At 35.8% G+C, this 229,727-nt stretch overlaps 16 protein-coding genes and 1 non-coding gene across 23 annotated transcripts; 8 read left to right on the top strand and 9 right to left on the bottom strand.

Moving 5' to 3' along the window:
- Positions 1-607: 607 nt before the first annotated feature.
- Adss (adenylosuccinate synthetase) lies at positions 608-30,198 on the top strand. Its single transcript, XM_073073635.1, has 10 exons — positions 608-882; positions 9,580-9,682; positions 15,369-15,502; positions 18,362-18,507; positions 22,004-22,209; positions 23,257-23,411; positions 23,973-24,097; positions 24,774-24,900; positions 25,595-25,715; positions 26,473-30,198. Exons 1-10 carry the CDS (start codon positions 694-696, stop codon positions 26,523-26,525), a joined length of 1,359 nt encoding a protein of 452 aa, XP_072929736.1. The 5' UTR covers positions 608-693; the 3' UTR covers positions 26,526-30,198.
- Positions 30,199-35,245: 5,047 nt separating this feature from the next.
- Positions 35,246-39,651, bottom strand: Sgf11 (SAGA associated factor 11kDa). The gene is made up of 4 exons (XM_073073627.1): positions 39,173-39,651; positions 37,878-38,067; positions 37,367-37,510; positions 35,246-35,715 (listed from the first exon to the last, which is right to left on the bottom strand). Exons 1-4 carry the CDS (start codon positions 39,552-39,554, stop codon positions 35,478-35,480), a joined length of 954 nt encoding a protein of 317 aa, XP_072929728.1. The 5' UTR covers positions 39,555-39,651; the 3' UTR covers positions 35,246-35,477.
- A 285-nt stretch (positions 39,652-39,936) lies between these two features.
- Positions 39,937-46,997, top strand: LOC140742678 (N-acetylneuraminate lyase). Of its 2 annotated transcripts, none has more exons than XM_073073637.1 (7): positions 39,937-40,058; positions 41,419-41,548; positions 41,956-42,101; positions 43,704-43,872; positions 44,311-44,456; positions 45,054-45,225; positions 46,603-46,997. In XM_073073637.1, the coding sequence occupies exons 3-7, from the start codon at positions 41,979-41,981 to the stop codon at positions 46,746-46,748; spliced, it is 756 nt and encodes a 251-aa protein (XP_072929738.1). In that variant the 5' UTR covers positions 39,937-40,058; positions 41,419-41,548; positions 41,956-41,978; the 3' UTR covers positions 46,749-46,997. The 2 variants fall into 2 exon arrangements, with proteins under 2 accessions (XP_072929738.1, XP_072929737.1); XM_073073636.1 differs by lacking the exon at positions 39,937-40,058 and adding an exon at positions 40,281-40,499.
- An 841-nt stretch (positions 46,998-47,838) lies between these two features.
- Positions 47,839-60,396, bottom strand: LOC140742669 (N-acetylneuraminate lyase-like). 3 transcript variants are annotated; one of them, XM_073073624.1, is made up of 8 exons: positions 55,010-55,247; positions 53,847-53,960; positions 53,245-53,374; positions 52,820-52,965; positions 52,232-52,400; positions 51,814-51,947; positions 50,646-50,817; positions 47,839-48,505 (listed from the first exon to the last, which is right to left on the bottom strand). In XM_073073624.1, exons 2-8 carry the CDS (start codon positions 53,880-53,882, stop codon positions 48,339-48,341), a joined length of 954 nt encoding a protein of 317 aa, XP_072929725.1. In that variant the 5' UTR covers positions 53,883-53,960; positions 55,010-55,247; the 3' UTR covers positions 47,839-48,338. The 3 variants fall into 3 exon arrangements, with proteins under 3 accessions (XP_072929725.1, XP_072929726.1, XP_072929727.1); XM_073073625.1 differs by lacking the exons at positions 53,847-53,960; positions 55,010-55,247 and adding an exon at positions 60,258-60,396; XM_073073626.1 differs by lacking the exon at positions 53,847-53,960.
- LOC140743048 (U1 spliceosomal RNA) lies at positions 55,937-56,098 on the bottom strand. The gene has a single exon (XR_012102355.1). It is a non-coding gene; the product is annotated as a U1 spliceosomal RNA (small nuclear RNA).
- A 3,698-nt stretch (positions 60,397-64,094) lies between the features above and the next one.
- On the bottom strand, positions 64,095-71,178 carry LOC140742491 (N-acetylneuraminate lyase-like). Its single transcript, XM_073073390.1, has 7 exons — positions 71,040-71,178; positions 68,038-68,167; positions 67,602-67,747; positions 66,833-67,001; positions 65,895-66,028; positions 65,351-65,522; positions 64,095-64,411 (listed from the first exon to the last, which is right to left on the bottom strand). The coding sequence occupies exons 1-7, from the start codon at positions 71,040-71,042 to the stop codon at positions 64,248-64,250; spliced, it is 918 nt and encodes a 305-aa protein (XP_072929491.1). The 5' UTR covers positions 71,043-71,178; the 3' UTR covers positions 64,095-64,247.
- Positions 71,179-76,126: 4,948 nt separating this feature from the next.
- Positions 76,127-89,525, top strand: LOC140742674 (L-asparaginase 1). Its single transcript, XM_073073631.1, has 13 exons — positions 76,127-76,476; positions 78,788-78,913; positions 79,549-79,661; positions 79,784-79,909; positions 80,300-80,424; positions 80,788-81,017; positions 85,584-85,741; positions 86,377-86,490; positions 86,794-86,850; positions 87,078-87,222; positions 87,595-87,724; positions 88,489-88,714; positions 89,353-89,525. The coding sequence occupies exons 1-13, from the start codon at positions 76,221-76,223 to the stop codon at positions 89,500-89,502; spliced, it is 1,956 nt and encodes a 651-aa protein (XP_072929732.1). The 5' UTR covers positions 76,127-76,220; the 3' UTR covers positions 89,503-89,525.
- Positions 89,526-89,720: 195 nt separating this feature from the next.
- LOC140742668 (uncharacterized) lies at positions 89,721-97,297 on the bottom strand. Its single transcript, XM_073073623.1, has 5 exons — positions 97,171-97,297; positions 96,728-96,811; positions 96,311-96,440; positions 90,410-90,563; positions 89,721-89,992 (listed from the first exon to the last, which is right to left on the bottom strand). Exons 1-5 carry the CDS (start codon positions 97,294-97,296, stop codon positions 89,833-89,835), a joined length of 654 nt encoding a protein of 217 aa, XP_072929724.1. The 5' UTR covers position 97,297; the 3' UTR covers positions 89,721-89,832.
- On the top strand, positions 91,027-96,011 carry LOC140742667 (uncharacterized). Of its 3 annotated transcripts, none has more exons than XM_073073621.1 (5): positions 91,027-91,184; positions 94,067-94,176; positions 94,409-94,515; positions 94,763-94,987; positions 95,181-96,011. In XM_073073621.1, the coding sequence occupies exons 2-5, from the start codon at positions 94,092-94,094 to the stop codon at positions 95,709-95,711; spliced, it is 948 nt and encodes a 315-aa protein (XP_072929722.1). In that variant the 5' UTR covers positions 91,027-91,184; positions 94,067-94,091; the 3' UTR covers positions 95,712-96,011. The 3 variants fall into 3 exon arrangements, with proteins under 3 accessions (XP_072929722.1, XP_072929721.1, XP_072929723.1); XM_073073622.1 differs by having other exon boundaries at positions 91,029-91,184; positions 94,057-94,176; XM_073073620.1 differs by lacking the exons at positions 94,067-94,176; positions 94,409-94,515; positions 94,763-94,987; positions 95,181-96,011 and adding an exon at positions 91,469-93,616.
- A 3,224-nt stretch (positions 97,298-100,521) lies between the features above and the next one.
- LOC140742666 (uncharacterized) lies at positions 100,522-102,990 on the top strand. 2 transcript variants are annotated; one of them, XM_073073618.1, is made up of 5 exons: positions 100,522-100,943; positions 101,150-101,312; positions 101,657-101,810; positions 102,018-102,207; positions 102,722-102,990. In XM_073073618.1, the coding sequence occupies exons 1-5, from the start codon at positions 100,879-100,881 to the stop codon at positions 102,876-102,878; spliced, it is 729 nt and encodes a 242-aa protein (XP_072929719.1). In that variant the 5' UTR covers positions 100,522-100,878; the 3' UTR covers positions 102,879-102,990. The 2 variants fall into 2 exon arrangements, with proteins under 2 accessions (XP_072929719.1, XP_072929720.1); XM_073073619.1 differs by having other exon boundaries at positions 100,697-100,943; positions 101,162-101,312.
- A 3,882-nt stretch (positions 102,991-106,872) lies between these two features.
- On the bottom strand, positions 106,873-119,128 carry PpD3 (protein phosphatase D3). Its single transcript, XM_073073616.1, has 10 exons — positions 118,877-119,128; positions 118,516-118,757; positions 115,117-115,264; positions 113,834-113,955; positions 113,473-113,529; positions 112,717-112,930; positions 112,072-112,302; positions 111,413-111,632; positions 109,650-109,731; positions 106,873-109,343 (listed from the first exon to the last, which is right to left on the bottom strand). Exons 1-10 carry the CDS (start codon positions 118,968-118,970, stop codon positions 109,281-109,283), a joined length of 1,473 nt encoding a protein of 490 aa, XP_072929717.1. The 5' UTR covers positions 118,971-119,128; the 3' UTR covers positions 106,873-109,280.
- A 792-nt stretch (positions 119,129-119,920) lies between these two features.
- Positions 119,921-154,655, bottom strand: Chbp (chlorophyllide A binding protein). The gene is made up of 49 exons (XM_073073615.1): positions 154,515-154,655; positions 149,970-150,177; positions 149,406-149,492; positions 148,816-149,048; positions 148,072-148,285; positions 146,191-146,286; positions 145,235-145,470; positions 144,668-144,884; positions 144,166-144,261; positions 143,547-143,776; positions 142,904-143,120; positions 142,517-142,609; positions 141,933-142,165; positions 141,372-141,576; positions 140,801-140,896; positions 140,229-140,458; positions 139,450-139,669; positions 138,976-139,071; positions 136,850-137,079; positions 136,280-136,496; positions 136,008-136,100; positions 135,340-135,569; positions 134,787-134,991; positions 134,395-134,490; positions 133,772-134,001; positions 133,273-133,489; positions 132,870-132,965; positions 132,246-132,475; positions 131,755-131,971; positions 131,498-131,590; positions 130,881-131,110; positions 129,939-130,146; positions 129,522-129,617; positions 128,860-129,086; positions 128,193-128,409; positions 127,795-127,890; positions 127,222-127,448; positions 126,640-126,850; positions 126,282-126,377; positions 125,454-125,689; positions 124,986-125,199; positions 124,585-124,680; positions 123,599-123,825; positions 123,015-123,222; positions 122,532-122,612; positions 122,139-122,365; positions 121,462-121,684; positions 120,526-120,633; positions 119,921-120,215 (listed from the first exon to the last, which is right to left on the bottom strand). Exons 1-49 carry the CDS (start codon positions 154,635-154,637, stop codon positions 120,004-120,006), a joined length of 8,724 nt encoding a protein of 2,907 aa, XP_072929716.1. The 5' UTR covers positions 154,638-154,655; the 3' UTR covers positions 119,921-120,003.
- Positions 154,656-163,064: 8,409 nt separating this feature from the next.
- Positions 163,065-174,167, top strand: LOC140742661 (bilin-binding protein). Its single transcript, XM_073073613.1, has 4 exons — positions 163,065-163,240; positions 168,859-169,072; positions 170,195-170,296; positions 173,330-174,167. The coding sequence occupies exons 1-4, from the start codon at positions 163,133-163,135 to the stop codon at positions 173,512-173,514; spliced, it is 609 nt and encodes a 202-aa protein (XP_072929714.1). The 5' UTR covers positions 163,065-163,132; the 3' UTR covers positions 173,515-174,167.
- A 1,547-nt stretch (positions 174,168-175,714) lies between these two features.
- LOC140742658 (lopap) lies at positions 175,715-178,383 on the bottom strand. The gene is made up of 4 exons (XM_073073610.1): positions 178,200-178,383; positions 177,542-177,767; positions 176,440-176,544; positions 175,715-176,029 (listed from the first exon to the last, which is right to left on the bottom strand). The coding sequence occupies exons 1-4, from the start codon at positions 178,329-178,331 to the stop codon at positions 175,836-175,838; spliced, it is 657 nt and encodes a 218-aa protein (XP_072929711.1). The 5' UTR covers positions 178,332-178,383; the 3' UTR covers positions 175,715-175,835.
- Positions 178,384-179,767: 1,384 nt separating this feature from the next.
- Positions 179,768-183,036, top strand: LOC140742659 (insecticyanin-A). Its single transcript, XM_073073611.1, has 4 exons — positions 179,768-179,916; positions 181,343-181,574; positions 181,932-182,033; positions 182,797-183,036. Exons 1-4 carry the CDS (start codon positions 179,791-179,793, stop codon positions 182,985-182,987), a joined length of 651 nt encoding a protein of 216 aa, XP_072929712.1. The 5' UTR covers positions 179,768-179,790; the 3' UTR covers positions 182,988-183,036.
- Positions 183,037-183,128: 92 nt separating this feature from the next.
- On the bottom strand, positions 183,129-188,970 carry LOC140742660 (lopap). Its single transcript, XM_073073612.1, has 4 exons — positions 188,848-188,970; positions 186,169-186,376; positions 184,216-184,314; positions 183,129-183,754 (listed from the first exon to the last, which is right to left on the bottom strand). The coding sequence occupies exons 1-4, from the start codon at positions 188,968-188,970 to the stop codon at positions 183,552-183,554; spliced, it is 633 nt and encodes a 210-aa protein (XP_072929713.1). The 3' UTR covers positions 183,129-183,551.
- Positions 188,971-190,322: 1,352 nt separating this feature from the next.
- LOC140742663 (uncharacterized) lies at positions 190,323-197,728 on the top strand. The gene is made up of 4 exons (XM_073073614.1): positions 190,323-190,445; positions 191,978-192,185; positions 193,941-194,039; positions 196,607-197,728. Exons 1-4 carry the CDS (start codon positions 190,341-190,343, stop codon positions 196,822-196,824), a joined length of 630 nt encoding a protein of 209 aa, XP_072929715.1. The 5' UTR covers positions 190,323-190,340; the 3' UTR covers positions 196,825-197,728.
- Positions 197,729-229,727: the final 31,999 nt, after the last annotated feature.

The raw sequence follows: 229,727 nt of genomic DNA, 5'->3' as shown, positions 1-229,727 counted from the left end.
CTCTAATTTACAGATTGGTGTTAAATCCATTAACATTCAGTGGAATGGTTGTACTTTGTAGCAGACTCGGTCGCATAGATAGGTCCTCCTAGAGACCGAATGAAAATGTTCTGGCATTGACAACTGTCAATTGATTATCAGCTGACAGTTTCGGTTGTCATTCGCAAATACAAATTTTCAGCGTATTCCAGTCTCATTCACGTTATGATTTCGTTCAGAAATATTATTTAGGAAAATTCGGATACACGACAGAGAATCCCCTATCCAAAATATTACTTGAAAATGAAAATTATCTTATATTTTGCACGTGATAGTAGTGTAGTGCAAGTAGGATTAAAAAATAAGCCGAATTGGATAAAAGAGGGGAAACAACTGGAATGAACACCTAAAAAAGTATAAAATTTTAAATAACTGTAAAATCATAAACAATTTTGAAACTAAACTTTAGTAATGTTTAAATAAAATCCACGTAAAGAATTATAAATGCATTTATAATGACATAAAAGTCATTAAATATTTTGCAATATTTTTGTCAAATCTTTGTCTGTGCGACTTTCCGAAATGAACCGAATTATTATTCGGTCTGGTATCCGCGGAAAACCTTTTTTCGTCGCTTGTCTCGGCTTCTGCGCGCGCATGTCTCGTTCTTTCGTACGTTGTATAAATTTTCGAAGTTCGTAGTTTGTGTATATAATGGCTTCGATTACAAATTCGAAGCACTCGGAAGTAAACGGCGACTTATGCGTTGGTCCGTGTAAAAAATATAAAATGGAAAATAATAACAAAGTGACTGTTGTTTTGGGTGCGCAGTGGGGTGACGAGGGTAAAGGAAAAGTAGTCGATTTACTCGCTGTGAACTCGGACATCGTATGCCGCTGTCAGGTAAATACAATTTTTCAATAAATAAATATATTTTCAACTATAATCCTTCCTTTCGTATTTCTATACCATACTTGGTATACTAAATATTAGTCGTAAACTATCGGTGTTTCTTTTGTTTACGGAAGTTACGGAGTTTAGGTTATAGCACGAGTGTGAACCAATGTTTTCCTAATTAAATTCCCTCGATTCTAAGATAGATTCATTAGACAGAGTGCAGTATTGTTATCATATTTTACAATTCAAGATCATTTTTCTTCGCAAAGCATGGCGCTGGCAAGTTGCCAGGTTGTTTGAAAACTTTGAAAACACATCGCACTGTGTTTTTGTTATAAACTGGCATAATGTGCCAAGTGTTCGGGCGGGAAATTGCGTAAAGCATCTAATAATTGACCGTGTTACGTAACAATATGCACATATTTCCCGCGAACTTTATTTGTCATGTGACCGAAAATGATGTATAAAGTGTAATTTGCAACGTAAATAGACGTGCTTAACTATATTGTTGACGGTAATTGTGGAGATTTGCCAAGGTCTGGGGCATTTATTGTCATGGTTACTGAAGCGGAGCTGTTCGGATAATTCGCGCTATCTTGCTGATTCTAATTTTAAAATTTTATTTTTAATACTGATTACGTTACTGGTTGAAAATTTATGAAATAATGGAAATCCGGATTAAGCTTACATTTTAATTACATTACTGGAATTCTGTCATCAAATTATTAAACATTTAATAACTTTTGTCTGCTTACCACACCCTTTTACATAATTCCAATTTTAAATAAACAAATGTTAATCAAATATAGCTTTTATGGATATATAATATTGATTTGTTTTATAAATATAATGGTCTAAGATCCGAAGCTAAATCGAACTGGACGGAGCTGATAATAGAATGAAACTCATTTTATAATGAAATTAGTACATTGGGTAATACATTAAAAATGGGTTTGCTAAAAAATCCTGGACAGGATAATTTTAATTATTTTTTGAAAAATTAAAATTTAATTGAAAATTAAATTTTGCAACATCAAGATAATAAGAAAATTCTATTTTGAGTGAATGTTAAAAACATACAGAATGTGCAGGCTTTGGGTTGCCTATTATTTACGTGGACGAACTACTGGGTTGTCAGGTATAAACAGGTATTTCGCTGGCAACTACTTTCACTCATGATGATAATAGATAAAATTTTATATCAGTAGAAGCGCTGTTTTATTGTGAACACGTTGATATAGGGTTGTCTGCAAAATGAAAATTAATTTTTCAAAAAATAATTAAAATTATCCTGTCCAGGATTTTTTTAGCAAACCCATTTTTAATGTATTACCCAATGTACTAATTTTGTTATAAAATGAGTTTCATTCTATTATCAGCTCGGTCCAGTTCGACTTAGCTTCGGATCTTCTACTATAAAGTTATAAAAGTTAAAAAGATTTTTTTGTTCTATGAAAATATTGATTTATTTACTGATTTCTAGATTCACTTAACTCATACTTCACTATTTTATTCAATTCTTTTTGTGTCTAAAAGTTTCGATACTTAATTTCTATGATTATTTTTGGTACTACTGTCATAAATTACATACTAGTTATAAACTTAACATGATACAAAACTCATAATTCTTATGTCACTAGCAATATCTCAAGTATGCCCTAAGCCACACCCTGGTATTCCATAGAGAACTTAGTCCATAGAGAGAACAGCTATATCCAACTTCATGTACCTCTCCTGCTCTATTTGGGCACATACTACTCCTGTTCTTATTCAACAGGTGTTCATCATTAGCAATGACTATAATATATCGAATGACTAACAGAAATAAAGAAACACATATAACCAAGCTACCACTGTAGCATTACATCATATTAGTAACCTAACATTACACCTAGTATTACAGTTTTAATACATACAATTAAGTTGTTAAGACCAGTAATTCACAAGCAATTATTTTTAAATTCCATACCTCCATGAATATGGTGTCTATTACATGACTCAGACACTCATATAAAAGTATTTTCGAACAATATGTATTTCTGTATAAAATAAAATAAATTCTTTGATATACAATGAAAAGTCTATTCATTAATCTGTCAGCCCTTGGATGTCAACCTATAGATATAGGCTAGTTAGCACTAATTCAACTACTCGAGTGCTTTTGGCTTGTCTTGCATCCAAGCATTCCTTGCTGTTTGCATGCATCTGGTTGGAGGTCTCATGATATTCCTTTCTCTTCAGCATGGTTGTTCTATGACTTGTCAGCCTTTCAAACAAGTGTCCAGCTCATTGAAACTGTTAATTTTGGGAGCTAGCTTGATATAGACTGTAAAACTGCCAGTTCTGAATATAGAAATGAATTGCATCGCCATAGTAAATTGTATGACTACACCTGCTCGCAAGAACTTTGTTTTTTCAATGGATGTTTCATTATGAATATTGTCTAGTATTTCATAAAATGCTGACTGCTTCTGAATAAGGCATACAATCGAAATACCATGTCATGTAACTAGAAGTACATATTTGAAATAAATTCAATTACAATTATCAATAATGAAACCAGCTGTACGTAACAAATTATTATAAAACAAGTATTGATTGTATTGTATAAAATATGATAAGAAACCTCAACCGGCTCGAACTGTACAGATCTGCTTTAGGTAAATGTTAATAAATTATATTAGTCACTTGAAACTTTGCTCCGTACCCATTGGATGTAACCTCTGATATGAAATGATTCATTAGGATGCAAAATACTGTTACAACATTTGTACTAATTACGAAATTGATAATAACCAGTTGACGACCAGTCGACGACCCGCGTGGCGGAGCGGTCACCATACTGGTCTGACGCGCAAAGGGTCCCGGGTTCGATCCCCGGCCAGACAGATATCTAAATGATAAATTTAGATTTGTTTCTGGGTCTGGGTGTTTGTGTATTTGTCTATGTGTGTGTCCATGGCACCCACGACACAGGGAATCCTAGTGTGGGGCTGTGAGTGTAGAAAGCGTTTGTTTGTTAAAGTTGTTTTTTACCAGCGTAATTGAAACTATTTGAGGGTATTCACTTCGCGTACGTTAACCTTTCGCAAATTCAAATTAGATTTTTTACATCATGAAGCAGGTGTGTTTGAAAGCTATTAACTTGATATCATGTGATATTTGTAACTAGTTTTATTCTACGTATATTCTACACTATGCCTGACGCACTAGAATTCTACTTCGTGGATTCTAGGAGTACTAAAAATTAATGGACATAAAACTCAGATCAGAAATGTCTGCTTGGTTAGGTAAGGACGATAGAACGCGGATATTGCGTCCACTGCGCTATTTTCGTAAAACGGGGAAGGTTTTACTATGAACTCCCTAAGGATTCTTTTCGGACTCCTTATAGGAACCCAAGAGTCTTGGCAATACGTTAAAAAATCGAAATAGATACAGCAGCAGGTAGGGGCGTATCGTACGTTTTTTTTGCATTATTATATGTATTGGTAGTCTCAGACCATACTGGTTCGGTAATATATCAACTTGTACTATATTCGTTTACGATCTGTGATACAAGAACACATTCACGACTTGCGATGGTTTCGTATTAAGTGACGATGGGCAAATTGTTCAAAAGAGATGCATTTAGAGTGCGCGCTAACTGCAAAATTGCAGTTTGAATGCGGATTTTGTACATACTGCATTATAATTGCTGATAATTTGCGCAGGCCAATTTCAGTTAGTGTAAAGTTGTGAGCTTGCAGTTGAAATGCAAACCGCCTGTATAAACAGTGTCAAGCAAACTTTTACATTCGCGGCAAAACTTCAATGAATTTAGTAGGTAGAACCCCGTGACAAGCGCTGCTGTTACGGGTTTAAAGAGTGTGGTAAGGGTAAGAAATACGAAGCATTCTGAGTCTTCAAGGATAGTACGTATTTATGGCCGAACTTTGAGCTTCAATGAAGCCCTATATGAATTCCATGGTTATTGGTTAGCAGTGATTACTTCCCATACGGTGAATTGCTTGTTGCTTTGTTGTCATAAGGACTTGTACGACAAATTCTAAATATCATGTGTATGAGTGAAGTTTGCAGTAAAACCACAGTAACACGGTGATAAGTTATTCCTCAAATGATAAACGTTAAGATATTGATGTTTTTGGATGAATGACCTTGCTTTAGCGATAAGTAGACAACAAGGACGCTGATTGTGAAATGTTCTTTTATACAATGTAACGGCGAAGCAAAGCAGCTGTTTCAGCTATTAAATTTTATACAAACAAATCGTGCTGGTTTGTCTGACTTAGAAATTACTGCCATAACCTCGTTCATTAGCTTGTACAAGGCGATCAAAAATATTTCATGTTTTCTATTCATTCATAAATATTTGATGATTCCCTGTTTGACACAGACTTTTCCTTATTGGCGCCATTTATTATGGTCACCTCTCCTGTACTTAGTGATTACCCGCTCTTTGCTTGAGGACGGTTGACCAACTGATCGAACACGCCTGATGTGGCCACCGTTCGAGGCGATCTTCTTCCTATGATTTTGGACTAAATTTATCGCGGAATTGAGACATTTTATTATGTAACGGGTACTCACGATATGCGTTTTTAAATTTCTTTATTGCCTTAATATACTGGTCCCGCGGGAACTTTCAGATATTAAGCTGAAAATAGCAGATACTACACTTTGCCTACACTTGTTCTTTTATTAAGGCAATATTATACAATGAGACTTCGATTTTAAACAGTATTGTATGAATTGATTAGTCTCGTAATAAAACTTAATTAGATATCTCTTGCAACATTACAAGTATTGCGATATTGCCGCCAATAGCTCAGCGGTATAAAAAAGAGAAATTTATCCACCAAGGTTCCCGTTAAATAATAACAATATATAATAAGAAAATATATAAGCAATAACAACGTGACCTTATCGCAAATAGTATTTCAGTTTCGTAAGCCATCGAGTTGTGAAATTCTAATTGTTTGTAGATTATTTTTGGGCCGGAGGTTGGTCGAGAAAAGATTTTCATTTAGTTATACTCTGTGTAAATTAATTACTTTATTGTGGGAATAAAAGAGTTTGACCCCGAAGTCGTCATATACAAAAAGTAGTAGGATTCTTGATGGCTCGATTGTCGCCATGCCATCATATCTACCCCTTTTCATAATGGTGTACTGTTGTAAGGCCGATAGACTTAATAATATGAGGCGTGAGATAAAGTAGGCTGCGAGATCGGTTGTAGCTTTTGTTAAAGGGTATCTGAAATAATAATCGAATTGTTTGTTTGCCAAAAATCGAACCCGGAAACCTGGCAAACCGGACATCATGAGATACGAGACGCGGGTCATTGGAACACTGATATCGTAAAAGTGATAACTGAAATTTGCCTACAAAGAATTCTTCATGTTTTCAGAGATAAAATAAAATGATTTTATTATGTGTAGGCTTTTTATAAGACCAAAGGTCCACATGATGGTAAGTAGTCCCGGCTGTCTCGCCTAAACCATATAGAGATGGTTGCTTTAATCTAAGTTAACCGGCAACCATAACCGTCCACTGAAACGTAAGAACTGATTTACGCTAGAAATGGGTGTGGCGATGGTATCTTCCCGCTTGGACTCTACTGGTTCTGGACTCAAATTCTACCATCACTCTTATAAGAAAGAGCACTTTCAATTTATCAACATTTCTTACCCGTCAATTGTGTGACTAAGGAAATTATTAATATCTCGTAATGCATATGGTTTAATAATGAATTATTTATTTTATTGCTTTTATCTTTAGTCAGTTACCGATTAGGTTTTTCTTATTGAGATCGTGACCAATCTCAGATAAGGTACATTCATCTACATACATGGAAAAAGTTTTGCTTTCACGTCACGTATACAAAGTATCGTTCAGGTTTCATTTAAATTACAATACTTCAGTGCACAATGTCGCAATTAGAGATAATTGTTTTTTAAAGAAAAATGTCAGTAATTATCCTGAAGAAGACGAAGTTTTCTTATAAAGAAAACACTGTCTTATAAAGACGACGAAGTTTTCTTATAAAAAAAACATCGCCTCAACCTAAAGGTACCGACTATAACCACCTACATAAGTGACATCATCTTAATGATGATAAGTGATACATTAGTAACCATATTACAGTTGTATTATAAGTTGCAACATGGAATCAATATTACAACTTCATTACTTCGACCCATTTAGCGTTCCATCAGAAAACTAGAGATTCAAATTACCTCATTCAATATGTTTAAACCGTAGGTAGGTATACTATAAAAACTCACTTCTGTGCATTTCCGCCCATTTTCCCTATGGCGAATCTCCAGAATATTTATATGAGTATATTTTTCGACCAAAGTTTGCTATACGAAGAACACCATCTTTTAGCGAAAGTCATCAACAACCCATTACTGTCCCACTGCTGGGCACGGGTCTCCTTTCATAATGAGAAGGATTAGGCTGTAGCCCACCGCGCTGGCCAAGTGCGTATTGGCAGACTTCGCATACCTTTAAGATGTTTTTTTTTTATAAATCTTTCAGGTACGCAGGTTTCCTCACGATGTTTTCCTTCACTGTTTAGCAAGTGATAATTAATTTCTAATACGCAATAACTTTGAAAAATTAGAGGTGCGTGCCTGGGATTTAAACCTCGGACCCCTCGATCGAGAGGCCAACTTTCTTAACCACTAGGCTATCACTGCCTTTTAGCGAAAGTAATTCTTCGATAAACATTTCTTCAATAGTGTTATAAGAAACACGTCATATAGCAGTTCGAATTAGCTGTAACAATTGTCAGGAATGTTGGCATTGGTTGGCGCTTGCCGCGAATATCGAGATATTTCCAATATTTACCGGCATGAAATTGTCTTGTCCGGTCCTCGTGCAAATTAATAAACAGTGTGTTACATAAATTGTACAAGTACAATTGTACAGTGTTACATTTGATGCATCTTGACACGTGCATGCTGTATTTGAGTGCTATTGTGTATCTGTTGTTTTGTATACACTATGTAGTAATAGCCTAATAATTAAAAGTCGGCATCTCAATCGGGAGTCCGAAGTTCGCGTTCCAGGCGTCTTGTATTTTTCCAAGTTATGTGCGTTTTAAAATTAATAATAACTTTAACCGGAAGTTGGAAAAATGTTGTCAAGGATATGTAAATTCCACCAAATCCATGCTTGGCCAACTTGATAGAGATGAAATGAAATGAAATGAAATATATTTGTTTTGTATAGGCCAACGACGGCACTTACAAATTGTCAGGTACAATGTTTTCTTAAACTACTACCGGATCGGAACGCGACCTCTACTGAGAAGATCCGGTAAGAAACTCAGCGGGTTTGTCTTTTTTTTTTAATAATAATTATTCTCTTTTTTTAATGCCATCATTTTTATATATACTAAAACCTAAGCCTAAGACTAAAACCTAAGCCTTTCTCATTTGGTGAGTAGACCCGTGCCCAGCAGTTGGACTAAAATCTCTTGTGGTTCAGACGCATCGAATAGGTAGGCGGGGTAGCATTACAGTATTCGTATTTGGAGGTGTGGTAGTATACGCATATGTATATTAACATGAGGTCAGTAGCTTAGTCATCAGTGTTAGCAATGCATTTGTTAGTCATTACTTATCAATTTTGCATAATTTTGTAAGGTCAGTTACATTGTGTGGGCGTAACACATTTTTAGTCTTCTTTGCACGAGTTTCTTCACAACTGAGAACTCCGAGAACATACAACACGCACTTTCGGCTCCGAATTCTACTCCGATTCGGATTAGTGTAGGAAAATATGGATTAGTGGCGAGTCTGTTGAAGGTATTCGAATTTTCCAAGCAGCCGCCATAAAACTTCAATTTACTCGTTGAACCTTGTCGTATTAAGAAGAACGAATAGATTAAGATTTCATCCAGCAGTCCTCCAAAACACGGAATCGCGCATGCCTAGCCTCTAGCGGTGACCCATCCAACTCCTGTTGCTGCTGGTAGATTCTTAACTTTATATATGGGTAACGGTCTCCACAAAGTACGGCGCTAAACGTCTTTATAATAAATAAATTGTAATATTGAAACTTACATGTATTTGGTTTTCTAAGAAGACGTCTGGGAAACATCGATCATGATATAGAAAAGTATATTAATAAGTAATCTAATAATGCAAAAATATACACTTATCTCATTAACGAATTACTGGATTATTGATAAGAAAAATGTTGTAATGCTAAACTAAGGATTAAACATGTTTAAATGATTCTGTCAAATCGTTTTATCAACCGTCAACGTTTCCTACTGTTTCACATTGGTCTCCTCTCAGAGTGAGGGGGTTTTAGTGTGATAGTCCACCCCGTAGGCCAAGTGTGCGTTGGTAGACTTCATAGGCTTAGACATAAAAGTTTCCTGCGATGATTTCCTTCCCATTCGAGCACCTACACATGTTTATAGCGTGAAGCACTTCTTACGTCTTGGTCACAGCGGATGTCGGCTGACTTACTCGTACATATGACGCAATCATCTTAGCCCTTAGGAGCGGCAACGGATCTTTGACCGACTTAAGGTTAAGCTAGAACACCTGTCCTACATAAGTTGTTTACAGATATTTTTGGGCGTGAATGTATTTTTTAAACATTGATTATTTTTTAATAGATCTACCATCTATGGTCATGTTCGTGCCTTTGTATAGGCTAACGTTGTCTTTTCTTGAACAGGGTGGAAACAACGCCGGCCACACGGTGGTGGTCGACGGCAAGGAGTTCGATTTCCATCTACTACCCAGCGGCATCATCAATCAAAAATGCACCTCTGTTATTGGTAAGTAATATTTTTCTTCTGCTTTATAAAAGTCGAAAAGACTGACGGACAACGCAAAGTTTAACGATGCCCCATTTATATCAACAGACAGAACGTATCAGACACGAGCCGTGTCAGACAAATTATATTTTTTATACAAAGTTTCGATTGACACACTTCGTGTCTGATCGGCTTTGATCTACTGTAGATCGAAATACCTCAATATACACTGTATGTGATATTTTTTTGCTTGCCACGGCACTTGTTTGTCACGCTCTATGTCTGTAGATGTTAATGACCTCTAAACCGGTGAAACTAAACCAATCAAATTTTGGTGATGATCTGATTACATTACTGTAGAACCCAAATTTTTTGCTAAACATCTTCGTAACTACATCGGTGAATATCAAATCGAACTTCGATTCGATTTTTGGTCTTTTTGACGGCCATACGTTACGTTTCCAAGCCTCCAAAACAAAAACATGGTATCAGGAAGTATTTTTAAAGATCTCGAATAGTTTTTTATGTGTATTGACCGATAACACTGACACTGTTGAATGGACGCCAGGAATTGCATCACTCACGTTACATAAGATCGGGAGGTTAAAAAATCGTAAAACTGACTTCAATGAAATTTACTAGTGCCCTAAAAATAAACTTCTTTTGAGGTGTGGCTGGCACGTGTCACGGAAATTTGAATATGACGACATGGAAAACTGTAGGTAAATTTTGAGTTGATGAAAATACTGTGCAGATCCGATTTGAAACTACCGCACTTGGGGATATAAGGGGCGAGGGTGAGGGGGGTTTTTAGGGAATCCGAAATCCCTCGCCTATTCTAGCGGAGGGCCTAGATAAGGCGAAAAAGGAAAAATCTCCAAGCAATGGGTTCTTTTGTATTTTTCGCCGATAAATTTTAGATACTACTTACTAGCATAATCTGAAAAATTCAGAGTAACTCTATGTTATCTGCGAAATGCAAGAACTGCTTCCGCTAGAAATAAGTATGGCGGTGGTACTTCCCTGGACGAACCATACACGTTATACCAACTTAAATACAACGTTTCACTAACGTTGGAATTTGAAATTGTACTCCATCTAGAAATACTAGAGTTACTATTAGCATTATATGCATGTGCGTCATTTGTTTTATCTGTATACATTTGTTATCTTAATTTATGTATGGAGTCATTTATAAACAAACACATCTGTTCAAGATCTTTTTCGGGAATACCCGTAACGTACTCGTATATTTGTAAAACACAGTCTCTTCGGTGTGAAAATCACAGATCTCAGCCTAGCAGAGTGACAGAAACTCAGACTCTTAATCGGGACGTCCAAGGTTCGAAACCCAGACAAATATCGTAAACTATTGGGGTTATAAGTACGTATAGTATAATCGTTGTACATAGTTGAAAATATGGAACAATAATGTAATGTCAATCAGAGAAAGTTTATAAAGTACATTTAAAATATTCCTTCATACATATAGATACACACAAATATACAGGAGAGATTTAAAATCTATGCTCACAATTCACAATGCTCGTTTGAATTTAATGAGTACCTGTTACATAATAAAATGTAAAAATATTACCAAAAAAATCGTAATACGAAGCTACTTATTTGTATCTGTAAGTATTTGGTGCCAGTCATAAAATACTATAAAAAAATGAAATACGATCCGTTTAACATCAGAAATGACATTCCAAATGATTTCAGCACGCAAATGAATGCCCGATCCGTACATAATGCAATGTTAATGATGGTAAGGTCAAAGTAATTCACAACCATTGCATGACTAACGAATCCGATGTAAATGTTACGCTGCGTCCACACGCTCGGCAGTATTTGACATTTGCCTCAAACTCCAAACCTACAAACGCATGAACGTGTAGACGCGACGGAAATGCTTGCGGGGAATTCCCTTTGGCTGGCTAAGAACTGACATGCTATTGGATCGGCGCTTGCAAACCTACACAAACTAAATCAAACATTCTATCCGCACATTTGAATTTTTAACCGACTTCAAAAAAGGAGGTTTCTCAATTCGACCGTATATATGTTTTTTTTATGTTTGTTCGGGGATAACTTTTATTAATCGATTTTGATGTTTCTTTTTTGTTGGAAAGAAGATATGTCCAAGGTGATCCAATTTAAGGAAATCAGGGTCTGATTATGGCAGACCAGAGAAATCGAGGGGAACTTTCAAAAATCGTAGGGGCGACTAGTGCGTTTATAAGTTTTTTCATTAAGTATTTTTATTTATTGTATATTTATATTATATTATAATAATATAAACGTTAGTATGTCATCACTAAAAAGGGTGATTTTTTTAACACAATATACAACCGACTTCTTTTATCATATCGGATACCGGCTTATATTGGACACGCTGCTTATGCCATTATTCAATGAAATATATTGAGTGCCGACTTCAGAAATATGTACTAAACCAACATTTATTTGAATTATTTTTTACTTTGTAGTGACATAGAAGTCGGTTGTATTTTTTGTTAAAAAATTTTAACCGTTTGCTGAGGTTTTTTGGCAAGCGTGCGAAGAATAGGTTTAGAATTTTTTAACATAAACTAAAAGACATTTGAATGCAATCCACTTTATCTTTAATAATACTCAAAGGTAATAATAAGTGGTAATCACTTATTCACATGCATTCAATATATATATGAAATATTCATAGTTACATTATTTACATATATTATGAACGACTAAGAAAGAATCGTTTTAAATGCAAATTTAAAGCCAATGACGTCACTTAATGATCTGTACGTTTGTTGGAAAAAAAGACAATTATTTATAATATTTATGTTATGTGACAAATAATGTACATAATAGATTTTATTTGTGAATATACTTGCTACACATAGCATATCTTTAGAATTTAGCAGTTTTTACATACATGACATTGGTATGAAGATCAGAAAGTACATGTTTTAACGTTTATCAACTAGGTTTACGCCACCAATGCATTCGTCTAAACCTCTACATATGAATAACCTTTATGTCAGTTCTAGATACTTGCCGAATGCGCATTTAAATTCTCGTCATTAGCGAGTTACTCGGCCAATTAGTCGCGATCACCCGATTTGATTATTCGGCATAAAACTATTTCTTAGGTGAAAAGATGTCTTTAAAGTCTTCTAACTTCGCGAGAAGTTCTGGCCATTTTAGTAATAGTTCATACAGCCAGGTAAAAAAAACATATGTTTTTGAGTATATTTTGAACTATCTTTCTCCCTTTATACAGCAGAGGAATAGCAAGAGATAAATAGAATTTTTATTGGAACATGTTATTAATATGCAAGTAATTGTCGCCTACATTAGTATCTCTATTTTCTACGCCCTATCGAAGTAGGACGTGGATAGTTTATTAGTATTACACATTTCTATCGTATAGTAACGGTCGCCTGTTTTTTGCCTAGCTTTATCGTACTCTGACATCGTTTAGTGATAATGCTGTATCTAACAAACATACGAGAATCGTTGTTTACTTTGTCTATGATAAAAATTGGAGCGTAAATAATTTTTGGGCCTGCTTGATAAGTCAACAATTCTGTATTGTGGATGATATGAACACACATGCAAGCAGACATACACGCACAGTAAACTTGCCTCTGTACATATTTTGAAAATATTTATGTTAGGGATGGCTGGCCACGCATATCGCTTGGATCCGCTCCTCGCACGCTCAATAATTATGCAGTAGTTAGTTGACATTATATATTTTTTCTACATGTGCATATAACTCATGTCCCTATAACTCTAGGATTTATTACTTCATGAAACAAACGACTAAATAAGCGAATAATTAGCCCAAATCTAAGTTAATTTTCATAGAAAAAGGAAGATTTTAAATCATCCACCGTGTCATGTTGGCGAACTACAATAAATTCCCAACCAATTAGTATTATCTAACGATCCGAGTACCGCTGGATTTTAAAAAGCCATTTGAAGTAAACCGGGGAACAGTACGGTACCGAGACACGACAGGCACGGAACTAATCGGTCGCCATTGTAACATTAATTATGCTGAGATTGTGGCCTTCGGGAAATATTTTTGAACGATGCGGCTTACCACTGCGACCAGTACAGTAGAGCTTTTTCGAAAAGATCGATCAACGTGGGCTCTTCAAGAGGGGTGCAAAAAGAGCTCTCCTTCAAAGTCGGCGATGCATTTTCGACTCCTCTGGCGTTGCAAATGTCCATAGGCGACGGTGACTGCTTTCCACCAGATAGCCCCCTCTGCTTTATTGTTAGGTATACTTATAAAAAAATCGACACGAAAACGATTTTCGAAGAAACTTTCCTTATTTCAGCAAATCTATTTATAAGCTACGTCGTATCAGCAACTATAAACTAAAGTGAGATAGTGAGAATATTTTTTAATTTCTTAAATCAAACAGTTCTTCCAGATCAGATCAAAATATACAATTGACTCCAACATATTATTTTCCTTTTTTTTATATGATCTTAGATATTGATCCATAGAATTTGGATCTTGGCTCGAAGTCGAACACCATAATTCAATCTTTGATAGAGATCAAGTAAAATAGAAAGATACTTCACCGCTTTGATATTGAATGAAGCCACGGAAGGATGACGGTTTTTTCATTTATCGTTAGTATTTTTGACAAATAAAGAATATTTTTAGAGAAAATTTACGTTTAAACAACTAATACTAGGTAATTTACGTAATAATACGGAGACGTGGGAACACTTTATTTACTCACACAATTTTAATTCTCAAAACTGGTTACACTTTCTTGAGAGGAGTGATCAATCTATGTATTTTACTGATCTAAGACAGTAATTACAATTACTCTAACAATGTCGCTATTCTACCATTGGCATTGAAATTGAAGGTCGCACCCGCACGCCGCAGTCGCAAGCCGCAGTGCCTGATCGTGAAGTCATGATCGTGTTTCAGAGAGATCCCTGTCACGATATAATGTTACCTGATTTATGATGTACCGTTTTACCGTTGAATAAATTGACGTTGATTAGTCGCGGTTTTTTGCAAAGTTTACGATAATTTCTTTATGATGGCAGGTATAAGAAATCGTTAGCATGTTTATGCTATAACTATAATTTGTTATGTATCTCACGGGTGATGTTAGAGGACAGCGATTGTTTGAATTTCTTGAACTACAATCGCTATTTAAAAAAACAGGGATAATCATTCGGAATCTTCCTTAAATTTTCAAAGGAAATGATCGGCACATTATTTGTGACTTATGTATTTCCTTAGATTCTTCCTAAGAGCAGCATCCTTTCTTTTTATACTATAGAAGTATTCGACATATAGACAACAACAACAAAAAAGTTTATATTTAGTAAAAAAAAATCTGTAGACACAGATCTGTAGACAGTTTTTTACTTAATATAAACTTTTTTTAATATGAGAGTAGTTGACGAGCATGCAGTCCACCTAATAGTAAGTGGCTACTGCCGCCCATGGACATCTATTATCAACCTCAGATAAAATTAGGTTCCTACCTGAGGTCGGCCACAGATGCGCCGCTACCCCTGAGGACTAAGCTGGAACGCCCCGGAAAAGTATGTCTCCTTTCCACACCTTTCAGACCAGAACACAGCCGTGCTTAACACTGCTGTTATTTTGTAGAAATAGGTAGGTCTTGTTGTCTCATTAGTTTTTGGTATTAATCTAACCTTTTTTTTATTTCAGGCAATGGCGTGGTGATCCACTTGCCGGGGCTCTTCGAGGAGCTGAAGAAGAACGAGCTGAAAGGGATGCAGAGCTGGCAGGACCGGCTCATCATATCCGACAGAGCGCATCTAGTATTCGATATACACCAACAGGTAGGCATATACTTTTGAAAAACATAAACTCTTTTTAATATGAGAGTAGTATACGAGACCTGATTATAAATGGCTATTGCCGTTCATGGATATCTGTCATCCCACATAAGTATATATTCCTACCTGATATGGCCCACAAATGCGCCGATACCCATGAGGAAAAGCCATCATTTTAGACTGAGTTCTCAGACTTCTCAAAGGTAGCAATGTATATGTACATACACGTTGCTACCTTTGAATATTCAAGTTACATTACACGCCTGAGAGTTCTTAATAAACATCTTAAAGGCGTGTGAAGCTCCAGCGGTTTAACCTTTCGGTCCGCCTCGCTCCGATCCTGGGGGGCCTCCAAACACAGTTGCTAAAAAAAAGGTCGCCAGGACACTCTTTAAAATGTGTATCACTCGGCAAAAAAAATGGTCGCCGAATCACAGGCGAATAATTCTATGACACATTTGTCATTTTACACTTTTGGGGGCCTCCATTCAACTTTCCGCCCCGGGCCTCCGACGACCTTAGTCCGCCACTGGTGTGAAGTCAACAATTCACACTTGACCAGCGCCTATAACTGCTGCCTAAACCCCTATCTCGTTGCGGAAATGGCCATGTCTAGCAGGGGGATAATAATGACTTGCAGACTAGGACATAACTCAAAAAGTTCTTCTGACTAGTTTAGTTAGTCTGAGTCTGAGTTACAAATGGTTCCAAGTAATAAGCGGATAGCGGACAATGTAGTTTTAAAAACAAGCACTGTTTTACAATAAGCGGCCGATTGTTGTTTCAAACGATATATTCTAAGAATTAATCGCAGCGTACCCAGCCTATAAGGAAAGGTCTTGTTTGTTTAATCGTATTAGTATCGGTTTGTGGAAGTGGATAATAAAATATTATATTTTAATTATGATATCGTGATTGCAACGAAATTGTAGGAAAATTGGTTTGATTGTATCAGAGAATGTGATTGTAACTTTTTTTTATAATACTGAAGAAGCAAAGGGGCTTGCAATCCACCTGATGGATGTATGTGTGCGTGTATGGATATTTCTTATCAACCCCAGATATGGATTCCTACTTGAGGCCCGACCTGAGAGGAATGCAAGGAAGTAAGGATACTGCTGTTATAATGCAGAAATAGGTGCGGCGGTGGGTCCGCTAAAGTCCTTCCTTCAAAGACCTTCAAAATTAAATATTAAATGTACATACATAATAACCCCGTGTCGCTCCCACGACACTGGGTACCTTTTGAAGGTTTCCCCCTCGTCAAAAAAAAAGGGCAGCAACGAATCTGACCCATCAGTAAGACCTCAATCAAAATTATTTTCAGGTGTCCATCACGACACTTACCATAAGTTAGATTGCTATAGTCCGCTCTGAACATAGAAATGAATCGCGTCGCCACAGCAAATTGTATGACTACACCTGCTCGCAACAACTTCCGAGCGGACTAGCAGTTTGGCGCGGACTACACGCGCCTTTGTTACTTCAATTTCATTAAACCATAATTGGATTTGATACCCGCACTTCATTTTAAATGCTATTAAGACCTTCATCAGAATCCGCTTAGTTAATAAGATTTGCAAATTTATTAGCAGGCAAACCCATGTGCGAAATTAGCTTCGCCATTAAAAGTATGGCGGAAAGTAATTTCGCTAATGTACCGGGTGGGTTGGCAGTGTTGTATGGGGATGTTAACGATGGCTTATGTCAGACGACTGGTAGAGTCACGTCATTGTTGTTAGGGCAAGTTTTAGTAGAATAGTTTTACCTATAATTATGAATAGGTAGGTTGCGAAATAATGAGCCACATTCTTTTTATAATAAAGATATAGCAAATTAGTATGCAGTTCTGATGGTAAGTGCTATTACCGCCCACGGATATTTGAGTAATCCCAGAAAGGATTCTCCCTAGTCCGATACGAACTCTTCCTGCAAAAAGTTCGGCCATAAGTGCTTTGTTAGCATTGACTACTAAAGTATCTAAAGTGGAACGCCTCGTATAAATGTCTGTATCTTCTCACAAGCTTCAAATCAGTACATATCAGCGCTTAACACCGTTTTTATACGAGTAAACCAAAAATGGGCGTGGTGGTGGCGGTTCCTCGAAGGTGAACTAAGGTTTCTATCACCTAAACAATTTATTCCGTGCTATGGTTTGAGTCAAAAGCGACATCAAACATGATTTTTTATTTATTTATTTTAATGTGTGCGACTTAATTAATTGTTAGAAGAGAACGTGACGTAAAGGCTATTAAATTTCCTTTGCAATTAATTCAGATGATGTTGTTATCTTGCCAAATCGTTCATGCCAGACATTAGCAATTATAATTGTTTGCATATATTCTCTAATTGTGCAGTATATAGCTATTAGAGTGCTAATGATAACGTCAGAATTATATTTATAAGTACATACTCTGATGTTGACAGTGATAAAAATGTAAGCACTTGATCTATCGATTTAAGTACCTTTTTCCTTTCTAAATAATGTAATGTCTAGTGTCTGCATGTCCCTAGTCTTGGTCTTAATTTTAGTAAGTTCATTCTAAAATTGGACTATATTATAGTGATCTACATATCGGGTCTTGAGCAGAACCGATTTTGATGAGTTTTCACCTCGAAATACCACTTTATAGGCAATGCTATGGTTATCTCGAAAATGTCTAGGGTTCCTGCACGCTAGTGCAAGTGCGGTCGCCCTTAACATGCCGAGAGAAGATTTTCGCCCAGCAGTGCGACAGCAATTGCTTCATGATGATTGATATAAAGGAAAAAAATATATATGTAGCTGGTCCTACCGTGCTTTGATAAACCACAAATATCCTTTATGTTTCCAGCTCATACATATTGCCTCTTTTGTTCCAGGTTGATGGCCTACAAGAAGCAGAGAAAGGGAAGAACTCCTTAGGGACCACGAAGAAGGGCATAGGGCCGACGTACTCGTCAAAGGCGACGCGCAATGGCATCAGAATTGGCGATCTGCTCGGCGACTTCAGTATTTTTGAGGAGAAGTGAGTACTGCTAATATTTTTTACTATCTCGTGTAAATATGAAAAAAACATATAGAAACTTATAATAATTTAATCATAATCACTCCAAATCTATTATACAGATGTTTGTGCTATCGAATTATCGAAATGTCGCGTAACAATGATATTAATGATGATGCCTCGAACTCCTAGCCAAAAAATATTTTTATTCCTTTTTACCTAAGAACGAATGGCAATGTTTTTGAACGAATGTTTTTATGTGTGACTATTTTATTTTTTGGCCTGCGTTTAGCTCAAACAAAGGCTTAACTGATTTTAACACATGAGGTGTCGTTGGTCCGCCCGAATCGTGGGAGTACATAAGCTGTATTTTTAAGTTGTCGGGTTAAAGTTTTAAAATAATTATCTACTTTATTATTCCTTTTGACTATACCCATAGGTTTTCGATCCCCGTCCATGTAAATAAATGTTGTATTTAGATTTTATTACTATATTCTGTTCACAAATGTCCCGTATATCGATATTAAGAATTTCTAATAGAACATCAGACCTATTTCTCTGATGTTATACAATGAAACTTATAACTAACATCAGTATATGTTAGCATCCTCATATCATTACAGTAAACAAACGCCGCTAAGTTAACTGACAACGGTTATGTTTACCGAGTACCCAGCGAGCTTTGTTTACAAACTTGTGACGTGGGTACCAAGCGATGATTACACGATAATAGTGATATGATAAGTGGAGAGGATAATGCAGTAAATGTGTTCCTCTTGCATTGTTATCGGCGACAATTGGTGTGTCTCCGTCTGTAATGTTCAGAATGTCACTCTAAATACGAGTAGTTTAATAGGTCTTTAATTTTGTATAGTTGTATATGTGCAAGTATCCAAAAAGTGCATACAAATTGATATTATGAAAACAAAAGCTGGCTAAATGGTTATTCGTTCAGGTCGTAGTGAAGCCAGGCGTTATCTATTTGTATAGCTATATTTGCCCAATCTGACATACAGACAGTGTCGCCAACACCAAAAATCCGAGTCGCTAGGCTCAACAGTCAAAGTTATTACAACTGAACTGATTCTACCACTATTAGTCTTGTTGAGTATGGACTTTGACGGATAAAAGCCACAATATATTATAGAACGACAATATTTATTTATATATGTTTTATTTTATACATGTATTATTGGAAACTTGCTGATTTTTATTGTCTACTAGATGTACCTCGTGGTTTCACTCGTGTAATTTATGTATTATGTCCATAAACTACTGGTAAATATTAGGAAATGGCCACAGGAGAACAGGAAAATAAAAAATACAATTAAATAAAATTCACTCTACCTCTCTGCACTCTGTTATTTTTTTACCGACTTCAAAAATGAGGTGGTTATCAATTCGGCCGGTATCTTTTTTTATGTATGTACACGAATTACTCCGCCGTTAGTGAACCGATTTTAATAATTCTTTTTTTATTGTGTTATTTTTTATTGTAGGTTCTAATGAAATTACAAAGTCAGTTCATCATTGACTATTTAGTTAGGTTAAGGTTAGGTTGGAACACATAAGACAATATAAAACTAAGCATCATTGACTATTTAAGGGTCTGATAATGTGGCTCGGAGACAAAATATGTAACTCCTCAACCGATGGGGATATTTGAGTTGTGTTTGAAGATATTTAGTGTAAGTTCTAACGAAATTGCAAAGTCACTTCATCATTGACTATTTAAGGGTCTGATAATGTGGCTCGGAGACAAAATATGTAACTCCTCAACCGATGGGAATAATTGAGTCGTGTTTGAAGATATTTGGTGTAGGAGGTTCTAATGAAATTGCAAAGCCAGTTCATCATTGACTATTTAGTTAGGTTAAGGTTAGGTTGGAACACATAAGACAATATAAAACTAAGCGGGCAGGGCGAGGTAGCGCCCTGCGAGCGGGCGGTTCCAATCAATGTAAATTCAGACCTTACCTTAATTCATGATCACGTTTATACAATTTTATATTGTATTAATATAAATGTTATTATGTCATCATTAAAAAGGGTAAAAAAATTTTAACAAAAAATACAACCGACTTCTATGTCACTACATAGTAAAAAATAATTCAAATAAATGTTGGTTTAGTACATATTTCTGAAGTCGGCGCTCAATATATTTCGTTCGAATTATTTTTTACTTTGTAGTGACATAGAAGTCGGTTGTATTTTTTGTTATTTTTTTTACAAACACGCGAAAAGAAGTACCTATAACTTCAATAACGGTTTTTTTAAAGAAAGTTTATTTACTTATAGTACTCTAATCGGGTTGTTAAATAGCTAAAAATGCTGAAACAGGTGTGTAAATAGAAAGGCGGTTTATAACAGTCTTAAGGGTTGATCTAAAAAAACAAACAGTGAATCAGATGCTTCATTATGTCTTATGATAATTTTCTTAGTGCTCCAAATTAACGGATATTAAATGAAAGTTCCATACCCGATTAAACGACCCTAAGGGTTGATTTTCCAAAAACGGTGAAAAATGTGTTCTATTATTTTGAATCAAAAAGCTAAATTCCAATTTTCATAGACTTTGCTTCAAAATCTGCCGACTTCTAAACGAAGTGTCTTCTAAAGCCAAATGCAAATTTTTACAGTCTTTGCTTTCAAATTAACGGATTTTAAAATAAAATTCCAACCTCTACTTAATCAACTTTAGGGTTGATTTTGCAAATATCGTAAAATAGATATTTAATTACTTTCTATCGAAATCCCAAATACCAATTTTCATATAGATTTGCATCAAAACTGGGGGACTTTAATACAAATTTTCAACTCCTATTTATTCACTGAAACGCTGTCGAACAGGATAAAAAGTATCCTATGTCCGTCTCCTGGTTCTAAGCTACCTCTCCACCAATTTTCAGTCAAATTGGTTCAGCCGTTGTTGAGTTATAAAATGCTTCACGAAAACGCGGTCGAACGGGATAAAAAGTATCCTATGTCCTTTTCCTGCTTCTAAGCTACCTCTCGATTAATTTTCAGTGAAATCGGTTCAGCCGTTCTTGAGTTATTAAACGACTTCACGGAAACGCGGTCGAACGGGATAAAAAGTATCCTATGTCCGTTTCCTGGTTCTAATCTACCTCTTTACCAATTTTCAGCTAAATCGGTTCAACCGTTCTTGAGTTATAAAATGACTTCAAGGAAACGCGGTCGAACGGGATAAAAAGTATCCTATGTCCGTCTCCTGGTTCTAAGCTACCTCTCCACCAAATTTCAGCTAAATCGGTTCAGCCGTTCTTGAGTTATAAGTGGAGTAACTAACACGACTTTCCTTTATATATATAGATGTGAAAGTTACTGTGTGTATTAAATATAGTATGTTTCTCTAAAAAAAAGTAAAACAGAACATACAGCCGAATACAGAATCTGCTCATTTTCTAAGCCTGTTGAAAGGCATAAAAGAGCGCATTTAGTGCTAGAAACATTATCTACCAGTCTATTTTCTACTTCAATCTGAACATCTTTTCAGATACCGCGCCCTAGCAGCGACATACAAACGCATGTTCCCTTCGCTGGAAGTGGACATCGAGGGCGAGCTGGGCAAGTACAAAGAGTACGCGGCTCGCGTGCGACCCTTGGTCAAGGACACCGTGTCGTACTTACACAGGGAGATACGGTCCGGCAGGAAGGTGTTAGTCGAGGGTGCTAACGCTGCGATGTTGGATATTGACTTTGGTGAGTCATCATTGTTTACCAATTTTAAGAGGTATAGTTCATACAATTTGCTATGATGACGCAATTCATTTCTATATTCAGAGCGGACTAGCATTTTTACGCGGACTATACCATATGTATGCACTATGCAATCCATCTGATGGTAAGTCAATGATGCCAAATTTACGAAATGTTTGTAGCACGAAACTGAGTTACAAGAATTGTCGCTTGGAAAACGCAGCAGTTGCTTGACCAATTTATATGCAATACACATATATAGACATTTGTGAATGGCTATAGATAAACTGACAACGGTGCCATCGTACGGGACGCCGAAAACGCCCGCCACTGTTTAGTAAAAAGGCTAGGCTGTTAATTGAATGGCTATTTAGATTACTTGGATACAAGATACATGTTCAGTAGCAACAAAAACGTAACAAAAAAAAATCAAAAATAAAATGTCGCCAAGACCAAACTATGTATTTTAGGGACCGCCACCATAAGTTATAGTAAAAATAAAAATGAAATTTTATCTAGGGCCGCCACTGTGTAGATATTCGATCAACATTACAAACGGATATAACCGTGTGATGAATAGAAAAACAAAACCCTGAATAGCAATAGAATTTTTACTGAGTTTGGTGTGTTACGACGAACGCGAGTTTACGACCTGATGATGGAAACTCGAGTGTTTTTTCATCATAAAGATTAAAGCCGTAATTCTCCATGATGGTCATGTTACAAGTGTATACTATCATTTTTATACTATCATCAACTTGACGGTTTGTAGAGATATAATTACTTCCTATATATAATCCCCTATTAGTTATGATAAATTACGAACTCCCACTTGAATTGAAGCTTACTAAATTATATTCTTCATATACCTATTCATATATTCATATATTATTTATTATAATAATAAGTCACTTATAGTGACTTATAGTGACTTACTATTATAATAAATAATACAAAAGACAAAGAAACGCTTATCCTGTCAGTTCGGTTAATATTTTTTTATTTTTTTTATTCTCTTGTACATATAATCAAATAATTCTCCAATTCCAGGCACATACCCATATGTGACATCATCGAACTGCAGTATCGGTGGTGTGTGTACGGGGTTAGGGTTGCCCCCTAACGTAATTGGTGATGTTCTTGGCGTTGTCAAGGCGTACACGACGCGTGTTGGTGACGGGCCTTTCCCTACGGAGTTGCATGACGTGAGTGCCTTAATGTGGACTGATATTGCATATATTTATAGTAAGGAATGTTTGTCGAGTCTGTTTCATTCGTACCGAACAAGCTCACGTATGTGATAACACCGTACTTAAATATCGACGATCCCAAAACGTCTTTGGAGATGAATTTCATGTAATGAAGGCGTACACGACGCAAGTTGGCGGGCCCTACCGAGTTGCACGGCATGAGTGTGAATTAATATTGGCATAGTAAGGAATGTTCGTCGAGTCTCTGGCATCCCTACCGACCAAGCTCATTAATATACCTACGTCATCGCACTTCAACATCAGCTAGAAACTGCGTCGGGGGCGTGCAAGATATCCTGATAGTGATAGCAATAGCAATGTTAACTTACGACTGGTGTTTTTTAATTTTTTGGTGGTCTTCTGGTGACATAATGTGAGTAAACATCTGCCTACTAAAAATGGATGTCGTCTCTGTGACATCTTGGGCGAACAATTCGTGCGTGTTTTTGCGGGCAGCTTAATATCCTATTCACATAATTGTGATCTTAAAATAAATTTTCCTTTGTACACTTGCAGGAGACGGGACGGTTGCTCCAAGAGAGGGGGCACGAGGTGGGTGTGACCACGAAGCGCGTGCGGCGCTGCGGCTGGCTCGACCTCGTCGTCGTGCGCTACACCGCCATGGTCAACGGATACACGTCGTATGTCGGATCTCTGTTACCTTTTAGATATATCTTCACGAGAGGAACGATAATTATGCAAATAAATAATTATGACTTATGATAATCTCGGCCCTAGTAGTTGTCATATCATGTTAGCCCCTTCGAGTCGTACAAAAAGGTGGCGCTTCCAAGATTTTCCATCTTACTAGTTAAGTTTAAGTTAGTTTAAGTAACAAATTATATTAAACTCATTTTTTACTTTATTGCAATGTAAATGAAGTGACCTAATAGGCGAAGGAGGATTATTATATTGATAACTACAATTAAAATTAAAATCCCTAACAAATAATTAGACCAAATGCAATCATATTGATATCCAGGCCTGGGATTGGTGGCCAATATGGTGTTTATTACAGATGTTAATTCTATAAAATATTTTTATGAGACCTTATAACATATTCTCAATCTCTATTTAAAGTTACTTAGATTGCATGGACGACAGCATATACATATATCCAAGGCACCCAGAACGTACTACTCTGACCTGATGATATGATAGATAGGATAGATATGATAGATAATCTTTAGTTATATTAGTAGTAAATATTAATTAATAATTAAGCTTTCTTAAAAATAATAAATCTAATCTGTTTGTTCTCTCTTTATTTTTTTAAATACAGGCAAGAAAAACTTATCACAAATCGTTATTTTCAAGGTTGTGTTTGACCAAGCTGGACATTTTGGACACGTTGAAGGAGCTCAAAGTGGGCGTGGCGTACAAGTTGAACGGCAAGAAGATCGAGTATTTCCCCTCATCGATGCCCGAATTAAGTAGTGTGGAGGTGAGTAATTCAATTATATTTGTTAATACGGCCCAGGTGGTGACGTAGAGGGTAACAGGTTCGATTCCTGACCACCCAGGCGACATAATTAATTTAAGATTTGTGGTCTAGGTGTTTGTATAGTAGTTTATGTTTTGCTGTAAAAATAAGTTTTTAATGAAATCATCCATAACGATATATTAACTGGATCTTGTTTATAAAATCTTCCTAAATTTTAATATAAGTCCTCATTCTGAGAGGAGACCCGTGCGCAGCAGTGGGACGGTAATGGGTTGATCAAATCAAATCAATACTCTTTATTGTACCCAATAAAAGAAGATACATATAAAAAATAAACGTATAAAAAATAAAAGACAATACAAAAGGCGGTCTTATCGCTAACCAGCGATCTCTTCCAGACAACCTTTAGGTAAGGAGTTATAGTAGGGATGAATAGAAAAATAGGTAGGGTTCAAATAATAATAATAAACATAATTATAGGATTATGATTATAAAATTGAATTCAGTACTTTATTTTACAAATACCCTCCCTTGCTGGAGCAAATGACAATTGGACTAATTGTCATTTGCCTTTTTGCATTTTTCCATTTTGTAGCATTTACAGTAAAGATGTTTCTACTTTTAGACCCAAAATTACTTATTTAGTAGGACAAAATTTCTTAAGTTTGTTTATTTAGACTTATGTAATTTCCAGGTGGAATACATAACGCTGCCAGGCTGGACCTGCAGTACGGAGGACGTGCGGGAGATGTCCAAGCTGCCCGAGGAGGCCCGCAGATACGTCGAGGCCATTGAGGACTTCTTGCAGATTCCTAGTGAGGAGCTTTATATTATTATACCAGCTGTGCCCCGCGGTTTCGCCCGCGCTAAAAAGAAATAACGCGTTATTTCAATATTAAAAACAGACACTCCAATTTTATTTATATGTATAGATTGTGGTCGCAACTACTTATGTATCACTGTGAAGTTTTTTTATAAGTAGGTAAGTGGTCACTGCCACTAATGGACATTGTAACTGAGTATAGTAGAGGTTTTAAAGGTTACCTACAGCTGATCACAGATGCGTCAACACTTCTGAGGACTAAGACGGACTAACTCGCCGTTCAAGATGCTCATATTTTCTACACATCATTAATAATGAAAAAGTATTTGAGTGTAAATCTTATATATAAAATTCTCGTGTCACAATGTTAGTTACCGTACTGATCCGAAACGGTTTTACCAATTTTCACCAAATTTTATATGCATATTCAGTAGGTCTGAGAATCGGCTACTGTCTATTTTTCATACCCCTAAGTGATAAGTGTTGTACACCATTAACATTTTTTTATTTATATGGCAACACAACGTTTGCCGGGTCAGCTAGTATTTTTATAACATTTTAATTATGCTGTATACTATAGTCTGTGCCAAAGTGCTAATCCGGTCAGTTGTTTCGAGCAAGCCTAGTCATACAATTCGTTAAGGCGACGCGATTCATTTCTATATTCGGAGCGGAATAGTAGTTTTACGCTGACTATACCACCCTTCTATCAGCCAATGAATAGTTAAAAAATGTATTTTTTTTTTCAGTTAAATACATCGGCGTGGGTCAAGGCCGGGAGTCGATAATTAACGCGAATTAACGTTGATGGGAGAGACATTGCTGTTTCATCGACGTACTCAAACGCTTAGTATCTTTATAATATAGTATTAATAATTACTATAACCGTCATGATAATAGAAACTATATGTATTTCATACTTTTTTACAAGTGGCTAGCTTTTAATCGTATAGAATAATAGATAAATTGGTTTGTGTGGTCATATATCCTATAGAAAGACTAATTTGGAACGCCTGAAGTGACCATCATGCCTTTTAAAGCGATACAGCGTATATTAAATGTACTTACTTATAAGTCAGTCAAGTCAGTAAGTTTTGAAGGTGAAACCCTTTGTGGTTCGACTCCGGCGGTACCACCGCCATACCTATTTCTACCTAATAACAGCAGTGTTAGGAGCTGCTGTGTTCGAGTTTGAAGGGTGTGGTAAGGGAGACCGACTTTTCCGAGGCGTTCCTGCTTAGTCCTCAGGGGTAGCGGCGCATCTGTGGCCGACCTCAGGTAGGAATTTATAATCCTATCTGGGGTTGATTACAGATGTCCATGGGCGGCAGTAGCCACTTACCATCAGGTGGACTGTATGCTCGTTTGCTACTCCTATATTATAAAAGAAAAAACATATAACTGTTAATAATTGACTGACTTGTAAGTCTTTTACAAGGATCTTTATGTTTATGCTGTGGACTTACCGATTTTTTAAAGGTAAAGTTTTTGAAAGGTATGGTGGTAATACTTAATACTTACACAAGACGTTCCAACTTAGGCTGGTAACACACTAGCGACAGTCAGCGAAGGCGACTACTACCGACTTGTGTGTTAAAAACCTTAATCTTCAGTAGTAGACATTGTAATCAACTTCAAGTAAGTTTTTCTATTTGAAGTTGGTTACGAGTGTCAATGACCATTAACACATACAAACAACATTCATATTAATGTATGTATCATTAAGCCTTGAAAAAGGCGTTTGAGTATGCACGTATGTAAGGCGGTACGTATTAAAATTTTTAATGTTACTTAATATTAGAACGGTCGGAGCTCCGCTTTAGGCTGGCGTTAGTGAATGTTAACGCGTGTGTGTTCGTGAGTACGTCGGGAGTGAGGCTTGTATCTTGTTGAACCGGGATGTGTATATGTGTGGATAGACACCAGTATTTGCCAAATAACAGCAACGCTAAGCGCTGATGTGATCTTTGAAGGGTGTGGTAAGGAAGACATACTTAACCGGGGCGTTCACGACGTAATCAGTGGTAGCAATGCATCCATTGCCAACCTCAAGTACGAATCTAATCTTATCTGGGGTTGATTACAGACGTCTTGGATTCATCTAAATTGTAGGAGTGACACAGACTATATTACTTCCGTTTCAGTTTATTATTTTTTAAGCCGTCGGGTTTTTTGTGGCATATTTTAGTTGGCATTGGAAGGAATATATTCGAGTTTTAGAATATTTTCTTAGCGTTTTTCCGAAGATGGCTGTGGCATCTACACATATATTATATCATCTATTGTTCAACAGATCGTAGAAATAGAATAGTGTTTCCAAATTATGGTGTAAAGGTCTGATCAAATCCACAGGCGTGTTGAAATGGTTGTAATGCCACACTGCGTACAAGGTCCTAGTTTCGATTCCCGGCGAAACAGAAATCTTAAGTGCTCCGTGTAGCTGCCAGGTTGGGAACCGAATCTGGATCTATGTATCGGTATACCATTTAACTACACAATAGTGAAGTGTGTGAGGATTTGAACGGATCTTCACACTGTATTGGTGTTAGTTGGTTGTCGAGTAAAATATCAAGCCTTGCTGAGAATCTTGGTAAAGACATAGTGACGTTTCCCTGACGCTTGTTTTCAGAGACTGGACTTAAAGACAAAAAAGTTAATGCATTATTACTTATTATATACAAATGTGATGTTTTTTGTGACATAAGAAAGTTAAGCAGGCTATCACCTTACTTTAAGAGCGATTAGAATTCACGTCAATAAATCAAAAGGCAAATTTATTTGTCCTGTTTTACTCTATGTGCGTGCTATATTATGTATAACTTCATTCAATATAGATTGTGAGCGAGAAACATACAATAGCAAGTATGATATACTATAGCAAATATAGTATACGCAAGTATAGAACACAGCAGTTTTAAAATTTGGGTGATTTAAATTAAATCTTGTCGAAACCTAGGCTCCTTATACTATGGGTCCCATGAGTATAAATATATACACGAGCACGCAGGCCTAGTGCCGATATGTAAATAAAAATGCCGCCATTTTAGTTTACAATCTTTTAAAAATCCGTTAAACTACTTAAGTATTTTTTGTTTTTAAATCTAGTCTCGCAATACAAATCGGGATTACTAGCTGGAATGATCTACTTCTGCTTACATGTGAGAAAGAATGGATAATATAATGATACATGGTTACAACAGATAACATGGGTGCCGATTTTTAACCATAACTTAGATTCAGTATTGTTTTCTATTTACGTATTAACTTTATTTGAACCAGAAGCCGTTGACTTATATATGAACCTCGGGTGTGGTACGAAATTTGGGAAAAAAATATATGATTTTAGAGTAATACCGCAGAATTGAGACATTTTAATGTGCAACGGGTAGTTACGATACCCAGTTTCAAATTGTTTTTGCAGCAAAATTAACTCTCGTTGATAATCAATCCAATGTTTGTGTACCAAAAATCGACATTTGACAATATCTTCACATTGTCACGTTTTATCTTTGGTACATACCAAATTGGTATTTTTACCAAAAGAATGGATGGATTGAATATTAACACTGTGTTCAAATCATAAATTGCTGATGCTAGAAGTAGCTAGACTGCTAGAGCGCTTAGCTCGGACATTTCTGCTCACCTGAGGTCCATTCTTTAGTAAGTCAATGTTAAGAGCTAGTAGATTATCAAATTTCAATTTAATTCCGGCTTTCATTGGTTTACTTGTAAATGTTTTATTTATTGTGTATGATTGGGTTATGGATATTTGACAAAAAATGTTATAACGTATAAATGCGCGCCAGGTCATGACTAGCAAATTATTTGGACCGCAAAATTTAAAGTTATTTATGATCGATTTTATATTCTGAAAAACTATTTTGTTGTTATTGTCTTGTTTTATTTCATAATCTATCAATCCCAACTCATATTTTTTTGGAATTAGGATTCTTTCTCTCTTTCTCTATAACTTATTTATAATTACGTAAGTATATCAAATAAGGCGAACGCAATGTCATGACCTCTTGCGTGTATTTACCAAAATTAGGTATTTTACACATGGGTACAGGAATTCAGGAGATAGAAGCATTCTAAGTACAAAAAAACAGATATAAATATCGTGAACATTCTTTCAATTGTACGAAGCTCTAATTTAATCCATATATAGAGAATGCCTTATATCCTAAAACTAAGGATACCTTCACAAATTATGTAGCTTCGCTTCTGGTTTAAAATAATAGCAATTTAATAGGTTTTTTTAGTATTTCTGTTAATATCATCTGGTGCTTAGTACAAATGACGTGTACGTGGTGGATTTTTGAGCAATAATTAATTACACTAGTTAAATTTTATAATCAATGGTAGATGACTTAAGTGCATATTGTTAAGCTTTGCCCACACTAGGGTGCAAGTATTTTGCGACTTACACTTGACAGAAAAAGTTTAAGACTTGTGAGTGCCAGAGTTAATACCGCTTACTTATTATATTTTACTAATATTTTTGCCTAACTAAGAATCGAACTCGGAACTTAATAGCCTGAACTTACGCATCTAAAAACAGTTCTTTCATTTCATACTGTTTCTTATTATATTAACTGAAAAAATACACTATAATTTGTGTCAAAACAGTACGCTAGTGTGGACATGGCTAACATTCATTACTGTACGGCCGTCAATAAGTCAATTTATATAAGACAAGATTAGCAAAATAATTTCAATTATGTGCTGTACGTTATAGACGAAATAAAGCAATAGACTCCTAGTATACTGGTAAGTATGAACTCTCAAAAACTGGCAGATTTATTGTATAATTTGTACAATATTTGAAGACACCGCTTCATATATAAGATCTATATAACTGATGTATTAAAAGTATGTAGTGTCCTTGGGAGTTTATTTGATTATTATGTCTATACCGTACTTATATTGTACGTATTTGGCTACATTTGGACGATTTTTTGTGTGTTGTCGAAATACATTTATTCGGCCAAGGTTTGTCGTAAGTAAGTACGCACTAATGTAGACAAACACTGTTTTCATTGATAACCAAATGTGATCAGAGTATCCAGTATATTTGTACAAAAAGTAAGTGTAAAATCATTTAAGTCATTTATGAAGAACGAAAAAATCACAAACACACACAAACGGTAAAGAAACGTATTTGTTTTAATCGTATGATATTTATATCCAAAATAATATAATATAAATCAAGAAATCTTCAATAGTGTGTTTCAAGCTACTTGTTGCGCCATCTTTTATGAAGTAACAGAAGCTATATTCGTATGTTAGTGCGTACTTATTTATAATTCTGACATTTACGGTTGGTTCCTAGCTAATTGATAAATTGTAACACTAAATATATACCTAATATATATTTTACTCGAATAGAAGTTTGAAATGTAACCTTAGCGTTCTTGATGCACAAACTGAATAACAGTTTTTATAACAGCTGTCCGCGTGCACGGTTTTTCAATTATTCTCTCTAAAGGAAGCAAGGAACTCTAAATATTTTCGAAATAAAAAGCAACTTATTTTCACTGTGTAACTGTTCTAAGTTTTCAAGATGGATAGACAAGAATGTTAAAAGGAGTTTTACGATTTGGTATGGTCTGAATAAGCTTACACGCTTCCGTTTCAATTAGTTTAACTTAATACTTCTAAACTGTCTGTTTCTTTACTGTCTTCAGAACTTACGATAAAGCAACATACTGGCTAAGTTGGTTTATACCTATTTTTATGTCTGGTTCACTTTTATTTCAACTCCTTCGAGGAACTTAGTAAACGAATCATAAGACACGCTGGCTATAAATAAATAACTAATAAAAATAATAGTTGCTAAAAAAGTTCTCGCGTTAATAAAAAGGATACAAATAGGTACAGGATGTAAACACAACACATCACTATCCCCAAAATACTTACCATTGCTGGTTACTTTTTGATAACATCTGAACGTAAATATGTGGGGCCCCCAGTGCTGATGCTGACGCTGACTGAGGCCCCCTTTTATGTCAGCAATGACTTACATGGATTTAGAAAAATATTCTAGATAAAAACAAGGCTTACGACGTTTATATTAGAAAGATTAAACTTTTCTACGAATGTCCCATTCCAAAGATCTTCGAAAAATCATGTAGGTACTACTTTTTAGTGGATGGATCATTGTTTCGCTTTACAACATTATTTGAGGTATTTTATGTGATATCTTTACTATTTTATTGTAAATATTTCTGAACGGTTATGTGCGAATAAAATAATGTTTTATTCTTTTATGTGGCGGTTTTATTTCTCCTATTTATAATTTTAAATGTCTTTTGATACGGTGTGGACGGGAGCATGAAAATTCAGTTTTCTTTACACGTCGCAATAAGTGACACTGCATGCAGAGCATATCATATTTTTGTAGCTGCATTGTGAATACAAGAAGCTGCAGTGATGTTATCCACACGTAACAACACCATGCTGACATTTTGTTGCTGCCGCGTGGTGTCGTTTTCGCATGTATGAATTGAAAGTGTTCAGAACGCCAACGCACAATTATATTATAGACTGCTGAATCGCTCAGATGTGCAGTAACCAGATATAACGAGGTTGGTCTCGTGTGCGCATGTTTATATAAAAATGAGAATAGTATACTTAATGATGCTTCGTAACAAGGATTATACCTGTCATTATTACCTGTTATATACACTCCTTTGCAAAAAAAACGGGCGGGTTTGATTTTTTAACATTATTGGTAATAATTTAGTTCTTCAGAGGTTTTAATAGCCAAACTATGTTACTGGCACTTAATAAAGAGTCTGGGTATGAAAAAAAGTTCATTCCAAATTCAAAACTTTTGTTTTTTAAATTATTAATCCCTTTTTCATTTTGTGACACTTTTCGCGGGTTTGCGGTTAAAAGGTTATCAAGCAACTAAAAGTAACTTTTCGTTATTTTTAGTACAACAATTTATGTTTATCGCATAATTCTGCCTTATTGTGACTTAAAACAGATATCTTTGTGTCTATCGTAATGGCAGAAAAAGCAATGAGAGCTAGTAAAATTATAGCGCTGCTGGAAGAGGGGTGTAGCCAATGTTACGTCTCACAGCGGTTAAACGTGAGTCGTTCAACCGTACAAAGAACCTGGACTCGATACCAAGAGACAGGTTCCGTTCAGAGAAGGCAAGGTTCTGGGAGAAAACGTTGCACACAGCCGCGAGACGATCGCTTTATAGTGACTCAGGCGCTGAGGAACCGCAAATGCAGTTACATAGACCTCAAAAGAAACCTTGAAGAGGTACGAGGAGCACAAGTTAGCCTATGGACTGTGAGGAGAAGACTTTTAGCTGCTGATATACGTAGTCGACGACCAGCGCGGGCCCCCAAGTTACTCCGTGAGCACCGGATTGCGCGGTTGAGGTTCGCTAGAAATTGCCTATCTTGGACACCAGGTAACTGGAGTAGCGTACTCTTCTCCGATGAGGCTCGAATTTGTCTGCATGGTGAGGACCGACGTCGGCGAGTGTTACGAAGACCAGGGGAACGCTATGCCGATGTGTGTTTTGAAGAAATCACCCCTTATGGTGGAGGGTCCGTTATGTTTTGGGCGGGCGTAACTTCCAACTATCGTACCGAGATAGTATTCATAGAAAATGGCTCACTAAATGCGCATAGGTACATAACAGAAATCCTTTCTCAAAATGCACAACCCGCACTGACTGTAATTGGTGAAGATGCCATTTACATGGACGATAATGCTCGGGCCCACCGTTCTGGCGACGTAGATGCTTATATGCAAGAGGTCGGTATTCGTCGTTTGGATTGGCCAGCGCGGAGCCCCGACCTTAACCCCATTGAGCATGTTTGGGACCTCCTAAAAAGGCGAGTACGATCTGTCCAACCACCTCCACAAAACATCAGAGAGCTTAAACGTGTAATCTCGACTGAGTGGGAACACATTCCACAGGACACCATCAAAAGCCTGGTGGGAAGCATGCCAAGACGATTACATGCCGTAATCGCTGCAAGAGGAGGTCATACTCGTTATTAATTTTTATTTTTTAATGTCTCTTTTATTAAAATACCATAAAAATACTCGTAGTCTTAATTTCATTATACCCATAAAAATGTCCATTTTAACACGGCTCTCTGTTTACATTGACTAAAACACCGATACCAGGATAAAAGTGTTAAAAAACTAGATTCTCATTGATAATAAGAAATTTCTAGTCATCCAAGCTAATGACATACTAAAAATATAATAATATTTACCCATAGAAAAGCTAAGGTAAAGTGTGTGTGTAAGGTGCCCGTTTTTTTTGCAAAGGAGTTTATATACAATATTACCTGGAAGAACTATTGACACGAATTTTAACACTTTAATTTTTACAATTTAAAGTATGTACTTTCGTGGTTTGTTTGCTAAAAAAAAGGTGATAGAATCATTTGGTTCGCAATTTAAGGAGTAATATAAAATAATGATTCAACTGCATTTAATTTTATTTAATTGTAATTATCAGAATAACATACAGTTACCATAGTCAGGACTTAATCTGACTGAATTCAAAAATTGTGATTATAGACACAGTAATTATACCGTAGGTTCTTATTGAAAACATGAATACACATAGACTTGAACATATATTATTAACTTATTCACATAGAATTCGGTGGCTACATTACTTACGCATAGGTAAATTAGTTATTACATATAGAAAAGATCTATTGTTCATAAAATATTACATTTTCGGCCTACACAGCATAAAGTTGAATTAATATATAGTTTACAAATGAAGAGTATCCCCAATCACAATCTGTAATGGGTAAAGACTGACAATATTGATAAATTAAGCAAACAATGTCTTTTATATTGAGCAAATGAACTAAAAAATAGACCCGTAACAAATCATTGAACTCAATTCATATATGTATAAAAGCTTTCTATATCTACGATAAAAAATCATATGATTTAGCTTCATACTAATGGCATATGAGGGTACTACATGAAAATTGTGCTAGTATATAACTGTAGATAAAACAGTAGTTATAACATTCATTTAGGAGATAAAACTTTTTTATTAACATTAATCCTAATTTTCAAAGTCAATCAATACACATATACATATTACATACGTCTTTGTGAATTACAGTAATAATTTACAGTAATAATATATTTTGAACAGAAATGTAAAATACCTATTCATTTATTAAATTGAATACATTAGTCTATTATTTCAATAGAATACATAGTTATATTTTTAGACATAATCAGTTTTAATATATAAAGACGACAAATATATTTGTCAAAATATCTTCAACATACACATTCACACATTCATACACACAAGCAACCAGACTTAAACGTCAACATATACATTTTTTCAGACATTTCACTGATGTAAAATAATATAGCGTAATCGCAATTTTTTATTTAACGTTTAAGTGAAAATTTTTATCAATAATGTGTGACCTACTTGAATTAACTCTCATTCCACAATTCAGTCCTAGATATAATTTTTTATCTATTCCAAACACCTGACTTCATCATACATATTACAATTACCTTAAAAAAATAAGATCAACAGTTTGAAAATAAAAAAAAGAATATATTCATACCTTTTTCTACTTTCTACCCAACTGCCAAGGAAGGGTCATTAGTATTATAACACTTGTAAAGAGATTTTAGATTGATTACAGAATTCCAATTTGTTCACTCTTTCAAGTGAAATAGATATCAATTCATTCAATTTTCCTGCTCCCTTCCTTCACTCTACTTACTCCCGATTGGGTGACGTGTTTCTCTCTCGCTTGCTCTTCGACTTGGGTGGGGCTCGGTGCCTTTCCCTCTTGCGGCTGGAGGAGGAGCATGAAGATGATGGGCTGGAGTCGGGAGGCGAGCCAGCCTCGTCAGCCGCTAAGCCCATGGTCTGTGATTCAGGTGTGGATGGCTCGAGTAGAGCCAGGCGAAGAGTGCGGCGCTGCTCCTCGGTGTGTTGGGGGCAGCGAGTTGAGCTGTGAAGACAAATAATATATACTCCATTTTTAACTATATCTATTTCATACTTGGATTTGGCTTTTGATAATATGTATTCGAAAAAAACATTAAAAAGGGAATCAAAAACATAAGTCTAAACAGAGAAATTGTATGTGAAAATTTTGTTTAAAAATAATATTTTATATCACGGCGTGCGTAAATGGACGTTTTACGCACGCTTCGCGTGCGCAAAACCCCCATTTCCGACCCCGTAATATAAAATTTTATACAACACGCGGACGAAAAATGTTTTTCTGACTCGTGTGATTGCAGTCCTCGCCTGCGGCTCGGCCTGCAAACTCACACTTGTCAGAAATAGTACATTACAATACGAGGACGAAAAATTGTTTTCAATCACACGAGTCAGAAAAACATTTTTCGTCCGCGTGTTGTATAAAATTTTATATTACGGGGTCGGAAACGGGGGTTTTGCGCACGCGAAGCGTGCGTAAAACGTCCATTTACGCACGCCGTGATATAAAAAATTTTTCGTCCTCGTATCGTAATGTACTATTTTGGACGTATTTATAAATGTTTTTGCCATTGTGTACATACTAAGCAATATCATCACTATAAGACTAACTATTGGGCTTTATCGAATTTTATTGTTGTTTTTTCATTCTTTGGCAAACTCAAACGACTTCATTAATTTTGATACATGATGTGTCGTTGGATTCGTCTAAATTGTGGCGATAACATAGGTTATATTTTTAGCAATCGGGTTTTTAATTTTTATAGTAACTATTTTGTTGCGATTGTTGTCGACTTTCCGGAATTTAAATGCACATGTCACACAAAATGTGGCTGATCTGTAAGGGTTATTACAAAGTTACTTGTTCACGTTTCACAATCCGAATAATCGCGAATATTTATAACAGGTCCGGATAATCGATTTTCTACTGTTTCACTAGTATTAGTTATGTATTAGTACATTATGTGATTGCTTATCATATGTTTCTTTAATACGTTTAGGTGGAGTTCCCATTATAAATCATTGGTCTAGACGCCTGTATGTAGCCTAAATGGCTTGATAGATTTCGACGTATGTGTGGTGTTAGAATTGTCTTTATCACAAGAGCAGAATAATTACTAAATTTTCTAAATTTCAATGGTTTTGGTTGTGTCACATTTTTATTGCTTTTTTAGTTCATACATTTTTGTTTCAATCATTTATAAGTTTCAAAATAATGATCATATTTTTTCATATTTCTTCACAAGTATAAGCGGGTTTATGTCACACGAGCTATAAAATAGTATACGATACTTGTGACAAAAGTAGCCTATTATCTGCACGGCGTTTAGCACCCTCGCTGCGCTCGGGCGCTAACTTCACGCCGTGCAAAAATAGGCTACTTTGGCCACGCGTATCGTAATGTACTATTAGGGTAATCAAAATTAAATTTCTATTAAAAATAATATTTCAAGGTATAAATAGTTAAATCAAATAATGTATTATCAATTGCAACATCATTAGTTACTATAACATACATAGATTCAAATGTTTTTGATAAGACTGCTTAATTTATGACCTGACACATTCGTTCAGGAGTTGAATGATGCATTCTTTCGAAAATTGCATAATTTCCTCATATAGAAATGTAATATAAATTAGCAATATGACTAAGTTACCGTGTGCACAGTTTCTTTGTGTGTTCGGAGACCACCCCGCACATCTGCTGCAACAGATTCTTTCTCTCACTAGGCGTCATTGTGTCATAGCTGGCTTCGTTTGAATCTGAGCTGTTCAAACCATTGTTGTTCTTGTTGTTGCCACTGTAATTAATATGATAATAACATGACCAACAATCTCTATTTGATAGCCGGACCTAAAGAATGTTTTTACAATGTTTTTCCACATGTGGGTGTGGGTACTTGTACATACTTTTCCTTATTTTAGCAGATTAGAGACTTTAATGTGTAACAGGCGATTGCGATACGTGGTTTCAATTCCTTTATTGCAGATATTTCGACGCAGTTGCCTCATCTTGGTCACAGCGAAGATTTAACTTAATTCGCTTAATATAACCTGCTATCACTTCGGAAGGTGTTTCATTATGTAGCATTGGCAAAAGACATTTTTCCAAAAATACATAAACAATTCGAAAATTTAGAACTATTACACTTAAATAGGCGCACTCACTTGTGAATCTTGCTCGGCTTCTTGTTGTTGTTGTTCTTCATGCGTCGCTTGCGCCTTTCGCTCTGGACAGAGCCGCCGGACCAGTCCAGATCATCGTCATCATCGCTCAGAAGTCCAGCGTATGAGGTGGGTTCCCGGCTGTTTGATGCAATCCGACGGGACGCGATACGGGAGCTGTTTCTACCCATACCTTGGAAAGAAGACATTGTTTTTGGTAACTGACTTGTATGTAAAATATTTGCATCTGATAGCATCTGATAATGCCACAAATGAACAATAGACTTCTATAAACCCTAAATAGTATTTAAGTTGCATCTGAAGTTAGTTATGTGGTTGTGGACTTACTAGGAATGAATTGTAAATAAATGTAACATAACTTTCAAACCAGAACATAGCAATACTTGACTCTACTGTAATTATAATACTTTATTTGTAATAATGTACTTCATGCATAACAAATGAGATGATCTAGGGACAATACCAAGCTTTCATTGCGAAGGACTCCAAAATAGCTTCGAAAATGTACCCTGAGATTATGTTCATATTCCCAGATAATGATACATTATTTTTAAAAGTTCCAGTAATGTTTATAGTCCGCGTAAAACTGCTAGTCCGCTCTGACTATAAATCATGTCACCATACCAAATTGTATGACTACACCTGCTCGGAACAACTTCAGAGCAAACTAGCAGTTTGGCGATAAATATAACATAACTAAAATTGAACAACCTTTTGTGTAAATATTGGGATAATGTAACTCTTACCCACACAAATACTTTCAGAGCTCATGAAAGAGTGAATTTTTCTTCAACAAAATGGTATTGGTGGAAGCCCTTACATATTTTAAATGGCTTTTAACATTTTTCTGAAATTCTAGGTGTGCATTAGAAGACTCAAGCCAAATAGAGTATCATCAAGCCAAATGTTTATATAACCTAGGATAGAAATTGTATTTCAAATAAAGTATACTCTAAAAGAGTAAAAGAAAATTTTGTTAATTTTCAAAGATGTGTGTGTGTACAATTTTCAACATATATTTTTTAAGGGTTTTTTTCAAATTTAATTTTACATGGTTTATAAAACAGCTAAAATCTATATTCCATATACAAGGGAGTGGGTTGAATTCTATATTTAGAATGCTTGTATTGATCCAGTTAGTGGCATTTGCCCGAATTTGAACTTTGCCCTTCTGCATTAAGGTATATTTTTGAATACATCGCAACACCACGCAAAATCAGCTGAGTTAATGTCAACTAGCCGTCCATTGAAAAATTGAAATTTGTTTAGAGACTTACCCATGCATTTTTCAAGATGCGGTGCAAATCTCGTCGCGGACACCGGCCGGTCGCAGTTCGGGCAGAAACAATTGGTATCCGGCGGTTTTTTCAACACAGAAAACCCAAAAACATCGCATTCCGGCGAGTTCACGATCTTGTATGGCTCCTCATCCTCCTTCTCACCTTCAATAAGACTAGTCAACCCCGTCTTTAAACCATGGTGGAATTCAAAAATACACCCCAACGCAACATCCTCACAGATGTGCTCGAAAATAAAGTTGGCTGCTTCCTCTGCGTTGCTCTCACTTTTCATTATTTCAAAGAATCTGTGATTCAAATCGTGCATACTCAACTCGCTCACTATTTGACTCATTTTGCGTTTTATGTGAAAGCCGTTCATACAAATCACAACTCCAAGTACTGTAGGAATCAATAACAAAATGTCTCAAACTATAGCAGCCTAGAGTTAAAGAATGAAATTGAATAGCAAAATTGATAAACCGATACCACAATCACCGATACGTCCAAATGCGAATCTGAGATTTATGTTATAAGACCATAGAGTAGACTAACGTACACAGAGTAGGTATTTTCTAATAGCTGTCAGCTGGTGCGCCTTGGTAAAGAATATTAATTATCTATAGTCCAAATTTTTTTACTGTGCGTTTGGCTGTGGGGCTACTGGGAATCACAATGTTGATTGCCACTCTTCGATCACTAATAAGAACTAATCACTAATAAGTTCTTATTAGTGATCGAAGTTGCCACTGGTTATAAGAGCAAAGCTGTTTCCAAAAACCCAAAAACCACCACCTGACCACACCACTCTATCAAGTTTATTTGAAAAGATTCGAAATTTGAACTTCAAGTTATCTATGGTTTGAATCGTGATCAAAGTCATCAGGTTAGCGCTTTAGGTTAGCGTCAGGTAGCGCTTTTAGCACCATTTTCGTTTTGTTACATAAAATACTATTTATTTATATAGCTTTTATATGTATATTTCTGTGGTACAGTTCACAATACTTTGTTAAAAACTGAAAACATTATGAATACTGTATAACTATGTACTTATTTATTTAAAAAAATGTACTTTGAAAAATGTATTAGATTTAGGTATCGACTACCCTATATAACTAAAATATGATTACTACTCTCGATCGCGAGAAGAAGATAACGAGAGTCATTCCATATCAAATTTATTTTAAGTTTTAGATAACGATTGAAGACCAAATTGTTTAAACCAATGTAATAATCATTGTTTTGATAGCGCGTATAGCAATCGGCCGCCTATAGACTTGTTTTTAAATACAGTTTCTAAAAAGTAATTTCTACTAAACTAAAAATGGTAAGCATTTGTTCTAAAAATATATTTATTATTGAATAACTTAAAATAGTTTTGAGTATCTTTTTAAAACATAGCATTATATTAAAAGATAACCATCGTTTTAAATGAATTAAAAAAGTTTTATGTGACTTTTACTCACTTCTTATTACAGTTATTACTTTGAATGGCGAACTGTGCGTATTGACTTCCTACGATTATTTCACGTTAGTGTTGATTGTTGAATTAACCTAGTCTCAGATGTTTTAGTATTACCTACTTACTTACTTAGAAGTGGTTGTGAGTTACCATCCACAACGGTACAATTACTACTAGCAACAGCTGTTTATATAATGCAAATTAGAATACGGGTTATTCAAATTATTTTTATGATAATCATTTAGCTTGGTCGGTAAGTACTACTTATATGCAGATAGATAGGTATTACTTAGTAGAAGTTTTCTAACCAACCGTGAGTATTCTGGGCACGATTGTCGTGCTAGACAATTATAACAACTCAACTGCACAACATGGTCTCCGAGACCCATAAATGTCGTAGGTAGTGGCTGGCCTGACGGTCGGTTGCCAGTGGCGCAACATTCAGGGGGGCGCGTTTTTCCGACTCACATAAGAAAATTAGACTACGTAATCGTAGAAAACGACTTATAGATACAATCTAAATTACAAAGCTAGATTCCATCTAAGTATATTAAAATGATTCGACGAAAAAAGCCGTTAAGAATTTCAAACTCGGTTGATTAGTATTCTCTTTCTAGAAAAAGTCCCGAGGGGCGAGAATTTAAAATCCTGCTAGGAGTACTCATGACCAATAGACACGACGCTTTTACACAACTCCCGGTTGTTTCATACCTTTGTTTGACCTATATAAGCCAGGCGCTAATATACATCGCAATAAATTATTATTATTGCTCTCCTTTCCCAGGTGGTTTTCAAAGCGCGTGGCTTGGTTCCGCCAGTCTTCACCCCCCTCAATGCTGATCTTACTATTAACTATGGGGCAATCCCTAGTTACGCCAACTTCCTGGCTAAGGCAGGAATCAAATCTGTTCTTGGTAAGTCTATATTTTTTATAGGATTAGATATTCCTACCTGAGGTTGGCCAGAACACAGCAGCGCTTAACACTGCTGCTATAAGGCAGAAATACGAGTAGGTGTGGCGGTGGTGCCGCCGGAGTCGAACCACAAAGGGTTCTGCCACCTTCTTATTTGTTAGTCAGTCAGTCTTCGAGAAAGACGTAAGAAAGCTTCACGCTAGAAATAAGTGCGGCGATGGTACCTGCCTGGTCCTGATTTACTCATCCGACCACCTTATCTCCGCTCCATTCTGTATTAAATATATTTTTCATCATACGTGGAGTGAAGCCTCGCAAAGTATTTGTCAAATACACAAAAACTGGACTCAGGGCTTAGACACTTTTCTAACCGAACAATACTTAGATTTTTTAAATTTTTATTCTAGTCGGTGGTACTACCGGAGAGAACATGTCTCTTTCGGTACCGGACAGGAAGAAGCTGGTGGACGAATGGGTAAAGGCCGGCAAGACCACAGGTCTCCACATCATGGTGCAAGTGGGTGGCGCCCCACTTGCAGATGTCGTGGCATTGGTAAATATTATGTTGGAGAATTGTGTAATTACCGATTAGTACGGCTCTTATGGTTCTATCTCTAAGGTCAGTTTGAATCTATAGCTCGCCTTTAATGCCTAAAAGACTGAAAATAAATTAAGCAAAAATAATTTAGCAATGTGAACTTGAGGTCTTCCACGGGAGTATTCCTACTCTAGTACACTACACTGAATTTAGGAATAAGTAGTTCTCGAATCTTCTATGACTGACTGTGATCACTGTTACCATTAGATTGCATAACGTTAAATCAATCGGTGATTCAGATTTTTATATGTAGTAAGGAAGACCTAGTCTTAGTCCTTTAGGGAAATTTAGCGATAAAGCTCAGTAACGATACCCACCAGGATAATAGGATAATCAGCTTTTTGGGGACCAATAAATGCAGGGAAAAAATCAGAATCTTCAAAAAAATTCCAGAAAACTTTTTAAAATTTCTAATGATAAAACAGTTTCCAATAGTCAATTATTTAGCAAAATTAATGATATGTAATAAGTTTATATTACGTGTTTACTGATAAAAAGTATATACATAGCACAGTATATACATAGGCAGGTTATAAGTACAATGTGTTGACTTTTTCCTATCTTGTTTACTTGCTCTTGCAAATTGGTGATAAATTGTGTGAATGTTACGTAATGGTACAAATTATGTAAATATTTAAATGACGAAAATCTTATATATTTTGGTGTTATCATTACATAATAAATCTAAAACTGTCCCACTATCATTAATTAGTTTTAAAATAACATGGACAAAAGTAAAAATAAAGTTAGTTTACGTAGATACCTTATGGCGGAGCTCTTTCTCAGAATGTTTGGAAGTTTTAAAGATTTACAATCGAAGCATCATTCAATGGATTCGTAGTCAATAACAATACATTAACACACAAAAAGCTTAAGTAATTCCTGGAGGATACTTTTGCCCAAGTATAAACTGCCTCAATCTTATGTAGTGAAAATCGAAATGGAGGTGGTAGAGTTCGCGTCAAACTGCTAGTCCGCTCCGAATATAGTAACGAGTCGCGTCGCAAAAGCAAATTGTAGAAAATAGCGGGACGAAGTCAGCGCGGGTCCTCCCTGGCACCCGCCCGCTGTCCGCTCGGGTACATAGCTGCGTCAGTGTGCCCTTACGTTACGGAGTATATACTAACTAAACCTGCGCGCAACAACTTCAGAGCTGACTAGAAGTTTGGCGCGGTCTATATTCTTACGAGAAAAGACCCACTCTTGAAATAGTTATTTCGTAACAATAATGATTTAAAGATAGAGATGTGTCATCTGTATAGAATCTCTAAACCACATATACAATTCACTGTATTCTATACAGATTCTATACAGTGTTATATATAGTGAACTGTATATGTTCCTGAAAGAAACTTGCATTCACTATACTCAACAGCTAGATATAGTCCATTCTTAAAAAAATAGTTTTGTCACAGTCATCGCGCTTTACAGTGTGTTGGTAACTGCACAGTTGAATTTGCAGAACACTGTTGCCTCTTTCTTTGGTTGATGTTAAGTTGCTATAATATGCACAAGATAGGGAATAATGATTCCATAATATGACATCATCTCTTCCAGTCGGAGTATTGCTCCATAGCTGGTGCAGACTCACTCCTAACTTTACCAGAGCTCTACTTCAGACCTGCCTCAGTGGATGAACTTGTATCCTATGTGGAACTAGTGGCCAAAGCCGCCCCTAACCTACCGGTGCTGTACTATCACATTCCCAGCTTGAGCAAAGTTGAAAGTAAGTAAATCTTATACGTGAACACAATTTGGAGGATTGTTATGATAAAATAATAAAATCATTTGAACGTGATGAAAAAATTAGATACATTTTTTTACTTCGTTATTTACGCTACACAAAGATCAAATAGTATTGGTGATGCTTGGTCCATTACTTACAATAAGTAAATAAACAGTGATGCGTGACAGGAGAACAAATTAACGCCATTGTGATACTTTTTCCACTTTGTAACTGTTTACCTTCGAATATTCTATGAGCTAATTCCACTTGCATCAGTTCGGAATGTTATTAAAATTTAAAGCTTTTGTATGATTCTTGCTCACATAATGCGAGTGTGAAAAAGATGTTTGAGTGGCGAGAGATGTGGATGTGAGGATATTTTGGTTGACTATAATTATTAGACCAAACTTATGTGTAAAAATCTTTGTTACCCCATAGTCAACATGCCGGCATTCGTATCCGCTGCTACGGCGCGTATACCCAACTTCAAGGGTATCAAGTTTACGTCGAACGACCTTAGCGAGGCTGCCCAAGTGCTGAGAAACCTTAAGGATGGTCAAGAAATGTTCCTCGGTGCTGATACGGTAAGTTCCATTGGTTTTGGAGGATATATACACTACTTGGTAAAGTCCGCGCCAAACTGCTAGTCCGCTCTGAAGTTGTCGCGAGCAGGTGTATTCATACAATTTACTATGGCGACGCGATTCATTTCTATATTCAGAGCTGACTAGCAGTTTTACGCAGACTATTCTAAATTACATTTCTATCTTTAAGGATAGTTATTAAGTGGCTACTTTGACTGTTCCTCGAGTATGGTTCGAACAGGGAGGTACCTACCACTACCACACTCATTTGTAACGTAAATCAGTTGTGTATTGATGGAAGGATGTGTATGGCGGCTTACATATGGTGACCATCCTCATCCATCCTCAGGTTTGGCAACATGTCAGCCACTTGATAAAAAACTAACAATTAGGTACGATCTGCGCAAGGCGTTTACATAGGATCGATCAATTAGCTCTTAGAATTTATGTGCTGAACATGGGCATTCCTTAAAAAGATGTTGCCATAGTCATCTCACTGGGATGTTTTGGTGATTACATTTGCCGAACAATTTCATAATGCTGACCATCTAAATTATACCTTATTATTAAATTATTAACGTAAGGTTTTCTTAACAGCTCCTTGCACCAGCGGCGTTGCTCGGCATAAAGTCCGCTATCGGCACGACCTTCAACCTGTTTCCCCAGCTGGCGCAGGATATCCTGGACGCCGTGGACAAAGGAGACGTCGAGCGTGCCAGGGTGTTGCAAGAACAACTCTGTTTGGCTGTTGAAGCTCATACTGTTGAGGGTAAATGTTACTCTGCTCTCTAGCGGCTTAAGGGGGGCGGGGGCGGAAGGGGCGATCCGCCCCCAGCCCCCGATATCGGCGGCCTCCAAACACAGCTGCAAAAAAGGTCATCAGAACCAAAGAGTATAGTAACCTATATAGGAACCAGGGATGTTGCTGATGCAGGTTTTTACTATATCAGCGGATGCTGATGCTGATGCTGACTTTTTCAGATCAATATCAGCGGATGCTGATGCTGATAATTAAAAATATTATAACTAAATTTCCAAACCGATAAATTTCCAAGAAAAGCACTTAATTACTCCCAACTTTCAAAGAAAACTTTTTTAACTTGTGAGCTTACAATTCATTTTTTTTTCAAAGTTATCAAATCGTTTTATCGCGATAAACATACGTGAAGATGTCAGTTGTCGTGACGGTCACAATTTCTCGAAGTACTTTTTGCGTGATACGGGATAAGGGATAAGGGATAAGGGAAGTATTCACCTTACACCTTGGATTTAGTAGCAGATTGTTGGTTTTCAATCTCACTACTTATAGGTATGGTATTCTTCTGGATGCTTTAAGTTTAAACGAATTGTGAGTCCCTTACCAGAATAGTCTATTTGACAAATACTACACTATGCAGTATCTTTGCTGAATGACGGAAAATATTTCCATATTGTACTTTTCATTGGAGAAGGCATTATGAATTGAATTCTTAATTATTTTATTAATTTATTGAACTATGATCGAAATTCACGTCTGACCAAATTACGTTGATTAAACAATCAAATGTCTGTGATTGGCCGAAAGTCTACGTGACTTATGCTCGGTTCCGCCTTCAACGAACACGTTGCGACTTGAATGTCAGCATTAAAAATCAGCATCTTTTGTTGCGGTTGCGGATACTGATGCTGATATTAAAAAATAAGCTGATAATCAGCTGATGCTGATGCTGATGCTGATCCTCAAATTCTCAACAACCCCAATAGGAACTATGTACAATTGTTATTATTTATTCAAGTGTGCAATAAGAATATTCTATCTATCTATCTATTGAAGGGTATGCCATTTAAGTTTTTAGAAGTAGCAACGCTGCTGTGGGTGTCTTCACGTACTATGTAGGATCCTATCTCATTTAATAGACTTATGAGGCGTTCCAACTTGTTCCCTTTATTTGTTCCCACCTCAGAGGTTCCCACTGATTCACATTGCCACCAATATTATTTTTTGTTGTGATCAACTTAAAATTTTATCTACGGTTAAATACAGATATCTATAGAGAGTAGTGATTATTTGACATAAAATATCCTGTATGCTTATTTTCCGATATAACAGCAAAGATATGAAGCTAAGAAAATTGTATGGTTTTATAATAAAAACTTTATTTAACAGGAACATGGGTGCCAACAATGAAAGCCGGTATGGAGATAGCCACGGGTATCAAAGTGGGCCCCCCATCCCTACCACAAAGGGAATTGTCACCAGAAGCCAAGAAAAGGATCGCTTCCAAGCTTAAGGCTCTGAAACTAGCCAACTAGATTTTTCAGTGAAAGAAAACGTTTATGAATTAATTTTAGTTGACTGTTACGATTGCAACAACAAATTATAATTATAATTCATTGTTATGTTGTTAATTAATTATTTTAAAAGAAATGCATTTATTTTTATACGGATAATTATTTTAAAGTGAGATTTTATACAAGGCCCAGATTTTATACTCATATAGAATGCGAATTATGTAGATTTATGTATCTACTATTTGTTCGTCAATCCACAATTTATAGATGTCTATTTTTTCTACAAATTATATACAAATATATTGTAAGTGAATAAACTTTGTTTTTGAATTTTCAAACGCTTTCCATTATTCATTGTTAAGTCATTTATCCTGTTTTAGACAACAATTATAAATAATCATCAAAATCGTAGTTACCTTAAAAACTGTTTAATTAAATGTATTTATTTGTATATTTTCTGCTTCAAAAATGCATAAAAATGAAATTTTAACAGTGCAAATTCCTTTAGCAATCATATAGGTAGGTAGGTTTGAATATTGTCTTTTTGTGTATAAGAATAAATACATACCATTGAGTAAAGCTACAATTTTCTACTTTTATGATTATTTCTGAGAATAACTTTTTACCAAAGGTAGAAGATATGAAATTAGTTTTCTTCGTCATTACTTCCTTATTTGTTACAATAAATATCTCGTTCTGCTGGATTATAATATAAGAATTTTACAAAAATGAGACAGCATTTTTTACAAAAACACATTTTATTTAACAAAAGAGAAGTGTTCAGTATTTTATACTTAATAACACAATTTTAAATTAACAATCATGACAAATATGCTATTGTCACAAAAATATCGCAAATAACAATTAAAAAAAGAGGTATTTAGACAGCCTTGTAGAGAGAAAATAGTACATTACAATACGAGGACGAAAAATTTTTTTCTGACAAGTGTGAGTTTGCAGGCCGAGCCGCAGGCGAGGACTGCAATCACACGAGTCAGAAAAACATTTTTCGTCCGCGTGTTGTATAAAATTTTATATTACGGGGTCGGAAATGGGGGTTTTGCGCACGCGAAGCGTGCGTAAAACGTCAATTTACGCACGCCGTGATATAAAAATATTTGTAGAGTCAAAAAATATTATCTTTAGATTAAATAGTATAAAATTAAATTATTTATTAATTATCGTCATGATTTGGGCCTTATAGGCCACTATACACTTCTTACAAGTGTTCTTACATACGACCAGTCAGACAATAAAATGTTCATATATTTTCAGGTACTGTAGATGGTCAAAAAAGTGTCATAGACCCATCTCAGAATTAATAGAATTATTACATGGAAGACAAATATCACATATCTTTGATATACTATTGGTTACAAAAAAAGTATGGCTTAAAATTTGTATATTACTTTGCTCTTATGTTATATATTTTAGACCTCTCGCCTGTTTCTTATGGGTTTTTTTTATTTATGGGACCCATAAATAAAAATAATCAATAAAGTAACACTAAAAATGCGCAAAAATAAATGCCGGGTAGTTTTCAAAGTACTTCTACCCTCTTTTCCAATTATTGTTGAATGCAGGGTAGTTATAAATTTACATTACTACCCTCTAATTTTGTGGGCCATATCCCAGTAGCTTCATCTTCTGTTGGATTCTGTTCTTGCACTCGTCGTCGATTGGTCGTTGTGGCAACCTCGGAGGACCCACTTTGATTCCGGTGACGTACTCCATCGCTGCCTTCATGGATGGCACGAAGCAGTTTGGCGGGAACTTGCCTGGTTTTGAAAATAAATTAAGAAATAATGAACAAACCTACAAACAAAATTAAAAGGACCGTGATTTATGTTGCATACAAATTAGTTAGATTCAAATCAAAATCAAATATTTTTATTCAAAATAGGTTCTTTACAGAGCACTTTTTGAATGTCAAACTACCACCACTTCACAAGGTGTTTCGTTATGGAGAAGAAGCGGCGAAAGAAACTCCATAACACACATCTTTTAAAAAAAATGGATTTTATAGCACTCTGTGACCTAAACCCGCATTTTAGCCTCGCATTTCTGTGTCCAAAGTAGCTGATTTTTACACTGTATTAATGTCAGTACACTACCCTCACATTTGTAAAAAATTAACATCGCTATGAACGTTTCATACTTTTAAATGCAATTTAAAACTTAAAGTGAGTAATGAGTATTTTGTTTAAAGCTATAATTATGCTACTATTTTATTTTGGACGTATTTATAAATGTTTTTGCCATTGTGTACATACTAAGCAATAGCATCACTATAAGACTAACTATTGGGCTTACCGAATTTTATTGTTTGTTTTGACTGTGTTTGTTTTATTTTCGCTACACACCATAGTAGGAGATATTTAAATTAGGAATCGTTATCAAAATTAGCCATAATACTACTCCAGTAGAATCTCGACTAAGCGACCTATTTGTTGTCGTATTTGTGGCATTCGGATTATCGAAAATTTGGATAATTGAGTTTATGAAGAAAAGCTATTAAAACCGATTTAGGAAGGTGATGTTTTTCGACTATATGTTTGTTACGTATGTATTTTTCATTCTTTGGCAAACTCAAACGACTTCATTAATTTTGATACATGATGTGTCGCTGAATTCGTCTAAATTGTGGCGATAACATAGGTTATATTTTTAGCAATCGGGTTTTTGTTTTTTATAGTAACTATTTTGTTGCGATTTGGCGACTTTCCGGAGTATAAATGCACAAGGCACACAAAATGTGGCTGATCTGTAAGGGTTATTACAAAGTTACTTGTTCACGTTTCACAATCCGAACAATCGCGAATATTTATAACTAAGGTCCGGATAATCGATTTTCTACTGTGTCACTAGCATTAGTTATGTATTAGTAAATTATGTGATTGCTTATCATATGTTTCTTTAATACGCCTGTATGTAGCCTAAATGGCTTGATAGATTTCGACGTATGTGTGGTGTTAGATTTGTCTTTATCACAAGTGCAGAATAATTACTAAATTTTCTAAATTTCAATGGTTTTGGTTGTGTCACATTTTTATTGCTTTTTTAGTTCATAATTTTAAGTTTCGATCATTTATAAGTTTCAAAATAATTATCATATTTTTTCATATTTCTTCACAAGTATAAGCGGGTTTATGTCACACGAGCTATAAAATAGTATACGATACTTGTGACAAAAGTAGCCTATTATCTGCACGGCGTTTAGCACCCTCGCTGCGCTCGGGCGCTAACTTCACGCCGTGCAAAAATAGGCTACTTTGGCCACGCGTATCGTAATGTACTATTACAATGTTAAACTTAACCTAATAGTACATGTGGAGCTGGAACTACCTCAGACCACACCGCTTTGTCAGTCATATAATCACTTAGTTTATAGTACGCTTTTTTACATAGCGTTTAACGACATGTTTGAACTTTTTTCTGTGAGATTCAAAATGTTGTCAGGTATTTTATTGTAGTAGCGAATACAGTTACCCATGAAAGATCTAGCCACTAGATTGGTATTCAAAACGTAATAAAAGTAATATGTTAAAAAATAAGTTAAATGTTAAAAAATGGTAAAATCATACTGTAATACATGGTACAATAATGGTAGTAAATATCAAACCAAATACAATTAAAATAAGATTTCAAAAATATAACATACAAAAATTACAGAGCTATCATATTGTTATTATGTTCTCAATTTCCAGTATTAACCTCGCTTTTACCGCGAAAATAAATATTTTGTGCAACAAATTATTCCTAATAGATCATGAGTTACATATCTTTAATCATCCTTTGAATATCTAATCCTATCTGTGGTTGGTTACAGATGTCCATGGGCGGCTGTGGCCACTTACCATCAGTTGGACTGCATGCATTATAAAAATAAAGTTACATTTGTCTAAAGTCACAATTTACCTTCAGTCGCGATGGTATTAACGAGCACATTCAGTTTGGACTGGAGTGTCCTGGCCTTCTCCAAGTCCCCAGCCAAGCTCGCCTCCACAACATCCACCACGAGCCTGGGGAACATCGCGGACACGGTCGCGATGCTGGAGTCGTGGCCCATCAACACTGAGGGTGCTAGGACCTAGAATAAGTAACATGGAGTTAAAAGGAATTGTTGCAAGTCGATAAAAGATGGCGTTAGAGGAACCTGAATCACGCTATAGAAGTTTTAGATAGATAGATAGATAGATTATTTATTTCAAGAACTTAAGCAACAACAACAAAGTATAACACTTAAATTAAATTAAAACAATACACATATGGAAACCATATGTGTATTTTTGGATTTCATTGTTTACAAACTTAATTATGAACTTTTTGACTAAATTTTCTTAAGAAATAAAATTACACAAAATATAAAAAGAAAACTGAAAATAATAAAGTAAATTAAAAAATAAAAACAAACAAAATACATAATCGAGTGTTGCAGCTAAAGTCTGTGAAAAAGGTTCCGGAGCTCAGAAAAAAACCGAGATTGGATCTCGGCAACTGATTTTCAGCCCGGACCGTATGCGAACGTTGCTCGGAAGGCTGTGCAGTATACCTCCTGTATGTATGAGTATACAGTTACAGTTCCGAATTGAGACTATTAGAGTATGGTTATTCTACAGGAATTATAAATAGCCTGGCGGTATTTCTCCCTTTGCCAGATTAAGCATTGCATTTGACGTTTCGAATACAGACGATAATTCCAAATAGCCAGGCCCGGTTTTTATCAGAAAATTTAAATAAGACTAGCTTCTAATGAGTATTTTAATTTAAATATACGCATTAGAACTGTGTGATGAAGAATTCTCCTTAATAACATAAAGATGTTTGTTGTCTGCTAACTTGCAAAGGCAGCATGGTAGACTATTTTCTTTAGTATTTGTTGAAGCCAGAGCCCAGCAGTAAGACTCGAATGCATGCGAACATTTAATGAATCTTTGATGATAGATATGAGTATCTAAGAGATCAAATTAGATTCTTGTTCTGGGTTTGGTCTATGTCCGGCACTTATGATATTAGAAAAAAATCTTGTGCTGGACTGTAGGTGTAAAGAGCATTCTGTTACATTAATTCTAGTCAATATACTCACATGGTTGGTAATATAAATTTTGCGTCCATCTGATAGCAGGTCGGCGAGTTGATTTGCTGTTGGTAGATCTGCCTTAATACCCATAAACGTGGGAATCTTAGCCACTGCCAGCTTGTAGAAGGCGGGGTAGTCGACTGGCAAAATAATTTGTAATTAGTACAGGTGCGCTACAAATATTTAATTATTTGAATTAAAGGTATGGTAGTAAAGTATGGTGTTGTAAAGATTCGTCCTTTTTTGTTGCAGTGTCTTTACATTTATACAAGGCATTCCAGTTAAGTCCTCAAGCATAACAGTGGTCCTATTGCCAGTGGGTCCATGGGAAGCAATGGTCTCTTGAGAAAAGTGGAGGGCATGCTTATTTACAAGAAAATTTCATAAGCTAATATGCTCATCATAATATAAAATTCTCACCTACCCACAACACCGCTCATTCCCGGATTATTGTAATACACAAGTGGTGTAGAGGGCGCCGCATTCGCCACTACATGGAGGTAATCCACCAGCTCTTCTGCATTCTTAGGCTTGAAGTATAACTCTGGGAGAGTCAATATCGCGTCAACCTTGACTTGTTCTGCATACTTTGCCTGGAATAAATAGGATAATATTTATGTATCTAGTTTTTAGCCTGACACATTGAGATATTTTGGGTTGTTTCAAACTTCATGTAGCAAGCTTGCAGTTGACCTGGTAGAAAGTGGATAGGTGTTCTTCCTGGGGAAGATCACTGATGCCTACTCCTAATGATTAAGACAGTCGCCTCATTAGTAAGTCAGTCGGCAACCACCCACTTCCAACACAATGCAGAATGGGATCATGCTAAAAATAAATGTGGTGGTGTTACCTATCTATCTAGTCAAATCATACAGGTACCTTTCAAACTTTAAGGTAGTATTAAGGGCTAATATATCTAAGATCTTGTATCATCCCTAGCTAAAAATGTCTATAATAATTATAATTAGTGTATTCCAACTTAATAAAAATTGTTTAATATAAATATTCTTACCATCTCTAAGACATAAGGCAATGGTGCACCTCCGACATGTACCATGACTTTGAATTGCAAAGCCTTCGCTTCCTTCATCCAAACGTCCAAAACTGTTTTCTTTTCTTCCACATTCAATGACACAAATTCTCCAGTAGTACCACCAACTGAAAAATCAATTTATGGTTTGAACTAAATAATAGATCAAAATAGTAATCAAATCTGAATAAGTTTTTATCATTTTATATAAAAATTCAGCTTCCTTAAGTTTGTATAAATAGTTTTGTGGATATATGTACTCGTATGTATAGTTATATAAGAGTGCTTTATTTATATCTTAGACTTTACTTTCCATCTTAGACTTCCTAAGAAACACATAAGATTGTGCCACACAGTTCCAGATTAAGGCGGATTATAATATTTTATTTTCAAAAACTATTACATACCCAGAATATTTTTAATTCCATTATTGACTAAATATTTTGCATATGCAGGTATGGGTTCCAGGTTGACTCTCCCATCTTGGTGGAATGGTGTGAATGCTGCCGCTATGATACCATGCATGTTGAAGGACACCTGTAATAATAATATTTATAAGATTGTACCAATTTGCTATATTAGAAAAAGATTTTATTTACTTCCAAGTAGCGGATCAGTGTAATAATATTTGAACACACTGTACATTTTTATTTGTTTTAATATTAGAATATATACAAAACTTTTTTATGTTGTGTTATCTTACGCTAAATGGTAACTATCTAAGTAAGATTAGGAAAAGGCAGAGGCAGTTATTTTGATATCATAGACTGTTATGAAAGGACATAAAAATAAAAATGTATTTCAATTTGCTTTATTTAGTCCTATTTCTGCTACAATTCACCACAATATACCAACTTTCCACCTATCACCAAAAGATGGCACCATCACTATTCTGAATCACATTTACAAAGTTATTATCATCATTATTGACATAAATACTATATGAAATTGGGTGATTATTTCAATTTTTTACATATTATAGTGTAACCTAACAAGTAGACTCACTTACCGAGAGGCTCCTCAATGTGCTTAGTGCCCTCAACATTATATTGATTGTTGATAGAACTTAGTTTACCTATATAGTTCTAGATTCTTATATATTAGGTAGTGAGGAATATTATAACTAAAATATAAAAAAAAGAAAATAGATTAATACCAAAATACAAAAAAAAAGATAAATACATGATATAATTAAAATAATAATAGTGATAAGAAATAACCAAGTGTAGCAAAATGTGGTATTAAATAATTTATTTATGAACAAATTTAAAATAAAACTGAACAGGATTACTTTTAGTCAGTTCTATGTAAATTTGTGTGCAATTAATTTTTATCTTCAGCAATAATTGAGGTGAAAGGTAGTGCATTGACTCATTTATTATCTCTTATAATATTGTCATTTATTATGATAAAGGGCATGAAGCTAACCTTTTAAAATTACTAGATCATCATTTTTTAAACTTATATGATTAAATATTAAATCTTTTTTGGTTTTATTAAAGGGTATATTAAAGGCACAGTAAAAGCCTATTACAAAAAGTATTTATAAATTCATGAAATTGTACCTACATATTACAATTTAGATAGAATAGTTTTATGATTAAGTAAACACGGTAACAAGTTTTCAAAGGTGTTGTTAACCAAATTCTTTCTCATTCTGGAGAGAAATTAGTGGAAAACTCAACATGGGAATACCTTAAGATAGTAAAGAGTTAATAGTTGTTAAATCTATATATATAAAAAACAATTGCTGTTCGTTAGTCTTGCTAAAACTCGAGAATGGCTAGACCAATTTGGCTAATTTTAGTTTAGAATATTTTGTGGAAGTCCAGGGAAGGTTCAGGGAAGGTCCAGGGAAGGTCCAGGGAAGGGAATATATTTCATAAATACATTCTAAGGCAGTACAAAGTTTGCCGGGTCAGCTGGTATGTAATAAATGGAACTGACATGTTTTTTTTTTACATTTTTAGTGATAAAAAAGCAAGCATCAATTGATGATATATTATTGGTCGGACGGACGCCACATTTTTTTTGTCTCAGTGCTGGGCTCGAGACTTTAACCACCGGTGGGGTTCCTATCCGTGTGGATTGGAGAACTAATTTACAATATATTAAATACTTTGCTCACAAAGTAATAAATGTTTTGATCATTAGAACAGTATATTTACTTACCGATTTCAAATTTAATCACACTATGAATGTATGTTTTCCGACACAATAGCGTCAATGGACATTGAATATCGGTGTCGTAACTGGAAAGATAATGTGAACTGTATTTGTCATAAACTTTTTATGTAAAACAGTACCTTTTTGCCTTTATCTTGGCGGAACGCGGCTTACCACCTTTATCAATAATAATATCGAAATCAATGACCAATATAATATTTAACTGGTACTATACTACTAGCAGTTGTAAATTGTAATGACTTTGACAAGTTTGACATAATATAACACTGACACTCAGCTGCTATTTGCTAAACTGACTCTTTATGACTCTCGGAACAATCTGACTTGAGGTCAGACCAAAGAGTATAGTAACTGGTCAGACCTCGGGGTCAGACACAGATAAAGATACTCCCTTATCTCAGTTTATCTACTACTACTAAGACTAAGTATCGATATTTCTATAAGTCTATGGGTATACATATAAATCTATACGTCTATACAAACAACTACATTGAAGTGTTTGTTTGTAAATTCACTAAATGCACATGAAACACTTTTACTTTTTTTCTATCGGTGTTTGTTCCGGCTAGTTTCTGAAACTGCTGAACTGATTTTAGCAGGTTTTTCACTGGCAAATAGCTGATGTTATAAAGAGTAACTTAATATTCGCTTTCGATTTCGCTCGCACTCATGATATTTGCATCGGGTATAGCGGGCATCCGTTTTTCGATATATCGCCATTGTTGCTCAGGCCATTCAAAAACGACCATAACTAATTAGTAATCAACTAATTACAACATAATTAATTTATGTTATATGGATTAATATGCGCATGCGCCATGTCCGAGATCGGTAGTAATAAATTTCTATTGACTGGACTAATTGGTAGCAGAATGCCATAGCGATAGCTAACTAAATGATGAGAGGATTTATGAGGGACAGCGCGTACGCAGTCCCTACTATCAAAAATTACGCGTCCGAGTTACCCGCATTAGGGGTAATCGCAGGGGTCAACCCAACCGGAGTGCAATGGTTAGGCCTCGCCCTGGGGGAACCGCCTTCCTGATCACGGTGTCCCCTACGCCAGGTAAGTATGAATTCTATAGCGCAACGCGGGATACTTATAGTTCTTTGAACAACATGTTGTGAGCGTGATTCAGAAAATATTGTGCTGCCATCTAGTGTACACATTACAAGCGACTCAGTAGTTCCAACTGGAGAAACTCTGTAAAACCACAGTATAAGGCATTGATCTATAACTAAAGATCCGCCACAAGCGGGCAAAACTTGAAACATACAAAATACGGCAAGTGGTGTAAAACGACTCCAGCCAAGTCCAGTCGCTCTCGCGCGGCGTAGTAATACACACGAATGTCACTGAACACGTTAAACGTCATTATTTTGAATTTAAAGCCTCAAAATGCATTCTTGTGCAATGCGTAAATGCAAAAATTATGTTCGAAAAAGAAACAAACTTCATGGAATCACCTATCACACGTAAATGAAGAGAAATTATTAAATTTTGTTTATTTTTCGTGTTCGATCCGCCATGATTACGTGAGTAACCAGAAAGAGACAAAGTATGTTTTTGTCAATGAAAGTGATAAAGACGCAAAATGCATGGTCATAGATCAACAGAACAGAAGTGACATTTTATTGAATCTGACGATGTTCATATGTCGTATGTTATAGTTTAAGATCCCACTGCTTAATTTTTATATTAGTGTGTTTTAGTCAAAATATAACATTTTATGGTTTATTTTAATAAAATAAAATCGATATATGGGAAATTCTGTATCCTAATCTTTAAATTTCCTTCGATACCTGTGGTAAATAATAAAAAATATTACCATAAAATTTATATAGGATAGTATACGGTATTTTAAAATTTCTTTAATTGAATAAATATTTCAATCATTAAGGTCGTATTTCTTCCTTAACCTAAACATAATTTAATAAACAATCTTTGTATAGCCAGAAATTAATCCTCAAAAAAACCACGGTAAAATTAAAATCTTATATATAAAATTCTCATGTCACAATGTTAGTTACTCTGTACCTACTCCTGCGAAACGGCTTTACTGATTTTCACCAAAATTTATACGCATATTCAGTAAGTCTGAGAATTGGCTACTATCTATTTTTCATATCTCTTAAGTGGTAAGGGTTGTTCACCCTTAACATTTTTTTATTTATATGGCAACACAATGCTTGCTGGGTCAGCTAGTACATTTATAAAATTTACACAACTTTGCAATTAATGGTCGTGTGTAAAATAAAACTGATAATAATAAACATAGATAAGTAAAGATACTTCGACGCCTTGAAATTGAAATAAGCCACAAACGGCTTAATAGTAAGTTCTTTTTTGAATTCTTGACAAATAAAGACATTTTTAGAGAAAATTTACGAATAAATAACTAATACTGCGTAATTTACATAATAAATAAATAATTATTTCAAATATTTTAGAGACATTTTAGCACGGAGACGTGGCAAAACTTTTTTACGCAACTATTTCAATTCTCAAAACTGGGTACATTTTCTTGTTAGGAGTGAGTAATATTTACTAATCTATGATAATAAATATAAACAATTTTTAAATCGTATATTTTAAACCAGTCGATACATCTGTATAGACACATTCTTTCAAATTATATTTTTATATAATAATAATTTATTTAGTTAAACTGTACTATAACATTTCTAAGTAAACGATGTACTAAAACTATTATCGACAGTTTTGGACATTTTTTACCTTCTGTTCCATTATTTCTTTGTCTTTGACAAGCATGCGGATCAATGGGAAAGCCACCATACGTCCCGTTTTTACGGGACAGTCCCTTTTTTCGATGCTTCGTGCCGTTGTCTCCGAAATGAACCGTTGCCATTGTCAATTAAGTAACAGTAAATAGTATAATTGTGAAAAAAAACATGGGGTGCTCCATTTATCAGTTTTCATAAAGCGCCCCACATTTTTTGCACAATTATACTATTTACTGTTCCTTAAATGATACCTATATTGAAAATTATTTTCTACTTTTTAGTTAATTTTATCATAAAAGCGTGTTTTTTATTATTTTTAACTATATTTTTTCAAGTAAAAAGTATTTGACATAAAAAAATCGATGTCCCGTTTTAAGTAAGTAATCATTGGTCACTATATTCCATGGTCAATATTTACGTTTGCGTACACTTGAAACGCAAGGTCAAACACTAGTTGTCTTTTTTTATCACATTGTTCTAATAGCTCTGTCCCTTATAGAACATTTGTCTATGTAGTTAAAGGTAAGTAAATTAAAAAACGTGCATGTGTGCTATCAAAGCAGTTTCGCTCAAGTTTTCTCTTAAGTTAGTGGGCGTATAACGTGTCTAGTATAAAATGTCATTGGTATAAGGATATAATATCCTTATACTGTGGTACAACTGAACTTTAACATGGTTTGTAATTTTGGTATTTTGGAATATGAATGATGTGAAGTGTGCCACACAAGGATTATGGTCTAGGGAATGGGCAGACTTTTGCTTATTAAAAGAACATTCATTTTTTCCCACACTCAACAGCCACGTCTATAAATTTGTTTCTTATTAAACTTGATATTTATAAGACATTGAAAAGATGCTTCTTTTCAGTTATTGTATTTTTGCCATGATTGCATTAATTGCATTGTAATACCTATATTACAATGCAATTAAATTACAGAACAACATTACAACAAAGCAAGTGTGTCTTGCTTGTTGTGTGACAATAAAATAACGTGTATATGTAATAATAAAAGTATGCGGTTACTGTCTTAATTTGTTCAAAAGTAATCGTATCTTGAAAGGTGTCAATGATGTTGTTACAAAACTTAATAATCACTATTAAACTTATATCATAGCACCATAGATAAGTAAAGATTACTCACTCCTAACAAGAAAAAGTACCCAGTTTTGAGAATTGAAATAGTTGCGTAAAAAAGTTTTGCCACGTCTCCGTGCTAGTGTCCCTAAATATTTGAAATAATTATTTATTTATTATGTAAATTACGCAGTATTAGTTATTTATTCGTAAATTTTCTCTAAAAATGTTATTATTTGTCAAGAATTCAAAAAAAAGAACTTACTAATAAGCTGTTTGTGGCTTCATTCAATTTCAAGGCGGCGAAGTATCTTTCCTAATCTATGCATAGCACTTAATAAAAATTAAAATGTATTTCTTAATAAAATATGACTGTGCATTGATAAATATATTTTACTTTCAATGCATTGTACCTAATATACATACATATATTTGATTATATACTTTGATATTCAGCATATTATTTTAATTAAAAAAAATTGAAGTGTTTGTTTTTAAAACTATGATTAATTTTAAAACGCGGGAGAAACCGCGGAGCACAGCTCGTTTTGCTTTTTGCTATTGATTGTGTCAGCTTTTTCGCCTTCGTGCAATTTTAAAGGAGTATAAAAGTATTATTATACAAATAAAAAGTAAGTAAAATTTCCTCTCTGTATAATTGTTGTATAATCAATTTTTATCTATTGATATATATCAGGATATATTTATTTTATCAATGATAGTAAATATAATATTAATTATCTCTGTCTTTCTAATCTAAAGCCGCGTACAGACATCTTGTAATGTATTGGAGAGACTTCCCATACACGTTAAGAAATGTCTCTTGTAGCAGCTTTGTGTAGCAGTAGATAAGTCTAAAGGATTCTACATAGTTTCGACTCTTATTTTATTGATAATCAATATCATACTTCAATTTGCAAGATAAATAGTAGGCTACGTTTAAGTACTTGTCTCTATGCATAATTTTATTCCACGCCACGGTGTCATGATAAATAATATTGTATATTTGAAGAAGCTGAAATGATGTATGATATTGTCTTTATTTTTCTTATTAATATAAATAGAATTAAACTATCTGTCTTTACCAAATAACTGCCTCTTCCTTACTTAATAGAAGCATTTCAATGTGTTTTTTTCTGCTTATGAGTGCAATAAAGTAAAATATAATTATTATTTTATTTAAAAAATAAAATTTATTCACGTGTTCTGTAGGTAAATTGTATTTCGTGAAATATAAGAATAAAAACCTGTGCCCTCTAACTTCAAGCCCTTCAGAGGTCACTTAATTTACTAAAATGCAGTCAAAATCAAATATTAAATACATTTAAGTATTTTTTTAAATGCTATAAGGCAAATAATTATACTCCACTTATATCCACTTTCACTTCTATGTAAACAAAATCACGCACTTACCATTTTTATTAGTCACAAAATAACTTTGAAAAATACACGGCAACACTATTTGTCGATATTATTTTACGCTGTGCCACAACTCAATGAATAATATTTTTCTCGGACTTATTTATATAGAATACGTTATCACAACAATGACCGGCGCGCGAATATAAATTTTCATACTGATAGTCGAAAACTGTCATGTTCGAGTCTGACGGTGATTATAGGTTCCGTAGCCTGCCCGACTGTGGTTTGGTCCGATTGAGGGTTTTATTATCGACTTTCATGGATTCCTTTTTTATCTTTCCTTTATAATAACGAAGCAGCAGGCGAGCATGCTATTCTCCTGATTGTAGTTGGTTCTGCCGCCCATAGATATCAATAATCAAACCCGGACAAGATCAGACTCCTGATCCTGTGGTCCCCCTGAGGACAAAGGTGGAATGTATCAGATCTGTATTTAAGTCTGATACATGTCTGTGATGTGTCCCTTAAAAACACTATTTAAAGCAGAAGAGGGCAGCGCTTGACACTGTTGTTGTTTGTTGTTAGGCAGTAATTGGTGTGTCGGTGTTGCCGCCGGAGTTGAACCACAGAGGATTCTACTATCTACAGCTTATACGTTTTTTCGACCGATAACCGTCGACTATCCAAAACTATCTCACCAAACGATCTAGCTCAGTCAAAGGGATGGATGGACGAAGAATTGACGATTGAAACATCTCAATATAGACAGACAGATATATGTATAGAACGTGTAATATTTTAATTAGTTACACGGAACCCTAAAAAGGTAGACAGTAAATAGACTGTCCGTTTCAATAAAACGTGTAGTGAAGTGCGAATTTGAAGCTTAATGTTACATATACAAAGTTCATTTTACGCAGATAGTAGATTGCACGCTAATTGACTAAAACAGGCACGCAATTTGATTTTTCCATATCGGAAACTTTACGTAATATTTACATCATTTTCATGACGTTGTTTATGATGCCACTCATGTAAAAAATATGGACGATTCTTATCTGTTAATAATAATCAATCCGTTGCTATGCCTGTAATCTACTAAGTGATATTTACTTGGCTAAGGAGTTAGACTATGGTAGATCAAAAAGGGTTTATAATGAAAACAGACCAATGCCCAGCAATGACGGGTTAGTGATGAAGGGATGAAAACATCAGTGTATGACGATATCCATAAATTTTTAAATTCCTTAAAGGCGATGTAGGTAAGTTTGTACAGGAATAAGTCGTTTTTTTGCGTTCCTGTATAATGTGTATGTAAGTGTTCAATTATATTTTTTATGCTTTTATTAACGTGTATTACGTAATATTCTGGATACAAATATTTATTTTTAGGCATAGGAATTCTTAATCTTCACTCAGTAGGCATATACTATAGATAATTTATTGTCTTAATAAGTATGTTATCTGTGTAAATTTTGGTCACGCCTTCACGACACGTTGCAATTGCGATATAAGGTTACAAGTTGCGTAGGTCTAATATTTTACTACGGTTGCGTTCCTTTGGAGATCTCGGAGTCCTCTACGCAGCGCTCATGACGGCCATCGGGGGGGTTTTAGTGCGGTAAAAATTCCACATAACCCCGTGTCGCTCCCATGGCACCGTGTACTTTTTGAAGGTTTCCCCCTTGAGAAGAAAAAAAAAGGTCCAAAATTTTACTACGGTTGGTTTCCTTTTGAGATCCCGGAGTCCTCTACGCAGCGCTGATGACGGCCATCGGGGGGGTTTTAGTGCGGTAAAAGTCCCACATAACCCCGTGTCGCTCCCACGGCACCGGGTATATTTTGAAGGTTGCCCCCTCGAGAAGAAATAAAAAAAAAAGGTCAAAATTTTACTACGGTTGCGTTCCTTTTGAGATCCCGGAGTCCTCTACGCAGCGCTGATGACGGCCATCGGGGGGGTTTTAGTGCGGTAAAAATCCCACATAACCCCGTGTCGCTCCCACGGCACCGGGTATATTTTGAAGGTTGCCCCCTCGAGAAGAAATAAAAAAAAAGGTCAAAATTTTACTACGGTTGCGTTCCTTTGGAGATCCCGGAGTCCTCTACGCAGCGCTGATGACGGCCACCGGGGGGGTTTTAGTGCGGTAAAAAATCCACATAACCCCGTGTCGCTCCCACGGCACCTTTTGAAGGTTTCCTACTCGAGAAGAAAAAAAAAGTTCTAAAACTTTACATAGTTTGGGATCAGAATTAGTCTATAGTATCCCCTACCTAAAAGGGGGCTTTTGTATGTTGCGAGAGGTAAGAGTGGTAGCTCGAACCGTCAGAGTAGTGCTGCAAGGTGTGGAGGGAGCATAAGGTTCTCCATTAACTCAACTCCTTTAGGTAATAGTATCCGTTTTTTTCCATATAGATAATAATTTATCGTTGTATCATCGAGATATAGGGCATTGATCTAAAATTCGGATTTGATATGACGACTAAGTTACATAAGAAATGTGATGAAATCGAATCGCTTAGGGTTTTTATCAAATCGGATTTTTCCACACACCTGCAACATATTGTTGTATCGAATCGTTGATATTGTCACTAGGGCCTTTTTCCTATCACGCATTCTATGAAACTCGTGCCATCGTATCCTATATAAAAGGCACGCGTTTCATAGACACTATTTCAGTCCTGTGAGTAACATGCCCTGCCCGTGGGACGCGAAGACTGCAGCGGGATAACTCACACATGCGGACGTAAATACGTGACAAGAAAAAAGTTACAAGAAACGTGACAAGAAAGACGTTAGCGCCCATAAATATGATTTCAAGTAGTTCTTAGTAGTTACAATTGATATGTAATAATTTTGCACCCAGACGAAGCTTTCGTTTTTGCTGCATTATTTATTCTGCTTCATTATTGCCGCATTGGGCAATTGCCGGCTGGGTAGACATGACTATCCTTATGACGAAATTGCCTCAGCATGGTCGATAACAGACAATGTCAGCGTTCATAATAATATTTTGCATAACGATACATTATCTTGTTATTGGGGCGTTATCGTTTATTTTTAGCCGTTGTCAACAAAGGTGGAGGTTTTCAATATGTCGCGTGTATGTATATTTACATACGAGATTAGCGCGCGGCTTTGCCCCCTACGGCTTCGTAACTAATTATAATTATCACCTGACTTCCTGTAAATTTATCGTATCCATTACATCAAAGCCATCTACCAATTGCCTTCCAAGGATCCTCGAGTACTTCGATCATATAGCCATAAAATCCGGTGACAAGCTCGAGAAACTTCTGGTTACCGGTAAGATCGAAGGAAAGAGACCCCGGGGACGAAGCCCGATACGTTGTGCCGATCAAGTTCAGACATCTCCCACACCTCAGTTCATGCTATGCAAATACCCGAAAACCGTAGAAAATGGCCCAATATCATCGGTAGTACTGTGCTCAACGAGAATCATAACGGTCACGACCTTGTGTCGGGAGGAAAACGGATCGAAGATAGAGATTAAGTTCGCGACGCAGAGTACGATGATGGTAAGGGTTTCCAGACATAGACATCTATACTATAATCAACCCTAAGAAGGATAGAAATCAATAATATGCGTTACTCCTTAGGACTTGTTAGACTCCTTTAGCAAACACGGTGTTGTACAAAAAATGCAGTGCACATAACTCATTTCATTATGTAGACTTTAAACGGTAAAATATAAATGTTTGGCATAAAAAAATCGTCCCGGCTATTAAATAACAACATGTAAAATCTTTTCAGTGATCATATGGCCGGTTGACAAACATTAAACAATGTTAAATTGCAATGGAGCATGCTGCTCCATTAAAAGAGAGACAAAAAGACAAATGAACATAACAATTATTTTAATTGGATTTATTTGCATTTTTTTTGTAGTAGGTACAACGGTTTATCATACATATAATACTATTCTGGACCTTCAACCATAACTATACTTTGATTTACATTATTTTATGTATGATTGATATTATAATGACTATTTTATGTATTGTACAAATGTAACGGATAATTTATTTAAATACTATGCTCCCCATACCCATACCCATCTCCCTCATTTTTTCCTGGATCCTGCTCTTGCGTTGGTTATCAAGGGGAGCTTGTGGCATCCTCGGAGGTCCCACTTTGATTCCTGTGACGCACTCCATCGCGACCTTCATGGCAGGTACGAACTCACCTAGAAAAAAATGGTTTAGAAATTTAAATAAAAGATGTGTCATGTAAAACAAAATCAAAAATATTTTATTCAAAGTAGATCCTGAACAGAATTCCTTTTTGAACGGGAACCTACTGCCACTACGCAGGGTGTTTCGTTGTGGAGAAGCCACGAAAGAAACTCTATAACATACGTAGCATTGTGGCGTTTGTTTACTACTTAGTTACTAAATAAAGCAAATCACACGAGGATTTAAACAAACAAACGCTTTATACACTCACAGCCCCACACTAGGATTCCCTGTGTCATGGGTGCCATGAACACACACATAGACAAATTCACAAACACCCAGACCCAGAAACAGAAATCTAAATTCATCATTTAGATATCTGTCTGGCCGGGGATCGAACCCGGGACCTCTTGCGCATCAGACCGGTATGGTGACCGCTCCGCCACGCGGGTCGTCACTTGTGAGGATTTTCCCGATTTGTATACATATTAGCAACTGGAGTAACGTTTTTTGTGCCTTGTAAATATAACCGCGATCGAATAGATACAAACGTCGTTTAATAATCAGGTGCTTAAACGATTTACACAATATTGTCTCAACTGAAAGATTTATGAAGTCTTCTGCAACTGCCTTTTGATGGACTATTGCCTAAACCCTTTTTTATCTGTGAGCCGTGCCTAGCAATGGGACTATAATATTTAGAAGATCAGGCTCCAGAAGGATTGTAGGCATTTATGTACTACTAATAAATAGTAGTACATCAATGATAGTAGGTTTTAGATTACTATTTATTTTATCATTTTCAAACCAGAATACCTCTTGACCACTGGCATGAAAAAACAAAAGTAAAGGTGGATGTGGTGACCAGTCATACTCATAGTATTTAAGCACAGTGTTCTTTTATATGGTCTTTTTAAGAGAGAAGAAATTAAGTGGTCTTTGAAAGTTACCTTCAGAAGCGACAGTGGTCACCAATTCGTTGAGTTTCGTTTGCAGCGACCTCGTCTTGGCTACGTCTCCTGTCTTGGTGGTTTCTACCACATCTATTACCAGCTTAGGAAAGATAGTTGATACGGTCGCAATACTTGATTCGTAGCCCATTAACACCGAGGGCGCTAAGATCTGAAGCAAAAGTAAGGAAATTTAATAACAAGATATAATAATTATTATATTATAGAAGCATCAAACGAGCATGCAGTCCTGATGGTAATTGGCAACTGCTGTCCCTGGGTAATTAATCTTAGATAGGATTAAAGTCGTACTTGAGGTCGACCACAGATGCGTTGTCACTTCAAAAGACTGATTTGGTCGCCGCCTATGGATGAAACAATCCTAGATAGGATTAATGTCCTACTTGATGTCGGCCACAGATGCGCCTTAAGTAAGTTAGTCTACATCCATACACTTCCAACGAAACGCAACAACTACTTCACGCAAGAAGTACTTTTATTCTAGCTTTATTGCATGGATTTTTCAAAGTAACTCGATACTTACATGATTGGCAATAAACACTGTGCGACCATTCGTGAGCTGGTCCGCGACCTGATTAGCCACTTGCAAATCCGCCTTCATGCCCACGAAGGTAGGGATTCTTGATATAGCCAGCTTGAAGAAGGCAGCGTTGTTGACTGAAAATAGCGTAATCAAGATTTTAACACAGGTTTTATACTCAACATTGTTCTGAAAGAGTATTTGTGTCGACATGGGAAGAAAACCTTAATTTGATAAACATATTTGTGTTTGCCTACCACGCATAGCTAAGCGCTGTAACTATGGCTAAAATAATCTTTCTAGGGACAAAAACGTACCTATTCAAATAACTTACAACATGAAAATAAATCAAAACCGACCGAGAATTCAATCCAGTGCCCCTAACTTGTTTAAGTCAAAATGGTCGTAAAAAATTAACTAATCAGTTAATTACAATATAAATCGACGATTCTTGTAGTTAGGCGATCAGCATACCGCTCCGTCACTCTAAGGTTCACGGTTCGATCTCCGGTTAGGCAGACATTTTAATCATTCATTACGGTTTTGCAAAATTGCAGTTCAATACTGTACCGGAAAGTGGGTCATAATTTTAAAGATGTTATGCATAAGCATTAACATGACAATCATAACATCTGAAGGTGGTAGAACCCTTTGTGGTACGAACAGCAGCGTTAGGTACTGCTGTGTTCCGGTTTGAAGGGTGTGGGTAAGGGAGACAGACTTTTCCAAGGCGTTCCAGCTTAGTCCTCAGGGGTAGCGGCGCATCTGTGGCCGACCTCAGGTAGGAATATCTAATCTTATCTGGGGTTGATTACAGATGTCCATGGGCGGCAGTAGCCACTTACCATCAGGTGGACTGCATGCTCGTCTGCTAGTCTTATATTATAAAAAAATGATAAGTTAAAATAACGCTTGTAAAGATGATGTTGAGTGTCACATACCATCGACTCCACTCATCATCGGAAAGTTGTAGTACAGGAGTGGCAAAGATGGCGCTGCCTTCGCCACCACTTCGAGGTAGGACACGAGCTGTTCTGGCGTCCTTGGCTTGAAGTACAGCTCCGGAAGGGTCATTATTGCGTCTACTTTAACTTTCTCCGCGTACTTTGCCTATAAGAAAAAAATTTGGTGCTTGTGAATGAAATCATTCATTGCGCAATTGTTACAATTACAACATAATTTAGTTAAGTGACCTTTGTGGTTCCATTCCGGAGGCATCATCACTATGTATTTTTGCTTCATAGGACCAGTGTTAAGCGTTGCTGTTTTGTTTTGATAGGCATAGCCAGAGAGGTAAGGAGGGAATGCGGTCCGCCTGATGTCATCAGTGGACATTTATAACCAAATCCATATAGAACAGGAGTTCTATCTCCATCCATCTATCAGCCTTTTGAGATCCACTGCTGGACAAAGACCTCCCCTGATTGGCGCCACTCCAACCGGTCCCATGCCCTTTGAAGCCAGCGGTTTCCCGCCGTCTTCTTCAGGTCGTCGGTCCACCTGGTCGGTCGAGTTCTATCTAGAGTCGAGCATAGATGTGTTGCACTCCTGAGGACTAGTTAGCGGCATCTCATGATAACTAGCCAACATCCATATCCTTTTATAACATAACTACTTCAAACTAGAAATACCACCATAATGGTTCTACCACGTTTCAAGCTTACGGCTTATTTAACCTTACAGTTTTCTTAAGGAGTAATTTTTACATACCATTTCAATAACGTAAGGCAATGGTGCACCTCCAACATGGACCATCACTTTGATGTCCAAAACCTTCGCTTCCTTCATCCACGCGTCAACAACCGTTTTCTTTTCTTCCACATTTAATGATACGAACTCTCCTGTAGTACCTCCGACTGAAAATCATTGAAGAATATGTAATTAAATGATTATGATCTAGGATTCACATTTTCATTTTTTAATTTTATCTTTATTAAAAATTGTTATTATTTTGTCAGGTACGTAAAGCTTTAGAACCATAAAGATTGATTGGAGAATATGATGAATTTATTATATATGAAAGCCGACTTTGAAGGTTTCTCCTATCATGTACTACACTTAAATATATTAAACTTGGACCTCTGTACTATTTTTTTATGTAGGACCCGGATATATTATGTAACACACAAAGAGTAAAAGCTCTTACCTAAAATATTTTTGATCCCATTATTTACCAAAAATTTGGCGTATTCAGGAATTGGTTCCACGTTGATCGTGCCGTCTTCGTGGAATGGCGTAAACACTGGCGCTACGATACCATGCATGTTGAACGACACCTAGAAAGAAATAGTATACCTTATTACCTATGCTATTAAAATAGCATACATAAAATATATATTAAGATTAGCAAGGTCCCGCAGCTTATTAGGGCCTAAACGGCCCGACACCTAATGGGTAAAAATTTTAATATCTTTGTCGTCTCAACAGTCAATGAAAAGACAGTGTAAAGATTTTTATACTTAAGTAAAATGAAGGACTAATTAAATGCCAATTAACTTGGTATTAAGTAGTAGGACCTATTTTCCTTCGGAATTCCACTAAATTAACATTACATAGTAAAATGCTTAATAAAAATTAGTAACTTTATCTTAATCTCGAAAATATCGAAAAAACCGGAATACCGGGATTTGTCTGTGGTCAGTACCGAAAATACCGGTTTTGCTTAGATGGTCCGGTATTGCGACCCCTAGGTAATACTATCACAGAGGTATTGCGTGGTTTAATTTTTAACAAAACAATTACGAGAATGTTTTCCTTTTAAAGAATTTCTTGTTATCAATATCTAAGTATTTACACATTTTACAAGCATTTCCTGTTAAATAAAGATATCTACAACAGATAAGACATATACAAACAGTCTTAGGAGAGTAGCGGAAGCGAGAGTTCATCAAAGATCGATTGAAATATCAATTGGATCAATTGAGCCGGTCTTTTGTTGATTGTGAATTATGATAGGTTACGCAACGTTGTATTGGTTAAAAAAATAGGTTGCCATTCTTTACCTAAATATTCTAAATATTCTTTAGCAAAAGATTTCTAGGCAAAAGATTCTAACTTGAAGGATCAGAGTTACACGATTAACGTCGTAGGTGATAAAGTCGTGCTTACTTTATAAGTTTACATGGCGAAGTCGGTAATTAATATCAAGTAAATTTCATGAGGTAAAACTACCGTTGATTCGATATGATACACGAGATGCCGTCCAAATAACGCATTACGTCATAACTTGCTCAAAACTTAAAATAATTAATGCGCAGGAAAGAAGAACGCGTAAGTTCTTTCTTCTCAAAATAAAAACCAGGTATAACTAGATTTAGCATCGGTTAATTAATAACTCGCTTTTATATTGAGTATCAAGATCAATCATTTTTTGCAGGTTTCCTCAAACGCGCTAGGTCAAAACAGGTTATTTCGAGAATTCATAACATGCGCATCGCTATTTAAAGTTTGATATATAGTTTGACATATTACGCTAAGATGCTATTAGCTAGTGCAGCTGCCGCTGTGTTCTGACTCGAATGGTTTGGAAAGGCAGCGACACTTATATGAATCGTACAAAATTATTTATCAGTCAGAAGAAGCAAGACTATTGCGGAAGACATGAGGTAGAACTCAATGATATATTTTTATATATCGTTGGTAGAACTTCAATTTTAGGGTAACCAGTTAGGGTAACCAGTTACTATTAGATAGGCGTGCTTGACTTTTAATCGCCTGACTTTAATCTAATCTGCCGTGTTACCGAAAAAAGGCACAACTTTTTTTTTTGTTAAATTGAGTTATATATATATTCGGAATCAGGAAAAAAAGGCCTATCTGCCTGCTTTTTTGTGGATTTTTAGCTATAAATATAGCTAATTAACAGAGAGAGCACAAGTTTAAAGGGCACAATTGCACCATTTTCTAAGGTTTATTACAATAAAAGGGCATATTGTGAGATATGACTGTTATTTCGCCTTTTCATTTTTAATATAATTATTTAATTGAACAGGCATAACTGACGTACGTTAAATATAAAAGGCTTATGTGGCAATTGTGTTTATTTTTTCTACCAACACTAGCAATTAATGTACAAAGAAAAGTCACAACTGGCAGTTATGCCCCTTCTATTTACCCCTATTATTTATTTCTAACAATTATATTTATCAGCATATTATATTAACTGAAAAATATTTAAAATTATAATCAAACTTACAGAAAATTAAAAGAAATAATTTAAACTATAAATATAAAACAACTTATTTACAAAATTTACATATATACAAAAATGAAAAACAAAAATATAAAGACAAAAACACTACCATAAAAAATTGTCACCATCACTGTCTTTGGGCAAGGTTCCCAAGACGCTGGCAGCATTTCCTTTCTGAATTGCTATAGCAATCCTTTGAGCGAAATGTATTATATATTATACAAATCCACTGCAGGGACATAATAAAATATACATCAAAAAGTATAAACTGTAAATATTACGAACTAATTCTAATATTAACTATATGTATTTATTGTAATAATTTACAGTGAAAAGGCACAATCGAGTAAAAGTGCCTTTTCATCATAACATTTTAAATGTTTACAATTAAAAGGCATATTTGGTTATATGTGCCTTTTACGCGTAATATTGCTCTTTTAATGTTAATTTTTATATGCTAATTATTATGTATATACATTTAAATTTAAATATTATACAACTATCGTTGTATGCATACTAAACAAATGCAACTTTTAACTTTTACACAATTCAGAAACAAACACGTAAACGTGTTTTTTTTAACAAAATTCAAAAAATGTTTTAATCTCGATTTTCTCGACATTTGCAAAATGTGAGTTGTGCCTTTTGTAATTGCGACGGCAGAATTATCGATCTACCCGATGTTTTTACTACCAAAAAGGGAAACTTTTAAATTTTTGCCATTTTGAAATTTCGATCTTTGGTAAAGACAAAATAGTGTGATTATAAATAATAGGCGTAAAACTATTTTATAAAAAGTCAGTAACAGACACGTCGGTTCTTTTCACTACTCTGATGTGAAAGTTTAATTAGGGGTTGATTGAAGATGTCAATGGACGACAGTTGCTACTTAATATCAGCTCAACTACACACACATTTAGTTTTTTTAAATAAAGTGTTAAAACTTAAGCACTTACCATTTTCCTTTTGACTCGGTTTTTGACTCTGCAAAGAACTTGCACTATTCACTAGTGACTTAGGTGAGGTCTAAGCACTAACTGATACTGCCACCCAATATCCCTTGCAATATAGCCTTACCGCATGTCCCACTAATTTGCAAAGTATCAAATTAATCTATCTTATTACCATTAGGAAACGAGTTTCCGAATTGGTAATTAATAACTTGTACTCCGAAATCATTATTTAATGTTTTCTGGCATTTTATCTTCTTTTTTGTTAGAAATATAAATAATTTCACGACATTAGCAATATAAAAAGTTGACTACGAATATGGAACTCGTTTTGTCGTAAGCAAACGTATTAAAAAAGTTAACGAGCGTATTTTTAACAACCGACTAAAAGGTCAATTTTGGAATATTATGATCAAAAATGTGGAAGAACCCGGAAGACAAGAAATAAGGTACCAAGATATTATGCTCTACCTTAGCGAATGGCGACATCATCGTAGATTTTAATGTTAAAGTTGGAAGGGACTATGTATACTGGCCTACTACAGGCCTACATTATCTATACTTCTATACTAATATTATAAAGAGGAAAACTTTGTTTGTTTGTTTGATTGTAATGAATAGACTCAAAAACTACTGGACCGATTTTAAAAATTCTTTCACCATTCGAAAGCTACATTATCCACGAGTAACATAGGCTATATTTTATATGAAATATATTTGATAAATAGATTTTGAGGCGGTACAAAGTTTGCCGGGTCAGCTAGTGGGTAATATAAAGGTAGTAGATCTCTTTGTTGTTCAACTACATTATTTTAATCATACTTTTACTTTTTTGCAGGAAATTTAACTTTTAAAGCAAAATATGACAATTTCAGTTGGTTTTATACAATGGATAAGCAAAAAATTAATAAGGTTTTAAGTGTGTTCAACTGTGTATGACGGAATATTTTACTGTTTTAAGGAGGAAATAAAACTTTCCTGAACTATGATAGTTTTTAAAAGATAGTGTTAGGCCCACAGGTGTTTATGGACAGGAGTCACTCACCATAAGGTGGACTCAATGCTCGTTTACTACGATGTTATAAAAAATATAGCTGCTGATACACTGTCCGCATGAGGAGTTCAATGATAACGGCTGTTGCGTCGTCAATTTGGTAGCATGGCTAGGCATGGAGGCGTGCACTACAGGTTTCTCGCATTTATAAAGGTACAGTAAGCTGTCAGCTTCACGATATATTTTTCAATTCAATTTTCAAACAGTCTTGCTTTTCGTGTGTTAGCATTTTTTGTGTTATTTCTAGTGCTCCCAAGGCATGATGCCCTAAGCAATCGCTTGATTTGTTTAAAGTAATCCAGCATTGTGTACAATTAGATAACTATAAGTGTAATATATGACAAAGTTAAATTCCTTGGAGCTGAAAAGAAAGATGTCAAAGTAATGCGATCTAAATCAGAGTGGACCATATATGCCAAATTATAATTTGCATTGGAAATACGGAGTGTTTCCGCCACGTGCGAGTGGACCGTGCGCCTGGCGCGCATTTAAAATTCCGTTGAATAAATTGAGCATAGGCACGCGCGCCCCAGACCTGTATTTATACCGTATATCCTTAGTATGAGTTTTTACGTTTTTACAAAAATGACTGTTTTGGTATTTGTTTACGTATTTGCCCATACGTTTCCAGTCAGCGCCCCTAGCGGATTGTTTCAGAACTGATTTGAAATTTGTGGGAAATACGTAAACAAAAACAAACACAGTCATTTTTGTCAAAACGTAAAAGCTCATACTAAGGGTGCAGGTCTGTGCACGCGCCTATCAATACAAACACGGATTCGTGAAGTTTAGAAACATTGTGCGTAAAACGATTTTATATTAAACTTAATAAGTAAAAAGAATAAATATGCAATTCATCGTATATATACAATTCTCGTGTCACGATGTTAGTTACTTAGTTAGCCGTTTCGGAGGAGTACCTCCGAAACGGCTTTACCGATTTTCACCAAATTTTATATGTAAATTCAGTAGGTCTGAGAATCGGCTACTAAGTATCTATTTTTCATACCCCTAAGTGATAAGGGTTGGTCACCCTTAACATACTTTATTAGATGTAGCACTATTGTGATGTTAGAAACTTGTAGAACTAATAAAATTGGGACAAGAATCTAACTTAGATTAACTAGCCGGGGATCGAATCCGGAACCTAATGCGTGTTATAGTCTTACCTATATGGTGCCCGCTCCGACACACGAGTCGTCAATCATAAAAAGCCGCTTTGATCGCGGCTGGCAATATTATTAGTAGAGATGCGCCGAATAGTGGTTTCACCGAATAACCGAATACCGAATAATATTCGGTTTAACCTTTACCGAACCGAATATTCGGCCGAATTATTCGGTTTACCATTTCTTTCTTCAATTTGCCAGTTATGTGTGTTCATTAACACTTTAAAATGTTGATTTGAGTTTTTAAAATAAATACTGATTTAAGGTTTAAAATAAATGTTTACTATACTAACTTTAGATTAAGTAATAAATGTGTTGACTTCAGGTTTCAAAATAAATGTTGATTTATAGTTTAATTGCTTTATTTTATTAGCTATATTCAACTTATTCTTCATAGGATTTGAGTTTGACATATAACATAAATCTCACGTAAGAAATTTTGTATCTTAGTTCTGTACCATGTCGTGCCCTAAAGAAAATAGAAATACTCGAACCGAATATATTCGGCACTAAAACCGAATAATTCGGCCGAATACAAATAGCAAAAAAGATGCCGAATACGCCGAATACCGAATACCAAACGAATATTCGGCGCATCTCTAATTATTAGCTACAGCAGAAAACCGGCTAGTCCAGGGGTCGGCAATCTGCGGCTCGCGAGCCACATGCGGCTCTTTCGATGTGAAGCGGCTCTTTAGTTCCATGCGCAATTGTTTGTTTTTGAAGTACAAGTTAGTACAAGTAAGAAATTGTTTTATTTTTTACTTAAATAAAAGTGATTATTTAATAATACCATATACGTAATATCTTAATTGTTATGGATAAACACTACTTATTTATGAATATAAATATATTTTTAGTATTGAAAAAAATGTTTATGCAAGTAATTTTTATAGTTGGCGTGAAATAATTTTATGGATTTTTAAAAATATTCAAAACTTGTAAATTGTATTTTTTGGCTCTTCTGACTGAAAAGGTTGCCGACCCCATAATGATGACATAGATGGACTGCACGCTCCTCTTCTACTTCTGTATTATTAAAAAACATTGATATAAATACGTATTATCTATGTATATATGGGCGCAAATCAGTATCTTATGTTTATATTATAACATTTAATGTTTAAAATAATTATTTATGGGTGTAAATCTGTATCTTACGTTTATATTATAATATTTAATGTTTAAAATAATTATTCGTAATTACAATACTGTTATTGATCTAACCTCATAGACATTGCACTGATTCTTTCGACTGATTTTAAAACATTGATTTTGTAATTTATTTTTAATAATTCATATTGTTGCAAACCTTCAAAGTAAAAATCAATAAGATTATTATGACTCCAATTTTATTGTTTTATAAACAAAACTTAGTTTAATTTGCATCCTACTAGTAGCGCCCTCTTTTGGCGATTTATGAAAACTTGTAAGGAATGTTTGCGTGTTGTAACGCGCTTGTTTATTAAAACAAATATAATTTGTGTTAGATAAATTATTTGGAGTAACATAAAATTCATTATTAATTTTTATTATGTCAATTTTGATTGTCAATGTGGAATTAATATTTAGATTAAAATATGGACGATTTCCGGTAGTACCTACTTCAAAACACTTTGTTAGTCATACCAAATAAATTATGTAAATTATAATAATATTAAAATACTTATTCTCGTATTTTTAAAACAATATTTTCAATATAATGTTATTTTATTAACAGTTAAATTTATTGTGAATCACGTCACTTGTTATAACAAAACAAGTGATGTGAGGTAGTTCCATATTATTTTACTCTTTGGGTAGTTCTTATGCTTTTTGTCACTCGAGTAGTATTTAAGTCCACGCGTCGTGTAAGCCGTTACTCTGCTCGAATTGTAAATAAAAGTGAATAAAAGTGATTCTCATATTAAAGTCGTTTCGTTCAGTTTATTAATAAAGTGCGGTATTGGGATATCGTCGACATATACTATTAAAGTCTGCTTTAAATATAAACTATTTTACTTATATACTTTTTATTTTCATTCGGATGATGCAACGCGCCATTCATTTTGCATTTTTACAAAGAGCGGTGTGGTTACATACGACATTATTGCGCAATGAGATTTATAATATAGATTCGACAATAAGTACTTATTACCTACCTAAGATCAGTGAAATAATAGATAATCATATTAATGAGTAGAAATCCTATTTTTAGGGTTCTGTAAGATGAAAGTTAGACTCTATTACCAAGCGTGCGTACGCAAGCTATCTGTCCATCTGTCTCTATACCTTAATTAAAGGGTAATAGGTAGGCACTTTTAATTTTCACAATGCATGTGCTGTACCAAATACTAAAGATAAAAAAATAAAAGTCGAATACTAGATGGTACTCGTAGAGAACCCGTCGTATGCGACTTCGGTTCGCATTTGGCCGGTATTTTTCTATTACATAACATTTTGTATGTAGGTGTCAATGTATCATAAAAATGTTGTTTTAAACCACATGTTTAATTTTAGTTATCAGTGAACTTGACGGTAAAATAAACTTACATCAGAATCATAATAATTACATTGATTACGCGTCACGCGTCACATATGTACGTATTTAGTAAGAATGCGACTTCATTTAATTTAAAAAGTAAGTTTATCGTGGCTTCATAACACGTGGTTGTTGTTATTTCAAGAAAGTTACCACCATAAATCAAACTACAAGGGAAAAACCGTTGGTATACAGTAGATGATAGACATCGCTTGGTATGTACAGGATTTCTAATAAAGATGGGACCAAAGAGAGCAGTGTATACAAAATATTAGTTCAAACTCTAGTTTATTAATAGGTCCTTCAGTAATTGTGTTTTATAGTCGACTCGACTGCCTCGGCATTCAGTTTACATTACACAGCTGCTCAGTACGGAAGCTTTGTTGATATTTGCGTAACACAACCTATATTTAATAACATTTGCCTTGTAAAAAATAAAAAAAATGAATGGATTTCTGGCACACAATAGCACTGCCGAAAAAGCGCGGGAAGATGGAATTCAAAATGGCGGGTCAATGAACGGCACCGCCGATAATTATGGAACGAAAATTGCCGCGAAAGTCAAAAAGGCGAGAAGTTTCATGGAATTATCTCTGGCTGCAATAAATTCGGCAAAAAGTGTTGTTCACAAAAGTGAAAGAAGAGTCTTGGTTCTATATACCGGCGGGACTATTGGAATGGTGAAGAATAAAAATGGAGGCAAGTACCTACCCAATATCTTCTACAACATAGTAGGGGAGTACTAGTACAAGTTTTTATACTTGTTATTATGACTATGCTTATATTTTTGACATTCTTGGGAGGAATATATTATGTAAGTCACCACATTAATCTGTCATGCAGAGAAATACTCGTTCGAATCTCGGTGAAGTAAATATTTACATGACAAATTAACATCTGTTCTGAGCCGGTGTGGTGTTTGTGTACATGTATTGTTGTATTTTTATGTGTTTTGGGACCTACGACAGTTATTTAGTTTATTATATTTATTAGGTTCCTAGTGCAATATTACAGGATCGGCAAAATTATAGAGAACCTATCATTCGCGTAAATATGATATGTTGGTTGAAGTCCAAAAGCAGTCGGTGTCGTCGAAAAAACGTTTGCTGGTCTTTGAGTTTGATCGGCGATAATCTCTGAAATTTGTTAATGCTAAGGGCTCGTACACAAAACTGCGATGCGACGCGATGCGAATTCGCAACGCAGAAAATTGCGACACGAATTGCTGCGATGCGATATCATGCAGCATAGCGTCTCCCAGGGTGACCAACAACAACAACCACTGTGACGAAATATCGCAGGAATACGCGATGCGAATCAATTCAAAAATTCTTGCGATGCGTTGAGGGAACTCGCAATTTTTTACGATGCGACGACGCATCGTAGTTTTGTGTACAAGCTCTTAGGGGGGATTCGGACCCCATAATCTCCTGTCGCCCCCTACTCGCCCACAGGACGTATAAATATACCTAAAGTGATTTTGACGCAATTTGAGGAGTTACATTCGATTTTTTGCTCATGAATTTTCTTTATTCCATAATTGTATTTTTCTCAGTACTTAACTGATATTATAGAATCTTTTGAGAACATACTTAAATGTCTTAATCACTACCATTATGTTGATCGCAATAAAAAAGTTTTATGTGAATTAGTAACCAGTATTCACAATCCGTTATTTTTAATTTTTATGGTAGTTTACCTCTTACTTATCAGCGGAAAGCAGTAAAAGACTCACGAGTGCTCACGATTTGAAGCAATTGTTCTCTTGTGACGTAAGTTGTTTTATATCGATAATAGTTATTATTTTAACCCTCTGCTTACTGATAACATTGTGGGGAAAGCCGAAACATTGTTGTAATACTCACGATCAATGTCGATCTCTTACATGTATATCTTTCGCACATCTGCCAAAAGCGGAGGCCGAATATGTAGGCAGTTTACGATCCTATAATTTGGAAGAGTTTTACTAAGTAATTGTTTTCATAGTGGTTTGAAGGTAATATTTGTCTTCAATTAAAGAGAAAATATACTTATATTTTGCAAGCTTGATGGGTCCCAGACCGCGTATGATTTACCTAGTAGGTATCTAACGTGACGAATTAACTTGAAAATTTTTCCTACTTAATGTTCAGTCTTATTTAAATAGATGATAGTACCGAAAGGTTTTGAAAATGCGTATAAAATAAGTAAAATCCTACTTTACTTAGACACCTTAAAAAGGAAATCCCTAGAAATAGGGTACACATAATTTATTTTAATTGGAAGTTTAAAGGAAACCTCTTAAATGGAAAATCCGTCTCAATAAATAATATGATGATGATTATTGTGAAAACGTGTTTGTATTTACAACGATTACACGTAATATAACTGCAGATCTCATAATGCTATCAGTTCATTTAATTAAAGTAATTAATCGCAGTTTACAACTTATCTCGAGAAAGTCGGGAAATTTCATTTCATTAAACATGAGGTCAATTATAATTTAATTATAATTAATTGATTGTGCTTTGTTTAAATGTCGATCTTGCGTATTGTTTTATGACGCTTATTTATTACATCGTAGAAGGGACTTTTCTGATAGACTTCGGATTTACCCATTGCTTACATACCCAATTTACGTAATTATATATTTTAATGGGTAAATTTATTTGTATAAAACTTGCATACGCTACTTTGCTTAAGTCACTGTTAAAACTTACAAACAAATACGGAAAAACTATAGCTCGACTTGGCGGAGGCACTGCCGTGCCTCCAGATTACCAATGTTTAGTTTACACTCTAGAAGTAGCTCCATGGTACATTTTTGAAATCTTTTTAATATGTTGATGCGTCACCAGCTGATCACAAAAAAATAAAAAATAAACTTTTTTGAAAAAGTTTATTAAAGCACTTCTGTGTGAGTTTCACTTCAGATCGTTTGCTATAGTTTGCACTAACTCTTATGTTAAGAGCTGTTCCTTGCTCAAAATCTGCAATCATGCTACATGCCACATATTATATTCTTTTCCAGTTTTAATCCCTCAAAGTGGTATGTTCGAGAACTTAATTCGAGGGTATCCGCAACTTCACGACAATGCTCTGTGGAAGCAGAAACTCGGCGAACCTGGATTCGATACATCGTTCCTTGTACTTCCAGGTAAACTTTTTTTTATAATATTCAAGAAGCATATTAACATGCAATTCACCTGATGGTAAGTGGCTTCTGCCGCCCATGGAGTATGGACATCTGTAATCAACCGCCGATAAGATTAGATTCCTACCTTAGATTCGCAAGAAATGCGTTGCGATCCCTGAAAAATAAGTATGTCATCCTTACCAGACCCTTCAAATACAGACAAATTCAGACACAGCAATGCGCGACATGATATTTTGTTTTCTATGAAATTTGACATAGGAAACGGGCCAAAGTTTATTTGATAGTAAGTTATCACTGGATACGGACCATAAAAGCAACCCCTGATAGGATCGGCTTCTTATCTAGGTTTGTTTACAATACGTACGTAAAGTCTTGTCCACGGGTGGAACAGAAAAGTAAAAGTTGGGACGCCTTGTGTGCTAAATTGGAGATACCTATAAGGCAAAATATGTGTCATTTAAGAATTTGGTTGTATCATAACTTCAAATTATATATTTAAAAAGCGAAAACAGAATGTTAACAATGTTCTTAGGATACGTGTTGTATACAATGATTGAAAATCCAAAATTATATTCTATCGAAAAATGCTTTTTAATATTCGATGAGTTTTATTTCATATTTTTATGACTTAACAGAAGCGAAAGATTTCGATCTCAGAATATTTTACAAGATATTAGAATATGAAACATTGCTGGACTCCTCAAATATGACTGAAAAGGAATGGATCAAGATAGCCGAAGACATTATGGTAAGAAATTAAAAACCATTTGCTCGAAACAACAAAAACTTTATCTTCCATAAAATATCGGTCATTGGGACATAAAAAGGGTTGAACTATCATACTGATATTAAATTAAATTTGCATTTCAGAAACACTATGAAGAATACGATGGGTTTGTAGTTCTGCATGGAACAGACACTTTGTCTTACACGGCTTCAGCTCTATCTTTCATGTTTGAGAACATTGGGAAAGGAGTTATCTTGACTGGCTCTCAGGTAATATGTACTGGCTTGATTGACTTAATACGTGCAATTAACATAAGCAAGTAATTAACTTGGAAGCATTTTCAAACATTCCATCGTGTCCATCCATCGTATATAATTATACTGTAGATAATTGGTATAAGAAAGAACTCTACGAAAAGAACACCAAATCAATCCGAATAAATAATATAATTTCCTAAGTTATTCAGTATAACCAAAAGATAATTCTGACAAAATCAGCCCAATCATTTCGGAGACTGGCCAAAACAAACAGACACATTTTTCCTTTCTTTTTTAAGGAGTAATGATTTATTTAGTTATTATAGGTTCCGTATAAGTATACTTTCATTTTCATGTAGTTATGATTTGTGACATTATCTGTATGTAAATGAAAATTTTCAGATTCCAATTTTCGAGCCGAGAAGCGATGGTGCTGACAATTTCGTATCGTCTTTGCTGATTGCTGGAGGTCTCAATATCCCAGAAGTTACTATATTTTTTGGCAGTAAACTCTTTAGGGGTAACAGGTACCTATCTTGAAATTGATTTTTAACTTAAGTTTTTCCTATTATTGCATGATTTTTGTTTCTATATGTGGGTAGAAAATGAGCGTGCAGTCCATCTGATGGTAAATGGCTATGGTCATCTGCCACCCATGGTTATCTGTAATCAATCCTAGATAATATTAGAATATTACCTAAAGCTGGCAGTAGATACGTTGCTATCCCTTGGACTTAGAGGTGTTTCCACAGTCGAACCTGAAACCGCTCTACTATCTTCAAAATGAATAAGTTTTGCTTAGTCAGTAACAATGACCTTAAAAATGGCATTTATTTCAAAATGACTACTTGTTTAAAAATGTTTCTATTTAAAAATCTACTTGCTTCCAGAACTAGTAAAATGTCAGTCAATAATCTCTACGCTTTTGACTCACCTAACTGCGTACCACTGGTCGAAGTGGGCATCGATTTCGCTGTGAACAAGAAGGCCATCTTCAAACCAACGGTCATAGAGAAGTGCCACCTTCATGCTAAGATGTCGAAGAATGTCGGCCTGTTGAGGATATTCCCTAGTATCAGCTCAGCTGTTATCAAGGCATTCTGTCAGCCGCCAATTGAAGGTAATATTATTAGAAGATTTTACGTTATTCAGTGATAGCCTAGTGGTGAAACTCGGCTTCTTGATCGAGGGTTCCGAGGTTCAAATCCCAGGCACCTCTGGTTTTTCAAAGTAATATGCGTATTAGAAATTAATTAGGACTTGCTTAAACGATGAAGAAAAACATCGTGAGGGTGTCCTCACACTTGCATACTTGAGATATATAAAAAGACAATTTTTTTTTTTATTTGAAAAAGTCAAAAGAAAAAAGTCAAAATATCATGTCATGGAATAAATATTTTGTGAAATATTATAACAATACGTGATTCATAAATACATAAACTGAGTAAAAGTACTAGTATAAAGTGGTTATTTATTAGAACTTTTTCATTGCGCAGTGCGCACTATTAATTTTATAAAAATAACATTTTATAATGTTATGAGCGCTCTGACGACTGACAGCTGTTGTCACCACTATTTATTTGTAAATATTTTTATTGTGAAAGTGAAAAATGGGAACATGACATTATTTTATACAATTTCAGTATTTTCGTTAGATTCAAAGCTACTGTCCTCTTGTTTGGGGATGTCTTGAGCAGCAGTAATGACAGTAATGCATGTGTTCGACCTCTGATGAAAGCATATCTATCCATTGTCCATATTTCCAAGAAGTCCAGTGATTTTAGGAGGATACCCATCCAGAAAACATTTGTTAATTTCAACTACACTTCGTATATAATTTTGTTTTCTTTTTTACTAACATACATATATATTTTTAATAGATTTCTAAGTGCTATCATACTTTATTTAATTTAACTTTTTTACTTAGTTACTAAATGCCTAATGATTCGTTGTTACGGTGCTCCATTTGTGCAGACAATAAACATTACAAAGGACAAAGAGGCTTAAGGATACATTGCAGCCGAATCCATATACCGCGAATCGATCCCATTAACACCACCTCTGTTGCAAATTTCGTAAGTAATTCAGATGGGGCCCGTAATAACGAACCATTATATCTGAGACTCGCAAATCTTAAACATAATGTACGGGTGGTCAGGCGAATTCCTAAAGGAGCGCGCTCGACTGTGGCCGTGTCACTTACCGAGCGTGTGGCCAAAGTAGTTGCAGAAAATAGCTTTAATGCTTGGGAAGACCTATTACTATTTCCATACAAAAATTTACATTTAAGCAATAGACAACAAAAGCAATCACTATGTAGTTTAATAAAATATAATACTATTCAAAATGTTCTTCCCATTCCTAACGTCCCTACAAATAACCAAAACTGTATTCCTTTTCGAAACAATATTTTAAAATTAATAGAAAATAAAATCTCCGACGGAGATGTGAAAGGCGCTGCAAAAATTCTATTTTCTAATGATACTATGGCTACGCGCTCACCTGAAACGCTTGGGGCACTTCGCGATAAGCATCCCACACAGGCATCCTCGCAGTTACCTTACCCTTCTTACAATCCGCAGCATGAATTTTTGAGAGTCAGCGAGGAAGCCACCAAGTTCGCTATCCGTTCATTTTCGAGCGGATCTGCTGGTGGTTTAGACGGCCTTACTCCACAGCATTTGAAGGATTTAACTGATCCTTTTTTAGGCGAAGCAGGTGTAAATTTGGTGAAGGAGCTCACTGCTCTCATTAATTTAATGTTAGCAGGAAGAGTTCCTCCCGAAATTACACCTGTACTTTATGGAGCCAACCTCGTTGCTCTTAAAAAAAAGGATGGAGGCATTAGGCCCATCGCTGTAGGTTGTACTCTACGAAGATTGGCTTCGAAGTTGTGCTGTCGTAATTATAACGAGCCATTGGCTAGTCGGTTTAGGCCTCGGCAGCTCGGCTTCGGAGTCAAGGGTGGCTGCGAGGCAGCAGTACACGCTGCTCGTACTTTTCTGAATAGAAAAAATTATGAGGTTTTCTTAAAAATAGATGTCAAAAATGCATTCAATTCCCTAGATAGGGGGGCCCTACTTACAGAAATTCAAAAAGAAATGCCTGAAGTTTTTGGTTATATGTGGCAATCTTATGGGACCCCCTCAAAATTGTTATTCGGCGATAATGTTATAGAATCGTGTGTGGGATGTCAGCAAGGCGACCCTCTTGGCCCATTAATTTTTAGTTTGGCTATACAACCAATAATCACACAACTAAATTCTGAATTTAATGTATGGTACCTAGATGATGGTTCTTTGGGAGGAACTGCATCAACTGTATTGGAGGACCTAAAAATAATAATACAGCGTTTTAATCACATAGGTTTGAGTCTAAATTTTAACAAATGTGAAATCTTTTTTTCGGAAAAATTATCTGTTGAACAGTGTCATAATATTTATGATCAGTTCAATTCAATATGCCCTAATATATCTATTTTAGAAAAAGAAAATTTAACACTATTAGGTGCTCCAATATTTGATGATGCATTTGTTCCCATTATAAATTCTAAATTACATCACTTTGAAAACATTTCGGAACGACTTTTTGATTTAAAACCTCACATGGCTATGTACATTTTGCGCCTTTGCTTATTCGCTCCAAAATTCATGTATTTACTTCGATGTTGTCCATTTTGGAAATTCCCATCGGTCACTCATATTTTAGATACTTTATTACAAAACTGCTTATCCAAAATTTTAAATTTAAAATTTGATGATCGTTCCTGGATGCAGGCAACTCTTCCAGTTAGGTTTGGTGGCATAGGTGTCCGCACGACGGAAGGTTTAGCACTTCCGGCTTTCTTGGCCTCTTGCCATAGTACGCTCGCCCTCATCACTGAAATATTGAACACTAATTTAAATGATGTTCGGGTGGCGTACATGTCAGAGGCAGGGGAGGTCTGGAGTGATCGTTTTCCGTCTGAGGACACCTCTATGTCAGAAAAGACCAAACAATCAGTTTGGGACACACCGGGTCTTAAATCTGTTTTTGCCTGCCTTCTGGAAGGATGTCCGGACAACACTGATAGGGCCCGGTTATTAGCTGTTGCCCAAAGCGATTCAGGGCATTGGTTACACGCACTCCCGTCCAACAATATTGGCACCGTGCTGGATCCTATAACTTTGCGTATTTCCATAGGTCTCCGGCTCGGTGCCAGGATTTGCGAGCCTCATTTTTGTCCGTGTGGGCAGGAGGTGGACACGTTGGGTCGGCATGGCTTGTCCTGTACCAGGAGTGCCGGCAGGTTGTATCGTCACGGGACTCTGAACAGTTTGATTCGTCGGGCACTTGCTACCGTCTGTATACCTGCGACATTAGAACCTCCAGGCCTTTTTAGAGACGATGGCAAGAGACCCGATGGAATCACTCTAGTTCCATGGAGTCTCGGACGACCCCTGGTATGGGACGCGACGTGCGTAGACACCTTGGCCCCATCGCACGTAAGCAATACATCTGTATGTGCGGGGGCCGCAGCCGACCATGCCCAAACTTACAAGCGCCGTAAATATAATAATTTATTAGACAATTATTTGTTTGCGGCGCTTGCAATAGAGACAATGGGTCCATGGTCATCTGACATGAAAAAATTCATGTCAGATATGTCGGCCAAGCTTGTAACTGCTTCCGGTGACCAAAAAGCTGGCGGCTACTTTGCTCAAAGGCTAAGCCTGGCCGTTCAACAAGGAAACGCCGCCAGCGTTTTGGGAACCATGCCTCGCACGGCAATTTTAGATGGTTTATTTTATTTATGATTTTATCTTTTTTACTCTTGATTGTATATATTGTTAATTAGAAATAATTTGTATATATTTTAGCTTTAATAATTTCTTGTTATTTAGTTATAAATTTCTTATTCGTAATTGACAATAAAGTATATATTTACTCCTGTAAAAAAAAAAAAAAAAAGACAAATATTTCAAAGGTATGTGAAGTCTACCAATTTGCTCTTGGTCAGCGAAGTGGACTAGGGCCTAATCCTTAGCGTTCCAAGTTAGTTCTTAGGGGTAGCAAAGCATCTTACCCACCTTAGTTAGAGCTCTTTAACTTATCTGGGATATATTACAAATGTACACGGGCGACAGTAGCCACTTACGATCGGGTTGATTGCATTCTCGCTACTTCTACTTTAAAAATCATGTTACTTATTCTGCATTGACGCAGTTCACAGATGATAAATTAGCATTGTAGACTTTTTAAATTGTTCATAATTTTTATTAGAAACCGTTCTCTGATTCGATACTTTAAGTGCTTTTAATTCAATCAATTTTGTTATTGACCTTCCTTGACTCTTAACGTTCTTATTAGTGATCGAAGCTCTTAACTCATCTTCTTACGTAATGCGTTATTAAGTTCTATTGATTTAATCATATGATAATTATTATCTGTTCCCTTGCGTCTTGTTACGTAAATTATTCTTCCAATACTCTATAATAGGGATAGCGATCTGAGATCGCCTCCGAGACGATCGAAGATCGATTTTTGGAGAATCGAATCGAGATGGAGAAGAATCGATTCTTTAAGCCTGAATTTTTTTTAAAAAGATTAATCACACTTCGATTTGAATCTACTTAAGAATCGATCTTTTTCGGGACGAATCGCCATCCTATAAAGGGTCAATTCTGAAAATTTTGTGATTTTTCAGGGGTGGTCCTAGAGAGCTATGGAGCTGGGAATATACCGTCCAACAGGCGAGATGTGTTTGAGGAGATTGCAGCGAGTATCGCTCGTGGAGTTATCGTTGTCAACATCACACAGTGTACTAAGGGTGCTGTGGCAGAACCTCTGTATGAGACCGGAGAGGTGAGGTTTTCATATTGGCTGCAATTATTATAAGGCAGTGATAGCCCATTGGTTAAGAACTTGGCCACTCGATCGAGCGATCCGAGGTTCCAATCCCAGGCACGCACCTCTGATTTTTCGAAATTATGTGCGTATGACAAACTAATTATCACTTGCTAAAAACGGTGAAGGAAAACATCGTGAGGAAACTTGTATACCTGGGAGACTTATATTAAAAAAAACTCAAAGGTATGTGAAGTCTACCAATTGGCAGTTGGCAACTTGGCCAGCGCGGTAGACTGTGGCCTAATCCTTCTCATTGTGAGAGGAGACCCGTGCTCAGCAGTGGGACAGTAATGGGTTGATGATGATTTATTATATTACACTACAGGATTTGAATCTCTCTCCGTAGTTAGGGAAGCTCTGCAAGATACAACACGTTGCTCTAATTGGTGAAGTTAGCTCTTTGTGGAAGTTTAAGGATCGCAGAATTTATTGCATGAGCAATGCCCATGAGGGCATGCATATAATTTTATTATGGAGAACAGTCTATTCGTCACTATATTAAAGTATATTCTGTAATCTTTCTTAAGTATTCTACCATTGGTATTTGTTATTTAGTGACTTTTGTGAACGTTTTTAAATCTTTATTTTAGTTTCTGGCAGAGTGCGGTGTGATATCCGGCTACGACATGACCCCAGAAGCGGCGCTCACAAAGCTATCGTATGTGCTGTCGAAGACTGAACTCACTTATAAAGAAAAAGTTGAGGTAATATCCAGTTTCTAACCTAACCCAACCAATTTTTTAAAACAGTTTTAGCTTTACGTGTATATTGTCAATAATCATGGAAATGTTTATAGCTACATATGACTGAGTATTTACGTAAAATTTATTTGGAGATTCTATCCATTTATCCTTAGTCCTTTAATTATTAATTTAGTTTATTGATCCTTTCATTACGGGGTTATCCTGAACTTAGAAATCCCCAGACAGTTATATTATAGAGTTAAGTTTTACATTTACTTTATAGTCATTTATTGATTTAAAAAAGTTTAACTGTTTTATTTTCAGTTGATGTCAACCAATATTCGAGGTGAGTTGACCAACTCATCGTCTGTCCCAGTTCAGGTAAATTTTATAATTTCAAATATCCATTTTCCTCTAATATCAAATACATACATACATAATAACAATATCATACATACATAATAATATCATACAGTCACGTGTGGTTGGTGGTTGGATGACCTAATAAATATACCGACCAAGATAATTGCATTATATTGAACAGGATTTTTTTGCTCATCTTTTAGTAAAAGTAACAAAAATATCAAAGTATTTTATTCCACTTTCAGGAAGATATCTTAATTGACACTTTGGCAACCAGTCTCAATATCCAATCACCAAAAAAGCTGATAGAAGTGACAGAGAAGGTTTACAGTGCATTGCTGTTATACGCAATCGAGCACGGTGATGACAGAGGAGTTAAGAAGATGCTGGGTAATTGATTTATATTTACCTCGTGTATTTTTGTATGAGTGAATTGAATGAGCATTGCTCTCCTCCGCATGATGCTTGTATGTATGATGCTCAGGCATATGAAACTCTGATGATTCTTAGTTGGGCATATGATGATAAATGTTGTTGAGAAAAAATACGTGCGCAATAATTTGCTTCTTGATAAATGTAGTAATGGATATTTGGTTTCCAATTTTAACTAATCGACGTAAAGAAAGCCTTCCTCCTGCATTTACAAATTAATTTAGAAGAAGTAGCAATGTAACCTACGTACAAAGTTTTAAACTAAGTTGTGACGCTTTATGCAACTAAGTCAAGGAGTACCTGATGATAATGAAATTTTCTCTTTGATAGACATGGGTGCGGACGTCAATAGCCAAAACTCTGAAGGCAGGACCGCCCTCCACGAAGCGGTTATAAAAGGAAACGTTCCTATTATAGAGTATTTATTGAAAAATGGAGCAAACGTGCATCTCAAAACTAGGTGAGTCGTCGTACGAGACTTTGTTTGCATGTTTGACTGCATTACGCTTACTGTGTACATGTATCACTTCCTATAAATTCCTTTGCATATCCGTAAAAAGATTTTTGCCTGCTAATTCTTTTACTCTTCTATCACTAAATTTGCCTTGTCTTATGAAATAAAGACAAAAATTAAAAAAAATGTACGCTTGAGCTCCTTAACTGATTGTCATACAGACAATTTAATTATTATGTAGATTGATTCTGTAGATCTTGTTTATGGCACAATTTACTATAAAAATAATTCTTTAATGATTTAAGCTTTTTATCGCTTTCTGATCGCCCGTCTTTCGTTCTTTTTAGACTCTCATAACGTTTTATCTTATTTAGCAATGTTGATTCTATAACTTTCTTTTTCTGCTTCTTGATGCTTACCTCATTCTACTTCTTTTTATGTTGTTTCAAATAATTTGCTTTCAATATTTTCATATCTATTCAAATTTACGTCTTTATTCTTCTACTTTTTCTGCTTCCTAATTCTACGCTTATTCTATTTTGATAAAGTCAATTACCTATACCATATCTTACCTATTGAAATTTATGTCTTTGTTTGTTATTCTACTTTTTCTTCTTCTTAATTTTCATTCCACTCTTATTCTATTTTGATAAAGTCAATTTGCTAGAGCATACACTTAGCCAATTTTGCGGTGGCCACTTTAATTAAAGAAATAAATTAAAGATTATTATTTAAATTAAATATCGTTCATTTAAAATCATTTTCCATAGATGCGGTGAATCTCCCCTCTTAACAGCAATAAACCGCGACGATCATTCAATCATACAATTGTTAATGCAATGTGGGGCTCATCTTGCAACAGCTGATACCAAACATATAGCGGAGTTGCTCTCCCTCGCTGCTAGGAGAGGAAGTGTCAGCAAACTAGAGTCGTTGAAGTTATCTGGTGCTGATTTGAATTTAATCGATGAGTTGGGGCAGAATGCTTTGCATAAGGTGAGTTAAAAAAAGAAATTGTCTATGTAAATTATCATGTTGTAAGTTGGTGTCGTCGAGGACAGTGGTGCTGACGAAAACTTAATTAACGAGTTGAGGTAAAATGTCTTGCATACGGTAAGTTGTGGAAAAATGATAAATTGTCTTCTTAAAACATAGTTTCTCTTCAGTAGTTATTGATGATAGGGCAGGTACTGACATGAACTCATCAGTCTAATGCTGTGTTGAAGTAGAATGCTGTTAGGAGACAATATAAATTCGTCATTGAGTCATTAAAGTACTTGGTCCTAATAAAATAATCAAATAGACAAAATGAGATAGAAAAATAATTAAAGGACGAATTGAGATATAATGACTTGTGTAAGGTGAGTAATTCGACACTAAACATTCGAGTTCATCTAACATGGGATATCAAAACATATCACACATATTAATCATAGACACACTTCCATTTTAAACAGGTGAATTGAAAGTGTAAGATTCAACCACGATTTTTGTTGTTGAAAAAGTAGATTCTTATTTAGGACAATCTTAATTAAAGCAGGAGATTTGCAAATGCAATCAAATTAATTGACAACAACAATAATTAAATGACAACAATGACAATAAAATTAAAATTAAACATTTATCATTTCCAGGCCGTGCTTTGCAATTATCCGGAAGTAGTTAGCTATTTAATAGCAAATGGAGTAAGTGCGGAGGAACAGGATCTCATGGGGAACACGCCTTTGGATTGCGCGATGAAGCTTGGCTTGAAAGAAATTATCGAAATATTAACTAGAAATTAATAATTTATTATATTTTTACTAAATCTCTTGTTTTATTTAAACCTACCGTAAAATATAGAATTTAAGATAAACAAAGGGTTAAAATTAAGTGAAATGGGTAAGAAAAAAAATCAAATGAATAAAGTAATTTAATGTTATAAATAATTTAAAGTATTACACAATAATTTAAATGCATTTTTTATAAACTTGAGAAATTTTGGACAACAACGGTTATCCATCCAATGCGTTGCTTAACTATGTAACGTGACGCAGACTTATATGTTATACTAAATAACAATTATAATATCTTACTATACTCTTACAATTAAGAATTAAATATCCATATCTACTTTAAGAGTTAGACAAAATAGCAAAGTTCTTCATCAAGCCAGGTAGATGTTCTTCACGTATCGGACAAGGTTCGTAGGACGAGCAGTCGTAACCTTTCCTTCCATTACGTATGGCTTCTTCAATCGCGGTGCTGTTCATTATTGATGAGATGAGCTTATTTCTGTAAAAGTATATTAATTTTACGACGAAATGTTAATAGAAAGAATTACTTGTTTTTATTTGAGTAATTTTGGTATAATAGATTTTGAAAATATGTCGAAATAAACAATGTGATGCCGTTGTCATGCCGGATTGCCGACATTTTACCACTTACAAGTATATGAATAGAATAGAATAATAATTTATTCACGATAAATAAAAAAGACACAAGCAAAAAACGCAGATCCAGCAACACGGACCAAATATTACAGATAATCAAACTAAAGACTATAGTAGAAATATCTACTCTATTAGTTACTAGGGAGTTGTATTAGTCTCTCGTCATTTTGCAATATACTTTCGTATACCTCCTGCATCCTACTGTGATAGAATTTACAGAAAAAAATGTCATAAAGAAACGTGATGAAAATGAAATTACCTGATAATCTGCTCCACGGTTCCACCAGATTCTCCGTTATTAGATCTCTGGCTTATCCAACATGCGATCCTTAATGGACAGCCGCGGCTTACGCTCAAAAATTGGCTGCTTAATTCCGAGAAAATGTTCGTTTCGTGGTTTTCAGAATCTAAAACTAAATAAGATTGTGCAGTCATAAGATTTATTTGCAATTTTGGCTTAGTAACTGGTAAACGGTTTGAGGCGTTAGAAGCCCTAGAATATTATTAATCTGGTAGTCCTGGACAAAAGCGAATACCTGTCAGAAATTCTGATAATTTCGAAGGTCAGGTTTTCCAGAAGAAAAAAACGGTTATGATAATGGATAATGGTGGTGGTGGTAGGCCCTTGGTGATATTCGAATTAATTTAACTGTGCCTACGGGCTCCCAAAAAATTAACCCCTTTGTGTCATCCGTTTTGCATCATAAAAATAATACTTTTAAAAATAATGGAGTAACCTACTAGAAAACTCGACTGATTTATTGCTAAAATTACACTATATTTTTATAAATTCTCATAAATCTATATAGGATTTCTTTACTCTATTATTGTCTATACAACTTCAGGCCGTAAAAAATAAAGTAAAACATACACTGTCTTTATTCGAGGCATTCTAATTTCAATTGGCACGCCAACTGACAAAATGTCAGTTGTATAGAGGACATGGAAAAGAATTAACGTTTCGGGTTACAAAATAAAATTTTCAGTGTCCATAGTTATGTTTTCTTAGGACAAGGACCAAACTACTGATTTCCGTAAGTATTATTTACTTTGTATTAAAATAAAAAAATATATTATTATGTATTTTAGACATATATACCAAACCATTATGTACATTTAGAGCTCGTAAGAACGTCTGTTAATTTGGTAGATATATATTTTTTCATGCCGGTTTTAAAAATCTTTTCGCACGAACAACATACCTACTTAATACATATGGACTTTTGCCATGAGTGTTAATATCAATAAACTTTTAGTGATACTTGCAACCTTGAAGATATATTATGAGTGTTCTGATGTAAGCAATTGAACTCTGCAGGTCATGGAGCAAATGTACCTGGTAGAGATATTCATAGACAAAGTGACCATATTCGCATCTGAAGAAGATGAGAAGAGTGGTGCTAATAAGAGTCTGATCATCAAAATTAAGTTCGGACCCAAAGTTGAGTTCATCATAAAAGAAGGTCAACTAGCTGTCAATGAGGAAACCAAGGATGACATTATGGAATGCGATGATCAAGGCAGACGAAAATGGACGCGAACTATAAGAGTTGGGAAGTCATATCTGTTTCCATCATATCCTGACACAGTTCTTATGATACTCAGCAAGTTCCCCTTGGAGATTGAAGTATGGAATGATGATGAAAACGAAGTTGAAATATTCGTCGGTATTGGTACGATGCACTGGGAAACTCAGTTCTTCCACATGCTGAAGGAAACTGCTGAGGCCTGTAAAATACACGATCCACTAACTATCAAACAAGTTACTCCACTATTTGCAGAATGTTGTTGTAAGCGTGTTGGCGAGATAGCGTTTATACTTAGACTGAGTGCCTTGGGCGAAAGCATAATAACAGAATTTCAGCAACCAATGAAAGATCCAGACTCATTTGTATTTAGAACTAATAAGGCACCTAGCATGTTCCAATGTAAGAGGATTGAAGGGGACGATCCGAACTTCTGTATGGTCGGCAGTCTATACGAAACTACTACATTGGAAGATCCCAATATTGTAAATAATGCGCAACAGAAAATTGAGATTTGCACCGAATTGCAAAGTTGTGGCGTTGGACAAAAAGGTGAAGATATTAGATGTAAGCATGATGCAGAAGAGAAACCAGCAAAGAAAAAGTATCCGATTAATAAAATAAGAATGGGAGACATTACAGGGCCATGTGGAAATGCTAATTGTGCATTAGCCCACAAAGTAAGGACGTATATAAGGAATTTAGATACATATAGAATTAAAGCTGAAGGTAATGTACGTGGAACTAAAGACGAAACTACTAGGAAAGTGTGTGGTACTTGTGTCTGTAAAGATGACCGTTGGCATCGTGAGGAATGTCCTGAAAAGTTACAAAAAGAAGGCAAGCAAGGCAAAGCTGTGTGTTCAGGTTGTGGAGGGATTACTCATGTTGGGGAAAGTTGTGAAGATCGTAAGAAGAATATGTATGGGACAGGTGTGACACCAAAGGGCAGCAAGACTCGAATTGCTTATGTTACTGAAGTACCTACTTTCAAAGATTCCGTGTACGGAAAAGATTATGTCGTAGAAAACCTTACAGCAAATTACAATTTCCAAGTAACACCGAATGCAACTTGTAATATAAAAAGTGGATGCGTTTGTCGCAATCTTGGATGTGGTCAAGTGCATATGCAAGAGCAGGAAAGTAACTTCGCTAGTACACCTACCATTAAAATTTCAGAAAATACATCCTATCCCTCAACTACATGTAAAAACTTAATGGTTTATAACGTAGAAGACGCAAAACCATCTCAACGTAAGATGACAGTATTAACTTGTATAGAAGCTCCTGACGACAAAGATTGTAAGTGCAGTCCGCCAAAACCCACACCACCTTGTAAAACATTCGACTGTGACTGTATTGCTGAAAAGTCAAACATAGCAGCGCGGAAAGCTCACAAGCCATACTGCCCGTCTTTCAAACACAAAAGCAGCTGTCCCGTGACCATGATGCATGAGGAGGAGGAGAAGAAGAAACAGGAGGACGATGAGGACGAAGCAGAACCTTTGCCGTACGGACTGCCGCCGATTCAACTTGGTCCTTGTCCGGTAATGGGTCGACCTTGTTCAGTGCCTGACGGTTTCGCGAGAATGTATAAGACTGCCGCTTTACCTGCACAGCCACCCAGTTACAATGACGCAGGCAAGGTGTGCTGTTCCAAGGAATACGAGAGAATTAAGAAGGCTATAAAGGATTATATGAAGAATGAGAAAGATCACGACTTTAGATGCATAAACAAATTCAATGTGGACACTGAAAGAAGATGTTGTGATAAGGAACAGCATCTGTTATCGCTTACTGGTAAAGCATGCTGCGGATCACACAAATTAGCAATTCAGGAAAAATACAAAAAAGATGATAATAAGTGATTTATTCACATGAATGTTTTATTTTGTAACCCGCTAGTGAATAACATCTCAATAAACTTATACAACTGATAACCATTGTTTTATTTGTTATTAAACCGAATTACAATACCTAAGTATAATTTATAATTGCAGTTACACATATAAGTAAGTACATTAAATACAAAAAGAGATCGAGCTTCGATTTCTGGACAAGAGTTTTTACTTTTCCTAAGTTTTGTTCTTATTAGAAAGGAATCACTTGTTTCAATAATGTAGAAAAAATATTATGCGGTCTCCTACATGCCTGAGAGTTTATGATGCTCTCAAAAGTCAGTGAAGTCTGTCAATCCGTATTTAGTCAGCGTGGTCAACGTTCGCCTAGTCTTCTTATTCTGAGAGAAGAACTGGGCCCAATATTGCGACTATAATGGGTTAACGTTATTGGTGAAATACTCAATACTTTGTTTGTGTGTACCCATTCAAGATTCTGGGTGTTTCTGAAGTATTTTATAAAGTTTGACAATGACTTTCAAATATTTTTAGGAATCTCGTGAAAAATTTTAGTGCAATGGGTGACGACGAAGATACTGACAGGAAAAAGAAAAAGAAGAGTGCATCCAAATATAATTACACGTTTGGAGATATACATCCAGGTAAAAATAAACTAAAATTTGGACAGAATGAGTAATTGCATGGATTTTTCATTTTTTTAAAACATTGTTAAGCAGAACTGAATGTAATTTAAATAAGAATTATTAAAAAATATATAAAAACTAATTATTATAGCTTTTCAATATAAGTAGTTATTACAATTGTAGCAATGCTTTTCAATTTAGTTTCGTTTGAATATGTTAATAATACATATTTTATAAACATTTGTTACAGGGGTAACAATCGGCCATAAGACATGCAACCCGTTCCTGAAGCCCGGCTACCCGGTACCGGGAGAGATGGGCTGGCTATGGAATGCTCAGGATATACCAGGGATGAAGGTAATTGTTAACAATTTTGATATTATAAATAGGCTAATACTTTCTTCAATATTCAATGGAAAGATTTCAGCAAGTTTTAAGGACCAGATCGATATAAATTTTACAATTGTTCTAAAATGTAAGATTTTAATTTTCTAATAATTTTATGTCTCTGCACAAATCCCATTCTTATGCAATTTCCTGATCTATAATTGCATAGGTTTTAAGGTTCTAAAATAACAAAATAAGTAAATGTTTCTATCATTAGCCCCGTCGCGGCTGGCAGCCCGGTGTCATCGGCAAAAGTGTTGCGAAGATGATGACGTTTAAGTGTCCCCGTGGAGGCCAAGACAAGGATAAAAGCAAGAAGAAAAAAAAGAAGGGCCACAGGCCGGGAGCAGACATGGGAGGAGGGGATTCTGAGCCAGAGGAACCATTAGAACCGAAACCAGCCCTCAGGGTACAGAGAAAAGGAGATGTTTTCACAATACAAGTAAGTTTAAAGATGCTAAACCGCTACGTATTTCGAATGTAATCCTATCGCCGTAGCTATTTATGCTGTATGCCTTTGCTGAAATGAATCACAGTGAAGTCGAACGGAGAAGTTTTTAACGATTATGTATCTGAACCAATGAATGTTAGAATCAATAGATCATTAAAGTAAATTAATATATACTTCGTTACAGGTAAATCCATTGAAAGATCTAACAGAAATAACAGCTAATGAAGACCCCTACGTGGATTGTGATCCTTTAGTGTTCAAGATCATAAAGAAGCGTAGCCCAGAAGAACAAGCAAAGGTAGAAGCGCGTAAGATGGTGAAACTGAAGAAACAGCGTGATGCTGAGATACGGAAAGCATTAGCTGAAGCGGTAGAAGATATATGTAAATGTGCCTACATGGATGTGTACTGTAATGATCTGAGTGCTATCGATAAAGTTATAGACAGCTGTCCAGCGTTTAAAGAACCAGACTGTGTTTGTAAGGAGGAATCGCTAAGTTCACTATCAAGTAATGCGACGTGGGATATAGAATATACGCCGCCTTTCGGTTGTTTTGATTTGGCGCCGAGGAAACGTAAAAACTATATTCATGTGGAGACTCAGTACACACCAGCGGACGCGGGTATTGCCGAGGTCGCTAAAGTGAAGAATAAGAAATCTGCTCCAGAAGTTAAGCCTAGGCGGAGAGTAGCTAAAAAGGGTTGCCCGTGTTAAATCTGTGAAGTTCTTGGTGCAATGGCGGTGGCATTACCACATCTATTTCTGACGTATAACAGTACCAAAGCTGTTGCTTTGGTCGCTGCAATATAAATACAAAGTATTCCATGGTCCTTAAATTAGCAAATCTGATTGTCCTCTGGGAAGGATTTCTTTACTATTTGGGATCAATAATAATATTAGCTCGGATAGTTTGCTACTTTCTTTGCATAAAAACATATAATTAGGACTGTCCAAATTATACTTGTCAATGTGATATTTATAAGTACTTAATAAAATTTGTAATTTGCTTCAATCTTACATTTATTTTATTACTGAAATCCCTATGTACTCTATAATATTAAATGCAGATTTTCGAATATTACTAACTTCATTATTAAGTAAATTATTTCCGAAAAAATCTTTTAGTGAAAAATTTTTCACTTTATTTTTCGTTCGATATTTATGTTCCGTTATTTTTTTTAATGAAAATATATTTTTTCTAATTAATGAAATTCGAAAATGGAAGAGACTAAACTCGGTGGTCAAAATTAAGTTAGGGATATCAAAATATGAAATAATAATAATTTGAAATTTAAACTATTATTAATACATACCTCTGTAATAGCGATCCGTATCATAGGAGCCTAAGCCTTTGTTGAAGAGTGGTAATAGTACACTCGTGGCTAGGATCATAGTGGCCCCAAAAGCTAATGCTGATGGGTTTATGTTCACTTTGGGTAGAGCCTGTGAAAAAAAAAACAATTATTTAATAATAAAATTATTTAATAATGAAATTATTTAGTATGACATATTCATGTGGCACTTCTGTCTTACTCTTATCTATCCTACCCTCTCATGCGTTATTTCTAATGTTTGAGGGAGAACCAAATACTAAAGTCTTCATTTGGGATGACGTTTTTTAATAAATAATGATAAGGTAAAGAAAAGTATAAAAATAGAGAGCACAATGAGTAAGACAGAAAACAGAAAATAAAATAAGATAAAAGAAAAAGAGAAAAATAGATAATTACCAAGCCAGGTAGTCCTCCAAATACGCTATCAATGGTCTTCTTAAATGGTATCGATACAAACGGCACCGTGAAATCTAAGCTGACCTGAAATATTTTTTCCAAAATAATCTATTTTGCAGAAAACTTTTTTAATATTCACAAATCAATAGTTTTTATACCTTAAGTGGAAAATCAAAAAATATTTATTTCGGTCTACAAAAATGGGTGATCATATACCACGTAATTAAACAAAATTATAAATTGAATTTTATAAATAATACATAGCTAACCAAAGTTTTAGTGCTTACAATATACAGAGTAGTTAATTAGTACATATCAATTAATGATAATAGAGTAGTTAATTAATAAGTATCAATTATAACTGAGACTAATTAAGGTAAAGTAAATTTCCAATCCCATAGGCGTAATGATAGACTGATAGAATTTTGAATGAATCGACTTACTTGAATATCACTGTTTTCATTATCAAATGCGATAAACCTCGATTTCCTTCCATTTCTTCTCATTTTATTTTCAGATGTAACCAATACCATCACATAACAGATAATGAACAACTTTTTAAACACCATTTTAAAAAATACGAAATGTATTAAAAAATATATGTTTGTAATAAAAAAAGCTAATTATAAATAAAATATACTATTAAATTTGTATTTTATTATTGAAAGAATTTATTTAGTTATTTTAAAATAACAAATTGCTTAGAAGAATGGTTATATTAAAAAAGAAGCAACAAAGTTTACAAGAACGCCTATGAACAAAAATTTCAACCAATTTAAGATTTTATCAGAAACTGTAACTTAATTTGACCTAATAAGAACAAGGTGTTTCTCTCGCCGAAACTTTACGCGCTTTGTCGGCATTTTACGGTGCATTTGCAGAAATAGCCAAGGAAACGGAGGTTCTAAGTGCTTCAGAGCATGCAGCTTCCGTGTATTGTTGTCAATGAATATGGAAGTCGGATGACACATAACAGGTTAGAGCCATACGTTATGGTGGAAGAGTAATGAAGACATAGAGTGGGTATTTTATGCAAGAAACAGCAAAAGACATATGTTTTTTATTAATTGAAGTAGCAAACGGTGTCTTAGGCAAACTGATATTGGCCTTAGACATCGTTTGCTATCACTGCTGCAGGTAGACATCTCTTAAGCAGAGCATATGTAAAACGGAATAGACATTTGTAAATTTGAGGGCAATTTGGAGGATCTCGTGTGAGCCGGAGGCACCACCATTACACACGGGAGGTCCCACTGCCACATCTTTGGTATAGCCTTTAGTGGTTCGACTCCGGAGGCACTACCGCCGTTCTGAATTTTTTCCTAATAACAGCAGCGTTAAGAGCTGCAAGTTCTTTTTGCTAACGTAACTTTCAGACCGTCCGAAAATGAAACAAACTTTAGGTTTTTGCTATAGAATTGGGTGCAACATTGTTAAAAAAGTATTAACTTACAGTATAATAGGAAATCGTACACGTGCACCTAACAAAAACGTCCCATTTAACTTCAGTGTCACGTCTATGAGAATAGTAACTCTACGAAAATATCGTTTTGTTGTACTCGAGTTTGTGACAATTTGTACCATTTGTAGCATTTTCACGCACCGTGAACCTTTGATGTCTCTTTTAGAATTACCCAGCTGTAGGGAACAAACATACATATGTAATTATTATGTAAACTTTTATTCTCAATTTGTTAATCTCACATGACATCATTTTTTATAACGGAAGTGTTAATTTTATTGTTTGGTTTAAAATGTCTGATGATGAGCTAGGAGTCTAGGAGTAAGCTCCTACTCCTCCTGGGGGTATCCCCCAGCTACTTTCTCTTAAAACAGCTTTCATCATCTATTAGTATATATATAAAGATGATGATATTGGTATATACCAAAAGATGATGAAGGTTTATTTGAGATTTGGGGTTACGGACGCGAATATCTACCGTCCACCTGATCGTAGGTAGGTATGTGAAGTCTACCAATACGCACTTTGCCAGCAGGGTGGTCTAGTGGTCTGTGGGAAAGTAATGGGTTGACAATGAAGTGTAGTAAATAGTATCACATCGTGGATATCTGTAATTAATCTCAAAACGTAGCCAATACATACATATATAAGTACATCAGAGCTAACATTTCGCTTACTATCCGCCAAACCAAAATATATTCGTACATTATTACTTACACTCATTATTCTCATAAGAAACAAATACTTACCATATAACACCTTCCATTACCTCTTTCTATTACAAATTAGTTCTCTTGCTTTAACGAAGATAGGGAATATGAACAGGTTATAGCAGAGTCAATCGTTCCTGTGTTCTGATTTGTGGTAGGTATATTTACGATTTCTTCCAACAGCCCTTAGAGGTAGCAACGGATCTGTATTCTACCTTAGATGGGATTTAAATCATGGGATCAGTGGATCGTGGATATCTGCAGGCAGCAGTAGCCACTTAGGCACTATTAGGTGGAAAGCCCAATCAGTTCTGTTTAAATGGAAGGGTGGGAATGGATAAGATCTGTGATAGGCATCACGTGGATATCTTCCTATTAGGAGTTGGTCATAGTTGTCCATGGGTGGCTGTGTCCACTTATTAGGTGTACTATAATCTCGTTTACTAATCTAATCTTCTTAAGAAAATGTCGATAATAGTGTCACTGTGTCGTGGCAGTAGCAGCGTCGTGGGAGTTTCGCGGGCTCGGCCCAGATAAGCGTGAACTTCTCCACTTCTTGTGGAGTATACGATGGTATGCGGCCACACATACCATCGTTTTTCCCGAGGTCGCTAGCCGGGTTGGAGCTCCCACTCTTGCCACCCGCAACCCCGAAAGCCCCCTTTTAGTCGCCTCTTACGACAGGCAGAGGATACCGTAGCCCTATTCTGGTCCCGGAACTACAGAGACAATTGCCTGCCTGGGGTTTTAATCTTAAATCTTCCATAACCATTCCTAAGTGATCCCTGCGCAACTGTATCGTTGGTAAGAGTCGATAATTTTACAAAATTGCATAAATTCATTCATAAATTCACTGAACTCTGAATTTTATGTTTGGTGGAGCATTATGTATCTTCTACACCACATATCGTGTCATGTTAAAAATCTGCATATTCACATGTCACACTATAGGTGTCACTAGAGGAGAGATCTTTGACAAACAATGAACTCATTTACCGCTCTGGATACCTAAGTCGTAGATAATCTACCACGTAACGCCCGTGTAACGTAGTAATTAGACCATACTTACGTCACTTCCATGTTCTTATGTAACGGAAGCGGTACCTATAGACTGATGTTGGCTGTCTTTAATGTCTATGACGACCGGCATGGAGGAGCGGTCACCATGCCGGTCTGATGCGCAGAGGACGCGTTCGATGCCCGGTCAGACAGGTAGGTATGTAAATGATGATGATTAAGTATTTACATTTCTGTTTCTGAGTCTGTGTTTGTGTATTTGTCTTTGTGCAGCCATTTGCCATTTGCCATTGCACCCACGATACAGGGAATCGCTCGGAAGGCTGTGAGTGTAGAAAACGTCTGGACTACTGTAACCTACTTCAAGTAAGACGCCTAATCTTTGGTTGATTGCTGTTGATTTGCTGTTCTTGAGAATTAAGTTGGATAGCTTTATATTATATCTACTTGTGTCCATCAGAAAACAACAGCTTCAAGGTTCTGTTATAAGGTAGATATATGATGGTGATGTTGGAGATTCTTAGTCTTACACTTTAAATACTCTTATAGAGAACTTTTTAGCTTGCGGGCTTCCTCATAATATTTTCGCAGTAGCAAAGAATAGATTGTTCCTACTATCTCAAATTTCACAAATCAACTTATTTTCTTTGGCAGTTCTGCATATGTGGTTGTTGTTGTCATGTGCGCTGCTTCTGTGTTGCATAAAAAGTCCTTGCAGTAGACCTACCGTACCGTTTGTTCATTTAATGGAATAGTAAGTTTTTGAGAAAATTCAGACAATTTATGAAAAATTCGTTGCTCCGATAACATCAACGAATCGTGACCGCAGTGTCGCGTGGCGTTGCGCAATACGAAGACGTCGCACAATGGTTTCCCCATGTGATTGTTCCTGGGCAGTGTACGGAACGCCACGTATATAGTGGTGCTGGTCGCGGAAGACGCCAGTGTGTCCAGACCTGAGGATGAACCGGATAGAGCTGCTGTTGCTTGCGTGCGCCGCGTGTGTGATGGGGGAGTACAATGATGGGTGAGTGGGTTTTGGTAATTTTGATGAGCACGTAGGTATAAAGCAAAGGAGCAACTATTAATGAGCAGGCACCACTGCTGCACCTATATCTGCCTAATAACAGCAATGGTGACCGCTACTATGTTCCCGTTTGAAGAGTGTGGTAAAGGAGATACTTTTCGAGGCATTCCAGCGTGGTGGTAGAACGATCATTTAATTAGAATGAGTTTCTTCAACAGTGGTTTTCTGCCAAGCACCAGCTACCAGCGCACAGAAGACCAGCTCGCGCAGCCATCAGCCAGGACCGAAAAGAGTAGAGAAGATCGCGACAGTCAGCCTGAGAGGACGCAGAGATTCGGAATTTCTTCTTATGGAAGTACGGGAAGCCAGGTATAGACTTTGTATAATTTGAGTAACGATTTTATTAAAAACAAGAGTAGATTCTGTTTGGATCGTAAGGAAATAGGAATTGTTTCAAAATCTCCAAGATCATGTGTATTGCTTACACAAGGAATTTATACAAAAATATTTATTATTAGGGTTAGCTATACATCTATGAGTGAGTTTAGGTAAATTCTATTTCTTTCTAGTTTCTAATTTAATTTCATAAAAAAAAACTACTCTGATAATACTCGTATTAAGGCCGTAGAGGTTTGAAAATGCTGGTTACATCGACTTTAAGTCATTTTTATCAGCATCAGTCAAATTGTAAAGATACTAAAAATCCTTTCCAGTCACCCTATGGAGCTACAGCGCCAGGTCTTTACGGGCCGGTGAAGATAGACCTCGGCGGCGTTCTTCTGGGGTCTATCCTGGGATTCGGCGCCGTCATTATCCTGCCTAAGATAATACACGCATTTTCTTATGGATACGGAGGCTACGGACGAAGTGAGTTATCTTTGGTTTTTATGTTCTTATTTTTCGTATTGTTAAATATTCATAAAATAAATATTGTTAACAGTAAAGACAGGTATGTTACCCGACTGCGGAGGGTAATGTCTTACGTAGATATGTCTCATTCTTTGCAGTCTCAAAATCAAAAATAAAAAGTCATGTTATCTGGTTTCTTATTCAATTGCCCATTGGTGTCCCCAGGTGCAGAATCAGACCAGCTCGGCCAGTTGTCAGAGCTGCTGACTCGTTTCGACGACACGTTGAACAGATACAACATCGACTCCGGCGCCTGCATGCAGCGCCTCGCCTGCTCCTACGTCCAGCTCGCCAACGAGAACATGGTCACTGGCAACGCTTCTGAGTTTGACGCTATGCTGACTACTTTGACGCAGTACGTTAATTTATGTACCTATATAGATTTTTTGCTAAGTTGGTAAATACCGCTGGGTGGTCAGTAGTTGGCAGTAACTAATGTAGGTATATTTTGAAAGATGGGAGAGCCAGTATCTATAGTTTGCCGGCTGAGGTATGACTGCCACATTTTTTTCTATCGTGACGTATTTATTGCGTTTCGGTGGAAGCGTGTTTGGTTTTTATATCATAAAGAAGTAGCAGACGAGCATGCAGCCCACCTGATAGTAAGTGGCTACTGCCGCCCATGGACATCTGTAATCAATGCCAGATATGATTAGATAATTACCTGAGGTCGGCCACAAATGCGCCGCTACCCTTGAGGGGTAAGCCGGAACGCCTCGGAAAAGTATGTCTCCCTTACCACACCCTTCAGACCAGAACACAGCAGCGTTTAACACTGCTGCTGCTGGTAGTAAACACATACCCACAGTCAGTTAAACTACATGATCACTTGCTACCTCAGCGTTATATCAAAACTTTTTTATTTCCAGTAATTCCCTAATCCGGCGTATGTTGGACGGCACATCGATAATGAAGGCCATGTCCGCTGGCCGCTCGCTGCAGACCGACTGCCATCAGCTGTACCCCAATTGTGAGCTGGATAAGAAGACAGTTGTTAAGATCCTGACTCAGCTTGTGCCTTCATGAAAGATGTTATGAGAGTAAAATGAACTAACGTAGGACTTTAAGGGTTTTGTATCAATTATTGCTATGCAATATGTAAATGAAGTTTAATGAATAAAAACTTAAATACGCAATTTTCGTTCATTTCTCTAACCTATTATTATCAATGGGTGTAGGTCTGGTACTGTTTCTAAATATACCCGACCTAGATACGTTGAATTAAAAAAGGTTTTAAGAGGTTCGTTTGTGCTGACGAGCAAGATATGTCTCATAAAAATGAAATATTTTTTATACGAATGCATATATTGTGCTAAATACTATAATTAAGTTTCATTTAGATATACTTAGTAAATATTGCTTTGAGCAACATGCCCATTAAAACACATTATACCTAATTAGATTTAAACGATGTGTACTTGTAAGTAACTTAGTTGAAAAACTAATAAGCCATTAGAGGCTTATCCCCTCAAATGTAATTTACTCATATTTTAATAAGCACCTATAAAATACTATTAATCAGATATCATTAAGTGATTGAAACATGTGGTTCTCAAACTTCACGTTTTAGCAGATGTAGTAAATAAAACAAACCAATTATAAATTTAACAATTTTATTAATTAAATCAACACCAATCCCTATCTACATCTGATATGCTCCGCATCTAATTCAACATGTCTTACAACCATAACCTCAATTCAATAACGAACTATTAATTTAGAATATATTCGGGGAATAAAGATAATGAGTGTATGTTCTCTTTACACAATGAGGTCTATAATATAACTTATGTATAGAAATTATTTTAACAATTTACCTATTTTTTTTCTAAGTCATTGCAATATTTAATAATAAATGTGAATTTTGATACCTGTACCTTTGATGTCGTGTATATTTTATTAAAAAAAAACATAACAATTTGTTGAACACACTGGTGTCATTTTAATTATTGTTACTAAATGTCAAAAATATATTTTTTAAAAGATGTGTGTTATGGAGTCTCTTTCGCCGCTTCTCCTCCATAACGAAACACCTTGTGAAGTCGTGGTAGTTGTATTGACATTCAAAAAGTGCTCTGTGAAGAACCTATTTTGAATTTAAAAAAAATGATTTGATTTGATTTGAAATTTTAGAAATTATTTAGATGTATAAATAGGAATACCGAATAAAATAATCGAGATTTTTTAATAAAGGTAACGAAAAACCGACTTTCATGAAATAATTTTACATTTTAAGTTGCTACTGATGAAACTGTGGGGGTCAAGAGAGCAATGGTTGAGAAACGTTGTTCTACTCTAGAGGTGTAAAAGCACGATCTATCTAAGTGTTAAGTGGTTTAGAAGTATAGATAGATTTAAATATAAAGTGTTTGAGCATGTGAATTTGGCCATTTTGATTTGGCATTCATCTTATTAAGCTATGTGTTTTACTAAGGCCCGTTATTATTAATCAATCTAAGCATTTCTTGCCCACCAAAGATTGAAATTTGACTATTTCCAAGAGACGAAAAATGCCAAAAGTTTTGATCTTTTGCAGACAAAAATTAGATATATTATTATTATTATAAATAACGGGCATATATTATGAATATTGTCATAGTGTTCCGTGCTTGCTTTCTATTCAACATTTTTGTATTAAATAAAAAGAAAAATGTTAAAGTGTGCCATTCTGTCTACCTAGAAGTGTTCAACTCTTTACTCGACTCAATTACATATATTTAATGGATTAATTGAGCACCAATACTATCCATAATTAAATTTGAACAATATATTTATAAAAGGTAAAGAAAATTGTAAACACTGATTTGCCTTGTGAACTCATGTTGGATCTACTTGTTTTATAATAATAAATATTTAATTCAGTATATGAAGAATAAACTTGTTTAAAAAGTTAAATATTGAACTGTTATTTTCAGTGGTAGAAATATGTACCAAACAAAAAATGCAACTCCTATGTACAAACAATTTAAATATGTAAATGTTTGTACATAGGAGTTGCATGCGTTTCCGACTTGATCGTGGTTCGGCAGTGGTTCCCAAATTTATGTCCAAGGACTCCTATAATGCAATTTATATTCTAAAGTTCATTGTGTTTTGGCTGGTTCCCAAGTTTGAGTCCAGGGGTTCCATATTGCAGTTTATATTCTAAAGTTACAATAGTCTAGAAGTACATGTGGATTTTAACAGTTCACTGATTTTGTTTTGTTATTGACTTCTTTTCTTTAAATGTAATATGTATCTATATGGTCCACTAATCGCATGAAGCATCGAGGGTTATGTGAACAATTTCGGAACTACTTTTATTTCCGCCTCATAACAGGTGTTATGGCGAATGTGTTGGAGTTTGAAGGACAAGGGGATTGATTTATGATATAGGAGTAGCAGACAGTAGCAGCATGCATTCCACCTAATGGTAAGTGGCTACTGCCGCCCATGGACATCTGTAATTAACCCCAGACAATTCTAACTGCTGAGGTCGGTCACAGATGCGCCGCTCTCTAACCTAACCTAACCACATCCTTCAAACCAGAACACAGCAGCACTTAACACTGGTGCAAACTCTTCTGGTGCAAAAACGTCGTATCTAACTGACGAGGTGTAACTACCCTACATAGTCCTCAGATAGCTCCAAGGTAGATTCCGGTAAGACTCCAAGTTATTTGAGGTTATTTTTTATATATTTGAGCCTAACAATAAAGCAGTGGACTACCTGATGGAACGTCAACGTCGCCTATGAACATTTACAACACCAGAGGAGTTGCCAATGCATCGCCGGCTTTGAAGGAGAGCTCTTTTTGCACCTATTTGTTGTTGCTGCACAAAGTTACTGATATCCCGTATACGATTTATGACTACCTACTACTATACTACTTAGACTCAATATTAGAGTCTCTCTAAGCTCATGTCATAAGATTGCAGTTAAAATCTCTTATTGTTGCAAGTGTTGAAACTTTTGTACATTATTTTTTTATCAAATTTATTGCTTGAGTTATTTGAGGGTTGCGGGGTTAGTAGCCCCCCGACTTTGACATATCTCGTATAATATTTCTAGGAAATCCTCTCTAAGAATACTTTAAGAGCAAACATTACCAACCAATGAATTACTTTTAATGCGAAATGTTTGTATATTTGTCTGTGAACTCAAAGCACTCACTAGACCGTTTTTTTGCATGGGGCTATGAGAATTAAGAGTATTATTTTTTATTAACACTTTCTGCCATAACGTTGTAGAAGGATTAGATGAAATCACTAAGAATTAAGACTCCTAATAGATGATTAGAATAGATAGATAGAAATAGATGATCTGTTAAACCACATCTACTAAATTAATAAAAGGAAATAAAAATTGTAATAAAATCGTAAACGACATTGAGCCATACATTCGAAATACATATTAAGTTTTGAGTTAAAAATAAAAATCACTATCTCCCATTATTAATATTCAATCTATCCAAAGTTTTGCCGACAAGAGATCGAGATTTGACAATTTACTTCACACTAGACATTGTCAAGTTTCGATCTTTGGTTTTTAATAATTGATAGATTGATTATCGATAACGATTGTACTGCATATTAGATCCCATTTATATCAGACATTCAACGTGTCATGTCAGATAAAATCATATTTTTCTATACAATTTTGACATGAACTATCTGTTTGGGCGGTCGCGTTATGGAAAATATAAATATGTTAATATTTGTATGATTTTATTTTACTACGGCCCCTGTCTGACACGATACATGTCTGTAGACATAGGGGGGTAAAATGTATGCGACTACAATGCACTACAATGTAATTTTGTCATCTACCAATTTTGTTGGATTTTTTTATGATTTTTTTATGTCAAAAATAATAAAAATATTAGGAGCCTATTCCATTACCAACGAAATAAATGCAACACAACGTCGTTTCTATGTTGTTAGTGTATATTCTTAACATTTAAAACAATGTACAATTAAAATACAAATAAAACCTACCATCATTAGGTGATGCACGTTGAAAAAAAAATAACACAATATATTCGTTTAAAAACAAAAACAATAAAACAAAATTTATTACCACTTTCATGTTATTAAACTAAGTTTATTATTGACAAGACAATTGTTCTAGTAAAAGTAAAAATATTGCTGTAAGACGTTGAAATGGCAATGACGTAACAATGGCAACATAATTTTTGAGGATTGACAGTTAGGGAGCGTTTGTATAGAAGCCTTATTTGCTTTATTTAACTCATTCATTACCACTGGGATGCTTTAAAACACCATAATCGACTCTATAAGCGAACCCAAATATTATTGATTGTAATACGATTACCGGCGTCCGGATTCTTTAACAGCAACCTCGGCGTCTCTATAAACGCACCCTAGATCGTCACGTAACACAACATGTTCAACGTTAAAAAAAATACGTTCATTTCAATTTGAAATCGACCAAGCAAGTTCATTTCAGAACGTACAATAATGACAATAGTTTTAACAATTAAGAAAATATTTTCTATTTTTTTTTAATTATTATCCAATAGTAAGTTTTTCCCACATCCACGTATATATTGTCAATTCATCTCACATTCACTTCATACAAGTGTAAGTCACTTTTGTAAAGCGTTTAAGATTCACTCTATACAAGTGATGCACTTGTTAATTTCGGGTAGATAGATACACATAATTTGACTTAGAAACGCAGGGTAGAACGAAATATAATAAGCGCTGTAGTGTAATTCGGCACAGTTCATTGTTTCACTGTTGAATTGTTACCTTTATCTAAAGAGAGTTAGTAATTTATGATTCAAATTATCTATTTTTTTTATTAAAATGGTCTACAATTAATGTAAGTATGTTTATAACCAACCCCTTAAAATCTACTTGGTTAATCACAGATTTATTGCTATCGTCGAGAACTAAGTTGTAAAGCTTCAGGTTCATATCTCTAATTTAGATTGCTCTCAAGTTGAACAGTTGCGAATGGAACTGCGCACAGTTGCGACTGGAACTGCACAGTCGCGAATTGAACTTAACACAGTCGCGACTGGAACTGCACAAAGTCGCAACTTGAACTGCGCACAGTCGCATTGAACTTAACACAGTTGCGATTGGAACTGCACAGTCGCAACTTGAACTGCGTAAGTCACGAATATATCTACACACAGTCGCTACTGGAACAGTATGGTCGCGACTGGAACTGAACACAGTCACGACGGGAACTGCACAGTCTCGAATTGAAATTAACACAGTCGCGACTGAAACTGCACACAGTCGCGATTTAAACTGCACAAATTTGAACGTATTGATTTCACTCATGCGGTTCATTTGTAAGCAAACATGCAGTTTGTATGAGGGAACCCTATATTGAAAAGGGTCAAAGCCAACTTCGAAAAACTAAAGTGTTTATAGATTTAAACCAGTCCTTAACCTTTGAAGGTTCTTATTGCTCAGTATACTATTTGCATCATTAAGGGTTACACTTCCACCCTTATTATATTTCGACGATAATAATATCAAATTACAAGTTAACACTAATAAAACCCGATGAACTTAAATAAACTTTACATATACAATTCATTCATTGAATGATTCAAATTAAAATGCTATAGTTTTACTGGGTGTCGTTAAAAATGTAAACTAAATGGAAAACAAGTTTAGGGAAATGCAAGTGGCCCTATTGTGTAAAATACGAATTCTAGAGTCGATGTTGGTTGATACGGCTCGTGAAGTGAAACTCGTTGGGTTTTCTGCACACTAATAAAAAACTTTTGTGGTTTAATTAGGTGGTACCACCGACACATGCATTTCTGCCTTATAATTGCATTGTTGTGCTGTTGTGTTCTGGTTTGAAGGGGAATAACGCATCTGTGAGCGAACTGAGGTAGGATTCAAATTTTATCTCAGGTTGATTATAGATGTCCATAGGCGGCTAGTGCATTTTGAAAGTAATAGTATTAAAGCGATCTATGGGAGAGTGTAATCATAAATGTCCCGTTACTATTAAAATTAATTTAAATGTAAGTTACAACATATGGAACAGGTGGTGATATCACACAAACGTGACACACTCAACACTGCCAATTCTTAAAAAAAAATCAATAATTTTAATTACGTATTTATTTATGGTTTGCTCTGCCCTCAATACAAAACGTTTCTATACTATGACCCCAACGAGTTTCACTTCACTATAACATAGGCCTCGATCTAGAATCCCGAAAGTATTCATAATACTCGCATACAGCTAAACTTACTACGATAGCACGTTTTTCTAGCGGGAACGCGATCGCCTACCGCCCTCCGTCGTTGCCGCGGCAACCGATGCAATCATTGCCACGGCAACCGTTGCAATGGCAACCGGTGCAATGGCGGCCGTTGCCATGACATCCGTTGCTGTGGGGGTGTGTCGCCGCGGTGACCGTTGCCGTGGCGACCGTTGCACTCCGACTATCATTGGCATATCATGCTCAGGAATGAGTTGGCGTACGCCATTGGTTTCACGTCGGGATGTGGCTGCAACGTATAACATTTTATGAGTATCTGGCATTATTTTTTTGTCAGTATGTTTTGAAAATTTTTTTCAATACTTTCTTTCGATTAATATTTTATTTTATTTTATTCTTTGTTATGTCTAGTGGTCCATGAAAAAAATATGGTTAAAATGAATAGTTTACAAAAATATATTTTCATATTATGTGCATTACTTTTCCAACTTAAAATATCAATCATACAGCGAATCAAACATATTTAATATAGCAAGGTTGCACATAACATTGGCACAAAATTAATATTTGGTGTTTTTATAAGTGAGAAACTTACCACTGCCGCATAGGTGGTATACTTTGGATATAGGTCTTTGCCCTTCATGGTTATAAAGGCACCCAAATTGCCCATTGTGTCACTGGAAAAGAAAGCATTCAATAATTTTATAATATATACAGGGTGAATTTTTCAAACGGGCCTTCAGGGCCAAATCCGAAACTATAAGGATTAGCGAAAAATGCTGAAAGGAGTTACGAGGCCGATTTTCATAAAAACTAAAACTGCATCATTACTTTTTTAAAATAACTTTTTCCCTAACCGGGAATCGAACGAGTTCATTTTGCAAAAAAATACACCCTCTATATTATTCCACTATCGGATAGTGTTGCTTATAAGGATCAAATTTTGGGAAGCAATGATAAATGACAAACAAAAGGAAAAGCCTCAATTTTAAGAAAATACATATTTTTTTATATTAATTTGGCAGTTAAGTTCCCGCCATTCATCAATTTAAACATTTCGCGTATTAACAATTTTTTGACTCAATGTTTCAAATCATTCGAAATGGACGTTTTGTTTTTCAAGAATTTATATTTTTATGTCCGACTTAGTTAAGGTTACTTTTAGGACCATTATAATAGATTTAACTTGCTATGGGCGGAGTTTCGTTTAATACAGATGTAAAATTGACAATTTGCGAGAATGTCTTTTTCGAGTCAAATCCGAGTGATAACTAAACAAAGAGATATAGAAAATCATATTTACTGTTGAAACGTAGTTATAAACAACAAACAATAACAATTTACTTATTAATCACTTATCTATTTTTATTAAAAGAAATCCTAAAAACGGCGGTAATTTACTTGCCAAACGATTATTTTCTCATACTAAGCGGTATGTCACGGTTATAACATCGAATAATTAGTTGATAAACCAACTAATTCTTCAATGGTATGACTTACGTATGTTTCTAAAGAATTACACATAAATCATTTGTTACGTATAATCCTTAAGGATTAGTATGGCAATGTATGGAAAATATGTATTTTCTTCAAAATTTTCCTTTTCCTTTACTTTGTCACATAACATTACTTCCCAGAATTTGATCCTTATAAGCGACACTATCAGATGGTGGCATAATATAGAGGGTGTATTTTTTTTCAAAATAAACTCGTTCGATTCCCGGCTAGGGAAAAAGATATTTTAAAAAAGTAATGATGCAGTTTTAGTTTTTATCAAAATCGGCTTCGTAACTCCTTTCAACATTTTTCGCTAATCCTTATAGTTTCGGATTTGGCCCTGAAGGCCCGTTTTAAAAATTCACCCTGTATAGATGATACACGAATAAAAAATAATCGAAGCATTCCATTATTATCGCTTTACACTAACATTGCATCCCCGAACGACGAAATGTATTGTATTGCGGTATTATAACAATGCCATATAGCGGCCAATCCTTTAATTATTCACTAATAGGTGGGCGCACAAAAGACGGTGATGCATTTCCTATCGTACACGACCTCGTGGCACCTGATGGTGTAGTTTAGGCTGTTTCACTTCAGGATATTGGCTTTGACGCCCCACTAGCCTTGAAGACTAGTAGCGCCATCTATCAAAAACTTTGATGAGCAATCTCTAGGGACGTCGCAGATATGACCTTCAAAACAATATAATATTCCCGTAGCCCCGAACAGCGAACTGTAGTGTTTTGCGGTATTAAACAACGTCATGTAGTATCCAGTAGTAATCGAGGCCGATCCTTTATCCGACATCACACTAGACTTGTAGCGCCATCTAGCGAACAATCTTTAACTACTCACCAGTAGTTGGGCGCGGAGAACACGGTGATGCACTTGCCGTCGTGTGCGACCTCGTAGCCCTCGTTCTTGACCTCGTGGCTCCTGATGATGTAGTCGAGGCCGTTCCGTTGCAAGAAGTTCGCGGTGACGTCAGGGCCGAACTGGCAGCCGACGCCGCGTTTCGACGGCGCTCGCCCGTTCATTGGTTGTGGGTCCGACCAGAGGAGCTCGCACATTATACCTGGAATTTAATTAAATACGATATTATTGATCTACATTTTTGAAAAATAAATTTAAATGTCCCTCTGTCTGTCCCTGGATTTAACATAGTTAAACTATAGTTACCGATTTAAGTAAAAAAAAACCTTTAACAAAATGGATTGGCATTAACTGTTTGTTTAAGATGATCATGATGTTTAAGATGATGATGATAATAATAATTATAGATGAACCGGGAGACTCCTTGTGATACAATCGTTCGACAGAGTATCCTGTTCTTCTTTAAGTGATATGTGAAAAAAAAGCAAACATGTATTTCTAACTACTTATGGAGATTTTGGCAATGCATCTGTAGCTAATCTCAGGTAGGATTCTCATCCCATCTCTGGTTCAGGTGCCTATGAGCCATTGCCACCACCAAAGACTTAACGCAAGACTTCCATTCCAAAAATTTCACTCACCATCTTCAGGCGGCTGCTTATTCCTATCCACGCTTCGTATATCATCCAGCGTGACGTCATCCTTCGAGAATAATCCGCCATGCATCACCAACACTCGGTTATTGATGCAGTGGGCGAGTGGCAGCCAGTTGTACACCTCGGTGAACAGGTCCGCCATTTGGGAGGTGTACTTCGAGGTCACCTCACCCCGGAAGCCGTACATACGGTTCATGTCTAGGGTCTCGTGGTTACCTGAGTGAATGAAGGATAGAATGAATGAAAGATAGAATGGATAAACAATGGTGATCTTCGTCAAAATTGTTTAAGGTAAGAACAAGTATAGGAGATTTTGACATTGATTTGACATTTGCCAAAAAAAGTTAAGTTAGGCGTAAATGTGGTTTTTAGTTTACAGACGTAAATTATTTACTTTTCCTACAAATAAAAATTATATAATATTATATTACTTTTTGTACATTTTGTACTGGTCTTCTTTAAAACCCAATTTAAAAAGGGTTGATCTAACACTCATTTTTCGTAATCGACGAGTGACATTTCCCTAACTTTCTGAAAATACTCCCTAAAAATCTCTTTTCCTCGCCTCAAAAAAAAAAAAAAAAGATTTTGGAAAAATAATATCCAAATGATAACCTTATACTGTCTTACCTCTCGACATATAAAAGTGATTCGGATACAGCAACTTAAAGCTGAACAGCGTGAAGATGCACTCCACGCTAAAGGAGCCTCTGTCCACGAAGTCTCCGTTGAAGAGGTAGGGGTTCTCCTCCGACGGTAGACCGTTCAGCTCGAAGATGTGCATCAGGTCGTAGTACTGGCCGTGGATGTCGCCGCACACCGTGAACTTCTCGTCGTCTGGCACCTGGGCAATGGTATCAGAACCTTATGTAAAGAATTGAACTGTTTCAGAATCTTATGTTAGGAATGGAACAGTGTCCAGAATCTTGTGTGTGTGGTTTAATAGTGTTTTTTGGGTAAACAAACTGTTTTAGAATTAAGATTCTATTTCTTAAAATTAAGAAGAATGGAACTTTTTCAGCATCTGATGTAGTGAATGGAACATTTTCAGAACCTTGCTATTTTCTTACTGCTTAGTTACAGAATTACAAGGGTATAATTTGCTGTCTACTCACATATTGTACTATATGTTATTAATATAATAAAATATCATTGAACAACTTGGTGTCTGGATGTATTTATATATGTTTCAATATTTTGTGTGCGTTATCGTATAAAATTATCACTTGACTATTATGAAAGACATAGCGACGAAAACTATACATCTGAAAATTTTAAATTTTACACACATAATTGGTCCGCGAGGTGAACTATAATCTAGGAGTGGGCCAGTAGCGAGTTTGATAAATGAATTTTGAAAATCGGTTATGTAAAAACTAGACATACCTTAATATCAACGAGAGATGGTTGTTGTTGTAGATATGTTTTGACGTCTATAAGAATCTGAAAAGTAAAACACATGTTAATTTAACCAAAAAGATTAAAAACAATTATAAAACACTTGATGGTAAGTGGTCATTACCGCCCATTAACATCTGTAACCAGATCCACAAAGAACAGGAATTTTATTTGAAAATTGACGACAAATGGGTTGCTACTCTTGAGGACTGAGATGGAACCAGCATCCACACCCTTCCATCCAAACCCAATTGCTTCATAGTAGACATAGGTGTGGGGGTGGTATCTCACCATGCGAACCATACTGGTTCAAAATTTCAAATTAATTTCTTTTTATATAATCATTTACCTTATATGCATATTTTTTGTGTAGTCTCTTTTCGTGTTTATAGAAATCCATTAATTCTTTGACAAATTTAAGCGTCACCTTTCCATCTTCTAAAGTTGGCCCCTCATACTCATCTTCAATTGCTGAAAATAATAATGAAACATTAATTTAATATACTTTTGTCCTTTATATATAAACACAAAATTACCAAACGGCCTTCTTTCTTTCTTTCTTTTCTTAGAGAATATTCCATTTATTTGGATTTGTTTCAATGAGATTGGACCTATCTGGGGTCTGAGTTGGTATGCCTTATGTGTATGCCCTACCACAGTCTTCAAACCATAACACAAGCGGTTAACACAATTGTTATTATGAAATAGGTGTATCGGTGTTACCACCGCGCTCAAATCATGATGGTTTCTACCACCTTTCATTAAACGCTGCCAACAACTCATAAAACACTAATATCTTTATATATTTTGCTGTCACAAAAATACTTCGCATAGGCGAGCATTATATTGAATATTTATCGAAAAAATACTTGAAATTCAGTAGCCATATTCTAGGAAAGTATTTGACATTCAAATTTTCCTTCGTGCGCACTATACGATGGAAATTCTGATACAATTCACAGAAATGTTGATCTAGAATCGTCACAAATCCCTGAGACTATGATAATAATCGAATTCGCAACATTGATTTTATCTATTCCGAAACAGTTGAATATCACGGAAGTAAACAGTGGGTATAATATAAATGAGGTTACTGAAATTACACAGAACGAAGTAATTTAAACACAATTATTTTTAAATGCGTCAGTTAAACAAAATAAGAGGTAGATTTCGATCATACGCCGGATTGCCTGAAACGATGATATTTGCCGTGAATAACTGTTGCTCTATCTTTTCCTCCAAAACGTATAATAAGTTACAACTTTTCCACTTTGTCGTGCTAATGTCTAAAGAAATCTATTTTTCTCATCTTTTCCCTCCTACTCGAAAGAGTCTAAGAGACCAATTTTATTCGTGGCAGTACTCTACAGTTCTTGGTGCGATTTCTGTACTATCACTTATGCAAAGATATGGCAATTTAACACATTCTTTCTACTAGGCTAGGCTTCTTAAAACAAGTGCATAGGATGATGACTTTTAAGGCAAGCTAATAAAAACGAATATCCATAGGTGACGATAAAAAACCAAATTAATTTTACTTATCGGAGACGAAAAGATATAGGGATAGGAAGGGTAGGAATCGTGGAATTATACACTTAAATTAAAAAATAAAAACGTTTATAAAACACTTACTCATAGAATCCAGATTAATAGAATCAGCTATATTGACTTCCTTTTTGTCTACGGAGATCGCTTTCTCAAAAGCAATCTTTTTAACTATCTTATTGCACTCATTATACTTCATCTTCGCGTCTTGATCATTTGGCCTAACTTTGGTTACCTGAAATTATAAAATAAACATGATTTTATTAATTGGTGTTACCATTTTGTTTTCAAACCGCATCGCTCGTAACATCTCCGACAAGGTTTAATAAATCCTAACCACTAATAATAAATGGGACGGCTCCAGATTTAGCCACCAGCGAATGAGATGAGAAACGATAAACCTAAAAAAACTTGTTCGGCTCCAGATTTAGCCACCAGCGAATGAGATCAGAAACGATAAACCTAAAAAAACTTGAAATCAATCGTAGATGGAAGTTGTATATGACGTCACAGATGCTTGTAACCCTCGAGGACTAAGGAAGTACGACTCATGTAAGTTGTTCCTTACAAGACCAGACTGATGCTTGATAGCTGATATTATGTCTGAAAGGTATAGCGGTGGTGCCGCCGGAATCGAACTACGATTCAGCTTCCACTTGAGTTTCCTTTTGGTTTCTTCGAGTTGCGGGATCGAATACACGGATATATCGAAATATCATTCGAAATTAATTACAACTTGGTCCGACAATGCATGGTAAAAATTTGGAAGAAAATTTATGTTTGTAATGCGTCAATTCAAATTAGTATAAAATCTATCAATGCTTGGCCAGATTGGTGCTAATGGCTTAACCCTTCACATTTCGTTAATACCTATCCCTAGAAAAATGTAACAAAATATAATATCTAGGTATTCGTACAATAAAAGGGTTTTCCCGCCTGTTAAATGGATTGACAACCCATTAAATTTTCATCCCTCGAGGGGTTGTACTCGGCAAAACCCACGTTAGTCATACATTTAATTTCATTATTTATCACGTAAAAAGGACAGGGGTTTTATTTTGCATTTAATGTATCATGGTGCATATGCATGGTGGAGTAGGATCAAGTTCTTGCCTAGTCATAGAGAAATATGTCAAGAAATGCGCCAAAAAGAAGCTTTTTTTTTACCAAATATTTATAAATAAAATTATGCCCAAAACAGAAATAAAAATCAGTTTTAGCATAATGATAAGAAACTACGTCTGTCAATCGGCGATTTTTCAAATTATATGAGTTTAAAAAATTGATTATCACTTGCTTAAAGTTAAGGAAAATATAGTGAAAAAACAGCATGCCTGAGATTTCTTAAAAAAAAAGTTATCAAGTGTCTACCAATTTACAAATAGCCAGGGCGATATATTGTGGCATAAAACTCCTCTCATTCCGAATGGAGAGCTGTGCCCAGGAGTGGGACAGTAAGGGGTTGATAATCAAACCATAGACAATTTCATGGTTTGCTTTTGAAATTATTTGTTTTTAGACACGTGATTTATTTTTAGTATTTACTTTCGTCTACAGTTCATTGCTCAGTAATTCTTTTAAATGCATAAAAATAGTTTATGAATACAATTATGTCAAAGTTATATAACTTCTTACATTACGTCCGCGTAAAACTGCTAGTCCGCTCTGAATATAGAAAGGAATCGCGTATACGGCCATAGGAAATTGTATGACAACACCTGCTCGCAGCAACTTCAGAGTGAACTAGCAGTTAGGCGCAGACTATACACATACCATGCTTTTTTTAATAAAATTTGTATAAGTACCTATACTATTCTCATTTATCTACAGTGAGTAGTATATTGCGTGCAGTTGGAAACATAATTATGGGTTGTGATATTCAAACAGATTAGATAACAATTTAAACCAATATATTGAATTAGATTGGGCAGAATAAGTACTAATTTATGACAACCATTAAATCACGATTTTCCTTGTGTTTATTTTAGGAGTAAAGCAGATTCTGGTAATATTTAAATTTATTATGAAACTCAAATTTCATACAAAAAACTGCTTCATATTATGACTTACAAGAAGTAATCATTATCATATCATGAATTTTTAATTACAAAAAATACTTAAAATAACATTTAGCTGAAGTAGCAGTGTCAGTTGTTTTTTTTATTTTGGTGATTTTTGGGTATAATGTCAGTGTGTTTTTCGTTCAATTTAAATCTTAAGCAAAACACAACGCAAAATTAGTGTGTGTACTATTTTTAAATATAGCTATGTGACATTATCATCATCATCAGCCACTACGACCAGCCTTCTTTAGGTCGTCGGTCCAGCGCGCTATGTGACATTGTATGTTAATTGGTTGTCTATAATGTATGTTTTCTATGTGTGTATGTATGTCTATATAGTTATGTATCTTATATAATGATTTCAATTACAAAACTAGATACATATGATAAAGAAATCACACTTGTTTGATTAATTTTTGTAGATTAATCTAAGATCGGTCAAGGATTGAAGTCTGAGGGCTAAGTTGGAATGCCTCAAATAAATATTTTCCATTAAAACACATTTTAAACCACAACACATCAGCCCTTAACACTGTGGTTATGGGGCAGAAATAGATTTGTATGTGTGTGTGTTATTTATTAAATTAGTTTATAAATATATTGAGAATAAGGAAATATACATTTTAAGTATGTAATTTTAATTTTAAATGAATTTGGAAATAAATGTGTCTGTAAGTATAACACTAAAAAATATATTAATAATACTTTGTAAGAGAGACTATTCTACAGACAATTCTAGAGTACTAAATATTTAATCGAGCCAAAATAAGTTAAAAAGGATGTATTTTAAGTCCTTCATGCTTTATGTAATATACTTTCTGGAAAACTTTCTAGGGAATTGAAGCTGATAGGTTCCCTGCCAGTTTTCTTTCACTCAGAAGATAGCCAGTGTAGAAATCTACACTAATAATTACTATTAAGAGGAAAACTTTGTTTGTTTGTTTGGCTGTAATGCATAGGCTCAAAAACTACTGGACCGATTTTAAAAATTCTTTCACCATTCGAAAGCTACATTATTCATGAGTAAAATAAGCTATATTTTATATGAAATATATTTGATAAATAGATTTGAGGCGGTACAAAGTTTGACCAATGACAGCAATGATTATGATTGACCTATTTTTGGATATGATGTGGGTGTTTTATCAAAATAACAATTGAAGGCACAACATCGCTAAACCATGGCATGGCATAAACTTACCTATGATTGTGCATAAGTATTATACACTAGAATGTAATGTTTTTTTTACTTATCTTTCCTCATACATTCACCAGTCAATAATATTAAATAAAACTGAATACACAAACAATTTAAAAAATCATGTCTGTAGGATTCGAAATCATATCTCCAAAGTAAGACCAAAATACCATTGGATTTATGATGAAAGATACACTTTTATCAACTATTTAAATGATTACTTACATATTCAAAATCCTTAAGAGCTAGCTTGTACTTTCCTAAGGACATGTGAGAAGCCGCGCGTCTGTAGTAGGCCTTCGTATAGGACTTGTCCAGCTCTATGGCCTTCGAGGCATCACTCAGCGCGTACCCAAAATTCTCCAAACGCAAGTTAGCTATACTCCTATTCGCATAGAATACAGCATTCTTTCCATTCTTCTCTATAGCCTGGGTGTATAACTCGATAGCACGATTGTAATTTTGCTCTGAAATAGGTTATATTAATATCAACCTAAAGTCGATTGAAAACGAATCGCTTGACACCTATTAATAATTATTTGAATACAATAACGCCTTAATTAGCACATATTACACCGAAACTCACTTTTAAAATAATCATTTGCTTCGTTTTTTAATTTCTCTGCCGCATCAATGTCCTCCTGCGATATTGGCCCCATAATCTCTTCGTTACTAGCCATGGCTTCCGGTATTGTACTTTACAAATTAAAGCGTATAGAATTGAATTAAATGCTTAATCATAGAAAAGAAACGTGATTTTCTCACATCCCTGACCGCTGACCACAATTCGGGAAAAATGAATTGATGGAATGATGAATGAATGAACGAACACCAATTTTGTAAATGACATTGCACAATGTTGCCATATTAAAATAAGTAATTTATACAGATAATGTATATTTCTGCACAGATAATAATAATAAGAATGATAAGGTATACACTATGAAAAAAAAACTATGTGACCAATTTCTTAAGGATTCTTAAGGATATAGTTTACTGATCAATATATTAAGTATTACTGAACGTTATAAAACTTGGGGCATAGCAGTGCCTCGCCAAATCGAACAATAATTTATTATTTCAGATATTATATAGTACAGTCATGACGAGTGGACGAATTTTATACCAACTTTCTATTGCCTTCTTTTGGTATATTCCGCGAATTTGTAAATTTGCAAGCTTTGTAACTTGACAAAGTATTTGGCCGAATTGTTCAATCTATTCTATACTATTGAACTAAATTTATATTCAGTGTACTCAATAGTTACCTACTAGTAAATCTGTAGAGTTAGGGTTAATTAGATTTATACTGGATATTAGACTTAGATTTAGTGATTAGGATCTGATGATAGAATGGGAGGTAGGTAGTAAAATCTTATGATATGGCGTCTTTTAGTCGATTTTTTAGTAACGATAACATTTGTATTAAAGAATCATAGCAAATTCATCCACAATTATTCACTACTGAATTACACTGTAGGATCTATTGTACATTATAAGTTATAATTATGTAAAAATAGATTACATTATATAGTACAACATTATTATACAATTGTACCAATATTTGTGTTAAAAATGTATGAAAGTATAATAAAACACAGGATATTGTAAAATTAATTTATTAATCTAACAGACATTAAATTTACAACCTATTGTCTTATGAAATAAATTAATATTGACATCACCTACTATTAAATAAAATACCTAGTTCGTCTATAAGAACAGCTGAAGCACAGCACAGATAAGCAGAACAATAATACTGCTTTTGACCAATATTGCGGAGCTTGGCTCTTCACACTCATCGCTTTGGGCGACCTGTTGGAAGAAGGGCTGATGCAGCTCAGGTCTGGTCGCCATGTAACTGTCGATAGCGGTGGTACCAGCGTTTGGCATAGTTCTGGTACGACTGAGTTTCCATGCTCCAACTAGAATAAAGAACAAAATATATTTAGATACAGATAAAAAATACAATAAATAAATAAACCACTATGAGTTAAGTACAATAAGTAAATTAATCAATATGTCAGTAAGGAGTGCGTCAGTAAATTTTGTTATTTTCAAATGTTTATAGAAACCATTGCAAATATAATTTTGGCATCAGTTATTTACATATTTAGGATTTTTTTTATTATAGGATTTAGTTATTTACAATTTGGGATCAGTTATTTACATAGTAATTTTGATATACTAAATTTTTCCGAGAAAGTTCAAGTCTCAATTTAAAATAATACTAACCAGCTCGATTGAATTCGTCAATATTGACGCAGGTGTACGCCAGTGAGTATCTGACATAATCGGTTGTCAAGATCCAGAGGTCAGTCTCTACCATGGGTGGGTTTGGATCTGAAAAGACAACAATAATTAATTACAAAATATATAATGTAATGTACGCTCCTTTTTTAGTTGTCTTCATTTTGTACATAAATGTACCTTTGCTAATTGTTATTATAGGAGCATTCACATTAATCTACAGACCAAAAGTATAATATTATTATAGAAAAAATCCTTTGAAAAAAATCTAATAAATAAATATTTGAAAAATCGTGTAACACGTAGCACGTAGATGATAACTCAACAATATAAAATCATCAAATTAAATGAAATTCGACTTCTTTAATACTTGTTTGACTTTTATTGTGTAATTAATCAACAATTGGTCAGTCGTAATCCTTATCCTAACTCTGTCTGTCTGTCTGTCTGGTTGTCTCTTCTTCACGCCTAAACCATTGAACCGATTTTAATGAAATTTTATACAAAGGTGAGACCCGAGAAAGGACATAGGATAGTTTTTATCCCGGAAATCCCACGGGAACTAGGGATGGCGATCTAAGATCGATTAATCAGAGAATCGATCTTTTGGACCCAAAACATCGATTATTTTAATCGATATTAGTAAGGATTGAATCGTAAACTATGCATTTGATTAAGTGATGGTCTTTAGCAATGTTGAAGGTACGAGTTTTCAGTTTTATGTATGTTAGTATGCCATATTATTTTCTTTTAAACGCGGGCAAAGCCGCGGGCAAAAACTAGTTGATTTATAAATTGTTTTAAAATTATCATTAATAAACTAATTACATTTAAGCATTAATCAGTGCTACTTAATTAGCAGTATATAGTAGTGACTAAAATATATATAAAGAAGTAACACTATACAGGGAGATCGCTTACCGTCAGTAAATCGTACTGGCAGCCTAACCCTCAGCCTGGCGCTTCCGTCAGTGGAAGTCACGTTAGCTGACCCCTCAACCACGTCGAGGACGCCATTGGTCACCTGCCAGTTGAGCACGGTGATGACGCCTGTGTTGGTGTTCAGTCTGTACCTCGCTCCCGTGCAGGAGCCGTTCTCGTAGTTTTGTGGATAACGCTCGATTTGGTACCATGTGCCTGTGTACTGGAAATTAGAAAAAAAAGGTTTTTTCTTAGAATAGAATAGGTTGTTAGCAACAAGGAGAGGTGGCTCACTTATTTTGTCTTGTAGCATTGTGTTCTGTTAGAAGGCAAAAGACGTCATGTAAAGGAGACGTTCTTACGACTACCTTTGAAGCAATTAGTACAATCTTAGGAGTAAAAAGTCACCTGCGACTGACCTGGTGTAAGAGATAACTTTTCATTTAATTTACGTATAAAATTCCATATCACTGGGTTTAACGAGAAAGAACTTGGTGCGGAAAGAACAAATTAGGAAGAACTTCATATCAATTTCTTCATAAAGTTCTCAATGTGTGTGTGTTTCTTGTGTGTACCAATATTACCAATTCGTATATCGCCAGTGTGGTCGACTACGGACACTTTAGAAATGGGGCCACAGATATATAATGAAAGAATAACATTTGCTGATCATTTACCTCTGCAGCATCAAACGACTGCACCACCGGGATATTGGGATCACACTGTCCAGGCAGGATGATCCTCGTGCCGGTCTGTTCTGGATAGTGGAAGCAGGCCTCGTCGCTCTGGTCCACCGGCATGTAGAAGTCGGGAAGAAGCACTCGGTTATTCTGGATTACCGGGGCCATCGCATCCTGGGCAGCGGTGGAGAGGGAGCGGGTCTTACTGTGTTTTGCGCTCCATACTGAAAATAAAGTACCATTAAAAATATGATCGAATTTACTTATGTTCACTTTCGATTGAGTCGAAAATATGCTTAAAATGAGATCTATGTAAATTGAGATTGAATGAGATTTTTACATTTTAAATAAAGGGCAAACTGAAGAAATTAGTAATAAATTAATACTTACCACGCATGTATTCGTCGTTAATATTTTCACAAGAGTACAGCAGAGAATAGGTTTCATAGTCCGTGGCTAGCACCCAAAGTTCTGAAAAGAAAACCTTATTCATAAAAATGCCTCACGCATATTTTATTCGGCTTCAAAATAATCTAACCTAACTTAACCTAAATATTTGACCTTAACTATATTTTTCTTTACCTTTAAAGCTTGTGATAATAATTTGAAATTTTAAATAATGTATATAACATTGAAAAATCCTGGATTTGAATCCTCCAAAGTATGAGTCTAAATTCATACATACTAGTTGATTATCATTGTTATCATACCTGGATTTCATAGTAACTATATAATATTATTGAAATTTCATGGTGTTTTTAACACAATGCTATCATACTATCTATAACTATAAAATCATACCATAATTTCATTTTCTTCGTAATAGCATATCAGCTTTTATCTTCCAAAGACTATTGTGTTCTCTACACTCACCTTGAACTCTACCATCGCTGAACGTCTTCGTAATCCTTCCATTTTGAGTCACAACAGCCGTGCTGGTGTTGACCTGAGCGGTCACGTCGAAGATGTTAGTGTCTACGACCTGGAAGGCGTTGCCTGATGCACGGAAGTCTGAGCTGATGCAAACGCCAACGTCGATGTCTGATGGGTAGCTCTCGATTTCGTGCCACCAACCCACGTACTGGAAAAGAAGATGACGATTAGAGGAAAAAGTGACAAGGAATAGAAAATAGTCTTCATAATCGGTAAAAAAATATATAGAAACTATGAAGACTGAAAATGTTCATAGCTTTTAGTAAGGATAAATTTGAATGCGTGGATATGAGGGCAAGTGAAAAGTACGTTAAATGCAAATCTAATTTCGAATAGATAAAAAGCATTGCGACTTTCAATGACTATTTTGAAGAGCGCCATAACATGAGCTTTATGTGTTTTATCGTTCTTTACCTTCGAAGAAAGGCAGTGCTAAATTGCTGCTATAAGGCATGATACCAAGAATCCTACATATTCTCGTATCTGTTCAGTAAATTACTTTATCAACATAAAAAAGTACTTACCCTCTGAGCATCGAAGTTCTGGACTCCAGTAACATCAGCGCACTGTCCTCTGAACCGCGGTGCTTCATCACGGTTCACGTCCGGGATGTAGAAGCAGGCATCCTCGTCTTGCCTGGTGGGTGAGTAGTAGTCTTCAAGGAGACCCTGGGTATTGGCAACGATCCTGTCTATGATTGTGTTAGCTTCGTTGCCTAGGGTTCGCGTTCTACTCAATTTCCAGCTCGATACTGAAAGGGATTTTGTATGGGTGAAGAACAAATCGGAGAAACCTCATTAAAACAGTTAAAGTGTGGTATAGTTATATTTTCATTAATGATTTGGTTACTGTAACTTATAAACATTTGTAATTAACTAAAAGTAGTGCGTTAATTCAAAGTCAATCATTGTTGTATTGCTATTCTTATTTCTAAGTGATAGTAGTTACCTTAGATCTAACATTTAAATATTGTTCCACTTCAATTTAAGATATAAGTCACTCGCTACTTGTTGTAATAATAATGGATCTTTGTATAAATTTGCTGAAATCATTCTAGATCGTTTATCGCTCAGATTTGATCGTGTAATAAAATCGTTTTATTGATCGACATAATTCTTTGGTTCCTTTGGTGGTTTAGTGCTGAAGTTTGGTGGTCTAGTGCTGAAGGACTCTGAGTATCTGGATCAGTACCCTTACCATGAGTCTTACGTTTCGACAAATATGACTGTTTTGGTATTTGTTTACGTATTGGCCTATACGATTTCCTAGTTCTGACACAATCCGCTAGGGGCGCTGATTGGAATTTGTATGGGCAAATACGTAAAAAATAAAAACAGTCATATTTGTTGAAACGTAAAAACTCCTGGTAAGGGTACTGATCTATAGTAAAAGAAAGACCATTGCGCGTAGACGCTCTACCCGTCATACCGGTCAGTATAAGGCCTTTTTGAACTTTCTTCATCTATTTTCTTAAGTGAAGTCTGATTTGTTTGATTCTGTTAATAATTACCTTGTCTGGTGTTATTCTCCAGGTTGCGACAACTGTATACTAGTGCGAAACTTGTGTAATCAGTATCCAGGACGTAGTAGTTCGCGAAGTTTACATCTAGAAAAAACATATGTTGATCAGGTCTTATGGTACATGTAAGCACGTAATAATGGCATGTAATAATGTAATAATGTGATGTGATCTGAACGGATGTGGCCGCTGTTTTTATTTATTTTACTTTAATAAATCAGTACAAAAAGAATTAGATTAATTAAAGACCCATGTCATCCATAGCCGTCTTCAAATATGACTGTAGCCCTACTTAACGATCACTTTCTTGATAACATGATTATAATTATAACAATAAATATAATGAAAGTAATGATGGTTGCTAGTGAAGATAATATAGATCTCATACTAACTTCCATTATCAAAAGCGAAGGAGACATTCAAAAGACCGCTGCCATCATCAGAAGCGACAACAGCGGATCCAATCATGATATCGAGTTTCTTGTTAATGACTTGCGAGTTGACAACCCTGACGGTATCCCCATCAGCGATGTATTCAGCACGACTGCACTCGCCAATTTGGAAGGTCTCCGGATAGCTGGCGATCTCGAACCATCTTCCTAGGTACTGCAAATATATTTTAATATTGGTTGACATAAATAAATAATAGAAGTAAAATGCTTTTTTCTTTCCTTTGGTAAAAATGAATGATTGTATTATAAAGTTAACTTATTTAGATTCTATTTCTTAGTTTAGAAACATCATTCTCTCTTTACAAAGCAACTTGAGGATTGAACGCGGGAAATGGACAGCATCCTCGTACTTACAAAGTTATTTACATAGTGAAGTTTGTACATATGAGTATGTAAGTGTTATCTTACCGCAGCTGCATTGAAGTTTGCCTTGGCTCTGATGGTCTCGTCACATGGTCCTGGCAGTGTAATGAATTCTGGAGTTTCAGGGAACACAGGGTAGTGGAAGCAGCCGTTGTTAGACTGATCAGTTTCCTCGTAGTAGCCTTCAAAGAGGTCTACATTTCTGTTGACGATGTCATCGATGATAGCTCGAGATGCGTTAGACAGACCGTCGCGGGAACGGGCAAGTTTCCAACTGAAGACTGTAATTTAAATACGATTAATATAGAAACTAGCATTTTAGCATAGTACAATTATGTGCTATTGTACTATGCTAAGATTTATAAGCAAAACCATTTCAATTTGAGGAATATGAATACGTTGAGTTTTCGATCTAACTTATAACTAGCTGTGCCCCGCGGTCTTACCCGCGTTACAAAGTAAATTTAACACGGGGCACAGCTGGTTCTTAAATATAAGTAGCCTAAGTTACGCCTTATTACATCAGCTATCTGCTCATAACAGTCCCGTCAAAATCGGTCCAGCCATTTCAGAGATTAGCCAGAACAAACAGACAGACAGACAAAAATTGTAAAAAATGTTATTTTGGTGTATGTACCGTATGTATATTCATATGCATGGAGTAAAAAGCGGTTATTTCAATATTAAAAACAGACACTCCAATTTTATTATATATATAGTATTAGTATAGATGTAAAGATGGTTAAATATTCTTTAGAAGAATGCGTGTTCTCCGTAAATGCGGGTTATATGATATTGCTAAGTTACTGGGAGAATTTTACTTTGTACAGGATATGTAAAGCCTAAATATAGAACATTGCAAGATATACATACTTTGCTTCCTGTTGTCGGCAAGGTTGTCACAGCTGAAGATGAGCGCATGATCGACGTAGTCCGTGCTTAACACATAAAGAGTTTTTTCGATGGTAACTGGAAAGATAACAAGATTTTACAAAGCCGTAACTAAAAGCCAGAATGTTGTTATAATAATAAATCTTAATATCTGAATAGGAATCGGGTCATACACGTAAATTCAAATCTTTACAAAATTATATAAATCCAATAAAATTAAGTTTAAAGATTCTGCAAGAAAAAGTACTAAATATATTTTTTATTAGTAGAATGTTCACACAGATAATGATTATGGAGAAGTACGTATTGTTTCCAAATTCAAACAATTTACTGAACATACCTCCCGATCCACTCAGTCTGGCAGTCAGGATACCCCTGCCGTCAGCTGCAGCTGTGACGGGCCCGGAGACTGTGATCTGCCTCTCATTGTACACGATGGTTTGAGTAAGAGTGAATGTATTAGCGCCGCTAACTGACAGAGTACTTGTTGCACATTCGCCATTTTGGAGCTCTGATGGGAAACGGGATACCTCGATCCAATTGCCTTCGAACTGGAAGAAATTTTAATATTTAGTGTGCATTTACTTATGCGTTATTTTGTATTTGTTTGAATGAACAATTTGTATATGTATACCAGCACTATACCTGTATGAATAGTTAGGGATAGACGCAACTGACCCAAATCAAAATTCAAGATTTTGATACGTGAAACTAAAGTCGTGATTCATCGAATAAGTAGTTCTCACTTGTTCAATGAAATTAATGTTTGGGAAACTTTTTATAACAATTTTGTATTATTTCCAGTTGTTATTTGAAAAAAATAGGGACAGCATGTTCGTTTGCTAATTGTGTCACATAAAAATACCAAGGGATTCTGTTTAAGAAGGAGAAAAAAACAGGTGACAAGGTTTTGGATACTAACATTACTAAGCCTGAAGTCCGTCACGACATCCTGGGTGGTTGGGCACTGTCCATTCAATATGACAGGTCCTCCATTATTGTCTGGGTAGTAGAAGCAGTCATCGTCGGTGTGGCCTCTTGCGTTGAAATATTGTTGTCTAAGCACTGGCACTGTTGCCATGACGCGGTTAATTGCCTCAACTGCATTCGGTGTCAGAGCTCTGGTTCTAGATAGCTTCCAGCTGGTGACTGCGAATGTGTAAGGTACAATGTAATTTTGTAGCTGTCGTTCAACTGTTACACTATCGCCTAAACATTTTCCAGTAAATATTAGGTTCTCTTTTATTTTAAGGTTTTTACTAAAGTTGAAATAGCAAATAGCATTTGTGTACTACCGGAAGTCGCGAACAAATGCATTGTAAACCGGAAGACTAAGTTTAAAATCCAATAGCCCTGCCTTATCAATACCTTCAAATCAGAATGCTCTTCTTTATAAGGCTAAGCTGAATTAAGTCATCAGAAATACTAGAGCCTTTGTGATTAACTTCAGAAAAATCTATCGTTGCCATGTGTCTTCCAAAGTGTTTTAACTCACCTCTTCTGCTGTCTTCATTGAGGTTTGTACAAGAGTAGACCAAGGAGTAGGTGTCGTAGTCAGTCGCTAGCACCCAGTATGGCGTTGTTGTAACCACTGAAAACAAATCTCAATTAGTTAATATAGATACAGGGATATAATTAGGAAAATATCTATCATTTTATAATACAAGAGACATTGTAGTAAAATCAATCCCTTTTTCATAGTCTGTACAAGATTTGTGTCCATTACTTACTTTGTAATTATCGGTAGCCAGTTAATATACCTACAATATAATACCCCCACAAAAATAAAGACAAAGGTAATTTGCCTTTATTAACGCAAATGGATTTTGATGAAGACTTAAGTCAAAGCAAAAGTCTATGCCACAATTTTACAATCCAAATAACTTTACTCACGATCAGTGCCAGCGATGGGGAAAGTGACGTTCAGTTTAGCAGAGTTATCAAAGGAGGCTGGTACGGCGAATCCGGTCATAGTGTCGAGTTGTTGCCTCACGACTTGAGTGTTGAGGACTTCGACGCCGCTGTCGGTGAGGTTGTAGTTCGCGGTCGGACAAGAGCCGTCTTGGAAGGCTTGTGGATAGCTTTCGATGTCATACCATCTGTTCATGTACTGTGGGAAATATTGGATGGAAATGAGTTGAATAGTTAAATAGATGATAACATTTACAGGAAAGACTAAAGTGTTTGATTAAAAGGTAGGCGTTAATAAACGATTTAATGTTGTACCTAAATACAACGATGGAATTAATGATAAAAATAAGAATATAATTTGGGATAGAGGCAAAAAGATAATTGGATGGATTGAAGATTTATGGAATCTATGGGATCGTGGGATCTCTATCCCATCTATGGGATGATGTCTAAGTACATCCCTGAAGGATATGTAATTTCTCTGTTATTGCAAAAAAGTTCAAAATTCGTTGGTGATTTGCCTACAATTAGACCTAGCTGTATGGTCTAATTGTAGGTCATATAGTTACGCTTAAATAAATTTTCTGTATAAAGCGATCCAGAGATCTTCCCAGCAGAAAGTTTCTTTGCAAATGTTTGTGGTACTTACCCTCACGGCATCGAAGTTAGCAACAACAGGTATGGTGTTATCACACTGTCCTCTGAAGGTGAGGGGTGTGCCATCAGCAGCAGGGTAGTAGAAGCAAGCGGCATCAGAGTGGTCGATGGTTTGGTAGTATCTGGGATCGAGGACGTTGATACTGTTGACGATCCTGTTGATGTTGGTCTGCGCTGTTGGGGTAAGTTCTCTCGTGCGACTGAGCTTCCAACTCCATACTGTAGAAGAAATAAATTTAAGTGTAATATTGTTCTTAGTAGTATTAAGACTTTCTCTTCTTGTGATTATTGAAAATAAGATTTGAAAGCAGCGGTCTGCAAATCGCGGCCCGCGGGTGTGATAAGAACCTTGCGGCCTACATACCTTCCAAGAACCTAATTTCGCAACTGTAATTATTTCAAATGAAAGAGATTGTTTTGTTTCGCTCTTGTTTCTTTCGCTCGCCAAATTCAAATGTGGTCCGCTATTATCTCGCAAAACTATTATGAGGTCTGTGACGCCAAAAAGGTTACTGAACGCTGCCCTAGACGACTAAGTTGGAAATTCTTATCAAAATATAGGAGTCCCACCAGCTAGAGTAAATCAAACATATTAGCACTACAGCAGTAAGCTATAAATATTGAAGAGACGCGATAAATATAAAAAATCCATACCTCTTCGTTGTTCGGAGTTCAAGTTACGGCAGCTGTAAACCAGGGCATACGTATCGTAATCGGTGTCCAGAACCCAATATTCTGCAGGTTCAGGGGCTACAGAGGAAAAAGAATCAATTAAGAAACATATAATATTATTATTACATTCAATAAAACAAAATTATTTTCACATTACGTATTTATTTCCTCAATTTATAGATATCTTGCCATAATATAAAAATACAAAGAAGACTTTGTAAGTCTTAAATAAATTTCGTCTTGTTGGACATCTGTTTCTCCACACAACGCTCGTGGAAAAGAGGAATGGATGACATTTGAATGCAAATGTAATACCGAAAAGTACTATGACAAAATATCTGCTAGTAATACAACAAACTTCTAAAATACTTATAAAATTAAGAATACACTTTAACTTACTTCCAGGGAAAGTGACTAGCAGTTTTCCAGTTCCGTCAGTTGTAGCCAAGACGGCGGTGCCTTCAATGCTTCTCAATTCCTCGTTGTTCACTTGAGTGTTGTATACGAGGACTGTGCCGTTTTCACGTAAAGTGTATGTAGCATCAATACATGTTCCAGTTTGAGAATTGGAGAAGTAAGTCTCTATCATGCGCCAGCGGTTTGAGTACTAAAACATAATAAAATACATGTGATTGAGATATTGCTGACTCAAAATAATAGTGGAGAAGCAATGATACTTTTAGGAAACGGAAGTTTTGGGTAATTTAAATTAAATAGCGGTGATTGAGGAAATAGCGGAAAAAATAATAAGAGAAAAGTGAAAAATAGCATCCAGGTACTGATGATGAGTTTAATACAGTCAAGTAATATATGACTATATTAAACTTAAGCATATAGCTTTGGCTAATCCTTTCAGGAGAATGTGGGATGTGATTATACATTTTTTTTATGAAAAAATATATTCTTCCGTTACCGTTGTATTCATCATCAACATCATCATCATCAACCCATTACTGTCCCACTGCTGGCCACGGGTCTCCTCTCAGAATGAGAAGGATTAGGCCATAGTCCACCGCGCTGGCCAAGTGCGTATTGGTAGATTACACATACTTAGATTTTTTTATAAATCTCTCAGGTATGCAGGTTTTCTCACGATGTTTTCCTTCACCGTTTAGCAAGTGATAATTAATTTCTAATACGCACATAACTTTAAAAATCAGAGGTGCGTGCCTGAGATTTGAAGCTGGGACCCCTCGATCGAGAGGCCGGGTTTCTTATCCACTAGGCTATCACTGCCCTGTTGTATTATACCGTATAAATATCAAGTTATTTTCATTTTCTTTTAGAAAAAAATATCTTAATAGTATCTCTAAATAGATGATATTTAAAAAAAGTACTCACTCTAACAGGATCAAAGTCTCGTACAACCGGAATGTTTTGGTCACACTGTCCTCTGAAGACAACTGGTTCGTTTGGACCCAAGTCAGGTAAGTAGAAGCAGGCCTCGTCGGACTGGTCGATAGGCTCATAGTACTTGTTGGCAAGAACGTCAATGGTCTCGATGGCGTTGTTGATGGCAACGTTAGCTGCTACTGTGAGTTGCCTGGTTCTGCTGAGCTTCCAACTGTAGACTGTAAAGAGTGTTTTATAACAATGTAAAGCTTTTACATTTTTCTTCATCCCTTCTTTACTTCATTTCTTATCTTAACACTTGTCCATGTACACCCAAACTTGTATATAAATCTCGTCATGGCTTTACTACTAAGTATCAATGGACATTACTATTCCTGAGGACTAAGTAAAAACTTCTCGAATAACAGAGATACCTATCCTTGCCACATCCTTCATACACGAATATAGTAGCGTCAGCTGTTTTTAGACAGAAATAATTGGTAGTGGTGCGTCCAGAGACGAATCACAAAGAGTTGTACTAACTTCAATGTGAGTAATTTACACATCGCACATAAGTCTATCTTGCTTGTTGCATGTCCGTTTTAAGTTAACTAGAGATAACTTACCTCCTCTATAGTCTTGATTAAGGTTGACGCAGCTGTATGCTAAAGCATAATCTGTGTAATCTGTGTCCAGTATCCAAAACGGAATGGTGACTGCTGAAAGAAAAAAATAAGAAATCAATTTATTTATCATAGAACCTTGCAGCATTGTGCAGAAACTTTTCTGTTTGCTACTTCTCTCTTCTACAATTAGCGATCGATAATAGTCAGCAAAAAAACGAAGCAGAAATCAACGTTTGAAGTAAATAAGTGGAACTTACTTGATCCCCCAGAAGTTATCACAATATTCAATCTTCCACTACCATCAGTGGACGTGATAGCTGCGTTTCCAGTAGATATGTCCAGGGTGAGATCCTGGACGCTAGAAGACACCAGGTTCAGGGTGTTGCCACTTCCTTGGGAGTATTCGTGGTTGACGCATTGTCCTGTCTGCTCGTTTTTAGGATACGCTTCGATTTCGTGCCAGAGTCCTTGGAACTGAAATTGAATTTTTGGATGTTACAGTAATTATGTGGACGATAGAGCCGTAACTGTTCAACTGTTGAAAATGAATTTGAATGTGAATAAGGAGAAATATTGTTGAAATTTTGAGGAAATATGGTTTACGAAATTGAGAACCAACCAGCTGATTAATTTAAAAGTTACGAAATTAGATAATTAACAAAACAAACGTGGGACAAATGCAAGAAATTCAGTTTCTTTTTTTTACATCGAAGACTAAAAATAGATTCTGTTCTAAAATCATACTTACCGCTTGCAAACTGAAGTTGGCTACCGCTTCGATGGTGTTGTCACATTGTCCTGGGAACACTACGGGTACTCCAGGTTCCGGTTCAGGGAAGTAGAAGCAACCATCACGGGATTGGTCTCTTTGGATGTAGTACTGTGAGTTCAGTACTGGTATGGTGTCGACAACGGCGTTTATAGCGGTTTGGCCACTAACACCCAATTGTTTCTGTCTGCTCAGCTTCCAACTCCAAACTGGAAAATATGAGTAGGTTAATTCATGGATTCGAGGTTTGTGTAATAAATTGTACGTTGTAAATGATTTCAAAAGTTACGCAACTTTGGCGCAGTCAAGAGTTGGATGGGTGACAGCTAGTAGAAAAATTTCATGCTCGCTTCCGTGCTTTAAATAATATAGTATGTCGTCAATCCTGGTTGTATGACATGGGATACTAGTGTTTGAAAAGATTCGAAACGGGCTGGTTTGTGTTTATAGCGAGTATAGCACACGGACAGACGGTGGAGCCTTAGTAACAAGGTACCTTTTCCTTTTTTACTTTGGGTTAGCACCCTAAAAATCTGGCAAAAATAAACCTCTACAGCTGTTGGATACGTTTAATTATTATTATTAATATAATATTATTTTTACCTCGTCGTTGATCGTTTCCAAGATCCAAGCAAGTGTAGACGAGGGCATACGAATCGTAATCCGTAGCCAGAACCCAGTAGTCCGTGGTTGTGGTTACTATAAATTGATTGATTGGTTGTTATAGTGAATTTAGAATAAGCTTAAAATACAGAACATTGAAAAAATATTTTACAGAATGAGCAAAATTACTAAAACAAAGAAAATGTTTTTAATTTAGCATAGACCACGGAAATCAATGTAAATTGAAAAGTTAGATGCTAGCTAGCTTAAGAGTGGAAAAGTTCCGAGGCTGGATTAAGACTAAGTACATAAAGATATTTTAAATTTGGCTCTGTGTTTCCAAGTAATGCTAATGTACTACTATGTATCGAAAGGTTATTTAATTAGCTTTGATGTTACTTACGATTAGTGCCAACAATAGGGAAAGTGACGGTAAGTTTCGCACTGCCGTCAGTAGACGCTATCCTGGCGACACCGTTAATGGTGTCGAGGGTTTGGTTGATGACTTGAGTGTTGAACACGTCGACCTCACCGCCAATGAGGGTATAGAACGCGTTGTTGCACGTGCCTTCTTGGAAGCCAGTTGGGTACGATTCAATGTCGTGCCATAAGCCCATGTACTGGAAAATATCAAGTTGTAAGAATATTTTAAATGTTGGTAGAAGACTTTGTCCTTCGGTTTTGATGGAATTGTCACATCAAATGATTTCTGGTTTAAAGGGCGTAAAGGATATATTGACACGAGGCTTCAACTTAGAATCAAAGAGCAGAAATGCATGTGATGTCAACTTCAGGTGGGAATCGAATCCTATCTGGTCGAATATAGAGGTCCATGGCTGGCAGTGAATTTACTTTGTGGTGAACAGCATACTAAATTACAACATCTGCATTATAAAACTTACTCTGACTGGATTAAAATCGGTGACAACCCTGATGTTCTGGTCACAAGTTCCTCGGAAGGTAACCGGGCTACCGGTGTCCGGTTCGGGCAAGTAGAAGCAGCCGTCATCAGACTGGTCCATAATCTCGTAGTACTTGTCGTTCAGAACATTGATGGAGTTGACAACACGGTTGATGTTGGTTATAGCGGTCGGTGTGAGGTCGCTTGTACGACTGAGCTTCCAGCTGGTGACTGTTCGGACAATTGGTACAAGAGTTAATAAATTTGCTATGTTAGCATGTATTTATAAAACATGCAACAATTGTATAAACAACTTCCGCTAAACTGTTATTAGGATTGAGTTAATTGCTTATTGCATCTAACAAATTTTGATTATAAGAAATAAATTAGAAGAGTTTCTATAAAATGAAGTGTGTATAATAACGCGGCTTGTGTGAATCTTAACCCTTCTACGTTAACAATGCCAGGCACGGCTTGCACGGTCTTTTTGCCGCATACGTATAAAAAAAAAGTTAAGCGTCGGATGTGTGACCTCGAATGACTTTGTATATACGCTTTAATAGGGTTATTACTAACTTTTATTGCTATTTGTATATTAAATTATAATACATATAAACTACTGACCTAATCGTTGCTGATCGTTTAGATTCCTACAGCTGTAGACCAGGGCGTAGGAGTCGTAATCGGTGTCCAAAACCCAGTACTTGGCTTGTTCAGTAGCTAGAAAAAATACAAGTAAATATTTACTTAAAATGAATGTTTGCCTATATTGTACATATCGCAAATATAAAGTAAGATATTAAACGAAAAACAGAAATGTCAACAATAGATTTGCGCTTGGATTTGAACACAGGCAGGCTTTATTTTTAACACCTTTATTACTATAACGACCCCATTACATAAATGACTCTGTCGCAAGTCTAATCTTGCTGATTTGAAATAACTTATCGTAATATAACACCAAAATGCCGCCGTCAGTGTGGTTGTAGAAAGTGATTTAATGAACTTAGACTTACTGGTTGGGAATGATACTAGAAGTTTAGCGCTTCCATCAGTCGTGGCCGCCACAGCTGTTCCAGTTATGGTGTCCAAAGTTTCATTCACCACTTGTGTGTTGAAGACGATGACTTCAGTGCCATTGAGGGTGTATGTAGCGTCTTGACAGGATCCATATTGGAATGGAGTTGGGTAGCTTTCGATGATCCGCCACCGGCCTTGGTACTAGAATATAATAACAAATTCTGTTTAAAACATTCTTTTCAGTCATTTAGGTTAGGTTAGGTTCGCTAAAAAGGTAACCTAAGAATCAATTGAACATATCTTTTAAAGAGGAAAAAGTAAAAAGATGAAAATTTAGATGGTCGTTTCATTAAAACAACTATCACAAGCAAATAAAATACAAATTTATACATATTGTATTTGAACATCTAAAAGCAATATGAATATACATATCGATATTGAAACGACTATTGTAATTTCAATATCGTGGACATCCAAATACAATACGGGTATCGTCCACAGATTCTTTATTGGCAAACTTGAAATCCTAGTTAAGACCATATTTGTTACCCTGGCAGCCTGGAAATTTTGCACAACCGGGATGTTCAAGTCACACTGGCCAGAGAATACAACGGGTCGCCCTGGAACTGGCTCGGGCAAGTAGAAGCAGGCTTCATCTGACTGGTCGATCTGTTCGAAGTACTGGTTGCCTAGTACCACGTTGTCTTGCATAGCGGTGTTTATGGCCACACGGGCTTGTGCTGATAGCTGTTTTGTTCTACTGAGCTTCCAGCTGTACACTGTAATAAAATTTAAGAATATTACATTTCGAATATTAGCTAGATCTCCTATAAGAGATAGATTATATGTATGTATGATGTGTATGGAGTAGAATTGGTCATACTCATAAATTTTAGTAGTCCGCAACTCGGCATTAGTTACACACATACGTTACATAAGAAAGTTAATATCATTCAAAGGCTACTTTTTTGTGGATGTGTGGAAGACGTTTACTAACGTAGGACCTAGGTTTCATATAGCAATAGTAAAGTATGTTTTTAATAGTAATTTACTATGTTTGTTTTAGTAGTCTAGTATTTTGGTATTGAATTTAAAAAAAAAAACATGATTGTGTTGAAAAGAAAATTATTTTTTGTAAATGGTTACGAAGGTGTTACTGCGAAAGTAAGTTATAAGTTTTTTGTACGAAATTCTGAAACAATCTCAATAAAGCTTACCTGCTCTAAAGTCTGCGCGAACATTGACACAGCTGTATGCTAAAGCGTAATCCGTGTAATCCGTAGCCAATATCCAGAACATAATGGTAACCACTGAAAATATATTTGAACATTTATAAGACTTTTTTTCATATATTTATAAACTTTATTCCGTCACGCGGATATTATACATCTAGTGGTATGACGTCATTGCAGTCAAACTTCAAAAAATCTGCTTCTTTAGAAAACAGATAAAAAATAAAATATATATACAGAACTATAACCCAACTAACCAGAGTTTCCAGAAGGTATGGTAATGGTGAGCTGTCCGCTACCATCAACGGAAGTTATGGCAGCAGTACTGGTGGTGACGGCGAGATTGAGGTCAGCGACACTTGAGGACACCAGGTTGAAGATGTTCGCGGAGGTCAGAGTGTAATCGTGGCTAACACATTGGCCGGTTTGCTCATCCTTCGGGTACGCTTCGATCTCGTGCCAGGTTCCTTCGAACTGTTCAAAATTCAAAATTTCATCAGTTACATTCATAATATCATATTTCTGTTTTGGTAGGTATGCGGTATACTTAGTTTAGCTTTAAATGTCTCATATATCGAAATTCCAAAAAAATATATCATGAACACGAAAAAGTACTTTCTTAACTTAATTTTGAGAGTGTTTCGATGTACGGATGAACTCCCTAAAGGTAATGAGTCTCCAGTTTTTAAGAAGCTTAAACGATTATTGTAAAATATTGAATTTTTGGATTATGGAGGGTTCTAGCATCTTTATGAATTGCTTTAAATCTAGATATAACCTGCTCCAGAATTTTTCACTTAATAACAATCCTCAACAAAATCTCTTACCGCGGACATGTTGAAGTTCCGCACAGCTTGAATATTGATATCACATTGTCCAGGGAAGACCACTGGAACACCAGGTTCAGGGTCCGGGAAGTAGAAGCAGCCCTCAGGACTTTGGTCCCTCTCAATGTAGTACTGAGATCTAAGTACTGGTATCGTCGCAGTAATACTGTTGATCGCATTGATGGCATTCGGTGTCAACTCCTTGGTCCTGCTCAGTTTCCAGCTGTACACTGGAAGTAAATAAAGTTGTTTTAGAGTTTCGTATGAAATAAGAACAAAAAAGATCTGAACTCTTATAGGATCACTCGCGTGTGTGGTGTTTATTTTCTTCCTCATCATTATCAATTCATTATTCCACCAAAAAAAAAACCTCGACCTCTTAATCGCGATTCGGGAGGGACTTCTAATTTTTCAAAATTATGTGCGTGTTAGAAATTAGTTGTCATTTGCTTTATCGATGAAGGGTAACATCGTGAGGAATCCTGCGAGATCTATCGAGAGGAAATGGTACACACCACACACCAGTTTTTAGAGGAGGAAGTCTACCAATTCGCGTTTAGCTAACGTGTAAAGTAAATAATGGGTTTAACACGTTCCCTGCGGCACAGATTTTTCTGTACTTTCCATTACTGCGTTACGAGTTGTTTTAAACCTCGTCCTATATCCGACATTGTGGCGGCACGAGGCGTGTTAAATCCCACCGCCCGAAGGAGACTAAAATCCTTTTTTTGGCGCCAAATAAGACAAAATCGACGGCTTTTGTCTTGATTATTATTAACAATGAGTTGATTAACCTAAAACTGCCGCCGCCCTTGGTTAAATTCGTTACTTTAGATTCTATGGGTAAAATAAAATGTGGGTCTAATGCACCTCGGACCGCACTGAAAAATGGCAGGTTTCCATATAATTTAGTGATGGGAAAATAAATATCGATTTTATTTTATTGTTTTTATTTATCAACGTTATGGACAGAATGAATACAAAAAGGGGAAAAGTTATGGATGTTTTTCATTGAAACATTTCAGACAATAAGGTTTTTTGCAAACAGTGCATTCCGTGAGATTTTTTTTTTTTGGTTTTTTGTCTGCCTCACGACATGTCAAGAATGTGCGGAGTTTTTCGTAGCATCCGACACATCTCTTCTTCTTTGGACCCTTATCGAGATGATGTGCTTTCTTTGCAGTGGATTCTGAAAAGTAGGAGCGAGTAGATTAGGGTAAAGAGTAATCGGAATATTCGGTAACGATTTTGCCTACGTTTCCTATATCAATAATGTAGCTACTTAACTTTTGTTTGAACCATAACAGGAAACGTAATTATCTATAATGTAATTTCTTACTATACGGATATACGCCTAGCCTGCCAAGTCTCACTACTGGACTTTCACTTAGACAAAGTATATTTGTGACTTACCTGTTTTTGAAATATCTTCCTGTATTCTGATTCTGGCTCAGATTTTTCAACCGGTTTTTCTTCATCTTCCTCCATGATCAACTTTTTTCGGCAACGTTTCGACATGATAATTTTCAACATAAAGACAGCGGTCCTACTTCGTCGCTACGCAGCCTCGACTGCGTTGCACAACACTAACCACGTGAAGCTAGCGTGGGGTGCGGTACGAGGTGCCTGGGGAAACGAGGCGTTCCCAACCTCGTTCCGCACTGTGTTAGCATTATTATTTGTTCAGTGCGGTACGAGGTCTAACAAACCCGACATTAGGTTGGTGTACCATAGAACTAGGAATCAGTAGCACATCACAAACATATAGTTATCACTCTCCTACACTGAACCAGACGGAAGTTATGCCTCTCGCACCACAGAGAAGTTAAAGTTTTTTCTTACCGCTATAACGACCAGACATGGACGAGGTGTTTTAAGCCGCGTTCCGCAGCTAACGTGTTAACTCCGTTCTAAAAGACATAACATTCTAAAAGATATCCGTGCCCAATGAAGGACAATGATGGGCCAACGACGATGACTTCACTACAGCTCACATATCTCAGAATGAAGCTTTAAGGAAGGTGACAATTTAAATCAAAGTCTAAGAAAGTTTTCCAAAAAAATATAATTTTCGGTATAAATGAAGAAGCGTAAATCAAATATGACTTAGTACAAGACGGACTTACCTTGTCGCTGGTTGTTCGGAAGATTAACGCAAGTATAAACGAGGGCGAAGCTTATATAGTCCGTAGCCAAAACCCAGTATGGTGTACTTGTTGTCACTGCAAGGAAAGTGTTAAATACATTATAATCACTACACAATAAATAGCTTCATCTGATCTGTATTGTTGCTTATTATTTTTCTCTTTAGCTAACGATCATGCACTCCATCTGATGAGAACCCCAAATAAGATTAATGTCCTACCTGAGGTGCAACACACAAATGCGTGCGGTGCCACAAATGCGTTGTTACCTCTGAGGACTAAGTTGGAACGCCTCGGATAAGTATGTCTCTCTTACCACAGCCTTGGAATCGGAAGACATCAGCGCTTAATATTGCTTTTATTAGACAGAAAAAGGTGTGGTAGTGCTAAAAGTTATGTCACTTTGAAACACGTATTTTAATTCTTTAATAAAGAATATCGTTAAAGTAAACGTACAGTTGGTGCCAGCTACAGGGAAGGAGACGATGAGTTTCCCATCATTGGTTGGAGTTGGTACCAATCTGGCAACACCGTTGATAGTGTCCAAGGTCTGGTTGATAACCTGCGTGTTAAAGACATCGACTTCCCCATCCACCAGCGTGTAGAACGCATTGTTGCAAGTACCCTCTTGGAAACCGGTTGGATACGACTGGATGTCATGCCACAAGTTCATGTACTAAAAGCAAAATACAGTATGGTGAGTTCATAAAATATTATAGATAAAATTTAGAGCTGTAGTGGTGTGGATTAATAATAGCAATAATATCGAATACGTCCCGTAATACGATTAATAGCGTGTTGGTAATTTTCGTTTTGGTACATTTTTTAAGTATGTATATTGAATAAGTAAACCAACATGCAGTACATTTGATGGTGGACCCCTTTTTTTTTTTTTGTTTACGAGGGGGAAACCTTCAAAAGGTATCCGGTGTCGTGGGAGCGACGTAGGGTTATGTGGGATTCTTACCGCACTAAAACCCCCCCGGTGGCCGTCCTCGGCGCTGCGTGGTGATGGTGGTGGTGGTGGTGGTGGTGCGTGATGGTGGACCCTACCGCTCATTAAACGTCTGTAATAACCCCAGATAAGATTGGAGCCGTATATGAAATTGGCTACAGGTGGTGGCTACCTCTGAGGACTAAGTTTGAACACCTTGGATTAATATGTCTTCCTTACTCTTCAAACCAGAATACAACAGCAGTTGGCACTGTTGTTATGTGTATAAAGGTATACTTACAGCGCCGGCATTGAAGAATAAAACCGCGGGAATATTTTCATCACATTGACCTCTGAAGACAACAGGAGCACCTGGGTTTGGTTCAGGGTAATAGAAGCAAGCTTCGTCAGATCGGTCGATATGTTCAAAGAAACGGTTATTCAGCACTTGGACGCTGTTTACGATACGATTAATATTAGCCTGTGCTATTTGTGTCAATTGATCCGTTCGACTTAACTTCCAACTCCAAACTGAAAGAATATGAATATTTTAATCGATTTGTTATAAGTAAATAAGGGCTTATTGACTGGGGGTCAACAAAACTAATAATCTTATGGCCCATTTACATAATCTAAGTAAAATTCCAAATAAGGTACTTGAAGATTACACACCGATTAATGTCATAAATTGAAATAGAACGTACTCGTAATTATAAGAAAATGTAACTGATAACGAATAACTAACTAAAGAAGTTCCTGAACATTGTATAAAAACATAGTGTTCAATTAGATAAAACTAACATTTTTGTAGGGCGTCCTCATTCGGCTTTTATAAGAAAATAGTAAGACAGATTTGTTAGAGAGTACTCATACCTCTTCGACGTTCAGCGTCAAGGTTCACACAACTGTAGACTAAAGAATATGAGTCGTAGTCGGTGTCGAGAATCCAGTATTCAGCCTGGCCAGGAGCTGCAAACATATTTTTGTTAAAGTCACTAGAAGAACGAGCATGGAGATTATTAAGACATGGATAATGAAGGGAAAAGGATTAGTTTTCTTATATAAGACTTCAGACGGATAAGTATATAAAAGTGTAAATCCAAATACAGATTTGGAATGTTATATTTTTTAAAAAAATCGTGTAGCAAACGAAAATGCAATTACCCTTATGGTACGTTGTCATTGTGGCCTATGGAATGTAACAATCCAAAATAAAATCGAAATCGTATATGAGATACATCACAGAAGCGTTGATGGACTAAGTTATAATGTCTCTTTCTCTGAACACAAAATAATATACTACACAATAAACTGCTAGGCAGAAATATATATGGTGATGGAGCCATTGGAGTTTACCCAATAAGATATCTTTTATAAAACAATTTTAAAATAAGTATATTTGGTAATGTTGTAAATACTCGTGATAGTGTAAGGTAATACTTACTGCCAGGAAAAGTGACCAGCAGTTTTCCGCTACCATCGTTGCTAGCGAGCACCGCAGACCCAGTAATGGTGTCTAGTCTCTGATTGATGACTTGAGTGTTGTACACGATGACGCTCGAACCACTCAGGGTGTAGGTGGCGTCATTACAATCCCCGTTTTGGAATTCGGCGGGATAACTCTCGATAAGACGCCAGAGTCCTTCGTACTGAAATTGGTACATAATTATAAGTAGTCAGATTTCTTTGTAAAAACGGAATAATCTTGCAATTTAAAGGGCTTCAATTATTGACGAAATGTGAGGGCGAGCGTGGCAGCTTAGAAATAATAGTAACACGTGGTTATTCTATGTTAACATTTGACATGATTTGACTAAAATTAATTATGGCTTAACATGGATTTTTTGGGATAAACCGACTAGTTTCGAACTACCAGACCCTTTTTACGATTTTCCCCTAGACAAGTGCGTGACGAATAACATAGAAACTAGTATATTTATTCTTTGTTATGGTTAATACTCACGAAGCTTATAGAAAAAAATCCATTAAATTATGGTGTACATACCCTGGCAGCATTGAAGTTCTGGACCACGCTAATATTAGGATCACACTGGCCAGGCACGATGACTGCTGCGCCAGGCGCGAGGTCGGGGAAGAAGAAGCACGCGTCTTCTGAATGGTCAATGTCTTCGTAGTACCTCTGGTCAAGTACCACATGGTTGGACATAATGTTGTTAATCACAGTGTTGGCTGTTGTTGATAATTGTCCTGGAGATCTGGTGAGCTTCCAGCTGAATACTGTGAAAAGAGATTTTTTGACATCACCATGATAACTCATCTACGAGTATATCGGAGGATCATTTATGAATGGAGCAAAATTTTCGAAAAGATTCTTGATGTGATAATTATAAATAAGAAATTTATGTGTGTTATGTGTATGTTTAGAAGTTAAAATAATGAAACAATTTTGACGACGTAGTTTAATGCACCGTGTATTATTACGGCAAAGGCAATAATAACATTTTTATTTGGATGGTTTCAACTCTTCTGGATAAAGTGCTGTTTATCGCATCATCTTTACATCTTGACTCTTTTGTCCTACGTTGTAGATCCTTTTGAATTAATGGGATAATAAAGAATAATACTTACTTCTTTGAAAATCTTGTCTTACGTCCACACAGCTATAGGCATATGCATAGTCAGAGTAATCGACAGCCAAAATCCAAAATGGGAAAGTTATGTCTGTAACAAATGATTTCCATGTTTTCATTCATTAAATAACATTGCAAGTATGTAGACTTAGTGTCTTCAATGCATTTAGGGATTCTATAGACATGTTCTTTATATCAAATACATATTAACGATGTAATAAATCACAAAGATAAACAAACATCTAGGAGTAACTTACACTAAACCAACCTCTCTTCCCTGACAAATATCTCGATTGGAATCGAATGCAGAAGTGAACAGTGGATTATGAATTTATCATTAAGTTTTACTGTTTTAAGTTTGTTTGATCTCGAAAATTTTTCTTACCGCCTTCAGTAGTTCTCATAGTCACAGTCAATCTGCCGCTTCCGTCAGTCGAACTGAAGGACAGGGCGCCGCTCGTCTGCCCTAAGAACTGGTCAGTTACACTGGAAGACACCAGGTTCAACGTATTGCCGGTACCACTGGTATATTCATGGGAGATGCATTGTCCAGTCTGTTGCTCTTTAGGATACGATTGGTATTCATACCAAGTTCCTTGGAACTGTAAAGAAAATTTTGCACTAAGTAGATGAACAAAGTAGGGGCACTATGTATTGTAAGTACAATTGTGTTTTACTTTAAGTTTTCTTTCAGTATCTTCCGATAGCAGTAACCAACACTGTTAAACTAAGTTCGCTCATAATTAATTTCCTAAATGGGCCTTAAATATGTCATTTCAATATAGAATGATTATCAAGACCTGTTTCATTTCATCTTAACTTAATTACGTAAGTATATTTATTTAAATCTAGAAGAAAAAATACATTTATTTTTTCTTCTAGGTTATTTTTTTACCTCTCGTATAAAGTTATAGCATAAAAGGGTAAAATGAATGCCTGATGGCATTCTTTACTAGTCAACCGTGGGCGAATGCAGGAAATATGCGGCAGGTGTTAAAATAGAAAATCTAATAATTCAGACTACTCACAGCGTTCATATTGAAGTTGGAGACAACTGGTATGGTTTGGTCACATCTTCCAGGGAACTCCACAGGCACTCCAGGCTGCGGATCAGGGAAATAGAAACAGGCGTCCACGGACTGATCGTTCCCCACATAGTATTTCGCGTCCAGAACTCTTATACTATCGATAACCCTGTTCATAGCTGTATTAGCACCTGCAGTCAACTGTTTTGTCCTACTCAGCTTCCAGCTCCAGACTAAAAATAATCGTCAATATAAGTGTTTATAATAAGAAATAGTAGGTATTTATTTAGAAAAGGGGTATACGTTAGAAATGGACTTGTTAAAGGTATTCTTCATGTTGGCTGGTTAAGGGACGATATAACATGTTCTGACGATGCCCATAATCTTATATACTTATAAAATAGAGTCCTAGTTTTAAACGGCTACCGATCAACATGGACAACTTGTGTAAGTAGACGCTTAAAATGAGGAATTGCGTGGAGAGACAAGCATCTCCCTGTCCTTGAAACACAGCAGCACTAAAAATTATGAGGCAAATACGCGGCAGTGATGCCGCTGCATTTAAATCGTAAAAAGTTCTATCACCCCTATAATAAAGTATGAAGAATCAATCAAATCTTACTTTGCATTTCATCCTCATTCAGATTTTCGCAAGTGTACACCAAGGAGTAAGAATCATAATCGGTGTCCAGAACCCAATAGCCGATTGTGACTGTTTCTGAAAATAAAAATAAAAACAATCAACGAAAGAAAGAAAATAACGACAGTGAATTAAATATGGTTATAATATAAAATATCTCATTTAGTTTGACAAACTGTACTGAAATTAAGGTACCATTTAGGGAACATTAACCACTTCTAGGTAAACAAACAATTTTATTTGATATCATTTGGTAGGGACTAAGGTAAATGTGTATTTATTTATGTACTGTGATCATGTGAACATCCACACAGTGTCTATGTCCATCAACAAGGAAGAACCTATCATTTGAACCTCAAAGGATAATGAGTACCTACTCATTATCCGATTGTAAATAATAAATTAATTAGACTTTACTAATCGTATATTATTACTAGTAGTCAATATACATATACTATGCATCTGTTTATTAAGCATTACTAACGATTAGTGTCAGCAACAGGGAAGGTGACGTCTAGTTTTGCGCTGCCATCCGTTGACGCGAGTCTGGCGAAACCTTTCATGACGTCAAGCGACTGGTTGACGACCTGTGTATTTAATACGTCAACCACGTCATCGCCCAGGGAGTAGTACGCGTTGTTGCAAGTGCCCTGCTGCCATATTGAAGGGTAGGATTCGATGTTGTGCCAAAGTCCTAGGTACTGGAAAATACAGATGAGCAATGTAAATAACACTGATTGTCGTTCATTTCTTTGACAGTTGCAAATATTTTTGATCAGGTCCGAACAAATGATATCCACACCCTTAAAATGTATCTGTTAAATGCACAGATTTATCAAAGTGGGTATCTTTTCCTGATTAGTTGTTGACACTGTGTGAAGTGCTGCTGTCCTAGTTTGACTTCCTAACAACTTCCTTCTTTGGTTTTGCATCTGTATCTGACTGACTTCAAGACTTAATAATATTGATTCTAGATATCCACGTGGTAGTGTTGAACCATCAGATGGATTTCAATTTTAGATAAAGATTGAAGATAGCAAGTAATACTAACTCTTTCAGCATTAAAATTGGGCATAGCCTGGACGTTCGCGTTCGATGCACATTGTCCTCTGAAGACCACGGGGCGGTCCGGTGCTGGTTCAGGAAAGTAGAAGCACGCTTCGTCACTCTGGTCCGATTGTGTGAAGAATCGCTCGTTCAAATCCAGCTGGGAGTTAATAATCTCGTTCACAGCTAACTGAGCCGCCGATGATATCCTGCGAGATCTGCTCAGGATCCAACTGTTTACTGAGGAAGGATAAAAGGATATAAATAAACAGGTTAATAACACTTTTCACTTATACTGGAGATAGGAGTTGTTGTGCTATTGGTGGGTAAAAATAGGTCGAATAAACAAATGTTTATCTAGTTTTAGTTCTTGAAAAACAAAATACATTCTGATTTTGCCTGACGGGATAATGTTACAATTTGAAGTATTTTGCGTGTCAGATCGATAGAAAAATATAAAGGTAGAGATATGTCATCGGTTATATAATTATTATATCTTTAGACTATCTAATAAAAATCCACTTAGAACAGACTAAGTTTTAATGTCACTGCAAGCCAGTCGTCTCGCAGTGACATGAACACTTCACTTATATTGGTTTTACTGGTTCGTTGTGTAAAAATTTGACTACTGCCGCCCATAGACATCTGTAATTAACCTTAGATAGGAATAGATATTCCTACCTGAGGTCGGCCACAGATGCGCCGCTACTCCTGAGGACTAAGTTAGAAAAGTATGTCTCCCTTACCACACCCTTCAATCCAGAACACAACGTTTAACACTCCTGTTATGAGGCAGAAATAGGTGTGGCGGTGGTGCCGCCGGAGTCGAACCACAAAGGGTTCTACCACCTTCTAAATACATTCGTTGTTAAGTATTATTAGTATTATCAAAATATTTTAGCTACAGAACGTTTCTTCAAGATTCTGTACTATAGTGTAAATAACTAGGCTTGCTATTACCTCTTCTTTGATTATCTGGAAGATTCGTACACGCATATGAAACAGCGTAATTGTCATAGTCTGAACCGATGACCCATAGTTCTGCTCTTGAAAATGCTGTAACAAAATAATAAAATTATCGGTCTGGTCATATTGGATTTATCTTATATATTAGATTCTCGTGTCACAATGTTAGATACCGTACTCCTCCGAAACGGCTTTACCGATTTTCACCAAAATTTTATATGCATATTCAGTAGGTCTGAGAATCGGCTACTATCTATTTTTCTATCTATAAAGTTTGTTCACCCTTAACATTTTTTTTATTTATATGGCGTTATACAACGTTTGCCGGGTTAGCTAGTAATACCGTAAATTAATCGTCATCCAAATCAAACTTCGTCGTCGTCAACTCATTACTGTCTCACTACTGGGCACGTGGCTGCCTTGGATTCGAACTTGGCTCCTTTGATTGTAAGGCCAAGTTTCAGCCTAGCCTAGTGGTTGGAAACAAACTTATTTCTCTTGTTTTACTTTTTTATTTGATATCTGTCTACATGTCATCTTATTTGATCTTATCAGGAGATAAACTCCAATTTCGGATAAAGCTATTTTTACATCGAAATCTTCAATACTAAACTCGAGATAATCTCTAGAACAGCGTTTCCCAACCTTTTTCAGTCCACGGACCCTTAGGAAATCAAGCACATATTTCACGGACCCCTTTAATAAAATGAAGAGCAAAAAAAAAAAACCCCGCCAAAACAAAATTTGAAGGACCTATTTATGTATTTTGTTTTTTTTTAGATTAATAATAGTGTTATACATCATTGGATGCGTCTTTTTATTTTTTTTTTGAAATACCGTGTGCTTACATCACGTTTTTCTAATAAAACTGGTTTGCTGATTTTTCGTTTACCGACTGTTTTGCATTTAATGAGCAATTTATGTATGGTCCGGAGATGACACCGCAGACCCCCTTACATATACTCGCGGACCCCCAGGGGTCCGCGGACCACAGGTTGGGAAACGCGGGTCTAGAACATGCTCACGTGAAAGTAAAATTGTTGTTACCCTGAGGACTGAATTAGAATACATTGTAGGGAGGTATCCCTATTATCATACCCTTTAATATATTATTGTACTTGACTCTGTTATAAGGCAGTATTATGTGTTGCAATGTCTCCGTCAGCTGAACCACATTATGAGTTTTAGATTAACACTAGTGGTGCCCGCGGCTTCGCCCGCATTTTAAAGAAATAATATGACATACATAAAACGGAAAATTTGTACCTGCATTGGAATGACAGTGGTGCGATCTGTCGAAAATTGGTCTTACCAACTCCCAAGCCCTCGTGGGCTCTTGGACAACAACTTTGCTAAAGATCATCACTTGATCAAATGCATAGTTGCCGATTCTATAACTACTTACGAATTAAAAATTAATTAAAAAAACCTTTTCCCACGGACTAAATTGTGAATCTAAACCATTCTCAAGTCCCCTTGAACACACACAACAAATATCATCAAAATCAGTTCAGTCGTTTAGGAGGAGTTCAGTGACATACACACGCACATAAGAAATATATATATAAAGATATAGCTTAGTTAAACAGTTTAGTAATCATACTTAGATAGTAGTTCATTTAGGAAATTTAATAACGAATCGGTTTTCGTCTTCTCCTATTCTGTACTTAGTTCAATTAAATAGTCTAGTAGCTTTACCTTTTTAGTTTATTTCAACATTTTAATTATTTTAATACAAATTTATCTTCTTTCCAGTTTAAAAATATATTTAATGTAGTTAAGCAATTTATTAGTAGTTTTACCTTAATTTTTAGCTTATTTGAACATTTTAATCATTTTTAATACATTTTTTTAAGTATATTTAGGGTTACTTACTGCCAGGTGTCACTTCTAAAGAGACCGTTAGCCTCGCGCTGTTATCGTCGCTGGAGACCACCGCCGTGCCGCTGACGGTCCTGAGTGCTTGGCCTATCACCTCACTGTTGACCACATTGACTACGTTCCCGACCAATGTGTACTGGGCTCTGCCGCACGCGCCACGTTGGTTATCTGAATAATAGCTCGCGATGCTGTGCCACACTCCTGAGAACTGTTTATATATGTTATCATCAATGTTCTCTGCTTCCTATTCTCCTTCCTATCCTTCCTATTCTCCTATCATTTAATTCTACTTGGGATTGACTACATCGGCAGTGACTATTTACTATTAGATGGACAGTGGCAGCTTCCAGAGTCAATTTCGTAATAAAACAATTCATTTTAGTTTTGCAATTCATTTATAAATTCAAAAACAATTCATTTAAAAAGTTCTAACTGATGAAAATGATCTCGCATGAGTCACTACCTGTCAGATCTAAGTATGGGTGAAAATAAATACATACATCATTATGATAAACGAATACTTCTATTTATTTCCACTTCCTAAGTTTATATACATTCCCTTTTTTATTTATATACATTATTTATATTATTGTTTATATACATTCCCTGTTCACTATTCCCTAAAATTAATATTAAAAATAGCATATTCATCGCAAGCAACAATCAAATAAGTTGCTTAATTAAATCTATTTTTTTATAAGAAGACTTATTTACAAGTATGTTGTATTCAATACTTACTCGAGACGGATTAAAATTCTGAACAACAGTAATGTTAGGGTCACACTGTCCAGGCAGGATGACAGCCTGGCCTTGAGGAATGTTAGGCAGCACCTGGCAAGCCATCTCCGAGTGTTCTATGGTTCTTAGGTCATTCAAGGTGATACCCAAGAGATTACTAAGGGTCCGGTTCATCAAAGTTGGCATCAAATCTGTAGCAAATTGTGGTTCTCGACCCATTTGCCATATGTAAACTGTGGACACAGAGTTAAATTTAACATTTTAATCATGTCAAAAAAATTCTAAAATTTACAATAAAACCTCACAAATAATCCTAAAAACAGGAAATGAGAATTATCGTTAAAAATTAAATAAATACATAATTTTAAAATATTAATTGTAATTCTAATTTGTTAAAATGAACATTGTAATAATTATTTGAATATCATAATTTTAAACTTTAACCGATTGCAGTTATAAACGATTGTACAAAAATTCTTTGGGTTTGCTGAATTACATGGGTTAATAATGTGGCATAAAGTGGGTTAAACTTAATGGAATATATTAATGCTAAGCCTTTGATTTACTGGATTAATGAGAAAGACACGTACCACTTCTTTGCACGGCTCCTCTATTAACACATGCGTAGGCAAGCGCGAAGTTACTGTAGTCCGTAGTCAGGATCCAAAAGTCGACAGCTGAAAATATGACCAATGATGAGTAAATAAATCAATCAAGACGTTGTTGTGTTTAATGAAATCAAAATCGCAATACAATCCACTGAGAGATCATGTATTGACAATTTGGAAACAACTGACGTAACAAAACAAAAGACGCATTTTTTATACGGCTATGTGGTTTAAAGCCCATATATTTACTTTTATAATATAGGAGGAGCAGACGATCATGCAGTCTACCTGATGGTAAGTGGCCACTGCCGCCCATGGACATCTGTAATTAACCCCAGATAGGATAAGATATTCCTACCTGAGGTCAGCTACAGATGCGCCGCTACCCCTGAGGACTAAGCTGGAACACCTCGGAAAAATATGTCAGAACACAGCAGCGTTTAACACTGATGTTATTAGGCAGAAATAGGTGTAGCGGTAGTGCCGCCAGGGTCGAACCACAAAGGGTTCTATCACTGTTCAGAAATTAAAAAAAACTACACTTACGATCCTCAGACACTGAGACATTTAGTGTGAACTTCGCTGTGCCGGGTTCCAGGGTGGCGGTCCCAGTGATCTCTTCATAGAAGTTGTTGTTGACGGCTTCGTTGCGGACAGTGAAGCCATTGGATGTCGCTGTCAGCTCGAGGGTGGAGCAGTCTGCGCTCTGCAGCACACTGTCTGTTCTGGCGGTGCCATACCATTTTCCTGTGAACTGGGGAGATATAATGTCAATATGTTTTTGTTATTATAATTATTAGACGACACACGACGTGGTGGAGTCACCATACCGGCCGGTTCGATCCCCGGCCAGATAGATATTTGAATGATTAATTTAGATCTGTTCTTAATCTAGATGTTTTAGTGTTTGTCTTTCTGTGTGTTCCCGATTTCCACGACAAAGTGAATCCTATTGTGGGATTATGAGCGTAGAAAGAATCTTTTTTAAGTTCCAAATCAAAACAACATAACAACTAATAAAAACAACATGTGATATAATGTTTTTCGAGCGTATCTATTATATGTATGTAAATATGTTGTACGTCACATTCTTTGGCATGTTCTACAGCCTAAACGATTTCATAGATCTTAACTGAGGTGTCATTCAATTTGTTTTGTAAACGCTCTCTACACTCACAACCCCACACTAGGATTCCCTGTGTCGTGGGTGCCATGGACACACACATAGACAAATAAACAGACGCCCAGACCCAGAAACTGAAATCTAAATTCATCATTTAGATATCTGTCAGGTCGGGGACCGAACCTGGGACCCTTTGCGCGTCAGACCGGTATGTTCCGCCACGCGGGTCGTCACATAGGCTATCTTTTTATGTAGTCGGAGTTTTTTTTGTAATAATACTTTTCAGTTCATATAGTAGTAGCAGATTAAAATATCATCTATTTTAAAAGTACATTTAAAACTAAAAACAAAATATGTTAAAAATATAACATCGTTGGTACTTGAACAATAAAGTTGCCTTTACCTGACATTTCTGATAATATTTAGGAGTGCTTGCGATAAAATCCAAGTCATAATATTATATCTATCTGCGAATTAAGACACTGAAACCTTGGCCCATTTTAAAATAAAATAAAAAAAATCTTATTTTAAATGTTCATATATCGTAGTCGTAGCATGTTACCTAATATGAAAATTAGAATATGGTATTCACGATAGTTATAGATTGAAGATATAATAAGAAAAACACATAGATAAGTATAGATATCTCATCGCCTTGTAATTGAAGGAAGCCACAAATGGCTGACACATACGTAAAATGGCTGACTGTTTTCCCATTACGTCACTAACTCCTATGGCGTAATTTATGCGAAACAATGCCGACAACTGCAGTTAAGTGGTGCAAAAACAACACGAAATCGAAGAAAAAAAGGGAAATGTATCGTTTGATTCGTAAATGCACTAAAAAGTACATTTTTTAATATTTCTCCAATATATCTATGTATTTCTCAAACACGGAAATAAATGACAGTGACAATTTCAATTGTCAAAACTTGTTGCATTTTCTTGTTAGGTGTGAGTAATCTTTACTAATCTATGGAAAAACATGAAAACCTAAACTATTTCTAATTAAAGGAATTTTAAACTGGATTAAGACCATATTATAAGTCATAATGAATCTATTTCTTGCAATAAATCTTCAACTTCAATACTTGCATCGAACTATTATTATAGTTTCATCATTGTACACCTTGTTTATTATTATACCGATTGATTTTCGTAGATTATAGAATGACCTTGATTTAAATATTATTTCATGTATAGATAATAGGTTATTAACCACGTCATAGAAACTATTTATCTTATTACAATCAGTACTCATTTATTACCTTTTATAATCAGCCCTTCTGATTATTGTTTAGATATTTTTACATAGATAGTTCTTAATTTGTTATTGTGTTTTAGCTTATCTGTATCCTTATATAATATTATCATCAGCCCATGAATGTCTCACTGCGAACCACGGGTCTCCCCTGATAATGAGAAGGATTAGGTCATATTCCAAGAGCGAATTGGTATACTTTATATATCTTTGAGAAGTTCTCAAAGAGTTTTAAAAAGACTCTCAAGTATGAAGCATCACCATATTTTTCTTTGCGGTAAAAGTAAGGGATAATTAATTTATAATACGTACTCCACTCCTACTCCCTTACAAAGTTTCACCGAAGTGATTCACGCTAGAAATAGGTGTGTGTGACTTCCCCGGCCAAACCACACACGCTCTATCTTTGAATAATACCACAATGCAACCATGTTTTTAAACATAATGATGTGCGGTCTGTTTCGTCCTTAAATAAAATCATGGTAACACAAAGAAATTGCGTTGTTTGTTTTCATGTGGCATTAGTTTTCATAGTAAACTCACATTATTCAAAGTTATGTGAAAAGTTCACAAGGGGCTACCTCTGAGCATGGAGTAAAGTATTTTAAATAAAAGTATTTACCGTATTTCAATAACCCATTGTAGATATTCCTTTTTAATTGCCTTTAAAAATATATGTTTGATATATAAAAAAAGAAACTTTTTTTAAATTTTTGGCAAACGCTACCTTTCTGAAGACATGTGCCAGAAAGCATTTGCCACTTAGATGGTAGCCTGTTTTAAAGATGAAAATAGTGAAGCGGTGGTACTACGTTGGTTCTACTGTTCTAATACATTTCCTACCACAGCTGTGGTAGGTATACATAAAAACACAAGTGATAAATATTATTATTATCTACAAATAATTCAAAATATCATCTTAATTACGTCATTCAATCAGTTGAGTTATCAATTGCCGGTCATAAAGTTACCATTATCACCTATTTTGGCCCGGCATCATTAAACTTTATCTAATCAAGAAATATCTGGAAGTGATAAGTTAGTTTTCGCTCATTGTTTTAGCGTTTTTATCGTACTTAAATATGGGCTAGGTTGGATAAAATTATTCACTCGATTCGACTCAATTGACTATTTATTCGATTTTTCATTTCAAGTGGTTTATACCTAAATAAAATTACTTATGCATTTTACTGGACTTTGATTTACGCCACTTAGGTTTTTTTTTTGTTTATAATATAGGAGTAGCAGACGAGCATACAGTCCACCTGATGGTAAGTGGCTACTGCCGCCCATGGACATCTAAAATCAACCCCAGATAGGATTACATATTTCTACCTGAGGTCGGCCACAAATGCGCCGCTACCCCTGAGGACTAAGCTGGAACACCTCGGAAAAGTCTGTCTCCCTTACCACACCCTTCAAACCGGAACACAGCAGCGCCTAACACTGTTGTTATTAGGTAGAAATAGGTGTGGCGGTGGTACCGCCGGAGTCGAACCACAAAGGGTTCTACCACCTTCAAAAACTTAGGTACATCTAAACACTACATAAATTAGTAAATCAACAAGAATCTAAATTGTTTGAGATTTTAGTGAAAATAATCATGCACACGCGTTTCCTCACAATATTTTCTTCCCCGATATAAATATATTGTAGCGCATAAAGAATACCGAGAAATGCATGCGTGACAGGACTTAACATAAGATATTTCTATATATGGTGTGAAATACCTACATGTCATGTATGTCCTACATTCTACATGTCTTGCTTTCCTCAATCTCTTTTCTATACTCTCTATTTCTTATTTTTACCTAATTGTGGAGGGAAATATGTTTGAGAGTATTTGTGTATGTGTTTTTTTTTAATATATTTTTTTATAATATAGGAGTAGCAGACGAGCATACAGTCCACCTGATGTTAAGTGGCTACTGTCGCTCATGGACATCTGTAATCAACCCCAGATAGGATTAGATATTCCCACTTGAGGTCGGCCACAGATGCGCCGCTCGCTACCCCTGAGGACTAAGCTGGAACGCCTCGGAAAAGTCTGTCTCCCTTACCACACCCTTCAAACCGGAACACAGCAGCGCCTAACGCTGCTGTTATTAGGTAGAAATAGGTGTGGCGGTGGTGCCGCCGGAGTCGTACCACAAAGGGTTCTACCACCTTTATGTATGCAATAATTCTCAAACGGCCTCAAGGTTTTTAAAATATGAGATGTCTTTGGATTCGTCCAAATGCTTTGTTTTGTTTTCAAACCTCTAGTTGGTATAATGGAGTAAAGTACTATAAGGAGGGGTATGTCGATGCAGGAGCATGCACAAATGGCGTGTCCTAACGCATGACATGTGTACTATCGCATGACGTATGCACAAGCGCATGACATTTGTACTAGTCCAAGTGTTAAATCACTAAATATTAACTTGGTTTTACTTAACCTAAAGGGCCTAATTTTAGCCGGTTTAAGAAATATTTTTAGAGATTTTAAATATTTCAATTTCAAAATCATATACCTTATTAATAATTCAGTTTAGAATATGATAGTTAACATTCTATTTAAATTAATTATTTATTTAAATTAAATGAATTATTATTATACATTAAATTAATTATTCTTTTATTTTTTTTAATTCATTATTTTTTTATTGCTTTTCATTTTTCGAAATTTCACTTTTGCATGATTTCAAAGTAAAAAATAAGGACTTACCAGCGCTGCATTAAAATTATTCACTAATTGTATATTCGGGTTGCACTGTCCAAACTGTACTAACTGTGCACTACTTAAATCTAGGAGTCCTAAAAGACTAAACAATAATATAAATTTCCACATTATGATATCATAGTCCAATCCACCACTACACTAGCTTAAACAGCGAAATGCCCTTCTATCTGAATATTGATAATATTTATACGAAATCTTATCAATATCTGTATATTTTTTGTCGAATTGTTCACTTACAGCGTGACAGAGGCGTGTGTTTGTATGTATATCTTTTTTTGACGTTAGGGCTCAATCACTCAAACTCACCCTGTGGTTTCGGGATCAGAATAGGGCTACGGTATCCCCTGCCTGTCGTAAAGGGCGACTAAAAGGGGGCTTCCGGGGTTGCGGACGGCAAGAGTAGGAGCTCGAACCACCCGGCCAGCGACCCCGGGAAGGCTAGCGATATGTGTGGTCGCATACCGTCGTGTACACCAGACGATGTGGCGAATGTCACGTACTTAGGTGGGTGGAGCCCGGGACAATGCGCTAAGAGGACTCCGGTTTCATTCCTTTGGCGATCCCGAAGTCCTTTACGTAGCACAGAGGACGGCCACCGAGGGGTTTTAGTGCGGTAAGAGTCCCACATCACCCTATGTCGCCCCCATGGCAGCGGGTACTTTTAAAGGTTTCCCCTTCGTTAAAAAAAAAGTGTTACTTATGTTGGAGGTTTTTTATAGAGGTAGCAAACGAGCATTTAGTCCACCTGACGGTATGTGGCTATAGGGTCCACAAAATTCTACAAGGCAAAGGTTCCACAAAATTCTACAGGTGTATAGCTTCCCCTGAGAACTATGTCGGATCGTCTCTGATAAGTACGAAGAGTGATGTGATTGCCACTTCAGCTTGCTACTTGACTTAGTTCGTCTACGTATTTTATCGTTGCGAATTATGTCCTGTAGTGAAATACCGAGTATAGCCATGGTGCGTTAAGCGGCTCTGAATTTTCGAATAAGACCTACAGTAAAGGACTACGTATCGGCGCCATTGATAACGCACATTCATCGAACTGTGCCTCGAATAGTTTTGACTTAATATGAGAGTAGCAGACGAGCATGCAGTCCACCTGATGGTAAGTGGCTACTGCCGCCCATGGACATCTGTAATCAAGCCCAGATAGGATTAGATATTCCTACCTTAGGTCGGCCACAGATGCGCCGCTACCCCTGAGGACTAAGCTGGAACGCCTCGGAAAAGTCTATCTCCCTTACCACACCCTTCAAACCGGAACACAGCAGCGTCTAACACTGCTGTTATTACGTAGAAATAGGTGTGGCGGTGGTGCCGCCGGAGTCGAACCACAAAGGGTTCTACCACCTTCGAAACTTCGATAATGCACATTCATCGAACTGTGCCTCGAATAGTTTTGACTTCAGGCGATGAAGAATTTTGGACGATAAAATACTTCGTAATTTTCAAACGCAGCCCATACGAGTTGGTTATTTGGCAAAGGGATATTTTCCACCGGGCTAGGTGCCCGGGGAGTGGCAGTGTTCCAACAGTCTTAGTTCGGACTTTGTATATATATGAGATGTTGAGAAAACTTCGCTAGCGTGATTCAGAATACTCGTGGCGCCATCTTTTGACGAGTAGCGGGAAGTCGCCACAGTTCCTTCGAATGATCTTCTGTCAAAGTTGGACTTACCCATCCGGATCGTTCGATCGGATGGGTGTAACATCGACATTCGATATGATTTTCTACACATACATGCAAAATAAGAAAGCAAAAACAAAAGCTTATTAATCAAAGCAAAGAAGGTAGCTAAGGTAGTTTAAAACAGTCATAAGTAATCCCTATAATGACTAAGTAATGAAAGGCAAGTGATTTCATTCTTTTATCAATTTTCTTTTAATTATCAGACCGAATTCTCTAGAATTAGTCTTTCTTGGAGCGATATAGCTGATAATACATTCTTATGAGGTCATGAAGTGGATTTCTGTTATGGGCTTAAATTACAGCAGTTCTGTGGTAATCCGGCCCCTGTCTAATTCAGCGCTTCTTGTTTTCGAATATTAATCATTAATAATTGTCTTGATTTTGGTATTGTTGGTTATTAACCACCAGACAAGCCAAATATTGGGTAATGCCTGAGTCAAAGGTTCTGTATGTGGACGTGTGTAGATTTTATCTATTTTTCCAAATTATTTTTTTTCTAAATATTTGCTCACACTATCTGACAAATCGCAAGCGACAATAATACGATTAATAATGCGATATCGATTTGGAAAACGATTATCGGAGTACTGTGAGTTTGCTTCTTTTTAGGTTCTCATAGCCAAATTGTCAATCAACTCTCTTAAATGACGCATTATATTCTCATAGACCCATTTAGTATTGATAGAGATTGTAATCCCAGGATACTTTACACGTTAGACCGGTATGGTAAACACAACGCCACGCCGGATCGGTATAAAGCGGAAAAATCGGTTGAACCATACTAATTCCACCATTTTTTTAGTAGGAGGCATTTTTTTGGCAGGAGCATGCAGTCCTAGTAACGGTCAGTGGTAACTGCGCCCATTGACATCTAAAATGAATTCCAGAGAGGAGAAGTCCCGCTTGAGGTCGCCGACCATTGTGTATCCCTGAGGAACAAGTTGGAAAAACTTTTATAGGTCTATCTTTTTTTTTATAATATAAGAGTAGCAGACGAGCATGCAGTCCACCTGATGGTTAGTGGCTACTGCCACCCATGGACATCCGTAATCAACCTTAGATAGGATTAGATATTCCTACCTGAGGTCGGCCACGGATGCGCCGTTACCCTTGAAGACTAAGCTGGAATGCCTCGGAAAAGTCTGTCTCCCTTACCACACCCTTCAAACCGGAACACAGCAGCGCCTAAAACTGCTGTTATTAGGTAGAAATAGGTGTGGCGGTGATGCCGCCGGAGTCGAACCACAAAGGGTTCTACCACCTTGAAATCTTTATTACCATCCCCTTTAATCCCTAATATGCAGCACTTGACAGTGTAGTTATATTGCAGAAATAAATATGGCGGTGGTGTCTCCGGAGTCGAACCTCGAACTCTTTGATAGATAACATGCCTTCTACAAATATATCTATCTATCTATCTATCTTCAGCCCACGTTAGTCCACTGCTGGACATAGGCCTCTCCCAAGGCACGCCACTGAGCCCGATCTTCGGCTCTCCTCATCCAGCTAGTTCCCGCCGCCCGGCGCAGATCGTCGCGCCACCTTGCAGGAGGGCGTCCCACACTACGTTTGCCTAGACGCGGTCTCCACTCCAAGAGCCGTATACTCCAGCGATTATCGGCTCTTCGACAGATGTGGCCAGCCCATTGCCACTTCAACTTGCTAGCCTTTAGAGCTATGTCGGTGACTTTGGTCCTCATCCGAATTTCTTCGTTGCGGATCTTATCTCTCAGAGATACACCGAGCATAGCTCTCTCCATAGCACGTTGAGCGACTTTCAACTTATGGACTAGCCCTACTGTAAGTGTCCACGTCTCGGCTCCGTAGGTCATCACTGGTAGGACGCACTGATCAAAGACCTTGGTCTTCAGGCTTTGCGGTATGGGCGACGAGAAGATGTGACGAAGCTTCCCGAAAGCTGCCCAACCTAACTGGATCCTCCTATCGGCTTCCTTCTCAAAGTTGTGTTTACCCAGCTGGATGATCTGGCCTAGGTAAACGTATTCATGCACAACTTCGAGAGTCATACCCTCAACGGTAACTGGGCTAGGAATGACATGAGTGTTGAACATAACCTTCGTTTTGTCCAAGTTCATTCCAAGCCCTACCCGTCGGGAGGCTCCATTCAGGCTGTTCAGCATTTCCTGCAGCTCCTGCAGCGATTCTGCCATAATGACGATATCATCGGCAAAGCGCAGGTGCGAGATGTAATCTCCGTCTAACCGTATGCCCCGTCCTTTCCAGTCCAATAACTTGAAGACATCCTCCAATGCAGCCGTGAACAGTTTCGGGGACAAAATATCCCCCTGTCTCACGCCTCTGCTCAATTGGATGGGTCTTGTTTGGACGTTCTGGATTTGGACGGACATAGTTGCGGTGTTGTACAGACATCTCAGCACATCGATGTATCGCCAGTCGACCTGACATCGCTGCAGAGATTCCATAACAGCCCAGGTTTCGATAGAGTCAAACGCTTTTTCATAGTCAACAAACGCCAAACACAGGGGCTGATTGTATTCCGCGGTCTTCTGTATAATCTGCCTCACTGTGTGGATGTGGTCTATGGTAGCAAAGTCTCTACGAAACCCGGCCTGCTCTGGTGGCTGGAATTCGTCAAGTCTTCGTGCGAGTCGATTCGTAATAACCCTCGAGAACAACTTGTAGGCATGGCTCAGGAGCGAGATGGGTCGAAAGTTTTTTAGCATCGTCTTGTCCCCCTTTTTGTGGAACAAAACTACGATGCTCCTGTTCCAAGCCCTTGGAGTTCTCCCTGTTTGTAGGACGGAGTTGAACATCCTAACTAGCTGTTCAAGGACTGGTTTCCCTCCAGCCTTTAGCAGTTCAGAGGTAATGCCGTCCTCACCAGGGGCCTTTCCATTTTTAAGTTGTCCGAGGGCTAGTACGATCTCCCCAAGACTGACTTCAGGAAGCTCGTCGGTGTAGTGGCGTGTTAAGGTGGCTCTAGGATCCGTGGCTTGAGGTTCTGGTCGTGGAGCACGTGAGGCATATAGCTGGCCATAGAAGTCTTCTACTTCAGCGAGAATTTCGGGCTTAGAAGTGACGGTTCTACCATCCTTGGTCTTTAACTTCGTCAGACTACTCCTTCCAAGGTGATGTGCGAAAACTTTAGACCCCCGGTGTCGCTCAATTGCCTCTTTTATAGCTTCAGCATTTGAGCGCCGAAGGTCTCTGCGTATAGATTTCCGCACATCCCTTGTAAGGCGTTGGAGTTCTGACGGTGTGGCATTTATTTGCTCTCGTCTTCGCTTCATGAGCTCCAGAGTCTCGTCTGAAAACTTGGACTTCCTGTCCCTATGCCTCGTTCGACAGTACCTATTGCCCTCGTCCCTGATGATCTTCGCCACCCTTTCGAAATCCTCGTCTATGTCTGCAGTGGGTTCCAGGGCGTCGAATCGGTTTTTCAGCTCCAACTGAAATTTATTGGAGCTCATTTCAGTTTGTAGAAAAGTTGCTACAAATATATGGTCAATATTAATAATGCTTTATTGTTATATTTGGAAAAGATAGCAGGTAACTAGTCATTATTTACTAGATTACGAATTAAAATCATTTCACAATATTTTTTTAGCAAACTGAATCACTGAATTCCAGACCGTTATAAATTGATTAGAATTAATACGGTAGGTAGCAAACAAGATAAAATTAGTTATCTTTTGTTATTGGATTATTATTTATTGAATTAAAAATGATTGAACTAATTTTAGTAAAGCACTCTTTAACAAAAACATAGTCATCTTGAAAACTGATTCGTGTCCCACTGCTGGACTTGGGTCGAGTTTATGGGTCTATTGTACGTCTAATATTTGTTTATTTTACTTCAAGGTACTTTATATTACTATTTTTTATTATTTTTATTAGTAATCATGGATACTTTATTGTTATCGTGTTGTATACAATATACATAAGCGAGAGCATAGAAAATAGAAATTATTTCCACACACATTTACATCCCAACAAAAGCTTCCATTTTAATTATTTGATTTTCCACTCACATCTAGCGTGTAAAAGTTCTGGTGCGGCAAAAGAGTTGTGGATGCCGGCTGACTTACGTATGAGGACCATTTTTATTCTCCGACATGGCAACGTATCCGCGATCGGCGTCAGGTAGAACTTGTTCAGTATTAGTCGCAAATGTCCATGGACAGCACTGAGTATTTACGATCAACTGGATTGCAAGCTCTTCAGCCGTTTTAAGAAGAAAATTTAAAAATGTTAATTACCCCCTTAACTAGATGGGCCGGGATTCTAAGTTGTTATTTGCCAAGAATCGTGGCCTAGAATAGCGTGACTAAGGTAGATAGCAAGCTGGTCTGCTACTCCAATCTTACCCTACTTACTTTACTTACTTTACTTACTTACTAGCTGACCTGTTTTTAAATGTTAAGGGTGAACAACCTTTTATTTCACTTAGGGGTATGAAAAATAGATAGTAGCCGATTCTCAGACCTACTGAATATGCATATAAAATTTCGTGAAATCGGTAAAGCCGTTTCGGGGGAGTACGGTAAGTATCATTGTGAGACGAGAATTTTATATAAAAGAATATACCCATCTAGGAGTATGCAACACAATCACAAACAATTATATCATTGTAAATTTCCTGCACTTATTCGTGGATGGTTTCGTACGCAGCTCCAGTACATTACTCAATTGACCGCCAAATTGTCCAATGAACGTCTTCCTGTAAACTTTCCACTTGCCATTTCATATTAGCGCAATTGGTTTTTTATGAAGCTTAAGCAGCAAGAGTATGCAGTTTTAAAAAAGATGCAGAAACGACTCTCTTTTAGAGTCTGTGAGGGCATAAACTAGGGGGCAGTTCACATAACATGCAAAAAGGAGATGGTGGTAGAACCCTTTGTGGTTCGACTCCGGCGACACCACCGCCACACCTATTTCTATCTAATATCAACAGTGTTAGGCGCTGCTGTGTTCCGGATTAAACGGGTCTGGTAAGGGAGACAGACTTTTCCGAGGCGTTCCAGCTTAGTCCTCAGGGGCAGCGGCGCATCTGTGGTCGACCTCAGGTAGGAATATCTAATCCTATCTGGGGTTGATTACAGATGTCCATGGGCGGCAGTAGGCACTTACCATCCGGTGAACTGTAAGCTCGTCTGCTACTCCTACAATATATAAAAAAGAAGAACTTTATTTATGACATAGGAGACATACTTTTCCAAGGCGTTACAGCTTAGTTCTTAGACCGACCTCAGGTAGAACTCTAATTCTATCTGTGCTTGATTAGAGAAGTCTATGTGCGGTAGTAGCCACTTACCATCAGGTGGACTGCAACTGCTATATTATATAAAAAAACAAAGTTGATGATAAGCAACTTATATGAAATGCAGTGGTAGCTTAGTAGTCGAAACCCGGCCTATCTATCGGGAGGACCGACGTTTAAACCCTAAGAACACATCACAAATTTTTGAAGTTATGTGCGTATTAAAAATAATTATAAAACTTGCTTAAAAGTAAAGGAAAACATGGTAATGAAACCTATGGAAGGTTTCATTACCATATTCTGCAACCTGTGTATCTGCAAGTTCTTTAAAATAGATAATGAAGTTCTTTAAGGTGTATGAAGTCTAACGATTCGCACTTGGTCACCGCGGTTGACTATGGCCTATTTTTTTCAGTCTAAGAGGAAACCATGTGAAGCAGTGGGACAATAAGGGGTAGGGGGAAATTAGCAACACTCAAGACCAGAATTGTCGTCAATTTCCTGACGACGTTGACTTTTACCATCGATGATTCGTTTGTCTTATCGCTAAGTTTTTTTAAAGAAAACTTATTCCGCAAATAGGCATCCGATCAGGAAATCGAAGGAATTTTGAAATTATAGATAGATGCATCAAAATTGATGCATTTATATTATATGGTACTAGCTGACCCGCCAAACGTTGTGTTGCCATATAAATAAAAAATGTTAAGGGTGAACAACCCGTATCATTTAGGGGATAGATAGTAGCCGATTCTTAGACCCTGAATATGCATATAAAATTTGGTGAAAATCGGTAAAGCCGTTTTGGAGGAGTACGGTAACTAACATTGTGACACGAGAATTTTATATATAAGATATATGATATGATCATTGGGTGTGACGGAGAGCGCTCTGCAATGGCATTCTGCACAAGTAGCATTCAAGTTTCACAATACCGCTTTTTAGTTGCACTACTGATCTAATAATGAGAGTTATTAGTTACGGATGATCAGGTGCCATTTGTTGAGCGCAGGTTGAAGGTAAAATCACGATGGAAAACCTCTTTATTAAGTTATATTTTAACAAAGTTAAAGTTAGGAATGAGATGTACTCGTATAAATGTATTATTTAAAATATAATGTCTTATGGTACATGGACATCATTTTAATGCATCGATGATTTTAATGAAACCATAATGAGAGGAGACAGACTATAGGGATGTATAATGCAATAAATGAAAGTAAAATAGAAAATATGAAATTAAAGCTTTCGAATTAGTGCCCCAAATAGGAAATTTCTGAAATAATATCGAGAATCCATTAAAATTGAAATTACGCAAAAAAAGCTTTTCTTTACTTTGAAACATCCAAAAAGAAATAAAGTCAAGGAATAAAGCAACAGTTCGGAAGTCTCAACAGGTTCAAAGATCACAACGTTATCGAAGACCTCTTGAATCTTCCAGAGCTTCTACATAATCAATTAGTCCAATTGTTGAGATTACTGTAGGTACTGCATCCCCCCTGCGGCGTATATATTCTAGAACGCATGAGATGTTATTCTCGATTAAATAATCGTGTGGATCCATGACCTTTACGAGAAGTATAAAAGAGAGGAATTCTATCCTCGCTGACCAGTCTTACGCGGGCTACGGTTGGAAGTACATTAAGAGGTCTTAAACAATTAACAATGCTAAGATATTTTTTGTTTGCCGTCTTCGCGGTCGCGGCAGCCAATGTCATCCATGATGGCACATGCCCGGAAATGAAGCCGGTGGAAAATTTTAACGTGACCGCAGTGAGTACTGTTTTCCTCATCTTCTTGGTAATGGTTCTAGGAAAAGTAAGGTTGGTTTGGGCATTTGTGTTTGCTTAAATATTTACTTATGTCAACTGAGAGTTTCAACGTAGATTTTAAGAGAGGTAATGCATCTGTGGTAGAGCTTAAGTTACACATACAACTCTATTTGGATTTGATTTCAGATGTCGATTAGCGGCGTTTACCATTAGGTAGATTCTTTGTTTGCTAGTATAGTTTTGTAAAAAAATACTTTAATGTAGTTAGAACCTCTTTGTGAGAAGAGAGACTCAGCAATGGCATCACATATAAAACGTGAAGTGAACTTTTAAGTCGTATTTCCGTATAACTGAGTGTTCTTCAAAAAGCGAGCTTTTATTTCAGGGCTTTAGGGTAGAGTACCTTATGTGTATTTTGTATGTATGTATGTTTTTATGCAATTTCAATAAAAAGGGAGCATGTAACTCGCGTAATTTTATTAATTATACATAGAACAGGAGTCACGGATACATTAGTGTTCAGAAAAACTAAGGTAGCTCAAACAACTGTAGTGCCTTTATTGCATAAGTATTTATTTTTATCAAAAACAAAATAAGTTTTTAACTACCCTTTAACGATTAAAGTAGATAATAACATACATTTCTTCCACATTCTCAGGATAAATAGTTTGTAAGAATTTTCTAGTTGGCTTAAACGACCTTGAGGGTGTAAATATTTGGCTATTTGTTTAGTTACCTTATTAGGTAGTGATGAATATGACTTGTTTTTACACATTCACACATTAGTTGCTATCGCGGCATGTGATATTTGTAGTTTGGACTTTTAAGTAAAAATATTTAGTTTTTAAAATTTTATAAGTATAGCATATTTCTGTATTTTTTCCAAAACTGGAGAAGAAAACGAATTTGCAGGCAATGATGACGACCCGCGTGGCGGAGCGGTCACCATGCCGGTCTGACGCGCGAAGGGCCCTGGGTTCAATCCCCGGCCAAACAGATATCTAAATGATGAATTTAGATTTCTGTTTCTGGGTCTGGGTGTTTGTGCATTTGTCTATGTGTGTGTTCATGGCACCCACGACACAGGGAATCTTAGTGTAGGGCTGTGAGTGTAGAAAGCGTTAATGTGGTAAGTGGCCAATGTCGCCCACCACTGTGAGCTTAAAATAAAATAGATTCTATCCACAATCAGTCATAGATGCGTTGTTAGTCTTGAGGACAAAGCAGGTAGCCTCTTATGTAAGACAACTGGCGTCCTCATACTTCCTTTAAAAGGCTTCTTCACCCTAGAAGTAGGTATACCGGTCCAACTATCGTAGCTCTCCCTTTAATAAAATTAACTGTACTTTGTAGGTAAAAATGAGCACCTTAATTTGCTTAAGGATTATTCGCACTAGCGTTCTGGCGACTGTGTTTCCGTTTTACATTTCTTCGTCTTTTGTCTTTGTTTTTTGCAAGCGTTATTTGCACCTATATTTTCGGAATTTTACTTAATTGACACATTCTATAATAGAGTGTACAAAAGTTTCTGTTTAAACACATCTGGGTATATATTATGAGAATATTTAATAATTTATAGATATAACTATCTTTAAGGCATTTTACATATAATATTTTTACAAAAGAATGACTACGTAATTTATATGTCGAAAGTAAATAAATGTTATTTCTTTTACGAAGAACACAACACCCCAGTAAAACTTGTTTAGAATAACTGTTAAAAAACGTACGTCTCAATGCCCAGTGTGAACTCTGCCTAAACAGTCTGTTAGCAACGGAAGTTTGCGAGTCGGCAAATTATGCTGCGACTCGACGATTATCGAGGGGTCCTGAGGTTTCATTAGCCTATTGAAACTTTTATTGGATCAATTACATAATCTTTTGGCTGATAGCTTTGAGAGGTAATAACACCTATGTTCTTCTGATGGTGATAGTTATTTCTGAGTTCTCAAATAAATATCTCCATTTCTGAAGGTACCACAATTAAAAGTTTAAAAACTTAAATAAATACAACAAATTCAATTCACGAAAGTTTCTGCAATTTAAGGAAACCTTTTCCTACGAAAGCTTAGAAAGTTAATTGCCATAAAAAGAATACAGCTAGTGTAGTAGTTGAAACACCACCTCGCGATCGAGGGGTCCAAAGTTCATATCCCAAGCATTTCTGTCTTTACAAAGTTATGAGCGTATTAGAAATTAATTTTCACTTGATTTAACGGTGAAGTAAAATATATCGAGGAAACTCATGCATGAGTGATTTAAGAAAAAAATCTCAAAGATGTGTGAACTATTGATACATGTTTGGTCAGCGTGGTGGACAATGACCCAACCCTTCTCATTCTGGACGGAGATCCGTGCCCCTAACCTAACCGAACCCTTCTCATTCTGGGAAGAGACCCGTGCAGCACCAAATCAAAAAGTAACATCCTTGAAAACGTCCATAGCCTCATATTATCTTTTTATTACAAAATGTCATTGAACTGTGTTAGATATAATATGTCGAAGATAAACACAGGATAAAAATGTCTGACACGAAAACATCTCAAAATCATTGTGTAATGATTAAATATTGACATGTAGATGTTCCGGCGAATGTGTTCAATATTGACTTATCAAAGGTTTTTACTATTAAATGTTTCGATCAATAATATGTTTGACGTCAGTTGAATTGACGACGTCACGTTAGCTGGACAAACATAACGTTCAGGGTTCGATTCTCGGCGAGGTACAAGTAGACTAAGCAATGAATTTTGTTTCTGTTCGCAGTCTGGATTTTTTTGTTTGTTTGTATGTCTTTGTGCGGCTTATGACATTTGTGGTACGCCGGTATAGTCCGCGCCAAACTGCTAGTCCGCTCTGAATATAGAAACGAGTCGCGTCGAATAGCAAATTGTAGATATTATCTGGACGAAGACAGCGCGGGGCCCCGCCCGGCATCCTTTTGCTGCCTTCTCTCGCCCAGGGTTACATAGCTGCGCTAGTATGCCCTTACGTTGCTACGGAACATATGCTTGTAGTTGTGCGCAACAACTTCGGAGCGGACTAGCAGTTTGGCGCGGACTATACCACAGACCTGTGTCGGTATCTACGCGGTGCGTTCCTGATTAATAATTAAGTATATTATAGTAACATTTATAGATAAAATATTATTTAATTGTGTATTTAAATATTGACATTTATTGTAGAGATTTCGGGGAATGTGTTCAATATTGACTTATCAAAGGTTTTTTAGTATTAAATGTTTCTGTCAATAATATGTGAGTGTGATATTTGACGTCAGTTAAATTGACGATATTAGCATAGTAAAGTAAGTTTTACTATGATATTAGTTATATTAGCTGGACAAACATAAAGTTCAGGTTCGATTCTCGGCGAGGTATAAGTAGACTAAGTAAAGATTTTTTGAGTAAGTAATTTCTTTAGATATACGAGTATTTTGTCAAAATATTTGTTTCCAATTTAATCTTAGAAAGTTTCCTGAACGTCTTTTATAGTGTGACAGTTACGTGTGGACGTAACCATCTCACTATTACACTATAAGCATAATAGGTATATATATATATATATATATATATATATATATATATATATATATATATATATATGTTATAGTCAAAGTCATAGATTAGTAAAGATTACTCACTCCTAACAAGAAAATGTACCCAGTTTTGAGAATTGAAATAGTTGCGTAAAAAAGTTTTGCCACGTCTCCGTGCTAAAATGTCTCTAAAATATTTGAAATTACTATTATAAATTATTTATTTATTATGTAAATTACGCAGTATTAGTTATTTATTCGTAAATTTTCTCTAAAAATGTTTTTATTTGTCAATAATTCAAAAAAATAACTTACTATAATAAGCCATTTGCAGCTTCATTCAATTTCAAGGCGGCGAAGTATCTTTACTAATCTATGGTCAAAGTGATCAAATAGCTATTATACATAACGACTGGTTATGTACAATGACTAATTTGTCCATACAATGTGATAAATTAATCACTTTATCTGACTGCCATATATAATAGCAGCTTAAAGTTAGTCAAAGCAATAAATATGTTATTGTAAAAGTTCGAAATACGGAAAATCTTAAGATTAACAAATTATTAATGATGATTTATGTTGTATCAGCGTCATCTTGGTTGTTGTATTACAGTCACTATGAATCATTACTTTGGCTGTAACATATACACTATATTACTATGAAGCAGGCTTTGTATAAATTATGTCTCCTAAGAAATTTTTAAAAGACATTTAAGTTCCTAATTGTGGTCCCGTATAACATTTCCTCCAAATTCTGGGTAAGGTTGTACCTAAACGACTCTACTTTTGTCCTTAAATTATTTCTGTTTAAAAGCTTTCGTGTATTCTATTTTGCTAAAAATTGAATAACCGATTGATTTCACGCCATATTTAGTCGCACGGCTGGTGCGTCCACCAAATTGTATTTTTATTTACACGAAAGTTTGCCAAAATCAATTGACGTAACCTGAGCAAAAAGCGCTAATTCCGTGTTGATCGAAGCAATTTGACCAACGATTCTAATTGAGCGCTGAAAGCGCTAATTGGACAATCGCGGTGAACGAATCGTCACAATCGATGTTCCGGTAATCCTGCAAAGTGAATGATTGAACTGAATCTAGTGATTGAGTTGAATTGAGTGAGTCATCAATTAATTCGACCGACCGTGAAGGTTGCAGTACAAAGCGTTACGAACCACAGATCAAGCTCTGTATGTAAATTGTTATGCTTCAGTAGTCTATTTTGTATGCAATGGCTTGTATTCAGGTAATTTGTAGCCTTGCGTTTAAGGATTAAGTAGCCTTACTGTAAATATATAGAGACAAACGTATACTTATACATATATGTTTCATTATAAACATATTATTGTTCCACTGCTGGGCACGGGTCTCCTCCCAAAGTAAGAAGGATTAGGCCATAGTCCACCGCGCTGGCCAAGTGCGTATAGGTAGATTTCACATACTTGAGATTTTTTTGAATAAACATCTCAGGTGTGTAGGTTTACTCACGATGTTTTCCTTCACCGTTTAAGCAAGTAATAATTAATTTCTAATACGCACATAATTTTGAAAAATCAGAGGTTCGTGCCTGGGATTTGAACCTCGGACCCCTCGATCGAGAGACCTAGTTTCTTAACCACTTGGCTATCACTGCTGCACATATGTGCATATATGTTTACACTTATGTATACCTACACACAGACACGCACATAGCAAATGACCATGCAGTCCACCTTCTAAGTTGACATACTAAGTGCCTACCAGCAGCCATAGATTGTATCCAACCCCAGATAAAATCCCATCCCAGGTCGGTGACAGATCCGTTGCTAAATAGGAACACCTCGGATAAGAATGAGTTCTTCTCCATATTCTTCAAACCGGAACACAGCACGCTTAACATTGCTGTAGACTATTAGACAGAAATAGTGCCGTTGGAGTCAAATCACAAGAATTCATCACCTTCACACGATGACGTCGGCCTGTTTTGGGGATAAATCTATTTGAATGGATTTTTTTTTTATTGCTTTGTGGTTTTTATTTTATTATGGTTGTTTGTTACATATCCTATCTTCTGTTAAAAGTTTTTTGATTTCCTTCCAGTACACGGGCAGCTGGTACGAGATCTCCAAGTATCCGTACGACTCGGAGAAGAATGGCAAGTGTACCACCGCAGAGTATACCGCTGACGGTGAGGGCCTGAAGCTGAAGAACATTCACATCGTGGACGGCGTGCAGACCTACATCGAGGGGACAGTCAAACTGCAGCCCGACGCCAATAACACCGCGAAGCTGGCTGTGACACTTAAATTCGGAGGTAAGTTCCTCCGCCAACAGCCTGGATCCGTTTTACTGTTCCATGGTTCAGAACATTGTGAGGAAACCTACACGCCCGAGGGTTCTTTAAAAAAATCTCAAAACAGTAAAGGAGGATTTTTTTATACAAAAATCTGTCATTAGATCACAATTTTATATTTGTTCCTTTATTTATCTTGATTATATATTCACATTTCCTTTTGTCCTTTCTTTTTTTTATTATGATGTATTTCTTTCTGTATTTGAATTCCACTCCAACTTTCGATTTTTCACGGCTTATTTCATGGTTAAATAGTAATTACTTTATGCTAAGTAGTTTTGTGATAACTTAAATTGTTGCTTGTGTACAGTCCAAAACATGAATAAAAAATAATAATATACGGTAAAATTTTCGCTCCATGTTTTAATATAATCCTGTAGGATTCAATAGGGATATTTTTACAAAATTGTTAAAACCGCGAGCTCTGTAATCGAAAAACGTTTTTACCTAGACACAGTAATCGCTATTAATAACTTATTTTAGAGATAACTTCGTTATCACTAGGTGTGTGCAGTGTTCATTATTACAGTTAAACTTTCTAAGAATTGTTTTTAAAAACATTAAACGGGGATTTCCCGACATAGATTATACTGCGTTTTTTGTTACGGACATTATGTATTGAGTATGAACAGGTGAGGCGATTTTATTTCAAATTTAACAACCTAGTTATGTATATTTGTATTTTTTCCTTTATTTTCAAGAATAATAACAATTTTGGAAGAAATTGTTGTTTAGAAAAAGCTTTTGCCAGCAATTAACCATTCCTTTCATATTTAGTTTTATAAGAATCCTTATTTTAGAAGTGTAAATTAATAGTTTTGATATTGACTTTTTGTACGCGTATGTAGGTATTAAATAATTATATTGTCCTTAGATTAACTGGTTTTTGTAGGGACTCTACTGGTTTTTTGTCAGGATTTAATTGTTTTTTGTAGGGCTAACGAAGCGACCAAATTAATATTATTATTATTGTTTTATGTATTACATTTTCATAAAATATAAAATGTTTTGCATTTTGCTTCATCGTAAGACGCCGTAATAGTAATTATTTTCATCTTCTTTTCAATTATGCACTACTTCCAGATGTTTCCAAGGAATCGGCGCTGACCATCTTGTCGACGGACTATGACAACTATGCTATTGCTTACAACTGCAAGTATGACGACAAGAAGAAAACCCATCAAGGTAAGAGAAATTATGATAGTAATGATAAAATGCTCCTAAGATTAATTATCTTAGGAGCATTTTATCAGATCTTAGATAAGTAAAATACATAGATTGATCACTCGTAACAAGTAAGTGAAACCAGTTTTGAGAATTGAAATTGTTACGTAAGTGTTGCCATGTCTCCGTTCTAAAATGTCCCTAAAATGTTTGAAATACTTATTTAATTATTACGTAAATTACGTAGTATTAGTAATCTATACGTAAACTTTCTCTAACAATATTTTTTCAAAAATTCAAAAATAAATGAAAAAAAAACATCCGTTCCATCCGTTTCCAATTTCAAGAAAGTATCTTTCCATTTTATTTATCAAAATATCAGATAAATTACACGCTCGTTTTGTAAAGTTACAAACTTCATAAAAACTAATATTGCGTTGATAGGAGGATGGAACCCTTTGTGGTTTTTCTCCGTAGGCATCACTGCTGCATATATTTCAGTTAAGCGCTGCTACATTCTCGTTTGAATGAGTTGAATCAGAAAATGAAGGTTAAGTACATGACTCATCAAATTCATCTTAGTCCTCCATCAGATCAACTTAGTCCTTAGAGATATCAATGCATCTGTGGCCGACCCCAGATAGAACTGTAGTCCTATCTGGGGTGGATTATATAGATGTCCTAGTGACGATTTTCCATTGGATAAACTGCCCGATTCTTGTGACTTCAATTTCAGAAACAATACAGCTTTTGGAATTTGTCGTCTTATTATAAAATAATACCAATTATTGAGCACGTCGTAATCTATAACGTGAAGGAATTCCGTATTGTTATCACTATAATTCGATGCTATTAGTAATTTTTATCAAAATTATATCAGCAATATTGTTAAGTGGATGACGTGTTGTATTGAAATCTAGACATTCTCTAACACAATTTACCTTATTTTTTACCATGCTTTTATTATATTATTATTTTATAAGCCTGACCTGTATGTATGTATGTATCTAAGGGAATCTTTCAACTCGATTTTCACCCACTTTGAACGGTCCGATTAATCCAAATTTTTGAATAATTATCAAGAACCGATGACAATACACGATTTAAATAATTTTATCCCATTCACCTCGTAAGGATCGTCAGGAATCAGGATTTAAAGATTTTCCTAGTGCGATTTTAGCGTGTTTTTTATTTTTTAAACTATAATTATTTAAATATAGGTTACATTTTGACATTGGCCTCTATCTAAGTAATTATATTAACACCAAAAAGCCGACTTCTTAAAAATATTTCACGGAAACAATAACTTATTTAGCTTATGTCACCCCCATAATTTGAGAAATCCAATAATAACACTTATGTTAAAAGCAGTCAAGGAGAAGTTGTTAATTGTCGATCTTTAGTAGGTGAAACATTGGATAGATTGACTATTAATAAAGAATCATAATTGCCGCTTAATGCGCCTATTTTTGAAGAGCTTATGATTTTTCTATTTCTTGTCTTATCTCTTGCTTTATCGTCGATTTATTTAATCAAATAGGTAAATCAGTAATATACTCATCATTGCTATTTTCGTCCTCGTGTATATTTCAATGTTCGCCAGGAGTTCTGATCGTAGCTATATTTGTTATTATGTGTGCCTTGAGTTGCCTTTGTTCCTCAGGATCAACAAATTTATTCCCGATCCTTGTAGGGAGTACCTTTATTTTCTGTTGTTAAAAGATGTCAATGAACAGTATAATATACGTCACTAGGCAGTATACTCAATTGCTGCTTTTTTACTTAAACTATTGATGAAATCACATTACATGAGGAATCATGGACAAGTTTTTTTTCCATAATATAAAAGTAGCAGACGAGGTGGACTGCATCACCTGATGGTAAGTGGCTAGTGCCACCGATGGACATCTGTGATCAACCCCAGATAGGATTAGATGTTCCTACCTGAGGTCGGCCACAGATGCGCCGCTAACCCGCAGGGCTAAGCTGGAATGCCCCCGAAAAGTCTGTCTCCCTTACCACACCCTTCAAACCGGAACACAGCAGCGCCTAACACTGATGATATTAGGTAGAAATAGGTGTGGCGGTGGTGCCGCTGGAGTCTAACCACAAAAGGTTTCTACCACCTTCAAAAGTGTTTTTCAAAATATATTGCTTGAAAAACGAACAAAGTATACTATTTGAAAGTAATATATACTTTATCTTACATTGCACACACGTTGTTTTTAACGTGACTGATAAAGAATTTTCGAACCTTTTAAGAGATAATTCAATCATACAAATGGTGTTTATTATCACGTTTACATAAGCAATGAGGCCTGTAATATTATTTAAAATACTAAGTATAGACTTTAGACTTGATGATATCATTGATGTAATGGTCCGTCTGATGTTAAGTGATAGTAATCACTTATTTTATTGCACTAGTAGTGCCCGTGGCTTCACCCGCGTTTTACAAAAGATAACATGACAAACATATAAATGAAAATTTGTACCTTTAATGGAATAACAGTGGCGCCATTTGTCGAAATTGGTCGTATCTTCGTGGGCTCATGTATAACACTTTGCTAATCAGCTCAGCTCATCACGTGATTAAATGCATAGTTTACTATTTTATAAAGGACATACAGACAAACATTCATTTTAATACGTATTGATTTTCATATGTATAACCATTAAAACAGGCTTAAGTTGTAACGGATTCTTACTTAACGTCCATTACCATTGCATTATTATTCTTTAAGATGGAAACTCTAAAATTCTAAAAAAAAAATCCTATTTTTTTTGGTACAATTTAGTACACAAACCAAATCAAACACTTCGTTCACACGTTTGAATTTGCGATGGATTGTTGAGGTTTGGCAAGCGTGTGGATGTGGCATAAAATTTTAAATAAATCCACACTGAATTTGAATTCACATTCAACTAGATAACTCTTTTACCTCTTGTATAATAATTTGTTTGAAATATAATGCACAGATACGAAAATACCTATAACATTAATTTAAAGAATTTAAAAAGGAATAGAATCTAACTTTGTATCCTTAATTACAGATTTCGCGTGGATCCTGGCAAGAACAAAGACCCTAGAAGGTGAAGTGAAGACCAAAGTTGATAACTTTATCAAGAACACACCAGAACTGGATTCTTCTAAGTTCCAGCAGACAGACTTCTCGGAGGAAGCTTGCAAATTCAATAGCTCCAGTCTTCTTACAGAGCCTGGTGCACCCAAATCATAAGTTACGGATCTTATTATAGCATCTGATTGACCAATTTTTCGTTAACTTGTAGATGAAGTAGGACCATGGATCATCTTTAGTTTATAGCCTGACAATTTGACTTTCTTATAATTACTTTCTTTCTCGTTTACTTAGTTCCATTTTTTTAAAGTTAGCTGTAGACTAAATATAGTATTTTTAACTTCGTCAATCTTGTTTTTGAATTATTTTGAATACTTTTTATTCTTAAAGATTTTTGTTTTTTAGGACTCTCATTTTGTGCACATATTAAATTGGATAAAGTTTTAATTGGATTAAGTCTTTTTTAAATTATGTTTCGCGTTAAGTAAAGGTTAAATTGTTATGTTGCTATATGTTTAAGCGATCTGAATATATTAGGCTTAATGTTATTTTTAAATCATTTTCCGCTATAATCACTCATGCTTTTATTAACACCAGACTTATGGTTCTATTTTGTATTTTTGGTATAATTTTAAATAGTATCAGGGAATTATTATATCATTGTAAAATGCCGTCATCATTACCGACTGTATCAATGGAGTTGTAATCAATTTTGCTTGTGATAACTTAGTATAAGGCATAAAAGTATTTATGACTACGATTATTGGACAATAAATTTGATTTAACTAACACACTTTCTTTGAATTATTGGATTTGCCGAGTTTTATTATTTCTTTCCTGACTTATATTACTCATTTTATTGATAACTTTAATGCAAGTTTAATTTATTATATTTTACCGACAATAATTTAAGTAATTTCGGGTATATAATTGCATTTCTTTATATAAATGATAACTGTTTCGAGTTGTTTTGCTTTACGTGAGTAAAGAACTTTGTTTAAAGTTATTTATTTACCTTACATAATTGCATTCTGTGTAAATAACTACCACCAATAAGATTCGACTAGTTAGTTAATGTAATTTCTACGAAACGTGCGAAATATTGAAACCTGCGTGACACATTCTTCATAATCACTATTCTATGTACTAAAACAAATCAGCTGCGTATTAGAAATTAATTATCACTTGCTAAACGGTGAAGGAAAAACATCCTGAGGAAAGCTGCATACCTGAAAGATTTGTAAAAAAAAATCTTACAGAGGATACCCGTGCCCAGCAGTGGGCCAGTAATGTATGATGAAATTAGCTGATGGAACGATACATGGATTTTGTACGCCAGTTATCTATAATCTAACAAAGATCGTTGGACAATTTCTTTACACTAGAAGTATTGACTAGATATTGTCAAAGGACATTCCCAAAGTGACTATGGAACTCAGTATCGCTATTGAATCTATTGTGCCGTAATGTAAATGTGCTTAACTTTTAGATTGATTTTAGTATCTATTGTTTAATTAATTACATGTAAAAAATATTTATAATTCTGGGCATTCAAGCGCAATATGGTAATGAAGGGCCACTAAAATTAGAATTTACGAAATTATTAACAAGTCGTTAAAGGCTTGTTTAAGTTTTTTGGCAGTATTACGCTTTATTAGATAATAGTTACCAGTATGATTATTCAGTTTAATAAAGCAATGGCTACCAATATTTGATAATAACCAAATGCCAAATGATGGTCGACATGTATGCATAACACCACACTACGACTGCCAGCACAAATAATGCATCGACGAGATGGATTCTCCATAATTTCTCGCTATCATTAATTCGTTTTTATTTGAAATAAACACTATAACTTAAAATTGAGTCTTTTATCTCGCGATCTCGTTTAATGGTGGTCAAATAGGTATTGACACAAAAACTTAACTAATGGAGTCTCTGTCTCGCTTATCACTGTGGCTTTCATTTTATTGAAATTCAAAGAAGAAAACGAATCGAACACGAAATAATAGTTATTGAATATTACAAGTTCAAAACAAATCCTCCATTACCACGAGTTCAAAGCAAGCCCTCAGAAACTTCACAAAATAATCTATTATTTGTCAGGTAGGTTAGGGTTGACCTATTGCCAAAGATGGCAACAAAATTCATGATAGGGTCAAGACAACGACTTTTAATTTGATTAGCTTTCATCCGGAGAATTTGTTATTTCGGAATATTGACAAACTTTGGTTTATGTAAGAATAGGAATTACTGATTTCATGAAGTTGTGACAGTGACAGTATGACCTAAAAAGAGATGCAATAAATAAAACGACAATTTGGAAACAGGTAAAATATTTTAAGGAAATAGAATGGAACAGAATCAAATACTCTTTATTGTACGCCAATATAAAATAAATAGTAAAGTATGAAGGCAATTTAAACATAATGTAGTAGACAATATTTAATCACAGTCCGTTGCAAGATTATCAAACGTTACCAGAAGTTGCTGGTAAAGAAGTCCGTCTCCATTTTGTTGGTAAACCCGCAGCTAGTGTCACTGAAGTTCTTGAGTACGAAGGACTGTCTGTGTTCAGCTAATTCTGTGTATTTAGATAGAACGTCTTCCACATTCCTCAGGATATTTCCTTGTAGTTTTTCCTTGTTCCGTGACAGGACCCAGGTGAAAACTGGAAAAAATATCTAGAAGTATGAACGCAGGAAGTCATGGCTTTGTGGTAAAAATATGAAACGAAAACTGTATTTTTAATCCCCAATGGAAGATCTTGGTAATATGCAGATTTTAGGTAATTTCACGGTTTCAATGCTAATTGACTGAATTGGCGAAAATATGATTGAAGTAATTTCGAATGAGTTATGTATTCGAAATTTCTTTTTGCCTTAATAATGAGAGACAAAAACAGGAAGAACCCATATACCAGGGTCTTCTCCGCAATCATTCCAAGGGAATGGGAAGTCAACCAACATATACTGGACTATTTCAGTGGATTTAATCTGGGAATTTAATCTTTTCAATTTTAATAGGAGAAACTATCTAGTACTAGACCAGAAATGAGGTGATAATCAATAAGTAAATTACCGTAATGAGTCCGTTGCTTCTTCTTCATAGTCTTACACGTGTAAGCGATCGCAAATCCATCGTAATCTGTCGACAGTATGAAGAACGGGAACTGGAGCACTTTATCTGAAATAATTTTGATAAAAGATATAAATAACAGTGATATTTGCACATATTGAATATTCTTTTGTCTCCTTTTTTAAGTAATAGATACATAAAGTGATACTTTTTATGATATAGAAAAGGAGCACACAGTTCATGTGTTGGAACGCCTCGGATAAATATGTCCTTCCCATACCCTTCAAACTATAATGCAGCAGCGTTTAACGCTACTGTTATTAAGTAGAAATAGGTGTGGCGCTGGTGCTGACGGAGACGAACCACAGGGGGTTCTACCACCTTAATATTTAGTTAGTGAACTAATTTAGAGATTTATTTACTTTTTCGTAAAATTCAACAATCGAAACTCAAAGTCCAATATTTCAAACATTTTTAGTTTTCAACAAATTTTGATGAAAACTGCCCACCTAGAGCTTGTTCTAAAACAATTGATTTGTTATATATTATATGTTTGCTATGTTAACATAATATCTTTGAACAGATAAGCTTGTTGCTGGGTTGACTCACTCTTACACACGACACAAAAATTGAATAGACGAAAAAATAAGAATGAATTACAGTAAGTCAAATATTATTTTTTGAAAATTTTTTTACAACTCTCTTCTTCTAACTTAAATAAACGCTATCTCAATGGGATTTTTTATCTGTTTCTCTTGCTCATTTTTTTATAATATAGGAATAGCAGACGAGCATACAGTCCACATGATGGTAAGTGACTACTGCCGCCCATGGGCATCTGTAATCAACTTCAGATAGGATTAGATATTCCTACCTGAGGTCGGCCACAAATGCGCCGCTACCCCTGAGGACTAAGCTGAAACGCCTCGGAAAAGTATGTCTACCTTACCACACCCTTCAAACCGGAACACAGCAGCGCCAATGGGTTCTACCACCTTCAAAATTCTATTCTCATCTCATCATTCTCTATAATGTGAGCACTAGATATTTGTACATAATTAGCTATTTTGGATTATATTTTTAAAAAATCAAGCTATCCACTTACCACCATCTTCGTGGCTAACTATGAACTGGGCTTTAGATCCTGCATCGAATGTTGGATCGACCCTAGCGAAGTAGCTCTTCTGAGTTCTGTTCCCCTGGTCAGTGTCAACGTACGTCTCCCTCATGGTGTACCCAAGGTTGTCTTCCTGAAAGTCCATGGTAGCACAGTCGTAGATGGGCCGGCCATCGCTGGCGTATGACGCGACATTGTACCATACTCCTGAAAACTGGAAAGAAAGATGTATTCAACATTAAACTAATTTTAAACGTGAAATGTAATTGTTATTTTAGAAAAAAATAAGTTGGGTTGACACCGTAATAATAAATTCTGAGATAAAATGTTGACGGTTTAAACTGAACTCATGGAAATCAAGATTAGTTTTGTAAAACAATAATTAATGCCGGACGAAATAATTCTGTACTTGGTGACTGAAACCAACTCAGAAGTCGATTGTATTCCGATTTAAAAGGTGTATGATATAAGTATCATTCAGTGGGGTAATCCCGAGGCATTCCAATTATGTGATATTTGCAAACCATCTGCATTAAACCTCTGGTAGGAATGTAATCTTGTCTGAATCCATGAGCGATAGTAGTTACTTCCCATTAGATGAACTGTATTTGCTACTTCAATATTATAAAAATACCAATAGCCTCACCTTAGTATAGTCCAAATTCTCCTGAATCTTCACATTAGGACATTCTCCAGGCAACGTGAATTCGGCAGCGGCAACATAGCTCGCAAATAAGAGGACGAGAAACATCTCTGGAGATTCAAAACAAGCAGACATCACGAACGTGTCTCGCCGAATGACGATGTCGCCGCCTACACGATAATTATCCAATGAGATGACCCTCGTAAAGTCGTTTTATACAGAAATAGCTGTTAAATTGAACCCAGCGGTCTTGTAGGGACATGTATAGCTAGCGATAAAAGTTTTGATCGTTGCATTGTACCAAACATTATCGAGAAATTTAAGGGCCGTAGGTCAATACCACGATTACCAATGGAACTTTAACTTTTTGCTGCTAAGAATGTTTTACTTATCAATAATTATTTATTTTTCGTCTTATAATTTCAAAATAGAAACTAAAAGAAGAAACTTTTATGAATTATTTAGATATTCTTCTGTAGTACTAAAATAATTCAACAATAATTAGTTGCTGACCCACTGAGCACGTTTTCCTCTTAGAATTCAAATGATTAGACCGTAGTCCAGGGCTGGCCAAGTATTGGTAGACTTCAAATATCTTATAGAAAAAAAATCTCTTTAAATCTCTCTCTCTCACTCTCTCTCGATTGAAAGGTCACATTTCAACCAGTAGGCTATCACTTATCTCTCTTAATATCGATAAAATATTAGCATTGAAGCCTGATTCCAAAGGTAAGTAAGTAAATTAATGTTTTTTGATAAGTTATAAAATATTTTAAGTGATTGTGCAACTTAATTGTATTATTCGCATCAAAATATTGATAATTTCCTGTAATGTTGATTACTTCAAGGAAATATGGCAGGCAGATAACCGCTTTCGTTGGAACTACAGCTTGTTTATTGGCGATTACAAGTAATCAACTTGGTAATCGTTAATAATACCATTAGTCTGATTTTATAGTCAATCTGTTATTTTAAATTTTGTGCAGCATTAAGCATTTGAAGCTTTGTTGGTTTGTTACAGGAATTATAATGTAATTTTAAAATTTTGCATGCTTCCCTGAAGCTAAGTGTGCGGAAAATGTTATTGTTATTATATGTTATATAAATTATATGTTATATAATATTCTTATCAACCCAGATTGTATCATATTTAAAAGCAAATAAATGAATATGAATATGAATAAGTGGGGTCAATTACTAATAATAAGATTAACTTGAACTCATTGAATTTTAATTTTGTTCTCTTTTTAAGGAGATCAAAATCAGAAGATGGGGAGCATCACCTTCCTATGATGTCATTTTTATACTGATACCAACAGAGTCAGAAACGCACCCGAAACCTCCAGGTTTTAAACCTGTTTTAAGTGTCGATAACAAAAAAAAATGTTGAATAATATTCTCATCCTCTAAAGGTTATCATTTTAATTAAATACAAAAGTTGTAAATAGAATAACTATAATTTTTACTTTCTTAGAACATATTATCTTAGTAATGTTATAATAAATAACTTGAAGATAACCTTTGGCTTTAAATAATTATTTATAAATACTAATAATAACACGATTACTGTTGGTTTGTCACTGACATCGGACGCATGTCAGTTATCATGTATAAGTTATTAATATTCGCTTTTTGTTTTAACTGTGTTTACGGGTACTTCACGTTACGAGGAAGATGCCCTGAGAAGGTGGACTTGCAGGAAAACTTTCGTTTGGCTGACGTATGTATTTTTATCTATTTTTATAATATAGGAGTAGCAAACGAGCGTCCAGTCCACCTGATGGTAAATCGCTATTGCCGCCCATGGATCTGTAATCAACCCCAGATAGGATCAGATATTCCTACATGAGGTCGGCCACAGATGCGCCGCTGCCCCTGAGGTCTAAGCTGGAACGCCTCGAAAATATATCCTTCAAACCAGAACACAGCAGCGCTTAACACTACTTTCAATTTTACATTTATGAAATTGATTTTGCAAACAAGCTCATTTTTGCAGCCTTAAACAGCTGCAATAGGATCTGTAATACAATCTAATCTAGGGTAGGGCTAAATAGAATCGGATGCTTATCTAAACAGGTGCGTTGATATCCCTGATTAGGTTCTAATAGTTAATGTAAGCATATGTATGGATGTATGAGTTTTTTATCTGAACACTGCGCTTATAAGACAGAAATAGGTGTGGTAGTCATAAACACAGAGCTAAGATAAACTCGTCTTTTTCGAGAAAGTTTTTGTCAAGATTTGGACTTCCAGGATATGTTTTTGTCTGCACGACAATTATGTTTGGAAGATGGTAAATTCGTCTTAGCTCATACAATACCTATGTTAAGAGCGGTATAATGCAATGTTCTACTTTTAGCCGTTGCAACTTAGACTTGAAGGGAAGCAATGCATCTGCGATCGACCATTCCTTATTAAGGCCCGTTATCAATAATCAATTAATCTAAATTTTACCTACGAAAGATAGATTTGATAATTTCATGCACTTCAACAATTTTAAGTAAGAAAACATGTTTTGCACACAGATTGCAAAAAAAACAACAAGATAAGGAATTTTTCAGATACGGTGTTAAGATTAGGTACAGAGATAAAATGTTGTTATGTGCAATATTCTGTAGTTATAATAAATTAAGTAGGTTGTATGATTCATTCCTTCATAAATCATATGATTGGTACACTCATACAAATATATCCTTCGATGTTGGTGGTATACGCCCACAAAGACACAAAATAGAAATTGAAATTTAGATTAGATCTGGCTGATTGGGGATCGAACCCGGATCCGTATCAATGGAGTACACTTATGAGATTTCTTAAAATATGGTACATTTTAGGTAGATCAATTTTAAAGAGTTTCTACCCTTCGTAGTTCGACTGTCGTAGCACTGTCTCTACACCGATTCCTATTCTGTAAGCTGCGTTAAGTTATGCTAAGTTCTGGTTTGAAGGGCGTAGTAAGGCAAGCTTAATTAGCCTGGTATCTATTATCGGTAAAGTTGAACTATTTATATTAAAAAGATCAAAAATATGTTTTCAAAGCAGAACTCTTTTTTTAAATGTCAAATACTAGTTTGATCAGACTGCTTCTTTGCTACCATGACTTTTTAAAAACATACGAAACGTGCTCTATTCATGGCATTTTCCAGTTCTACGGCAAATGGTACCAGTCCTACCACTACTCCAGCGATGGGCAACAGATGAACAATTGCTCCGTCTCTGAGCTGATGACGAGGCCTTCTGGCATCTACCTTAACCAGTCCAGGGTGGACCGGGGCCTGTTCCACCGGTTCAGTATCTCCAAACTTGATATACCTGCTGACATCGAGAAGGGTTCACAGCTGCGTGTTATTTTCAATAACAAAAATGCTCCTCGCAGGTGTAAGTATTACAAATCTTCGAGAATAGTATTAATGATGAATGTAAATTAATAACAAACTTATAATTAGGTTCCAAATCCAAATCCAAATATTTATTGTATATTAATAAGTAAGTCAATCATCCCTTTCCATATTACTTCTTTCAAGTAAGAGTAGCGTTATAAAAAATCTCGAAAATTAAAAGAGGAGGGAAATGCGGGCATTGGACATATTTTTATTTCGTTAATATTATTTATGTTTTGTACAAGATATTCATGAATGAAAGATAATAATAATAATTCGTGTTCAAGCAGTGTAAACATGTCCCAACCCTTGATTAATAAATAAGTCTATAGTGCCAATATATGCTAATTTTCAGTGCAAACGAGAAAATATCCCTTCCACGTACTGGCTACGAACTACAACTACTATGCGACAGTGTATACCTGCAACTACAGCCCTCTCATTGACAAACATTTCAGTAAGTGATCAAAACCACGGTTTGCACGGACATTCTTGCCACGTACGTGCAAGATGTGGAATGAACTTCCTCCTGAGGTATTCCCAGAACGCTATGACATGGGGCTCTTCAAAAAAGGTGCAAAAAGAGCTCTCCTTCAAAGCCGGCGATGCATTGGCGACTCCTCTGGTGTTGCAAATGTTCATAGGCGACGTTGACTACTTTCCATCAGATAGCACGTCTGCTTTATCGTTAGGCTCAAACATATATATAAAAAAAACCCTACCTTCAAAGAAAAAAATGTTAAGCTGATGCACTGAACGTAGATTGATATGATTATAGTCATCGAAAAAATCAGAGTTAATGCGTTGCTGATGATGCTTTATTGATTCACCACATCCATCAATAGTAGCGTCAATAACAACTAGGTTGAAATAGATTTCATAATATGCACATTTCTATCGATACCTCGTTGTAACTGTCATTGCATATAAATCTCAAGTCGAAACGCAGGGTCGGTCTTTAGTTTTATACTATGCAAAAAGTAGCAAACGAAAATTAAGTGCTACTTTATAGTGAGAGATGCAAGAGTACCCACTTATTCCTTAGAAGTAGCAATGCATTTGCGACCTTAGGTAGGATTATTCTAGTAGTAGTTGAGATAAATTACAAATAATTACAATATTATTTCTATATTAAAAAAGACTGATTGCATGTCTGATACCAACGATATAAAAAACTATGCTTAGTTAGTTATTTAATTAATTAATATTGCCTGTTTCAGTTTACGTTTGGATCCTCTCAAGAAACCCAGTCCTGAACGAAGTCTCAAAAACGCTGGCGACGAAGCCCCTTCAGCAGATTGGCGTCGATCCCGCACATCTGGTCAAGGATGACTGGAGCAGGTGTACTCCGAAATATTACACTGAAGAGTGGGTGGAACCTACTACCTTTAGATTCCCTGTGCCTATATAATTTGTATATTATCTATTAATTAAAGAAATATTGATAACATTTGCTTTTATTTCGTTTAGTTTCTTTGTTAATGGATTATGATAAGCATTTGTCCCAAAATACTCTAATCGGTAGAAAATGAAACCGGTGATGGTGATCAACATGGTTTTTAACATCATTGTTGATCATCATTGGTATTTAATTCTTGCAGTTCAACAGTATTCACATATTTTTTATTGTGACATATTTTTATCCTATTCAATTGTTTTATTGCTGCACATTCGGAGGGTGAAATGTGTAGAAGTAGCAATATATCCAAAGATTAATCTGTAATACCTTATTTAGGTTTGTAAAAAGCGCGTCGACTTTCTTGAGATTGTGATGTGATGTGTTGTTGATTTACTAGACATATATCATTATGCAAAATTATTAGAACATTTGAAAATAAATAACAAGCTAGAAATGTTTCTTGAAGTCCAGACTTCTTTATTGACGGTGGGTAAAAAATTAAGTATGGTACTAAAAACGAAAATGCCGCAAAAGTGAACGTCACGGCTACATCAAGTGCTATAATCAACAGAATCATTATTCTCCATTCTTCCTTGATTCATCTTCTCCACTCACGTTCACAGCATGGACATGCGCTGTCCAGTGGAAGTCGCACTTCTCATGTCCAACAGTCTCTAAGTATGCGACGCTGGCGTACGGTATAGAGTTTAGTTCATCTCGTGTCTTCTGTAGCAGTTCGTCTGACAACGTTGGTTCTCTCGACAGGATCCATGCTGCAACTGATACAAATATCAATTTAATTATTTTATTATCAGTATTAAAATTATCCATGATTATGCAAGTCTAATCAAATTCAATGTCTATTAATCAATCAATAATTTCTTTTGTGCTAATGATGTTGTTGTGCGGATTATATTTTCCATCGAGTATTCAATTTTAAAATTGATTATACTAATCTAATCATGAATACTTAAATGAAATTAAAACAAATAAAACGCCATTGGTAGAAAGAATTGCTGCAAATAATAACAAACATTCTTAAATAACTAAACTGGAGAAACATTGAGTGGGACTTTACGTCGTATTAAGCCGGCGATGCATTGGCGACACCTGTATTGCAAATGTCCATAGGCCACTGTAACTGCTTTTCATCAGGTAGCCCGTCTGCCTTATCGTTAGGTTACATATAAAAAAAAGAAATAAGCAATCATGATAATACAACTAATTAAATTTCACGTACAGTATTTTAAATCAACGTTTTCTTTGTATTTGCACCCATATACTAATGCGTAATTTGTGTAGTCCGTTGATATTACTGTCATGGGTATGCCGACAGGATCTGTAATATAATAATTAGAATAATTAATATAGATACCAGTAATAAATTACTAACATTGTTATACTGTTATGGTCTTATGGACCGAAGGATTAAACTCTGATTGTGAAATCCGAATTTTCTTTAATGATATTTTTGGCGTTGAAATGAATGATAAAACTTTTGAGAAATCTTCAGGCGATGGTTTATAAATTAAGTAGCCAAATGTGAAGGTTTGAAATCGAGTTGTAGTGAGGTTTCAAATAATAAAGTTTTTATTGGAGTTTACTCCTTAAGAAACGATTTGAGTTATAAGGCCCGGTACGGAAATTTTATGAGGAGTAAAATCAAGTGTAACACGAAAAGTTGAGGCGTAACGGTAACCAAAATATGAATCAAGAGTGCTTTTATTAATTTAAAATACAGTAAGTTCAAATCCCATATGAAAGTAATTATTACAATAAAAATAATTAGCAATATATAAAACATTAATTATTAATTGTTTACATTTTTGCATAAATTAAGTTATAGGTTTGATCATTTATAAACACTGTGAAAAATATGAACATTGGCGCCATAATATGATTAACACTCTTTTATGAACGTTTTTAAAGAAGAGTAACATATAAAATCAGTAAGCAATTGAATAAGATATAATATTAGCAAAATAAGTTTTTAACATAAAGAGGCTTTTGTAAGTTACTGATATATTAATTTAACTTATAAAAATGGATGCATTATTGATCAGCACCATCTATCAACGATAAACGGGCAAAATCAAAACAGTATTATTTAATATTTATTACAGAATTATTGCTAATGAATTATGTTCAAAATAAGTTATATAAAATTAGCAATACGTTTTAAATGAATTCTAGAATTATAAAACATTCAGAAACAATCCAAACTACATATAATAACATGTTTATTGAGTCTCATATAAATTTCATCCGTAAATTGCAACAAGGATATTTTATAGATGGCAAAGAAATTATAATTATTAAGTTTTAAGTTATAAAACGTTTAACATTGTTTTAAATATAAATAATTATATTATATTAAAATTTACTGTAATATAAACAATTATATTAAGTTACCATTATAATATTTGGAACCAAAATACATAGATTGATAAACTTGCAAACTTACAATTTATAAAACTTGCCACTAGATGGCGCTATTTTATATTATTTTGTAACATACTTTATGTAATACGCATTATTGAAGTAATATAAATAATCCGAATAATTACAGATATATGTTTGTTTCTCTTATCATTTTAGCAGATGCGTTCATTTACCTACCCTTTTTTCTATTCGATATATATCATAATTATCATTCGTAAGGAGTAAACTCCAATCGTGCGTCGTAGCTGACACACACACACTTTTTTAAATTAAATTTGTAACGGTTACCTAATCAAGATATCTAATTAACGATTGCGTTGCTAAGCAAATGCAATTTGATTTTATCTTTATGCACTTATCTTTATAAAACCAAACGCACATTGACAAGATTATAATAAAGAGACTGCAAAAAAGTCCTTCCCATTCTTAGAGTATATTTACAAAGTAACATCATCGTTAACTCATTGCTGTCCCACAGCTGGGCACGGGTCTCCTTTCAGGATGAGAAGAATTAGACCATAGTTTAACGCGCTGGCCAATTGCGGATTAGTGGACTTAACACACCTTTGAGATTTTTAAAAGATTTTTAGGTATACAGGATTCCTCACGATGATTTCCTTCGCCGTTAAATTAGACGATAATTTATTTTTAATACGCACATAATCTTGAAAAATACGAGCCTGGGATTGGAACCTCAGACCCCTCGATCAAGAGTTTCAACCACTACATCATGTAATCAAAAGTAAAATACCTATATTATTCTCTTCAAAGTTCAAGACAGCCTCATCTCCGGGAGCATACGTGCTGTTCACGTGCAGGATGAATTGGATGCCATCTTTGACGTAGCCGTGCTCCACCTCGATCCGTCTGCCACAAGCCTGGATACGCTTGTAGGGACAGTGCCCGTGCTTCTCGTACCATGCGGGATACCGCTGGATCTCGTACCATTTGCCCAGGAACTGTGGGTAGAGGAAAGGTGGTGTTAATGACTGTAGAAATATGCGAGCACTTGTGAATAAGAAAGTAGGTGTTGCAGTTAATATCTTCATAGTTACAGGACCAGAGAAGAGTTATGGTATCCTCTGTGTGTCGTAAGAGGCGGGACTATAAGGGCTTTAACGTCGTAAACACTCAGAAGAAATTGTGAGATGAGCGTAAGGTTCTCCCGGACTCCGCCCTACAGGGACACCACGCTCAGAGGACTTCGGTTGCGTTTCTATGGACCCTGGAGATATCTAAGTGACGCTGAGGATGGTTCTAGCTGGTAAGGGGATTTTTGTGAGTAAAAATCCCACACAATCTGGTCACAATTCCTGGTGGAAAGTACGAGTCAATGGCCAACCCGTGTCGATTTTTTGCAATCCGCTTATAACATTTTTGGTAAGATTTAACTCGCTATTAAATGATAACAACAGAAAGACGGCTTAAACTGTCCTCGGAAGCGATGAAGCACGTGTAAAGCCACTAGCGGTCACCCATCAATCACACGACCGCGCTCGACATTACTTAAACTTGTCAATCGCTTATGATCTTTCTAAGATTTACTAAAGTTTATTTATTTCTACTTTATCCTTACCTTTTATCTTTCCATACTTGACTGGACCAATTATCTAGCCTAGTTTAATATTCGTGTTACTTTCTGCAAATTTTCGCAAGTTATATATATGAATAAAAAATAACGCAGTGTTATCTTTGTACTAAGTGCATAGCGGGATTTCTAAAGAACAATTTTTTTATCGAAATAATTTATCTTTCTATCAATATATCATCGATTGATTTAATTACGATAAGAATCTTGGCTAGCCTATTAATTATACGGAGATTCGTACACAAACGATAAGGTACACGAAATACTACAAATTTAATTTTATTTTGTACAGAATTAAATAATGTTATAAGTATGTAATCAAAACAGGCATATTAAACGTCACGTGTTTGTGATTTTCGAAAAATAAAACTCTTTACTGACACGCAGGTGTGACCGTAATATCGTTGCAGTTGCTACTGTCGCCCATGGACATCTGTAATCAAACCCAGATAAGATTTGAATCCTACCTGAGGTCGGTTACAGATGCGCGACTACCGCTCAGGACTATTTTTTTTTATATAATATAGGAGTAGCAGACGAGCATGCAGTCCACCTGATGGTAAGTGGCTACTGCCGCTTATGGACATCTGTAATCAACCCCAGATAGGATTATATTCCTACCTGAGGTCGGTCACAGATGCGCGACTACCCCTGAGGACTAAGTTTGTACGTCTCGGATAAATATGTTTCCTTCACTTCATCTTTCAAACCAGAACATAGCAGCTTAACACTGCTGTTATTAGACAGAAATAGGCGTAGAGTTGGTGCCGCCGCGATCTAAACATAGAGGTTTCTATCAGTATTGTATTATGTTGTTCTACCAGCTTCTTTCGTTTGCTACATTTTAATCAATCCTATGCCGTGTCTACATTCGCACAAAATATTCATTTTTTTATTGTTAGCTTATCTATTTCTATCTTATCTGACTAGTTGTGACTGTCTTGAACGGATTTAAATTAATCCAATTTAACTAATTATAAATTAATTAATAACAGGTTAATCAGAATTAACCAATTGATAAAAAATACGTGCTGGAACTACGTTTTTCCATATCGTCTCAATTTTAATGTAGCTAATCTGCTATGACAATAACATACGCGATTTGTTGTGAGTGTGTCGTCATTTCTATTTATATTTTAGCTAAGACTCGGTCAATATCATAGCTAATACTCGTAACAATCATTCCTTCTAATATTATAATTAAACACCTATTTAAGGCTCACTACGCTTTTATTTTGGTTATTTTTGGCAGAAAAGTAGCACAGTGGGTACTATATCACCTTTATTATTTTCATGACATTGAAATAGCAAACGGGCATCCAGTTCATCCGATGGTAAGTGGTCACTGCCACCTATGGAGGTCTGTAAAACAGTTAATATAGAACAAGGGTTCTACCTGAAGCCGACCACAGATGCATTGACAATCCTGAGAACTGAGATAGTCTTTTGTTTTTTTTTTTTTTATAATATAGGAGTAGCAGACGAGCATGCAGTCCACCTGATGGTAAGTGGCTACTGCCGCCCATGGACATCTGTAATCAACCCCAGATAGGATTACATATGCCTACCTGAGGTCGGCCACAAATGCGTCGCTACCCCCGAGGACAAAGCTAGAACGCCTCGGAAAAGTCTGTCTCCCTTACCAGACCCTTCAAAACGGAACACAGCAGCGCCTAACACTGCTGTTATTAGGTAGAAATAGGTGTGGCGGTGGTGCCGCCGGAGTCGAAGCACAAAGAGTACTAACCCCGTCAAATATGTCATTCAGCTGTGCTTGGGACAAGACATCAGTAGTTTTAAGTACAAAAAGTGTTAAAGTGAAGTATAATTCTTAAAACTTACGTTATCTATATTAAAATACTTCATAGTTTCCACTTCCACACACTTGCCAAATAATAACACTTGTGTTGAACATATTTTAACACTAACAACTAGAATTATAACAATTGCACGTTGTACAAACATTTTTAACTATACTTCTGAACCAATAACTAAAAGTACGTATCGCTAGATTAGTTATCAATTGATAGATTATCTCGTGTTATCAAGAAGCTGTGAGATGACGGGTTTTATTGATGTGGACATAAATAAACCGCAAAGATAAACAACAATAGGCCTAATGTTACGTGTTTTTCTGATGGTGCAGGTTCCAAATAAATAAATAACTTATGGTATAATGATAAAATAACAATTTCTACGCTTATAGCTACACACTAAGATACTTACTGTATTGTTGAAGACACACACAGATACGAAAACACAAAAATCTAAATTCATCATATCTGTAACCCCATTTTTTTTCGTGAGGTGTCCCACCTTCAAAAGGTACCCGATGTCGTGGGAGCGATACAGGGTTATGTGGGATTCTTACCGCACTAAAACTCCCCGAGTGGCCGTCCTCGGCGTTACGTAGAGGACTCCGGGATCTCCAAAGGAACACAACCTCTTAGCGCGTTGCCCCGTCGGGCTCCGCCCAGGTGAGCATAACGCTCGCCGCACCGTCTGGTGCGTACGACGGTATGCGACCACACATACCGCCGTCCTTCGCGGGGCCGTTGGCCGGGCGGTTCGAGCTCCTACTCTTGCCACCCACGACGAGCGACTAAAAGGGCTTAGAGGGCTTAGGGCTTAGAGGCGACTAAAAGGGGGCTTCCCAGAAGCCCCCTTTTAGTAGCCTCTTATGACAAGCAGGGGATACCGTAGCCCTATTCTAGTCCCGGGACTAGACGGACATATCTGTAACCCTAGTGTTAAAATATATATCTGGCCAGGGCAACTAACAGAGCGGCATGGTCATCAATCCGCCATGCGGGTCTTCTACAACGCTCGTGACATTTTTTCTGATAAATTTATCAAAAAATAACATTAAATTAAAAACTCTAAAAAAAAACAACTCTATTTAATGGTGAAGGAAATCCGAAATGTAGAAGTTCTTCATAATATTATTCCCAAAGGAATCCGAAATCTACTAATATATTTTTTGTAATATATGTACATAAAGAGTATTAGGCTTCACATCTGTCAACGCGTGACGCTGTGGGGTCGATTCCTGGTCAGGCATGCTTGTGTACCGATTACATAGGAAATCCTAATGTAAGTGTAAAAGTATTCTTCTTTCCTTGCATCAATCTTTGATTTTATCTTGTCTAAAAATTCCACAGGTTTTATTCAACAAAGTTTGCCTAACAAATCTAGGTCTTCTTTCGCAGTAAACAACTCATTTATTTTTTAACTACGGAACTTACGTTCCGTTGAAAAACAGCTCTCTATAAGAGTGGCGACTTTTTGTATGACCTCTCAGTTGGATAACTGTTCGGTGACGGGTACTGTTCAAGATGTTGGTTTACTGTTTAGTTTTACTATTGGTGATCAAAGTGGAATCCGCTGTTCAGAATGTGAGCTGTCCTGTTGTGCCGCCTAGGGAATTGGACTGGAAAGAGGTAGGCGATATTGGTTACCTATCTGTTATGTCATTGTAGCTCTAGTTTTGCTCTAGTTTTGCTCTAGTTTCGTGTTGTACCTATGCATATAAGTAGGGTTGTGTGTAGTGTTGTAACTGAACATATAAGTAGTGATAGTCAAGGAGTCTGAATTTAAAGATCACTTAAGGAATCTGGGGTTTCATTTCTAAGCACTAATCTCCGAAAAAGAATTCATTACTCGCAAAAGTTTTCTTACACTTCAAGTCATATTGTGATAATTAATTTCTTATAGGCAGAAAACTTTGAAAATTGGAGGAGCTTGCCAGGGGTGTGAACCTCGGATGGAGAAGTCCAGTTTTAATTACTAAGTAGGATAGTGGTAGTACAATATAAATATGACTAACGTGTTAGCGGTTACTGATTGCAGCACTATCTATGTCTCACGACCGCGCACCGTCTTTTTCTATAAATAAGGGGAACCTGGATTATATTTTAAGTTGGTACAATGCGGTCAGCCATCATTACGTATTCTATTTTATAACATCTAGTTACATTGACAAACATAAATCCATAAAAAAGAGTAAATGTCGAAAATTACAAGTCTTGCAACGAGTTCATCGCAAAAAGTTGCGACATCTAAGTAATGCAAAACCAAGTCTGTTCATTTTTTCAGTACCACTAGGAAGCTACTATCCAAGAACTTTTTCATAAATTGTTACCTAATTAAGTCGCTAAAACATTTTATTGCCGCATCAATATTTAACATCTTTATTAATTTAATAAATATAATAACTTGGCAAATAAATATAAAGCACTCAATTTATTAATATTGTTTAGATTTTTTATATAGATTATATTTTCGTAAGTATCATAATTACTATTTATCCTAAACGAGGTCACAAGGGGGTCGAATGGACAATGGTTTGGAGTGTTATAGTTACGGTAAGGCCCATCTTTTTCTCGAATTGGTGGTGCACTGTAAATTGCCTATGATATTCATAAATGAAGACAAATCTAACGTACTTAAAAACATCGAACAGAGTAAGACAAAAAACATACATACACAAGTAATATTTATGTATACACATAAGTAGACCTCGTGATTCCACTCTGGAGATACCATCGCTACACCTACTTCAGCCTTATAGCAGCAGTGCAGTGCAAGTACTGCTATAAACAGAATTTTCAGCTATGTTTTTCGTAGCACAGTCATAATTCTATTACATACGTCCATAGATTAGTAAAGATTACTCACGCCTAACAAGAAAATGTACCCAGTTTTGAGAATTGAAATAGTTGTTTAAAAAAGTTTTGCCACGTCTCCGTGCTAAAATGTCCCTAAAATATTTGAAATAATTATTTATTATGTAAATTACGCAGTATTTGTTATTTATTCGTAAATTTTCTCTAAAAATGTTTTTATTTGTCAAGAATTAAAAAAAAGAACTTACTAATAAGCCGTTTGTGGCTTCATTCAATTTCAAGGCGGCGAAGTATCTTTACTAATCTATGCATACGTCAAGTAAAATTAAATTTCTTTAATTCCTCAGCTAGATGGTTTCTGGTACATACAAGCAGTGGCCACCGAGCTTCAGATACGAGGCGACTGCGCGACAGTGATGTTCAGCCATAAGAGCATCACCACCGACGTGTCCATCAGCTGCGTGACCAACAACACTGTGAGCTACTACAACGGGTCAGTCGCTATCGCAGTGGACAGCAGCGGCCTTGGGGATTTGTTGCTGGTCACTTATACTGGTAAGAGTTTTGACTACGATGAATAGAGCTATTTATGTTTAGCCACAGGAGCATCGCCATCGACGTGTCCATGAACTGCGTGACCAACAACACTGTGAGCTACTACAACGGGTCAGTCGCTATCGCAGTGGACAGCAGCGGCCTTGGGGATTTGCTGCTGGTCACTTATACTGGTAAGAGTTTTGACTACGATGAATAGAGCTATTTATGTTTAGCCACAGGAGCATCATCATCGTCGTGTCCATCAGTTGCGTGACCAACAATACTGTGAGCTACTACAACGGGTCAGTCGCTATTGCAGTGGACAGCAGCGGCCTTGGGGATTTGCTGCTGGTAACTTATACTGGTAACAAACAATCTATGATTTATTAGGCGATTGGACGACTGTGTTGTTACAAGAGTGTTAGCACTCACGTGTCTACCAGTTGCGTGACCAAAAACATTGTGAGCTACTACAATGGGTCAGTCGCTATCGCAGAGGACCAAAACGTTACTACCAACGAGTGTATTCGCTGCGCGACCAACTCTGCGAGCTGCTACAATGGTCTAGTATGTTAGCCCAAACTCGAAGCGGGAAGCAGGTTTTGAATTTTGGTGCCATCAAAACTCATGCACGGTTTCACGCTAGAAAAAAAAGTGGCAGTGATGCCTCCCCGGTTCAACTATACTGTTTCTACCACTTTGTATATCCTTTGGGGAGTTACATATTTGAGATCTTAGACCCATTTGACACGTCTGAGCGCGCCTTCTTATTTGCTTAATTCTCTAGGATATACACGTTTTTATATAAGCATACTCGTGCAAAGTTCATATCATATCCGTAATATATGATGCAGGAAGAGGATTTAACATGGAAATGATATGGGTTATCTACAGCAGTGCGTGTTGCTATGATATTATTAGATTCATTTACAGATAAAGGTGTACGTGTCATTATGAGAAAGCAATATAGTGTGATAGAAGTCCATTTATCGGTAATAAGTCCAGTCCAGTAATAGTAGTATTATATAATAAGTTTAGCGTTAAGTAGTTCTTGCGTACAACTGGAAGAGTATGACGGCTGACTTATATTATAAGGCTACCATATTTGCCCTTAAGAGGTTTCGGATGAAACCCCTGGGGGCCTACCACCATCTTTTAAAAACCATCATAGTTCAGGAAAGTTTTATTTCCTCCTTAAAACAGTAAAATATTCCATTATACACAGTTAAACAAATTTAAACCCTTATTAAATTTCGCTTATGCATTGTATGAAACCAACAGAAATTGTCATATTTTCTTTAATAATTATTTCCTGCAAAAGTATGATTAAAATAATATTATTTTAAGAGATGGTAGTAACCCCCCTGGTCTATATAGAGCTGGTTAGAGTCTATGGGCGGCAGGGACCATTTATCACCAGGTGGACTGCATGCTCGTTTACTATGTAATATGGTGATAGGAATAAGTGTCTTTTTGGTTCGCATTATTATAGTTTTTTAGCGTCTCTTTGCTATGAATTTCTTTTCCTAATGTTTTCAATGATGGAAACAATTTTTATTTTGAGATTTATTAATGAAGACACTAAATTTGTCAATTGTATTGTTTTATAAACTGGTATAATATGTTTCACATTGTTTTATATTTTTTTTACTTGGCCATACTTAGAAATACACCGATTGTGGAGCTCCGTTGGTCAGTTTTGGGCCAAAAAGTTTCAAAGTAGATTTCTTACATGATTCTTTAAACCCTTTCAAATTAATTATGATTTTCCAGATAAAAGAGTCGAAACCTACTCACTTTTGGACGTGAACTACGAACACTACGCAGTCATATTCGCCTGCTATAATAACTCCGATGGAAATAGCAGTACATGTAAGTATTTCGTGTAGTTTCTTGTTTTTATATAATAAAAAAAAATGTTTACAAAATATTAAAAAAATATATATTTTTTTTAAATACTTAAAATTTTTTTTTTTAAATATATATTTTTTTAAATATTAATTTTTTTTTTTAAACATTTTAAAAACATATTTTTTTATAAAACGATATAGAATCAATTTCAATCTTTATAATATAGGACTATCAAAGAGAGCATGCGTTTCACCTTATAGTAAGTGGCTACTGGCCCATAGACGTCTATTATCTACCATAGATAAGATTAGAGTCCTACCTAAAGTCGGCCGCCAATGTGTTACTATGCTACCCCTGAAGACTAAGTGGGAATGGCTCGGATAAGTATATATTAACACAGCAGCGGTTAACACGGGTGTTACAAAGTAAACATAGCAAAATTTATAAACTTTATTAGTATCAGTGCATCGTACATTAAAATTCGCGAAAATCACTCCAACCAGAGCTCTACAAGGGGATGGGTATTGGAATCCAACGTTGATTATTACGAGCATTACAAATACGAGTAGATTTATCAAAATATTTTATGACGGTAATTCTTAGGAGTATATTGTATAGGGTTTTAAATTTTGAAGGTGTTAGAACCTTTTGTGGTTCGACTCCGGCGGCACCACCGCCAAACCTATGTCTGCCTAATAACAGCAGTGTGAAGCGCTGCTGCGTTCCGTTTTGAAGGGTGTGGTAAGGGAGACATAGTTTTCCGAGGCGTTTCAGCTTAGTCCTCAGGGGTAGCGGCGCATCTGCGGCCGACCTCAGGTAGAAATATCTAGTCCTATCTGGCGTTGATTACATATATCAATGGGCGGCAGGAGGTACTTACCATCAGGTGGACTGTATGCTCGTCTGCTACTCCTATATCATAGAAATAAAATAATGCCTTGTAACAACAGTATAAGCAATACTGAATTTATATTTAGGGTGTGGTCAGGAAGATATATAATACTTAAGGCAGTAGAAATTTAAACTCAGTCCGTATTGGTAGCAACGCATAAATAGGACCATGAAATAGTTTTTATTAAATGACCACTTACTTTACAGCATGCTCATTTGCTACGACGAATTAATTAAAAATATTTTTCGTTTTTTTCGCTTTTCATATTCAGCCGCGTTAATTTGAATGGATCCTTAAAGATAATCTTAGTAGTAATTATCTTCACTGCTCCAACATTTCCTTCTAATGACTGCGTCCACTTAAACACGCATAGAAGTTTAGTCATTACCATCATACGGCACTTGTGGCTTAGTTAGCATGGAAAGTGGGTAAGTTAGAACCGCTAAGCTCGCAAAGTGATATTGTGCTGAGAAATTAGTATTAATTTTCGATTACAGTATTAGTTGGTTTCACGCATTATGTGGATATGCATGTGTTGTTGTTGTGTCATGCTGTGCGTTGCGTTGTCATGCTTTATACTTCTGCATATGCATCTCGTATGAGACAGAGACATCATTGTGTTTCTAGATTAATAATCATTTATTTAGTGAGTTTTATGTCATTCTCAACAAATTTCATAATTGGTTTGTTTATATTTTTAGTGAGTATCAAACTAAATCTATGTTGAAGGTTATAATTTACTTTGTCGCGTTTTTTGGTTTTCAAATAATTATCATTATATTTACCTGTCATTGAAAATAATTTTAGTTCGGATTTCATATTTTTTTTAATGTAAATTGATATTTAGAAATTAACTGTGATATAAAATACATATTTTAATAATTAAATACAATTTCCATTCGATAGTTTTCGATGACTTCATCCTTAACATGTTTTTTAAATGAAAATTAATCATATTTTTGTTGTGTATTTATTTTCTTTCTGTATATTACTTTATTTTCTTCATTGTATGTATTATCTTATTTACCTCGAGCAATATTTCCGTAATATCATATCCGGGTGTTTTGATAGGCTTTTGACCTGAAGAATAATGGATAGCTCAGGAAAAACTAATTTTCTGCTTCGCTGGAGGCCGGATCACTCAGACGTGACTCCGCGTGACCAAACTCTTGTCTTGATAGGCTGAAAATTTCCACTAATCGATTCTAAAGTCTCTTGTTTAATGGATTCTTAATTTGATGGTAATTGTTACGTAGAAAATTGTTTATCTGTGTGTATCTGGTTTTTGTGTTTGTGTGAAATTAAAGATGGCGTGTAAATTATGATGTAAGATGCTTACTAAGGTCATGATTATGTTCATTTGCACGACGCAAAAATTAAAGTTTTTGAATTATTGACGATCATGATTTTATGTTATAGGTTATTTCAATAGCGACAAATTTAATCTTGGCTTCTACATAAAAAAATCATACACTGCCGAAATGTTAAAATATTTCCTATTCATTATTTCTTCTCTTAAAACTAATAATAATAAATATTGCTGTAAGATCAATCTCTTAGCTTGAAGTAATAGTTATCGCTAGTAGTAATAGTACTCAAACATTATAATTTACATGTCTTGTTGCCATTAATATAGTTAAACTTTATTTTATTTTTTAGCAAACAGTAATTTTATTTTTAAACTAATCTTTTACAGACGAAATATGGAAGCTGACGCGGTCACCGCACCTCAAAGCCACAGACAGGATTAAGTTAGACCAAGCCGTCGCCAACTACAGTTTACAGGCGACAGAGTTCTTCAGATTCAACAATACGGAAGACTCCTGCAGAATCAACGGCGGTACTCACATTAATCCGGCGTCACTTATCATGGCCTCTGCGGCTGCTTTGTCGCTGTTTAGGCGGTTCTTCTGATGGTTTTTTGTTTTTATTTCAAGATCATTGTTTATCCTGGGTGTGAATGGTCTCCCAGAGAGTCATAGGTAACGCTGGCTTGTGTTAGTAGACACTTACCTTTGGGAGTTTTATGAAAAATTCCAAGGTATGCTCCACGATGTTTTATTTCACCGTTACAACAAGTAAATATTCCTTTCTGATAGGATCTTATGTAATTCTATGGAGTTAAGTGTAAACATAGGATTTAAACCACAGATCCCCTTATAAAACATCCAAGTAGGCTTATCATTGCTTACATTAGTCGTGGAGAGAGACCCATTTTCCGCTATATTATAATATGTTCGAAAGGATTGTAGCCAAATTTTACTTTATGTCAAAATTGGGTTGGCGTTCGGAAATAATGTTCAACTTCTAGATTTAAGGAAATTTTATCCTCTGTAGGTATATCCCTGGGGGCGTACCACTATCTCTTAAAACAATTAGTTTAATCACACATTGAAATTTCATACCACGACCTCGTTAAAGTAAGATTGTTTTTATAATATTACAATAAGCGGTTTTGTACGAGGTCGCTTGAAATTATTCATTCTTTATTTTGCAGTAAATTTATGTTTTTAAGTAAAGTATGACAATTTCATTCAGTTTTATACAATAGATAAGCGAAAAATGAATAAGGGTTTAAGTTTACATGGCACGGCAGGAATAAAACAAAACTGTTATAAGGAGGTCGTGGTACGAAACAAAATAATGTTGATGCAATATTGAAATAAAACTTTCCTGAATTATGATTGTTTTTAAAAGATGGTGGTAAGGCCCCTGAAGTTTGGTAATGTAGGTACGACTAACCTATTAAACGTAAAATTTCTGAAATGTAAAATAATTTATTTTGACGGTAGATACTCTAAGATAAGTATTTATGTTAAAAAAGTTGTTTATGTGTGTCGTAGTTAGATTGTATGGTAAGTAAAGTTTGTTTATATTGAAAAAAATGTCTATAAAATAAACATTTGTGATGGAGTTGTTTCTGATTTTTCATTTACTAAAAAACTTTGGCGCATTGTTAGATAGATTTTTAGTTACTTTATTTTTTTTTGTTATGTAAAAATACAGTTGGTCCCTGTAGTTCCGGGACCGGAAAAAATCCCATATAACTCGTCGTCGCTCCCACAGCGTCGGGTACCTTTTTTTTTTTTTTTTTTTTTTTTTATAATGTAAGAGTAGCAGACGAGCTTGCAGTCCACCTGATGGTAAGTGGCTACTGCCGCCCATGGACATCTGTAATCAACCCCAGATAAGATATTCCTACCTGAGGTCGGCCACAGATGCGCCGCTACCCCTGAGGACTAAGCTGGAACGCCTCGGAATAGTCTGTCTCCCTTACCACACCCTTCAAACCGGAACACAGCAGCTCCTAAAACAGCTGTTATTAGGTAGAAATAGGTGTGGCGGTGGTGCCGCCGGAGTCGAACCACAAAGGGTTCTACCACCTCCAAAGTTTGAAAGTTTCCACCTTTTGAAAGTTTCCCCCTCGTCAACAAAAAAAAGGTAAAAAAAGGTAAAAAGGTAAAAATAAAGTTATATCTATACCTAAGAAGAACAACACTCGTTATAAATATTTAAGCCTCCCAATTTTTGCTTACGAAAGGTCCAAATTTGATAATTTCTCGTATGCAGAAATATTTCAAATGTCTATTTTTTTGTAGGCAAAACATTGCATAGATTGGTAATAAAGATTGAATAGACCTTTAATAACGGTACACCCATTATACGAGTATCACTACTAATTAAAGTAAAAAATAACACAAAGAATAATATTTTTTTCCGTACCAAAATAAACTATTTAAATTTTTATATTAATAAAAAAAATATTTACAATATTAAGCTAATAAAAAGTCCTAAAATAACATATGAAACAGGCTTACAAAAATACTTATTAATAATTCGTACAACTAAGTAACGTTGCAAAAACAAATTGTGTCTAAATAAATTACTCTACACACAGAGACACCCTCTTGTGGTTCAAATCCTAACTTCGTAACATTATTGCTTGTCTATTCTCTGCTCTACTTTGCTTTCCATAAATCAAACACAGATGGCGCTGTTACGAAAAAGTATAATTCCTGAGAAAACCGTTTTAATACTTTAATAATAACGATAACTTGAGAACTATACGTAAATATTTATACTTACATAAAGTAACTATTATCTTAATAATTTCTATTATTAGTATTATACAGGTGTAATGTAAAACAACTTAGTTTACAAACGTATTATAAATGACTTAAAATAATATGTTAAACTTAACAGAATACATTGTGCAATAATTTAAAGGAATGTATAGATTAAAAGATTAGGATTCGACAAATATCTAATACCTAATTACTTATCCACGATATATAGTATAATGAATCGGTATTAGGATAAAGATTGATTGCCGAATTAGTGGCTTATAGATATGCTTGTTCATATAGATTACTTTAATAATAGCACAGGATAAAACACGTGGTTAATCAGTTTTATTTTGCGTGAATAACTGAATTTTCCTCTAGTTTTGTTAATTTACTGGGAAACTAAGGCGTTAAATCCTATAGTGTGAAGGGTGAATCCGTGAAGCTATTTACTACTCCTGATTGCACTCACTAGGCTGAATTGTAGCCTGTTTAATATTTGAATTTAGCGTCCCTAGCATAATTAGAATTATGCGCCCCTACACATTTTTCAAAGGTAGCATAGCCAATAAAGTGTTAAAATCTTGACGATCTTTTCTCGTCGTTAGTCGTGGTAGACGAGAACAAGAACATGATGTTCCTAGAACAGATTTAATGATTTGAATAAGTTAGGGTATGGATAAAAATGCTAAGACTTAGATTTTTTTCGCTGCGCTAGAGATGGTTGAATGCAGAGACTACACAACATGTTTTTTTATAATCATTGATTGATTAAACAACTCGACTAAATGCTTATTTACTGATATTTAAAATGTGCCTTTGAACGTTAAAATAGTTAATGTAACTTGGAAGATATTCTAGACTTAAAAAGCAATTTGACAGAAGATCTGAAGGTGGTAGAACCCTTTATGGTTCGATTCCTGCGGCGCAACCTCCATACTTATATATGCATAAATATTTCTACCTTATAATAGCAGTGTTAAGCTTATAATATCGCTGCTGTGTTTGAAGAGTATGGTAAGGGAGATATACTTTCCGAGGCATTCCAGCTTATTCCTCCGCAGGAACCTGGACTAAACTAGGCTTGATTACAGATGCCTTTGCAATAAGAGGACTGCATGCGCGTCTGCTACTTTTATATTAATAACACAAAAACCAGCCCCAACAAGCCAAAAGAAAGTACATAAATCATTGTAACCAGCGCAATTGCAATTCAATCGATGGAAACGGTTACTTATTATGATTACATTGGAACGTTTTCCGCAATTTAGGTTTATGGGTACTCCTGGGAACTTCTCCGAGAGTTAGGCGCTCGTTGACTTTTATAGCAGTTTTTACACGCCGCGAATAGCTTGCCTTGGGTTTAGGGTTGCCAGATAGTATCCAATAAGAGGACGTTTCCTTATTTTGTCCTTCAGTCCTCTCTCACCTTTCCTATGCCTTCCTTTTCGAAGAATTTAATGAAGAATGTCGCTAAAGGTTCTATTTTTTTATTTTGGTTCAATCTGATTTTAATATTACGTTTTGCGAAGACTTTCATAATTTTTAAATATCCAAGAACTTCTTTCTAAAATTACTGTTATGGAATATGATTAAAACAATGTACACTATACAAACGAACTGGTTCATAAATGTACTTCCTGTTTTATAGAAATTCTTTCAATTTTTATTATCTTTATTTTTCTCTTTTCTTTATTATCTTAAATCTTATCTTTAAATATCTTTTTGGGCTTCATTTTAAGCACTTTTTAGTCCCCCTTTATCAAGCCAACTGGTAACCCTGTCAGGGCTCGACCGTCGACGAAACCCACCAAGTTTTATCTGCGGCTGCAAAATGAACTTTTCCTTAACACAATTTTCATTCTCTAGAAATAAGGTTCAAGATAACGACGAGAGGTTTTGCAGATGGCCTAGTTATGTTACTACCCAGACGCGTTGATTACGGTAATGCCTGGAGGTGAAATAGTGAAGTGTTAGAAGTTGGTTTTCTTGGAGTTGTTGCAGTTCAGTGGAACGGTGGCGATATGTGGATGTGTTGGCGCCTCGTTCGCTAACTACTGAACAAGTTGAAAGGTGATTCGGCGGAACTGTAATGAGGACCACTATTGTTTCTTTTTTGTTACTAGTTATGTTGTTTGGTAGGTACGTGGAATACGGTACGAAGTTTCAACGTATCTGGGCACAGCAGATTATCTAAATAATGCACTGTCACTTCTCTTCCTACAAAATAAGTCTCGTGGGACGCAAAATTCAAATTTGCACTCATGTACTCGAGCTCCTCGTCTTAGTGTCCTTATCGCATAAATTTAATCTGTGTTATAATAGAAATAGGTGATGCTGTAATAGAGGAGGCAGGTGGGGCAGAGGTACGTTTATAGACGAACCAGGAAAATTCTACCAAGTTAATGTAAGAGTAGAGAATCCTAGTGTGGGGAATACAGAAGTATATTTGTATATCAAGTTTTTTAAGTGACCAATTTTACTTTGAAGACATATTTTATTTTATTCCAATGTTACTAACAATTTAATTTAAATCTTAAGAATATATATTTTATACTATTTAATTGTAAGGCCTTTTTTTCTGTGTATACAATGTATACATAATATACAGTTATTGTGTGCCCATTCGTGGCGAGAAAATAGAGAGACGTTTTTATGCAATTAAGAACTATTATAACCTATTTTTTACAATAAAGAAGATTTGATTGTAAAAAATAGGTTACAATAGTTATTGTAACAGGTTACAATAGTTATTGTAACAGGTTACAATAGTTATTGTAACCTATTTTTTACAATAAAGAAGATTTGATTGAATTTGAAGTTGTATCACTTCTGTTCTGTTGTGCAGGAGCTGTAGCTTTCATTTAAACAATTTAAAGTTTTATTTAAACTAGCATCTGCTGACCGAGTTTCTGATGAATTTTAAAGCAAAGCAGCGCAGGTCATACAGAACACCTGTTTAGGATTTATCAGCCGCGCGTGCCCTCGACTGGTTTACGATGGCGCTGAATACGAGAGTTTTCCTGTTTTTCACTCGGATCAAAAAATATAGACATATCCTCTCGAGGGGACATACGAGCGACAGCACGCGCCGATCGTCACCAACATCGTTGTCGTCAAAATTGCCGATTGTCGGCAACGACAGGCGACTACAATTGGCGGCAGTGGCCGGGTGTCTTTGACGACTGTCGGCTGTCACGTACTGAAGCTAGCATATTGGAGCCCTCATATCTCCCGCACTCGATTGAGTCCAACCAAAATAAACATAGTTTCTCGAATCTCTACTATTCTAAGTCTACCATTTGTCAAACACTTAGATTCTGGAGATCATACTAAAGCATACCAAATTTTGACAATTTGTTCGATACGAGAATTACGCCCTAACGCAAATCGTACCATTGCGTTACAAAAGACGGACACGTGATTACGTTATGTAGAGTATAAACGTTACGGTATTACGTTTTTGGCATGTCGCTTTATACGTAGGGACCGTCGAAAATACACAGCAAATAGATGTCTAAAAAGATACACGTGTACAAGTTTTGTTTCAATTCAATGCGCGTTGTCTTGTATCTATTTTGGTCTGAGTTTTTAAAAAGTTTGCTAAATTAGAGTCTATATGCATGTGTATTTTATAGTGGCTTCCGAGCAAAGTTTTGAATCATAATTTAAAATATTTTAAGAGTAACTTAGTACCCAAGTAGTTTTCTCATCGGAAAGTCGATTTTTGCGTCGATATCAGATGTATTTTTTGTCTGTCTGTTTGTATACTAATTTGAATACTGAAGAAGTATTCAAATTATCCTTCAGCATAGGTTAATTTTACCTCAAAAATAATTTGATGAAATTTTATAATTACTAATTAATCGTAGTGGATGTAGGTATGGATTGCATTTCGCATTATAATAAATTAGGTAGATATATATTGAAAAGTTATTCCTGTTTTGAAAGGTGAGGTTTGTGAGACAGCCACTGTGAGGCAGTCCAACTTAAGTCTTGAGGAGTTAGATGCGACATCTACATCTGATCTCAGTAACTACAATCCTATCCGTGGTTGATTAAAGATTTCCATGGGCGGTAGTAGCTTCTTTCCGTCATACGTTGGCACACTACAAATATAGGTATAAGAAAGTTACGAAAATCCATTCGGTTGCTCATATGAGGTCTTTAACCATATATTAAAGTATCGAGTGGCAACTTCAGGATATTTTGGCCATAGCTCATGCTATATCGAGCGGCTCGATAACAGATGATACATGTTCTCGCAGAATCACCCCAGAGGGAACCACTGTACCGGTAGCTGCAATGTACGTAAAATTAATTCCTGTGTTGCCAACTTCAACAATTGGTTTCCGTTAATCGTACGATAAAATCTAAAATGAAATCCAGGAAGGTATTATACGCAAAGCCAAAAAATTAATAAAACTGTGTATTATTAAATATCCGCGGGTTCATTACAGAAAATATATACATATTGATTTTAATAAATATAATAAAACATTATTTTGAAAAATCATAAAACCTATTAAATAATAGAACAAAGAAACAATACACGTAGAAAAAGAAAAAACAAGAAAACATTATAAAAGTGAATTTTCGCTGCATATGTTCCCTAAAATAATCTCCTTATTTTATTGGGAAAATTACCTAAATTGGCAACACTTATTAAATTTTCCGAACGATAGCTTTTAGTGAGGGCATGTTGGAAGTATTTTCGGTGATATAGGAAATCGGGACCAGATAAATAATGTTTTGGGAGACGTTTCAAAGGATTTCGGTCCTAACAGTATTTATGTGATGCCTCCATCTTTGATTTAATAAACAGTACGTGGGTTGTAGAAAAACTATGTAGTTTTTTGTGCACCAGAATATTTCTGTATGATATACTATGTACATTGTACAAGTATAGGTAATAAACTGAGATATTATTTCTCTGACTTTGATTAACGGTTGTTTCTTAATAAGAAGTATATTCTATCTTCCCTACCGAAGACATAAATTTACAGTTTTTAAGTAGGCAGACATGTCAAATTTTACGTTTGATAAAACCCTGATTGACTTATTATTAAATAAGTCAGTGGGTTAGAATTATGAAATGTTGTAATAATGAAATACTTAAGGTACAGGATCACTAAGATTTTTTTTTAATTTTAACCCTTTGGGGGACAAATATTAGAACAATAGTTGAAAAATTGACCCTTACATCAAAAAGCTGGTGAATTTACGAGGTCCACGCTCCACTTATTTGTCATAACATCTACTTTATAAGAGTTCATTTACTAATTTATATCATAAGAATGATATTATATCTTGCACTGAAAGATCGGCTTGAAAAGTAATAATGCAATTTTGTCTTCGATAGTATGATGACTTCATCTTGACTTAAAAAGGAGTATCCTTACTTTGTACGTAGTAAGAGAGATAAAAGGCTATAAAGAACTAACTTCAAAACCTATTATCATATTGAAATAGATTATAAAGCTTTATTACCTTTTGTTATGCTTGCGTTGGTCAGATTAAAAACGAATGAATTATCGAGTAATGGTTAGGATACAAATTACAATAAGTACATTTTTTTCTTTTATTTATGTTACAAAAGCAGCAAATGGACATTCCTTTTTATATTGTAAAACTTTTAAGTGTGAAGTTAAAGTAATATAAAACATGTATAACGAATTAGTTTTATCACCTTTAAATTTGAAAAGATGTTGAATGTTAACTAAAGTTGCTAAATAACTAATAAATTCTTATGGGTACTGAAAAGTAAAATTTATAAAAATCTCGGCGATTTAAACCATGCAACAGTAACCAAAATAGATGAAAAACTATTATAAACAACTGCATTATCCAGCAAAGTGACAACAAAAGAACTCCTATCCGAACAAACAAACTTTGCTCCCAAATTGAAGGTTTAAAAGCAATTAGCAGGACAGTGAACTAAAATTTGCCGTCCGCTTCGCAACATGTTCGCGATTGCAAGTTTCGGAACAGGTTTACCGATTGTTTGAAGTTTGCGCTCACTATGACGCCTGTATCATCCGTGCTCGAGGATATTCTGTAGTGCACTGATTTGGAGTTTGTTTCTGTATTGCTGTCGCATTATTTCATTCGTGCTTTTTAATCATGACATTAATTTCATTGTTTCAATTTTGTCCGTGCAACATGTTCAACGATTGCAAGTTTTGAAACAGGTTTACCGATTGTTTGAAGTTTGCGCTTACTATGACTCTTGTATCATCCATGCTCGAGGATATTCTGTAGTGCAGTGATTGGAGTTTGCCTCTGTATTGCTGTCCGGCTCAGGGCCCTGCCCTGGGGGAGCAGTTTTCGCTCCTCTCCCACACCATCTGGTGTTCACGACGGTATGCGACCACACATACCGCCGTCCTTCCCGGGACCGCTTACTGGACGGTTCGAGCTCCCACTCTTGCCGCCCCCAACCCCGGAGTAGTCGCCTCTTATGACAGGCAGACACCGTAGTCTTATTCTATTCCCGGAACTACAAGGATACTCTATGATAGACCTACACTTATTCATACTTAATTCGTACATTACCACGAATAATGAGTTTCTCTTTGTACCTAATGTACCTCCATGTGCAGAATAACAGAATTAGCTCCACTAAGTAGGTCGGATAATGAATGCCATTGTTAGCTTTTGTCTACAAAGAAAAATGGCCGATGTGACGTAACGGCAAATGGAGGTAGCTATTGTTGAACTGTTTATCGAGAGGACAATGAAGCAAACATTTAGGGATCGCTTCGATGGTTATCTTTATATTTTTTTTGGTTTTGGTAGTTGTATTTTTGGGACTACCTGTCATAGATTCGCAGATTATAAGGAAATACCTATTGTTTAGTGTTTGAAACGATTTATTGCGGTTACCTAAGTACAAAACTTGTAGACTAGTTACTTTTAGAATTGGAAATTTGCGTTTTGCGTTGATATAGTCAATTGTATCAGGCGTTACTTTGCGGAATTTATTTACCGTCGTAGAGTTAACTTACCCTAATGATGGTCCGTTTTGGAGCGAAACACGTGTTGGTGGTGGTATGCATGGTGGTGTATATTTTTAGTTCTTTGCATCTGCAAGCATCCTTTGTGGGAGGGAGGGTGGTACATACTGCATGGTTAAAAAATATATATCATCACACATATTTGTAGTGGATTGTTGCGAAGTAGTTTTAATCTTAACTTAATAGTTTGCATTGATGCTGCATCATGTTCTGGCGACTTGCTTGGTGCCGTCGAGTATTGAAAACGCGCGTTTTTGAAAATCATTATTGTTGCATTGCGTTGCTCCTTCAAGCGTCCAAACCAAAAGGTAGCCGAAACCGTTGTCAAACCTGTTATATTGTTAGTGTTCGATTGCCACAGCTTGCTTCCAAAAAGTTAAATGAGCGGTCAACGATGTCTAACGTGGTGTCTCTTAGTTGTAGAGGTACCATATCAGGCAGGTAATAGCAATGTTACGCTACTTGAATTATGATTTTTTTTTGTCGATGTTACCTCTAAGCTTAAAACTTGGCAGAATCCTCTGTGTATATTATGCATGCATGAATTTACCAGTGCATAGTTGTTTGCTATCTATACTTTCTTCTTAAAAATTAATGCCATGATGCGAAAATAATTTCGCCCTAACAAAATTTTCGCAATATGTTACAATTTCGCACACGTTATTAAAATTTCAAAGTATCTGTTACTCCAACTTATAACAACTAAGGTTAAAACAATACTTTGCTCATTATACGAGCGATTGCAATTTTAAAGTAGAAGTTTGTGCGGAGTTAATATAAGTTAGATATCGATCAATTTTAACTTAGATTGGATATTAGTTTGAGTTTAGGTCTTTTGATGTTCTAGGGACTTAGACTGAAGAATATCTAGAGTTGAAGGATAGTGGAACTATAGATAAATGTAGATATAAATTGCTTCGGGCCTTCGGGGAGGTATCACTGCCATACCTGTTTCGCGTGATAAGAAGTTTTGGTAGAAGGATATGGATGTCCTCTGACTTATATACAAGGCGACCATTATAGTCCTCAAAAGTGGGAAGGCACATTGTGTGATCAGCCCAGGGTGAACCATTAATCTACATACATGGAGTTACCACGAGGTGGACTGAATGTTCGTGTAGTGTTAATTCTGTGTGATATTATTTCAGTAGCCCCGAGCAGCGATGAATACTTACTATCAGATAGATAAGTTCATTTGTCACTTCAAGTTGAAACACAGCTTTAGTTTCTGTAATTAAAAACATAACAAGAAAACACTTATTTATCAATGACCACATATCATAATGACAATGATTATCATACAACGTATTTTTGATACATTTATATTTTATCCGGAACGCCACTACACGTTACAGCCAGCTGAAGTGGTGAGCAAAAAAATTCAAATATCACGTACATTTCTGTCAATGCCACCGTCGCGTGACTAGTTTTCGAACGCGTGGTGAGTTTGAACAATGGTTAGGGTCACCAAATAAATGTCAACTTTGGGACTCGTGTTTTTTTGTTTAATTTACTTTCCTATTTAATATAGGAGTAGCAGACGAGCATGCAGTCCACCTGAGGGTAAGTGACTACTGCCGGCCATGGACATCTGTAATCAACACCATATGGAATTAGATATTCCTTGAGGAGGAGGAGAGGAATGGTTAGGGTCACCATATAATTATTAACTGTAGGACATGTATATATTTTCAATTTAAATACACTGTGGTAATGAAGACTTATCACTTTTCAGAGGCGTACCAGCTTAGTCCTCAGGGGTAGCGACGCATCTGTAGCCAATCTCAGGTAGGAATATCTAATCCTATCTTAGGTTGATTACAGAAGCCCATGGGCGGCAGAAGCCACTTACCATCAGGTGGAGTGCATGCTCGGCTGCTATTCCTATTATTAAAAAAAATCTAAAACGAATGTAACTGGGACGAGATGAAAGGACACGTCCCTCAATAACAGAACGCATAGTGTCCCTAGCATCAATACTGAATAGTGCGATTCGTACAAAAGCTTAAACAAAGAGCTGTAGGTGAAAAAAAATTGACCAATTTACGAGTGCGGAGGCATCGTGGACGCGAAGCTCTATTCTGCGTTTTGCCTTTGTTTGGTGTTTGTTGTTCGAAATGACGCTATAGAATGGGTTGGATTAAATGGTTTTGGTGGTGGAAATTGACTTCTTAGTCATCAGCTGAAAAAACATCATGGTAGTAAGTAGCTAATGCTAAAGTTGGTCAGAGATTGGTACCCCTGATGATTCAGTTGGAATTCCTCGAAAAAGTATGTTATTATGCCCTTACCACACCTTCAAACGAGAACACAGCAGTACTCAACACTGTTACTATTACGCAGAAATAGGGGATTATGTTGGACCATCGCATATTAGTATAGGAATATGACACCGGTTAGTCGGTTATATAGTCGGTTATATAGTTATATAGTCGGTTTTTAGACCACAATGATATAGCTGAATACCGCTGATATGACTGGAATATACTATTTTTGCGGTACTACAGCAGACGAACTACAAAACTCTACCATTAAAACGGAAAATAAAAGCGTATTCTTCAATAATACCCACATACAGATGTTCAATGTGCTCGCTTTATTTACACCGGACGAGAAAACGAGTTATTAAAAGTTTAGCCTGAGGGCTTGCTGCATTTAGGGTCTATTCGCACTATCACTCTCAGAATAGATAGATGGAATATTCTTTACTGGACACTTCAATAGATCGTACCAATAATAGAATATAATAATTTATTTACGTTACGTTACTGACACTATAGTTCTGATACAAACGTAAACAAATACCTACCAAAACAGTCATATTTGTCAAAACGTAAAAACTCATGGTAAGGTTACAGATAGATATATCTAAATGAATTTGAAGGTGGTAGAACCCTTTGTGGTTCGACTACGGCGGCACCACCGCCACACCTATGTCTACCTAATAATAGCAGTGCTTAGGCGCTGCTGTGTTCCGTTTTGAAGGGTGTGGTAAGGGAGATAGACTTTTCCGAGGCGTTCCAGCTTAGTCCTTAGGGGTAGCGGCGCATCTGTGGCCGACCTCAGGTAGGAATATCTAATCCTATCTGGGGTTCATTACAGATGTCCATGGGTGGCAGTAGCCACTTACCATTAGGTGGACTGCATGCTTGTCTGCTACTCCTATATTATAAAAAAATATACATGAATTACATTTTTTGTTCTGGGTCTGGGTGTTCGAATATTTGTCTTTGTGTGTATCCGTGTCTGTAACGTAATGGAAACCTATTGTGGAGCTATGAGTGTAGATAGTGCCTTTATTGTAATCTTTGCATTGCGGTGTCTCGTTTAAGGGGTGACTTGGCTTCGCTGTGCGTTCCTACTGTAAAGGGGAAAATTTCATTTAATGATATTATTGATATACTGAACATCTGTAAACAATCCTGTATAGAAATATATCTGAGATAATCACAGAATTGCTACCCTACACGCACACACAAACACACTCACACAATACTAGGCAAGAATACATACTTATGTTATTAATTAATGTTAAATTAGGTAAATTACCTTAAAATAATCATATTTAATATGTTCTCGGAAGAACGGAGGCTCCTAAAATAGACACTGGGTGCTTAAAAGGAAACTGTAGCCACTTACTAAAGTAACACACGTTATGAAGTAAAATAAAATAATCTTTAAAATGTTTAAATGTTTACAAACTTGAAAAAAACTTCGACTTAAGTGTTTCTAACATACCAATCCCTGAAGTTCGTAACAAAAAATACCTACTATTTCGTGTCACGTTCCTACATGATCTTAATCGACTGAGACCCACAGTGATCACAGACCCTAAAGTTTCTAGCGCAACTGATATTTTATATTTATCTTTTAACTTCCTATTGCTATTAATTTCAGTTACGCTTCCAAAGAAGTTTTGCGCTCTTTTTGACTAAGTATACGAGTATACTGCAAATAAGACTTGCCCGAGGCGTAACTTAGTGCTTAGAGCAGTGCGCTTAATGTCCTTAACCTATTACTGTCCCACTGCTGGGCACTGGTTTCCCCCCAGAGTGAGGATTAGGCCAAAGTCCACCGCGTGTACCAAGTGCGGATTAATAGACTTCACACACCTTATTTATTTATTTTATTTATTTCTTTATTGTCAAATAGAACGGTTTCGCAGAACCAATTATACTAATTGACACACACAAATTAAATGATATTATCAAACAATTTGATGTCAACAGTTTTTAAAGATGTCTCAGGTATGCAGGTTTCGTCCCGATGTTACTCACATAACTTTGATGAATCGCCCCTCGATTGAGAGGCTGTGTTACAACCAATAGGTATCACATTTGGTTCTTCTCCGGCGACACCACCGCCACACCTACTTCTGCCTAATAACAGCAGTGTTAAGCGCTGCTGTGTTCCGTTCTGAAGAGTGTGGTAAGGGAGACATACTTTTCCGAGGCGTTCCAGTTCCAGTTTAGTCATCAGGGGTAGCGGCGCATCTGTGGCCAACCTCAGGTAGGAATATCTAATCCTACCTACTTACCATCAGGGGGACTGCATGCTCGTCTGCTACTCCTACATTATAAATATATATATATATATATATATATATATATATATATATATATATATATATTTATAATGTATATGCTGCTATCTTTAAAGTCAGCTGGATGGTAAGAAACTGCACGGACATTTGTGTTTGAGCAAATAATACAATGTCAGATTAAGACTGCTTGATGTCCTAAGAAATCTACGCCGGGGGGACTCCTTATAGTCCTTATATCCATAAATAAACATTAAAAAAATAACGCCGAATTTCCAAATACCCTTGTATGCTAAGAAATATTATTTTATGCATCATTTCATGCTTTAATTGCTTCTGGGCTAATCCGGAATTGCATCTATACATTCATACTATAGGAGTTTTAGTAAGTACGTAAGTGTTCTGGTTGTTTAATTAATACTAGCTTTTACCCGCGGCTTCGCTTGCGATCAGAGATCGATGGCAATAGTTGTTTTTATCTATCCCTCGGGAACAGAACTTTATTCGGAATAAATGTTACCCTATGTCCTTTTCTAGACCCCTGAGAGCTGGTGTACAAACATGACATCGGTTCGGTAGTTAAGGCGATAAAGTGTAACAAATAAACAATATACTTCATCATCATCATCATCATCAACCCATTACTGTCCCACTGCTGGGTACGGGTCTCCTCTCATAATGGGAAAGATTAGGCCATATCCCACCAAGCTGGCCAAGTGCGTATTGGTAGACTTTACATAAATTTGAGATTTTTTTTTATAAATCTCTCAGGTTTGCAGGTTTCCTCACGATGTTTTCTTAGATTCTTCACTGTTTAGCAAGTGATAATTCGAAACAAACTCACTTACGTACTTATAATATTAATTAGGATTACGATAAAAAAATATGTCCTAAATGTGCTAAAATGGAAAAGACTTTTATAAAATGCCCTATTATATATGTATTATTATAATAATACATTATTATTTAATTTATATTATTAATTGATATCATGCGTTTTAATTGTTTGTAGGTAATTAATTGTCTTAAGTTTGTAGTCTGCCTTAGAATATTAATACATCAATACCCTAATGAAATGGATGCTCGCGGTAATTAATAGCAGCGAGATTAAACTTGTATCTAATAGGCAATTACATCAATCTTAAGTTTAAGGAGAAAGCTCTTCAAATTTTTTAGTAGATATTAAATATTTTTGTGCAATGTGTACCTTTAGACTACTATATATACGCTACAAGCATTTAAAGTTATTGCAAGTGAATATAATAATTATAAACATTTAATTATTATTAATTTCATAAAAAATATTTTTACCATTTTACTACGGAGAAAAAATATTTAAATTTTAAATTATAATTTGAGTTATAATTTAAATTTTAAGTTATAATTTTGAGATTTTCAGTTGATTGTAAGCAATTAACTTATTAAAAACATAGAAATGAAGAGAATTATATTGTAAAATAATCCTAATGATTATTTCATTAGGATTATTTTACAATATCATTCTTCTTAGTTCGAAAAACATTTATCGTGTATTTCAACGAAGTTTGCAACGATAATAAAATCATAATGATTCAATTTATGTATCTTTCGGAATATGTATCGTAATTTCGGCACTTCTGCCACGAGCAGAGTGGCGCAGTGGAAGCGTGCTGGGCCCATAACCCAGAGGTGCGTGGATTGAAACCACGCTCTGCTATAGTTCGTCGTCTTCAAAGTTTTTTTTAAAGTAATTTTATATTAAATTTTTAGTATTTATTTTCGTTGTTATTTTTAGTATTTGTCTTCCTTAATTTGTGTGTAATATATTTTTTTAGAGCACGTGGAATTTTTTCTTTTTGTTGCTTTTATAAAGAGTTGTATATATACGATTTCAGACATCACTTAACGACATAAAATACGCAATTTTAGAGTTTTCTTTCCTTTCTTTTACTTTAAATGTAAGTTTTATTCGCATTTGTTATTTACTATAATAATTATATTTATATCATTTATTCGTAACAAGTATTGATAATTTATTTTCCGTCGTCAACCATTACTGTCCCACTGCTGTAGCACTACCATGAGTTTACAAAAGTATTACTCGCTAGCGACTGCGTAAAATAAATGTATGAAAAATTGTACAGCGCCTCTGGTGGTTACTCGTAGAACTAAATTCCAAAGTGTAAGCCACTCGTAACGTAAAAAACCTATCGAAATCAAATCGCTAGCGAATGTCATTATGATCTATTGGCATACAAATTCGGTCCCATGAGTCATTAATTTGACAGACGTTGTCAAGAAATACCGTAACAATAGTAGTTATGTTATTCACTAGTAAAATGACAATAGTTTTCTATTTACAATTTCTATAGTGGCGTTTCTATGCCAACTCATGGTAGTGCTAATCACTTTATACACTAAAGATTACTGCGTTTGTATTTTACATACTTTTAACAACTAATTTTAATGATCTCTCAGGTATGCAGGTTTTCTCAAGATATTTTCCATGATCGTTAAATCAAGTGATAATTTATAATTTAATGAAACTTCTACTTTAATTATAGATATATTTATTAACATTAAAAACATGAAAAACTAACTACGAAATAAAGTTTCGTACAAAATTAAACATGTTTCGCCCTTAGATGAGTAAAATACATAGATTTATCACTCCTAACAATAAAGTGTAACCAGTTTTGAAAATTGAAATTGTTGCGTAAATAAAGTGTTACCACGTTTACATTCTAAAATGTCCCTAAATTGTTTGAAATACTTATTTATATGTCGGAAATGGCGGTACTGAGGCGCTTCCAGAGCGCTAGCGCCATCTAGTGGCACTCGATAAAGTTAGTGTTGGAATGCACCGGTGTGGAACCGACCGGGCTTGCGAGCGAGACGAGATTAGATTTTACTGTTGGCCGTCGGCCGGTGCGGACACTAAAATTATCAGGCGTTCCTCGAGCTACTTATACCTGCCTACCTAAGTTAATTTTAATCCAAGTAATTCCTGTGTTGTAATAATGACCACTGAAGCCCACAGAAGATTACGATGAGCGATAAAGAACCACCAATTCCGAAATACATATATATATATATATTTTTCTTTTTTTATTTGTCAAGGATTCAAACAATAAATGATAATAATATATTTTTGTGGCTTTTCCAATTTCAAGTCGGTGAAGTATCTTTCTATTTTACTTATCAAAGGTTTCGCCTAATAGTTTCCCTAGGCAGCAGTTTAAGGTTTGTTTGAGCTTTGTTTGAAATATGTTCTACACTAATTTTTATTACGGGTAATGATAAAATATTATGTGTGAGCTTTTACTTAGTTTTAAATAACTTTTATTTTAATAATGGGAGCTTTAATTTTTGAAGTGAAAATTTCTTTAGCGGCGTTGTGAACTTTTTTTGTGATGGATAAAAAAGGTTAAACTTGCGTCAGGATACGTTGCCTGATCGAAAATTGGTAAGACTGCAAAGCAAATTGCAAAAGTCAAGATGTCATCCGGTGTCAGCATAGAAAAATAATATGTCAATGGGTGTCAGTTTAATTTTTTATTTATTATATTTTATTATTAAGGTTAGGCTTCGAAAGTTTTCACTTCTGTCGGCACTCCCGGAGTGCAACCCGTTGTTTTTTTTCCAAGAGTTTTATTTGTCATGCAATGTGGTAGACCTCTATATGGTTCGACTTTGTAGGCACCGCCTTACCTGTTTAGTTTATAGAAGAACAAACGAGTTTATATAGTCCACGTGGTGGTCCTCAGATAAGATAAGTTACTTGCCTGAAGAATTGTGATGCTACTCCTTAGGAATACGTTGGAACGCTTCGGATATGTCTCCCCTATCACATCCTTCAAAGCGGAACACAGCAGCGCATAACACTGCTGTTATTAGGCAGAAATAGACGTGCCGGTGGTGCTCCCGAAGTCGAACCACAAACGGTTCTACCACCGACCGTTTCGTAAAAAAATTCCAACTTAATTCTCAAGAGAAGCAAGACATTTGAGGCAACTTATACATATATAAGAAGTTTTTTTTTTATAATATAGGAGTAGCAGACGAGCTTGCAGTCTACCTGATGGTAAGTGGCTACATATGTAATCAGCCTCAGATAGGATTAGATATTCCTACCTGAGGTCGACCTCAGATGCACCGCTACTCCTGAGGACTAAGCTGGAACGCCTCGGAAAAGTATGTCTCCCTTACCACACCCTTCAAACCAGAACACAGCAGCGCTTAACACTACTCTTATAAGGCAGAAATAGAGGTGGCGGTGGTGCCAGCTGAGTCGAACCACAAATGGTTCTACCACCTTCATAACCTTATACATATTCATCGTAAAATAATCTAAAAAGACGTAACATCCCCAATTAGTCGCTACTAACGCAACGTTAATATTAACGTTAGTGCTTAGCAAGTTATGGCGTTAAACATTAACGACTCTCGTCATCGTAAAACTAGTTTAGTTGTTAACGTTGCCAGCTCTAATATATAGCTTCAAATTAGGGTAATTTTAATGTGACCGTTTATTTCCATAAGAAAAGCATGTCCACAGTTTTTACTAAGATCTATAAATTATTTATTGATTCATCTCATTTATTTTTGTTTAATTGTTTTATTTTATTTATTTTCCTATATCCATATCTTTTATTTTGTAAATATCATTATATGATATTTAAAGATCTTATCAAAAGTAATTTACTCTCCTCTCTGCTTCTATTCTACTCCTTATTTTTCCATGCATAGGCTGTCTGGAAGAGATAGTTGATTAGCGAAAAGACCGCCTATTGCATACGATTAACCTGTGTAATTGGGTGTATTATTGTTAAGATCTACTGAAGTGTGTAATAAAGAGTGCTCTATCTAAATGAGAAGGTTGAAGGTGGAGTAAGATTATAAATACGGTATCCCCTACCTGTCCTAAGAGGCGACTAAAAGGGGGCTTTCGGGATTGCGGGCGGCAAGAGTAAGAGCTCGAACCGCCCGGCCAGCGGCCCCAGGAAGGACGGCGGTATGTGTGGTCGCATGCCGCATGCCTTCGTACGCACCGGACGGTGTGGCGAGCGCCAAGCTCACCTGGGCTGAGCCCGACGGGGCAACGCACTAAGAGACGGTTGCGTTCCTTTGGAGATCCCGGAGCCCTCTACGCAGCGCCGAGGACGGCCACCGGGGGGGTTTTAGCGCGGTAAGTATCCCACATAACCCTGCGTCGCTCCCACGGCACCGGGTACCTTTTGAAGGTTTTTCACTCGTAAACAAAAAAAAAAAAGATATTACAAAGCAACCAAAGCAAACAAAGTCGTGGGCACAAAATGTCCCTAAATATAATGGCCATATTCCTTAAACCAAGCTACATAATATAACTATAGTTATAGTAATATCTTTTCATCTTTTAACGGTAAAAAAGATTGTCGGGAAAAGTAACTTTGAAATTTTTCGACCCTTTAGGAAAAACTTAAATTTTAACATGAAATTCCAATAAAAGACCCTTCAATTCCAAGTACAGCCGGAAGGCGTGCTTTTATTAAAGCGCCGTCCAAAGCAACGGGCGCACACTCGCTCCAAATTAAAATCAGTAGGTATTTAAAATGTGCACCAATTCTTCACTTACTTTCTTTTAATGATTTTTTCTACTTGCTTTTTTGATTAAGTTACATTTCATGAAGGTACTGAAATTTACAGGAATAATGAATAAATTGAAAAATTTGTATTTGTTTGTGGGACTGTGATTATTTGATGCTATATCTTTATTTATTTAGTGACAAAAAAAAAAATGTATAAAAAAACATTTACCTCAAAAATTACTATTTCTAGTAATAAAATATAATGTTTTGAGATTGAAAATAATTCATGTTCTACTCGTACTTTAGTTTTATTTGATTTTAACTACGGTCGTATTTAAAACCATTGTGATGGGAGACCACGTCGGTACTCATGCCACACCGTCACAAATTCAAACGAGTGGCTTGAGAAATTGACTTAGCTTATCTACGGGTAAGTTTGCTAGTGCTTGTAGCATAGTTGTTGATTGACAAACATTTGTAGAAGTTTGTTGCAAACGCCAGGCATTTGGATGCGATTAACATTCGCATCTCTACAGCATAAAGTTGAATTTCACGTACGTAGACTCTGTTGTTATTTAAACGCTATCGCTCGTGTATTTCGCGTTCCTTCGAACGGAGGTTAACGCAAAACTGAGTGATCAATTCCGGTCCAGCTCCCCCATTGTATTAAAAGTACACTCCGCTGAATGAAAAGCGTTTTGCTATTCCACCCCCACGTGTGAGCCCGCTGTTCTCAATGTTTTGTATGTTCACTTGCACTTTTATTATTTTGATGAAAAATATATTATGCAATACATAATACTTTTATTAATTTATTATAATTTTCCATATATTTTCCGTTAGTTATTGTGAACATAATTATGCAATATTACCTAATATTATTATTTTCATTATTTATTTTTATAATCATAAATATTTATATAGTTCAAAAATATAAATGAGCATCAGTTATAATCATTATTTTTGCTAACGGTTGTTAATATTTACACGTATATAATACAAATCAACTGTTGTACATAAAATGAACGCAACAAATAAAAAAGTATATATAAAGGATAATAGAAAAATACATCCTTTAATAGTAAAGAATAGGTATGAACCCTTTCTATTCAGGGTTCGCGTGTTTTTGCCTGTTATCAGACCATTTGTAACGGAGCTTCAGGCTGTGAAAATAAAGTAAATATTTAATTGCGGTTGAGTTTTTTATGGGTCTCCCTTCACCCTAAACGTGTTTACTGCCTTCGTGCAACTTTCATCTGGGTCCAATTTACAAATGCACGGTGTGTCTAATGAATTCGGTGGATTTACGATTTATTGTACTATAAATTGTACAAATTTGGAATTTGTTGGTTTTGTGCTGACGATTTTTGCGATCTTGTCTTAATAATAGTAAAATCGAGTGGTTTAAAAATTGGTGTAAATATTATTATTAACATTGTCCATTAAGTAAATAGCTTAAATTCTGTTTAAAAATCACTAGTAGCAAAATATTTATAGTAAAGTCTATTATTGATTATTTCATTTAAAAATTAAATATAAGTAATATATTATTGTAAATACCTTTATAAAATAATTTAATTCCTGTGTCAAAATTTTAAGATGCGAATATTTCTTTAATTTCTGCATATTTCACGGTTGTATAAGAATTAATCTTATTCTATTCGGTTAATTTTCTGTAAATATTTTTTGTAGTTAAAATAATATTAACTTAAAAATAAAACTTTGAGTATCTCTGGGTAAACAAAGTGACAAGTGACGCTATAAGAGAGCGGGTTGACTGTGAGTAAGGTGTCATCTACAGATGTCAATTACTGGGCTTGGATTTTAGAATCGATTTTGAATTTCGTGCAACTGAATTCTCTCTGAATAATGATTTTCGTATAAGGCCATTAAATAATGATCACTTTTCGTTATCTATAAGATATTAATGGAAATTGACATTACATTTCTTTTGAAAAATTTTCATAACATATGCCAGTAGGTGGTTAGACTACTTACGGCAAACATTAGCTTTTCAAGAAATCAAAGTAGAAAAACTGATATGACGAATTTTCATTTCAATAAGTTATTTTTTTTAATTAAAAACAAATAATTATCAACAAATGGATGTAATTTTATGAAATGATTACCACCCAAAAACACAAAATTGTAATCTTGCCAAACTGTCAAAAGAAATTGCTTAAACTGCTTATTTTTTCTATATATTAGATGAGTTGAAAAAAAGCAATAAACTTTGAGTATCACTAGGAAGGGCGAGCGAGTGACAAGTGAGGCAATAAGGCTAGAGTGTACACCGTGAGTGAGGTGTCACCCTGAGAGGGGTGAGGACGTGACCGTGATTTGTTAGCCAAATATTTAGCTTTTTTACTAGTGATAACTCGAGTCAGTATTTTATATAGTCTTCTTACCTGCTTTAAAGGTTAAAGGTTGTAGAAACCTTTGTGCTAGAACCAACTTAAAATGAATTACACTTCTGTGTTCTGGTCTCATGGTAAGGGATACATACTCTTATAAACTACAGAACTATTACAAAAACAAAATAACTCGATTGTTTAAAAATGTAGTTTCTCTCACAATTTTCACGAATACAACGGGACCTCATATGTTAAAACCTGGCAAGCTAATGGGGCTGTAGAGCCTACATCGATCGAAAAGCATTACCCTCCGCAGTCAGAATAAAAGCGTTTTGTCGCGACGTAAAGTCGTATATTTTAAAGAAGATAAAAAAACTTTGAGTATCACTGGGAAGGGCGAACGAGTGACAAGTGAGGCAATAAGGCTAGAGGCACACCGTGAGTGAGGTGTCACCCTGAGAGGGGTCAGGACGTGACCGTGATTTGTTAGCCGAATATTTAGCTTTTACTAGAGATAAGTTTTGTTAGTATTTTATATAGTCTTGTTTTCATTTTAAGTTTGTAGAACCCTCTCTGGTTCAACCAACTTAAAATAAAGCGCATCCATACAAAGAAACATCCATACAAATTCATCTACATCACTCACATCCCAAGAAAAACATTTATCCCATACAGGAATTAAAACCATTTGTTGCGCCGTAAAATCGTAGATTTTAAAGAAGATAAAAAACTTTGAGTATCACTGGGAAGGGCGAGCGAGTGACAAGTGAGGCAATAAGGCTAGAGTGTACACCGTGAGTGAGGTGTCACCCTGAGAGGGGTCAGGACGTGACCGTGATTTGTTAGCCGAATATTTAGCTTTTTACTAGAGATAAGTTTACTTAGTATTTTTACCCGATGTATGTATGCTTAACGAACATGTGTATGTATTTTACTATATAACGGGTACGCACGATATGCGGTAATTTATTTTCTTTATTACCGATATTTCGACCCAGTTGCATGGATCGTGAAGCTTTCTAGGTTCTATATGACGACACAACATCCTATCTAAAATCATGTATGTATGTATGTCTCATTCTTCGCGCGTCTTACAGCTTAAATGGATGGACTGAGTTTTCTTAAACTCAGTCAGCATCTTTGATTAGCTAAAATTGTGCGAGTGACATAGGCACTCCAGAAACACTTAGAAGAACTACCGCCACAGCTTTTTCAAGCTGTTAACGCTTATGTGGCTTGGTTTGAAGGAAGGAAGGCCCCTTTTAGTCGCCTCTTACAACAGGCAGGGGACAACGTAGCCTTATTCTAGTCCCGGGACTGCAGGGACATGTTATCAGGTAGACCTTTTTTTTTTTAAGAGGGGGAAAACTTCAATAGGTACCCAAAGGTTATGTGGGATTCTTACCGCATTAAAACCCCTTCGGTGGCCGTCCTCGGCGCTGCGTAAAGGACTCTGGGATCTCCAAAGGAACGCAACCGGAGTCCTCTTAGCGCGTTGCCCCGTCGGGCTCCGCCCAGGTGAGCTTGACGGTCGCCACACCGTCTGGTGTGTACGACGGTATGCGACCACACATACAGCCGCTCTTCCCAGGGTCGCGGACGGGTGGTTTGAGCTCCCACTCTTGCCACCCGCAACCCCGGAAGCCCTCTTTTAGTCGCCTCTTACGACAGGCAGGAGATACCGTAGTACTATTCTACTCCCGGAACTACGGGGACGACCCGTAGGTAGACCTAGGGTTTGTTTTCTCCATAAAAATAAAAAAGGGTATATATATCTTGTAAATGAAATGCTTTGTGATCCAGTTATAAGAATTTCGGAGGAAATACATAAAAAGGTCAATATAAATGTACATATTATTGGGAAAATTCCAAAATATAATTTGGTTTCGTAGTAATGATAATTATGGTTTCATGGAAAAGCTTGGCATGTAATAAATTTCGAGGGAAAAACAAAATTAATAAGTATGATAAGAGCCATACAATTAATTTTATATATTTCCTGTTTGTTTTGGATATAATATAATAGTAAATATGTACATTCTTGGTAACAGACCTATGAACGGATATAATATTTTTAATGCTGTGGTGATTGATCTTTTAAAAAAATATGAATAAAAGCCTTTGTATTGGTTATGTAAATTTTAGTACTTATTTATATGCAAATTACTTAATGATGCAAAGAAAGCACTGATAGCGCAGGGTAACGTTTTTCGAGCGTATGTACGTATGTTTCGTTCTTTGTCATGCCTTGCAGATTAAATGGGTTGACGGATTTTACCATACCTATAACGTGTCTCTGTCTTGGCTTCGTCTGAATTGTGGAAGTTACAAAGGCAATATTTTTAACCAGTTGCGTTTTTGAGGTACTTCTTTATATATGGCCATATTGAAATTAAAAAAATCGCCCTGTGAGGTACTTCTTTATATATGGCTATATTGAAATTTAAAAAATCGCCCTGTGAGGTAATTATAATATGGCTATATCCATTAGCAAAGTCTGGATACCACACAGACGAGTAATTAACTAAATCACTCGCCACACTGTTGATGAAGAGAACAATTAAGTTTAAAATTATCGCCTTCATTTACATAATCGAATAAAGCTCTTGAGCACTGCCCTCTCATAGGGTAGTTAAGGACGTTTCAGACTGTGTGCGTTTTGACGCTGCGTTTACACGATCATTTTTAGTTGTTTATCAGAGTGAGCAATGTTTGGGGAATTCGGGATAAATTAGAATTAATTATTATTGTGGCCATTATTAAATTTATAATAGAAAAAAAATAGCACTATCTACATTTGTAAATTCAAGCAAGATTTCCCCAAGTCGTCCGTCTTATGGACAAACAAGAGTACCCAATTAACAAGATTCAGAACAAAAATACAAAAAACTATCATGGTTTCATTAATCCAAAGATTACTACGCTGGCGACGATTCGATTGAAATATCTTTTGCGATATGGACATTTTTTGCAATTTATTAACTTGAATTTAGAATTAGCGGTAGAGTCTGTACATTTTAAACAGTGATCGTATCAACAATACATTTTGGTGAAGCGTCTATCTAATTTTCATCTCCAGACACGATGTTTCACGCCCTATGTATGACACAACTTAATACCTTTTAACAAACGGCCATTGTAGATCGTATCTAGGGCCCGTAAAGGCGAGACTCCCTTGTCCCGCGCGGTTGGAGGTTCTTGGCAATTGTTCACACACAAGAACACCGAAGTTTTCCGGTATAATCGGATTACCGCAGATGACGGCGAACGTACCGATTTGCATGCGTAATATTGCTAAGTGCACTTTTAGATTGCTTTCCGAACGGCAATTATTAGAAAAGCCAAGAAAGACAGTTAAATGTGTACACAGAATAAGGACTATAGTTTTTCACGTTAGCGAGGTGTGGATTGGTAGACTTTGTCCATATTTACGATACACAGAACACTGATTTCAATTTATCAAATATTTTTAACGATAGGGAGAGCACTAATTTCAATTTATCGAATAAGTTTTTACGGTTTTTATTTATAAGTTAATAGGATTTGATATCATGGGCAGAGTTGTAAAAGAAATCAGTTTTAAATAAACACTGTTTTAGCAAATAATAAGTAATTAAGAAAAACGCAGTGAAGTGGCACACGATCACAGTTCAAAACGTTTAACGCTCTACGTATGATACAACTTTATACCTTTTAACAAACGACCATTGTAGATCGTATCTAGGGCCCGTAAAGCCGAGACTCCCTTGTCCCGCGCGGTTGGAGGTTCTTGGCAATTGTTCACACACAAGAACACCGAAGTTTTCCGGTATAATCGGATTACCGCAGATGACGGCGAACGTACCGATTTGCATGCGTAATATTGCTAAGTGCACTTTTAGATTGCGTTCCGAAACGGTTGATGGTTTTACTGGAAGAGACAAGGAAGCGAGTTAGTGTAGTGAAGAATTTAGAATATGGTGTACAATATACTAGATTTTTGAGGCTGGATAGAGAGATGTGGGGAAGATATAGAGAGATGGAGCTTATTATCTCTAGTTGGTGCATCTGCAATCGTCATCAACCCATTATCATGGTAATAGTATCTGTGACCGTACCATTACCGTCTCCTCATATAGCGTGAGGGGCTTTAGGCCACAGCCCACCGTGCTGGCCAAATTCGAATTGGTACACTTCACACGCGTGTGACAACTTTTTTTAAAGATTTTCAGAGATGTACCCATGTAGGTTTGTTTTTTTCACAATGTTTGCCTTCACCGTTATAAAAAGTGATAATTAATTTATTATACGCACATGATTGAGGAATAAGAGGTGTGCTCCTAAGATTCGACCCTGTAACCTCCCGATTAAGTTGTTACCTAATATTAATATAATATACCTAATAGTAAATAATGTAGTAACACCTAATAGCTAATCAGCGAACCTATTTCCCCAAATTAAAAAAAAATATCGAAAAACATTTCTAGAATCTTTATCCCTTGTATATCCCAGTAAGAGTATTAGCAACCCTTGAAGGGTCATTACACAAACGTGTGCCTTACGCAAGTGCCCTGAACGATTGTGCAAAATGGTAATTTTGGTTTTCAAAAACACCGTTCGGTACACTTGGAAAAATTAAATTTATTTGTGGGGTGGAAAATGGGAGTGCTCAATAAAATTGAATTATTACACAGGGGTTGAAAATAGCTTAAAGGTTTTTTTTCTAAATCTGGCTGATTGCACGATTATTTTTGCCTTAGTTTAAAAATACATAAAAATAGGTATAATCAAAATTATATAATATGGTCCAATATGGTCCTTCAAGTAGGTATGCTGGTTTCCTCACGATCTTTTTCTTCACCCTTATAGCAATTGTTAATTAATTTATAATACGTACATAAAATAAATAATAATTTGAAAAATAGGTGCCTAGGATTTGAACCTCGGATATTTGGATTGAGTGGCTACAATTCAACCACTTTGAAGGTGGTAGAACCTTTTGTGGCTCGACTCCGGCGGCGCCACCGCCACACCTATTTCTGCCTTATAACAGCAGTGTTAGGGGCTGCTGTGTTCTGGTTTGAAGGGTGTGGTAAGGGAAACATACTTTTCCGAGGCGTTCCAGCTTAGTCCTCAGGAGTAGCGGCGCATCTGTGGCCGACTTCAGGTAGGAATATTTAATCCTATCTATATTACCATCAGGTGGAGTGCATGCTCGTCTGCTATATTATATAAAAAAACTAGTATAACGCGGCTTTTGGATAAAACCGCGGATGATTGTCTAATAAAAATGGAGAAACAAAACTCGATGCGTTTCAATATGTTCATCCAATGTTGCCAGCCCATTGAGCATCAACTTTGAGATTATTTTTTCAATCGTTTGAGTACACGCATCGATGGTCATATTAAACAAAAGAACCCTTTGTCAATGAAATCAAAAGATCTGCCTATAATTGAAATACGCTAGGCTGTGTATTTTGAGAGAAATTAAATTAATTTGAAAATATATTCATACAGCACAAAAATAGGTCTGAGGTAGGATTTTTGAGAGAAATCAAATTAATATGAAAAAATATACATACAACACAAAATAACGTCTGATTTTTCAAAGTTATGAGGGTAATAGAAATTAGAAATCACTTGCTTAAACAGCGAAAGAAAACATCGTGTGGAAACGCCTACACGCCTAAGAATTAACAAAAAGTTTTCAAAGGTGTTTGAAGTCTACAAATTCGCACTTAACCTTCTTAGGTTAAGATGGCCCCGCGCACAGGCGGGACAATGATGGGTTGACGACACTAACAGCTTGAGTTACTTAACCATATTATTTGATTGTTTTTTTCTTAATTTAAGTAGTACTACACATTCAACGCCTCTAGTTCATTAATAAAAAGAAAAAAGGACTATAAATTCTAAGGATAATATTTTGCTTTACAGATTGGCACCGCAATTCGGCTTAATTTGTTTTACTTTGATTTTGGGTCCCCTCCACTTCAAATCAGGCACCGACTGACAAAACTCAGAATTTGAATATGCATTAGGGGTCCATTTGTTTGATCCGCCGACTCTAAGTGCGCCATTACCGATGTTATCGTAACGCCCACAAATAAATAGGTTTATTCTGTTGGATATAAACTCTTAAATTACCTTATTGTGTATTACGTGGAATATTATAATGGAAGATCCGGCTCGAAGGACCAGATTTAAGCTTAAGAGCTTCTATGGAAACACTTAGAATTTACCTAGTAAGATTTGTGGAATATTCTGGCTTTAAGGACCAAAATTGGCGAATTAGGTGTTTACTAAAGACAAGATATTGAAAGGTTTCCAACTAACGAAAATAAAAAGAAGACATGTTTAAAATATGATTATATCAACAATTATATCGATTATATCGACAATATACATAAACACCCAGACCCAGAAACAGAAATCTAAATTCATCATTTAGATGTCTATCTGGCCGGGAATTGAACCCGGGGCCCTCAGCGCGTCAGACCGATATGGTGATCGCTCCGCCACGCGGGTCGTCAATATATCTATCTATCGGCCATCACAAGTCTACAGCTGGACAATATATGCATCTACAAACAAAAGGTTTGCCATAGTGGAGTCTTATCGTGCTTGGTACATATTGGCGACATTAGAATCACCAGGAATCGATTCTGGAATTTAGCCACCATACTACCATGTTTCGATCTTCATTGCTTTGCGATCTGCAGAAAGTCGTTGACCTTCTGAATATGCAAGAGCCCCATTTACCTGATCCGACGGCACTGAGTGCGCCATTACTACTTATCGTAACGTAATGTTAGGCTAATTTAGGGCGTTTTGTAAGCTTTGGGTATTTCTAAATGTCTTTGCTTTCCTTCTATTTCGATTTACATACCAATTCCACAATATACATATAACATACAATGATAATGGAGCTTTTGCAACGGAGTTCCTAGGGAGTTGCTGTGTTCCGTCAGTGTTTTCGTAAAGGAGGTAGCTGTCCTCCTAATGATAAATGGTCATCGCCGCTTATTGACATCGGTAACCAACTGTAATAGAGCTGGTTCTACCTGGGTGGTGTCTGGACCCTTTGTGGTTCGACTCCGGCACCACCACCACACCTACTTCTACCTAATAACAGCAGTGTTAAGCGTTTATGTGTTATGGTTTGAAGGGTGTGGTAAGAGAGACATAATTTTCGGAGGCGTTCCAGCTTAGTCCTCAGGGGTAGCGGCGCATTTGTGGGCAACTTCAGGTAGGAACCTAATCCTATCTGGGGTTGATTACAGATATCAATTGGTGGCCACTTACCATCAGGTGGACTGCATGCTCGTCCGCAACTCCTATATATAAAAAAAAGGAAACTGATCGCAGTGTGTTGCCAGTCCTGAGGACTAAAGTGGTCGCCTCCTATGTATTTAAAGCAGTCGGTATCCACACACACCGAAACACAGGGATACTTCATGTTTTACATAGGTATGGCGATGTTACTTCCTAGCTTCAAGTATACTAGTTCTAGTAGTGGAAGACGTAAAAAAGTACCTACATACATTATAACAAATTCGCTGGATAAGATTACATTTTATTAGATGAAGTTGTATATAAGTAGATAACATGTTATGTACTTTCGCGTTCCTTTGAAACACTGTAATAGTTGAGTTGATATGACAGAAACTTTTACTTTGAACAAATAACCGGCGAAGTTTGTTAGAAACTGCGGTCAACATTGTTTGACCGCCTCATTGTAACATTGTAGTGGAAGGCAAAACGACGTAAGTGTTAAATTATAACTTTACTTCAGTCATTGATAATGATTTTTCATGTTGTAGATTTTTTTAAGTTTCAATTTTATTTGTGCTCAATGTATATTTCGCTATGTAACCGACAAAAAAACATAACTATTATTATAAAGGAAAATAAAGGAAAGAAACAAAAACATATTTTTTAAACTTAAGGGCTTAAAAATATACCTTTGTCAATCCACAATTTAGACGAATCCAACGACACTGCTTAAGTTACAATCTGTTAAGCAGTTGGGCTTCCAGGCGTTCCAAGGACAGATATTCATACATAAACACATACATACATACAACACGCAGATACATACACTCGATAAACATTACCCTCCGGCCTTCGCAATGGGATAAAATAGAAAGTAATATATAAACCTTATCAAGTATAGAAACGCTATTTACTCAATTGAATGGCATCTTACAAGGATTGTCATCAGGCTATACAACACAATACATACATTAAAAGCGCAAATAGAAAACCATTACAATGTGTATATAAAAATAAATATACTTAAACACGAAAAGGCAAACTCCATTAATCTTGTGTAAACCTAGACCGATCACAAAATAACCAATGCGCTAACTACACTCCATACAAAACACATGACGATAGAACAAAAGGGTGCTAATGTAAAAGCTATTTCAGAACATATTACTCAGGTATAAAAAGCTCGATCACAAACCAATAACAATTTTTATTTTCAATAGAGTTTATTACGAGATGTCAGTACCACGCATCTGTAAAGTGAATATATAGCGCTTAAACGACTTTGCCGTTCAGCCGACGCTATATTCGAGTGTTTTTGTCTTCAATTTTATAACCTTCATTGAGTCAGGTGCTCTTTGGCAGTTTATTGAGCTCCTGAATAGTAGTATACTTGTACATAATTTATCTAGACAAATAAAGCTGATGCTTTTGTCTGCATTAGAATAAATTCTATCTATGATCATTTTCGTTGCATATGTAATTTTTAAATATGTATTATTTTCTATACTCATGTTGTTATCGAGAAAATTACTACAGAAAATTACAATTTTCTATAGTAATTTGCTTGTAAAGGTACATGCATATAAAATTATAATAAAAGCCATTGTGGTTCGACTCTAGTGACAATACCGCTATATATATGTAGGTATTTTAGCTTTTTAACAGTAGTGTCAATTACTTCTACACGAGGTTTTCTAAGTTTATCCTCAAGAGTAACAACAACGTGTTAGTCACCAACGTTATAAGATTCTATAGAGTTTATTACGAGATGTCAGTAGCACGCATCTGTAAAGTGAATATATAGCGCTTAAGCGACTTTGCCGTTCAGCCGGCGCTATATTCGAGCGTGTTTTTGTCTTCAATTTTATAACCTTCATTGAGTCAGGTGCTCTTTGGCAGTTTATTGAGCTCCTGAATAGTAGTATACTTGTAGACAATCTAGACTAATAAAACTGATGTTTTTGTCTGCATTACAATAAATTCTATCTATGATCATTTTCGTTGCATATGTAATTTTTAAATAGGTACTAGTCATTTTCTCTTAAAGGGTTCGAATGTCAGTTTGTTTGTTTGTTACATTTTGTCGGCTTAACTAATCACAGATTGACATGAAATTTTGTATACACGTAGTCAGGGGTTCAGATAAGGACATATGGTACGTTTTATCCCAAAAAAGTACCGTTCCCGAGGGATACATAAAAACCTCTGATCACGAGCGAAGCTGTGGGTAAAAGCTTGTTTTTTAATATATGGTGGTGGAACCGTTTGTGGTTCAACTCTAGTGGCACTACCGTCATACAGTTATTCGTACTTTATCCTCAAGAATTACAACATATTAATGACCAACGTTATTAGATTCTATAGAGTTTATTACGAGATGTCAGTACCACGCATCTGCAAAGTGAATATATAGCGCTTAAGCGACTTTGCCGTTCAGCCGGCGCTACATTCGAGCTTGTTTTTGTCTTCAATTTTATAACCTTCATTGAGTCAGGTGCTCTTTGGCAGTTTATTGAGCTCTTTAATGGTAGAATACTTGTAGAAAATTTATCTAGACAAATAAAACTGATGCTTTTGTCTGCATTACAATAAATTCTATCTATGATAATTTTCGTTGCATATCTAATTTTTAATAGGTACTATTTTTATAGTAATTTTCTCCTACTTGTTCATGAATATAAGATAGTAATAGCCATTGTAATTCGGCTCTAGTGATACTACCGCCACATCTATTTTAGGTTTTTTTTTAATAATGGTGTCAAGGGAACTACTTTTATACGAGGTATTCTAAGTTTATCCTCAAAAGTAGAAAAATATTAATGACCAACGTTATTAGTATCAACAGAGTTTATTACGACATGTCAGCACCAAGATAATAAAAAAAAATCATAATTACATTGCAGGAAGTTTTTGTAGATCGCATGCAGGGCCATAGGTAATCTTCATACCTATTTTAGTATCAGATACCAACCCCGAGCGGTCTCCCAACCTTATTTCATCCACGTCCATGAGCGACAGTCACCACTTACCATCAAGAAATTAAATGAAATGAAATATATTTATTATTTGTATAGGCCAAGGGCGGCACTTACATATTGTCAGTTACAATATTTTTCCTAAATTACTACCTGATCGGGACGCGAGCTGTACTGAGAAAATCTGCTAAGAAACTCAGTGGGTCAGTCTTTTTTTTTGCACTCCAAGTGTACAAGTGCACTCCATGCTCGTCAGTAACTTCAGTTTCAAAATGATTATTCTAAAGTGAATACCTTAAGTATTATAAGGATAAAACAACTAAATATAACGAACCGAAAATTATAAGCAAAATCCGCACAAGATAATTATAATTAGTTCACCAAACTCTTTCATCCGCTAATTACGGTTATAAATCAGTGGAATTATTAAACTTTGACTCATCACCATTACGGGGGGAAATATTGTGGGGAACTGAACTCCAATCCCTCCGTACCTTACGGTAAACCCGTAAGGTACGGAGGGATTGGAATGTAAATGATATTTTTATCTTCAGGTTTCATCTATATGCAACTGTTTGTATTGCGATAGTGTAATTTCCGAACCACGTGGCACCCTATGATATTCATAAGTCATATTTTTTCAAAGAATAAAATCTGATACCATCAAAAAATATAGACACGTCATTTTGACTTTCTTTAATTTATAGATTTAGTCTGACTTGTTCAGACAAATACTTTTTCGCATTTTACTTAAACATATCAATCAGAGGTAAAAGGTATACGTGTAACCTTACAATTATTTTAACATTCGAATCCATGTAAGAAAGGTAGCATTAGTAGTACCTAAGTATACTTAAGTAAATAAGTGATGTAGTATCTTCAGTCTTACATACATATATACGCGGGTATTATATTGTAAGCATAGATTAGTAAAGATTACTCACTCCTAACAAGAAAATGTGCCCAGTTTTGAGAATTGAAATAGTTGCGTAAAAAAGTTTTGCCACGTCTCCGTGCTAAAATGTCCCTAACATATTTAAAATTATTATTATAAATTATTTATTTATT

The sequence above is a fragment of the Epargyreus clarus genome, unplaced genomic scaffold (genome assembly GCF_041222505.1).
Source record: "Epargyreus clarus isolate Ecla_fem2 unplaced genomic scaffold, WU_Ecla_fem_2.2 ptg000006l, whole genome shotgun sequence".
In the NCBI taxonomy this organism is placed as follows: domain Eukaryota; kingdom Metazoa; phylum Arthropoda; class Insecta; order Lepidoptera; family Hesperiidae; genus Epargyreus; species Epargyreus clarus.
Note: the sequence above shows the minus strand (reverse complement) of the source record. Positions and strands in the feature narration are given on the sequence as shown.

What these genes read in the sequence shown, in the direction of transcription:
- LOC140742667 (XM_073073620.1), top strand. Translation starts at nt 91,472, where the DNA reads ATGGAGCAAATGTACCTGGTAGAGATATTCATAGACAAAGTGACCATA.
- LOC140742659 (XM_073073611.1), top strand. Translation starts at nt 179,791, where the DNA reads ATGTCAGTTATCATGTATAAGTTATTAATATTCGCTTTTTGTTTTAAC. An exon ending in AAAACTTTCGTTTGGCTGAC is followed by an intron (nt 179,917 to 181,342) that starts GTATGTATTTTT and finishes GGCATTTTCCAG; the next exon opens with TTCTACGGCAAATGGTACCA. An exon ending in TCTCATTGACAAACATTTCA is followed by an intron (nt 182,034 to 182,796) that starts GTAAGTGATCAA and finishes TGCCTGTTTCAG; the next exon opens with TTTACGTTTGGATCCTCTCA.
- LOC140742674 (XM_073073631.1), top strand. Translation starts at nt 76,221, where the DNA reads ATGAATGGATTTCTGGCACACAATAGCACTGCCGAAAAAGCGCGGGAA. An exon ending in TTATCTTGACTGGCTCTCAG is followed by an intron (nt 79,910 to 80,299) that starts GTAATATGTACT and finishes GAAAATTTTCAG; the next exon opens with ATTCCAATTTTCGAGCCGAG. An exon ending in CTGTCAGCCGCCAATTGAAG is followed by an intron (nt 81,018 to 85,583) that starts GTAATATTATTA and finishes GTGATTTTTCAG; the next exon opens with GGGTGGTCCTAGAGAGCTAT.
- Adss (XM_073073635.1), top strand. Translation starts at nt 694, where the DNA reads ATGGCTTCGATTACAAATTCGAAGCACTCGGAAGTAAACGGCGACTTA. An exon ending in TCCCTACGGAGTTGCATGAC is followed by an intron (nt 23,412 to 23,972) that starts GTGAGTGCCTTA and finishes GTACACTTGCAG; the next exon opens with GAGACGGGACGGTTGCTCCA. An exon ending in CCGAATTAAGTAGTGTGGAG is followed by an intron (nt 24,901 to 25,594) that starts GTGAGTAATTCA and finishes TGTAATTTCCAG; the next exon opens with GTGGAATACATAACGCTGCC.
- LOC140742668 (XM_073073623.1), bottom strand. Translation starts at nt 97,296, where the DNA reads ATGGTGTTTAAAAAGTTGTTCATTATCTGTTATGTGATGGTATTGGTT. An exon ending in TTGGAGGACTACCTGGCTTG is followed by an intron (nt 96,441 to 96,727) that starts GTAATTATCTAT and finishes TTTTTTTCACAG; the next exon opens with GCTCTACCCAAAGTGAACAT. An exon ending in TACGGATCGCTATTACAGAG is followed by an intron (nt 90,564 to 96,310) that starts GTATGTATTAAT and finishes AATCTTATTTAG; the next exon opens with TTTTAGATTCTGAAAACCAC.
- LOC140742658 (XM_073073610.1), bottom strand. Translation starts at nt 178,331, where the DNA reads ATGTCTGCTTGTTTTGAATCTCCAGAGATGTTTCTCGTCCTCTTATTT. An exon ending in AGAATTTGGACTATACTAAG is followed by an intron (nt 177,768 to 178,199) that starts GTGAGGCTATTG and finishes CTTTCTTTCCAG; the next exon opens with TTTTCAGGAGTATGGTACAA. An exon ending in AGTTAGCCACGAAGATGGTG is followed by an intron (nt 176,545 to 177,541) that starts GTAAGTGGATAG and finishes AAATTATTTCAG; the next exon opens with ATAAAGTGCTCCAGTTCCCG.
- LOC140742678 (XM_073073636.1), top strand. An exon ending in TTGCAGATGTCGTGGCATTG is followed by an intron (nt 42,102 to 43,703) that starts GTAAATATTATG and finishes CATCTCTTCCAG; the next exon opens with TCGGAGTATTGCTCCATAGC. An exon ending in TGAAGCTCATACTGTTGAGG is followed by an intron (nt 45,226 to 46,602) that starts GTAAATGTTACT and finishes TTTATTTAACAG; the next exon opens with GAACATGGGTGCCAACAATG.
- LOC140742491 (XM_073073390.1), bottom strand. An exon ending in TGCCTTACGTTATTGAAATG is followed by an intron (nt 67,002 to 67,601) that starts GTATGTAAAAAT and finishes TTTTTCTTATAG; the next exon opens with GCAAAGTACGCGGAGAAAGT. An exon ending in CAGTGTTTATTGCCAATCAT is followed by an intron (nt 65,523 to 65,894) that starts GTAAGTATCGAG and finishes CTTTTGCTTCAG; the next exon opens with ATCTTAGCGCCCTCGGTGTT.
- LOC140742669 (XM_073073624.1), bottom strand. Translation starts at nt 53,882, where the DNA reads ATGTTGAGGGCACTAAGCACATTGAGGAGCCTCTCG. An exon ending in GCACATTGAGGAGCCTCTCG is followed by an intron (nt 53,375 to 53,846) that starts GTAAGTGAGTCT and finishes TTATTATTACAG; the next exon opens with GTGTCCTTCAACATGCATGG. An exon ending in TGCCTTATGTCTTAGAGATG is followed by an intron (nt 52,401 to 52,819) that starts GTAAGAATATTT and finishes TATTTATTCCAG; the next exon opens with GCAAAGTATGCAGAACAAGT.
- LOC140742661 (XM_073073613.1), top strand. Translation starts at nt 163,133, where the DNA reads ATGCTAAGATATTTTTTGTTTGCCGTCTTCGCGGTCGCGGCAGCCAAT. An exon ending in AAAATTTTAACGTGACCGCA is followed by an intron (nt 163,241 to 168,858) that starts GTGAGTACTGTT and finishes ATTTCCTTCCAG; the next exon opens with TACACGGGCAGCTGGTACGA. An exon ending in TGTGACACTTAAATTCGGAG is followed by an intron (nt 169,073 to 170,194) that starts GTAAGTTCCTCC and finishes CACTACTTCCAG; the next exon opens with ATGTTTCCAAGGAATCGGCG.
- Chbp (XM_073073615.1), bottom strand. Translation starts at nt 154,637, where the DNA reads ATGTGGAAATTTATATTATTGTTTAGTCTTTTAGGACTCCTAGATTTA. An exon ending in CCCTGTTGCTGACACTAATC is followed by an intron (nt 144,262 to 144,667) that starts GTTAGTAATGCT and finishes TTTTATTTTCAG; the next exon opens with AAACAGTCACAATCGGCTAT. An exon ending in CAAACTTCAATGCAGCTGCG is followed by an intron (nt 125,200 to 125,453) that starts GTAAGATAACAC and finishes ATATATTTGCAG; the next exon opens with TACCTAGGAAGATGGTTCGA.
- LOC140742660 (XM_073073612.1), bottom strand. Translation starts at nt 188,970, where the DNA reads ATGTTTGTACAACGTGCAATTGTTATAATTCTAGTTGTTAGTGTTAAA. An exon ending in CTTTGAAGAGAATAATATAG is followed by an intron (nt 184,315 to 186,168) that starts GTATTTTACTTT and finishes ATTATATTACAG; the next exon opens with ATCCTGTCGGCATACCCATG. An exon ending in AAACGTTGATTTAAAATACT is followed by an intron (nt 183,755 to 184,215) that starts GTACGTGAAATT and finishes TATTTGTATCAG; the next exon opens with TTGCAGCATGGATCCTGTCG.
- Sgf11 (XM_073073627.1), bottom strand. Translation starts at nt 39,554, where the DNA reads ATGAACGGCTTTCACATAAAACGCAAAATGAGTCAAATAGTGAGCGAG. An exon ending in AAGCCGAGCAAGATTCACAA is followed by an intron (nt 37,511 to 37,877) that starts GTGAGTGCGCCT and finishes TATTAATTACAG; the next exon opens with TGGCAACAACAAGAACAACA. An exon ending in ACAAAGAAACTGTGCACACG is followed by an intron (nt 35,716 to 37,366) that starts GTAACTTAGTCA and finishes TTGTCTTCACAG; the next exon opens with CTCAACTCGCTGCCCCCAAC.
- LOC140742663 (XM_073073614.1), top strand. Translation starts at nt 190,341, where the DNA reads ATGTTGGTTTACTGTTTAGTTTTACTATTGGTGATCAAAGTGGAATCC. An exon ending in GTTGCTGGTCACTTATACTG is followed by an intron (nt 192,186 to 193,940) that starts GTAAGAGTTTTG and finishes ATGATTTTCCAG; the next exon opens with ATAAAAGAGTCGAAACCTAC. An exon ending in CGATGGAAATAGCAGTACAT is followed by an intron (nt 194,040 to 196,606) that starts GTAAGTATTTCG and finishes AATCTTTTACAG; the next exon opens with ACGAAATATGGAAGCTGACG.
- PpD3 (XM_073073616.1), bottom strand. Translation starts at nt 118,970, where the DNA reads ATGGCTAGTAACGAAGAGATTATGGGGCCAATATCGCAGGAGGACATT. An exon ending in CTCTTAAGGATTTTGAATAT is followed by an intron (nt 115,265 to 118,515) that starts GTAAGTAATCAT and finishes TTATAATTTCAG; the next exon opens with GTAACCAAAGTTAGGCCAAA. An exon ending in TAAGCAGCCGCCTGAAGATG is followed by an intron (nt 111,633 to 112,071) that starts GTGAGTGAAATT and finishes ATTAAATTCCAG; the next exon opens with GTATAATGTGCGAGCTCCTC.
- LOC140742666 (XM_073073618.1), top strand. Translation starts at nt 100,879, where the DNA reads ATGAACCGGATAGAGCTGCTGTTGCTTGCGTGCGCCGCGTGTGTGATG. An exon ending in ATGGAAGTACGGGAAGCCAG is followed by an intron (nt 101,313 to 101,656) that starts GTATAGACTTTG and finishes AATCCTTTCCAG; the next exon opens with TCACCCTATGGAGCTACAGC. An exon ending in ATGCTGACTACTTTGACGCA is followed by an intron (nt 102,208 to 102,721) that starts GTACGTTAATTT and finishes TTTTATTTCCAG; the next exon opens with TAATTCCCTAATCCGGCGTA.